The sequence below is a fragment of the Maylandia zebra genome, linkage group LG9 (genome assembly GCF_041146795.1).
Source record: "Maylandia zebra isolate NMK-2024a linkage group LG9, Mzebra_GT3a, whole genome shotgun sequence".
Lineage (NCBI taxonomy): Eukaryota > Metazoa > Chordata > Actinopteri > Cichliformes > Cichlidae > Maylandia > Maylandia zebra.
Window position 1 is genome coordinate 5240359 of NC_135175.1, and position 288358 is coordinate 5528716.

The following is a 288358-nucleotide window of genomic DNA, read 5'->3' on the forward strand; positions in this document are numbered from 1 at the left end:
AAAGTAGCAAATGACTGAGTCATTTTACACGGTTGGATGTAACCTCGTTTCTTCTGAATTTACCTTTGGGTTTAGTTTGATGTTCAGGCCCAATCCCATGAGAATACAGTGGGGCAAAAAAGTATTTAGTCAGCCACCGATTGTGCAAGTTCCCCCACCTAAAATGATGACAGAGGTCAGTAATTTGCACCAGAGGTACACTTCAACTGTGAGACACAATGTGAAAAAAAAAATCCATGAATCCACATGGTAGGATTTGTAAAGAATTTATTCGTAAATCAGGGTGGAAAATAAGTATTTGGTCAATAACAAAAATACAACTCAATACTTTGTAACATAACCTTTGTTGGCAATAACAGAGGTCAAACGTTTACTATAGGTCTTTACCAGGTTTGCACACACAGTAGCTGGTATTTTGGCCCATTCCTCCATGCAGATCTTCTCGAGAGCAGTGATGTTTTGGGGCTGTCGCCGAGCAACACGGACTTTCAACTCCCGCCACAGATTTTCTATGGGGTTGAGGTCTGGAGACTGGCTAGGCCACTCCAGGACTTTCAAATGCTTCTTACGGAGCCACTCCTTTGTTGCCCGGGCAGTGTGTTTTGGATCATTGTCATGTTGGAAGACCCAGCCTCGTTTCATCTTCAAAGTTCTCACTGATGGAAGGAGGTTTTGGCTCAAAATCTCACGATACATGGCCCCATTCATTCTGTCCTTAACACGGATCAGTCGTCCTGTCCCCTTGGCAGAAAAACAGCCCCATAGCATGATGTTTCCACCCCCATGCTTCACAATAGGTATGGTGTTCTTGGGATGCAACTCAGTATTCTTCTTCCTCCAAACACGATGAGTTGAGTTTATACCAAAAAGTTCTACTTTGGTTTCATCTGACCACATGACATTCTCCCAATCCTCTGCTGTATCATCCATGTGCTCTCTGGCAAACTTCAGACGGGCCTGGACATGCACTGGCTTCAGCAGCAGAACACGTCTGGCACTGCGGGATTTGATTCCCTGCCGTTGTAGTGTGTTACTGATGGTGACCTTTGTTACTTTGGTCCCAGCTCTCTGCAGGTCATTCACCAGGTCCCCCCGTGTGGTTCTGGGATCTTTGCTCACCGTTCTCATGATCATTTTGACCCCACGGGATGAGATCTTGCGTGGAGCCCCAGATCGAGGGAGATTATCAGTGGTCTTGTATGTCTTCCATTTTCTGATGATTGCTCCCACAGTTGATTTTTTCACACCAAGCTGCTTGCCTATTGTAGATTCACTCTTCCCAGTCTGGTGCAGGTCTACAATACTTTTCCTGGTGTCCTTCGAAAGCTCTTTGGTCTTGGCCATGGTGGAGTTTGGAGTCTGACTGTTTGAGGCTGTGGACAGGTGTCTTTTATACAGATGATGAGTTCACACAGGTGTCATTCATACAGGTAACGAGTGGGGGACAGAAAAGCTTTTTACAGAAGACGTTACAGGTCTGTGAGAGCCAGAGATTTTCCTTGTTTGAGGTGACCAAATACTTATTTTCCACCCTGATTTACCAATAAATTCTTTACAAATCCTACCATGTGGATTCATGGATTTTTTTTTCACATTCTGTCTCTCACAGTTGAAGTGTACCTCTGGTGCAAATTACTGACCTCTGTCATCATTTTAAGTGGGGGAACTTGCACAATCGGTGGCTGACTAAATACTTTTTTGCCCCACTGTATATGCTAATGTACAAGAAACAGCTTCCATACTTCAATGATCACAGCAAATGAAGAAAGCAGTCACATCAATATCAGATACCAGACATCAGTGTCTGACTGTGCAAATGCAGAAATGCTGTTAAATGCTGCCATTTGCTGTTTGATAAAAGGGGAGAACACCAAAGTACATTACATCAAAGTCAATATACAGTGATGTGCAATTTAAAATTGGTCTTAACAAATGTTTCTATGAAGGAATCGTGCACACTCCAGCGATTTCTAATCGTCACATCGACGTCGTTGTATGTAGAGGAAAATACACCATAGGTATTGTAATACTCATAATAATATACTCAACATATAACACATAGATCTACTTAAATGTCTGTGTGTTATGCCTAAACTATGTGGAATTACACTTGTGACTACTGAACAGTCTCTTAATTAAGGAGTAGAGTACAAATAAATACAGTGGCAAGCTTTGGTCGGCCCTGTTTCTGTCAATCGTTTATTTAATTGCAATTTGTTATGGCACTTATTACTCAGACAGTCTTGAAATAATCAGTCAGTAAGTGTGTAAGTGCGTGGAGTTTCTTGTGTGGGGTTAAACAGTCTGTATTAGTGCAAACTCAGTGTTGTTCGTATTTATAACCCACTTTCACTTCACTCAAAGTGAAAATGGAGTGAGAACTGTGCAGGGAGCACCGGAATACCACATCTCACTGGATGCTGGATATATAGGCCCCGTGTACTAACTGCTACGTGGGTTGGGTGGATGCTTTGATTGGGCTTCCTTGTCATTGTCTGAAACATTGTTCTTGAAAGAAACAGACCCGTAAAGTTGACTTCCCGTATTCCTTCTCTCTCTTCTTTTGAGTTTGTGTAAATCTGCTTGTAAGATACAGGAAATATGGAAGGAGCTTTATGCCGTTGTACTTTGAGCTAATGCTGCCTTTTTATATTGCAGTCTAGGCTTTGTCATTAGCTCAGGTGGAGCAGGTCACCTACTAATGGGAAGGTTGGTGGTTCGATCTCACGTCTGCTCCCGTCTGCATGCCAAATATCCTCTGGCAACATCCTAAGCCCAAGTTGCTCGCAGATGCATCCATCAGAATGTGAATTTGTGTGATTGTTAGATAGAAAGCAGTTGAACAGCATAGAAAAAAGTGCTTGTGCGGGTTAGAATGGGTAAATGAGGCAAGTTGTGTAAAGTGCTTTGAGTGCTCAGAGTAGAAAAGTGCTATATAAGAACCAGCCCATTTACCATTTACTTCCACACAGGCCCTTATTCCTATGCTATTTCTACATAAGTGTTTTCTATCTAACACTCACTCTAATGTATGCACTGGAAAGCATCTTGGGGTTCAGTATCTTGCTCATGTAGACTGGAGCAACCACCACCAACCTTCCAATTAGTAGATGACCTGCTCTACCTCCTAAGATGCAGCCACTCCAAAGAACTAAACTCCAAACTAAACTCTACACACACTAAATTCTCCCCAGCAGAAAATATTTGAACTTGAAAGGCAGGAAAAGTCCAAATGAAAATCCAGACAAGGAGGTTTTAGAATAATCCACAAACAATCGCATCTTGGATGAGCCAATGTCATCAATTAGCTATGTTCATGCTGATAGCAAGAGATTACGTGTTGTTTCTTTTACCATAACAGACAGTTGTTTAACAACTGTAATGACTGTAATTTCCTCGAATGTTTTAACTGATGATAACAGCTTGGAATCTTCTTCGCTCTAGCTGGATGCCTTCCTTTTACTGAGGTAAGAGGGTAACATGAAAAGTGGGTCTTAAAGGTGGCGCACTGAAACCAGACAGATGCACTTCACAATATTTTAAAGGTCAACTGCAGTGAGACGCAAGATTAATAGACATGAGAATTTACAAGCTTGTTCATTAAATCATCCCAAGCATTTGGAAACCTTTAACAGGAGGCCGCCTGCAGAAGAACTAAATAAAAAAGGCGGCATTTGTGACCGGAGATAAAATGCTCCAAATCACAGATGAGTGACAAACTTGTGGTAAACATAACATCAAGGCCATACTCAGAGGCTGCACAGCTAAAGTGGTTGTTCAACAGAATGTTAATAAGTCACCACACGCAGTAATGCAGGCTTAACACAGATTTCAGGCCTTAGGCACCGCAGAACTTTAGTACTACTGAAAGATATATATAGATATATATATAGTGACAGTAGTATTAAATCCTAGAGGCTGGCAGGTTGCTTAAAGAGTCAGGTTTGAAAATCATTACCGAGGATGAAATTAGCTATAGATCGCAACAACAGCTCACCCACTAGATTTCCACAGCTTCATTTCATCACTCTGTCATTTTTCTATCCCCCATTCTACCATCATCAATCAACGTGCTGAGCCAACAGGTAAACTAATGAATTTCTGAGCATGCTTTCCACATTCACTGAGAAAAAGAGGATGTGGGAATAAAGGTACCCTCTATCACACACTCAGATTTTATTGTAGGTACAGCAGCAACAATTCATTTTAAATATAGTATATGGCTGAAGCCACATTTATTTAAGTTATTAGACTGAGATAGAGTAAACTAGCTAGATCAGATGTACATTCTACGGGGTAATAACAAAAGCTCTTGTAACATTTTCACCGAGAAAAAAATTTGATTAGATGTTCTTTTGTGTGTTTTTGTTTTGTTTTCAAAATTATTATTGTCAGTCATTTTAAATAAAGAAACTCCCAAACGCCAAGAAATGCACAAAGACTAAACAACACGATGGACAGCAAGCTGTTTCTATTACACGCACAGCAATCCACATCCCAGCGAACAAAATGCAAAAATGTAACAAAGGAAAACAACTTCTAAATGCTCAAAAAGTACTGCATCGTCACAACAATCTATTCTGAGTGACTGTCTGCAGTCATCTATCATTAGTCCCCTTGTTCACTCTTTACTACCACATGCAGGGCTATGTTGAAACAAAGTTTGCTCCTTTTAAACATTCTCTTCCTGTGCTCCAGAGAGTGGATTTCTTGTGTCCAATGATGTTCCATTCGTGGAATTTCAAATAGTAATAAAAACAGTGGGAAAAAAATAACCTTACAGGGCAGCTCCCAAAAATGTGTCTTTGTTCATGTGGATGTAGCGTTTTCAGTGGGAGAAACATTTCGTCACTCATCCAAGTGACTTCTACAGTCTCAGCTGACTGCAGGTTTCCCCAACATTATAGACAATTGTGGATCAACGGTCATGACAATTTGTATATCAATGACCAAGAAACTGATCTCACAGCCCTGCAGTCAGCTGAGACCAAAGAAGTCACTTGGATGAAAACGCTGCGTCCAGATGAACAAAATCAACTTTTTGGGATCTCCTTACCTGGATGGATGAGCACGCATCAAGACAATTACAGGGACAGGTTCAGTACTGTGCAAAGATCTTGAGCCATTCAGGGGTGGCTGTAACTCAGGTGGTAGAGCAGGTCACCTACTAATCAGAAGGCTGCTCATGTCTGCATGCCAAATGGGCAAGATGCTAACCCCAAGTTGCTCTACAACGTAACAATCAGAGTATAAATGTGTGTGAATTTTAGATAGAAGCACTTTTTTCTATGTGCTCTATAATTTCTTCTGCGATTGAGGCAAGCTGTCAGATTGCCATCTCCACCTTTTTGCCACTAATTCCACGCAAAACGTTTTCTACAAGTTGTGTGATCGCACAGGGAAAGTAGGGGAGGGGCCAGTCGCATTAAGAGATTTGACTGTGTAATCAAGTGTCAGTAATGAAAATGAACCAATGGGCTGCTGACAGTGTTTGTACGGCTGGTGCACACCATCAGCCCAAAAGTGTGTCGGCCCACTGGGAAAATGTCGGTTTGCTGGATTACCAGTAGATCTCTGTTTGGAATGACAACCTTTATTCTTCAATACAGCCGGAACTCTCAGGCAGCCTTTCTTGTCATTTCTTAAGTAGTCTTCAGGAATAGCTTGCCAGACTTCTAGGAGAATATTCCAAATCTCTGCTATGGATGCCGGCTGCCTTTTGTTCCATCTCCTATCAAATTTCTATCTGCTTCAGTAATGTTGAGGTTTGGGCTCTTACGAGACCAATTCATGTCTTATAGTGTTCCACTGTGTCTGTTTCTATTCAGCTATGCTTTAACTGCACTGGGAATCTGTTTTTCATTGGCCCTCATTTATTAATATGTGCATGGAAAAACTGATAACCGTGTGCAAAAAAACATGCAAAATTACAGATTTATGAAACAGTTCATAAATTATAATAAATCATCAAATTACACTGAGCAAGAATAAAAGCACACCAGGGTCAGTGTAACCTTAACATTTTGTAGCTTATGATTCTTATCGCCATCATTCTGAACTGAGAGGCTTGTGAAATCTGCACCAAGTCGTCCCTTCCATCTCCCTGTACTCGTGTTACTTCTTCAACTGTTCATACAAGCAACAAAAAGAACAAAAAGAAATGATCAAATATATTTTAGCAAAACTGTGTTCCACACCTCCACTATAGCTATAGCTTTGTGGACTGGTGCCAGCAGAACTACCTCCAGATCAACACTGGAAAAACCCAGGAGCTGGTGGTAGACTTGCACAGGCACAAACATCCTCCATTGCAACCACTGATCATCCAAGGTATGAACATTGAGGCTGTGGACAGCTACAGGTACCTTGGTGTTCATCTGAACAATAAACTGAACTGGACTCATAATTCAGATGCCCTCTACAGGAAAGGGCAGAGCAGGCTGTACCTGCTGCAGAGACTCAGGTCTTTCGGAGTGAAGGGCCCACTCCTGAAGACCTTGTATGACTCTGTGGTGGCCTCAGCCATATTTCACAGTGTGGTCTGCTGGGGCAGCAGCATCTCTGTCGGGGACAGGAAGAGACTGAACAGGCTGATCCGCAGGGCCAACTCTGTTCTAGGATGCCCTCTGGACCCAGTGGAGGTGGTGAGTGACAGGACAATGGTGGCTAAGCTGTCATCCCTGTTGGACAACATCTCCCACCCCATGCAGGAGACTCTGACAGCACTGAGCAGCTCCTTCAGTGGCTGCAGCACCCACGATGAGAGATTTCTCAGGTCCTTTCTTGCAACTGCTGTCAGACTCCACAACATGGTCTTTGCAGAGGACCACACACAGACAGACACACACACATCCAAATACACCATGTTAGCCTTCACCCAGTCTCCATGATGTGCAATATTACCAAGTGCAATTTTCCTGATACAACACAGTATTTAATTCTATTTTGTATAGCATGTTATTCGTTTTTATCTTATTCTATTCTATTGTTTTTTTCCTAATTTTTGCTGCTCTTAACTTTGTACTGTCCACTTTATGTTGTGACCAAAAAAATTTCCCACATATGGGACTAATAAAGGCTTATTTTATCTTATCTTATCTTATCTTATCGTTTCAGAGAGTTGGAGAATCAGTACTTAGATACACTGATGCTTTACAGCTGGAACATGGTGACCCACCATTTTATTGTGTTTAGTTTTCTCTTTTCTTTATGTTGTCACTTATTTTATGTTGCAGATGCACACTCAGTGTAAATAACAACACAGTTCTGTGCAGTGCTAGCATATTAATATTAATGTAAAGTTTTGTTTCAAGAGTTACACGTAAGTGAAGCTGTCAACTAAATGTAGCAGAGTCGAGATAAGTAGTGCTAAATTGTGTACTTTTACATTCACAGTGCAGTTGCTTGGCATTTTGTTTCCTTTTTTGTAAAATACAGCTAGTTCATGACCTTAAGATGAACCTGCCTTGGCTCTTATCAGTTTTATCGACATTATCTCATTTGTATTCATTTCTGCCCTTTCTGCCACAAACATCTTCCCATCACGATTTGCAGTTTCACCTCATGCTTGTCAGGTGTTATGATAGGAGGTTTAGGACTTGTCTCCTCTGTACTCAGGCACTGTAGGTTTTGCTGATGAGTTGTGATGCTGGGGAGGGGAGGTGAAGCCTTGCAAGTGAGGTCAGACAACAAAACTAACCCGTAGTCTATTTTTTACCTGTCAGCTTTATCACCGCCTTATAAGGACAGTCATTGCTACGATAAAAACTAAACCCTAAAATTGTCAGAGACAAGTGTTTGCTAGTCACAGAACAACGAGAGTGTAACAGTGGGCCAAGGACAGAAGGGACACCCGGCCGGCTGGTGCATTCAGTCATACGCCGCTGCTCTTGTTAGGGGCTGACTGTGTACATTCTATCACATACTGTGTGAATCTTAAAGCTTTCTTTGCTTAATTAATCTTTTTTTTTAGTTTGAACAATGTTACATTTATATAACCAAAAATAAAAGCATATAGAAGATGAAGGTCATGGAAAGAAATGGTGCAGTTCAGTACACACATAAGCAGAAACGCAGCTGGAGGTAAACAGAAAGCCTCGGAGACAGTCCTCATAAACGATAGGAAAAAGCTGTTCTGAACTCCCATGGTGCACTGGTCCTTCTGTATTATCTTATTGCTGTATTACTCAGATGGCTCTGTTTAGCCAGTCAAAATGCTTGCGAGTCTCTTTTAAAAAGCAAAATGAGAGGCAAGGTGCTTTGAAATATCACCAAAATAATAAGCCCCCGAGACAAGCATGCAGACAAGCACGTATGCCTACTCGTGATGAGGTCCTGCTGCTCATAATACTGGCATGTCTTAGTGGCATAAATAAACTGAAGTGCATATCCAGACTTCTCTCTGGCTGGCTCGGCCTCTCTAGAGAAGTGAGTGTGTTAATTAAAACATCAGCAGAATTACACCTGTTTCTGTGTGTTTTCACATCACATACTCGGTAATGATGTCTGCGTATCATAACACAGTGAAGCTGAACACGTGAATCAGTAATCAGTTCATTATTTCTGCCTTTTTAAGGGACAAATGTTGCTGTTATTTCAACATAAACACTTATAGTTGGTTAACTTTTCTTAACATTTCTAAACTATGACATGGAGCAATGAGCCATAATTTGCTCTCAGACATCATCAAAGGGGCTGTTTTTAAGAGAGGACATGCTCTCTGTGATTGATCCTCCACGGTGCTGTTGACTCTTTCTCCAAGAGCATTACTTCTCGATATTTTTTTCATTTCAATTTTTCTTTATGAGACCTTAGTTGTGCTTTTCTTTTTTGGATGACTGATGTGTACAGTTTCATGTGCATCCACAGCCACAACCAAGCACAAGTCATTCTTTTAAAAAGAACACTGAGAGAATTCTCAAAATGTATACAGCTCAAATGTCTGCGTAACGCTCAAACTACTGCACCAAACACGGTTTGTTTTTGATTGCACAATGCATCATTTTTACCTGCTGTATTCATTTATGTAGTTCCAGTGGTGAAGTAAATAGTATCATAAAGAACTTGTGAACAGCAAACAAGACAAAACACAAACTACAGGATTTTCAGAGGTATTGTAGGGTCTCTACCTGACAAAATAAAGTGCCTTGGGTTGACTGCTGTTGTGATTTGGCGCCGTATACATAAAATTGAACTACAGGAGAGAATAGAGAAGAGTTAATAACATGCAGTGGCATGTAAACTCACATGGAGTAAGAAGTGGGAAGTTAATCATGGGACGTACCCATGTTATGCTGCCAACAGTAGAGTAATTAAGAGATGGTTCAGCATCAGCTAATCTTAAAAGTATGCAGGGTGTCTGTCTCCTGAACCTAAACTAGAACCTAGTGCAGGACCGGAGCCTGATAGCTGAGGGTTCCTCCCATTCTACTCTATTCCCTTTCTATTTTGTAAACTGCAGGAAACACAAGAATGAACAAAAAAGCCTGCACCTGAGTGCGAGGGTTTTAAAGTCGCTTCTAGATTTAACACGGACTCAATGAAGAGAATCCAGTATGGGTGAAAGCTTTGTGTAAAATATTTTAATGATTTTACAGTGAGAAAAACAAGAACAAATGGTGGAGGGTTCAAACTACTAATTTGTCCATGAGTAACACAGTAAGTAACACAGGTCTGCAAATGAGCTTTAAAACTGTCCCCAGTGTTTTCTATACAAGTGTTCTGAACTGTAGTTTGATTTCCTGTAAGCTACACAGGAAATCTCACCCTAAAGCCTCTACAGGTGTTGGAATTCCTGCTTCTACAATTAGAACGACAAATTTGACCTTCACTGAAAGGATGCCACAATACTGTCACGGTTTGCGGGGCAAGCCGTGTGGAGTTGTAGAAAAGGACCCAAAAGGCGGCAGCTCTGGTGCAGGTGAATATTTATTTACAACGGTGGGCACAAAACAGCACTGGTGGAAAAACAAGAAACCGGAAACCTAAACTGGGTAAGCTAATAACACAAACCAGAAACGAGGATGCAGGGAGGTGCGGGGAAATACACAAGAAGAGACGCAGGGAGACCGAGGGGAAACAACACAGACAAACCAGCAATTACTATGACAGAAGACACAACTTAAATACACTCAGAGAACACAGGGAGATTACATACAGGTGGGGGACACAGCTGGGAGTGATTAACAAGACGAGACCAGGGAGGCAAACTGAAAACACTCACATAAGACACAGACCTTCACAATAAAACAGGAACTTACACAAGAAAAGACACAAACTAAGAAACGCGGACTAGATACAGGAACACACGGGCAGAACAGAGTAAACACTAACCAGAGAAGGAACAGAACCACAATCACGAAGAGAAAACACAAAACGCTGGGTCAAAAGGACCCAGGGTCATGACAAATACAGAGTTTGCCACATGAGACGTGTCTGATGTAGATAAAGAGGGGGAAAGGAGATGGACCTCATACAGCGAATGGTGGAAATATTGTGATTTGGTTTGGTTTCTGTGAATCAGGAAGTGGAACGCTTGTAGTAATTGATTCAACTATGAATACTGCATCATATCAGAGAGCGCTCTGAGATAATGAGGCCATCTTTGTGAAAGTGGAGTGTCAGAGTCCATGTCAGAGAGTGGTGGACGCTTATGCAACTCATGCAAAATGCCTAGCAGATGTTTCCTTTCTGCTAAGAGGAACAACGCTGGCTTCTGATGCATCAGAAGAATATTACATTAGTTGTCAAACATTCCTGGTAGTGTTTTTTTCAATATATGACTTTGATCTACAGACACTGTTTCAAAGAGCATATGGATCTCACATTTAAAGGGAAGGAAAGTTTCCTTCGTTAAAACCAAAAACAAACAAACATCGCATTGTGAGCCCCATGTTGTTATTTAATTACAAGCCTGTCTGTGGATGGATGTAAGACATGAGGATCCACAGCTGAAGAGGCAGCCGCAGTCTACCACCAATAAGGGACATCAAGCTGTGACAAGATGCCTCTCCTTCAACAGCCTGAGGCCCGTCTCCAGCAGGAAGCCGGAATCATGGGCTGAGCTTAGATGAGTGGCAACAAGGTCAGAACGCTGTTGCTACCGTCAGAAACTCCCACCGTGCTGATACAGCCTTATTTTTTAAACCGACATACGTATGTCACACAATACAATGTTCTGATGTAAATAATGTACTAATTAATGTACTAGTTCATATTTATTTCATATCCTGAGTTTGCATGTTGGGTCTGCAGGGTGACAAATCTATTTACAGTAAGCAGACATGTCCCAGCACAGCTGATGATTCTTACCTTATCTTCACCCCGCAAGCTTTGTTTGTTCTTAACCAGTCAAATTAGGCTTTTTAGGTGACTGTTGACTCTTTATCTGGAAACTGTTGATGCTCAGGTATACTCAGAAACTAATCATCACCAATATTATCCTCAAAATCAAAGTTGGTTCAGTTTGAACCCTTCCACAACCCTAACACAACAGGTATGAACAGAGAAGCCCAAATCTCAATGATGAGATTTGGGAGGCCTAGTGGAAAATCTCAGAGTGTACGCGGTCATAATCCACCGCACTACACTACTCTCAGCTGCACATGTTACTGTAACGTTGAACTCATTAATAACCCCCATGTTCGCTCCATGCCATATCCTACTGAACTGCAGGCACTCCTTAAGTACATTTATTTACAAAGTAATACTTTGTGAACGTGTATCTAAGGTGGTGCGGTATTTCCCCAAACACGTTCGCCTAAAACTTTTACTGAGCAGTGGTCAAGGAACATTACATCTCTGACATAAACAGTTTCATATTAAAAACAGCATGCTCATAAAACAGTGTGTGTCAGGATGGTCAGCAATGACAACTGGAGTCCACATATTTGTGTGTGATAAAACACAGCACTTGAGAACGCAGTGTGTCTCTTTAATGGAGGGAATATTTCTGCAGCAAGAGGCAGCAGCAGCTTAAAAACAGATCACAGCGCTCACAGGAGAGAGTGATATTAATCACTGGCACTGAGATAAAACCATGACATCAGTAATCACCTGCTGACTGCTCCAGTGTGACTGAAATTTATTTTATTAAAATCAGTTATTTAATTTGAAAACCCAAGTATTCTACTCAGCTATTTGTGAAGAAAACTCACAAAAGGAAACATATGGACGCCCCCTTAGTGCTGAATATTCATGAATTTAAAATGTACAATGGTGGTTTAAGGACCTTGTCAATAAATTACTGTCTTTATTTCATAGAAATATTCAATTCAATTCAATTTTATTTATGTAAAATCGCCAAATCACAATTAAATGTAATGTTGCTGAAACAACAAAGTAATAAAAAAATAAATCTATCTGATCGAGAAATCACTCATCTTTGGAAAAGAGAGTTTATTACAGAGAAATGGCTCTTTCCAAAATAAAAGCTATACTATAGCTTCTTCTGGGCTATATTCTCAGCAGCATATTAAACATATCAGGTCCCCATAAGGAGAATCCTGTGCTAATGGCTGTCTAAATGACTCGGGTAAAGTTTGTAGCATGCGTGCTTGTTGTTTTGTCTGCTTCCACTTGTCTTTGCACTAGGATGATGTCGGCGTAAATGTGCAGTCATATTCGTTGTGTTCCCACTAGTGCTGTCAGCGTTAATCTGAAATGACGTTAACGCCACAACACGGCAAATTTCCGTTAACGAGCTACCGCGGATCGCCCCGTGCGTGGGGCTAGACGGCCAACACGTTAACGAGCTAACTGCGCTAACGTAGTAGTTCCCGCCCATGTAATTGAGCATTGCGTGGCACATCCAACATACTGTTTTACTTTTGTCCATGACGCGCTTATACCTTCAGGGTCATACGTCACATGAAGACCAAAATAGTTCCAAACGCCAGATCTGATTGAGGGTGGGGGAGGTTCAATTTGCCATGTTGCAACGAGCTTAGCTTCTGTCTCGCTAGCTTGTGCTGCGCTCAGTGGATCTGCGCTCAACAGGCGGAGTAGTTGAACGCAGATCCACTGAGCTCTCAACACAGACAGCATCGTCAGAAGAAAAGTTGATCAAATAAATTAAAAACTTTGTATTGTTCGATACATATGCGTACCGAACCGAAAGCACTGTATCGAACGGTTCAATATCGATACGAGTATCGTTGCACCCCTAATATATATATGTGTGTATATATACAGTGGGGCAAAAAAGTATTTAGTCAGCCACCGATTGTGCAAGTTCCCCCACCTAAAATGATGACAGAGGTCAGTAATTTGCACCAGAGGTACACTTCAACTGTGAGAGACAGAATGTGAAAGAAAAATCCATGAATTCACATGGTAGGATTTGTAAAGAATTTATTCGTAAATTAGGGTGGAAAATAAGTATTTGGTCACCTCAAACAAGGAAAATCTCTGGCTCTCACAGACCTGTAACGTCTTCTGTACGAAGCTTTTCTGTCCCCCACTCGTTACCTGTATGAATGGCACCTGTTTGAACTCATCATCTGTATAAAAGACACCTGTCCACAGCCTCAAACAGTCAGTCTCCAAACTCCGCCATGGCCAAGACCAAAGAGCTTTCGAAGGACACCAGGAAAAGTATTGTAGACCTGCACCAGACTGGGAAGAGTGAATCTACAATAGGCAAGCAGCTTGGTGTGAAAAAATCAACTGTGGGAGCAATCATCAGAAAATGGAAGACATACAAGACCACTGATAATCTCCCTCGATCTGGGGCTCCACGCAAGATCTCATCCCGTGGGGTCAAAATGATCATGAGAACGGTGAGCAAAGATCCCAGAACCACACGGGGGGACCTGGTGAATGACCTGCAGAGAGCTGGGACCAAAGTAACAAAGGTCACCATCAGTAACACACTACAACGGCAGGGAATCAAATCCCGCAGTGCCAGACGTGTTCCGCTGCTGAAGCCAGTGCATGTCCAGGCCCGTCTGAAGTTTGCCAGAGAGCACATGGATGATACAGCAGAGGATTGGGAGAATGTCATGTGGTCATATGAAACCAAACTAGAACTTTTTGGTATAAACTCAACTCGTCGTGTTTGGAGGAAGAAGAATACTGAGTTGCATCCCAAGAACACCATACCTACTGTGAAGCATGGGGGTGGAAACATCATGCTATGGGGCTGTTTTTCTGCCAAGGGGACAGGACGACTGATCCGTGTTAAGGACAGAATGAATGGGGCCATGTATCGTGAGATTTTGAGCCAAAACTTCCTTCCCTCAGTGAGAACTTTGAAGATGAAACAAGGCTGGGTCTTCCAACATGACAATGATCCAAAACACACCGCCCGGGCAACAAAGGAGTGGCTCCGTAAGAAGCATTTGAAAGTCCTGGAGTGGCCTAGCCAGTCTCCAGACCTCAACCCCATAGAAAATCTGTGGCGGGAGTTGAAAGTCCGTGTTGCTCGGCGACAGCCCCAAAACATCACTGCTCTCGAGAAGATCTGCATGGAGGAATGGGCCAAAATACCAGCTACTGTGTGTGCAAACCTGGTAAAGACCTATAGTAAACGTTTGACCTCTGTTATTGCCAACAAAGGTTATGTTACAAAGTATTGAGTTGTATTTTTGTTATTGACCAAATACTTATTTTCCACCCTGATTTACCAATAAATTCTTTACAAATCCTACCATGTGGATTCATGGATTTTATTTTCACATTCTGTCTCTCACAGTTGAAGTGTACCTCTGGTGCAAATTACTGACCTCTGTCATCATTTTAGGTGGGGGAACTTGCACAATCGGTGGCTGACTAAATACTTTTTTGCCCCACTGTATATGTGTGTGTGTGTGTGTGTGTGTGTCTGCATCATCTTGTCTGTGAATTTTTGCTGTTGTACTATGAAGCTGACAGGTTAGAGGCTGCTTGATCTCTGATCTGATATAGAAAGGTTTGCTGCTGCAGTGCATGCGTAAAAATGCCTTAATGTGCATTTTGTCAGGGCTGCCTGTGTGAGTGGCAGAATGGCACCCAAATGCAGGGTCGAAGCGTTGTGTCATTCCAGAAACAAGACTGGTCAAAGCAAGTTTGTAAAAAAGCTCTTTAAAAAATTACTAATCATCAATTAAGGTACTAAAGGTAGGGATTAGTACAAATTACATCAGGGTCTATTTATTATACTCAATCAGAGGACATGCTGGAAGGGTTGTGTGTTTTAGGGAGCTGAAGTCCGTGTTTTAAAAACCTGACGTGCTTGTTGGAAAATATCAGATGGCTTTGCAAGAATGGATTTAGGCTTTCTGATCAAAGCTACAGATCAATACACCACACACCAAGTTTCCCCAGAAAGCAGAAAACACCCACGTGTGACACCCATATCATCTGAGCAGCGTGCGTTCTTGTCAGAGAATAAAGCAGCATGAAGATAAATACAGGTTTTTCATGACCACTCCAGGAAGAAAATGTTTTGATGAGAGACAGCAGACCAGATGGCAGCAGAGATACCCACTAATGTTTGGAATTTAAAGTTGACAGAAAAAGTTATTGGCTCTTAGGTTTGGTTCAAATATTGCTGTGCTGTGAGCAGCAAAATTTGTAGATAAAGAAAACTTCAACAGACAGCTTTAAGTGCTTCTCTTTTGTGAAATGTGCAATGCTTTTGTGGATTGTGGGACAAGCTTCTCAGAAATACTGGGCTACAGAAATGTAAGTCAGTAATCCTCATTTTTTTATCCTGGCTAAGGACAAATGTTCATCTATCTGGCAGCATTAATTATGAGGGATAAAGCCACCAACAGTCTAAAAGTAAAGACATTACACAAAAACACATGAGCAGATTTCATGGGTGTTGGCGCATAATAATCATGCGGACTACATGATGGCACTGGGAGGACTCGCTACTGGAATAGCTGGAATAGCTACTGCGCAATGGGAACAAGAAGCACTCTGAGAGCACAAACCTCTCAGTCTCCTGGTAGTATTTTCTCTGTTTGTTTTCTCTAGTACATATGTATCATTCATTTCATCATTTAGTCAAATTAATTTAAATCTTGTGAAAAACGTTTTGAATACTACTCCACAAAGATGTACAAAGATTACAATTCTGAGTAAACTTAATCATTTACAGTTCGCTATAATGTGGTTCACGTTTCATGGCCTCGCTGTTTCGCAGATGTTTTTTTGTACAATTTCGCATGCTTTTTCTTTTCACAGTGCATCGTGTTCTGCATCCTGATTGGCTGTAGAACATTGCCAATCAATCATGTGCCGTGTCTCCTGACCAGTACAGAACGCGTTCAGCTTGTCAAATTTATATAAATCTTCGATCTCTAGCAGTTTGACTTTGAAGTGCTGTGCTGTATGTTTGTGAGTTTTCTCCCCAATAAACACAACGATGTTGACGGAACATTTTGCACCTTTGGTTTCATCCTATAATACTGGACTTATTTTTCTATGAAGGTTTGACCTTTGAGAGTTTAAACAAGAGAGAAAAGTGTATGAACTGTGTAGTGAGGGGGTTTACATCCTTAAAACATTTATAATAATTGTAAAAAATAAAGTTGGCTACTTCGTGGATTTCACCTATCGCGGGTTATTTTTAGAACGTAACTCCCACAATAAACGAGGGACCACTGTATACTCAAATAGTATCCCGTGGCAACATGTTCTTGTCAGTCTGTAAATGTATTGTTATTTTAAATAGCTCTATAGCATTATTATCATTTTGTCATTCAGATCCATCTATTGACCTTGACTGAGATGTCAGAGGTCAAATGTGACATGATATTTTAAATAATAATAATAATAATAATGGATTGCATTTATATAGCGCTTTTCGGGGCCCTCAAAGCGCTTTACAATTCCATTATTCATTCACACACTGGTGGAGGCAGCTACAGTTGTAGCCACAGCTGCCCTGGGGCAGACTGACAGAAGCGAGGCTGCCATATCGCGCCATCGGCCCCTCTGGCCATCACCAGTAGGCGGCAGGTGAAGTGTCTTGCCCAAGGACACAACGACCGAGACCGTCCGAGCCGGGGCTCGAACCGGCAACCTTCCGGTTACAAGACGAACAGCCAACTCTTTGAGCCACGATCACCCCGATCTTTAAAGTCAGTGCTTTCTATATGTTGACAATACACAATACACTTGTAAGAAATAATAGTTTCTAACTTATAAGGCTATTTGTCACTCTTGGACCAAATTAATCAAAATCAATAAATGAAAGGCTCTGGTGGATGCTCCTCACATACAAGGTCTTAAATAATCAGGCCCCATCTTATCTTAATGACCTTGTAGTACCATATCACCCTATTAGAGCACTTCGCTCTCGCTCTGCAGGCCTACTTGTTGTTCCTAGAGTATTTACAAGTAGAATGGGAGGCAGAGCCTTCAGTTTTCAGGCCCCTCTTCTTTGGAACCAGCTTCCAGTTTGGATTTAGGAGACAGACACTATCTCTACTTTCAAGATTAGACTTAAAACTTCTTGCTAAAGCATAAGGTTAGGGCTGGATTAGAGTGTTTCATCTTCAGTCACCTTTTTCACTCCTATATGTTTATACACTTACACTGTTTTATCTGTTTTATTGTAGGGTCTTTACCTTAAAATATAAAGCACCTGAGGCAACTGTTAAATAAATAAAATAGAATTGAACTGAACTGAATTGAATTGCTTCCAGCTTGGCTGCTAACTGTGCGCATTGTGATTTCACCATGGAAAACATAAACATCAGGGATCATTGCAGTTGATTGGAGGGGTCTCACACCACAGAGATCCGGGAAGTCTGGCACTTTGAAGAGATCTGACGATAGCAGATCTGCAGGCAGTCCAGAGATGCATGAAAATATGAGCTTGTAGGAGAGATTAACCAAATTTAAATCAGGTAAGGTTTCTGTTTTTGAGGCCCATCCAGCAGACTTCCTAAAATACTGAAATCAGTGAAGCTTTCTTGGATATAATTTTGCAGTAATAGGCAAAATTTGTCTGATGGGTCCTCATCTCTCATTAATAACAGCAGTTCATGTGCAACTGCAGAAAAAGACCCAGCAAAAACTAAGATAATGACGTGGAGGACTCAAACGTGCCACAGGAACGGTTCTTCCTTTTTACACACTGCTACACCGATTTAAAGATGGCATTTGGGAGCCGCAGTGCTGGGTATCACAGATCAAACCATCAATGCACAAGAAGCTCAGGGGAAACCTCCAGGCTGCAGGGATGGTAATGCAGCTCAAAGTTAAGCTGAAACTCTGAAAGTCTGTTAGAAACCTGTGGCACGCAGTATGCAGCTCTACCAATTCCACAGCATGTGGCTGTTTGATAAAGACGGTAGCCTACAGTGAGAACCGCTGAGACCAGTCAGAACCAAATGGCAGAGGACCAAGTGTCCCTCAGTTTCTCCCCCAAAGACATTACAAATGCAGAGAAAAACTCCTGAAGAGTAATTCTAACACAGCTAGAAATCCAGCTTTTGTTAAAGCAGAATAAAAAGCTGTGTACTAAACAGAAGGTCAGCAGTTTAATTCCCACATGTCAGAATGTCTTTGGGCAAGACACAAGAACTCCAAACTGTGCCCAATGAACTCATGAGTGCATGCCTCATAAACAAAATAGTTTAAAGTGGGTGAATGTTGCCTGTAGTGTTGAAGCTCTCGGAGTTCACAGTAAGACTAAAAATTATACAAATAATATTCTGTCTTGAGCAAAGATTTGATGCCTGTAACCATTAGGAAGTTAAGGGGCGGTTCCAGTTTAAGGGCTGCATTAAAATGAAAGCAGCACAGTTTTTGGACGACCCAGGAAAAGTGTTTGAAATTACAACCATGTCCAAACATAACTCACTTTTATAAAATGTAAAGAGATCATTTTCACAAGGTGCAGATGGATGTTAAAAACGGGGTGTATAGATTAATGTAAAGACGTAGTTTAAATGGTTTCTTGTGTATTTGGTTTAAGACTGTGCTGCCTGTGGACACAATATACTGTAGACTGCTTTAGGTTTTGAAATGTGTATGAAAATGTGTCCTCCTGTGGTTAGAGTTGCTTTTTTATTTTATTTATTTCAGCATTTCAACATTATGGATCAAAAGCAGACAAAGTGCAGGATGTGCAGGCTTTTTGTTTCTGTCAGTAGATGGGTAATGTGGATCTGGAGTCCTCTGGGGTCCTTCAAGGGCGTTTAGGGTGGGGGAGGTAGACCAGGTCCCTGTGGTGTGGTTTTTTGAAAGGCTTGTGCATTTAGTCAGCTCTCTTGTCAAGTCTCGGTGAGTCAGAACCACATATACCTTTTATGTACCTGGGACGAAAACCTTCATTGTAGGTTTTTGGACATTTAAGCAATTGGGGTTAAAGTGCAGACCCTTAGCTGTCATTCAAAAAAAATGATGCAATTGTTCTTGTAACTGCACTTCAACCACATCTTGATTGTTTGATCCAAATTTACTATGGTCAGCAGTAAAATTACAAAAATTGCATCATTGTCTAAAACCAATGGACAACATAGCGTTGACCTTGACCTGACTGAGTCACCTGTGTTGTTACAGTCCCCATAGCTGGTGACAAACAGAGACATTTTGTCAGTCAGTACTGTCCATATATCTATATACACACACATTTATTTAATGTTTATTCGGTTCTTGTCGCAGCTTTGCAAATACCAGCTGTCAGATTAAATAGAGCTGTGCACCATCCGCAGAGTCCTGTTATGTTTTAAAATAACATATTTTAAAAAACGATGTGGAGTCCGTACTGAATGTCAGAGAAAAATCTTAAGCCAGTTTTATATGCAACAATTCCAGCTGAAGCTTATTCAAACCAGAAAACCACATCCTCCGTGTTGACATAAAGAGAGACAAGCAGCAATCCAACTGAGAATGAAATGCAGGAAGAAATATAAAAAGCATGGAGGTGCGGATGTAGGATGTGGAGAGTGTGTTATGCAGTGCTATCGTTTTTGCAATAAAACTACAAAAAAACCTGCTATACCACTAAAACAAACTCTTTGCAATTCACCACAGCTTGTTTGACAGCAGCCATGAGAGAAATCTGACTGAAACTCTTCAAACTGACTAGAAATCTATCTTAAGGTCAAGAGCCTGATCATACAGTGCAGCTGATTATCAAGGATTGTGACTCACTTTGAACAGAACATCAAGGACCAAATGATCTGGCAAAAATTTGATTCTAAAATTAGCGTGGGCAGAGATGTGGAATTGCTCAGCTTTGATATATTGAGGATGTAATTCAAGTGAAATGAACTGAATGGAGGCAAAACAAAGGAAGGCAGAGAAGAGAAATCATTAGAAACTAAAATAAAATGCAGCTGGAGGAGCACGTGTTAGATTTGCTGCACTGTTTTATCAAACACATACTGAAGGAAATTATATATAAAACTATTTTAAAAGTCAAAAGCAGGAAATACAAGACACACAGTGCCCACAATGAAAAAAAATATTTTTCACATGGCTTCTCGTTCTGCTTCTTAGCGAGGACTCCCCACCAGCACCAAGTCCACTGTAAAGTTAGCAGAACTTAAATTAAATCAAACAGCTGCCTTAAGTTCTTTACATTTATGAACTTAGAAGCTTATCAGAACTCCAATATTTTGATTGCATTTGACGTTTACCTTTTGACTAAAATAAAAGTAAAATGTTTAATAATTAAAATTAAAAAATATTGATAATGTAGAACCTAAAATATTCACTCACGTCTCCCTCTGGAATAAATTGACAGATCTTAAGCAAAACTCAATATTTATTGGTCACTTTTTAAATTAAACAATAGTAAAGCATCAACACTGAAAATTCAAAAACATGTCACACATCACGTTAAAAAAAAGGCAACCAATTGTCTCAATTGCATTGAGCACTGCTAAATTTAAAAGCTTAAGGGCATTTCTAAAATAAAACATTTAAAAAAATATTACACAGCAAAATGCACTTTTGAATATCTTAATAGCAGATGTAAACTGCTGAAACTCTAGAATGTACATATACTGCTGTGACAATGACTATCAGAAATGTATTATTTTGGTTACAACTCTGTATTTTGTAGTTCTTTTGAGAACAAACTACATATTGGTAGGGTAAAAACAGATGACATGTGTTCTAGACAGTAATCTGTTCCAAGGCCACGAAACCCAACTGACAAAAAGAGATGCAAAGCTGAGATGGTGTTGAAGATTGAGCTGTAAAAGCTAAAAGGAGAAAAGAAAGAGGAAAGCAAAAAAATGAAAACAAAGTGGGCTAATTCAAGAATTCAAACTCCAAGGGATACTCCAAGTTTTGACCCTTTGCTATGGTGAGAGCAAGAACCTCTGTTGCTCATCAAAGCAAGTGAAGTGGCTAGCACATTTGGTCTCTGGTAATATTGGACGTTGTCGGAAGAGACTGAAAGAAGAATTACAACTTCCAAAAGGCTGACGGGCAGCAACATATTCCTGTCAACAGGTTCAGCCATTTCTCTTCACATTCGTATTACTAAAGGTTAACTTCTCTTTTCTTTTATAAGCTCATGTCACTTTTGAATTCTTTATTAACTCAATGTCTTGATGCATGCTCAATCATCCAGGTAAGTAAATCCCAAAACGTTGATTCTGTTCATCTGAACGTTTCGTCACTCATCCAAGTGACTTCTTCAGTCTCAGCTGACTGCAGGTTTCCCCAACTTTATAAACATTACGTTGCATGAAAACTGACACTAGCACCACTGAATGAACGATGGGTTGTGAGGTAAGGTCCTTGATCATTAATATGCAAATTGTCAAGACCATTGATCAACAAACACTGATCAAAGACCGCTGATCAATGGCCATGATGAAAGCCCAGCAGAGGATGTACTTCCTGAGGCAGCTGAAGAAATTCAACCTGCCAACATGGACGATGATGCAATTCTACACTGCAATCATCGAGTCCATCCTCACCTCCTCCATCACCGTGTGGTACGCTGGAGCCACTATCAGGGACAAACAGAGACTGCAGCGTGTTGTGCGCTCTGCTGAGAAGGTGATTGGCTGCAGACTCCCATCTCTGCAGGATCTGTACACCTCCAGGACACTGGGGCGTGCAGCTCGGATCTCAGCTGACCCTTCTCACCCTGGACACAGTCTGTTTGACCTGCTCCCCTCAGGCAGGAGGCTCCGGTCCATTCGCACCAGAACCTCTCGCCATAAGAACAGTTTCTTCCCCTCTGCTGTTGAACACATGAACAATAACCGTATGACTGTACCCGCCACTAACACATGACCCTACGCTGTGTCACTGCATCATTCCATGTTTGGCACTGATCACCACCTGCACTCATGTATATATCATGTATATATCTATCTATCTACTTAGCACTTTTAATTCTTATTCTCATTTTTATTTTCATGTCTATTTAAGCTTAATTTATAACAGTATGTTTGCACTGAAGCACCGCAGCAATTTCCTAATGTTGTAAACCCGCTCAACATTTGGCAATAAAACCCTTTCTGATTCTGATTCTGATGAGTCCCATTCACAGAGTTGGGGAATGGCTGCAATCACAGCATTGTAAGATGGTGACAGATGCACCCTTAGGCCCCTCCTCGATTCAGAGATGGTCTTTCCCTTTTCACGTAAATGGCCTCCTTGACTCCGCGCTCAAACCAGCGTTCCTCCCTTTTCAGGATGTTACATCCTCATCCTTGAAAGAGTGTCCACTGGCCTGTAGGTGTAAATAGACTGCAGAGTCCTGGCCTGACCAGGTGGCTCTTCTGTGTTCGCCAGAGGTTGTTTGGTTTACCTGATGTATAAATCCTGGCAATCCTCCTGGCACTTAACAGCGTACACAACAATACTCTGTTTGTGTCGAGGGACCCGATCTTTAGGGGTGGACCTTTTTTTCAGTCATTATGCAAATGTCCTGTTTATAAGGTTGGGGAAACCTGCAGTCAGCTGAGACTGAAGAAGTCACCTGCATGAGTGGCGAAATGTTTCTTCCATTGAAAACGCTACGTCCAGATGAACAGAATCAACCTTTTGGGATTTATTAACTTAATCCTGTTAAATTTAAAAGAATATACTAATGAAGTCTTCATTAGAAGATAATTATATATTTAAAAAAATTAATCTAAATAAACTGACTGTTTTTACGTGTTTTGGAGTTTGTACGTGCTTTGTCTCCAGGGGCCACCGTAAATACACTTTTATTTATTCACTCCTCATAAAATGTAATAAATAAATCATAATACAAAAACCAACTATTTACATTTCAACTTTTAACTATTTAAATTTTCAGCTTTTTCCTTTTAAACAAATTTAAAGTGAAACAACACAAAACACTGCAAACCACAACACAATTAAATATAAATCTGAAAAAATAAGAAAACAAAAAGAAGATGCACATCCTCTGTCATATAAACCTGCATGAATAAACTTTCTGAATCCTTTATCATTCGCAACTGAAAATAGTTGTGGATGATTACTATACCTTTCTAATGTGACGTTGTTGTCCCTGGCTCTCTTTCTCTCTCCCTCCTGCTCTGTTCTTGTGCTACTGCCAGTGTAACTACCGCCCCTCCCCCCTCCTCCCAGCGCAAAGCACAAGGCTCGCGTGCAGAGTGAAGCGGGAAAAAAGTGCGAGAGAGAGGGTGAGAGAAAGAAGAAGAAAAAACAGCTCCCAATAAGGAGCCGGCTCGTGTCGTTCACTTCAAAGAGTCGGCTCTAAGAGCCGTTTCGTTCATGACCGACACATCACTAGAACCCACATAAACACGGGGAGAACATCCAAACTCCGGCCTGATGGTGGAATTGAACCATCGTGCCACCATGGTGCCATTTCTTAAATTTTGTTCAAATTTAGTGCAAGAATTGTTAAAAGATCGAGACATTTTACTTTTACTCCATTTTCTCAGGATCTAAATCTATCCAGCTTTATGTTTGGGGTCAAGCTGATCCCAGGAATCAAAACCTGCCAAAAATGTCGTGATGTCATTTAAATAAATTAGTAAAATGAAATTATATTCTTTAAGTAGCAGGTACTTAATACACAAAATAGTTGAAGTTGAACTAACTTAAATGGAAGAAAAGGTTCAGTGAACTTCGAGTTAGAAGGACTGTTTTAAAATAAAGAAGTTTACTTAATTGATTTAAGTACTATGAGCGTTTGGGTTTACAGTGTGGGCACTCAATTGCTGATCTTTTTATTAATTGTCCGGCTTAATTCATTCACATATTTGCATGTTTAAAATGTCCTTAATCAGCTGAGCTCTAAACATGCATCAAAAAAGCCCAGCAATATCAGCTTTTATTTAGCATATTTCTATGCAAATCAGAAGAACTGCAGCTGGACTCATTTACATATGCAGCTTTAGTATATGCTTTGCTAAATTGCAAAATTATGGTTACGCAAAAATATGTCACCCTGATTATTCCAAAGTAATATTCTACTTAAACTAAGTGAAGTACTCAAACCCAGCGTGCTATCATTTTAATGGCACAAGTATCAAATCAGATGCTAAACTATTCTTGCGCATCAGTGAGGAAGGTTTTTAAAAACGTCTTTTGGTATTTGTCATGAGTGACTGTTATATTTCTTCTGCACTCGTTCCGTCTGTGCTCACCAAATCTGCTCTGGAGATTTTTAAGGTGTGTGACAAGAAAAGTGTATCACGATTTTTATGGAAATTACCAAGAGACCAGGGCAAAGCAGAGCCATTGCTCTTCTGCAGAATTTTTTTTCAAGATGTAGATGGATTAAGTATAGATACACTCATTATGGAATATGAGATAAAACCAAGAAAAATGGTTGAACAAACATTGGAGCAGGCATGGTCATCCTTTCCTAAAGTTGTAAACTTGCACAGACTTTCATGAACTGCTTCCGATATTAACTCTCAAGAAAACTCAGTATATCTGTGAAGGGTCTAAAAGTAGCTGGGCCGGGCTTTTGACCCATCATAAAGTAGAACAAGACAATCCAACTCCTAAAAGCTTACTACTGAGAGGTCTTTTTTTGTACCTCCGTATAAGCTAAGACCTTACAAAAAAGGTTAACCTACAAAGAAATACAGTTGTAATTGGTGCAAGTTATCCAGATACAAATGTTAAATCTGATATCTGATGCTAAGCTGCAAAAAAGAGAAAGATCCGTTACCTGAGTCAAATACTTTGATTCAAGGACCAGTGTTAAGCACGTGAATTGTCAGTACATGGGGAATAAAAACAAAAGAAAAAAACATAATGCTGATCAACTTATTTACTGTAGTCCGTCACAGCTTGTGCTGACTCTCTTGGCCACTTATGGTCATGCATCCATCCGTCCGTTAAAAATTCGTATGTGATTGTTGGCAGCTTGTTTAACCTTGATGAACAGATCAGTTCTGTGGTTATTTGTTATTTGTTTCCAGTTGAGATTTTTGGACAAATTGAAGCACTTTCTTATATTGACTTTGTCATACATGTTGCACGTGGTCTTATCATGACAAGACTGGATTATTGTAATTTTTGTACAGAAGTTTACGATCGTTCGTTCAGTTCAGCTGGTGCACTGCTGCTTAACTTTTAACTGGGAGATGAAAATGTACTCAGTACTTCATTGGTTTCCTGTCAATTTTAGGATTAATTAATAATTTGTAATGTCCTAGGACCACTGCATTTATCAAGAATATTGTAAGATGTAGACCTAAAAATTGATCTGACCGAAGTCTCTGGATTGTCTCAGCATTTCATGTTAGATCTGGCCAAACCATTTTTACTTTTGAGTTGTTTCTCATCCCTGGCCTTTAATTTGAACTAAACCTTCATATTTTGTTAATTATTGTTATGTTTTTTTATTTTTTTTATGCTGCCTGTGAAGCAGTTGGTTAATTCTGATTGTTTTAAATGTGCTATATAAATGATATAACTACCTTAATTGCTAATTGTGTTTACATTTTAAACACAGTACTAACCTTTTTGGAAATAAGGTTATACATACACTGTTGAAGCCAGGGCTTTTATCCACAACACAACATTTCTTTGAAATAAAAACAAATGAGTACTTTTCGGAAATAGGTCCCCTCAATTGTCTGTTGTAGCTTACTACAAAAGGATGTATATCCATAACTTGGATACTGTTTAGGATATTTGGACTACATTTTTAATGTCTCTAGGTTTAATGCCAGTTTTTCTGGGCAGCAAATGAAACACAGAGTCCCTCAAAATGGGCTGGAACACATCCAGAAAAGACATACAGCTAATTCACATTTGAGTGTGTGGCCTCTATTATCTGTCTGGACAGTCTTGTGGGGATAACGTCAAGGAGACTGGATGAGGGTCTTATGTGTAACTTGGTATTCATAAGAGCATGCAGTGATATTAGCCTAAAGCAAATCAACAAATTTAGACTGAAATTGGGTGCAATAAAGGTCCACAACAAAGACAGCAGGAAGGATGTAAGCCCTGATATGGCAAGTCTTTTTGACGAAGAGGGTAAGATGTTTTGCAAAAATTAGTAAGCTGAACAAGCTATGAACTTCGGTGTATTGAACGCCATTTTCTGTTAAGGGTGCAGATACTACTGGGTGTAGTGCATGTTGAAATCAGGTATAGAATACGTTTTTCTGTAACTGCTTTCATTGACAACGTCTGTAATTTAGATTTCATATAGTCTTTTATAATCAGGTAGTAGACTAAATAAATGCATTTACACAAACACACAAAGTATACCAAAGTAAGTATATACAGGCCCCAAAAACCCTAAATCTCACCCAGCCTACCCAGAGTCACAAATGAATGAAAAATGTGAATAAATTGAATCCCAAAAACATACAACAGGACAGGTAAGCAGTGTTTCCTGATTTGTGTCAACAAGAGGAACAATTCTAAGGGAATGTGAAAAAGGGTTCATTGATGTCAAGCATGGCAGGAGGCTCAGTCACAGACACTGAGCAACTGGTTTGTCAGTAGGAATGCTAAGTAAAGTTAAATCTGCATTTAGAGCTAAAGGAAAGAAACCAGTAAATTACTACTGGTGACAGTGCACATGACCACAGTGGTTGTACATTAAGCACAAAATGTAATAAAACTTAGAAGAGCAACTCTTCCTCACCTGACCGAGAGCGTCTAAGGGTCTTTTTAAAGTTTGTGAAGAAATTTCACTTCCCATCCAAGAGGCATCTTCAGTTCTAAAAATGGCCTACACCTTTTCCCAAGCCTTGAAATAGGTCAGCATACACTATGTTGCTTGACATAAGTCAAGGTATGAAAAAAGGCATAGCTTATTACCAATCAACTGGAGTTAAGGGTGCAATCTCTGTGGGACATTGCCACACCCTGTCATATTGAGGTAACCAGAGGCAAGGTGTGACTGGGGATTAAAGTACCTGGGGAGGAATATCAAGACTGCATTGTAGGTGGCTGACTGTTGCTGTAAGTCACCCTTCCTGTTAGATAATGGCCCTTCACAGTTAACATAGACAGTTTGGGGGAGAAGTAAAGACGCCATCTGTCTTATTGGTCCAAAATGTCAATACTGGCATCCTCAGGAGAGTGTTCTTTGTCCTTTAGGTGTAGATGTACAGCTCCTGTTGGCATGGCTCTTCTATGCTGTGCCATGCATTTGTTGAATGGCTGTTTCGTGGCTACTATGTAGAGGTCCTCACTGCACTGCACAACACACACTATGCTGCTTAGCTTGTGTTTGGGAGCTTTGTCCCTGAGATGAACCAGGTTTTGTCTGAGGATGTCATGTTTGAAGAAAATTCTCCTGAGTTTCTCTGACAATCCGGCTACATAAGGGATCGCAGTGGTGTTCCATCTGTCATTCTGGTTCTCCCTTGTTGGTGCCTGGCCTTCTTTTCTGTGTGTCTTTGCTGATTTCAGGAAGGCAAAGTCAAGAAAACCACATTTTAAGAGATTTCTTTACATGTATGCATTCCAGTGTAAATTTCGTTGAACAATCATTTTTGTCAAACTTTTTGCCAACAACCTTTTTTTTTTTACATGAAAACAAGTCAATAATTAATAAAAACTAATTGATGAGAACAAAACTATGATGAAATGTATAGACACTTGTTAAAAACTGAAAAACTGGGTGGAAGCGGTTTGGAAGAGTTTGGAACAGATCCAATCAGAAGTAATCTTTTTATGTTAGACGCACAACTTGATCTGCCACCAACAAACAGGGTGGGAGAGAGAGGAACCATTTCCAAACTCTATGATACTATCCTGTCTTTTAGTAACCATTTAAATGTTAAGCTTAAGTGTACATGGGAAGGGGAAGTAGGAATTCAAATACATGAGGAGTCATGGGAACAGGCTATAGCGAGGGTACGGTCTTCCACCGCCTGTGCTCGTCTTGGACTTATTCAATTTAAGGTCATACACAGGGCGCATTTCTCTAAGTCTACACTTTCTGAATTGTATCCAGAAGTGGAAAATAAATGTGATAAATGCCACGGCTCTCCTTGTCACCTTAGCCACATGTTTTTTTGGTGTCCTGAGCTGGAAGGTTTCTGGACAGGGTATTTTGCTATTATGTCAACTGTTCTTGGGGTAACTCTTCCTCCTTGTCCTCTGATTGCTCACTTACACTTGATTCTACACAAAAGGATATTATAGCTTTCACATCCCTATTAGAGAGATGTCTGATATTGTTGCATTGGAAGTCTGTTAAGTATCCTACTATTTCCCAGTGCCTTAAAGATGTCATGTTTTTTTTTAAAACTTGAAAAAATGAAATATACGTTGAGAGGTTGCACAGCCAAATCTTTCCACAGAGTGTTTTTGTTTAGTTGTTATTTTCTATATATAAGTATATTTACTTAGGAAAATGAAGAAAGGGTAATTGTATTTCGGTAACTGCAAGTACTGTGTTGTTTTCTTTTTTCAATAAAAAAAAAAAAAGAAAAATGCCAAATAAAAAGCTGGAATAGAAACCTCAAAAAAAAAAAAACAAGGTGGGAGAGAGGGGAGTTATCGTGCTTCCTGTTTCTCATGAAGACATGAAAAGCATGATATCTGGACGCAATTCGAATTTGATGTTAAGGAAGGCGCTTTGAAAACCATATGGAGCAATTTACTGAAAAAAAAACAACTTGGCTTCAGATTTAGTCTATGATAATCTAGTTTTAGTCAAATAAATCTCTATTTATTTGACTAAAACTATACGAAGTTAGATGCCTAAATTATGACCAAAATCAAGGTGTATAAAATCAAGCATGCAGACTGCTTCTACAAACATTTGTGAAAGAATGGGTCGCACAGTGAATTCTAGCGTGGTGCCACCTGTGTATGCAGCCTGTGCAACAAGTCCAGTTGTGAAGATAAATTATCTGAATTTCAGGAGCGGGACCACGCCTCCAGACACACCCCTTCTGGGTGTTTTCTATACGACCCCCCAGTTCTACAAGCTGTTCGTTCTCTTTTTCGTGCCCCACCCTCCCTCCCCTTTTTTCAGTTCATTCACGTCCTCACTTCTCATTAGTACAGGAGGATCTGCCAGGCCTGGGAGCTGCTGCCAGTCCCAATAGAGACATTCCCCAAACCGCAGCTCAATTTTTAATTAAGCCATTCGCCTTTACCTACTAAAAACGCTGCCAAACCTAAAATGAGGACGTGGGTCCTGCTGCATTGTGCAAGTGTAAAGTTTAGTGGAGGGAGGATTATGGTGTGGGGTTACATTTCAGGAGTTTGGCTCGTCCCTTCATGTTTCAGGATAACAAGACATTTCGGACAATTTCATGCTCCCAGCTTTTTGGGAACAGTTTGGGGATGGCGTCTTCTTGTGTGACTGTGCACCAGCAAGATCCATAAAGATGAATGCGTGTGAAGGCAGACACACGACACACGCTTGTTATTTTCCTCTGAGTCATTGTCAAGAGTTAGTTAACATAAACAATGATTGTGCTGTAATATACAGTGCTGCATTGATTTATTAGACCACCGTCCAATGTAACGTTTAGACCACATGCGTATGAAGGCAGACAACTGAATATGTTTTGCACTATAGTGTAGGTAGTGGTCTGTTTCCAGTAAACTTCTTTGTTGAATACTCCATCCTCCTAAACAAGCCCAGCACAATCTGGGAACTTGGTATTGGTATTGTGTAATCTTAGTGTTGTGCTGGTAGCTAATGAAAAGAAATGTCAAGAAAAACCCTCTCTCTTTCTTGGCTCTGTTAGTACTGTCACTGTACTGTTTTTGGTCAACTGAAGGCTTTTCAGGAAGACAGCTCTGATTTTAGCAATTTTGTCCAGATGAAAGAAAGCACTTAAACATATTTTCTATTGCACATGCTGAAGGACATGTCAGATTCTGTCACTAGTTAGTTAACATAAACTAATGTAAGTCTATTAGCCGCAACCAACAAACCAACCACTTGTTGTCACTGACAGAAGATGGAGCTAATCGTGTTTAAAAGTTCAACTCCAGCTTCACAGACAGTGTTACATCATACATGTCATTTGTTGACAGCTGGGCTCCATAATGTAAATTAGTCTTTGTGTGTTTTGTGTTTTAGGTCCACTTCAATCCAATGGAGCAAGAAATTTGTTTCAACAAACCAAGAATTTGATATGAAAAAATAGGAGAGAGAAATAGGTCATTATAATTAGCTTGGTTCATCTGTCATCATCACAGTCAGTATAAAGTTTCATGACACATACCTGTATGTGAGTCAGAACTTTCTATGGTTATCATTTACCCAACAAACGTTCATTAGAATTATCTGGAATACTAATTTTGCATGATTATTCAGCGGTAACAAAATGAAGGTGTCAGAAACTGAGGAAGTGGAAAAACAGATCAGACACAGTTTACTGACTGTACTAGTTACCAAGACAGCAACAGAGTCTGTGATGGATCCACTCCCAGTTTGCTTTTGTTTTTTATTAAATAAAAGCTTCTTTTTATAAGTTTATTACTTTTTTTTTTTTTTGCAACAACCTTCTTTTTTTCCTTTTTTTCATCATTTCTGCCATTACTGCATAAAAATGTTTAATGAGATTTACATTCCAACTTAAACATTACTAAGCTGATCTCATCTCACACGTCATGACAGATGACAGCTTTCTTATAGCCATAACAGAGATGTTTTACTGAGTTACTAATGCTGGGATAATCCACTGTCAATATGTGACCCTTACCCATTTGTGACACTGTGTATTGAGCCTTTACAGAGCATACCTAACCATTTACACGAATCTGGTTCTGGGCGGACCCACTGAGACCAGTTTAGGTTATTTTCAGGTGAAAAATGTTTAGGTTCAGACTCTGTTCAGTTTGTTTTATAGTCTTAAGGTCATCTCAGCCTCATCTTCACTAATCTTCAGGATCCCAGCTGTGACAGACATTGCACTTTGGATAGAGAGAAGGAACAAATCTGTCAGCTTGTTCAGGACAGCAGGGAAAACTCAGCTTGTTAAAGAAAACCTGCTGGTCACCTGGGTTAGTTAACAGAGTCTGTCACCCTGGTAACTGTTTAAATCAACTCTCTTTGTGGAACAGAAAACCCAAAGTGTTTGCCTAAATTCATGGGTTTCCCTTCCCATAATGCATTGGTCCGCGTTTCCCCCATGATTTCTGTTTTAGAGAGTAACGTCAGGTAACTACACAGTAACTGTTCTTACTGCTGTGTTTGTCAACAAGGGATTCTCCACCAAGTAACAAATCATGTTTCCTTGATGATCAAATACTTAGTGACTCATTTACAAGCCAATCAGTTTGTAATGTTCATGTAATGTGTGTCTGTCTAGATTTGTGGTTGACATTTGGTGTCTCTGCATTGAAATGAAACTACCATGAAAATTGGAGACTTTTCATTACTTTGTGAGAAAACTTACAAATTCAGTCGGGGATCAATATGCTATAAATACATATTTCCTTCTAGATATTGATGGATTATCCATTGTTTTTCTGTATGGTTTGATCCCTGGCTCCCCCAGTTTGCATGCCAAATATCCCTGGCAAAGATACTAACCCCGACTTGCCCTCCGATGCATCCATCAGAGTATTAATGCGTGTGAATGATAGTTAGAAAGCACTCACAGTATAGGTAGTAGTGCTTGTGTGAATGGGTGTGTATGGGGTGAATGCGGCGTGTTGCATAGAGTGCTTTGAGTACTCCAGGAGAGTAGAAAAGCAGTATATAAGAACCAGCCCAATAACCATAAATTAATGCATCACTATATATTATTGCACAATCATTGTCTAAATGGGGGCTGTAAGTAGGGATTATGTTCGCTCAGTTTGCAGGAGGTGAAGTGACTGCAGGCTCCTCTCCAGACTCATCAGCTGCAACACGTGTCTCTGTTTACCCATCTACAAATAAAACACCTCCACACATTCATTTACTGATAAATTATCGGCACCTCTCTAATTAAAGTTGGGGCCGTGGGCACTGCACTGATCCTACTAGTTGGATGTTACAGCTTGATATCCATTCTTTGTTACTGCAGGATACGTGTGCCCATTTTTGTGTCTTCACTTTTGGAGGAATTCCTATAGAAAGAGACATCTATAAGTTATTTATTTTTTTAAAGTGATAGATATGTATAGAAGTATAACAAGGTATGGGTAATCTACTAGAGCCTATTACGTTCTGTGCACAAAAGAGAACCTTATATTGTCTTACCCATCAAGTTGTATGACAACTCTCTGCTTCCTGCTATCATAGTTCATTAGGCCAGTTTGAATGGAAGATGTTACACTTAAATGTACCACCAGTTATTATTCCAACATCAAGGTGTTCTTTTGATGTACTTAAAACTGTGTTTTATTAGCAGTGTGCATGTTAGCCTAGTTTCTGTATTTTCTTCTTTAAATCTGTTCTGTTGTTTGATCTGCACTTTGTTCAGACCCCATTTTAAAATAAACATTCAGGCCATATCTGGCCCAGATAATGTGTATTTCAACCTTTTATATCAGGCTCACCTTATGAGCCATGTGGCCCACATGCTTTGAGCATGTCACGAGCAGGTTTGGGATCAAAAGTAGAAGCTATGCCTGACAGCACAGGTAGACACTGGCTCAGCACTCTGTTGGAGAGGCACGACATATAGTTATATGCAATGCTTCCAGATACACAGCAAAATCTCCAGTGTTAAATTAACACTTTTGACAGTGTTATATGTTTAAAAGTAACCTAGTCAGTTTTGAAGATTAACAATGGCTAACACTGAGCAGTGCTGATTTTCTAACACTGGAATATTTCTAACATTTTGAGTTATTTTCCAGTGTTAGAAAATCAACACTGCTCAGTGTTAGCCATTGTTAATCTTCAAAACTGACTAGGTTACTTTTAAACATATAACACTGTCAAAAGTGTTAATTTAACACTCAACAGTGTTGTATTTAACACTCAGAGGTGTGGACCCATATAGACACTCTCTAGTGTTAATTTAACACTGGAGATTTTGCTGTGTGTGTGTGTGTGTGTATATATATATATATATATATATATATATATATATATATATATATATATATATATATATATATATATATATATATATATATATATATATATATATATATATATATATATATATTGCATTTTCATTGTTTGCTTTCCAATATTAATGCTGGAGAGATAAAAAATAAAAACCACTGATAGTTGCTTTAGAGTGGCCCGTTCTGATGCAACCCCAAGGGGGATTTGTATCTCTAGCTGGAGATGGACCAGCAACCTTTCGCTAGCAAAGCAAATGTGCAAACCACTCTATGCTCATATGGTTGGTCAAATACTATTTGGACTACAGATAGACTAAACAGAAACCCCCCAAAAAGTCATTCAGCCTCAGTTATTAATGTGTGTCCAGAATACTTAAATGACTTAAATAATCCAAGCAGAAAGCCAGAAAGGGCTCATCTTTCCAGTGTTTTCCACAAAATGACCAGTTAAAAAAGAAACAAAAAGCAACACTCTCTATATGTAATAACAGAGGTGCTTTATAATGTTTCCCAGAGAAAAAAAAAGAAGTTTGGAATGAAAGTTGATATAACAAAAAGACTAAAAATACAAAAAAAGAAAAAAGAAAATGAGGTGGAGGACAAGCAGCATGTGAGAAACTCATTTGAGCTGGGGGCGGGTGCAGCTTCATCAGCATACATGAGATGGTGCCAAGAAAGAGGACAAGTGATGACATCTAGCAAGGATAGAAATCATTTTTAATGAAAGCTACAGAAGTGGAATATGTTTAAACTGGGTTAAATCATTTTTAGCATTGATTTTTCTTTACATGCAATCTATTTCTGATTGTAATTGTGATATATAAATGACCAAAAGGCAATAATAATCACCACCATCATTAGTAGCAGTAGAAGTAGTAGAATTCTTTTCAAAGGCTTTTAAATTCAATGAGTGTTTAAATGTGTCAGGACAGCCAGGCCTTCATTTGTTTGTATCTAATGTACGAATGAATTTAGGCATGAAAATATTCGATAAATGGTATTTGTGCATGGTTGATTTGCCAGTTCCTGTATATGGACTGTTAGGAAAAGAGGGTCTGAAAGTCCCAAAATAAGATAAAATAAGAAAGTTACCTGAGCGAAAAAGAAAAGTAAATACAGACAGAGAAGCATAGAATTTGTGAGATAAATATTAAACAAACACAGACATAAAAAACGATGACACTCTTTCTGGAGATTGATGAGCATTCAGTTTTTATTATTTGTCCCACACGTGAATGAATTTGAACAAATGGCCAATTACAAAGACAAAAAACTGCGATATTAAACAATGATATAAAATATGACTTAATGGATGTACAACTGACAACAGAAACAAACACACAAACAAACAGCAATAGGTTTCCTACGTCAGAAATGACTTGTAAAGTGAAAATATACTGTGTTCAACTCATCAGACCAGAATGTCTTCACTTTTAGTTGTGCTCTTCATCTTCATCTTCACGTCCTTATCCGTCCAGCCCCATCAGCAGTTCATCAGTCTGCTTTCCAAACTGCTGATATATCAGTGTTATGATGTAACTGCTTTGCAACGGAGTCTCCAAACTGGGTCATGCCATAAAAGACCTCTACACATATACAGTTTCCATCTGCAAATTGTGCTGTCTACAAAGGTAAAATTTCCTATGGCAGCAGAGCTGACTGCACTTCTGACTGCATGCTGCCACGCTGCTGCTCTGCCAGTCAGTCTTCAACGTTCTGATTCCTCTGAATGATTTTGTTTGAATGGAGGGATGAAGCCTACCTCTAATCGAGACTACTCAACACCTTGTTAGGTGCTTCGAGGCACAGACAAGCCTGTGCAAGAAGCTGACAATTCACAACACCCTCAACATGTCCCAAACCTACTGAGCAGCAGTGACCGCAGGGTCAGGTAGCATCATTCGCCTCAGCTTTATTACTTATCTTAGTAAAGTGTCTGTGGATCACAAGGACTATATTAATTACAAAGTCTGTGGTTCAATGCATGTGGTGCATGCACCATCTGTTTGTAAATGTGACTCACCAAATGTACAGCTGTTAGTGCAAAAGCAGCGTTTAGTCTAGATTTTAAAAGTGGTGTATAAACACCGCTGCATTCACCCTTTGGCTTCACTGTCGCAGTCATGGCTGGACCAAAAACAGCAAACATATCAGAAGGTGATTGAGAAATAATTATAACGCTACAAACTGGAGCAATACTTAGTGCTGTAGATCTATTAGTTGCACTGACAGCACGATGGAGTCACAACATCTGAGCACTAATGTTTACAGCTTTAAATATTTTAACAGCAGTAGTAGATTTTATAATAGGGCCAAATGCCTGCATAAGGTATTTGTGTCCATACTAAGGTCTTTGTATAAGGAAGACACTATTAAAAAAGAGATACAAAATTCCTTAACGGTCTTTACCGGACATCAGGACATAGACCTGAGAGACAGTTCTATTAAAAATGACCCAGAAGGCCCCAACAGCACAAACATGTAGAGAGGTCCAATTCATTTACTTCAGTTATAGATGAGGGCTATGAGCCATGCCTCTAATTTGAAGCCTTTCCAGGATCTAGATGGATGAGTTAACAGTTGTTATAAAGGGAAAAACAACAGTGGGAGTATTGGAATACAACACTGCTAGTATCAGAAGCGAAACATTTGAAGTTGTCTAAGGTAAAGCTGGCAATGTGTACTGATTGTAGGATGTACAGCAGCTGTTGTAGTGATCTAAAAATAATAATAATACAGAACCGCTGGTTGTAGCTGATAGCAGTTATGACAGTTTTGGTGGTTGGAGTAACTATTGTGACAGCAATGAGAACAATGCAAGACAGACAGTGCCAGTAGTGTAAAGCACAGTTTGGCTTAGCTGTAGAATCAGAAGTAGCATGTGTAGCAATTATAATACCCATAGTAGCAGAACTAATTTTAGTATCAACATTAACAACAATTATATTTGCAGTAGAACATGACTGCTATAGGACTTTTATATCAGTGCTGATATTTAGTAATTAAAAAAGCCAATATTTCATTACATTGGAAAATTTGAAACATAAGCAGATTGTCGTGGCATTTAACACGACATGCTCGGATGCGTTGGGTGTTGTTTCTGGTGTTCCAAACTTGCTGCACAGTTCCTTCCATCCTACTCTTGAACTGGTTGAAGATCGTTTTTTTCATCTGTTCTTTTTTTATTGTGATAACCAATAAAATTGGATGAGCAGTATTATTGTTATTATTGTTGGCTGGGAAAGAACAATCTCATCCTGAGGCATCAAGCACTGGTAAATTGTAAAGTGCCATTCATTTAAAATTCAGTCGTGTGAGGTGTCCTTTGGTATCAGAGCCTTCATGCACCTTTTGCAGCAATAGTAGATTCTAGAAGTTAAGATTTATCTCTATAGAAGCAAAAAGTTCTTATTTTGATGGTCAGTTGAAGTTTTTGTGCCCTGTTTGGACTTCTGTGTTTTGTCTGTTTTCAGTCATTGATTTACTTCATTTTTTTTTCTTTTGCCTTCACTTCATATACTGCAAAACTACTTGGTTTGATTTACAAAGTGAGAGTTCTGTGGTTAGCGTTGGAGTAAAAAACATCCACTGAAAAATTCCACTCACCAAGTGTGTTTACATGGGACATAAGGGGATCTTTTACAAGCATCCATGCTGAATCAAAAAGAAGTATTGGTTTCTGTGAGACACCAACAACTTTTACATGCAGCAGAATTTGATTCTCTGGAAATGAGAACACATTATAACAGCAGTAGTAAGGTGTTTAGTATTTAGTACACTATCAATAAGCAAGAGCAGAGATATTGGAACTAGAGTAATGATAACAGAAGTAACATGGCTGTATTAGTAGCAGCAGTTGTATTAACAGTGTGTGTCAGCAGTAAAATTATTAGGCTGCTATTCAAGGTTTTTGAAATATTGGTTTGAGCTTTGATTGCTAACAATGGGACGCTGCCTTCTCGGTGCTGCAGAATTTGAGGAAGAACAAGAGAAATACACGAGACGAAGCAGAGGGAGGACACAGCGAGCAAAGGCTCGTGGTGCTACAAGAAGTGGACGTTTGCTGTTCCTTTCAGCAAATGATGTACCTCACTGCCACTGGCCAGTGCAAACAAGGCACTCGGATAGTATACTAGTACACACACACACACACACACACACCTCCTATGTAAATACAAGATTGTGCACTGGTGTGAGAGACGGAGATGGATAGAAGCATGTGATGTTACACAAAACATACCCCAAGTCTTTACTTCAAAACCAGTTTGGAAAAAAAAACCCTGCACTGTTTTACCTGTGAAGAAGAACAATACTGCCCTCTAGTGCCGGGAGAACGTATAACATTGGGAACACTGCAGATGATTTCATCCCACCCACTCCAACAAGATAACAAGTGGCTTCTCTCTTTCTTTTTCTGTCTGCCTTTTACGTGTCTGTCTCTGTGTCACCTGGACAGAATGGATGATAAAGACTTCCTAGGATGGCCTGGCTGTGTCTACACCATAAAACTGTCATGGACCACTTGGTTAATTCCTTGGCCAAGGCAAGAGCAGAGTAGGAGGAATGTTATAAGTGCAGTCTATCAGCCAAGGTTGGGCAAAAATGATTAGGCTGATCTTGATTAAACTCGTTGGGTAAAGGAAGAACCTGTTTTAGGGATCCACGTCTCTTTAAATGGTCTTTGGGTCAGTGCTCTCCAAATATCTGTTGACTTTTATGCATGTCATTCTTGTCACTGGTCACTTATACCCACGTAGGGTTTGGCTTGAGTTCTGTTTTAGCCACATGTTTAATAGGCATATTTTCAGAAACTAGAATATTTGAAATTACAAATCCTAAACGTTGGCATGAAAATTTTTCAGTTAAAAGCTTTTCTAATTCAATTAATGTAATTAATGTAGTCCTTTTGTATCTTCATCTCACTGATCTGGCTGCTGTTCACCAAAAACAAAGAAACGTGCTTCACTTTATTATGTACAGTATACTAGACTGCTTAGATTGATTTTTTTCCAATGGGTGGTGAAACAAAATATCGACATCCCCTTGGAGCCACGGTGGAGGCTGATACAGACAATGTTTTATTAATCTAAAGCATCATGTTAAATGGCTGCTGAAAGGCACTCTGGGAAACACTTCTGCTGGAGTAGATGTGTCAAGGTTGAGGGGGAAAATCATTATCTGCCATTATCACAAAGCAAGTCCTGGAATACATTTGGCATCACAAATTAATTAATGATAGCTAGTAGCATGCAGGTTCTTAAACATTCATCTTAGTGTGTTTTTAACATTATGCGAGCCCTTCCGAGTCTCATCACTCCCACACTATCCATGTTTCCTTGTAAGTACAAGAAAACTCACCTGTCTAGGAGGCTGCGGTGCAGAGGCACTAAACAGCAGGAATTAGATTTGGGTAATAAGTTTACATGTCTCTAAAGATATAAGGTAAGCATTTTAATAAATTCAAATGTGCCTGCTTACCTCTGTGATATACACACCGTTTGGGACCTTTTTTCCCTTAAAGGGAGCCATTCTGCTTTTTATTTTCCATCATATATATATGATGGAAAATATATCCTGTGGTGGATGCTTATAGTAACATGGCTGTAGTTTGTGATACTGAAGTCTTTAATTCACTTCAGTTTAATGTTATTTATACAGCACCAAATCACAACAACAGTCGCCTCAAGGCGCTTTATATTGTAAGGTAAACCCTACAATATGCATACAGAGAAAAACCCAACAATCATATGAGCTCCTATGAGCAAGCACTTTGGCAACAGTGGGAAGGAAAAACTCCCTTTTAACAGGAAGAAACCTCCAGCAGAACCAGGCTCAGGGAGGGGCGGGGCCATCTGCTGTGATTGGTTGGGGTGAGAGAAGGAAGACAGGATAAAGACATGCTGTGGAAGAGAGCCAAAGATTAATAAGAAGTATGATTCAGTGCAGAGAGGTCTATTAATACATAGTAACTGAAGAAGAAATACTCAATGCATCATGGGAATCCCCTTTACAATAATGTATCTTATCCTATTTTACCTTATCTGTCTAACCACAGCAGTCTACGCACAATTTGCTTATTTCTGCCACTCAAACTCTTCTCTTTAAAAGTATGTGATATTAATGACAAATGCACAATAACCAGTAATTACCAGTAATTAAGGGGTCTGAATGTGCCTTATGTACAATACATACAATGCAATGCCTACCATGTACATTTCTCCTGACACTTGCTTTAAATCTGATCTACAGTTATTTGTTTTACAGGGGCTGCATTTGGAAAACCAGCACATAATAACAAGCGCAGTTCAAACATTTTAGATTCCAGGCGTAATTAACTGTATAAGTTCATTTAATTTTCCCCTGCATGAAATAATTAAACTGGGAGCATCGAGATCATCACCCCCATGACACCTGCTGGGTTGTGTTGCTTTTTAATTGACTGCTGCCTGTACATTAATTGCCTCGTGTGGTCAGCTGATAAATTAATGATAATCAGCCATATGGTGTGAAATTGTAATTACAACAATATAGAAGATGTCAGCAAGCCCACTTCCATACACACTACACTATGTTTAGACATCTTTGTGGGAACCTAAAATTGGCGTTTCTGAGCTTATGATTAGGTTGTGTTTGGGTTTAGGCGTTCGTTTTGGAAGGTTAGGGAAAGCATTATGTCAGTTAGATGCCCTCACGGAGATATGAAAATGACTGTGTGTGTGTACCGAATAGTTTAGTGCCATAGCACGTTTTTGCTTGTTGTCTCTGAGTCAGAATTAAACATGGAGAAGCAGTATTTCATTTTTATGCTCTACATATTTGGAACAAATTCCCATAAAAATTGAAGTCGGGCTCTCAGGGCTGCAGATTTTTGCATTTGTGAATTTATTCATATCTCATACAGTAATGTTTTTTCCTCCTGTTTGATCTGTAATTTTTTTATGTCTTTTCTAATATCTGGTGTTTTTTAAAATGCACATATGATTTATAGTATTGCTCCACAATCCGATTCTCACCCGAGAAAGAGAAGATTACACTTTAAAAGCACGATTAAAAAGACTTGAAAAGCTTTAAAGATCTGCATCGTCTACACTCATGTTATGATATCCTTTGAAGAACTGCGTAAATTCAATCCCAGCAGAAATTATACCTAATTTTATTACTGCACTGTGGCTGCAGAGTATTTTAAAGAGTCATCTGTGGGTTTGAATGCCTTATTGTCCTGCCTTATTTTTCTTCTTGAGATGTCTGGGGTTTTAGTTGGCAGTGTTATCTTTTTATCTTTCATCTTGGAAATTTATATTATTTATATATTTATAATTTAAAAATGTATAATACTTTTTTTAATCTACCAAATCTGTTTTTTTTTTTAATTTACATGCTATACATGTTTTCTTTGCTGGGATGTGAATTATTGTCTTTTTCTCTACGAACACATTTCTGATTTTCAAGACAAAGTCCAGCCTCCTGTTGTTGCAACTGGACTTCAGGAAAGAAGTAATCTTTACATCTCTCCCTCCTTCCTCTCCTCAGTCGCTGATAAAATGAATAGCCAGCTGTTTCTCTTTCTTCTTCAACAGATCAACCTTAATAGAAACGAGCTGACAGAGGGGCTGGGAATATGAAACCAAGAACAGGAGGGAGGAAGAGAAAGTGACACATAAACCTGAGGAGGGGGGATGGGTGAAACTGCACAGAAAGATGGGGAGATATCAGAGGACTGCAAGTTAAGCCAACCCAGTGTTGGTTACCCGTCTACATTCTTTGTAGCCATTCCTCTTTCTAACTTTCTCCCTCTCCTTTCTACACAGCAGCACAGGCTGAATACACACTCAGTCCTTCACATGTAGGTTATTTGCCCGTGTTTGCTCATTTATATTTAGAGATAATGAAGAGCTGCATGAACCAAAAACAATCAGTAGTGTAATACTGATGCATCACCAGGTTCTGTCCACCAGATGGCATCAGAGTAACAGTCCAAGCTCTGAGTCGCACTCAGACCATTTCAAGGTTACATTTCAAAGCTGAAAGGTTTTTTCCACTTTTCGTTCATTTTATATGAATTATTTTACTGATGTCGCCCAAAAACAAAGGAAAAGAAATCAAAGGCTGATTAAAAGAATTTGGACAATTTCAGCGTGACAATGTTTTTGTCTTGCTCCCAAACTTGAATATGGACATGCCTGTTCAAAACCACAGAACTCCCTGTCATGTTCTCAAACCAGTTGAGATGATTGTGTGTTACTGAGTTAAATTGCGCTCTCTCGTCAGTATACCTCTGCAGGTATGCCATTTGGACCAAGTGCCTTTCCACTCTCTATCCTCTTCATATCTATGTTTACTTCCTCCTTACTCCGCTGCACTTCCTGACTCAGTAACTGTGCTCCATCCATCTTCCTCTTTCAGTTCAACTACAGTTCACTATAAGCCTTTGCCGTGTCTCTCTCTCACAATACTCCTGCCTATCTCCCTGACTGTCCTGCTATTTTTCTCTAACTTCTTCCTTTGAATACTTTCCTGTACTTCCTTTCCAGTACTTCCTCATTCCACCATCGCTTCTCCAAGTCCTCTTTCCTCTGTCCAGATTATACACCAAATCTTCGTAGTTTTCCTCACAACTGTACTTTCCGAGTCCTCTGGTTACTCTTCCCTAGCACCCAGAGCCTGTCTCAGCTCCTTCCTGAACTCTGTGCAACATTCTTCAAATTCCACCATTTAACCTTGGCTCTGCATTCACTCACTTCCTCTTCCTGAATTCTGAAGTCATCCTATAGTCTGATGCTGTCTAGCTGCATTCTCCCCTATCACCACCTTAAAGGCTTCTGTGTTCTAAGTTGTAGTCCACCTGTTTGCACCTCCTTCAGTCTTATATGTTACATCATGTTCCTTCTTCTGAAAGTACATGTGCACCACAGCCATTCCCAAAATCTTGTGAGGTATAAAAACACACGGATAACATTCATCAGCACTCCTTTGACACCACTGGCCCCGACAGATTCAATATAGAAATCTCATTCTTTATGATATTCATGTTCGATTACTCCAACCCTTCTCATTTATTCAGGCTTGGCTTTTAAGGGACACCTCACTCTGTTCCTTAATATCAGGTACATACTAAGAGACAGTGATCTAACTTTCTGGTGCATTTATGTGCCCCACATACTGCACATGAAGCACATGTGTAGGGACACTTTTACTGAAATTTGAATAACCCTGAAGACGAACCCTGAAGTCATAGAGGTATGTTAATAGACAAGCCTTGACACTGTTCCCTACCCACAAACCACAAAACATATGCTTGTGAATTTAAATCAAAATACAACTGAAATAATGATAACAGCATGGATAAATGAAAGATTTGACAGTAGGCATTCACTGTCTTTATGCTTGTTGTTGTAGAAGTGTTCCTGACTTGGAAAAAAATCACGTGCAAATTGCTCGGTGGAATAACTATAAAAAACGTAGTAATATGGGCAAAAATCACAGATATCTGTATAATAAACAGTTAAACACACTCATTTAAATTAGGTAAAGACCTCGTTTATTAACAGTGCACCATTAAACCAGCAGTGTGTACTATGACAGCAAGGTAGATTGGGTGTGTGAATTAATGCTGGTAATGCAAAATCTTGAGCCTGAGGTTTGCCCAGAGGCACTACACAGTGCAAGAAATGACCAAAGTAGGCATATCCCCTCTCACTGCAGCTCTGCCTCATGGCAGCTTGCAAAATAATCACAAAAATGTAACATATTTTTGTGTTCATGGATGCAAATTGTAACATTTTGTGTGTGTATGTTAGTGAAAGGTGAGGTGTCACTATGGCAACCAGGACAACACAGTCTTGAAAGATGTGACAGCTGTTACATTTTGACTTAAACCATGGTAATTTCTTAAATGCCACCCAGTAGATTAATGCCTAAACCTAACAAAACCACATACTTGTAATTAATGAGGTATTTGGAAATCATACAAATAATGTGTAAAAACATCTGAGACATGAATGACTTAAACCTGAGTGTGGTGAAAGTCAAGATGTCTCTAAACAACCAACCTCCTTTTAGACTTTTTCTTTGCCCTTTAAACACTGGATACAGCATGAGACTGTCTTCATGAAAAGTCAAGTTCAGGAATGCAAAATAATGTTGGGAAAGCTGTGATGAGGAACACAAACGATTTGGAAATTTGCGTCCAGCAAATCTCACTGTATGATCGCGTCACATTTGACCTCTGACCTCTGTCAAGTATGCTATGTTTATTGCTGCCATTGTTTGAAATGACAACATATAGACATATAGGGAATTAGATATCGGGATTCTAAATATCAAATTACGTTTGGCTTCCAACATCTTCCTCAAGGTCAAATAAGGTCAAACTTTCAGTTCCTGCCCCAAGTGGAAGAGTTTAAGTACCTTGGGGTCTTGTTCACGTGTGAGGGAAGATCGACAGACAGATGGGTACTGCGGCTGAACTGATGTGGACGCTGTACTGGTCCGTCATGGTGAAGCGAGAACGAAAACGAAGCCCTCGATTTAGTGGTTTAGAGGGAGGTCAGGGCTTCTCTAGGCTGCTGCCAATGCGACCTGGCCCAGAAAAGCCGAAGAGGGCAGATGGATAGTTTGCATCCAAATATCACGTCACATTTGACCTCTGATCTCATTTTTACATTTCACATCTGCTTTCTCTTTAAGTTGAACCCGTAAGGTTTTGTAGTATTGTCAAAAAATGAGCTGCCTAGTGGGTTAGAAATATACTGTAGTATAATATTATATAAGAAGCTCAAGTTATTTGTGTCCAGTTATTTATGAATCAACACCTATTATCCATTTCCTGCTCCTACATAATGTTTGTGTAATCACAGTAAACACCCGTCATGCTGCCCTTTTCTGATTTTTACTGCACTACAAACTTCTTAAAGTATGTTTAAAAAAGAACAAGGAAAACAAAATGAATATACATAAAACTAAATACTCCTCAGAGAGTGTGGTGCCTTGGTGAGGCTTTAATTCTGTGAATGCATCCTGGTTTTATTTGAAAATGCAATTTCTTTGTATTCTTACTGTTTGGGGGGTGGGTGCAAAAATTCCCTGATGAATTTGTATATTTTCTCACTTACAAAGAAATGATGAGCCTCTAATTTTTACAGTAGTTTCACTTTAATGGAGAGAGACAGAAAAACAACCAAAAGGTCTAGAAAGGAAAATACATGAAATTCTAAATTAATTTGCATGTCACTGAGTGAAATAAGTATTTGATCTTCTACAAACCACTGAGAATTCTGGCTCCCACAGACTTGCTGTGAGCCCACATGGCACACAGATTACGATCAGTCAATCAGTTACAAATACTCCTGATGTCAATTTGTTATGTCTATAACACAAATCCATTTTTTCCAGTCCAACATCTCCACCACCATGGGCAAGACCAAAGAGATGTCAAAGGATGTCAGGAACAAGATTGGAGACCCTCACGAGGCTGAGGTGGACAACAAGACCATCAGCAAAAAACACTTGATGAGAAGGTGACCACTGTTGGTGCGATTATTCAGAAATGGAAGAAATAAAAAATGACCATTAATCACCCTCAGTCCGGATCTCCCTGCAAGATCTTGTTTCATAAGTACGAGCTCATCCTTAAGTTTGCCAATGAACAGCTAACTGATTCAGAGAAGGCTTGGAAGAGAGTGCTGCAGTCTGATGAAAACGAAATCTAGCTTTCTGATTGAACCGTCCATGTTTGGAGGAAGAAAAATGCAGAGTATGACCAAAAAAACCCATCATCCCCACAGTCCAAGCATGGAGGTGGAAACATTATGCTTTGGGGCTGTTTATCTGCACAGAAAGACTCCACTGCATTACACTTTCATTGGTAGTGCCTTCGGTGGCTCCCCTGAGAGTTTATGACGTCCTGCCCACTTCACCTGCGGCTTTATCAATGGTGTCTGGTTGCCAGGTCAACACTGGAAGTGTGTGGCTCAGGGAGACAGAAAGAGAATTGTATTTGGCAAATTTAAGTGACAAATGGTGACACTTGATAAACGTTCGCTGAAAAGACTGAAGTGGCCATAAATGAAAGCAAAGAATACTGCTGATTGACATACTACCTGCTAGTAAATACGTTAACGGCTCACCTAGGTAACCGGAGCTGTAGTCACTAGCTGGCAGCTTGAAAGCGACACTGCTTTACACGAAAACATTTTCAGAAATACGGGATTTCCAGCTTTCACTTGTACTCATCCTCAACCTGTATTCATATACATACGAAAATGTCTGTTCTGCAGGCACAGCATCGACAATGCGAACACGGTTGCCTGGGACGGAGTCGCATTTCCTGCTTGAACTAAGTTCCAGCTTTCCTTTCGTCTTTCCGTCTTTAGCTTCTGTTGTTTTGGCGGAGGGAGTAATGCGAGCGCTTGCTATCGCGTGCGCGTAACTAGGTACATGAGCGGAGGGAGTAGAGATGAGGAGGTAGCGCACGCGAGGCAGAAAACCCGCTTTCGGATTGGCTGAGAGACACTGGTACCCAGCTCAGTGAAGCTCGAGAAATTCGCCTCAAACGACCGGAAGTTCCACCGGAAATCGCATTCTTACATTGTCATGCAACAAACTGTAAGAAAATAATATTTGGGATGGAATACATTTCCACACAAAGTATTACGTCACATTTCATTATATCAGATAAGCTGAGTTCGGAAAATACTGACCAAAAACTTCGCGGTATTCGGTTTTCTGACGGCGTGTTTTGGCCGCATCCTGGGACGTGCTCGCGGTTGCTGCTAGCTTTACTTTGGTCCAGAGAAAGAGTGAAGGATGTGACTGAAGCCTCTTTCGCGTGCCTCATCGGCCCTGACTCACTACGCCGTTTGTGTACACTCCTACTGCACTTTGCCTACGAAATGGAGCTCGATGGAAATTAGCAAGCGTGTACCTCTTTGAATTCCCACCCTTACCTTTGGAGAATGATCCACCGGCAGGTTATTTTATCCCAGGTAGGTCGCCTCCATTGTTGCCTTAACGTTGATGTAGTGTCATATCCTGCCAGTCTCCAGCAGCGGGCCCAGCGTTCGGTAACCCGCATTTATGTCATTCTCTTCCGTGTGGAGGAAACGTTACGCTGAATTGTTTAAACAGTGAGTGATTTATTGTAACAGTACATAACGTCAGCAAAAATATCAAGTACATAGCCGCAGCATTTAGACAGAGTGCCTTTTCAGAGGCGGTTTACTTTAAAGCCAAACGTGTTTCCCCAGTAGCTTAATTTTCTATTGCTGCAAGGGCGTAACATCCTTTAAAGTTGTTATTTTGTGTAATAAAACATCTAAATTGAGACTGTGTCAGCTGTATTACACGTGCCGAATTGAAGGGTGGCGACTGCTGTATGAAGACATTAAGCCATGTTTCAGTGAAAACCTTGCCCTTCTCTGGTAAGCAGCGCTGCATTAAATTAATTAATTTCTTGAATGATGTTTGGCGTGAATGTATTGGCGCTGAAGATGTCGGGGCCCTACAGCGTCGCACTGAGTTCTTCCTCCTTATTTGTAATGTACCACGAGCAGGCTATACAAGAGAAAGGCTTACCCCCTCCGGTCTTTGTGCGAGGATTCCCATCCACAAAATCCTCTTAAATACTGGAGCCACACATGATCTGTGTATTTCCTTTTGTTTGCTTCTGTTCTTTGGAGACATGATAATAATAATAATAATAGAAAAGGTATAGCCACGAAGGGATGCATATCACCAGTGATGGTGTTTGTCTAGCTGTCAAGCTGCTGAGTAAATTGTGACCCACATAAATCCCTGTAACAATGGGGAAAAGGCAACGTTTACTAGGTATTGCACACTACCATTTGGTTCTTACTATGAACTCAGATCTTCCAGTATCAATAGGGCAAACCTATTTTTTGCTGGGTTTTCTGTTCCGCTTCTGAATGGATGCCACTGATTTGCCACCAGCTATTTTTAACATATTCATAATTATGCACATAGGTATGGTTGGTACTAATTAATGGTGGATATTCTCATATATGCAGTATTTTTGTTGTATAATGTCAATGATGTTCATAGTTCCTTTAACTGCATGCAAGTCTGCAGTGGTTGGCTATCACCAGAGGTGAACTCAGGTTGTTTATGATGAATATGAGAACCAGACCCTGATGTTTTCATGTATCACCCACTCCACTGTAAGTCACACAGGGCTGAATAATGTTTCTACTAGAAAGCCTAAGAGGTTTGAGCACATCTTTGTGACCTGAGCTCTGAAGATAAGCTTTTTATGTTTATCTTTCTGTGGGCATTGCAATAAGTAAAACGATAAGCAATTTGAAATTGACAAGCACTGTTTTCTTTGAGTGGTTCACCTTCTTATGCTAAGAAATGTTAATCAAGCAGGCTCAAGTGAAAAGGATTTTTCTAATGGATTGTCAGATTTAAAGCATGATAAACCAGAAAAGCACTTTGTTATTTTAAGGGAAATCCCTGCTTAACCAATCCATTCTTCTGTTTGATTGGGGTCTCTGATTATTGAAAAAAGCATAATCATAATTATTTCTCAGTTATTTATTTTGATTGTTAGTTAATATTAACATTCACCAGGTGGATGTTGAACTACTTGGGGGTAGGGTTAGGTTTCATGCGAACCAAGTGTAGTTTCAGAAACCTGAAATTAATTGTTTTCAAATGAATTCTCTTCCATGCATTTTGGCTTTATAGATCTTCACTTGTGAGATTACATTTGGATACACCAGGTAGATGAAAACTTTGTTGTTTTGTTCCAACAGAACTAAACAATGAGTGACTTTTGGCTAAGGTGAAACACTCATTTGATTTAAAACACAAGACAGAATAATCTCATAGTGAAAATAAAAAAAAATTAAGCCCTTTACCCAGATTTTCTTTATTCATAATTAAATGTAACACAAGTTCTGATCCAATCAGCTGAATGTTGCATTATCTTTACATAATTCAGCATCATGGTGGATTGCATATGTAAAAACATATTAGTTACACTGGCAAGAAGAAAGTCAGATTTATCGAGAGAATTCTGTCAAAGCAAATAGAAGTGCAACATTTTCTGTTTGGCTGGAGAGAGGCCAAGTCAGGTCAACATGTACAGAAAGAGGAGCAACACAGTTACTGTAGCAAGACAGAGCGTTCTCACTCCCGAGGCGTAACATGTCGACGTTTTGTCACGTCCCGCGGCGTTCCTGAGGAACGCGAAAGGAGACCTTCGGCGTTCTTATGGTACGCGGCGGGTTATGGCTGGAATCCAGTGCAATGACGCTCCCGCGGGAGTAGACGTTCCAGCCCTGTATTCCAGCCCTAATCCTAACCTTATCCCTAGCCCTGACCATAACCTTATTCCTGACCTTAACCAGGACTTTAATGATGTTAAATAGCGTGTTTCTAAGCGATTTGAAGAATAAGAGCAAACATGTGTAGGTTCAGTCCAGACGGTTCTCATATTTCCTCTTTTTCCGAGGTCGTCATTTAGGAACGTGGTGGGTAGCCGAAAACGTAATATGGTGACGATTTGTCACCTAGCGTAAAATGTTACGCTTTGGGAGTGAGAACGGGTTGAGCAAGAGCAGGTTAAACATGTCTTTGTCTGCTCATGCTAACTGTCATGGCAACTCGGATACAATCAAAACAACACCCAATATGGGAAAATGCTGTTGAGTGGTGATCAGGTAATGATATATAATAATTAAAACTACCATGATGTTCCTGCCACAGCTGGCTGCCTAACATTATGTCCTGACACCTGACAGTTTTTCAGCAGAATAAATGACAACATAAAAATTGATCTAAGCAAGCAGGAATACTGTAAATAAGCCATACAATAGTTTAAAAAGAAATATGAAAAATGGAATAATTTAGGATAAGTGCAGCAGCTTCTGCCACTTAGCTGTAATGTAATCATTTCATACTTCAGCCTGTTAAAAGACACTGCTTAAATGTATATGCAAGAAACAGAAGAGGCAGATTTCCAGTAATAAAAGTGTACTTGATAGAAGATTATCACTGCATGAGAAGTGTAGCCTGTAGCTTTTTTCATTCAAGACGTTTAAAGGACTAAAGGTAGTTTAAAGGTTTCTTTTTAGTGAGTTTTGCAGAGAAAAGTTGTACGCAGTCAGAAGCTCTACCAGCACTTATTATAGTTTGGTGAGTATCAAAGCTCACAATACAAAAAAACTCAACGTAAGCAACACTTACACTGTTTTCTAGCTGTTTAACCTTTCAAGTGAGAGAAAAAAGTGTGCAAGCTATCATAAAGTGGCCATTTACTGCATGATGACAGCAACTGCTGCAACCAACTAACTTGATTAATAAAGTGGAAATTGTTTGATCATGGATTATTTCTGTCTCTAATATGATTGTCCTAGTATTGCAAGCTTTAAACAAAAACAACATCTGCAATTGAATTGTGTGTAGTTGGGGACTGGTAAAGATTTTCAGTGTTTTCAGTTTTGTGTGTGTTTGTTAGCAGTCACTGCTTTGTGTCACTTGGTTTGATTTAGACAGTAGCGACAACTGTACAACATGTTTATCAAGTTTACTGGGACATTATAAGAAGCAGAGTATGCCATTGGTCTTTATTCCTAATGATGTGGCATAATAGCAGTTTTTTTGTTTCAGTCCTTTAACATCCCTTTTATAATTTTATCATGGCTAAATTGTGGATATTTTAATATTGAACGATTCAAATAATGCTGAGAGATAATTTGATTTTAATGACTTTTCTCATCTAAATAAAATATGGAAGGAATTAATTCTTCTTTATTCCCAGGAAAGTTAATTTGATTTTGTGCATCAAAATGGGCTGTGTTAAGTGTCTACAGAGGGAGGACCCCAGACTCATCCTCTTAAATAACTTGCGCTACTTTACCACTTTTAGCACAACAGACCCAATCTGATCCTCCACACTAGAGTTTTAAAGCCTGTGCTGAAACCAAGGGAAAAAAAGATACTTAATACTAGTGGTGCGACAGATCACGGTTGATCCGTAATCCGAACCGATCCCACTCCACGGTTCGGCACGCACGTGATCCGAAGATTCGATAAAGAAGAAAAAAGTATGTGTATGGTGCACGTGGTGGGTCTGTCAAGCGATAGTTATGGCCAGCGCTAGCAGTCCAAGTAGAGGAGCAGAGGAGTTTGCAGCATTTAAGCAGCCCTTTGCTGCCCAATCCGACCGGGCTAAAGCTATTACAGAAGCTGTTGGGGTGTTTAGCTGCAGACGGGAGGCCGTATTCTGTTGTGCAAAACAAGGGGTTTAAACTATGATGAACGTGCTTGAGCCACGCTATGATGCGCGTCTGCTTTAGTGGCAAGATCGTACCCAGGCATGTATGAGCAGGAGAAGATTAAAGTTATGGCTGAACTGTCCCAGGCATCTTCTGTTGCCCAACTACAAACGGGTGGACCTCCAGGTCAACGGAAAGCTACGTGACCGCTCATTATATCACAGCGGAGTGGTAGATATAAAGCCCTGTACTGCCCTATATTGCACCTTAATTAGTTTTTATATAATTGCGTGGAATGAGTCTTGAGTTGAATGTTTTTAACAGGCAAAAAATACTTAAAAAGTTAATAAGTAAATGTTAAAAAAATTTCTTTTTTTCTTTTTTGCTGATCCGAAAATTGATCCGATCCGTGACTTAAAACCGTGAGATTTTCGATCTGGTGCACCACTACTTAATACCATTTGCAATGCCACTGGGGAAAACAGAGCAAAAAATGCTGTTATTAAAAAAATGGGAAAAGATTAGAATAACACACGGTAACAGCACCATTTAAGATGTCTGACGTAGTGCAAAAAACATGCCAACCACGTTAGCATTTATGAGAACTCTTTAATTTAGTGTGAAACTGGAGCTTTACTGACCTCTCAAACTCCTTTATGAGGAATGCTTTGGGAGGTTCGTTGTGCTGCTTGACTTTGTTGCCACCACTTTGTAGGGTCATTTGCACAATATAATATAATATCAAATATGTTGTGTCTTGGTCCAACTTTTTAAGCAGCTGCCTAAAGAGGTCCTTTTTTACATGTGACTACGTTAGTAAATTCCATTCATTCTTGACTTTTTCTGTCTAATGGAGTGCAGATTGCGAGTGCTCCTGCCACACTTGGTGGAGTTATTTGTTTACATTTATATCGAACATCACCAGCTGTTAGTGTGTCCTCGTCTGTAGCTCAGTTGTGTGTTGTTTCCACCTTTAATGGGAACAATATCTTGCTAATTAATGCGCTTTATTGGAGGTTTTTGAAGTAGCTGTCTTTTTCGACTCATCGGAGGCTGACATGTGGCTCTTGCTCTCAGATATATCCCGGCTTGTCTTGTTGCTGCTGCGTGCACTATAGAAAGTGCATGGCGTTGCTATAGAAGTGATTGCAGTATGACATTTTCATACCATGCAACAATTTAAACCAGTATTATCACAGATGATGAGATATGGCACAGCCTGAGAAGACTATTGTTGGTATTAAGACTATTATAAATCGGCATGCTGTTATGATTTTTAGTATCTCACAACCCGTTTTTTTCTTTCTTTTACTTCTTGGATAACACTACTGCACACACAGCATCAGGGCAAACATAGCATGCTGTTTATGGCCTAAAAGTGTTTTTCCTTAAGAAATTAAACTGTGGTCAGTATTGTGGTAGACCTCAGTTTCATTAAGCTGTCTTTCCATTGAATTTTTAATCCCACAGACAAAAACTCAAGAACAATAAAAAACAAAACGAAACAAAAGCTAAATTTACTTTGCCAGCTTACCAGCTTTGCGTGCAAGAAACACTCATGTGGAAGGCGTTATTCTGCAGAATGGAAATGTAGGGACACAAACAGATCTTAACAGGAAGAACTAGTATCTGCAAGTTTCATTACATGCAAACAGTATCAGTCAAAATATTCAATCCGCATCTAAAACTGCTGCTTGACAGTTAAATAACAGAACTGAAGTTGCATGGACTTACTCACTGGAGTTTGTGTACACCTTTAAGCATTATGGGAACTCTATTGTAGTTCTCAAAGTTTTTGTACTGTATATTGTAGCAGATACACTCAATGTTTGTGTGTCCCAAATACATGGGAGAACAACAGGAGTCTAACCTTCTCTGGGCAGGACCTCTTGTATCATTTCAGTACACTTTAGGTTTTTTCCTATTCTCAACTGTTATTGGCTACAGTACATAAAATGATCTCCAACAAAAGACATACATCAACACCAAACACACTAGACTGACACTGCAATGTTGTAATCAATCTGCAGATCTTTTCTCCTGTATTGTACTGTGTGTAGTTCTGTTAAATGATAGAGTAATTTGATGGAGTAACTCCAACTTACTTTTAAAAATAAAAACATTACATTATATTTAAACCAAGTTAAAAATGTCCTTTTCCCCAGCAACTGCTTGACATTGCTGGGAAAACCATTAGAGCTCTGCATTGATGGTATAGCCTAAGACTTCACTGCATCAGCAATCTGCTCTCGATCTGTTTAAAGTACAAATAGAAGTATTGATATTCGGTTTGTTATTAGGTTTTACCAAGAGCACAGGTCATGTTTCTGATTCAGAATTGAGCGGATTGTTACTTTGTATTACGTCGTTTTAGCAATTTGCTTTGATTCTGTTTATAGGTCTACAGTACATTATTTACAGGGACCAATAAGATCGACGGGTACATTAGCAAATGGGTCCAGTCTTAGTTTAAAAGCACCAGTGGGTGGGGGGGTCAAATTTAGCGCTGTTACAAAATTAATGGGTTTGGGTTCAGTTAGTGTTACAAGCTGTGCTGAAAGAATATTTGATTGTATGAATGAAACTTCATTCGAAAGTGACTATTTATTATGAGCCTAATACAAAATCCAATCCTAACCATAGCCAATGGCCAGTTTTGAGATGAAGTGAAGACTCTACTAAGTGACCACATTCCTGATGATAGTCAGGTCATCACTCAGATTAATACTAGTTCTGTAGTACACTGTGTTTTGCAATACTGTGTTCATGAAACTCATGAAACGTGTTCATGAAAATCATTATGTTAAGTCCATGTTGCTCTCATGTGCTTATATTGGTCAGGGAGCTCTCTGTTGTAGTGCTATCACAGTAAAGGCTTCCAAATCTCTCCCATACTGGACTGAATGTGATTATACCAGTTAATTGTGCAAATGTAAGAATAAGCAGGAAGTACAAGTGGGGACATTTCCTAGGAGAGTTTTGCCTTAGTGTAGCTAGCTATGGCACTGTACTGATGTGTAGCTATGAAACTAATGAGCACTGTAGGGATTTGAATGTGACTGTATAGTTTTTGTCTTCTCTCTTATTTGCATATGTGTGTCACACATGAGCATTGTTTTTTTGATGCATATGTAGTCAGTGAGTGTGTACTCAGTGTATCTTTAACTGTTAGTCAGGCTGTTAGAAAATAGAAGGGTGAGTAAGAAAATATGAACATAAGGTATCAGTGTGTTGGGATGTAATATTGATCATTTTTTCATTCACACTGACGTGCAGATATGACCTGACTCTCCAGTCGCAGATGTCAGACTGTCCTTGAGTACATAAACTTTTACTGTATTGTGTTTAGTCACAGAAATAGAACAAGTGCATTTAAAGATTTGTTGTTTATCCTGATTAATGGAAGAAAATTAAACTCTTGCTGCAGGCTCAATCATATTCTGTCTTATTCAAATTTTTGTCTCCCATTCTTTAACCTCTGGGCCGTTTTTAGCATAGCTGCTTTTCCTGTAGTAGGTCAGTCTGTAGTAGTCCTGTTACATCTCTTGGTCTTCTGCTTCTCATAGATACTCTGCAGTCTGGCCAGAGAGTAATCCTTCAATTTGCTTTTCATTTTTGGCAAATGGACGAAGTTGCAGGGAGGCAAATCTGGCAAGTGGTCCAGCTGGTGAGCAAAGTTTATGTTGGTGTTCCAGAAAAGGTGCCTACGTGATGTTTTTCCTGCTTGCCAACACCAGCTCTGATTATTTGCGGTAAGTTTCCTCCTCTAGCTAAGTGAGGATGTTACAGTGGAACTAGGGGCTGAGCTCACAGTGAAAAATCCTGTGCATAGTCCCGGCTTTATGACTGTGACATTGTAGACTTAGAGGCGAAATTCAAGCCAGATTTTGGAGAGTTACTGAAATTCGACTAGTTACATAAAATGATATGCCATTGCATGGCTATCTTTGGAGCTATTGTTGGGCTAATAATAAACACAGAAGCACGGAAATACTTTAGGGTGAGGGTTGAATTGTTCCTAATTACATGTTGGGGGTTAGTCTCTGGTACTTGATTGGCAAAGTTCTGTCGTAGGGCAGGAAGAAGACATGGTTTAATTGGATTCATTCTCCTTTTAAGGGGCTCTGCTGGGTGTGCTTGTGGGAATGCAGACATTTTGCAAACTTGCAGGGAGGCAGCTCTTGTGCTTGCATAATAAAGTTTGGTTGTGTATAAGTCAATGGGAAAATAACCTGTCACCTACGCAAATACTTTGCTGCTTAGTTGATGGTTTCATAGCTGGTGTCACATCTGATTGTTTATTTCATAAATTATTGCCATCAGATCAGGGTGTTGTTTAGGGTGGGCCTTAGGTGGAGACACCTGGGGACCTACACACACCTGAACTAAATCTAGGAGACACTGGGGGGTAAACTAAAAATAAGGCAAAAGAGTCTAAGAGAACTTGACAGAAACACTTAAAACAAAGACAAATACTAGACAAGAAACAAAAGGATACTGGAGATAATAAAAGAGATAATCGAAACCAATTTTAATATATCTGACATAAATTTCAATACAATTATTTTTTTTAAATACATTTTTTTTATTAAGGTGAAAATGTTTAATAATAAATATCAAATTTAAAAAAAAGTATTTCACCCTCAGAATGTATATTTATTCAGAACAGTGCGCATGTATTCAAATTGTTATGTATTTAAATGGTTAGAACCTGTTACTCTGATGTACATAACAAAGTCAGAATAACATATCATGATATTTAGAATGGCCACATATCATTCCCTGTATTACTCTCTGTTGTCAATATAAAAAGTGGCAGTAAGTTTTAAATAGCTGTATATGGCATTATTAGCACTTTGCCCTTCAGATCAATCTGGTGACCTTAGAGGAGATGTTAGCGGTGGAATATGGAATTATATTTTAAATCCTTATGCATTACTTTCTATATTTTGGCTGTACACAACATTTGTTAGAATAATGGTTACAAGACTTTTTGTCAATGTTCAACTAATACATGATTCAGTAAAAGGACTAGATGTTATAGTCCCTGATAATGCATTGCTTTAAATGGAGAGAATCTTGAGGGATGGCTGTTATGAGGAAAGGCAGCCCAGAAACTTTACCAACGGGACACATCGTTGTGTGCCTCAACTTTCGGTCTTTTACCCAAGCTAATCTGCAATTTTTCGGTTAGGTTTAGTGATTAGAGATGTGATCTAGATTATCTTATTAAAATTTGGGACACATCGTCAGTATTCATCGGGTGTTTCGGCCATTATGACTAGACACCCTCATCCAAGGAGGCCCTGCCAGGGGTGATCAGGGGTGTGTCACTGGTTTATGTTAAATTGTTATTTCTCTTCTTTCCTTTTTTTTTGTGTCTCCATGTGTATCTGCCCTGAGTAAGGCTAATCTTACGTTGTAGGCCACAGTCTTCAAGGTCATTAAGATGTAAGCCAAATTTCATAATCAGAATACTTTTTTAATCCCAGAGGAAATTATGTTTACATTTTAATGGATTGTTGAGCCCAATCTACACCTCTACAATGTTTTCTTTCTAAACTTTCTGAGCTTTCACCTTTACAGACAGACATTTATGGAAAATCCAAACCAAAATCGTAACTTCCATAGCAGAGGTAGAAAAAACAACAAAATAGTCCAGAACTTCTCAGAATCTCAGAAAACTCAGAAAATGCTCTCTTCAAGGCTGAATGAGCATATATTAGTGTTTTGCTTCTACAAATCAACACTTTTTCCGCTGTTGCCCCACATGTGGAAGTAATGCTACGTTTTGCTTGAAACTGCAAGTTATTGTGTATATTGTAACACTAATGGTGTGTTTCCCTCAGTGCCTCGGGACATTTTATGAGCCAGGGTGGCTGTTTGCTTATATAACACAGTGATAGTAGGCCTGGGGCTGTGTGGAGAGCGAGGATCCGTGGCACTTTTTTGCTAGTCCGTTAACCCTTGGTTACGTAGAGTGACACAGCTACTGCCCAGTCATCCCATAATAGTTAGTCTTCATCCTATCTATTCTTTTACTGATATTTATTTTTTATTGAAGTTTCATATTTTCAGGTTGTGATGAATTCACAGAAAACAACATTCAGAGACTTCTTGTTAATTTTTGTAGGGTTGCTTCTCCCCTGCAGGAACACTGACCATGTGAACATCTGCAGATGCACATGAAAAGTGATTTTTGTTGTATGTGTTGTAACTGTGTTGAGTCTATTTGTCTGTTCTATCTGTGCTATATTTGTGTGTTCTCCATGTCTCTGTTTCCACTTGTTTCTCCATCTGTGCTTCTTTTCTTGAAGTATTCATATTTTTATCTGATAAAGATGAAGTATGAAAAGATGATGATGATGTTTCCCCCCCTAACACCCTACTTCACTTTCTCCTCTGCATTCACTGCTTCTGCTTTTTGTTTCTGTGGTTTGTAACACCCCACCGTTCTCCTCCCACTTCCCTCAGGTTTTGGTCTGCTTTGGGTTGACTGGTCATTATGCTGATGCAGCTCTGTAGTTTCAAGGTCAGTGCCCCCTCCTTCCTGCAATCACTCTCCAGCTTCTTTGTATGTGTACCTCCACCCAGCTTCTGTTGTGCATTTACGAAAGCTGCTGCAAATTTTACACACACACACACACACACACACACACACACACACACACACACACACACACACACACACACTGGTTGGACGATAAAAAAAAAATCTTATTTGTAAACTGTAAAAACTCCACAACTGTATTTTAAATAAATACCATAGCTATATATGATAAACTAAAACCTTAATTGACTCGACTTACAGCTTAAAGTGCTACAGAACAACACTCACAAACTGAAAACTGAAAACTTTGGTCAGTTCCAAAGAAATAAAGTAGTCATAGTACAAGAAAAAAAACTACCTCTACACGGCATCAGTTTTTTGTATACAAACAAACAGTTTTCAGTTATTGGGTAGAAACATTCAAATGTAAAGAAAGGAGAACAAAAACAAAACTGGCACCTAATTTTGGTCTGCTTATTCTTTAAACGGTACACCTTTGTTCACATGAAGTACAGTACTGTGTCGATAGAGTGGGCAGTGAGTTGTAATCAAGGTCAGTTACTTTAGTCAGTGCATGCTGCTCTGCTTCTTTCCTGAACTTTAAATAATCAATTCCCCAATTTCTCAACAATGTTGTCATCTTTTGAACCTTGGGCTGTATCCGCTGACGTCAGCAGTGTCAAAGCATCCTGTGGTCTCACTTGGAGTCCGGTACAGGCAGTTTTTCAAATTGGTAGAGTCCATATGAATTATTTTTCTGGCTTTTACCTGTACTGCGAGTCGAGTGTTTTCACCAGTGCATGAAACCACATATTTTTAGATACAAGTTTGTAATGGCCATTTTCTTTGTGCGTATTTATTACACGGCGTGCTGTGGGGAAAGGCCTGTTCTAATGTTTGTGTCACGATCTGGTACAGGGATTCAAGCGCAGAGCGGTAAGGTATCTCCAAGGTGTGGTTTATTTACAGTGCAGTGCAATATATGTACAGTGAAGGGATCCAAAACTCCGGGGGGGAAATCACAGGGTAACTCGCTCACGTCTTCTTCTCTCACACTCATACACTTTCCCGCAGCAGGGAGGTCGCAGGTCCGGGGGGGGGGGGGATCTGAAGCAGACGAGAAGGCAGGTCACCAACTAATCACAAGTCACGGATATGAAGCACAAGAGCTGTGAGAACACTAACGTTAGGGGTACAATCATCCAGCGACGAGAGGATCTGTGTTCCAGCCTCAAATAGTGCTCCCGGTGATGATGGGTGAGTGTTGTCAGGTGTGTGTGTGGGCCAAGGGCGGGAGCCCACAGTGAGCTCCGCCCAGGCAGAGAGGGAGAAAACAGCAACAGCAATTGTAGCCTTGTGGGGCCGACCGGGCAGGCACGGAGACCATGACAGTTTGAGTCTAAGGTTGATTTTGAGCACCTGACAGCTCTTTTTTTGCTTCTCCTCCCTAAACTCTCTTTGATTACTCTTTCACCTGATCCTTGCGTAGGTGGTAGAAGAGGTTTGTCGTGTTTGAGTCTGGGGTGGGGACCGGTTTCCTTCATAATTTGCATAGTACAGTTTTCTGGTCCGTGTCAGACTTTTCAGAACCATGTCCATGCTAGCCCCTCGTTTAGAAATAAGGTCCTCGTATTGTTTTGACCGGTCCTTCTGTTTGTCATCATTTCAGTTTATTTTGAAAAATCTCAACAGGATCTTAAGCTTTATTGTGAAAGGTTTATGTGGAAAATAAAGAAGAGGACGGCGGCTGGGTTTACCGCCGTTGTTCCTAACGGCAACGCGTGAAAACAGTCGCCTGTCTGTTTTAAATATAAGATAAAGAGAGAACTTTAAAAAATTAATATGGCAACTACAGTGTCCATCAAAACGATGAAAAAATATTGCCGTAAACAGTTTATTTTGCGACACCACGACACAAACAATAGCGTAAAATGAAACGATAGACGTTTTCATGTTATTTTGGTCAGCACCCTCTGTCCATAATAATGTAAAACTGGCTTCACTGTCAACAGTGAGACTAGTGTTGCAGCAGCTTTAAGTTCATGTCAGTTGACCTGAGTTGTTCCTGAACACCCTAACTAATCTGAGGGTCTTCTTGCAGACTTTGGCAAAGCGGTGACACATCCAAATAACTTGTACTCTCATACAGTTGTTTGGACTGATGATCTTGGAATCTGGAGTTGCTTAGAAATGGCTCTAAGAGACATTCACAACTTGTGTAAATCTGCAATCCTCGTTCATAGCTCTTCACTGAGCTCCTTGGACTTTTCCGTTGTATTGACAGTGAGTGCTGTCAAACAAATCCTTTTTATGCTGGCAAAGTTGTAGTTAATCATACTAACAAAAAGTTAATAGGCCTTGGCTTTCACAAATATAAAAGACATCATAGAACCTTCAGCACCACCTCTCTACAGTCTGTCAAACTGAAATGTTTCAGATCATCCAAAAATTCTAATATGAGACAAAAATAAACCAAGTAAATACAAAGAATGATGAGTGTGCCCATGTCTCCACCATGTTTGATAGATGTCATGGTATGCTGAAGATCACGAGTTGTGCCTTTCCTCCTCCATGCTGTTTTCTTCCCATCATTCTGGCGCAAGTTAATTTTTTGTAGAACTTTGCAGGCTCTTCCATTTGCCGAGGGTAACTAGTGGTTTGCCATTCTTGTAACCCTCTCTGTCTCTTGATTGTACACTTTGGACATCAAGTTATTTTTCTTAATCAAGAAAAGAATTCTGGTATCGCCCACATAAGTTTTGTTCTGAGTCTTCCAGGCCTTTTGGTGTTGCTGGATGTAAGTGATGCAACAGAAAGAAAGCACTGGCCAGTTTTTGCTTTCTCTCTGATAGGTTTATTTTTATTTTTTCAGCATATTGATGGCCTCGGTGAAAACCTGACACATCCAAGTTGAACATTCAGAGTGCCCTACATATATTTTATTTGTGTGGCTGCCAAGGAATAATAGGCAGAGACCTAATAGACCTGACCATGAAACAGCTTGTACATCAGTTGACCAATTCCTGTTGAGACTCTGAAAATGTGGTTATATATCTCAGAATGGCTGTAATTTCTACTGTGATCCTACCATTACTGTAGGATCTGCTGTACAATATAAAGCGCCTTGAGGCGACTGTTGTTGTGATTGTGACTGTTGTTGCGCTATATAAATAAAATTGAATTGAATTGAATGCCATGCTTTTGTTAAAAACTGTTAAGAGCTTCAGTACAGAGACAGAATTACAAAAACTGTGTCATCATCTAACTGGCTCACTGTCAGTGTTCAAATGGGACCCACAAGCTGACACATCAGCATATTAACTTAGGGCACACAGACTTACTATAACTAAGAGATAAAGCACAGACTATACACACATAATAATAAGGTGAAGGTAAATTCCACGATTGTTTTTTCGATTGGAAGTGTCAAATTAGAAGAGCAGAGGCAGTGGTGCGTCCCTACAGTGGCACAGGATGACTGGTAGGCTGATTTAACACTGATTTAGTAGCTTGCATTTCAGCTGTTGGTCACAGTTAAAAAACAATCTGCTAAACGATTAACAGAATATTGCTGTGTTAGCAAACACAAGCTGCTCCGCTTCTAGCTGGAAGAAGATCTGTGTTTGACGTCAGTCATCAGACAACATTAAAATACATGACCGTTTTCTGTTATCAGCGCATCATCATTGCATTGTTGTGCAACTGTGTGATCGAGTTGATATTGAGGATATTTTTTGTTTTGGTGTCCACCAAGCTGCAGCATAAGAGAGAGCACTGACCACCATAGTGATCAAAATGTGTATAAAAACGTGAATTCAGTCACTTTATTGTTTTAAACAAGTTTTTGACAGATTTCTCTTTTTTATTTTGTTTTTACAAAAGCCGGTCAAATAAAGTTATATTGTATATGAAAATGCACTTTTACATTTTAAAGAGGCCACAAATTTTCAACCACTGTAGGTACTTCGTGTTTTTGTAGCTTTGATTCTGCTAAAAGCTTCTTTCTGTGTATGTCGTTGCAGAACTTGTACCAAAATCGGTTCCTGGGCTTGGCGGCCATGGCATCCCCAACTCGCAGCAGCCAGACCCGCCAGCGCTGTAAGGATGCGGTTCGGCACAGCTATGGCCCTGAGTCCTTTGCTGTCAATGGCCTGAACCAGGATGCTTTTATGTTGGGACTGTCACGCTCCACCAGCGACACTGATCTGGTCTCTCCAGATGCACGTTCCACTCTTACCATCAGCTCTTCCCACTACATCATAGGCCAGTCCGAAGACCTGGTGATCACATGGGACATCAAGGAAGAAGTGGATGCTGGAGACTGGATTGGGATGTATTTAGTTGGTAAGATGTCACGTGCTTTGAGATTTTAGAGTTTTAAATATATTGACTCTGAAAGTAGTGTTAAAAAAATCTTATTTGTTTTTGTACAGTATGCTACTCTGGTTTGCTGTCCTCTGCTGTGATGGTTATCACGTCATGATTTTAGTGCCATTTGTCTTTGTTTAAAAATGGCAGCATAAGTCCCAGAGGTGGAAAATAAATCAAAGATGTGTGTAAATAGAGAGCACAAGTGGTTAGTTAGAAACTGGATATTACAGCATGCACAAACCACTTGTAGTCATTTACCTTACTTACTTTTCTGTATGTATTTATGTTATTGTTTGACTAATGGTAACATGTAGGCTTGCTAATGAAGCTTTAAGACACAAAGCAACAATGTAACTTCAGTGCTCTTCTCTGAAAAAGCTGATAGCTCTGAAGTCTGTGATATAGATTTTCATTCAAGCAGGCATGTCATGCATCAGGTAGTCTGTTCTAGATAGGCAATATCTGCAAACATACAGTCACATTAAAAACAAAGTACACCCAGTTAATTCCAAGGTTTTACATATCAGGCAGGTCTTAAAATGAGGTAAATACAACCCGAGATGAGCAACAGCACATGAGCTGTTATGTTAGAAGAAATAATTGTTGTATTATTATATCATAAATTATTTATTTAATAAACACTAAGCCAAATGCAGAAGCAGTGAGTGAAAAATTATTTACACCCTATGATTCAGTATCTTGTATAACCACCTTTAGTGGGCTGTAACTTAAATAAAGTAACACTTTGGGAAACCTTCTGGTACACAGAAGAGTTCGTGGTGGACATGGTGGTGTTGTTAAAATGACGCAGCAAGACCACGGGAGAGCCGTACGTAAGCGAAGGATCAGAAACCTAAAACTACTTAAGCATTGTTTAAAATCAATAGTGGGCCAACATTTCTCCACAACGATACAACAGACTGGTACATTCATACATAAAGCGCTTATTTAATTTTCAGATGTGCTAAGGGCCAAATAATCATGTCCTGATATGTAAAACCAGAGTTTACTTTATCTCAAAGCAAAGGATTTCCACTTGTCCAGTTGTATAAGTGAATACCAGTAGTTTCAGCTATCATTTTATTTTGTTGCCAATACATTACAGAAAGAAATTCAGAAGCTTGGACGTGCAGTATGGTTTGAGCTCTCATTCATCTCTCTTTCCAGATGAGACGTTATCGGAGAACTTTCTGGACTACAAGAACCGAGGCATCAATGGATCTCACAAAGGACAAATAGTCTGGAAAATTGATTCTAGCTCCCACTTCAGTGAACGTGAGTAATAAAAAATGTTTTTTTTGTTAATATAGGGAACACTTTGTCTCTAAGAAAATGTGAATGTCTTTCACCAAACAGCTCACAATATAAAGTAAAACAAACGATTCCACGTCACTCACGTTATATTGGATTTTTGGGGGGAATTGTGGACATACGCAGTCAGTCGTGTCAAAAAGGTAAAACTTTAGTGTTAAACTACAGTCAAGATGATATTAGCAGCTGGTGACTTGTGACCCAAATGAAAACAAATATCTCAAACAAGCACGACTCTACCACCTGCTCCATATGACAGGCAAAACATAGATGTGGCTTCCGGTCGAGTGAACGCTGCCGCGCTTGGCTGCCGCTGCTCACCGGTTATTATTATTACTATTACTATTTTTATTATAATTTTTTTTCAGTTGCTGACGACAATGTGAACCAAGTATCTAAGGCGCAACCCTGTTTTGACTTGTTTTCGCAACATTTGCGGGCTCCTATTGCTTGCGCTGCAGCTGTCAGCTGGTTGTTCGGTCCTTCCGTTTGTGTTCAGTGCTCGGCCCTGATTAAGATGCGGCTCCACAGGGTGTTGGTGTGGCTCGTGCTCACCTGGGTTTTTTTATCCATCATTCATCACCCGGCGACAGCTCTTCTCCAGTACTCTGCTACGGTTCTTTTGCGGCTCCATTTTTGCCTGGCTGTCTCTCCACCTGTGGCTCTATACTTCTACCCGGACATCGCCTTCCAGCCCCGCCACAGGTATATCCACCGAGGGCTTCGGCGGAAGTTCAATATCAGTGACACTAACTCAATATTGTCCATCTGGTGAAAAACTCGTTGTCCTCCCCGCAAGACTGACCGGGCTGTCGACCACAATGTGCTGGCCCACCTGGCTAGATCGACTAAGCCTCCTGTCCAGCATGGTAACTCCAGCATCAAGTTTGGTCTATTAAACCTCCGCTCTCTCACTGGTAAGGGACATCTCGTCCATGATCTCCTCTGTGATTGTAAGTTGGACTTTCTTTGCTTGACTGAAACATGGCAACAGCCCAATGACTTTGTTTCTCTCAATGACTCCACTCCATCTGAGTTTGTTTACACCTGTCAACCTCGCATCTCGGGGAGGGGCGGAGGTCTCGCGATAATTCACCGGAGGCACTGGAAAGTGCTCCCTGTCTCTGCCCCTCCCTCCCATCCATTTGAATACATTGCACTGCAGCTCCCTGGATCTACCCCCACCATCATATGTACTGTTTATCGGCCACCTAAGCCAAACAAGGAGTTTTTAAATGAATTTTCTGCTCTTCTCACTCATTTCACTGTACTTTCTCCAAATCTGATCATTGCTGGTGACTTCAATATTCATATGGACAATGATAAAATCCCTCTTTCTTTCCAGAGATTTTACCTCCTTCCTGGAAAGTTTTGGGCTTCTACAGTACATAAAATTTCCTACCCATTCTAATGGTCATATCCTGGATTTGGTCTGTTGTTCTGGCATTACCCCCACCCATGGTAAAGCCACATTGTTTCCCCAGTCTGATCATATGTTTATTTCTTTTGATGCAAACATAAGCGCTTCCAAAACCTGTATCTCTCGTAATATCACTTTTAGGAAGATTAGTAACATTAACCCAGCTGTTTTTTCATCTGCCGTCCATGACCTTCCATCTATCCACTGCTCCTCAACCCCTCATGAACTCGTTTGCCATTATAATGTCAACCTTCATAACCTTCTTAACATATTTGCTCCCCTTAAACATCGAACTGTCTCATTGCGTCACCTTAAAGCTAAAGAACGCCAACTCGAACGTCTATTCAAGAAAACCGGACTTACTGTACATAAAGAAATGCACAATGATCATGTTCTGTTCTATAAGGACTGCATTGCCTCAGCCAAATCTGCTTACTACTCTGGTTTAATTAGTTCTAATGAAGGTAACTCCAGGTCCCTCTATTCATTGTTCAGTAAAATTACAAAACCTCCAGACACATTCCCCTCCCACATGTATTCTGTTGATTTTTGCAACTCTCTTATCTCTTTTTTCACTTGTAAAATCTCAGACATTCACTGTCAACTTAACTCTTTAGGAGCTCCTGACTCTGAAGTGGACTTCCTGGTTCCCCCACTGTCTTCCTGTCAGTTATTTTCAAGCTTTACTGTTCCCTCCATAACTGATGTGTCTAATCTCATTAAAAAATCTAAGTCATCCACCTGTCAACTTGACCCTCTCCCTACTGTGTTAGTTAAAGCCTGTCTTTCCTCTTTAGCACCTCTCATAACCAATATTATTCATTCCTCCCTGAACACTGGGATTGTTCCTGAAGCACTGAAAAAGGCTTCTGTTATTCCAACTCTCATAAAGCCTGGTGCAGACCCCAATAACTTTGATAATCTTTGCCCTATATCAAATCTCCCCTTTATTTCAAAAATTCTTGAAAAAGTTGTCGCCACCCAGCTTCATTCACATCTCAATGACCATAATCTCTATGAACCATTTCAATCTGGTTTCCGCCCCAATCATAGCACAGAAACTGCTCTGTCAAGGATTACCAATGACCTTCTGATGGCAGCTGATTCTGGCCTCCTATCCATCCTCATCCTTCTTGATCTTAGTGCGGCGTTTGATACCATTTCTCACAATATTCTCCTGAACCGGTGAGCTTCCATTGGTATTAGTCACACCCCGCTTACCTGGTTTACCTCCTATCTCTCAGACCGCACTCAGTTTATCCAATTTAAATCCCATTCTTCAACTCTCTATCCTGTTTCTGCTGGTGTGCCCCAGGGTTCAGTATTAGGGCCTCTTTTATTTATTATTTATATGCTCCCTCTTGGTATATATATATTCCGAAAATACAATATAAATTTTCACTGTTATGCCGATGACACCCAGCTCTACCTTTCTAAACCCAATTCATCCCTCCCACCTACCTCCCTCTCAAACTGTCTTATTGAGATTAGATCCTGGTTCTCCTCCAATTTTCTCAAACTTAACAGTAATAAAACTGAAGTTTTACTTGTTGGTACACCATCTATCTTAACCAAATCCCACAGCTTTTCCATTAACATTGAAAGTTCTCCCACCCTTCCCTCCCCTCAGGTTAAGAGTTTGGGTGTCATAGTTGATAATACTCTTTCATTCCAGTCTCACATTAATTACATAACCCGGTCTGCTTACTTCCATTTACATAATATTAACCGACTCCGTCCCTTCCTTCCTCCCCATGCTGCTGCCATCCTTGTCCATAGTCTTATTACGTCCCGTATTGATTACTGTAATTCCCTCCTATTTGGTCTCCCTGAAAGGTCCCTTCATAAACTCCAACTTCTTCAAAATTCTGCAGCTCGGGTCATAACTTGCACTCCGTTAAGTGCTCATATTACCCCAGTTCTTCAGCAGCTTCACTGGTTTCCCGTAGAAGCCAGGATAAATTTTTAAATCTTACTTCTTACATACAAGTGTGTCCATAAATCTGCTCCTTCATATTTGTGTGGGCTGCTCCATATCACCACTGTTTCCCACCCTCTCAGATCATCATCTGCTATTCATCTTACTGTTCCGTCCTCACACCTTATCACTATGGGGAACAGAGCTTTCAGTCGCTCTGCTCCTCGGCTCTGGAACTCTCTTCCTCCTGCACTAAGAAATATTGACTCCCTCTCCGTATTTAAGACACAGCTCAAAACACATCTGTTTAAACTGGCTTATTTGCTTTAATGCTGAATTTATCTGTTGTCAAGCTCTGTTTTGTAATTTTAACTTATTTTATGTATTTTATGACTACTGTTCCTTTTATTGATTTTGTTTTTGTAAGGTGACCTTGGGTTTCTGAAAGGCGCCCTCAAATAAAATGCATTATTATTATTATTAGAGGAAACAGTGGATGGAAAGTAGTGATGTGTTTACAAGGTGGTAAAGGAGGCCTTTAAGCAATTTGGATCAGCTGAAGGACCTTTCAAGGGGTTGTTAGGATAACCTGATGATAATGAGTTGGAGTAGTCAAGCCTAGAAGTAATAAGTGCATGAACTAGTTTTTCTCCATCATTCTGAGACAGAATGTTTCTAATTTTAGAGCTATTGTGCCAATGCAAGAAAGCAGTCCCATATATTTGTTTAATATGTGCACTGAAGGACATAGCCTGGTCAAAAATGGCTCCAAGATTTCTCACTGTGTTACTGGAGGCCAAGGTAATGCCACCCAGAGTAAGCATCTGGTTCGATACCATATTTCTGAGAATTTAAGGGCCAAGTAGAATAACCTGAGTTTTATCTGAATTTAGAAGGAGAAAATGGGAGGTCAGGCCTTTACGTCTTAAAGACATTTCTGCAGTTTAACTAATTGGTGTGTCTCCTATTTGTGCATTAATGTGAACACTGAAGAACATGTCCTAGTCAACAATGATTTCAGGAGCCCTCACAGTGTCACTGAAGTCATCGGGCCTTTAACCTTTTAAGACATTTCTGCTGTTAAACTGCAGGAATGTTTTAATATGTGTCGTGTTGAGGGAGAGCACACATTTTCATTGCTATGCAAATAATACGTAACTCTAAGGGAAGCCTGAAAAACAGTGTGTAATCTAAATAGAAGTGGTCCTAGCATGGAAGCTTGTGGAGCTCCATAATTAACCTTAGTGAGTTAGGAAGACCATTTACATGGACAAATTAGAGTCTAGATATATATAATTCAAACCACGCAGAGTGGCACCATTATTACCAACAGATTGCTTTGATTTGGCAATAGTAAAATCATTTAGTTTGTTGGTTTGTTTGCTAATTTATTTCACTCATCTAAGGATACAGAAGTTCATTTAGCCTGTTGATGATATTTAGTAATATCATGTTTGTTTGCTGTACTGAAATCCAAATCCAGGGTCTTTAAAATCTTTTGTTTCCTACCCCTGGCAGGCTTGTTCTTTACCGTGTGGCTTTCTTTGAATTCCTTTTTTACTTCACACTCCAGTCCTTGACACTTGGAAATCTGTGACAACTTTGTATATTCATCCCCTGCTTTCTGAGGATGAAAAATTATTTTGTTTCTGACATGGTGCGTTCTCAAGTGACAGCTATACTGTGTGTGAATTGGAAGTTAACTGCCAGTTTTAACTTGACTTTACAAGCTTGAGCTATGGCTCAACCAGAGCCGCTACCAGCCTCGAACCGCGTCAGTATGTTTGCCTGCAAGCTGCAGTCACCAATAAAATGTTGTGTGTGTGTTTTCTTTCTGCATTCATAAATATCATTATCACAAATGTCTTTGAAATATCGTGATATAATTTTGAGCCTGTTTGCACATCCATAGTTTCAGCATAAATGCTGAGTAATGTGGTGATAATACCTCACAGCACAGTATACCTGAAAATCAGTGGCAGTATCACTGTACTGTAGTTTATGTCAGTTTGGACCAATACTGTTTTAAATGGCTTTATATTCTTATCTCCATATATCATTTTCTATTAGATTGAATTTGTGCCTGAGCTGTTTTTGGAAATAATAAGAACAGTTAATAATATATTTATATGATGTAGGTGCTGAAGAGCTTTTTATTTTTTATTTTTTGAGAAGTCGAAGCTTAAATATAACATCTGGTATCTAGCTGAGGAGAATAACTGGTCCCTAATTTTATAGCTCAGAGAAACCCAATGTTGCTACCACTCCACCTTATGATAATGAAATGTAGTTAATTACAAAGGAAACACAAACAAAATAGGAGCACTGGTTATTGTTGTCACGATACTCGAGTTTTAAAGTAAATACAGATACAAAGGAAGACACTAAATACTCGATACCATTTTCAGTACCATGGGGAAGATTTTGACCCCATTCTGCAACAGCACAAGTAACAAGTCATATCTTGATATGTTAACTAACTAATAAATACAAAATAAGTATTTAACATTAAATTATTATCATTATTCATTTTAGAAAATGGTTTAGGTCATTTGATTACAGATTGTGAAGTTAAAATATATTCAAGAAACTACTAATAAGCCTAGTTATTGTGCTGCTCTACCCTAACACATCTAAATAATCTAATGTAGAAGAAGAGCATTATGGGACAGTGCGGTATTAGTTATGCTAACAAAAAGATGCACTCACCGGTCGCTGCCTGCATTTTAAAGCTGACCTCACTGTTGGCTCTAACAGAAAAGTTAACGTTTATGATCGTAGCAGGAATGACCCGCGCTCGGCAGTGTGAGGCGAGTCTTTATTTACAGTGTGCTTTTCAGTACTGTTGTGCTTTCACCGGCAGCTTTTCAGCTCCTCAGTGCTTGGTAGCTCCTTCCTCTCACTACTACCACCTCGCTTCTTCTCTGGCCCCGGCACATTAGTGATGCTTTCCAATCGTGATGACCAGCCTCCCCTGAAACCACACCCTAAACCCTCTCCTCCACCCCCTCCCCTGCAGCTGAGCCACCAACCACTTCCCACCACAATCATCCTGTGCACATCTAACTGTAGCCTCTCATCCATCTCTCATCCATCATTCACCCTGCTCCGTCCGTCTCCAAATGCTTACATCCTCAGCTCTGCTCGCCAGTACTGAATTTTGCCTGTCCCACTCTGGATTTAACTCTTTACTTGCTCAGTTTAGTTCTCCACACTCAGTTCACCTGCTGTGCTGTACAGTCTGCAACCAGCCTGGTTCTCCATGGGTCCATAATCCACTCCATCCAAAACCCATTCATCCAGGGATAATGATTCATCTAACCACAGTCTGCTAGCCTCTACCTTAATGAAAACAGATGGCTAATATCGGGTAGTTCCTAATAGTTGAATGGCTAATGTTAATGCGTTTGCTGGCCAGGTTAACATTTATAATAACTGTTTAATACGTCATTGTTTTTGAAAGGAGAGATTTACCGACCTCTGAAATACCTCCTAAAGTGTAGCTCAGTGTAGCACATTAACGTTGCCGTTTTCAACTGTCAGATGGAGAAGACAAAGATAGTGCAGTTGGTATTGAAATGGTATTGATACTATTGTAAATGAGTTTCTATATATAATTCAGAATAGATTTTTAGTATTGAATAATATCATGTTGTTCTTGTTTATTTGTTTTTTTCGTTTGACAATCTTAGCACCGGCTAAAACAAACAAACGAGGAAGAAGGCCATGAACCAACCTGGCCCATTCGATTGGACTGCATTGTGATTGTGTTTTTAAAATAATGTGGAGATATCGGATTGAGGTCTTTTGAAATATAAAGTCTAAATGAACAAAGGACAGAGTGCACTGAGCCTGTGAGGCACTTAGTACTGTAATGGTATTACAGAGACACCAGCCACAAGTCCCATCATCAGAGTGAGGGAGAGATGGAGACAGAGCGAGCATGACAGCGAGAGAGCAAACGCAGGCAGACATTCATAAATGGCGTACAGTGACTCTGTTTAGGAATGTGGGAATTGTGCGTAGGAGTAAGAGAGATACAAATAACACAGAATACCCATATCACCATGAAGTCATGTAGGTGTTTCCACTCCCACTAACCTCTATTACACAGGAAGTAGAAGTCAATTTTTCCTGTGACTTCACCTTCATATGACTGAAGATGCTACGTTAATCTCTGAGACATCTGTTCAACTTACTCTGAAATGTATTCTCGTCAGCATGGAGAAGCCTCCAAAACAGCTAATTGAATACAAACTACATAGTTTACATGTAGATAGATAGATAGATAGATAGATAGATAGATAGATAGATAGATAGATAGATAGATAGATAGATAGATAGATAGATAGATAGATAGATAGATAGATAGATAGATAGATAGATAGATAGATAGATAGATAGATAGATAGAGTGCGACTGGTACTAACACATTTCTTTGTATGCCAGGGTTTTAACTCCTACAGCATTAGCCAAGCTTTTGCCCCTTAAGCTACAGCCAACATGTTAGCTGATATAACCAGTAGTTTATCTTCCTGTTAGCCATTTTTCATATAAATATATATGAAAAATGGCTAACATATAAAAACATATAAAAACTGCTTAGTTTAGACATAAAAACCCAAGGCAAAACAAACGAATGTTTTGATTTAATATTAGGGCTGTACTCAGACATTTAATTACTGTGGTGTTCAGTGTTGCCAGCTTTTAGAGTTTAGCCTTTTCATATCAGTGTAGTGGATGGCGATGGAGAAAGTCTGTAGAGAGTATCTTTACACTTTGCAACAAAGTGCTGCTTTCCTAACATAGGAAAAGCCCCCCGCTCTCTCTGTTGTGTTCATGTGCAGCAAGGCTTATCAGAGTGACAGAGAGCAGCTGTGCACAGTTTGACTGAACAGTAAGAGACCTTTTGTTGCTTTTAACTTTTTCCCAGAGTTATCATTTTACACATAAATATAAACAGAATCACAGCACAGCTATAACTGCTGTGTACAGTTATTTTGTTTTTGCTAATAACGCCAGCTTTTCAAGTAAGAAAGTACAGTTAGGAAGTCAGAGTATCTGCCCTGCTTGCTGTTGATCAGAGACCCATGTATATTAAATGCTTCTTTTTCTCCTTTGAGCGCTCTGCAGAGCGTCTGCTAAATGCAAACAGCTTTGAGTTGCTGCTTACTCTTTTAGGTATTTTCTAATCTGGCATTCTTGCTCTTGAGTGTAACCTTGTTCTAAACGCTCGACTAACCCTTATCGAGGTAAAAGACAAGGCTCACTCTTTCGAGGATGCCAGTGTTCACAGAAGACAGACGGTTTGCAAGAGGAGCGAAAGAGGCCATCTTTTACTCTTGCTGTGAATGTGGGTCAGTGACCACCTCCTAAGGGACAACCCACACTACGGTTTACATACCTGGGACTCTTTTGGTTTTAGACCTGAAGAAGCTGCTTGGATGAAAGTTGAAATGTCTTTAGAAAACACACAGAAGTGCATTCACCTTCTTTTCAAGCGCTTAAGACTACCATGACTTGGATTACTGAGAACCTACACAAAACGACCTCTTTGAGAGTGTTTTTCACTTGGATGGATGTTGTGAAGTGTTTTTCTTAAGCAAGGATGCAATCATCAATTTGTCTTCGGTTTTTCATTGTTTTCTGTATGTACGCAGTTATTTGTTATGGTAAAAGGACTGATATGTTCCTACTCTGAGCACTCAGAGTACTTTTTACTATAAGCCTCATTCACCCAGTCACACAGTGTGTTCAGTATGTTGCCCGAGGATAATTTGACCTGCATACTAGAGGAGGTGGGGGGGGGGCACCGACCTTCGATTGGTAGACGACGTGTTCCGCCTCTTAAGTAGAGTTGGATGTCTCGAGACTACTTTTACATGGTCTTGGTCTTCTCTTGGTCTCGACGGACTTTGGTCTTGGTCTTGTCTTGGTCTCGCTGTTTCGGTCTTGCTGTCTCAGATCGACATAGTGGTCGGGAGATTTGGAGTCAACAGTATCCATGACACACAATGTAACGTTTGATAACGTGTCATGCACAAGAGCATCAGCTCTAAGAGCCGTGCTTAGAGAGTGCTTTGTAGTGAATCAGAAGAGTCGACTCCCATTGAGCGAGAGCCGCTCCTCACTTAATTTCCTTTTGCTGCTCAGCTCTCACACAGTGGCTCAGCTATGCTCCAATTCTCCATATTGTGTCCAATCACATGCGAGGATATAGGATAATATCATTATGTGAAAAACAGAGAGGGTGAGAGTCAAGTGGAGCGTGCGTCTGTCCTCTCAGTGAGTGAGTGAGACAGTAGACAGCGGTGAGGAGGGCTGTGCGAGTGCATCGCAAAAACACATAAATATGCCTGACACCCGTAAACGAAGCAGCATCTGGCTGCAGTTTAAAGACTTTTTTGTCTTTGTCTTGGTCTTTGTCTTGGTCTTTGTCTTGGTCTTTGTCTTGGTCTCGTCTCGACTTTGTCTTGGTCTTAACTCGGTCTTTCTTGGTCTTGGTTTTGTCCTGGTCTCGATACCCTCTGGTCTTGGTATTGTCTTGGTCTTGGCGGTCTTGACTACTAGTCTACTCTTACGCCACAGATATTTGTCTTGAGGCCACTGTTGTTGGGATTTTGATGTGATACAAGTAAAAGTGATTTGAATTGAATAGCATTTTTACCAGAGGGGTGTAATTAGGGTTAACAAGCTGTGACAGTCTGGGAGAAATATTGATACCTAAAGGTCTGTGAAGGTTCTCAGTCATCCAGGTCATCGTAGTCTAAGGAGCTTGGAAAGAAAAGCGTCTGGACTTCTTTGAGTTGCTTGAAGACGTTTCACCTCTCATCCGAGAAGCTTCTTCAGTTCTAAGGGGCAAATGGTGGAGAGTCCCAGATTTGGTTTCCCCCCAAAGAGGGACAAAGGACCCCCTGATGATCCTCTACCTAATCACATGAGCCAAGGTGTGAAAGCGGGTGTGGGTCCCAATCAGCCAGGGTTTCGGGTGAGCTCATTGTGAAACCTGGCCCCACCCTATCATGTGATTTCCTGAGGTCAGATGGCCCAGGATGTGAGTGGGCGTTAAGGTGTCTGGGAAGGGATCTCAAAACTGGATTATAGATGGCAGAGAGTTGGTGTCGTCAACCACCGCCTCTGTTCAAAGATGGTCGCTCACAGTGGACATAGATGCTTCTTTCACTCCTCTTTCAAACCATCTGTCCTCTCTGTCCAAAATGTGAACATTGGCATCCTCGAAAGAGTGTCCTTTATCCTTAAGATGAAGATGGATGCTGAGTCTTGTCCTGTGGAGGTGGCTCTTCTATGTTGTGCCATGCGCTTGTGAAGTGGCTGTTTGGTCTCTCAGCATACACCACAGTTAAGTTAAGTTTAGGAGTTTTGTCTTTCGGGTGAACCAGTTTCTGTCTGAGTGTGTTGCTGGATGATACCTAAATATTTAATTTTGACAGTGTGAAGTGGGATGAAATAATGATCTCAGACATCTTCAGAATGAATAACATTATTCTAATTGTTCCAGTGTGTTCATTAGTTCATTCATTACCTGAATGTTTTTTTCAACATTTCAGCTTTCATAGAACTACCATGCTTTAACTAGCCATTAACATAGGTACTACAGTATAGAAAGATGGGCTGAAAGTAAGACATTGCAGTCATTTGTAAGTTTTTCCCAGTTTCAGAATTGTCAGAATGCATGTTTCAGGTGACAAGAACCCAAGTTACTTGGGGTTCAATCAAAGATGGATTTCTGATTGGCCTAACATCAATAGAAGTCATCAGTAAAACTGTCTCTAATGTCAGGAGTGTCATGGCGAGGAACGCTGGTGTATTTATGAAACGGACCCAAAAGCAGACACAGGAGAAATGAACTAAGGTTTAATAAAAAGTGAGCCTTTATTGTGGCTGATAACATAAAGAGGCAACAAGGCCAAACAAGGGAAAACCTAAACTGAAACCTCCACTGGAATAAACTAAGATTAACAATGAAAACTGTGACAACAAAATGAGCAAGAACCTAGATGTGAAACATGAACATGGAACGGTTTGGGATAAGGGGGGTTGTACTGCACTGGGTGAAAAATGATTTAAGTGACAGGAAGCAATTTGTGAAGCTGGGTGTCCATTCCTCATCATGCTTAGACATTGCTTGTGGTGTTCCACAAGGCTCTGTACTGGGTCCAAAATGATTTATTATTTATATAAATGATATTTGTAAGGCATCTGATATATTAAAATTAGTATTATGTGCAGATGAAATAAAAAAATTTTGTTCTGGGGGGAATCTAAAGGAGCTGCTGGATACAATTACTTCAGAAATGAAAAAATGGTTTAACAGGAACAAACTATCGCTAAATCTAAGTAAAACTAAAATAATCTTTTTTGGGAATTCCCTTAGAAGTGCACAGGTGCAGATTCATATAGATCATGTGGAAATTGAAAGAGTACTTGAACATACGTTTCTTGGTGTGATTATAGATGATAAATTAAACTCGAAGTCTCATATAAATCGTATACATAACAAAATTTCAAGAAGTGTTTCAATCTTGAGTAAAGTAACACACATTCTGGACCACAAATCACTCCACAGTCTCTATTGTTCGCTGATTGCACCGTATTTGCATTAGTGTGCAGAGGTTTGGGGCAATACTTACAAATGTTTGCTAACATCAATGTTTATATTACAAAAAAGGGCCATAAGGATAATCCATAAAACTGGTTACAGAGATCATACAAATCCACTACAATTTGAGGGAGGAATTAAATTTAAAACATCCTCGTATCCGTACAACATTAAAAAGTTTTTGCATCTCTGTGTGTGGAGTGAAGCTGACTAAGTAAAGATATGAAGCAATGTCCAAGCATGGCGCAGTTTAAAAAGCCGTTTAAGGATTTGGGTTTTGCAGGGCACAGAAACGAGGTAGAGATTTGATAGGGTGTCCTTGTCCAATACTTTCATGTGTGTGCAGGTGCACGGGCATGTTGGTATGGGTATATATATCTGTAGGTTGTGTATCCTTTGAGGTGTTACTGGGGTTATTGAAAATATGTATATATGTGTATTTGTATATATGTATGTATGGATAGATAGAAAGATATATGTATAAAATAAATAAATAAAAATACACGTAACATATAACGTAATTGCAAGGAGGTATTTCTGTAGTCTATTGATTACTAGATAGTGGAAAAGGGGTGGGATTAAATAAGCTTATGCTTCTTCCTGCTCCTTTTTGAACATGAAACTTATATATAGCTCATCGTGGACTACAGGAGGAATGCTGACCCACATCCACCCATCCACATTAAGGGGACGGCTGTGGAGCGTGTGAGCAGCTTCAAGTTCCTGGGAGTCCACATCTCCGAGGATCTCACCTGGACGACCAAATGCTCCAAGCTGGTCAAGAAGGCTCACCAGCGCCTCTTCTTCTTGAGGACTCTGAGGAAGAACCACCTGTCCTCAGACATCCTGGTGAACTTCTATCGCTGCACCATCGAGAGCATCCTGACCAACTGTATAACAGTCTGGTACGGGAACTGCTCTGCCTCGGACCGGAAGGCGTTGCAGAGGGTCGTGAAAACTGCCCAGCGCATCGCCGGAGCACCACTTCCTGCCATAAAAGACATCTACAGGAAGCGGTGTCTGAAAAGGGCTGGGAAAATCATCAAAGACCCCAGTCACCCATCACATGGACTCTTCACCCTCCTGCCCTCTGGGAGGCGTCACAGGAACCTCCGGACTAAGACCACCAGGTACCGGAACAGCTTCTTCCCCACAGCTGTCAGACTCCTGAACTCTGCCTCCTGACATCTGACCCACGTTAAACTCATGGACTGAACATACACACACACAATGGACAACTGTACCCTCAAACACACAATAATAACATTGACTGAACCACCACTCACAACCACTAGCACTTTATATAGCCTCTGTAGAAACTATCTACACCCTCACTTATCTTAACTGCACTACTGTATAGCTCTGTGTAAATAATCATTCTGTACATTCGATAATCTTTAATCCTACAACTGTTTACAACTTGCATAGTTCCCATTTCTGTATAGCTGTATATCCCAGATTCTGTAAAGTTATTTATTTCATATTCTGTATAGTTTTTCATATTTATATCCTGTTCATATCCTGTACATAGCTTGTACTCACTACAGCCTGTACATACTTATAGTTATAGAATATTCACAACATACTTCATACCGTGTACATTATAACATACCATAATAGACCCATTTCTGTAATATACTCACATATCTATATTATTGCTAATATATATTGTAATATATCTATATCACTAAAGCACTTCTGGATGGATGCAAATTGCATTTCGTTGCCCTGTACCTGTGCATGTGCAATGACAATAAAGTTGAATTCTATTCTATTCTATTCTATTTGTAGTTGTGTTTGCTCGTTTTCCTTTTGCTTTGCTTTGTTTGTTTGTCTCTTTTTAATTCTATGTTGTTGTACTTTTTCAACATGTTCAAAATAAAGATTCAATCAATCAATCAACATGAGCATGAGCAGTAGCAAAAAACCTGACGAGACTTGACATGACAACAACAGAGGACCCGGCAAAGAACAGAAGGAGGACTTAAATACACAGAAGGGTAATAAGGGAAGTGGACATGAGGGGGAAAGTAAAACTAAGCACCGTGAACATAGAAACAAGAGACGTTCAAAATGAAACAGGAAACATGGAAAAACATGAACTGGGACAAGCAAGCTTGACACAAGAGACCGAGGGAGCGAGAGAGGGACACAAGGGAACGCTACATTGACGGGGAAGCATAGAAAAAACATAAACCAGACTAAAACTCGACCAAGACAAACTAATAATAATACTAGAACTAAACATTATCTCATAAGACATCAACAATACAGAATAACACAAAAAGCTGGGACTCAGCCTCTGATAAGGAGTCGGGAGAAAAGGTTTTACGTCGTGTCCTAAAAGCAGCAGTACTCTCAGTCAATCTTCTCCAGTCAGAAGCTGAGACTTACAGTGTCCACTTATGCTGACCACTTTAACTGGTTTCGTAATATGAAGGTTGCAATGCATGCAGGGATTTGGTAATTACATAAAATGGTAAACTGTAAATGAGAATTTAAGGATTTTGTCACTCAGTAATTTTTATCATTTTACTGTATTTCTAAAAACACTGAGGTTTGAATTGTTGGTTGCACAAAATGAACACCAGTAAGTAATGGTTTCTTTGGAGTCTGCTTTTTTCACCATGTTCTGTATTTTTAGAAACAAGCAGTCATTAGAGAAATGGTGATGGTAGTCTGAATAATTCATGTGGAAAATGATCCCCTGTTTGCAGCTGGATACCAACTGGCTCAAAAGCAACAACATCAACAACAGTAAAGTCCTGCTTTTCTATTAATGTACGAGCCATAAGAACCTAATGATAGTATGTGTTACAGACAATTACAGAGCCACAGCATATGTTTACTTTAATTATTTTAAGTGCATTTTCCAGATTCTAGCCATTTGCGAATACTTTCTCTCCCACACGTCACTCAGAAGCCAAACGACTGGAATAGTTAACATGAACTAAGCTTGCATGCGGTCTTGCTGCTCCCTTTTCCTTGTCAGAGCATCGCGTATGTTTGAGACAGAGCAGAAAAACATGGAGCTTTAGTATGACCTTAATCTGCTTGTGTGTGTCCCCCAAACGCACACACATACAACCCAAGCCCTGTCCTTCTCTTGTTTCTCAGTAGCCAGCAAGTGATTTGTCACTGCTGTCACTGAATAGTTAACAAATAAACTAATTTAAACAGATAAATGTTTAGTTTTATACACGTACATCCAAACCAAATCTCTTTTTTCATAATCAGAGGCTGCCTCTGGGTTCACTTCGGCACAGATCCAAGCAGGGACCAGGCTGACCAGCAGAGTTTACTTTACCACTTTGCACAGGCCTACACTACAGAAATCTAAAGTCTGTGTTCTTCTGGAGCTTACCTGGCAAGGCAAAGCACACGAATTCTCAAACCCCAGTTCAGGAAAACTTCACTCAGAGATTCTGCGTGTGTCAGCTGGGTCCAGCTCACTACTTAAAGCAGGGGTGTCCAACTCCAGGCCTCGAGACCGGTGTCCTGTAGGTTTTAGAGGCCTGGAGTTGGACACCCCTACTTTAAAGGGAAAATTGATTAGACTGGGAGCACATGTGCTCCCCATCTCTTCTCCTGAAGCTGAGCCAAAATCTACAACCCTCTGCTGCAAGATGTTATAGTTATCTCCAATAAATGACCATGTACAACTGGAAATTGAATGTAATTGTGTGATTCATTTAAAAACACCTGTTAGATCGTCTCTCTGATCGGAATTAAAGATGTTTTTAAATCCTTCTGCAGCAACCATCACTACCAGATTCTATTCATATATCTTGTATTGTATTTTATGCATTGTGTTTTTTCCCCATCATCATTAATCCCATTTTTTTCTCCACAGCTGAGACCCAGGTCTGCTTCAGGTACTACCATGGTGTCACTGGGGCACTGAGGGCAACCACACCCAGTGTAATCATCAAGAAGGGCTCAGCGCCTGTGAGTCTCTCATCACTTTATCTCCTTATTGTGACCCATGCAGCTTTGTGGAGATTCTCACTCAGTGTCTCGTGGCTCGCTGGGAATGACAGTTCGGTTTATTCATTAGCGCTTACTTCCATCGGTTAGGTCAGTCATTCAAGTTTTAAGAGAAGAGACAAGCTGCTCTTAAAATAAGTTAGCTGCAGTTGCACCTATGCTGAAGGAACTTGATCCGCTGAGTACACTTGCATCTGACATGTCTTAAACAGACTGCTTTTACAGTTAAACCCCAAACAGAGGTTAAACAGCACAGAGTTGATTTGTCCCTTTAACACTTAGCAAATACGGAGAGATGCTTATTGGTATAGACCTTATCGCAGTACCCAGACTTTAGTGTCATGGGAAGGTCATGGTGATAGAAGGGTGTTATAGACAAGCAACACAGTAATTATTAAAGACAGATTTTAGCCTTGCAGTGTCCACCAGTTGAGCTTTTTAGGGTTAAAGGCAAGGGCTAGGGTTAAACTCAAATTACTCCTTTACATGAAGTTTTCACCTATCCAACTGGAAATTGTTTGACAGAAGAACAGTGAGGCCAAAATGCACGTAGGAGACTTAATTTGAAAGCTGTCGTTGTCTAGTTCCTGAAGCTTATTTACCATGAAGCTAATGCTAACCAAGCCTCTTAAATGGGAGAGGGGAGACAGTGTCACTGTCGAGGGCTGGAAGCAAGCCGACACAGCTCATACTTTACAACTTGAAGGTTATAACATTCTCATATTACTGCCAAAAGTATTTTCCCATTATGAACAAAATGTTTGAAATGATAGTTGAAAGAGAGTCCTTCAAACTATTTGAGTTTGTAACCTTTATTGAGCTTCATTTATTTGTTGATTGCTGTCCATACATCCACTTTAGGATGCTCCAAAAATACTGTAGGCAAGAAGAAATACTTGCAGACCAAATGACTCAACCTGTGGTTAAAATGCATCTCTTAATGTTGCTAACTCTTACAAACTGCCTTTTTAGCAGAGGAACCTCACCTCGTATTTGATATTTGCTGTAAGAAAGGCACATCTGTTCAAGCTTCTTCAGATCTGTGCACTAAGTGACTTTTCAAGGTGTAAATCTCATGCTGTCAAATAGTGCGTGAACACTGTATAAGCAGTAATTATGTAGAAATGCAGTGTTTTTAACAATCCTATTATTCATCAGTGTATCACACAGCATTGTCCTAAGGCCTGTATCAGTCAGTTGCTGTCATCAAGAGGGTGCCCGACAGGGTGATTGGATTTCCATGTTTCCCTTCCCATTCTGCTGCTGTGGGACCCTGGAAATGCTGATGGCCCTAGAACCTGATCTGTACTTGCTTCCTGAGGACAAAGGAATAAAAATAACCACCACAGAAAAAAGACAGGAAGGGAGGGAACAAGTAGAGAGAGCAGAAATCCTGTCCAGTTCAGGTAAGTCATTCAGGTATTTGGAGACAAGTGCTAATGCGGCTGGAGCCTCCCACATCACAAGAAGAAGAAGGAAAATAGCATTACAGAGTGAATCGTCTGAGCTTGTTTACTGTCGCCAGTCAGAAACTGTCAGATGCAGCAGAGAGAGAAGACATTGTGTTTGTTTGTGTACGTGTGTGATGGATGGCATGTGTCTCCAGCTGGGGCTACTGTCTCCCAGTCACCCTAACAGGAGCGGTAGGAGGACAAGGCTAGGCTGGATAACATGGGTAACTGTACATATCTATTCCAACCTGTTCATGTGTTTCCTTTCTGTTCATCTCTTTGGTTTACTTGCATCAGCTTAATAGACGTGTCAAATTGATTGTGATGCAGTAAACATAGAGTCAGCTTATCATTGTCATATGTAGATCATTGTCTGATCTATTATGCACAAAACCTAGCCAGTGGTTAAAAAAATGTATTACAAAAAGTAGGACATTTGCTTTTGGTCATTTTTTTCTTTGTTGTAACAATGGCAATAAATCTTATACCTAAATGGTAAATAGTGCTTTTCTACTTTTTCTGAGCGCTCCAAGCATTCATGGGTTGAGCAGCGCAATTGAGTATGTGGGTTATACCCATGAAAAATCTCCCAAATCTTGTGTTCTGGTGCCAAACAGCTCATTCTGCTATTGACTCTTGCTTGGTGTTGTTCATTTGATTGGAAGATTGAGGTTCGAAGAGACAAGAAACACTGGTACTTTAAGAGCTTTTGTCATAAGAGAGAAATGCTGGTTGAAGAATGGGATAGCGGTGTGTAACCAAGCCAGAGCAAGACATGGCAGGCTGTTGGAGCCGTGCATGGTTCTTTCTCATGCTGCTGAGGACCTTATTCATTTAAAGCATTTTCCTTACAAGCCTGGCACTATTTAAGAGGAAATAAACAGGCTTTCCACTGGTATAAGATTTATTGTGAAGAAGCATTGTTACAACAAAGAAATTGACCAAACATAAATTTCATTAGAAGTTTATTTGATGATGCTGTAATGCTGTGCTTTAGCATCGCATAGTTTTATTTAGCCTTACCTGAGACAGGTCATCAGCAAAAGCTCTCCTTGGACCACTGTCTTAGACAAGAACTGGGATTCTCCAGGTATAGCCTTGTACCTACTGCCATAGCTTCGACATGGTAGCAGAACAGGAAAGGAGACAACATGTGTGTCTCTTTTCCATTCCTGAAAAGAACTTTTGATTCGTTGTCCTTGGAGTATTCTGTATGTCATCCCTTTGTAGGCCTGGCTGCTTTCTCATGGTTATAATGCTGATGTGTAGAGGGAACAGTTTTCCTGCGTGGTTAGTGGAGGACCCTGTCTTGCAAAAACTAGCAGAGTGGTCCCAGAGGTAACAATCAGTCAGCTCTTTCTGTTAAAGAATATCTTGCCTAGGACAGATAGTGGTGCTTTTTTGTTGATAGCCTTTCTTTGGCAGCTTAATGAGATTACTACCTTTCTATTCTTAAGCAGAGACCTACTCGATTATACTCGATTGATGAATAAACTACAAAACCAAATCACCAAAAAAAACACCAAACATGTCCAAATATGGTTACTTTTGTCTCAAAAAAGAAAGCAAAAGTGATAATGCTGAAGCTTCAGAAACCAGTGGGTGACTATATAGTGGTTATGTCTATCATCTGGAGTCCCAGAGCCATAGCAATAGCTTTGTAACTCTTTCCATACTGATGCCAGTGACTTTGTTTCTTAGATGTTCTTGAGTTTCTTTAGGTCGCGACATGAAGTGTTGCCTCCACCCCCCCCACCACCAGCAGAGTCCAGCTAAAAGATAAAACACATTTACTTCAACGCTTCTCCATTTATGAAATGCACTGTCAGAGCAACTTCCTGGGTCATTTTCACTGAAGTGCAAAAAGCACCAGTCCCATAAAATGCAGCCAACAGATCAGCATTAGATGATGGCGTTCCCCATCCACCCCCACCAGCCCTACTCTCAACGCTGAACTGACATAACCTACTTAACATTACCCTCCCACTCCCTGTCTCTCTGCTCATCCACGCTAACTGATTTAGCTCAGACTCAGACTTTCCGTCTTCAAAGGCAGTGGGTGTATTAAAATATCTTAATACCAGGGTGTATCTGACCTGCAATCAGATGGGGATGCACTTTGTAAATGTAAGCTCTCTTTCGGGGTTGCAATGGTTGGAGAGAGGGGTACTGTTATTTCCATAGAATCAGTCTCGTCTTACATCATTTAAGATTCTTGCAACACTTGAAGGAAGCTCATGAATTATACATACTTTTCCTTTCTTTTATACTTTTAGTGTCTTAGTGTTTGGTCTTTCTCTGAAGTGGGTGGTAAATGATATAAAGTGAGCGCACTTTAGAGCGCACAGATGGATGCATTTGTCATTTGGTTTATCGTGAGATTAGACCCACTGCAGAGACCCATGGTGGCACTTCTCTCCATAACTGTACTCAGCAAGGCAGATTAGCATCTCATTAAAATGAATTGGTCTAAACATCTGTCATTTCCTTCATCCCTTTATCTTGTTGTTTTCTCTGCTGGAATTGTTTCTGTTGTTTTGTTTCCAGTCAGTTGCATAAGCACTGAGAGTGATGCAGCATTTTGTGTGTCGTTGTGGAAAATTCTGACAGCCTGACAAAAAAAAAAGCTTTTATGCAACAGAAGTGTAACTGTACATACAAAACTCATAAATCTGTGTAAACCTATGTTTCAGTAGACCTTGTCTTTATTTAAGTGTCCAGTTTAAGCACAGTGCTGCCTCCTGACTAATGCTTTAAACGTGGCAGCACTACTAAATTCTTTTTCCTTTGAATCCATAAGATCAATAATTATTTTGTTTCCACAGACTAACTATTTGATCAGCTTTTGTTTACTGCAACAAGACTGGGTCATATCATACTACACTATACAATGAAGAATTATCTGTTTGCCCAACCACCGAGGATGCCTCCTCAAACTACTGGTTGTTTATTTGAAACTGATCTGTCTCAAAGTGCGATAAAGAAAAGAAAACACTGAAAGAACTTGTATAAAGTATAATGTATAAAGAAGTGAGAGGTGGCTCAAGACTTTTGCACTGATCAGGACTGAGGTTAGAACTACCATCTACAGCCACACACAGCTGCTCAGCTGTTAACTCTTGTCATTTCTCAGCTGTTGTAGCATCAAGTGCTTGTGATATACAGATATTTTGTAAATTAATTCAACATTTTCTTAACCACATGCTCTAAACGTAGTAAATCCTTCTTCATTTCTATCCTCAGAAAAACAAAACTTATTTAACACAAGCTTTTTGACTTTAATAATTTAGTAGGAAACGGCTTGGATATCCTTACAATCCTCTTCCTATTGCTTTGGCATGTAAGGAAAGTCAAACATGGGTGCTATATGTTAAAGCAGATGAACGATGGGAGGCTTTACACTCCCCTCCATTTCCAGGATCATGAGGACAGAGTATTGATCTGAGCACGCTGTCGGCCTCACTGAAAGCGGAGCTTTAGCAAACACTGTTGAAATGAAGCAGGCCTAAACGCGCATGCATCATTACGTTTCTCTCACCGTGTTCTTTTTGTTTACGAACACCTATTAACTCTTCACATCTGTGTGTGTGCATCCAGGTACTGAAGCCAGTGGTCAGTCCTGAAGTCAACCATGGACTGGGCAACAGAAGACTTATTAACTTTAACCTGTCAGGTAGGCTGTTTCACTTCAGCTACAGGACAGTGACTTGTGTGTAACTTTACTAATGTGTATATCCAAACTAGAATATATAGTAAAAGTTCAGCTTCACAAATCTGACATCTGGCTTCCTCTGCATTCCTGTGCCGTTTAACAAAACAGAAGATACACAGAACAGCTCGTCGTGAGAAAACAGTTTTACCAACTGCAGACACTCCACAGTTGCCTGTGAAGGTTAATAGACGGTTTAAATAAGCCGCTGCTACACCCTGAAGGTTTTGCTGGGAAAAGTCAGCCAGTGCTCAGCTGCAGAGAGAGAACAGCATGGTTGCACATCCCTGTGGCTCATCCTCTGGAGTGAGTACATGCAAAGTAATATCGATATAATCCAGGCAATTTGGAATAACTGGTTATGTTAATCCGAAGCATTTTGTTCATCACCAAGTTAACAGCTTTCTCAGCTAACGCCATTATGTTCTTGTGACAGTTCTGACAGAGGCTCATGCAGTACGTTAGGAACAATGTTTTTATGGAGGCTTTACAATTTCTAACAGTAAGTGACAGTCGTGCTGCAGTATGCAACGCATGCATTACTTCAGTCTTCAGCCACTGGAGCCAGTACAGTATCTCAGTATTTTCCAGAAAGCGGATTCAAAGTACTTGAAATGATACATTAAATCATTAAAAGATGTCATAAGACAGTCGTAGGAAGTCTGTCTGTGTCGCTGTTACAGTGCTCAGCACACTATATGACGTTCTTTCAGCACTAGTTTCTAGGATGATTTGAACTGGAATTACTGGACACTGCATCAGCCTAATAAAAGCTGCATTTTCACTGCACTCGTTTGCCTTTGGGTCCTCAATACTCCCACACTTGTTTTAGACCTGATGTTTCTAAACACTTATTGCCATCTCCAGGATTTCCAAGCTGAAGTTGGCTGAGAGCAGAAAGCTGTTTACTTGGTGTTCAGGATTAGTCACTAAGCTAACATGAATGTTAGCCTGTTGTTATTAGAAAATGGTAAGATTAACTTCAAAGTGTTCTTCCACATTATCTAGATTATATCTATATTCAGAAATACACATTACTTAGCATATACTGACTTCAGAGGATGAGCCACAGCATGTCTCTGTGCTCTCCATCTGCAGCTGAGCACTGCCTGATTTTTCTCTGCAGGGGAACCTCCAGGTTATGTAAATCATATATTACCTTCAAAGGCTACTGTGCAGTGTCTGTAACTGGAATGTCTGTTTTATTAGAAAGAAAAAATGGAATACAGAGAAAGCCCAGATATTCCAGTTTTCCACCACGGTTACATTTGTGAGTCTGTGCAAACCCCCAGGTGAGCCCGTGACCTTACGTTGATGTGTTAATGGTCTCGTGTCGAGGCAGTCTGGACTTGTTGTAGTGATTTCTCTGCTGCCTATTTGATGTTATTTTAATTTGGGGTAACTCCGACGTGTCAGCCCTCACTCCTTTCTGCGGTTATGTAATTCATGTTTTTTCCCCCTTTGTAGTTTAAGACCAGACTGGGCAGCCTGCTGTTTTATTTTTTCCAGAGTAAAACCTTTATTTGTGCTGGTGCTATAGAGGGGAAGTCTCCCAGCCGTCCATTTGTGCTGATTTTTAATTCTTAGAATGTTTTTAAACAATGTGTTTTATGCTCTGTCACACATCGAGTGTAAGCGCACTGTTGGGATTTAGCTAAAGAATAAATGTGGAAAAAGCCTCACTGTGGACTGCTGTGATGTAATTGTGCTGACGTGTAGATCAGTAAGGCTGAGGGTGGGCTAAAGCTGTGAGTGTTTCCAGGAGCACAGCAGGGATCAGAAACTGAACATGATCTCTTTATTCAGAGTAGTTTGTATATCTGTGGTTTTGTCTGGTGAGAATCTTTCTAAACGTATTTCCTCTAAAAATACTTAGTCTAAACAAGCTGTAGCTTTAACTAAATGAACATCGGAATCATAGACTAATAGAAACCAGACACACGTGTGTCTTCCCAATTTTACAAAACTGTGTGTGTGTGAATCTTCAGACCTCCAGGCAGTGGGACTGAAAAAGGGGATGTTCTTCAATCCAGACCCGTACCTGAAGCTGTCCATTCAGCCCGGAAAGCACAGCATCTTCCCGTCTCTGCCACACCACGGCCAGGAGAAACGTTCCGGAGTGGTCTGCAACACTGTCAACCCTAAGTGGAGCACAGAGGCAAGCCTTCGCAATTTCTCTCCTGTGTGTTGCTTGCATGCCATCTTTAGACTCTCAGAGTGTTTAAATGACAGTATCAGTATCCATCCTTGGCCTTTCCTGCAAAATGCAGGCTTAAAGCTGGAAACCTAAAGTCAATCACATGTTTTGAGTAAGTTTGACTTAACCGGGAGGAAATGTGCATTCTTTAAACAGTACACTACTTCTATCACCTCTGGCTTTAAAAGCAGCGATTAAACAGCATATTCGTAGATACGTTTTGTTGGGAGCATTTCAAAGATGGAAACACCATCACCTGATCTACAGTCTAATCTTCAAAGATTTACTTCATAGAGATATTTTCGCTTGTTTTTATATTCCATTCTTTTTAGCTTTCACATGTCTCCATGTTTGATGGTATTCTCATCTAATGAATGCTGGCATAAAGGCATTGTTTCCTATTTAGACCAGATTGTGGTGGTTCATGCACAAGTACATGCTGTTTGTGTTTGTGATACAGACCAACTCTCCTTAGAGAATGTCTGCGTTAAACTTAAGCTTAGCCGCCAATACAGTGCATAACAGCAACAAGTGTTTTCTAGTGCCATGCTGTGAAAGATGGAAACTATTCTGTCCCCTGCGTGCGTGGTTCTGGTACACGAAGTGACAGATAGCTAAACATATGCCGTAAGCACTGAAAGCGTTGAATGATGAGTCAGGCGTGAAAGTAAAGTTGAGGGCTGTTTACTTGTTTGTCTTCATCAACGTACAACTTACAGTGATTTCCCAGAACTTGTGAAACTACAAAAAATACAAAAAGAAATATGCTCAATAAAGAATTATGCATTTGCTTCACATGGCAAACAGATCTAGGCATTTATATATACATCTCTCCAAATATGCATAAAATCAATAAAATATACAACACTCACTACTTATAAAGATGAAACACAATTCAAACTTACAAACAAAGCTTCTCCATGGCATAACACAGGTGGATGCTTAAGGATTAAACAGGGAGACTTCTGGTACGCCTCATTGTGCAAATCCCAATACTAAAATGGCTTCCTGCATTACCCCACTCATGTGACTCTAAACATCCAATAGGAAACTCTTCCTGTATCACCCCACTCATGTGACTCTAAACATCCAATAGGAATACAAGCCAAACCACATAAAAATTCACTTGACCGCAGTCTCCAAGCTAACCACTAGGAGATGCTAAAATTCTCAATGTGCACATAACATTACAGAAACAGCTTTCATTAAAGGCATGTAACGATCCCTTGTTTATTTGTGCTGCTATAGATTGGTGGTCTAATCAGGATATAGCCTGCCTCTTGCTGTATGACAGCTGGGATGGGCTTCAGCCTCCCTGACATCTTAAAATGGATGCTGCTAAACAGAAGGACCATTCAAAACAAATTGAGGACCTTATTCCTAAACATGGACCAGAAAACTGCACTAATTGTGTACAAATTATGCAGGAAACCGTCCCCACCACAGACTCAAACATGACAAACCTCTCATACCACCTATGCAAGAGTCAAGTGAAAGAATATAGAGATAGTTTACGGATGTGACGCAAAAGAGAGCCGTCAGATGCTCCAAATAAACCTTAGACTTAAACGTTAGAACAGGCTTTTCGCAGCACACCGTGTGATAAATACAAAGAAAACACATCTAAAAATATATAGTTTCATGCATCGGTCAAAACACTCAACTCCAGGTACACGACGCTCAGCGGAAAACACTTCACACAAGTCAAGTTGCCAGAGATTCACAGAATTTACAGAAAATTGACTATTTTGTGAATTATATTGTTATTGGCTGAGAAATGTTTTATATCGGGATATGAGATTTTGGTCACATCGCACAGCTCTATCATATCGGTGTATTTATGTTCCCAGCAGGTGCCCGAGGTCTTGTGACCAGGGCTTGCAGGCCAGCACACTAGATTAAAGAAACCGTGACAGAGCCTTTGTTTCTGTGGCTCCCAGACTCTGGAACTGTCTCCCGTTGAGTTTGAGATCTGCAGACTCTGTCAGTTCTTTTAAAAAGCTCATCTTTTTAAACGTTTTTTTTATGTTCTAGCTTCTGTGAAGCACTTTGTGATTTTATCTTGAAAGGTGTTACATAAATGCAATTTCACTTACTTATTTATAATTCATCCACACACACATTCACACACTGGTGGAGGCAGCTACAGTTGTAGCCACAGCTGCCCTGGGGCAGACTGACAGAAGCGAAGCTGCCATATCGCACCATCGGCCATCACCAGTAGTAGGCGGTAGGTGAAGTGTCTTGCCCAAGGACACAACGACCGAGACTGTCCGAGCTGGGGCTCTGACCGGCAACCTTCCTGTTACAAGACGAACTGCCAACTCTTTGAGCCACGAAAATTTAGCATTACTGTAGTGATAATAGGAACTGTGAAGCTTACACATTCCTTCCAGTGACAAAATGTCAGAATGTTATACCGTTTCCACATGATGTTATTTTTTGCTTTAAGTTGTTATTAATGGATTTATGAACAAGGCTACTGTGTGTAACCCCAGAGGAGTATTAGAGCTACAGAGAAGCTGTTTGACCACAAGGAGACACAAAGTGCCTCAAGACCTGATACAAAGGCACCCAAATTACAAAAACAAATAAAAAAAGGATTGTGCAATTGTAAAAACAGGCAAACATACAAGGGAAATATGACCAGAAACCGCAGAAGGCAGTGAAGAAAAATGTATGCAGTTAAATGCAGAACGACTGCAAATAAGCAAAAAACAAAACAGGAACTGGATGGAAGTAAAAATAGATTTTAAATGAACACAAATGGATGCGAATGGGATGTTCAGAATGTCTGCAGAAAGACACGAAATCATCATTACTGGATGGCATATAACACGAAAGACAATAAAATCATTAAAAAAGAGACAGAAAACCAGTATGAGAAGAGTCAAGTCTGTACAATCAGAAGCAAAATGATTCTGAAAAAGCTCAAAGGTTTGAATCACACTGACTTCACATAATCATTTCTTCTTTTTTGTGGGAGAAACTATTTCCAAACATGCACTAAGTTTAGTCAACCTGCTATTTTCAGATAACTAAATGCTTCTGGTCTTATTTTCAGTGATGTTTGAAGAAATGTAGCCTGAAAATCTGTTAGTTTGGTTGAATCATGACGGGTAATACAATAATAATACAATGAGCAAAATTTAAGTTATTCAAGCAAATTCACTGTCTGGATGGTGTACCACAAAAAAGTCAGGAAAATAAATTCTATTAATCATTAATATTATTAATGACTTGTGGCTATGTGGTTAACACATCCACCTTATACATAGAAGATCCTAAGTAAGGAGACGAACCCAGTGTCATGGGGTCAAGTGAGGCTAATGTCTCAAGGTTAGCATCAGGAAGGGCGTCTGGTCTAGAATCTGCACCAACTCAAAGCTGTGGATACATCCACTGTGATGACCTCTTAAAGAAGCAGTTGAAAGTACCAATGGTAAATATAAAATGGTAAAGGGCCTGTATTTGTACAGCGCTTTACTTAGTCCCTAAGGACCCCAAAGTGCTTTACACTACATTCAGTCATCCACCCATTCACACATACTGGTGGTGGCAGCTACACTGCAGCTGCCAATGTTAATAATAAACATTTTAGTTCTCTGAAAATCATCCAAAAGGCCCCAAATCAAAAACATGGTGAAGTCCAGCACCTGAATTAGCAAAGGTGAAGCATGGCCAATACCAGCTGGCTCCAACTGTCACATGACACTGTGTGGCAGGCAGAAGGTGAAACCCAATACAGGACTCTCAAGACGAGAGTTTAACTCTGACTAGACAGAAACCAGGAACTGACTGTGTGACTAATAAGCTGTAAGCAGCTACAGTTATACAGCTCACACAGGGCACACAGCAAGCAGGACGACACAACAAAACAAAAACAGAAGCAAACTGAGGGTTTAAATAAAGATTAGGCCAGAGTGGAGAAACTTGGGGAACACAGCTGAATAGAATCAAAATTCTCTTCATTCCCCAAATTGTCGTATTATATAATTTCTCTTATTGTTGAAACAACAGAAGCATTTACAAAGCAAAATGTCCTGCTGCGCCCCGTACAGCACCAGAAAGGATAGTTAGGGTGAAATCAGTGTAATCCATGAAAATCGTGTTTGCTTTGTGAAAAGCAAAAGCACCTAATTATTGTAGACTTGCTGGAAATTACTCTACAATCTGTTGTGGACAAAGCAAATGAGCGGCATAGGAGGAAAACAGAACACAAAAAATGTAAAAAACAAAATATGACGTTAATGTTAAAAGAGTCCGCTACATTTAATTTCCCCACTCGTGCAAAATATATTATGTTAAATCTGTTTGTTTGTTTTTTAGATTCATTCCTTTGTTTTTGTATCCAGACATCACAAGCAGGGAGTAGCTCTAACAGAGGAACTGATTATATGCCCTTGTTACGACCCGGCTCAAAAGCCACAACATAAAAAAGGAGACGAATACCAGAGTGTCGGTGAGCAGAGGTTTTATCTTAAAATGGAAAACCAGGTTGGCTAAAATGGCTGGTGCCACCGAGGCAAAGACAAGCGAGCTCTCTGGGAAGCTTGCCTCAGGTATGCTTTTATCCACACCTGACTAGGTGTGGATAAATGAGGTAGCCAGATATTTGACATGGTTTAGGGACTGCATTGTGAACAATACAAAATGTGAATAAGCAGTAACCATTGTTTCAATAGGAGATTATAAATGAGGTGATGCCAATCAGCACTGTTCTGTGCTTAAGCTTCTACATGATCTGGAATAGAACAGGCATAACTATGCTGTGACCCTGTGATTTGTGCACAAGCTCCACTGATCGCAGGATGTCCTGTGGCACAGTCTCTATCTTTATTATGTCCCTCAGGAGACTCATACAGAGATTTAATGTGGTGTCCCAGTTGACAGCATCCACTCAGCTCTAAGTCACTTTCCTTTTTCCAAACTGATCCCATTTTGAGCGAGCTGCTCAGCTTGCTTGGCAGTGATGTACTGTGTCAACTCTAATGGAACATGCTGGCTCATCCAGCAGACTTTCCATACTGCAGTCCAGCACTGCGCTGTATGAGACACAATTTTGAATCAAAACTGAATGTTTAATATGGCTTCCTGTCTGTAGAAGCAGACTCTGTTGTTTACATAAAGGTGTGCAATTCTCTGTTAACAGATAATTGTGTTTTAAAATGAAGCCTGATTAAACTAGAGCAGAAGCAGAGTAAGAAACCATTAGTAACAATTAAAGGTTGAACTAACGGCTAAAAAGTCAGGCGAACAGAGGTTGACCTGAATGTAACGGATTTAACGTCCAAGTCAATCAACAAAACAGGCTACAGAACATATACAATGGCAAGTAATAAACTAGGGATGTAAGCAAAACAGCAAACAATAGAAGAAGGATAGAAGCAAATGACATGAGCGAACACATGTAACTAACAGTAACTTCCAGGCCATGGCTAGCTGCTCACAAAAATCCACAGCTTCCATGAATAATGCTTTTAAACAGATCCAACTAACTGTGGAGGAACTGAAGAAGTAGTAGACAGGAATGGAAGTCAAGATGAAAAACAGGTGGAGGACCCAAGAGCAAAGAGCCTACAATACACAGTTAAAACACTGAAAAGAACTGAGGGCTGTAACAAACACAACAAGTTAGCACAATGACACTGGAAGATTGTGATTATCTACCACTAGACGGAACTAGGCAGTCCATCTGCTTGATGAACTGTTCTTGGGTCAGGATTGTTAGCTAATGGCACCAGCGCAAGAGCGAATGTTGTAAGCACTGTGTGAGGAAGTAGAAACATACCCCTACATTCACTTGAATTTCACACCTAACCTGGTGTCTAATGTTCTGTTGCCTAGCGCTTTAACAGTGACACTGTTCATGTCTATAAAACTGATAATTGTTTCCTGGCAACAGAAAAAGAAAAAAAATGAATTAAGGTGTTTGTAAGAATCTTCTTATTGCAGATGTTCATCAGGGGAAACAAAGACTTTAGATGCTACTGGAAACTTTGGACCCTTCTACTCTCTCCAGAGGTGCAAGAGATTGCCCAGGAATGGTGGCACTAGACAATGGATTTGTCAGTAGGCAGTGGTTTCATACCTATAGATCTGTAGATCTATCACATGGCCGTTTACACCTGTGAGGAATAAACCAACTTTGTAGTACAGAAACCAAAGTTACCTGGATAAGACAGTACAGGCCTCAGGACAGGAGCCCAGTTCATCAGTCACATTAAAGTGGGACGATTAGCCTGCCTGACCAGGCAAGATTGCTAATTTTGGCTTGATTCTAATCAATTAACAAAAAACTGAGATTAAGGTAATTAATCTGGCTGCTGTCCGTTTGCCAGCTCCTTAACATTCACTGTTTTATAACCACTCACTTTAAATACAGTGGACAGCCCAGTGAACCTGCTCTGTATGACCTTGTAGGGATCAATGGCCTGATGTCGAGACGCTTCAGCTCCTCCTGCGTGGTGGATTTGTGGTGCTGAAATGAAAAGAGCATTTTTTTGGCTTGAGGTGAATGTTGTTGTGATTTGGAGCTGTACAAATAAAATAGAATAGAATTGCCTTCTTTTTTTGTGAGACTCAACCTCTGTACGCTGTCAATCAGAGATGAACCTAACCATGGTGGTGTTATCGGTAGACTTGACGATGACGTTGGTTGGTTTACAGTCATAAGTGTACAGGGTGTACAGAAGGGGGCTGAGAACGCCTCCCTGCGGGGATCTGGTGCTGAGTGAGAGTGGGGGAGAGAGGTGGGGCTGACTGAGTGAGGCCGGTTGGTTAGGAAGTCTTTGATCCAGGAGCAGGTGGCAGCGGGATCTGAAGGTGGTCCAGTTTGGTGGTGAGGATGTCTGGGTTTATAGTGTTGAACACTGAGCTGTAGTCCACGAAGAGCATCCACATTTAGCTCTTCCTGTTCTCCAGATGGCTCAGCAATCTGTGAAGGGTGATGGTGGTGGCATCCTCCGTGGACCGAGTTGCTCTGTGAGCAAACCGGTGGGGGTCAAGGGAGGGGGGTGGACAGTCTGTCAGAGCTGGGGGGCTCTGGCCTGGTAGTTGGTGAAATGCAGAAGGCAGCTGTGAGCTCAGCCTAAATCTTTAACATATAACTCTGAAAGATGACAGACAAGGAGGGCTGAATTATGTGAAATTTAGAGTCAAGGATTTGTGGGATTCTTATTTAAAAATACATGAACCGCAGCCCTCATAGCGCTGATAAGTATAAGCCTAATGGATGGATGAATGACCCAGAGCAACATTACTCTCTACTCTAAAATACAGTACATTCAGTATATACAGTAACTATATATACCTTGATGGCGTTGTTTCCCTTTGAACTTGGGTTCTATGAGCTATTTCTGCTGTGATAAAACAGGTAATTATTTACACGATACCCACATTACCCCAAATCCACCTCCCGTCCATCCTGTGCAACCCCACTGGCACCTTCCTCTGCCTGCTCTTGTAAATGATTCACTCGTTCTCCATTTAATCCTCCTCATTTATCTCTCTGCACTAGGGATGGGTACCGGTGTCCGGTGCCATTCTGACATAAACGGTAGTAACCAGACCGAAAAGCAGCGCACATTTCGGTGCTTTATTTCGGTGCTTTTTTTTCCTGAGCTGTGATACACTTCTAGCCAATCATTTTACGTTTCCGAGAATAGTAGGCGGGCCCAGGTACGTACGTTCAGTTAGAGCAGAGCTACAGATTAAAAATGCCCAAGGCGAAGCGGTCAAAAGTCTGGCTGTACTTCACAGCAAAAGATGCAAACTCAGCAGCAACAAGTGCTTTAAGCTGATACTGTGATACTGTCAAAGGAGGTAACACCTCGAATCCGATGAAACACCTGCTGACGCATAGCGTTTTTTTTAAAAGCCGAAAAATGCGCCGTATTTGATAGCTTGCTGCGAGACCTCACACCGAGCGCATCTACTGCGGGTGTGGTGCCTGTTATGCAACATCCCCCAAAAACACGAAGAGGAGAGTCCTGGCCCCTAGCCCTGCCAGTGTAGCAGTAATGATGAGGATGATGATGCAGCAGCAGCCGTTCTTCTCTGCATGAGTAGCTTAATGTTGTTCGTGTGTAATTTACGTTGAGTACACTAACCACGTTATTACATTAATGCATGTAAGGTGAACTAGCAAACATCATCATAGCTACATGCGGCTGTCCTCTTGTTTGATGGCAGATACTCCCTTCACCCTGGCCAAAAAGGCTAAAATGACCAAAGAAAAAGTGGAAAACAGTTAAACATGAGAGGTTTTTGGACAAAGTTTGTGTTTTTTCCATTGTTTAAGCACTGCTTCCAGCCAAGAGTGATACCATATATGCCCCATAGCTGCAGAAAAGGCTAACATTGTTATCTTTTTACAAAAAGCAGCTGAACATGAGAGGTTTTTGGACCAATTTTGTGTTCTCCATTCTTTAAGCACCGGTTTGAGCACCGTTTGAGCACCGGCACCGTTTCAAAAGTACCGATTTGGCACCGGTATTGGATAAAACCTAAACGATACCCATCCCTACTCTGCACACAGATTTCCACAGCTAACTCTTTTTTTCCCGGTTTTCATTTTCCTGCATTTGCCACTTCATTTTATCCCATGCAGTCAGATCCATTTTACATTGTTCTGCTCTCATTTCTTGAGTGAATATGTTTTTCCTTCTGTCCTTCCCACAAAAGAACTATCAGGGACACACAAGAACACAGTGAGTGAAACAGATCGGAAAAACAGCAGCCAACATGATCAGCACTTTAGTCATTGTCTGAGACACTGGCAAGGGTAGCAAAGCAGATAGAATGTAATGTAGCAGCCACAACACATGCACACGCACACACGCACGCACACACACACACACACACACACACACACACACACACACACAAACACACACACACACACACACACACACACACACACACACACACACACACACACACACACACACACACACTAATCCAATCAAACTTTAGTGTCACCCCTTCAGGTTTCATTTCATCATGTCCAACTGCACTTGCAGGGAAAAGGAAGTTGTAGCCTGGAGCTTCCAATCACCTAAACACACATGGATATACAGAGACTTGGCTAAGATATTAAGAGAAGGAAAACCCAAAAATGTAAAATCTGCTGCTGAGAGAGAAGAGGGAGAATAAGTGTATATGGATGGTACTTTACAAGAACACAGCACCGAGCAAAAACTACTGTTCCTACATCGTATCCTGTAGTCTCAGAACGTAAATGACCTTGTAAATAAATGTTAAACAGTAAATAAAAAGTAAAATGTTTATTTATGCTATTTAAACAGTGAAATTAACTTTTTTCGTAGTTAATAGTTTTATCATTTTTCATTAAGGGCTGGTTTTAATACTTGTATGAAAACCTTTTGGAGTCAAGGACTGGCTAATGTGTAGAGTCCACGGACATCAGCAAGTGTTATTTCCTTTCTTGACATGTTCTGCCAGCACGCTCCAAAGAAACACACCCTTGTTTGCTGCTAGTTTTGACTTCAGTGACTTAAAAGCATGCTGTGGTTGTTAAGATCATGTGAATGGCTTAAAGGCCATTAAAGAGAGCATTTCTTTGCTAATATATACCTAAAAAACCCTGCCCTTTTCTGGATGCTCCAAAACTGATCAGAAATGCAAAGTCTGCAAAGGAAATCCAGCAAACCAAAGCAAAGTCTAATTTGCCCTTCCTCCTCTTGAGCATAAATAGTGTTCGCCATTTGTTGTAAAGCCTCTGTGTTTCATGAAAGCATCACTTGATTATAGACTGAGTAATTGTTGTGATGGGTGTGAATAGAACAGCTGGTTATGAAACTACTTGTTAGTCAATTGTCTGTAACCTTTGAGCCTCTGAAAATCTCCAAATATGCTGTACTTTTGTTAAGACCTTTAAATTAAAAACCTCCACACATTTAAATGATCCCTCAGAAAAGTACACATAGCTAAGGATAGTTAACCTTGGGGTTACATTTTGTCGAAATATTACCTGTAGGGACAGAAATGCTAAAATAATTACTAAAGCCAGTGCTGGGCCCTGTGCTTCGTACGTCGCTTACTACATCCAAGATCAAATGACACATCCAAGACCAAACCATCGCGCTAACCGTGAGCGCGCTAATCCGGTTCCCCGAACACACCTGCTGTTGACGATTAGTACAGCTGGACGCAGGAATGTGACATCACTGGGTGTCGTAAAAGGGGCTACGCATCGATAGTAGAAACATTGATCGGCAACCCGCTGATTGGTCGGCGAAGATGTCGAAGGGGCGTGCTCGGTATTTTCCGGCAGCAGAGCAAGAACTCATGAGTGAGGGATTTCAGGAGTTTCAGAGTTTAATTAAAACGCAAGAGAACACTGCAAAGGCTGCAAAAGCAAGGAGAGAGGGCTGGCAGAAAGTTGCTGACAAATCAAACTCGTAGGTAATTTAATAATAATAATAATAATAATGGATTGGATTTATATAGCGCTTTTCAAGGCACCCAAAGCGCTTTACGATACCACTATTCATTCACTCTCACATTCACACACTGGTGGAGGCAGCTACGGTTGTAGCCAGGCTGCCATATCGCGCCATCGGCCCCTCTGGCCAACACCAGTAGGCGGTAGGGTAGATCTATCATATGACACTATATTGTCCAATATCATATGGCATTATATTATATTATAATATGTTATATTATATCCCCTTTCACATTAGAGCCACAACAGGACCCACAAGAACATGGGAACAAGTAAAAGTGGAATACAGGAGTATTCTACAGAATGGTAATATTTATCTCTTAGATTGCTTTGCGTCTCTTGGCAAGGTAATACTGGCCTGTAATACTCTGTTAGTTTGTTCATAACAGCAACCAAGAAAAGGGCAGAGGAAAAAAAGACAGGTGGTGGTCCTGCACCCCCTCGTCAACAAGTTGGTTAAGTAAATAATATCCTCACGGGAAAATCGATATCTCTCTATGAGCACACTGTCGCGCTGAGCTAAAGGATCCTGTCTGTCCCGCAATATACGCTGAATTCTGAGGACTCTCCTTATCAATCTTGCACCTTCCGCAATGGGTGGCTCGCGTATACGGACAGGACATGGCTGCGACAGACTTCCCAAATCCACCTTCGCTTTTATAGCCGTGGTCTCTCATCTTGATTACACGAAGTAATTTACAATTACTACTCTGAAATATGAATTACATCTGTAATAATCACATACATGTAATAGAATGTTAATAGTTCATTTCCCTTTTTTAGGAAATGACCTGTGTGAAATCAATAAATGGATCAGGTGCTGCATTGTCTTTAGTTACATTGATGTTATTTATTTATGGTGAAACAGTGGTGGAATATCGCTGTTGCTTTCGTATGAATGACGCGGGCATACCTGCGTGGCCACGATCTAATCCTGTTTACATAAAGTAAGCCTGCTCCCCAGCAGGTTTACGCTTACGGCTCTGTTGCTATGACAGCAAGTCCCGGATGGGCTTCGGGGAACCGAACGATCCAAGATCACGCGAAATCGTCAACAATCTCATCCAGCTAACTCACTTAGCGCGGTACGAAGAACAGGCCCCTGGTCTTACTTAAGCACGAACATTTCAGAATCCAAAAAAATATCGTTATGTTACTGTTCTATGTTACAGAAGGAGTCTTTAAGTTTAATTTAAAAAGGAAAGGTACTTTTAATGACAGGTTTAGTTGTTGTGTATACCACCAGAATCTTCCTTTGATGTTCTGATACCTTTGATGAGGCGGCTTCAGGGCAATCCATACTTTAGACTGACATTAAGAACCTATGGAATTGGGCTGTTGGCAAAAACGAAGGTTTTCCTAATTCAGAAGTCCCTCACTGCACCAGGCTCCTTTGTATTAATAGTATGGTTGCAGAAAGACCTGTTCTACAAGGTTTTCACAGGAATTATTCATGTGGGCATCTATTGTATAGGAAATTAGGCATTTAGATTTACACAGTGAAGTCTTAGGAATTCAATTTTAAGCATCATATTAATGAGTTTGTTGACTAATCTGACACTAAAGAAGAAACATTTCGACCACTTACAGATGAAGAAAATAATGTTGATTAGCTCATAACTGCTGTATAAAGACACTTGAGACCATCAGTGGAGAAGTACTGGAACAAATGGGTTCCATGATGGCTGCACGTCTCAGCTTGCAGAATAGAAGTGCTGCTAATGCACTGATGCCTGAGTCCACGCTTCAAAGAGTCAGAGTTGTTATTCTGGCGTGAGCAAGGTCAAAAGCATATTAAAGACGAAATGTTTCTACTCACCAGTATATAAAGAGTTATCAGAGCTGCAGTTTCTTTATACTTCATCATGACCATCATGAAGTAAACATTAGAAATACTCTCAGAATAAAGGCTTCAAACAAGCCTATTACACCCAAAAAAGGGTGTTTTTGGAGCTCCTTGCATCAGAGCCTCAGCTGCAAATTATCCTACTTTAAAGAGTGAGGAGGCTGAAGTTAGTCCGAATACTGTCTGAAGCATCAAACACTGAAGGCAGAGCAACATATATCAGCTAAAACATTAAGACCACTAACAGATGAGGTAAAGAACACTGATTACTTCGTCATAATGCAGGTTGTTATTGGAAATCCTTGGTTCCTACTGGAGCAGGGCGATATGACCAAAAATATTTATGACGATATACATCTGAAAATTTGCAATAACGATATAACTGACGATATAATTGACATTAGACAAATTACTTTACAACTCCACAACTTTATTAGTGCAAAAAACCCCCAAAAAACATCAATGTATTTTCACTTAAACAAGCAGCTGTTTTTTATGTGCATTAAAGTTATATACAAATGTAACAGTGCAAATGCAAATTCCTCACTGACAGTTTAACCAAAGGGCATTTCCAGTGGAAACTGGCCGACATATCCTCAGCACAACCAGGTATAATATCCACAAAACTTAAAAGAGGTTATACACACACAATACGGTAATATTATGTTGAAGCACAGTCTGCTGCCCTCAGGTGAATGTATGGCTATTCACCCTATGCAGCGAGCTTAACATAAGAGGAGATGGTTCCAGGAACGACAGGACACATCACTTTGTCTTTGTGTCTTTAACGGACCGTTTTTTCCTCTTTTAATTTGTAAGACTGTGAACATACAGTAAAATAATACGTAAGCATCAGTATCAACATATTTTGTAAACAAAACAGAAGTTAGCAACATAGCTTTCCTTATGCTTTACATTCATCACTAACATCTTTCCTTATACGTTCAAATAACCTTTTAAGTAACATGAAAGTAACAAATCTTACAGAAAGTGAAGTTAGACATTGCTTACTTACAGATTATGGCTCAACAAACTCCCCAACGATGTAAACTGAGCTTAAAGTTGTGCAGCTTGTTTTCTGCTCCATGCATTTTCTCACACTGCCTGTGTGAACTTTGCCTGCTGTTTACAACACATCACCAAAGGGGGCAGTGTAGTGCACACCAAATAACCAAAGAAGAAGCCACAAACTGAAGGGGTAATACTGCCCACTATTGGGAAACCTGAGAAATGCGCCAGCCAAAGAAACCCAACAAAGTAACAACCGAGGAGCAGAATACTCCCCGCCTGACATCCATGGAATGTCACCCTCAACTAACATGTAAAAGGCAAGTGACATACAATGAAACAAAGCTTCTGCTTCTAAGTACAATCCTTAGACACCAATAGCACAACCTCACTTATAGGCCTTATGTAGCACTTGTTTTCACCCTTGCGGAAAATCCTCACCTCTATCTTCCTTACAAGCCCATCCTCACTGGGAAAGGTTTTGGTGATAAGTCCAAGTGGCCAGTTGTTCCTATGTTCGAGTGTCTCTCTTAAAAGAACAACATCTCCTGTTTGTAGGTTAGGCTTTACTGTTTTCCATTTGCGGCGGTCCTGAAGTCCTGAGATGTATTCTTTTTTCCATCGTCTCCAGAAGACATCAGCGAGGTATTGTACGCGCCTCCATTGAGCTTTGAACAGATCACTGTTTCCAAACTGACCTGGTGGGATTGGTGGGGTCGTAACCTTTTGCGTGAGCAGCATGGCTGGGGTAAGGATGACTGGGGTTATCTGGATCTGCAGAAACTGCTGTTAACGGACGAGCATTCACTATTGCAGTGACTTCAGCCATTAAGGTCACTAGTATTTCATGGGTAAGCTTTGCATTCCTGTGTTCTAGGAGCATTGCATCAAGGATTTTGCGCGTGACCCCAATCATTCGCTCCCAGGAGCCAGCCATATGCGACGCATGTGGGGGGTTGAATACCCATTTGCAGCCAGAGTCTTCAAGAAAGCGGTTTAGTTTGCTGTTGTAGCAGCCCTGTTTGTCTATTTGCAGCTCTTTGCAGGCACCCACAAAATTTGTCCCACAATCGGACCTAAGAAGTTTGACTGCACCTCTGATGGCAAAAAAACGACGCAGGGCATTGATGAATGATGACGTGTCCATTGATTCTATAACTTCAATGTGAATGGCCCGTGTACTCATGCACGTAAATATGACTGCCCATCGCTTTGCATCCGCTTGCCCACCACGCGTTTTTCTGACAGTGACAGACCAGGGCCCGAACACATCAAGCCCTACATGTGTGAACGGAGGGTCAGTGGACAGCCTATCCTCTGGTAGCTCAGCCATAATCTGTTCCTGCTGTCTGCCTCTTAGTTTTCGACATGTCACGCAGCTGAATATCATTTTGCTTATTGCTCTTTTTCCTCCCACAATCCAAAAGCCTGCAGCTCTGACTGCTCCTTCAGTAAAATGTCTGCCCTGATGGCATACTTTCACATGGAAGTGTCTTATAATGAGCTGGGCAAGGTGGTGTTTGGCAGGGATGAGGATAGGATTTGTTTCATCCGAAGTCAACTGTGCTCGTCTTAGTCTCCCACCCACTCTGAGGATTCCATTTGTGTCAAGAAATGGGTTCAGTTTGCTAAGTGGGCTTGAACTTTTGAGGGGCATACTCTTTTCAAGCTGTCTTATGTCTTCTGCATAGATTTCTCTTTGGACAGTGCGAATGATAATGATCTTAGCTTGATCGAGCTGCTTTTCGGTTAAATGCTCACTACAGCTGTGCCAGCCCTGACAGGTGCCTTCTATGTTCTGCTTAAAGGACTGAACAATGTGTCGGAGTCTAGATATAGCCTTCAGTAGTACATTCCAACTAGAAAACCTTTCGAATCTGGCACTACTGAGAACATCCTTTGCAAGAGTGGTAACACAAGTAGTTACCTCCTGACGCAGTTCGTGGTCAGTCTCTGGGTCTACAAGATCAAACGACTCTGCCTGAGATTGACCTATTTCTGACTTGGTAAGAAAAGCAGGTCCACTGAGCCATGTGGAGCTAGAAAGCTGCTCAGCAGGTAATGCGCGCGTGGCATGATCAGCCGGATTTAAGTGAGTGGGCACATAATGCCACTGGTGAGCTTGTGTGGATCGCCTGATGCGTTCCACTCTGTTGTGCACGTAGATGTAAAAACGCCTCTTTGTGTTGAAGATGTAACCAAGGACTACTTTGGAGTCTGAATAGAAGCTCACCTGATCAACTGCGACGTCCAGCTCGTCCACGACCAACTCTGCCACCTCGACAGCCAGGACCGCTGCACAGAGCTCAAGTCTGGGTATGGTGATGTCTGGTCTTGGGGCAAGCCGTGCCTTGCCGAAAAGGAAGCCCACCTCATTATGACCATCTCTGTCTGTGAGTTTAAGGTAGGCAACAGCGGCCACTGCCTTGGTAGAGGCATCGCAGAAAACATGGATTTCCTTAGTTACTGCTGCAGAGAGTGGTATTGAGGTGAACATTCTGGGAATCTCAAGTTGTTGTAGATGTTTGAGGGAGTGTTTCCACTGTTGCCACTGTTGTAATTTGTCTTTAGGGAGTTCAGTGTCCCATTCACAAATGTCAGTGGAAATGTCTCTGAGTATGACCCTGCCCTCTACAATGACAGGGACAGCAAAGCCGAGTGGGTCATACACACTATTAACGACTGACAATGCTCCACGCTTGGTAAAGGGCTTCTCATTGACGGTTATTTGGAACCTGAACAAGTCTGTAGACAGGTTCCATCCCAAGCCCAAGCTTCTCTGCATGGGTGTCTGCCCAAGGTCAAGGCCCTGCATGTCAGCTGCAAGGTCCTCACTTGGAAAAGCGTTTGTGATGGTAGGACAGTTGGATGAGATTTTATGTAGGCGTATGTTACACTGAGCCAGCATCTTCTGAGCCCCACAGAGAATGTTGATGGCCTCATCAGTGGAAGGAAATGATTTTAGTCCATCATCCACATAAAAGTGGCGTTCAATGAACTCTCTTACATCATTGCCGTGTTCTTTTTCTCCCTCCATCGCTGTTCGTTTCAGTCTATAAATGGCCACTGATGGGGAGGGGCAGTTCCCGAACACGTGGACTCTCATCCTGAATTCCTGTACTTCTCCATCCAGATCATGGTTTTTGAACCACAAGAAGCGAAGGTAGTTGCGGTGGTCTTCTCTGACAACAAAATTGTAAAACATTTGCTCCACGTTGGCCATGACTGCGTATGGGTCAGACCTGAAACGCATCAGAACTCCCACAAGAGTATTATTGAGATCTGGCCCTTTTAGTAGCACATCATTGAGAGAAACATTGTTGTATTGCGCACTTGAATCAAAAACCACCCTAATTTTTCCTGGCTTCTGAGGGTGATAAATGCCAAAACTAGGAAGATACCAGCATTCTTGTTCTGGAGCTAAAGCTGGAGCTGGTTCAGCGTGGTCCTTACTGAAAGTTTTGTCTAAAAACTCAATGTAATGTTCTTTCATTTCAGGTTTCTTTTTCAGTGTTTTGCGGAGCGTCATTAAGCGACTGAGGGCTTGGTCCCTATTGTTGGGTAAACGCTGTCTGGGGGAGCGGAATGGGAGTGGAGCTACCCAATTGTTCGCCTCATCTTTAGTAAAGTCTCTGTGCATAATTTCCAGGAATAATGCATCTTCTACTGAAAGAGCCGTTTTGTCATCATCTGCTGTTTGCTGGAAAATGTGTCTGCCTACTTCTGCTTGTGTCTTCTCGAATTTAGGACAGCTTTCTGTGTATTTGTCTTTTATATAGATTTTGCTTGCACAGGGGCTAAGGGAGGTAGGGCGCCCGTTATTCAGAATGTCTGTCTTGAAAGAGTTTACTGTGGGTTTGTGGGCACCTGAGAGGCAGACATCGCCTACAACCACCCATCCCAGATCGAGGTGTTGGGCATAAGGTGCACTGTTTGGACCATTTACCTGACTGCGAACCTTGTGAGCTTGGATGATGTCCCGGCCCAAGAGGAGGAGAATGTCCGCGGCTGGGTCCAGAGGAGGGATCTGTGAAGCGAGTGCGTGTAGATGAGGGTGAGCCGACACAGCCTCCTTGGTGGGTATCTCATCTCTATTATCTGGAATGTGATCACATTCTGTTAGTGTGGGCAGCACCATGGACACTTCCCCATTTACATCCTGAACAATGAAATTAGTTGCTCTGCGTCCTCCAGCCTCTGACAAACCTGCACATGTTTTCATGGTGTATGGGAGCATAGCGCCTTTTACATTAAACATGTCGAAGAAAGCAGACCTGGCTAAGGATGAGTTGCTTTGATCATCCAACATGGCGTACATCCTCTTTTTCTCTTCAGGATTTGTGCGGGGATACACGTCGACTAAACAAATCTTAGAGCAGGATTTGCCTTTTAGACCTGGGCCACACACCTCTGTGCAAGCAGTTGTGGTTACAGGGCTTGAAGGATCAGACTCCCCGCCGTGGCTTTGAGGTTAGAGTCCTTGGTTGCCCACAGAGGTGGACCAGCATGCATGGCAGACACATGAGCGTCACTATTACATTCTGAGCATTGGATAATGGCTTTGCAATCGTTAGCTCGGTGACCTGTGGAAGAACAACACTTATAACAAATAGCATGTTCTTTGAGGATGCTTTTCCTTTCATCTAGTGTTTTTGACCTAAAACCCCTGCATTTAGCAAGTGAATGGGGCTTGTGGTGAATAGGACATTGTCTGTCTGGGTTGAGAACTGACGTTCGAGCTGTGACATTTGTTTGACTAATATCTGTTCTGTTCACTGCAACCGCACCTCTGTATTTAGTTGGTTTCAACAATGGCTTATCAGGTTTTGGAGCTACTATGTTTGAACTTTGTAACATAAAGCTAGGATCTGTTTTCATTTCTGCATAATCATTTATAAACTGAACAAAATATGAGAAAGGTGGGTAAACTGCACCGTTGTCCCTTTTGTATTTTGTCCCCTGTTTCACCCAGGACTCCTGGAGTCCGTAGGGGAGCTTTTCCACTATCGGGTTTATCCCCCTTGGGGTGTCCAGAAAGCTAAGGCCGGGTAGATAATTTTCACTTTGTGCATATTCTAACTCCAACAGAAGATCTGCAAGCTCCTGCAATAAGTGAGTGTCCTTATTAGATATTTTTGGAAAAGACTGTAAGCGTTGGAAAAGTGCTGCTTCGACTACCTCTGGAGAACCAAAACTTTTGTCCAGACGTTGCCACAAACGTTGAAGACCTGCGTGTGGGTTGTTCACATGGACCGCCCTGATCCTCAGCGCATGTTGTAGTGACTCCCCGCTGAGCCACTTGGTGAGAAGGTCAAGCTCTTCGCTGAACTTGAGGTTGAGGCCTTCTATGGCGTTGCGGAAAATGGACTTCCAGGACAAGTAAGACTCAGGACGGTTGTCAAAAACCTTGAATCCCGCTGTCAGCAGATCACGGCGTGCTAGATAGGCTGTGAAATCTGAGAGTTCAGTCTTTGGAGGCAATGAAGGTTTAGCCTGGGTTGCAATGTCAGTTTTTCTGTTTATAGGAGGGGACTTTGGTTGCTCCTGATCTACAAAATCAGTGAGATGTTCACCTGGAGAGGAGGCAACTGGTGGTTGACTCTGTCGTAGATGCTGAGCGTTGTTATTACCAACCAGTTGTCCTGTATCAGGCTTTCCGTCTTCATTAACTACCAAGCTGCGGTTAGCGAAGTGAGCGTTCACATAATCTTGAGCGCGTCTGATGGAAGGAGGTGTTTTAGAGGAGACTCCTTGTTCTGTGAGGTCAACGGCGTCATGCTCCTCATCGGCTGCCGCTTCCAGGACATGAGCTGCGGCGAGCGCTGCTTCAGCCTCACCCTCCTTCTTTAGAGCGTTTAGTGTTGCCTCGATGCGTGCCTTCTCAACCTCCATGTCGATCTGGCGTTTGGCGTACTGTGCTCTAGTGTGGGCGGCTTCTGCTTCTGCTCTGGCTCGGGCTGCAGCTTGACTGGCCGATGAACGACGTGAAGAGCGTGAAGAGCGTGAGTGGCACTCTGACCGGACCACCATCTGGGAGAGAGGCGGTGACGCTTCAGGCTGAGACATCTTGGGTGCTTGATAGGTAGATAATCTTCTTACTCTGCTGCCCTCAGGTGAATGTATGGCTATTCACCCTATGCAGCGAGCTTAACATAAGAGGAGATGGTTCCAGGAACGACAGGACACATCGCTTTGTCTTTGTGTCTTTAACGGACCGTTTTTTCCTCTTTTAATTTGTAAGACTGTGAACATACAGTAAAATAATACGTAAGCATCAGTATCAACATATTTTGTAAACAAAACAGAAGTTAGCAACATAGCTTTCCTTATGCTTTACATTAGGGCTGAACGATATATCGCATTTGCGATAATATCGCGACATGATCAAGTGCAATTTTCTAACCGCAAAGGCTGCGATTATACTCTGGACATGTCCAAATTCATGGGCTGCATCCTCCTGAGGCCGCATTTGTAGACCGATTACGTCACAGCGACGCGCCGAAGGCTGTCCAAATTACTACCATATCCCAGAATTCATAGCGCGGCCCAGCCAAACTCCAGTTTCCAGCAATGGCGGCCGCTACTAAGTTTTAAAATTACTCATACTAATCTTTCTGGGTCACAAAATAAACTTTTAACATATTTTCAGGCGAGAAAGTAGTTGTGTAAACATCAAATATCTGCTCGGTTTATCAAGATATCCCATATTTGCAAAAGTGCTTCGACGTTTTCAGAGGCGTCTGCTACCCACCAGCTCGACAGCTAGCCGGGAGCTCGAGGGTTACTGATGCGGCCGAGAGCGGCACAACTCCCGGCACATCATTTTCAGATCACCGCGGAGTTTCGCTGCTCGGGTTAAACGTGATATATAAGTCACTTAGACAACCTAAAAATGTTATTGTTGGGCTTTTTTCAGTGTTTTGTTTGTTCGTGAGTAAATCGGTTTGGCTGAGATTAAAGTTATTAGATTAGATAAAATAAAACTTTATTAATCCCCCGGGTGGGTTCCTCCTTGGTTTTCACACAGCTGACTAAACGTCAAACAGAAAACTTATTAAACAGAAGTATGAGACAGTCGAGAATTTACACCAGTGTCTGGTTATATTTTAGATAGCAAGAAGCAGACGGCCGAGTTTATTAAACTCCACCGAGACAGCGGTGACGCTAATCAGAACTAGACCGTCCAATTTCACGCCTTTAAATTTTAAAGGCGTGTTTGTGTGTGTGTTTATACAATTGCTATTATGTTTGCACTTTATGTGTAATGTTACTGACTGCAGAGATCAGTAAGATGTGTGTATTTTTTATTTATTAGTTTTATTTATTTAATATTATTTTTTTAATTGAATGACTGTCTAGTAGTTCACAGATGTCGAAAAACTGAGTGTGGTAAAGCCACTGATTTTTTTTTATGTATATTTCTGCAATCTGCACATTGTACTGACTTTCATTTTAATGTTTACACCAGGGTTCCTTGTCAGCACTTTATGCTCAGATGTTTGTAAGCTAAAAATAAAAATATTGTGTATGTTCAAATATACTGTTGTGATTGAAGAAGTTAAATAAAAATGTCAGTCATCAATTCATGCATCACCTCATGTCATCGTAACAGAGGTCTGTCTTCCAGGAAAGAACAGTTTAAAATTAATGTAATATAGTATTGGCCATACTATATGATGTATTGCTTGTCTTTGTTTAATAATACAGAAGACAAATACCTTAAAAAATAATCGCATATCGCATCGCAATCGCAATATTGGGGCAAAAAAATCGCAATTAGATTATTTTCCATAATCGTTCAGCCCTACTTTACATTCATCACTAACATCTTTCCTTATACGTTCAAATAACCTTTTAAGTAACATGAAAGTAACAAATCTTACAGAAAGTGAAGTTAGACATTGCTTACTTACAGATTATGGCTCAACAAACTCCCCAATGATGTAAACTGAGCTTAAAGTTGTGCAGCTTGTTTTCTGCTCCATGCATTTTCTCACACTGCCTGTGTGAACTTTGCCTGCTGTTTACAACACATCACCAAAGGGGGCAGTGTAGTGCACACCAAATAACCAAAGAAGAAGCCACAAACTGAAGGGGTAATACTGCCCACTATTGGGAAACCTGAGAAATGCGCCAGCCAAAGAAACCCAACAAAGTAACAACCGAGGGGCAGAATACACAGTATGTATCACTCCGCGAGGCTCCTGCCTACGACAGCCGTAATGCTCCGACAAGCCATCAAGCAGTGCGGCTTCGTAGCTCAGCAAAGTCGTACTAAAACATTTGACAGATTTTCGAGCGCCGTGCACATAAAATAGTTTCGAGGTCAGTAAACACAACCAGAGTTCATACATAAGGCCCACGGGATTATAAGGGGCTCTGTCGATGGTCAGAAAAATCAAAGGATTGATTTTAAGTGCGCCGTATTTTCCAAAAAACACGGTAATAACGACGGCCCGCTAGCATGTGCTACCAAAAATAGTGCTTTGTTGTGTATCTGAGGGACGAAAGCTAAACCAGTTCCACACCACTGAAGCTGCAGCATTTTTACTAACCAGTTCTGGTTCATCCGTTTCATTCAACGATCCGCTTTCGCCCTTCTCATTCTGCGTCGCCGCCATGCTTTTTCCACCATGTGCATATGAAAACAAAGGCAGTGCGCATGCGTGTTTTACCCATATTCTATTGCGATATTTCATTTTCTTGTCGTTGCCCAACATTATACCAGTATTACCGTGAACAGTGTGATATAGCCCAGCCCTAATTCCTTAGTATTAGACTAAGACCATTCTCTTTGCAATGACAGGCCCTAGGTACACAATGCACTTTCCACACAGCAATAACTGCTTATGAATTGCTTGAGGGACTCAACAAAGATCATCTGCCTCATCTTCAAAACACCCAGATCCTGATGAAGTATATCATCAGAACAAGGCTGATGCCCCATTCCACAGCATCCAAATGATAAAGCCCCAGTGCCAGACACCACTGTGATCACCCAGAGGTCCTATGTGCATTCCCCAACAGGGCAAAGCCTCAGGACAATATTAGGCTGGTGGTTTTAATGTGCCTGTTGATGCCCATTACTTCCACATCATAATAATTTCAAGGAGTGTTAACCTTAAATGAAGACGCGGACATAAGACAGGATTTACAAGAACTCTGAAATGCAGGTGAAGACAGAGACAAGGAAAAGAGGTCTTTGTATTGACATTTGAATAAAATGTATAAATGCAGAAGGGAAGTCCCATCATGGGTTTGTTGTTGTTGTTTTGTTCTTTGATAAAAACCAACTAACAGGTTTGTGCCAATTTAAGCATTTAACGTTTTTGGTGCCAGAAATTCTGAAGCTTGTCTCAAAGAGCTTTAAGCTGCAATCAGTATTTCCCTCTAAAATCTATCTTGGTAAGAGTGAATAAAAAGCTTTGGAGGATTTGGACTCTCCAAGCAGTGTATAAGAAGCTTGGACAGTCATCAGAACCCCAAAAGAGAAAGATGGGAGACAGGGAATTGGATTCTCTCAAATAAATAAAGTACAAATAACACTGAGGAAGAAAAATCCCAAATTAGGCACGCTAAGCTACCAGGAAATGTTTTAATCCAGGACGAGTTACATGGTTGTGATTCCTGAGCCTTACTGTATGTGCAGAGTTTCTTTTAATGATTATCTGCTGAAGAGGGAGCACTTTAACCCTCCCACATATTTGCAGAAATTTGAACTCTAACAATCACGTCTCCAGTATTCATTTGAGATAAGTCGTTTTTAGTAACCTGGGGAGAACTTAAAATAGCATACAAGTAGAAACACTTTATTACCACTGTTAGTTCATTTCATTCATTAGTTTATTCTAACAATATCAAAATGTAATCATAGTTTCTTAGTATAGTAGTTGTGCAACCATAAAGATGATTGTATTGCTTAATTCCAATAACTATAATATTTAATTACAAATGCAAAAAGTGACTTTAGTTTGAATCAGTCTCGCCTGTGTGAAATGTGGCAGAACGCAGTTTGTATTTTATAAATAAATAATGAAATTGTTGCTGTTGTGTCACATGCATAAATGATATACGTTGGGGGTACGTATACGGTTGTTGGTGCTCTGCTCATACCCTTCATTCTGCAGGCACTCCATTTACTCATGCTATGTTTGAATAGCAAATATAAAAACCCAACAAGTTTTCACAGTTATCTTGGTGAGTCATGAGGATTGATGTGCTGGCACTGACTCTGGTCTGGTCTCTTCAAGGGTTGCCAGATATGTGTTGGTTTTAGGTGTATGGATTAGGGCAGTTTGAGTAAGTGCGAGCAAAGAATTCAAGAATTGGCACATTTAAGCACAAAACGGTGCTGGTTTAGATTCAACACTCAGACCCAAGTCAGTCTACAGAATATGGACATCTCATTTAATAATATATTCTTGTTTGCCAAATTTGGATGATCAAGTTTTTTGCCTGCTTTTTTTCCCTTTTTTATAGTAATTCCTGTTAGTGCTTTAAATGCTGAATGCTGTAAATGATTGCCTGTGTTACATATCACACATCCAACAAGAAATTGCTCTGTCCTCTGTTGTTTCTCCAGAGGTTTAACTTTGTGTCCCTACCCACTGATGTCCTGGAGATTGAGGTGAAGGATAAGTTTGCCAAGAGCAGACCAATCATCAAGCGTTTCCTGGGGAAGCTCTCGGTCCCGGTCCAGAGACTGCTGGAAAAACATGCCATCGGGTAAAACACATTTATGAGGATTTTCCCTGTTTAAATAAATGCAGCATGGCTGTCATCAGCTCAGGGGTTTGCTTGTGCTCAATGGTTCAATCTGTAGAGCTGTAAAAGTTCTCCTACATAAACTGGCCCACACAGGCTGTCCGTGAGGTAAATGATGTGGGTGGTTATAGCTGCTTTAAAAGCCATGTAACAGTCTGATTTTAGCTACTATGTTATTTTTACTTTTTTTTTACTGTATGTTTTTACCGAGTTTCTCCCTTCTCTCTCATTTACATACCCTTTCTAACTGTCGCCTGTCTCTGTGTTGTCCCCAGGGATCGAGTAGTAAGTTATTCCTTAGGTCGCAGGTTGCCTACAGATCATGTCTGTGGCCAGCTGCAGTTCCGCTTTGAGCTGACCTCCTCCATTCACCCAGGTACACCAGGCTTAATGCTATGTAGTAGTATGGACAGTTCACCTTGAATTAGTAGCTGTAGATTATGTAAGAGACTGAAAAGGACTTGGATATGCTGCAAGATTTATTTTATCTCCATAATACATTTTATAATATAAGATTTTAAACTGCTACTAATGTAATGGCACAACCATTGTACCCAGTTGCTGCCTTCAAATGGAACTTATACCGGCGGTTAATGTTAAAGTAACATCCATCAAATGTTCCACTGTTGGCTAACTAAATGATGTTTAACCGTACTATAGCAACTTTTGCACTGTGTGGTGACACTTCAGTTACAGGCATGCATTTTTAATTTCTCTTTGATATTTGGGCTGATTGGGTCCTGATGAATATAAAAACAAACAATTACCAGATGAGGATATTCGTTTAAAACAGTTCGATAGAACAGTAGCAGTATAATGTCCTCATAAGTGCATATCAGGCCCTTGTAGAGCAAAATTGAGTATTTTGGTCTAAATAACCCAAAATGTGATGTTCACATATGTGGACGCCAGGTTTTAGGAAGTTAAAGAACATTAGCTGTACCGCACGGTCTGTCGTGTTATTTGTCAGATGATTCAGTAAAAAATACTGCAAAAGGCACCAGCAGCTCAAAGTTTAGTCTCTAATTAGCAGGTAAATCTTTGCTCTGTATCAGAGGCCACACACCCAGTATTTCTCTGAAAAATTTGTGATTTCACTTAAGTCACTGCACACTGAAGACAAAGCTCAGTTTGAAGGCAGCAACTTGAAAATGAAACTTATGAAACAGTGATGAAAGCGTGTACCTTTCTTTCTTAGACGATGAGGAGGTTTCCTTAGTCATAGAGGCGGCCTGTCCTGAGGGTGGACACGCAGCAGATGTCAACCATGCTGCTGATGCTCCCGATGATGACACACTGAGCGTGGGCCCTGACATGCCTGATCTTCCCTTGGATGCTCCTCCTGACCCTGAGACTTTACCTGAAGCAGCCTCCGCACCCAAGGAGGTCCAACCCGCTGAGAAGGAGCAGGGTGAAGCGACGTCACAGGAGGAGCAAGGAAGTGTGGAAGAGGAGACCACGGTGAGAGAGGAACCCTTGACTCCTGAGCCTCAGGTGGAGCAGGCGGAGGGAGAATCTGGTGAGCAGCAGCAGGAGGGAGGAGAGGAGGGGCAGCAGGAGAAAGGAGATGTGGAGCAGGGAGAGGAGACTGCAGCCCAAGCCGAGGAGGAGGTTACAGCAGAAGGAAGAGAGGCTGTGGATGAAGCACAGTCAGAGCCACACTCTGACTGTGCCGTAGCAGAAATGACTCTCGATGAGGCCACTGCTGTGGAGGCTCCCCCCGAGGAAAACACTGCACCCCAGGAGGCTCCTGTAGGCCCAGCTGAAGGGGCCCCGCAGGAGGTTGGAGAGGGAGGGGAAAGAAGCTGTGCCCCCTGCTCCTGCCAGTCTCTCTTGTCGAACTACAACTCCAATGCTCATTCACGCCGTAAAACCCGCCCCTGCTCCCTCCCGGTGTCAGAGCTGGAGACGGTGATTGCCTCGGCCTGTGGCGAGCCTGAGACGCCACGATCCCACTACATCCGGATTCACCACCTCCTTCACAGTCTTCCCTCGGCCCAGCACAGACCGCCCAGCCAGGAGGAAGAGCAAAGTGGGGAAGGAGTGAATACAGACAGCACTGTGGAGACAAACAGCACATCACCAACACATAAAACCTCCAAAGAGCAGGAGGGGCAGGAGGATGATGAAGAAGAGGATACATCACAGTCACCCTCTCAGGTAGGGGCAGTAATGGGCTGGTTAGACACTTGCTAACAAACAGAAGATGTTGTGGAGTCATTCTTACTATGTGGTGTATGCAGTGGAGCTTCTTAAGCTGGAGTTCCCCCAAGAAGTGTTGGCAGTACACCTGTTTAGCACATATAGCATGTAAGCTAGCTTTTCTCGATCTTCTGTGCTCATACTGTCTCTTTGGTTTAGTGTTAGCTATAAACCAAAATGATCCAAATTAAATTGTTCCAACTGAATTTGAATAGCGTGCTGTTTATGAGACAGGGAATTGCCCGGTAGCACTGAGATCAGCTGATGTGCTGGGATTGCTCACACGATGCATGATTTTATTATTATTTATTATTATTAACCTTTATTTAACCAGGAAAAGTCCCATTGAGATTAAAAACCTCTTTTGCAAGGGAGTCCTGGCCAAGAGGCGACAACACGTTGAAATTACAAAGTTACATACATATTATAAATAACAATTACATTTTAAAAACATTTTTCTCTGGCTCTCTCAATCTGGACTTAAAAGCATTTAATGAAATAAGATCTGCTATCTTCCAGTCTTTTTGCATCATGTTCCATGTGAAAGGGGCAGCATAAGTAAAAGCCCTCTTTCCCAGTTCAGTTCTGGCAAATGGAACATTGAGCAATAAAAGATCGCTTGAACGCAGGCTGTAAGAAACAGTACTTCTCCGTGTGAGCAGATCGCAAATGTAGGTGGGCATTTGTCCAAGCAGGGCCTTATAAATAAAGATTTTGATTTATTTTAGAAAGCTGTGGCAGCATAAATCCTGTTCTCATTCTGCACTTAACATACTGAAGGGCTAACCCACTCATTCACTCTGATTCACCTCTGCTGAAGAGTAATAAAAGATCTGTGTCTTTAAACTCGTGCAGGTTCTGGGGTGTCCGGGCCCCTGCTGTCGGCGCTCGCTGCCCCGCAGCCTCTCCATTGAGCGCCTCTCTGAGCTGAATCAACTTCTGGAAGGTGAAGGATTTGGAGGAGGCCACACAGCAGTCAGGAGGATCTCCCCTTCCTGTCCAGAAAGCGAGGAGGGGGATTCCAGCAATGGAGGAGGAAGGAGGGCTGGCGGCAGCGCCCACAGAGCTCCAGGTGAAAGCGAGTGCGAGTTTTGTGACACCTCCTGCTACAGCACCTCGTGCTACAGCACCTCCTGTTACAGCACATCATGCTACAGCAACTCCGGCTATGAGGGGAGGGGGCGGTTTTGCAGCCACACCCGCCTGTCTTCGGTGGAGAGTAACCGGCTCTCCAGCAGCACTGTGTTCTCCTCCCAGGAAGAGGAAGATGAGGAGAGCGCCTTTGAGTCAGTACCTGATGGAAATCACGGCCCTGACGGAGAAGAGCAGGGCGGGGCAGAGAGGAGGACGGGCAGATGGAAGGAGACCAGGAGCGGAGAGCAGGGGGATCCAGCTGTGGCGGGGCCCAGTGATCAGAACAGCATCGGTGAGATTGTCTCAGAATAACTCTTTCACCTCCAGCTTTCAAATTAGACTAGAACACTAGGCAAGCAACACATTCAGCTTCGCAGGAAGTTGCCTTACCGGCCATATATAAAGTGAAGCTTTTCCCCCAATGCCTACTATGTTGGCCTATTCTTATAGAGACAAATACGCTAGCTCACGCTTCTCTAAAGCTTTCTTGTCTCATTGTCTGGCATGAGGAGAAAATTGACTTTCTTTTTTGTTGTTTGGCCATTTCTAGAATGAAATTGAACCCACAATGATTAATTTCCAAGACACTCAACTGGATGTTTTTTATGTTTCTTCTCCTTCTTTAGTCAGTACGATGACTTTTAGCTGTTCTAACACTGGTGTGTGGGTCCCTCCCATGGCTCCAAAAAAGCTCTGACATATGGGGAAGTGGAAATCCAGGGGATGTCCTGTTGAGCGTGTGGAATGATGGAGAGAATCATTTGAGATCTGTGAGTGTTGAGATGGGTCTCTGTGGATTGTCTCAGGCTCGTGTGCAGAGGTTCAGTCAGCTCAGCAGCTTAGGTTCAGCCGTGTCATGTTCATGAAGCATTGTTCTTCTGGGGGTCATAGCTGTCATTGGGGGGGGTTGTTTTCATGGAGCGGTGCCTCAATGTTCAAGTGAAGCCCAAATGAATACATGTTCCTACTAATATTCGTTTTAGCCAATTTAATGTAACTTTTTATCTACCAGGTTTTCACCGAAGGCTTCTGTTTACCTTCTGGGAGATTCAGGCTCTGCTTGTTAATGGCCCTCACTTTACTTCCTCAGAAAGGAAAATTCTGAAGTGACAAATTATTTAAGTATAAGCTGTAAACGTATATATTTAAGTATAAACTGATTGACTGTGTTTGACTGGATTTTTTTTACTATGTTGGTCATTTTTGTATATTTGTATTTTTTACATGACGTTGCCTGTAGAGAGTGAAAGCTGGATACACACACAGTTTTGCAGAACCCTGTAAGACTTCCTTTTACTAAAATGTTTTCAAACCCTCTGCAGAGTTCGATAGCTGTCTAGTTTTCTTCTTCCTGCTTGTTACGATTATATTCTTGCACACAAAGATTGTTTTTCCCCCCATTTTGGATTTGAATGCTCTTGGCTTGAATCTGCTTTTATCACTTCTCTGATATTTAATTTGGTTGTGTGATTATGGGAAACCTTTAAGTGTGTTTGGGTTTTTAAGACTTGGACCAGTACTTGGTTATTTATGCAATTTTCAGAGCTTGATGAAACCATGGGTTTCTCCATCCAGATCTGAATTTCTGTCAAGTGTGGGTGCTGTGTCGAGTTTGTGTGAATGATCTACAAAAACATATATGGGAAGATTTTGTGTGTGGGTGTTCAGCCTCCGCTAGCATGATGGAAACTGAGCAGAAGACCAAATAAACAAGAAAGTGAATGAGTAGTGCTGTGACAAGAGTGGAGTTTCCTCGGTTGCCTCTATTAGAGTGACTGTAACTAGCTAATCATAAGGTTTGATCCCTAGCTCCTTCGGTCTGCATGCCAATGTGTCGGGCAGCTTAGGATAGAGCATTCATTGTGTGTGTGACTGGATGAATGAGGCTGTAGTATTTGTGATTTGAGTGCTTAAATTGGGCAGACAAGCAATATTTAAACATAAGTCCATTTGCCATTTATTCTTGGACCAAGTTTGTGTTGGCCTTGTGGGTGTGTGTTGGACTGCTTACCTGTTATAACAGATGGTTTGTTACCCCGAACCATCTGGACAGTTGTCCTTGGTAACTCTTTGGAAAAGGACAGGCAGGTGAGTAAATGAACCATGTGTCATTCACAGGCTCTTACTTTCTATCTCACTTTTAGAATAACCACATCCACAACAATCATGCCCCTGCGCGTCCACAGCAGCTATCTGTGGGTGAACTGTGGGGCTGTGTGGGCAAAGCAAACCCACAGGTATCCCGTTTTGGCCCCAATTGGAGGCAGTCCAGCTTCAAAAACCATGTGGACCCCTTGTAGGCTAGCCCATGTGGCTCCCACAGCAGTTTTACCCTTTTGCGGTTTAGCCCATGCAGGGCCAATGTTAGTTTTACCTGCAAGGTCCCCATCATGGATTGTTGGGTCATTGAACCATAGGACCACATAAAAGATTGAAGTCGCCACTGTAGTATCCCCTGGTAGTTTGTGATGCCATGTTATTGTAAGGCCATGTTGATATTTTGAAACTGGATGTGATGGAGAGGAACACTGCAAGCCTATACAGGGGTTAAAATGGAATTTGGCAGGTGGAGGAACACTAATATCCAGTGCAGCAGTACAGAATGGCGGGAAAACAACAACTTTGAAATAAGACATAAAATCTGCTTTGTAAGCTCCAGCAGATTTAGGTATTTTCCTTAGATATGGGGATAAGCTGAACTGTGCTGCTGCTCTTAGGTTTGCTGGTCTTTGTGGGTGTAACTGAATTCTATAACATTTAAGCAGACAGATCAGCTTGAATTCAAATTTATGTCTGCTACCCTTGATTTAACATTGACCATGAGCACCACAGGCTGCTTTGACAAGTCCATTGTAGTACATTACTGTTAACTTTATTACCACACTTCAAACTAATGCTTTTAACTGGCAATAAACTACATTAAACTGTCATGTATTCTCATTTAACCTTTCAATAACAAAATTATATTACTTAAATTTGTTTTTTCATATTTTTAAAGATTTGAAAAACAATTTTAACTATGCCAGTCCTTAACTTTGAAAATTTCTAATCTTTCTCCTCGTTCTCTCTCTCTTACATCTGATCACTGATTACTGTCCTTGGCACACTTTAACTTCTGGGAAATCCAGCCTCTGTACCTTTAACTCCCAAGCATATTGTGTTCCAAACTGCACAAAAAGTTTGTGTTTTGTGGTATTTGTTGAGATTTTTGAAGCAATTATAAACATTACTTCATATGTGCTCACTCACTTCTGTAATGCTAGTCACCTCTGTGGTGAATTTCCATGATTAAAACTTTACTGCCATCTACCAGCATGAACATCAGCAGGAAGAAATGTTCCTCTGTCTTTACTGAACTGCTCGATTTGATTACTTATTAATTGAAGGTGCCAGAATGTTGTTTCGGATTCTCCTGGTTTACTTTAACTTGTGTGCTTTTGGAACTTTAGACTAGTTTTATTATTAAAATCTGTTTTTCCACTATAGAAACTTTATAGCCTGTAATTGGAGCTTTCTATAATCTCAGCCTATGAGAACCTTTAAGGCAAAGGTGATCCGTCCAGCTTTGCCTTCCAACTATATTTTACAAGAGGTAATGATAGACATTGGCCATCTCCACCCTAAAGCCCAAGCACTGAAGCCTTAAATCATCTCACCTCTCTTTTTTAATGTATATATATTAGTGCTGTCAGCGTTAATCTCGTTAAAGTGACGTTAACGCCATAACTGCATTAATGCGGCAAATCTCAATTAACGAGTTACACACAGTGATGCATATCATGGCCTTCCGTCACAGTCCTACCTCAACAGTGATGTTTCTGTGTTTTGCAATGTATGTACAGCCAGTGTGTACTCATGTTAAAGACATTTGATGCCTGAGCATCAGTGCTTCTCCTTGGTGATCAATGTTTCTTTTTTAGTGGAAGGAAAGCTTGCTCATTAATGTGATAGCATTTTATGGATTACATTTCCCTCAGGCTGACTCCAGCTAATCCTATCACAATCCCATCTCAAAGCATGCTATGTCTGTTTGCACTTCGCATTAACACACATTTTCCTTCATCCAGACCACATACTCACTCACCATTTTACCATTTTACTAGCTGATGGAAAAGCTGTTAGAGACTATTTCAAAACAGTCTGCAAGTAATAGTAACTATATATATATATGTAAATGGAGACAGCGTTTATTGTTGGTGGGGCAATTAGCTGAAAGACTAACTTCTAGCTCTTGTTATTGGTGCTGGTGGTAGAGTAGTTCAAAAAGAGATTAAAGGAATGTGGTTGGCAGATGGGCATGATTTGTTTATGTGTCTGCAGGGCATGAAAGATGTTCCAAGAAATATTTTCATTTTTTAGATACTCTTGTCTACCAATTTCATTATAAATAAAAATGATTTCGATTATAATCTCAGAAGTTGACATAACTGCAACATGAATGTCATGGTAATTTGGGACACTGTTGATAGTTTCTCTTTGCCAGCAAAAGGATTTATTTGACAGCATTTACTGACCAATACTCATAACATTTGAAAATTTGTGCTCAGTTCATGCCAGGCAAGAAACCAATTTAAATAAACAGTATCAATTCTGCCAAGACGAATGGTCAAATATCCAGTGAGAATTATGCCAGGAGCTTGTTTTGAGATGCAACTTGTACAGATTTATTTACACCCAATTCTTGAGTTGCTAAAGACCTATGCTGCACAGTCATTTCACCTTCCTATTATTAAAACCCAAAATTAACATGACATTCATGCTCATCAGTATAAGCACCTTTATGACCCCAACTGTATATTAAGCTAATGTAAAACTAGCAAGATAAAGACAAGTATCAGGTTCTCAAATTTAACAACAGGAAATGTTCTGATTCGAAAACAAAATGAATTTGTTATTAAAATTGTTGAGAATAAATATTCTTTTTTAACCTTTCATTGGTAAACTGACACATTGGTATTTCAGCTTTCACTGATTTTTCTTTAACCTTATTGATTTGATAAACAGTTACAGTAGCATTAGCCAAATATATGCTAACATTACATGTCATTAACTCTATGACATCTATATATGAAACATTGGGCATGTCTGTCTACAGCCTCAGTGTTCACATATCTAACTAACAACACATGGGGATTCCACATCTATGTGGGCAAAGTCCAGTTTATTCCCAGTCTTATAGTTGGTACAGAATATCCTTGGCCCTATGGTAATTCACCCCGTGCTGTTTCTCTAATGTCCTGTAGGCTCAAGCTTCTCCCCTCCTGTTGGCCATCTTCCAGTCCTGCGACCCAGCCATGACCTAAACCATTTTCCTGCTGCCACTGACCAAGCCTTACCTCCAAGTAAGAACCAACAGCTCCCAGTCTTACTCTGGAGTCTCATGCTAACACTCTGAGTGTTTGTGCTGTGTGTGCATGCCGCCACATTTATTTGCTTTCCAAATACATTCCTTCTCCTCTGTGTTTCTTATCATTGTCTCGTCTCTCCTTACGTACTCATCGAGCTTTGAACATACAGCTTCATACTGCTCTCTGCTTCATGGTACATGGTTGGAGATTTACTCTGAGTAGGATTGTTGGATGGCTCGCTGGCCTATACTGATAGGCTGTCAGAAAGCCTAAACTCAACCGAGCCGTTACATCATCACTGAGAGTCCCCAATCACTGTTTCCCCTGCAAGCACCATTTTTCTCACACAGTACTGTAAAAGTACTGTATTTGTAAAAGAGAAACTGCTGCTGAGTTTTTTCCAATTGTAATGTTTTTGTGCTTACAGCATCACAAACCTTTTTTGTTTCATTCATCCATCCATTCTGCTTGGTCTGATAAATATCCCTACAAGCCAGAAAAAACCAGCATGTAAATATGGAGTGAACTGAAAGCCTACAAAAAATGTGAGGAGTAATTAGTAATAAGGATTGTTTGGGAATGTTTTCCTGAGGACTATAATAATGTCAAATTTGCAATTTGCGCCATTGGTTTTTCCAGTGCTGTAGACTCTTTTTGGACCACACTTGACTTCCAATCAGTTGTCATGACGTCCTGCTCATCTGTGCACTGCTCACAGAGCTCACAGAATCTTTTATCTTTGAAAATCAGATATGACCATGAGTTAAAAGTATTTCATTTTGTAATTCATAAAAGCCACACTCTAGTTTCAATATTAATTCCTTCTTGATGTTTAGTATGTGGATTCAAGAAGCTTTCTGCAGACAGGCTGGATGTAGTGGTCTTACAACACATACAGTCAAGTACTATGTTTATAATATATCTTTTCTTTTGAAGAGAACAGGTGAGTGACATTATTCGATCACTAAAATCTGATCCAGACCACCTAGAGCCCAGAATAGAACAAGACTGTTACCTAGATTAGAGATACTAATTCCCTAAACACAGTCAGGACAGCTAATAAAGGCTGCTCAAGAGTGTTTGTGCGCGTGGGCAGGCAGAGCAGTCATGAAAAACAACACAGGGGTTTTTCGTCCTTTGGGAGCATTCTTCATCTTCCTCCTACTCCCAAAGCAGTTAGACAGAGCTGAGGAAAGCTGCAGTGGTACTAGTCCGACACGTTCACATTATCGCTATTAAAGGGCTAAACAAATCCCGGATGTGGCACTACAAGACTGATACTGCTGTCTATCCGGGCGTTAAGTCTGACGTCACTAGCCGTGTCTGGGTCTAAACTCTGCTGCAGGTCCATATATCAAACGATCACTATGGCATTACTGAGAGTTGAAAAACTGTCTAAAGTCTTTCATCTTTAATAAAATGATCAGCGTTCTGCTCTACCAGGTGTAACAATTGAGTTTAACATCCAGGCATCCATGAAAACGGAATTTATGACATTTAACGGAGTTAGAAGTTAGCAGGGAGTTAGCTCGCTAGCTTCTATCTAAATACAACATAGCATGTCCTGACTGCGGGGTTTTGGAAACAAATTAAAACGTACAGCTCTGTTATCACTTCCAGCATAAATGAAGACAGAAAACTAAACAGCAGTGACGTTTGTAGGGTTACTGAAGTTTGGCTAGCTGGTATATAATGATGTGCTACGTGACCGCTAGCGACACAGCTATGTTAGCATAATATAAACAAGCTAACTTTTTTTCCACTCGATAAAATGGTAATGGTAAATGGCCTGCATTTGTATAGCGCTTATCTAGTCCATAGGACCCCAAAGCGCTTCACACTACATTCAGTCATTCACCCATTCACACACACATTCACACACTGGCGATAGCAAGCTACATTGTAGCCACAGCTGCCCTGGGGCGCACTGACAGAGGCGAGGCTGCCGGACACAGGCGCCACCGGGCCCTCTGACCACCACCAGTAGGCAAACATGGGGTTAGTATCTTGCCCAAGGATATTTGGCATGCAGCCAGGATGCAGCCTGGGATCGAACCACCGACCTTCTGATTAGTGGCTGACCTGCTCTGCCACCTGAGCTACAGTTAAAAGTTAACGTGAGTGTTCTCGGTGGTCAGGAACAAATGTAATCGCATGGCAGGATGCTGTAAAAGGACCAAACTTCAGCCAGGAGAACAACTGAGATAATCCATCCACAATACGAGGTTAGTCATTCATATACTGCTGCATGGGCTGGGCTGTAGTTACATCCTAAGGTTTTAAAAACTGAGCTTAAATAAATGATTAGCGGTAATAAAAGCCGAGGGAGGTCAACAGTGATCACTGACTGTTTTAGGAGCTTTTTGAGATCAAATAGAAGAAAATACATAACATTAAACATGTTAACAACACAAAAGCCACATTAAACGCAGACTACTTTAGGCCCGGAAGCAGGATTCGTCACGTCATCACTTAACGACCGAATAGCTACATTTAACAACAAGCAGCAGCCTCCAGGGCAAAAAAAAATGAAGCAAACCTAGAACTGCCCAAAGATGCAGTTTCTGTAATTGCCACTTAAGGTTGGCTTCAAAGGCAAGTGAGTCCACATAAACCTGTGTTAAAATGCCCACTTTTAAAGCAAAAATAAACATGGTTCTTACAAAATACCAAAATCTATATATCGAGCGTTCCTCTTCCTACAAGCTGTGTTTTTTTTAACTCATTCATTTGAATGTTGTTAAGACTTTGAGGTATGACAGCTTTGATTGACAGGTTGATTCTAATAGCTGGTGTTTACTCCAAAGCCTCACTCAGAACTGAACCTCTTCTCTACATGTGTTTGGTTTTAAGGGAATCATCTTTCAGGTAATATGGACTAGAAGTTGGGTAGTAGTAGTTTCTTGTAGTCCTAAAAGTACTACTGAGTGCTTAATAAAGTTTGCCTTCGATATAGTTAGGACTATGTGGTAATAGCATTTAATATTTATATATAACAAACTGAAGACATTTGCTATCTCATCATCTGTCATTTGTCATGTCAGAAAGGACCTCACACCATTACACCTTACTCATCTTAGACATTGCTGTCAAGGGTTTGGCTTATTTCTTTGAATGTTTTTTTTTTGGTTTGATTCATTTTATATTTATTGCACCAGCTGGCAGTTTTCTTAGGATTGAAAGCCTTACCTTTACTCCTCCAAACAAACCTCTGGCAACTAAAGCACTCAACATTTGTCTCATCCATCCATCCATCCATCCATCCATCCATCCATCTTCTTCCGCCTATCTGGGCCAGGTCGCGGGGTCAGTAGACTAAGCAGAGAAGCCCAGACCTCCCTCTGGCCACCTCCTCCAGCTTGTCGGGGGAACACCAAGGCGTTCACAGGCCAGCCGAGAGATGTAATCTGTCCAGCGTGTCCTGGGTCTGCCCCAGGGCCTCCTCCTGGTGGGACATGCCCGGAACACTCACCCAGGAGGAATCCTTGTCAGATGCCCGAACCACCTCAACTGCCTCCATTCGATGTGGAGGAGCAGTGGCTTTACTCTGAGCCCCTCCTGGATGGCTGAATTTCTCACCCTATCTCTAAGGGAGAGGCCACCCACCCTTCGGAGGAAGCTAATTTCTGCCGATCCGCCATCTCGTTCTTTCACTCACTACCCACAGCTCGTGACCATAAGTGAGGGGAGGGGCGTAGATCGACCGGTAAATTGAGAGCTTCACTTTTACACTCAGCTCTCTCTTCACCACAACAGACCGGTGCAGCGTCTGCATCACTGCAGCCGCAGCACCATTCCGTCTGTTGATCTCCCGCTCCCTTCTCCAGTCACTTGTGAACAAGACCCCGAAATACTTTTAATCTCATCATAGATTAAAAATGTCTTCCAGAAGGATTTTCCTTTGTCTATGTGGTCAGCTGGAGGTTTTGTTCAAATTGTCAGTGTGCTGTATTTGGATGTAAGGTTTCTTACCGGAACCATCTCCATCAATAATGATAATAATATCTTTGTTTCCATGACACTGGTTGTTCAGGCAGTTTCGTTCCTGTGTCATGGCGGTTTCCTGGTTGTTTCTGACCATTTGGTTCTCTGAAGTTGCTGCACCTCCCAGTAACTTGTATACCTGTTAGCTCGGATGATTTTGGAATCTGCAGTTCTTAAAATTTCTTTGAGAGACACTGCTGGCTTGTTTAAATCTCCAGCACTCCATCCCAGAACTGCACAGAGTTTCTGCTATGTTTTACTTTACTGTGTGCTTGTCAGTCCTACAAGTGCCCTCAAACACACCTTTTAGCTGTTGTAGAGTAGAAGGTACCAGCTGTTGTCAATTATGGTCACAAGCATGGTAATTGTTGCTAACTAATGATTACATTTTATGACCTTGGCTTTGATAACGCCATTCTGTTTATCTCAAAATATCAAAAATAAATTTGAATTTGTGTAACATATTCTTAAGAATGTGCTTGGTACAATTATTGAGCTTTGAAAAGAGAGCAGGTCACACTAATTATCAAAATTAGTGTGCCCTAAAATTAGCAGCCAAAGTTTGGCATCCATGAATGCATGTACATTTCAAACTGTAGCTGTAGTTTATTAAATTAAACCTGCAAAAATAAGTAAACAAGGCAGCTGGATTTCTGTTACTTCTTTGTTTTTTTTGTCACTAGAAGACATTTCCAGTCTGGTTGCCTAGGTAACACGCTGACATATTTATCACCATATCATATGTCAATCAACAGTATCCTTTGCTCTCTCTGGCAGTCACTTCAATCACTTGTGTTGAAATTCAGCTCAAGATCTGCCCTCTTTGCTTTGCCAGCAGTTATTTTGCCTGCCGTTGCTTGAAGTCGCAGAATGCCATTGGCTTTCTATGGTGCCTGGTCGCCCTGTCACTGTGAATTGCTTCATGTGTGGACACTGGAGCTGTGCTTCCACCAATAACTTTATGTAATAAACTGCCCTCTGTCACCACAGACTGGGAAGCTCGGATTGACAGCCATGGCAGAGTTTTCTACGTGGACCATGTCAACCGGACCACAACCTGGCAGAGGCCGAGCCATGCTACCAAATGTAACCATGGCATACCTCGCTCAGGGTCCACACATCAGATGGAGCAGCTCAACAGAAGGTCAGAATAGGAACACGCAGAGAAAACTCCAAGTGTAAGACTGCAGCAGTTCTGTCTAGACCCGTCAAAATAAGATACATTTCTTAACTGCAGTGATTTATATTCATTGGTATTGCTCTGGTACCTCCGCCTGCTATGCAGCAAGCAGTAAGAATGCCTCATTATTAAGTTAGCATGGATGGAGGATCTGGAGTCCAGACGGTTGCAAAGAGGCTTGCAGATGCACAGTTAGTGTATGAAGAGAAAAGGGAGGGAAGTGGATCACTTGAGTGATCAGCTGGTGTGGGCTAGCACAGAGATCAGTGAATGTGGGTCGCAGGTTATAATGGACCTTCGTCCTGCCAGTAACTATATTTGCTTTACTTCCATAAAACATGGAAGGATTATGAATGAAGTGTGGAAGAGAAGAGACACTTGGTATCTTCTCAATGAAATGTACTTTATAGTAATTCGATTAAAATGACCAGAATACATACATTTCTTAATCAATTGGATTTTTAGTCTTTATCCATGTCATAATTTATAAACATAGTTTATAAACATTTTTGACAGAAGTAAATGTGTTTTTCTGTGTCAGATCTTTATTTTGTAAGTACATTAGTCAGATATATCTAAAATATTTGTAATAAAAATATAATAATGTACAAATTAGAAGTGGAAATATAGTGTAGCTGAAACTATCTATGTAAAGTACAAATTGCAGCCAAACCACCAGTTTGAACAGAAAGGTGAGGTAGCACTCAATAGTCTGAGCCTGTGCAGTAAGATAAACTAATGTGGAGTCAGGGTGACATCTGGTGTCTGGAAAAGGGATCGAAAACATGAAGTAGTAAATATGATGTGACATGAGACAGAAATGGACACTTTTGAAAGGTTCTCAGATTCCTGGCTGTCGTTTATTATGCAGGTACCAGAACATACAGAGGACTATGGCCACAGAAGAGAGTGGAGGGAGTCAGAGGACTGAGCGGAGCAGCAGTACTGAAACTGATCCTGACTCCACTCAGACAGGTACAGCACTGAGCCCTCTCATGCTTTACACTCACACGGCCTGCGCCTTTTAATACCACCGTCATTACGCATGAAAGACAAGTGTCCTGATGTGTGCTGGGTTATGTTGTGTAATTGTGAAGGTCCTGCCTATGTGTATGTGTTACTGCAGGTTCTGTTTTCTAAAGCAATGCTTTAAATGTTGTGGACTGATGCTATATGTATGCACTGGCACAGAGTACATGACATCACAGTCAAAAATCATGTTGTGTTAGCAACAGTTTGAAAATACCACCTATTCAGCTTGTCCTCCGCCTCCATCTGACACACTAGCAATCATATTCCTGTAAACCCTCTAATATTTTACATGAACATGGTTTATAATTCGCTCTTGTATAGTTGGGATGCTGAAATTACCTGATTGTCTTAAATGATGAAAAAAAACTGTAGCAGTTGCACTTTAATGTACATCAAACTGCATGGGTTGGTTTACAAAACAGTAATAAATAGTAAAGATTTCATTATATAAGCTTCCTAAATGGCCTGTTGCCTGTTTGCAGGCCCCGCCTCCCCTGTCAATCAACAGAAGATCAGCCATCTCCTCCAGTCTCCTGCTGTCAAGTTCATCACACACCCAGAATTTTTTACTGTGTTGCACAGCAACTATGTGAGTATAAACATACAAAAAGATACGTACAAGCACATATTATATGTTTATTGAACCAGGAGCCCTTTGTTGGGCTTTTTCACTGATGTGGATATCTTGCTGTCACAGTACTGTTCTTATCCAGGGTGAAATACTGTAGTATTAAGTCGTTTAATGGGTTTATTAAGAGTCCCACGCTCGATAATTTTTGGTGACTATAATTTGTGACTATAGGCAGCGTACCGGATGTTCACCAGCAGCAGCTGTGTAAAGCACATGATCCTGAAGGTGCGCCGTGATGCCAGAAACTTTGAGCGCTACCAACATAACAGGGACCTTGTGGTCTTCCTCAACAAGTTTGCAGATAGTCAGCTGGAGCTGCCAAGGGGTTGGGAAATCAAAACAGACCCCCAGGGCAAGGTAGGACAACTCGCCCACATGAATGCCCTTTCAGCAAATGTCAGCGCCTGATAGTCAGCAAGTCCTTGTGCTTGGAAATGTTGGTGAAGCGATACGTCATGGAGCTGAGAGGACCTTCATAAGCACTGTCTGTTTCCACCACATGGTGGTTATGTGAATTTATTTTACGATATATAGACCGAGGATGGCATTTAACAGTTGTTATACTTACGTGGATATTTAATGAATCCCAACAGTTCTAGGGTGTTCTTTTCTTTTTAAATGAGCATTACTGATCCATTTATTAATGCCAAATAAGAAATGTACACTTTCTAAATATTTCAATAGTAGAAAATTTGATAAAGACACTTATTTTGACGAAACTCTTGGCCCTGGTCAAAGTTGACCTGGAACGCACTGTTAAGGCATGAAATATGAACAGTAAGTAAGGGCTCATGGGAATTTCTATGTATTTAGACAGAAACAGGTTTTCAGACTGCATATAGTTGCCAGCATGACCCCATTTAAATTCAATATAGTAGCAGATTTATCTGTTTGACTTCTCTGACACACCGAAATAGCTTTGAAGACATCAACTGACTGAGTGCTCGCCAACCTGGTCCTCTTCTTTGATGCAACTATTTGATAGTCAACAAGATCACAGATCCATTGCACACGTTACAATAATTCTCGTTTTCCATTATGTGACTACACTGAACCAGCTCAGTGCTCTCCAGATTACCTTTGTGTATTTAATGCAAATGTTCAAGTTTGATTTATTTATTTTATGCTGGTGCTGCCATTAACAGTTGGAACCTCTCATTTTGAATGATTAACAACAGCAAAGAATATGAGTGTGTTTTCTGTTATCAATCAACATGTTTGCTTCAGTCCTTTTTTGTCTGTCTCTTAGTCTTTCTTTGTAGATCACAACAGCCGAGCCACGACCTTCATCGACCCTCGGATACCTCTGCAGAATGGCCGGCTGCCTGGCCACCTCGCCCACAAACAGCACCTGCAGAGACTACGCAGCTACAGCGCCGGGGAGGTACTCTAACCCATCTGCATCTGTCGGTTTACAAATACTCAGAAAATGGCAGCGGTGTCGGACAGGACCGGATCAGATTCTCAATTAGCAGCACGCCCTGCTCGATCCTGCTGGGTGGCAGCATTTGGGCCAGCTCCTCCCCTGGCTGGCCCGGTCACGGTTCCACCATGCCGCCTCCGGGGTTTCGGCACCAATGTGACACAGATGATGACCCTACCACACTTTTTGCTTTTCTTTATTTACTCTTTCCGCACGCGGTCGCTGTGCACAATCACACGGCTCGGCTGCAGCTTTTCAGGTCAGCCGCCGAACACGTGAACAACAACCACATTAGACAGACACAGACTTTTAAGCCAGCGAGGCGTGATTGCGGATGCTGCTCAGGTGCGTCACCTGCAGCGTCACCGCAGACCTTGCCGCGCGACAAGAGTCTGAAAAGACAAAAGAGTCATGTCTGTTTTTAACTTAAACAAGAATCGCTGGAGTAGTGGTCATGTCCTGAAACATTTTATTCCACAACTAGACGTCCAACGCCATCGTTATTTGAATAGCTTCTCCATCCAAACTGCCTCCAAAACTGAGTGGATGGGCTTTTCCACCTATTAGTGAATTTTCCTCATGTTTCCAGTCATAAGAGGAAATTCACCTCCTTTTCCAATTTTTCCAGATCAAAGCCCCTTAGTCTTTACTGAAGGACTAGCAATCTGTTTTGTTGGGAATAAAGCTTGAATAAGAAATAATTCAAAGTAGAGCACTGTATCAATGCACTGCTTATCAGTGTTCCTTATTTTGTTTTTCTCTGACTGCATCAAACCAAATTTTAAGTGGGGTCTCCATCCGTGGATTCGTTTGGCCAAGGCGCTGTTGCTTATTATAGCTTGTAGTGAAATATCACATGACATTTGGCCCTCTATCTTTCCACTGTGCTGGACGGGTTGGGTAAGATATTAAAACATTTATATTTGGCAGAGAATGAACGCAGTGCTCTTTAAAGAGCCAGTTGTAAAGTCTTACAATGTAATATGTTTATTTTGACAGCTTCTGCTCTTTGTGCAATATACATGTGAGGCTGAATAAGGGCAGAATGCTGACTCACAGGTGGAATGAATGAAAGGCTCACCTTTAATGACAGTCCAAAAAACATCAGGGAAAACATGGCAGCACAGCAGCGCGTCACAGCAGAGTACTGAGACAAACTGAGACTTCAAATACAGCCAAAAACATGAAACACGAGGCCAAAGGACCGTGACACATTCCTAAACAAGGATTCAATCTTTGAAATTAAAGGTTCAGAATTCATTGATACAGTATTATTGAGATTTGGGGGCACTCACCTCAAAATACTTCACTGAATCTGGACCCGTTTTATTTTCAATTTGGACTCTAACAAAATGGTAATTAACATATGTGCATAATTAACTTAAAAACCAGAAACTTTTTCACATATAAAACTGTAAAAATTAGCTCTGGGAAAAACATATTTTGGTACCTGGAGTATATCAGTATAACAACCGCGTGGGTGCCCCTGTCAAGAGTGCAAGAGCAGAAACGTGGATGACAAACCACTGCAGCAGAAATGACAATAAAGGTTGTTTTTCTCACGGTTACGGCACACTGCTCAGTGTAGGATATATATGCGCCCTTCTTCCCTTGTCGAGTCTAATCAGGAGATAAATAAAAAATGTCCACGACTAAATCTTTCATTATATTTGGACAGCAGTCTTATGTTGTTTTTGTTTCAGGCCTCTGATGTGTCCAGGAGTCGAGGGGCGTCTCTGATGGCCAGGCCAGGAAACAGCTTGGTAGCTGCTATACGAAGTCAGCATTATGCTGACTCACAGCAGCTGAGCGCTCCATGTAAGCCCATCACCGGCACATTGTTTGTATTTTTTACTGATGAGTCGTTCTTTTACCGTGTTTATGTCTGACTGCTTCTCTCACCAGCTTACAATGACAAGATAGTGGCATTTCTTCGACAGCCAAACATATTTGACTTGTTACAGGAGCGACAGCCCAGCCTGACTAGGAACCATGCACTGAGGTACGCTTTCTCACGTAAAATATCCGCCTGATGCCAGCGTCATTAACAATCATGTTAGGGTTTGTTTTATACGATTAAGAGACAAGTAGAGGCAACGATAACTTTGAACCGGACAAAGCTTAAAATGAGTAGATAATCAGCACAGTGTATTGGTCTCTCTGTCTTGGTGTTTTTTAACAATGCTTCATAAGTCCCTCTGCCTGACTCATGACTGCTGCTGAGATGTTGGAGGTGGTGGCATCACGCTGTCTCTCAGCAGCAGGAGCAGACAGACTGGTCGTACCTGAGGGAGGGATGAGATATCTTTAAAGAGACAAATTACAAACCAATTCGTTTCCCTCTCGATTGTTCAGGGAGAAGATCCACTACGTCAGGACTGAAGGAAATCAGGGAGTGGAGAAGCTGTCATGTGATGCTGACCTGGTCATCCTGTTAAGGTGAAGAACTTGGATTCAGGTGGATTCAGCTTCAAACCCAGTGTCTACTTTCACGCCACTAATCAAAGTTTTGCTTCTCTGCTCTGTTTCTTGCAGTTTATTTGAAGAGGAAATCATGTCATGTGTTCCACCTCACCCCATCCATCACAACCTCAGCTTCTCTCCTCGCTGTTCCCCCGCCTCGTCGCCACAGAACTCTCCCGGTAGGACTTGTTACCATTCCTTTAACGATGCTGCATCCTTTATAATGACTTCCTCTTTCAAATTCTCACTAATTAATTCCTAGCCGCAACTTTTATAGTGGCTCTGTGTCACAATTATGCTAGCATGTGCTATTGTCGTTGTTTTGTTTAGTTTTAATATATTCTTTTGACATTTATTTCATTTCAAATTTATAACCCCCAAAGAAGTGAGAAAAAGAAGTACAAGTGATGGGCTTTTACTTACACGGAAGGTGGAATTGGAAAGAGGGTGGAGGGTGCAAGAAAAGGAAACAAGAATTAAGAGAGCTGTTCTTTCCCTCTGTGCTAACTAGAGAGGGATCAAGCTGATCAGCCGTACCAAGAAGCTGTGGGAAAGAGTTGGTGAAGCTAAGTTAAGAAGAGGGGTGATGATGAGTGAGCAGCAGTATGGCTTCATGCTGAGAAAGAGCTCCACAGATTTAAAGTTTGCTTTGACAGTGTTGATGATGAAGTATAGTTACGGATGTCAAGCGAGCGCCTTAGGGCCTTAGAACACAGATAAGATTCATGAATGTGGTTAGTGTAACAGAGAAGGGTGCTGGGGATAGGGTGAGACGGCGCCCCCTAAAGGAAGCAGCTGAAAGAAAAAGAAGCACTTGACATTATAGTAACTGTGACATATAACATGTAACCATGAAACTACCTATTTATGTCCCTACATTGGTATGATCTGTGATATGCTACTGGTTTAGCATTCCAGCCTAGAAATGGAGGAACAGGATGCATGTGGCATTCACCAATAACAGGTGACCATAATACAGTAGACTGTATATAAAAGATGGACATAACCACTGTGATGTTATTGGTTTTAGACTCATTTGAAGTCTCGACATTAATGTTTGGTTATCAAAACTTTCTCTTTTTCTTTCTTTCACTTTTTTGGGACAAGAAGTAGGAGTGCTACGTTGTTAGCTAATGCTAGCAGACAGGCATGCACGCTAAGTAGTGTTAAGTAAAAATTCTATTTAAAGAATAAAATTTCATTCAACAAAACTGAATTCTTGGACTGTATCACACAGCAGGAGGTGTTTGCTGTCGGGTATTTTCATGGATGTGTGCTTGTGTGTACCTGCTGTTTGAAGCAACCATGTGTGCAAAAAACACAGAAAAGCTGATCACATATGCAGGTGATGAAATCTGAGCCCATCACAGTGCACACAATAGACACTCACACACAGTGACAACTCATAATAGACACACTGTATGACAGAACCTGCTGTGCTATGCGATGCTGCTCTAATCTTATCTTAATGAGCTCCAGCAGACTTCTAACAGGCCTCAACAGTGTTTTTGTGAGCCTGATTTGGGGTGTGCGTGTTCTTGATGGGAGACTCTATAAAAGGAAACTAGGTCACAGCAGGGAAGCCTGGTCTGTAAATGTGTTTCATTCATTAGTTGTGCTGTTGTCTTTGTTGAAACGATGAGCACTGAACCGTTTCATATCACTCATTCACTGTTAGAACTATCCGTCGCTGCCTACTCTTACTTCTTACTGACCCTTGAAGCATGTTTGATCCTTTAATGCTGGAAAGGATTTTTTTGCTATAATTTGATAACTTTAGCACCAAGATTGGAGTAGGAGGGAAATGAATGAAGGCAAAAGCCTCGACTGTCACAGATGAGAGCAACTAATGTGCAGGCAGGAGCCAGCAGATGGGTAGAAAAACAAGGAACTATAATTAGCCTCACAGTTAATTAAACACCACGTCACACTGTGACAGGAAGAGCCAATGAACTTACTTACACTAAATCATTTTTAAAAAATGTGAGTCAGCAGAAGGAAAGACTAAATAATAAAGAACAAAGAGAACAGGTAAATTCAATCAGACACTAATGCAGGCATGAAAAGAACAAAGGGAGGTGAGCACAGAAACGATCCTTCAGGACAAGACAGGAAGTAAAACGAGAGCCGATTAGCAATAAACTCACACAGGCAAAGAGAAGAAGAGTGAAAAATCTGGGAAACACTATATCACCATAAATGCCAGGTGTTAGCCAGTGGCCACCAGGAGAGTAAAACCCAAACCTCAGCAAGAAAAACGTGTGCTTAATTTTTCTGTGTTACAAGTAAGAATAAGCAGATGTTATCACACAGTGTGTACAAGATGAGGAACAAGTGTGGGTTGTTTTTTTGCAGCTGGATGATATCTAATAGAGCTGACTGTTTACCGTGCTGCAGTTATTACTGTAAAGGGGATTCTAGTGATTAACAGCTTGATAAGACTAGTGACTGCTGTTTCTTAGCAGTGAGATATGAAATAAAGTCAATAGGCCCGTGACAGCCTGGCCACCTGCCTAGGCTGTACCCTGCCTCCCACTTTGAACAAAGTTGGTAGAACAACTTCCCAACTTGTGCAAGAAGCACATATTTTCAGTGTGACACATGCAGAAGAACTGGGTGGCAGAACGGTGGTGGCTGTAGCTCAGGAGGAAGAGCTGGTACTCTACTAATTGGATGGCTGATGGTTTAGATTTCGGACTGCTCCAGTCTGTATGCCAGATATCCTCGGGCAAGATATTAACCCCAAGTTGCTGTCCATCTGGGAGACCTACATGTGAGTGAGTGTTACATAGAAAACACTTACATAGAAAAAATGTTTGTATGCAGAAACCAGTTCATTTCATTCAAGTCATTTTTATTTGGCATTCCTTTGAAAGAGGTTTTGCCTCAGAGGGTTTCATAATCTGTTGTTAGACTGTTTGGTGGACTACATGGTGATTCCCTTCACATAACTGGCTGAGTGTAACTGTAACTGCAGTTTTACTGACTGGCAGAGTAATGCAACTTGTGTTCTGTGTGCAGGCTTGCAGAGGGCCAGGGCTCCAGCTCCTTACCGCAGAGACTTTGAAGCCAAACTGCGAAACTTCTACAGGAAATTAGAAGCTAAAGGATACGCCCAGGGGCCAGGAAAGATCAAGTGAGAGTTTTTCCTTCCCACTGTTGCCAAGTGCTTGCTCATAGGGGGTCCTTTGATTGTTGGGGTTTTCTGTCTATTATTGGGGTTCTTTACCTCGAGGTTTGAGACCCTTGAGGTAACTTTTGGCATTATATGAATAAAACTGAATCGAAGTAAGACCCAAATGGCGCAACTCATTTTATCATGGCAGAGTTTGATGCCCATTAGACATAATATGTATTTATTTACATTGCACATGTATCAGCATAGGTCCTGATGCAACTTTAAAATATGTCCAAAGACATATTTGTTCACTGTGTCTACTCCATGGAGACATGGTCGTAGCTATAAAGGAGAGTGGTGAAGTCCTCTTTTTTTAAATGTGTTGTTCAGTAATCAAACAGAGCGCCCCTTTAGAAATGATACTTATGTTGTATGAATGTGTCAGCATTGCTTAAACAGTGGTGAGGTTTTTTGGGGTATATCGGTGCGTTTCAGCTGTCCTGCTTGTTGTAGGTTGCTCATCAGGAGAGAACATCTACTGGAAGGAACCTTCAACCAAGTGATGGCATATTCACGCAAAGAGCTGCAGAGGAATAAACTCTATGTCACGTTCCTTGGGGAGGAGGGGTAAGACAAATAAACACGAACAGGTGACCGTGGACGTACCACTGCAGTGCCTACAATACTGCTGTCACACACTGTAGAAGCCTCAAACTGTGTGAGGAAGAAGCTGAGTGGTATAAACACTAACTGAACACTGGACATGTGCTCATCCATGCCAACTACACACATACAACTACAATGCATCACTAGATGAATCCACTGAAAACTAGAATGCGTAATGCGGCCATACTGTATGTGCTGTCATCTAGAAACATGACCACAAAGTGTACCAAGGACGTGCTCCACAAGCTCACACCGTGACTGCACGCACCGCAGTTAGAATCTTCCTCAGCGCAGAAAATGAGTTTTCATGCATGAAGGTAGAGGCCCCGTGTGATGGCGGTATTAAGAGCCAGCGGTACACGCTCAGTGACCTCTCAGTTTCTGGCAGCTTAGCTCTGGCAGCACTGGTGTCTTCAGAAATGCTTACATTCACTCCTGTACTCAGGTGCAGCACAAATCCGATCAATAGTCGTATTTAGTTCACAGTCGACTACTTAAACACCGTTTAGTAGTCCAGAATTAGCCTGTATTGTCAGTTGAAGTTGCATCTTCTCTCTTCAGGTTAGATTACAGCGGTCCTTCCAGAGAGTTCTTCTTCCTCTTGTCTCAGGAGCTATTCAATCCATACTACGGCCTGTTTGAATACTCAGCCAATGACACCTACACCGTGCAGATCAGCCCCATGTCAGCGTTTGTTGAGAACCATCTGGAATGGTAAGCTGTGTGATGCATACTCACGTCCTTCTCTCACCCCAACCGGTCGCAGCAGATGGCCCCGCCCCTCCCTCAGCCTGGTTCGGTCGGCGGTTTCTTCCGGTTAAAAGGGAGTTTTTCCTTCCCACTGTCACCAAAGTGCTTGCTCATAGGCGGTCATATGATTGGTGGGTTTTTCTCTGTATGTATTATTGTAGGGTCTAACTTATAATATGAAGCACATTGAGGGAACTGTTGTTGTGATTTGGCGCTGTATAAAAAAAAATGAATTGAATTGAAAATAATAAAAAGCCTCTTTTATAAATATATTCAGACCACAGATGAGTGTTTTGACTGGGAACACACAATGAATGCCATAACCTTTCAGTTCCTTACACATTTTACAATGTGAACAAACAAGCATGAAATGAAATATGTGAAAAGCTGTCACTGACATAAGACAGGTTCTTAAAGCATGCTTCAGAAACAGTCGTCTGTCCACAGCAGAAGCGTTTAAAAGTGCCGTGGCAAGTGGGCTGTCCTGTCATAATGAAGACAATAAGAAAGTCTCAGTCCAAGACATGACTGCCCTCGGCTCACTGCTATATGTTACCTAAGGACGCCCTTTTTCAGTATTTCCCTCACATGTGATGCAGGATTTCTCCTAACATAAACTTTAGGAGCAGCATTCGTTCTTTTGTGTTCCTGTCGTTCCCTGTGGTCGTTCAACAGTGAACGCCTTCCATAGTTGTCTTGTTCAACATGCACTTTTTATGAAAACACAGGCATCATCAGCATCTTTCTATTAGCTGATCCTTGCTCTGAGCGTCGTGCATGATAATCAGGATGCTGAGACAAAATATAAGCATCATGCACACGGAAATAAAAGTAGGAGGAACCATACAAATATATTCAAGGCCTGGTGTTTTGGACATTACTCTAAATCTGGTGAGGGTTGCAGAAACCACTTTGTTCCCAAATAATTAGGTACTGTCCAATTAGCAAAGGTTGTCTTTGTGCCCCTAAAAGACTTGGGTTGCCTTGAAATTGTGATCAGTTAAGTACAACAGTGAAAGAAAGTTGCTGTCAGCCAATTTAAAAACACTAATTAAGCTAACATGTCTCTGCACTGTTGGTGAAAACTCATTAGGTAAAGGGAGAACCTGCGAACTCCACATAGAAAGGTCCCAGGCGACCATGAGATTACAATCTAGACCCTTCTTTCCATAATGTGACAGTACACCACCAAGCCAGTGTGTGATTCTGAAGCAAATGTTGGGTTTGTGTGTCTCCAGGTTCCGTTTCAGTGGTCGCATCCTGGGCCTGGCTCTGATCCATCAGTATCTGCTGGACGCTTTCTTTACTAGACCGTTCTACAAGGCCCTGCTCAGACTGTCAGTACACACACGTACACACCTGCAGCATTGTTCATGTGTTTTCACGGGTTTATGTTCAGTTGAAACAGTTACAGCTAATGTGTGTTAGTGATGAACATTTGAGGAACAAGTGAAGCGTGGCAGTTGTGTGTCAGTCTTTGACTTTTGCGTCTGTCTCAGGGCGACGGACCTGTCTGATCTGGAGTATCTGGATGAGGAGTTTCATCAGTCTCTACAGTGGATGAAAGACAACGACATCACCGACATCCTCGACCTAACCTTCACTGTCAACGAGGAGGTGTTTGGCCAGGTCAGTGTGTGTGTGTGTGTGTGTGTGTGTGTGTGTGTCCATCTGTGTGTCACTGACCCACCACCAGTCGCGGCAGATGGATGAACACTTTTTAATCAGAGCATCAAAAGCCAATTAAAATGTGATTTGTTTTACATTTTGTTGCGGAGTAAAGTTTAACACCTGCTCATTTCCTCTTTGTTTTTCACCTGTCGAGGCTATAATGTCACTGACATTCCACACTGCTGTTATTTACCTCTTTACTCTTCTAACTGTGATGCCAGGTAACGGAGCGTGAGCTAAAGTCCGGTGGCGCCAACCTCCAAGTCACTGAGAAGAACAAGAAGGATTATATAGAGCGAATGGCCAAGTGGAGGGTGGAGAGAGGAGTGGTGCAACAGACGGAGGCGCTGGTCCGAGGCTTCTACGAGGTAAACAACACAAGGTTTTCAACAACTCGTCAGTGCTTGCTTACACAGTTCACTTCCAGTGCCTGCAACCTCCAAAGCATCATAATACACACATGGAAATAAATGTTAGCACAAAGAACTGAACCTTTTGTTCCTTCCTTTCCAGGTGGTGGACTCCAGGCTTGTGTCGGTATTCGATGCACGGGAGCTGGAGCTGGTCATTGCTGGGACGGTGGAGATTGACCTCGGTGACTGGAGAAACAACACCGAGTATAGAGGAGGTGTGTTAGACAAAGAAAATAGAAAGAAATATTGACTCCTTGATATTTGCACATTTGCAGCTCATTATTTTTGTTCTTTAGCACTACTACCTTTATGCTGGGGCTCTTCCCAAAATAATCCCTTTTAAGGATTATTATGAGTTTGTCTTCTGTCTGAATCAAGATGGTTTAGCTCCAGTCTTCACGTTACATTGGCTCACGTTAAGCCAACTTTCTGCAGAATGGCTGCCCCTCGTAAACAAAATACAGCAGGTGTGTGGGATTTCTGTGCTTACACAGTGAGCACAGAAATGAGTATATTAGCTGTACAACAGTAGAAAATCCTGTGTGAAACCAAGTTTTAGAGCAGTTTGGACTAAGTCAAATATGGGTTGCCACTATTTTAACTGCAAATGAATAACAGAAAATGGCACAGTAAAATGCATTGCTTGTTTTGTGTTGGTCAATGTGTGTAACCTTAGTTAAATGTGATGTCACACATGCTAGGTTACCATGACGGCCACATAGTGATGCGCTGGTTTTGGGCTGCAGTGGAGCGCTTCAACAATGAGCAACGCCTCCGTCTGCTGCAGTTTGTCACGGGGACATCCAGCGTTCCCTACGAAGGCTTTGCCGCCTTGCGAGGTTCGAATGGCCTCCGGCGCTTCTGCATTGAGAAGTGGGGCAAAGTGACATCGCTACCCAGGTATCTCGTCCTCTTCTGCACTCCTACCTGTTCTTTACAATCAGTAAGGAACATGGTTCAAGTAGAGTGAGCTCATCCTGGCCACCAGGAACAACACAGCACAGTTTTCTACATAGCCTGCATGTGTGTATTTTTAAAACAAGCAATCAGGAGGATGGCACTTCAGCACCAAAATGTAGATTTATGAGCTGGTAAAAATAGTTCCCAAATGATGGAACTAAAAACCTATTTAGCTAAAATCTGAACCTTTATGACAATCCACCTGGCTGTACCTGTTCTACCATGAACAGAATCAGCGACAAAGGGGAATCCTGGGAGAGTCCAACACCCACCAGAAATCCACAAGTCCAAAAAATACACGTAGACAGATTGTACAAACCCCCACATACTCTCGAATGTCCTCAAGAGGATTAAGAACTGATCTGTTGTTCCACGACCAGGATAAGGAACTGCGTTGTTCCTCTTGAATCTGAGGTTCAACTAACAGATAGACACATTTCTCCAGTACACTGTCATAGGACCAGTTCATTTACAACATGCGGTATTTCTGACTTCTTTCTTGAGAAGTCTTCTCTGATTCGTCAGTGATGCATTTTTGGTAATTTTCCTTTGAGGTCTTTTTAAACTGCTTTCAGCTCCATTTCCCATTCTTTTGGAAAGCTTATTCTAATGCATTGTTTTAATTCGGGAGTTGTGCTGGTTGTTGTTTGGATATAGTTGGATAGTAATGAATATTTCTGACACACAGTGTCAGCACACAAGTGAATATACCCTGTAAACGCCTCTACCATGTCATCATCTTGTTGAAAGACATCCCAGTCTGTAGATGGAAAACAGTCATTTAACTCCTCCATGTAATTATCTTGCCAGAGCCTGACCATCTCTGAGGTTTACTACATTTCAATGCAGATATGTGAGTGGGGGATGAAGTAGATGGTGTGAATTACAAAGAGCTGGTTACATCTCAACATAGTGTGCATCTTTGATATTACCGTAACATTTGTCCAGTGTCTTGTGTTTTCATTATTAACGTATTGCTGAAATCCAACACAATTGATGTCAGTATCTGTAAATACCGATTGCCTTACATGATTTTGGGTGTAATAAAGTCACCTGAGGTCATGAAGGTTGTTCCCTTGACATCAAAGCTGCAGTAAAACTGTCTGCCATCTCAAAGTACCTGGACTTTGATTGACTGCAGCTGTGTATTATTTTGTTGAGGCACTGTATACAGGATATACAGTTCAAATGTGTTGACATTGATCAGCAGAGAGGCTGTTTGGCTCTCCCACCTCTGCAGTGCAGCTAGATGAGAAATTGTTCTCCGACCTTGGAGTCAGATGTTAATTTGATAAACAAGCAGTGCTCAGCAGAAAGTATGAGTCAGGTTTTACTGCAAAGGAGGGAAAAGGTGCCAGTGTTTGATGCTTTCCTGGAGCACTCACATCGTTCTGTTGTTCAGCTAATAATAGGAAGTGTGGACATGGTGTGTATGGGACTGTGTCCAGCCTTTTTCAGACGTGGGATACTTCAAATTGACAGCCTCCTAAGTTTTTCAAAATCACTTCCGACGTAGGTCACCGTAGTAGTATTTGCACTGAAAGGACACAGGAACTTTCTTTCAAGGAACTAAAAGATTCCTCTGCACCATTAGTTGTCTGTCTTTCCACTACATCTTAATAGCTTTAACTATTAGGCAGTCAATCTTGTCATGTAAAAGTGTTTTTACGTGTTATTTTTGATGCAGCTACACCAGCTACACATCTCACTGCTCCAGACCAGTTAATATATCAGTCAACAGTCACTGGCTTATTGAATGTTACATTAATCTGGGCATTACAACTTTGAGCAATCCAGTAGGTGGCAGTAATGCAGAAGATGTTCTTCAGAACGGTCCTGTTTTTAAATCAGCTGTGTAACTCCAAAAGACTCATTTTGTATGTGGCTATCAATGTTCATGGTACTGCCTGCACTGCGCTGATAATTCAGTTCAGTTCTACTGAATTTATATGACGTCAAAACACAAGACGTGCTGCCTCAAGGCACTTTATATTGTAAAGTAAAGACCTTACGATAACAGAGAGAAAACTCCAACAATCAAACCTGTGGGCAAGAACTCAGCAACACAGAAAGAGAAAGAAACTTCCAGCAGAACCAGGCTCAGGGAGAGACATACATGTGTTGCAACAGGTGGAAATGAGGGGAGGTGGACAGGATAAGACAGAATAATAATGTGTTATCTGTAAATGGTACATAAGCATTTCTAGGGCTGATCTTTTTGGACGGCCTCATCCGTCTTTTATAGAAAACTGATCAGACACGAAGCTGACACATTCAGATTTCAGATTCAGACGTTTAAGTATTTTAACATTGACTGTTTGTTCTGTAATTTACATGGTCACCCCCAGCTAGCCAGAGATTTTTACCTTGCAGATAGCACCACATCTCTGTGGGACGTGTCAGCCATTTCAGATGAATCTGACATAATATTAATGGATTGTGTTTATATAGCACTTTTCAAGACCCTCAAAGCGCTTTACAATACCACTATTCATTCACTCTCACATTCACACACTGGTGGAGGCAGCTACAGTTGTAGACTGACAGAATGGAGGCTGCCATATCGCACCATCAGCCCCTCTGGCCATCACAAGTAGGCGGTAGGTGAAGTGTCTTGCCCAAGGACACAACGACCAAGACAGACAGAGCTGGGGATCAAACCGGCAACCTTCCGGTTACAAGATGAGCTTCCCAACCCCCTGAACCACGGTCGCCCTAATGACATGTAACCTCTTGACTGTAGTAACCACATTCTGCATGGGTTTATGGATTTTAGCCTGCAAGGAAAACGGGCTGCTGCTGCTAGCATCGCTAGCAAAGCTAGTCTGCTAGCTAACACCTGTATGTGTGTGCAGTGTTATGCACAATGCAAACTGCCACACCAACATTTAATCTGAACTGTTTCAAATAACTCCTTTATTCACACGTAGTATTTGTACATCATCTTGTCTATTAAAGTGGGTTTAATTGAGAGACTGTTGGGACCAGCCCAGCTGAAAAGGAGGCTAATGAGCATCCTCGTCTGCTTGTCTACCTCTTGTATATTCTGGCTCTCAGCTCTATTAATGGAATGTACTTGTTAAAGTGGATAAAAGACAAGCTCCATTTTGTTTAAAATGTCTGTCTCTTTCTCTCTCTCATTTCTCAGAGCTCACACCTGCTTTAACCGCCTCGACCTGCCTCCCTACCCTTCGTACACCATGCTGTATGAGAAACTGCTCATTGCTGTGGAAGAAACCAGCACATTTGGTCTGGAGTGAGACAGACAAATCAAACACTGCACGCCTCTATGTCCAACACTGGCTGGGCCAAAATGTGAAAGGAGCGCAGCCTAACCTGTCTTAAAGATCCCGGAATTGTACTGGAAATGTTTCTGATCATGTTGGATACACAGTATGTTTGTCACTGTTACGGTTCTGTGCGTCAGAGTCTGTCACTCATGAGGATCTTTACGATTGCACGCAACACTCACGGCGTCACAGCACTTATTTTTCTATAAATCATTAGAAAATAAGAAACAATTACAAAGACTTTTTTATAATTAATATTGATCAGTCTGTGTGTACCTGAAGAATGAGTCTGTCAAATCGAATCAAAAACTTTTGTTGCATGTACCACAATTCATCCGACAATGAAAATGCTTTGGCTAATAAAAGCAAAAGCAAAGTGTTTATACTCAGTACAGCAACAGGTGAAAAGTAATGTACAGAAATAAGAACAATATGAGCAACACAGTAACACTGAAAACAGTAATTTTCCATATGACAATAACAACAGCAATGTGCTTGGAGACATGCTGGAAGTTATCTTTAATAGACAGAAAATATTTAAATAATAATTTAATAACCATCACAACCTACTGTAGAAAGAAAATCGGAAAGAGAAATGAAAGAAATGGGTTAAAACCGTTAATAGAATTAAATACTATTAGTTACTCTAAAAAATGTTACAGTCATTGCAAACTTTGATCCAGAAATCTTCTTTTTATCAAAAGATGTATGCAAAGATTGTTACACAAATCCTCAGGTGGTTTCCTGCTGTGGACATGTAGAATGTCTAATGCAAGTTTAAATTCAAGAGAAAAACACCTCAATCAGTTTAATGCAAAGTTTAGTAGCCCTGAAGCCAAAGGAACAATTGTCTGGGTTTTTTGTTGTTGTTTTTTTTAGTGGAGATACTACAAATACCAATATGTATCTGTCTGGACTGCAGCAGCCCAAAAGGAACTTGCCTGAGGACTTAACAGAACTGCAGCACAATGGGAAATAAGAGGTTAAGGCAAATATATGACGAGCTGCAGACAATTAAGAGAGAAAGACTGATTATCACTCAAAAAACTCCCAACAGGTAAAGAAAACTGCACTGAAGACAAGGTGAATAACACATGCTCAGAAACTCAGAAACTACTGAACATCTGGAAATGAAATGAATGTCAATAATGGGCAAGCCACAAAGCAGTGAAGTTTCTGTTTCAAGCAATGTGAAGAGTAGTCTGGTACACTGGAAATCAAGAAATATACATTCACAGCATCCAGGCTGTACTCGCATAAAAAGACAGGCCCTCCCTGCAATTAAAGACTCCGCAGTACTAACATGCTTCTGATACTCATCCTGGAAGTCCTGCATCTGCGCCCACAGCTTCCGGTACTGTGCCTCCCTTTAAAGTGATGACAACAACTGGACACAGACACTCCACAGACACTCTATGTTGCATAGAGCTCAGTGATGAGGCAATGATGTCAAGTATTGCGAATGCAAAAGCAGCCATCAATTCCAGCACAAGGGCTTCTGGGATTCCTTTTGTGGAGACTAAGGGCGATTACGTCAAACCAAGCTACGTGAGCTCCGTGATTCGTGACTCTTCACGACAGAATTTATACTTGGACGCTCTCCAGATGGCTAAGGAGGACTAAAGTGGGATTCTGCTTTCAGCCTGTGGTCTGGCTGTTTGAATGGGAGCTTCTCACACTCTTGTTCGAGTCTTCCACAAACGAAGTTGTCATCTCTGACCATGCACCATTGGTGCCGCTCTTTGTATGGAGCCGGTACTCCAGTATTTAACTCTTTGCTGTCTCAAACACAGTGACCAGTGCAAGAGCAGCGTGTGGAATCTCCAGTGGCCTCAGACCAATGTAACAGATCCCTGAACTGATGTGGCCCTACTGGTAGAAATGTGTGATGTGTAAAGGGACAAACAGGTGTAACATATGCAATAGTTGAGACCTTTACTCCAATCTGTTCCACAGTCTGCCATATTCTTTTAGACACTGACTGACTGCAGTGCACCCTTGACATCTCCAGCCCCTTGCCTGCATCTCTAGCTGAGTGATGAAGCTGTGCCTCAGTTACTTTCTGCCTCATACATGCCCTGTGGGGGTAGTACTGACAAAAGGAAAGTCATTTGCCTTGGGGTTTTTTTAAGTCAGGTTAATTGGTAATAGTCACTGATTACTGTATTTACAATGGATGTAGCTTTGTGGGCAGATAACTAGCCTGATATAAGCAATGCCAAATATAAACAGAACCAGGAGGCATCAAAGCTGGCTGGAAATCTGACACATTTTCGCCGGATTTGACAGATACACTTGTAGCTACTCTTCCCAAGCTGTAGGCTTTTGTCAACCTAACTGTTGAATGAGTTGTAAGGCTAACAGAGAACTAATGGCTTACACATCAAAGTGTGTTTTACCATTTCAAGTACAGCTACAATGTTCATAAAACTTGAGAAAAGTTGGCAAAAATGCTTTCTTGTGGAGTTGCGTATGTTTGTCGCAGGCTAGACACAAATCTCCAACCTTGCTGTCAGTGGTCAAAGCACCAGGTTTCTGAATGTTTCTGAAACCCATGACTGACATCACGACGTGCACAATATTGTAGTCCATTTACATCTCCCGGAAATTTTTAATTCCCAGTTAAAGCCGACGACTCCAGTGGTGGAACAGTTCAGTTAACGAATGAACTGGAAACACTTCTGAATCATGGAGTGTAGTTTTTGTTTGATCCACTTCTGATTAAAGAATGTTTGTCACTGATTTTTATTATTGCTCCCCTCTAAAGACAATTCAAGGTTTGAACCAAACTGTGCTTTTAGAGAATTGTTACATACCTAATAAATGCTAGGTGTTTGCAGGGAAGACAACTGTGTGCAATGAGAAAGATGAGATCTCTTGTTCTGCTTCTAAGTGTTGGGATTAATTGTTCAGGTTTTTGTGAATCTATAGTTCATACTGAAGCCAGTTGCACCAGCTGTTCATGAATTCAAACTTAGCCCTGTGTTTGCTAAGTGGCACTTTATGCAAGATGAAACTACAACTGGTTGCAGCACAATGACAGTTTCTGCACAGAGATTAGTTGTTACTAAATATTTATACCCACTAACCACCATGTGTAACTGGCATACAGCTAAGTGAACAAAGCAACAAAACCAACAGCTTAAAAAGAAAAAGCTAACATGAAAGTCTTTAAATTCACTTCCTACTACCTGGCAGGCATTTTGGGAATTCTCCTGGGAGTTATTTGGAATCATCCAAGGCCGTTTAAAATAATTGGGTAAAGAGCTGTGAATGCAAAAAAAGTTTAAAAGGTCTGACAACTTTGCCCCAAAATAAGGTTTAAAAGCCATTATTTTTATTTTAAGCATAGAAGGTACACAACAGTTTTCAAAGCACAATACTTGGCAGATTTAGGGGTGGCTGTGGAGTGAGAACGTGTTGCTGTGGCTCAAGAAGTAGAGCGGGTCATCTAGCAGTTAGACGTTCGATCCCGTGCTCCTCCGGTCTGCATGTGGGAGTATCCTCGGACAAGATACTGAACCCCAATTTGTCCCTGATGCATCCGTGTGAGCATGTCGATAAATGTTAGCTAAATAGCAACGCCTGTTCCTATGTGAGCAGGTAGGTTTGGCTGTCTTTCTTACCTTAGCAAATCAAATCATACTTTAAAGAGTGCAATTTGTATTTACTCAGGCTGTCTTTGTCTAACATTTGCTTGATGATCTGGAACCTGTCGTGTGACAAATATGCAAAAATAAATAAATGAGAAGGCAGCACATACTTAAATTGCATGGATACAGAGAAAATGGAGCAACAGAGTGTTTAGGAATACAGTCCCTATTAGTCCACCTGAGCGCCCTATATGAATTCCCCAAAGAACTGGACAAACTCAAGTAATTTCCAGCATAAGGATTGTTTTTAACTCATGAACACAGGCATCCAATATTGATTTTGACCCTTGCAAACAGAGATTTCTCTAGGTGCTCAGAGTCTTTTGATGATATTGTGTACTCTTGATGAGATATTGAGCGTCTTCATAATGTTACGCTGAGGAACGCTGGTCTTAAACTGTTCCACAGTTTGTAAATGTGCTTTTTTTGCAGATTGGTGAACCTCTGCATATCTTCACTTCTCAGAATATTTATTTAAATTATACACAGTGTCCGTGTAAAGACATTAAGTCGTCACTTACTTGCGGCTTTTGACAATGGTACAGCTACCTCCGTGAGAGTGTTCTTGACTTGACTTGTGTTTTTCTTAACCAAGAAAATATTTCTGTCATTATCCACTGGAATTTTTTGGACAAAAATCTGTCATTCTTCAAAACCAGTTTACCTAACTAAATGAAGAGTTGGTGCAACTCAGTCAGGCCGGTTTCCAAAAAGCTTTAGGTGGATAGCCACCAGAGGGTGGTGGTAAAGTATACATAAAAATATATTCAATCACATTGTTAGTTTAGTCAGATTTGCAGTGTAAGCAGCAGACGTTGGTTTATGTCTAGACTGGGTTTATGGGTACAGAGCATCAAACTTTGACATAGGAAATAAGAATTTCTGTTTAATGTTTGTGTTTAGGGTTAATAAAATGCAATCTGTCGTTACTTAATTGCCTAATCCCCACCATACCCTTACCCAGTGACAATCTTTCCCTAACCTGGCCCTCACTGGTCTGTGTCCTGCTGTGTGCAGATGTAGGTATTTAAAGCAAGATATATATTTTTTTGTCATTGTTGCCACTCTACATTGTCTTACTGTGCTTCTCTATCGTCCACCCAAAGCATGCTGGGATAGAATCCACCTTCTGGTCCAGAGTAGGACTGATGTGTGTGTCAATTGTCCACATCTTATCGTGTGAAAGATTTTCACCACAGCGGAACTTTTCACCTTCATGAACCATCAGCAACTCAAGTAGACGTGTGTGAGATGAGTTGGCTGAAATCACTTTCCAGGTATCACATTTGGGGCTAATTTGGGCTGTCGGGTCACTGACAGCCAATCTAGGGTTAGAGTTAGGGTTGGTTAACATGCGCCCCTTTTTGTACAGTTTGTGCTTGCTTAGAACACCCAGAATGATTGTAATGCCAAAACTATGTGACTTCATTGAAAACGTGTCATCTGCTAGTGTCTGACTTTTTGCCTATTTAGCATGCAGCTCAAACTCAACCCAAGCCTAACCCTAACCCCCAATGTGTCACCAGTGACTTGGTGGAAGAGTTTAAGGCTCAGCTGTGGTGCCAGCAAATGTGGTGTGAATCAGATATGGCCCAGATATCACAGAATGCTGAACTTGTAGCCAAACTCACCCTGGGTCAACACTGTTGTTACTCACAAATCAACTACATGTCAAAGTTTGACACATAGCAAAGATCCCTGACTTCAGCGGCCTGTCAAATTTTAGGCTTCTTTATTCCCAACATGGTGTGATGTTTGAAAAGCTGACTATATCTCCAGAATTTCACTTTTTTTATTTTCATTTAAAATACTGTCATGAATTCGCTTCCGTATAGAGGAGAAAAACTGCAGTGATAGGTTCCACTAAAGAAGAATCCAAAGAACTTTGACACAAATTTGAGATTTTTGGAGATTACCCACACTTCTGTGAGTCAGATCGATAATTACTCCAGTTTTTGTTTGGTGTGGCAACATCTTGTCCACACATCCCAACACACACAAGGACAAGGCTGTGATTTAGTTGCTCTCCTCATCCTTTTTCTACAATCGTTTGTACTCTTATTTATACAGTATTGTATTTATAAGCAAGGGGAAGTCCTGAAACTTTCCTTGAATGTTTTCTTTCTATTTTATTTTGTAATCATGTAATTAGGAGGATCAGTGGAAGATTTTGCCTTTGAATTTGAAGCCTTTGGGTTCTTATTTGTGTCTTTTCTATTCTAAAATAAGCTGGCTGATTTTTTTTGGTTTTCTGCGGGGAAACTGTGATGTTTGTTCCCATTTGGCTCCTCTTTTTCTGTTCACCACTTTTGCTGGTGGCATTATTGAGGTTAATATCAGCTGTGGCTCACTCTGTTAGAAATGTCAGAGCCACATGAATCCAGGAAGCACTCTATTCTTTGGGCAGTTAATGATTTTTGTATGTGCTTTGGTGAACATGTAAAGAGAGCTTACTGATTTGTTGTTTTTGTTGGGTTGATATGATGAATGCATACATCATAACACTGATATTTATTGTGGGAAAGGAATGATTATAAATGTTCCAGTAACACTTATCTGTAAATGTGCTGATAGAAGCTATACAAGTTTAAACAGAATATTGGAAAAGTAAATGATGATGGGCTGTCTACTGACAGGGAAGGTGGTGGAAAATTGTTGCTGCTGTTTTGTGTGTGTGTGTGTGTGTGTGTGTGTGTGTGCGTGTGTGTGTGCGTGCGTGCGTGCGTGCGTGCGTGCGTGCGTGTGTGTGTGTGTGTGTGTGTGTGTGTGTGTGTGTTTGAATTAATCAGAAGTAGACAGGAGAAGACCAGGTGGTGACACTAAAACATGGATATTTTCTTTTGTTTCCAGTTTCATGTGTGGTTACTATACATGTATGTACATAATGTTAAAGTTCATATTTGACTGAGAACAGGTTTCTAAATACTCAGGCTGTTCTATTGCCCCACCTTACCATATGGATCTTAATAAAATGGTCACTTTGTTACTGCTATGTGTATTCATTCTACAGACAAAGGGGTGAAAAATGAAAAGGTTCACTGTCGATCTTTGATAAAAGGTTTTTATTTTTTATAAGCCTTATATTACATATTAAGTAGAGATAGTCCTCAAATTCATGTGTGCCCTGAATACAGGTAAGAAGGTATTGGATATGAGACCTAAATCCCACCTGGAAGTTCCCCACTCAACATAAAAACTGGACTGGTTCTTATAAAGTACTTTTCTACTTGAATACTCAAAAAGCATTTTATACAACATAAACAGTTTTCTATATCTAAGGGCTTTCTGTATAACGTTCACACACATTCACACTCTGATGAGTGTATCATTCAGTATCTTAGCCAAGGACCACCACCAACCATCCACTCTGCTTCCTGAGCCTTCCTCTGTAGATGCTTTGTTTCTCTTTCTAATCTTCTTCGTCTCTTTCTACATGTTTTGTTTCTTTGTGTAATTACTTGCGTGCCTTTATTTCTCTTTTGTTAAGTTAGCTTTTCTGTTGCTTTTGTTCTTTGTAGTTTACATATCATTTGTGTTGCTTTTTAAGAGACTTACAGTTCTATCAATATTTATTATTAAAAGCAATAGAAATGTATACATTGTATGCATTTTTTTATATTAAAAGGGACGTGAAAACTGGTCCCGCTATATATTTCACGTTTAATTTTTAATTCGCCGATCAACACAGAAGTCTCTCCCCCTCTCTCTCTGTAACCCATTCCGATTGGCAGGCACGCCTGTCAATCAACACGTGCTACCATGGTTACAGAAAACGCAGCACCGGTTCAGCTTCTAAGTGAGGAGCAAGTTGAGGGACTGACAGGCAGGACGCTGAGTGTGGAGTGATCAAAATGAGCTCTCCAGCTGTGTTTTTATTACAATGTTAGACTGAGCTAATAATTTGAAGCTTGGCCTAGAAGACGTGACATTATTCTGTCGCCCTAATGTTTTGGGTTTTGTTTGGTTTCTGTTGTCGTTCGGAGAATAGTAAGCGGCGTCATTTAATGTAATTGTGCTGACCGTTGTTTGAAGTGTTTAACGTTAGCCAACTAACCGGTCCAATTAATCGACGCCATGATCCCCGAATGCCCGCTTGCCGGGGACTCGAGAAGCAGAAGCCGCCTTCATCACAACCACGCAGCTGGACCGAGCCAGAGCCGCAGTGTCAGCGGCTTGTTGTCCGAAATCCGAACCGCCATCCACAACGAACCTTTCGCCGACCACTACACTGTTATTCCCGGCAGAGAGCTCGGAAGGTAAGAACATGGCACACTTAAACGTAAATTTAGCTGAGTTTATGTTTAGTTTCGTATGTTTCTTATCTTGCTCAGCTTAGACTAGCAGAAATAGTTCTGTTTTTATTTGGCACGACTGCTCGAGCTTTGGGACTGTTCCCATACGAGTGGTGGAAGAGGTCATGTAAAAGCACCAATGTCGTGAAATAGACCTTTACATCTCTGATTTTTGTATTGAAAATGTCACGTAAGTGAAAAAAAATGCAAGTAATCCCACGAGAATGTGCGCAAAGCAGTCTGTCGGGTCTGATCCAGACTTTCTGAACTGGTCTGGTCGCCCAACCACTCGGGCTGGATGGGGGGCTGTTGGCCCAAGTCAGAAAATAACACTCACACACCCTGCACTATTACAGTGTATTATACACTGTCAGTGTCTGCCTCACACGTGCTGGTCACCGCCAAGCACTAAACCAGTGTTAACCGAATAAGGAAATCCAGTTCGAGTTGCATTAACTTACTTACTGTTTACGTTTTTAATTACTAGGCTGTGTGAATTCATGTAACTCACAGTTGAGGTAATATATCAGGAGAATTCAGTTGAGAGAGCAGTCTGTGTTAAACATTACATGTTGATAACGCTTGCATTCTCCTAATATCAAAGCTGTATTTGACTGATGTAGTCAGTGAGTACTTCTGTCACGAACTGATCTGCTGATTATAATTATAATCAATGTTGATTTGTTTTCTAAAATAAACATCTGAGCTCAAATGAACATCAAAATTAACTTCCAAATTAGTAAAATAATTAAAAAGAAAAGTAGCTTATTGGAGATGTAAGATCTTTTCTGTGTCTTAATTTTGTAAATTAATTAATTAAAATTGTGACATGAATGTAGTGGAGTCAGAATCAGAATCAGAAAGGGTTTTATTGCCAAATGTTGAGCGGGTTTACAACATTAGGAAATTGCTGCGGTGCTTCAGTGCAAACATACTGTTATAAATACTGTTATAAATTAAGCTTAGATGGACATGAAAATAAAAATGAGAATAAGAATTAAAAGTGCTAAGTAGATAGATAGATAGATAGATACATGATTGGAATATTGGGTTAGGGTTATACCGTTACAGTCCCTAGGGATGGGGCCACAATAATAGAAATTAAATCCCTGCAAATAACGGGTAAAGTTCGGGAGCAATGAATACACAGTATACTCAGTTCACCATAAAGCATTGTATCCTTTTGATTATAGTGGACAAATTCATCTCTTATGGATACTGAAATGAAGGAAGGTAAATGCACGTTATTATCATCACTTAAGTATACATGCAACTTTCATATGTTCTCTTACATCCAGTAACACTGAGGTAAGTGGCTTTGCACTCTTTGGTACTTAATTATGCTTAAAGTGGACCTGAAACACTTCATGTGTAAAGACTCATTTACATGATGGAGCCTTGCTCTCAAAAACAGCCATGAATGTAACTCTGTGAAGCTGGATTTAAGAAATAAGTGCTAAAAAATGTGTAGCGCCATCTTCTCTCAGTACAGAACGTGACACCATTGGTTGGTTGTGGTTAATAGCTAAAATAAACTAATGTAAGTCTAGCTAGTAACAGAACCGTCTAAGGAGCTTGGAAAGAAAAGCATCTGGACCTCTTTAAATTTCCTTAAAGACGTTTCACCTCTCAGTGGAGAAGCTTCTTCAGTTCTAAGAGCAATTGGTGGCGAGTCCCAGATTTTAATCCCTATGGGAGTGTCCCCAAGAGGGTCATGGACCCCCTATGGATCCTCTACCTAATCACACGAGGTAGAGGATCAATAAGGAAACTTAAAGAAGTCCAGACACTTCTCTTTCCAAGCTCCTTGACTGACTGAGAACCTTCACAGGCATAGTAACAGGACCAATAACTCAGGGGAAAACAGGGGGACTTGGAATAAAAATCAGTTTAAGGGGTCACTTTTGTGCTGCCCCTGCCTGCAACAATGAGTTTTTGTGTTAAACCGAGGGTGTACCGTCCACTTTCACTGTCTGTCTCCTGTCTCAGCTGCACTGAAACAGGAAAATCCAGCTGTTAGCTCCAATGTTCAGGTTTGTAAAGCACTGTTTAAATGACAGAGTGGGGGAGAGCCTGTTTGAGTCATCAGACTAGAGAGAAGCTGGAGTCGCACACTCTGTTTTTCCACGCCAAGCCGGGTGTACCGAGCCCCACAGTCAGCTGCCAAAGCAGATGTTTGAAAAATGCGATCAGCACTGTTTTATGCAATAAAATATTCTCTTTTCTCAAACACAACAAAAAAGTTTACAACATCACAGTAAACAATAAAAGATGTTTCTGTTTGAGAAGGTTCTCAGCATGTTTTTCAGAGGATGGAGAATAGTTTGTCCTCTGACCTTCTTACCACCACAGCTTCAAATGTGTCCAGTTTGCAGCCAATCACAGATTCATGTTTGTCGTTTTTTACCATTTGTGCACCTTAAGCAAATATGTAGAACTGATTTCATTTATCAGTACAATATCACTAAAATTAGAAACATCTTGACTTGGAGTGATGCTGAAACTGTAACTCTGCATTTATTACTTTGAGGTTGGACTATTGTGACTCGTTATTATCAGGCCGCTTTAAAAGCTTTCTGAAAAGCCTCGAGTTGCTCAAGAGTGCTGCAGCAAGGAGTGGCGTGTCTAGAAAATTTTTGTTGGGGGGGCCAGGTAGGGGCACAGATTTGGAGAAGGGTGGCAGATAATGTTTAAAAAAAATTCTACCAACCATTAACCATAATTCAATAATCCTATAAACCTAATAACCGAATGCGCTTTTAACTCTTATTAGAATGAGATTTTAACCACTATGGTGCAAAGTTTTTAGATACTGCGTTGATAAAGTACAAGAGATACAATCAGTGCTTTGTCAGTGTTTACTCAGCATTCAAGGACAGCAATATTTGAATAGTATTTTTACTGACATGTAGTGCACATATGTTTTGGGCAAAAACATTTTTTAATATTAAAATACAAACATTTGTAGCAAACAATTGACAAATTAGCCAATGCCAATGTAAAATTTTATCTGCCTATTTAAAAAAAGAAGATAATCTTCTCACAAACTGGTGTTTGATTTTGAAACAGGAAAAAAGTGGGGAAACAACTGAAAAGACTAACATTTGAATAAAACCTGAAAGCAAGTAAATACTTGCTATGCTGCCTTATGGTAAACTTTGGTAATATTGATCAAGAACAACACTGGCTGATGATGAAATACAGTCAGCTGGCATGGTGACACTGCCAGTATTAACCTGCAGGGCTGGACCGGGACAGAAAATCTGGCATTTTGACTAAAGACCGGCCCACCAGGTATTCAAGCCATAAAGCCTTTCAATGAAAACAAATGCTGTTGTGACAGTGATGTACACTGTCTTGTTGGTATATGTATGATTTCTATACATTTTACGTCAGATAAAAACTTTGGTTGTAAGATTTAGATAATTATTTAATAAAAGCTAGATATTTTAAATGAGAATAAGAAAGAACAGTATTTCTTTGTGCCCCCCTTTGTGTAGAAACTCCGTCATGCTAGCTAGAACGCAGTACGAGTTATTCTAACTGACTGTAAATAGTCAGCACAACGAAAATAAACTCCACCTAAACTTGGTTTATATCTGACCCAGATAGACTGCAGATCATAACTTCTTACCTGAAGTTCAGTTCACCTGACACTCGGACTGGCGGCTGCCTCGGGGCTCTCCTCCTGCCTACCCTTCCCTCATCCACCTGCTGGCCTCTGTGGAAGCCCCGCCATAGCCACCACCAAACAACTGAGTTATTTTTACACATTGACCTGCATCTGGCCAATCCACCACCTCTCATTGTTCATGCCATTACAAAATAAATAAATAAGTCACCGGGCATATACCCGGTATGCCCGATGGCCAGTCCAGCTATGTTAACCTGCAAACAAATCTGCAGCTCCATACAGCAATGTTACGACTTAGATTATATCTTATAACTCATAACTCTTATGTTAGCTGCCCTCAGTAGCATACTGTCTGATATATTCGATGGCTGCAATAATTCTTTAACTGTTATTTTTTCTTTGGTATTCTAATTTCACCGAAGTTTACTAAACTCAACAAACTCAATATTACTTACCGGGACATTTATTCTGTCCTCATTTTCTTTCACCGAAAAATTGTTTCCTGCGGTGCCGTCTTTCGTGCTTGGCTCTCCTACCTTTGCTAACGTGATGCACATAGCGCAGAAGCCGATGCTGCATTCACTTACACTCGGATATCTGAGCTTCACCGTGAAAACATAATCGGACATTTGATATTTGATTGAATTTTATTGTTTTACCTTTGGGGTGGCACCTGGGGTGGCCAGTCTGGTTGGGGAGGTGGCCTGTGCCCCCCCAGGCCACCCCGCTGGACACGCCACTGGCAGCAAGAGTCCTGAGAGGGACTGGAAAGAGAGAGCATATTTCTCCCATATTGGCTTCTCTTCATTGGCTTCCTGTCGAATCCAGAATTGAATCAAACTTTTTCTTCTTACATACAAAATCTTGAGTAATCAGGCCCCGCAATATCTTAAAGACCTCATAGTACCTTATCATCTTAACAGAGGACTTTGCTCTCAGACTGCAGGCTTGCTTTTTTAAAGTAGAATGGGAAGCAGAGCCTTCAGCTTCTGGGCCCTCTGCAGTGGAACCAGCTCCCAATTTGGATTCGGGAGACAGACATCCTCTTTAGTTTTCTTTTTAATAAAGCTTTTAATAAAGCTCATCTCTTTTCACTCTCTGTGTTTATACATTACTGCTGCATTTGGTCATTGGTTACTATTAGGCCTGCACAATAAATCGAAAATTTATTGTCATCGCGATACCAGCATGTGCGATGGGCCCATCGCAAAAGACGGCGTAAACTGCGATAATTGGGTACCTTAAAATGTTTACACACGTGCTTTAAAGAATTTACCAATCAAAGAAACCCCTTTATACATTTGACCAGTCGTATAGAGCCCTTCACGGCCAATCAAATGGATTAGAGGCCTGCCTCCTACGTAGGTGGGGAGCGAACAACGCTGCAGCAACGAGTCAGAGTTGTAATGGCTGACAGCGAGACGCATGACGAGAACGCTGACTATGAACTCGTGCCTGAAAAAAGAAAAAAAAAATAGTACCTCGCTTATTTGGAGGTACTTTGGATTTGATAAAGACGACCTTCTCCAAACACAGGTGCTCTGCAAAACTTGCCGAACACTCGTGGCAACCACCAGAGGAAACACGACTAATCTCCACCATCATCTTCAATACAACCACAGAGAACTGTTTGAAGAGTTCCAGAAAGACAGGGCTAGCCAAACAAAGGTTGCTAATGTTAAGACAAAGAGCCCAGCAGTCCAACAGCCACTTTTTCAAGTGGAACTCCTTATGAGAAAACGTCGAAGCGCTACAAAGAAATAACAGAGGCCATTACACATTTTTTTGGCTAAAGACATGATGCCTATAAATACAGTTAGCAGAGAGGGCTTCACCAGTCTGATACATAAAGTGGACCGGAGATACCGCATCCCCTCACGAAACTACTTTTCCCATGTCGCCATTCCACAAATGTACGAAACATGCCGCTGGACCGTCATGTTTGACCTGAGCAAAGCTGAAAACTACACCAGCACTACAGTAAAGTTTCCTCTCCAGTTTTGACTTGCATCATAACTACTTGGTGAGTGGTAAAATGATGAACAACTGCATTGAGATAATTTGCAGTATAATTTAAGTTATGTTTATTTAAAACTAATTCTAGAGACCGGGAAGGATGGGTTTTTTTTGTTTGTTTGTTTGTTTTTTGCTATTTATTTTATCGCACGTCATATCGTTATCGCAATATTGAACAGTTATCGCACATCGCAGGTTTTCCTAATATCGTGCAGCCCTAGTTACTATTACATTCTCTCCCCCCCCCCCCCCCCCCCCATTTTGCATTTTGCACAGGACAAAATGCAAAATAGTTCCCTATTTTGTTTTTCCTTCCCACTGTCAACAATTATATGCTCATAATTGGTCATGTGATGTTAGGTTTCTCTCTAATAGTTTTCCAATACAAAGCGCTTTGAGGCGTTGTTGTGAATTTGCACTATATAAATAAAATGTAGGTGAATTGAATTCATAGAATTAGGGAGCAGAGGGTAATAGACCATTATACAACTAGACGTCCTTTTGCCACCTTTCTGGCTGGTTGCTGGTGTACTGCTTCTCAGTGTCATCCAGCCACTTGCCAGAGTCTCTTATAATAATGCAAGTTATAATTTTAATCCAACTCTACGATTTTGGATTCCAGCTATATAGCAGTGAGATCCTGTTCTGCCAAAAAATAGAATAGCCCTTTATTGTCATTGTACATGTACAATGTGCTCCACACCAACTGCACTTTGATAAAATATAATGAGTAAACAGTGGGAATAAAAAGCAAACCGAAGAAATGTATACAAAACAAGGGAAAAGCACACATTGGAGAACAAAATAGTGTCCAGTCTAAGCAAAGTGGTTGCAAACCTGCAGCAGGTGGAGAACTGGTTCTGCTTCACAAAGTTCCATAAAGTTGCACAGCAGAACAAGGACTATTGTTACCGGCTGCACTTCATCCATAGGATGACAAGCTTATTAAAGCTTATTAATGTTATGTTTTGTTAGAAAGTGTAAATGGTATTGTCTGTGTAGGTTGTCAGTCACCCAGGTCATGGTAATCTAAGGAGCTTGGAAAGAAAAGTGACTGTAGTTTAATACGTTTCTTGAAGACATTTCATCTCTCACCCGAGAAGCTTCTCAGATGACGCTCAGCTTTTCCTACATGTCTTTAGATGTAAATGCTGTTATTGATTACTGGATAACCTTCCTTTTGCTAGTGCACACAGCACATTTGTCTTTTATACTTCATGCTATATACTTACATACATAGTCTGTGGTTAAAATGAGACACCAGGTCTGTTGGCCAGTTTTGCCAACATCTTTTTGTGTGCAAGTGATCACTGAAATTGCAGTTATGGTTCTCTCTCCATTCATTTAGATAAGTTCTTGTACCTGAAATAACTGCCTAGAGATGTTACCAAGATAGCTGTAGAGTGGCAAGTTCTAGAACGACTTTGATTATAGCACAGCTACAATCTTAGCTACACAACAAAGGCTGTTTATGTCTGTATGTCACAGACCTGACATTGTGACTGAGATTAGCTGCAACAGAACAACATGAAAGCTTACATTAATCTGCAGAACCACTCTGGCCTACAGCACTGTAGAAGATCAGCTGACAAAAGGTCATGTGTCCAAGTTTATGTTCACCAAGGCACTGCTCAGTGGTTCAAATCAAATTCAAATTCAAATTTTATTTGTCACGTACACAGTCATACACTGGTTTGATGTAAATGCAGACTTATGTGTGGGCATACTAAAAACCATTGATTGGGGAGATGGAGAGAGGTAGAGAGCAAGGCACAGCTATATCAGCTGAACACCGGAACCAAACAGCTGAGATCATAGTGTCCAAGAATAATAGAGAAGTCAAAATAGGAATCAAAAGCTTAGCTCGCAATAATCAAAAGTCTAGAGCATTAGCACACTGAAACTACATGTTTGATTTGGCAGATTTTTACACCAGATGACTTTCCTGACGCAAACCCTCAGGGATTTGTCTCCTTCTGGAATCGAACCAGGGATCTATCACTTGTTAGGTGGATTTGTAAACCACTATATAAGTAAAGATATACATTCTCATAACAGACAACATACAGCAATAACTTGGTTAGGCTCTGTTAGTCAGTGTAATAACAGATGAAGGTGTTGTTGTTCTGTAGCCATACAAGTTGTGTTTATTCCGTAGCTGACTCTTAGCCTACTCTCTGCATGAGCCTTCTGAACTTAGTGGTGGAATTTCATTCATGAGGCTTTTTTGGATTAAAGGCTCAGCTGTAAACTTGGCTTTGTTTGCCCATGCATTCCTCTGTGGAGTTGTGTTTTGTTGACTGTGAACATGATCAAATGTATCAAAGAGGTTAAGTTACCTCTGCAATTACACTTTTTTGAATTTGGAACACATTTTTTGACTTCCACACCTAATTACTCACTCCTTTGTTTTTTGCTTTTGTCCTTTTAGTTGTTTTTTTTTTTTTTAAGTTGGGGGTTTCATGACATTTCATTATTGGACTTTATGGTTTACCTCAAGTTCCAGTATGGGCTTACAAATGTATGCTTTGAACCTCCACACTAACCTCAGTTTGTTCATGCAAACGCCCACCTTCATAAGTCGAATAACGAGAAGCGTACAACAGGCACTGAGGATTTCTGATTCTTCTAGCATGAAAGTTTTCATTTTGTAAATAAACAGTTAACAGAAAATATAGAGATACATGTCAAATAAAGGTCAGCACTTTCTTGGTGATGTATATCATTTTGCTGCTGTCTCTCAAAATGTAAATAAAATGTTTTCGTGTCTCCAGTTTTCCTTGTTTGTCATGTACACTTTACATCACCTTGTATCCATGCAAACGTTTAGCTTTAAAAATGAAAATGAGTGACTTGGTGTTGGTATGTAATTTTTCAAGACGTGCCTGAAGTTTGAAAGCTTGCTATTAATTAATTAGTGCATTTTTAATATGGCTTTCAGACCCTCATTAACGATCTACTTTTCATATCTTGGGGTGGAAGTAGGATGACGATGGGGGCTTTGAGGTATTGCTTTTATGCGGTGGGAGTCCCAGATGGCTCACACCCAAGCTCCTTTTGTAACTTGTACTATGGCGAAGCTCTGAATTACATATGGTTAAGACCCAAAGCTTTTTCCTTGATGGGTTTTAGTGACAGACAGGGATTCTCACTTAGCCCATATGGTCCTGGAAAGAGCATTACACCAGTGACTGTGCTTTAGTCAGCCAAGAGAGACCAAAACATAAATTTTAGGCTGTTAGGTTGATTTACCTGTCAAGCAGAAAGCAAGCGACTTTATCGTCACTGTTAAAATCCTTCTTTCTCTGCATCATCTTCTCTGAAAGGCTGCTGTGCCAATATTTACTCTGTCGTCTCTTTCCTTGTGTTTTCACTTCTTTGGTGAAGAGGACCCCCACCAAATAAGAAGATAAAAGAAAAAAAAAAAAAAGAAGTATGACCCTTCATAACTTGATGGTATAGGCATGAATTTATATTTGCCGCCATGGCACAAAAACACGTACGAGTTCCCTTCCGCGCTGCCTTTGTCTTACTATGTTGTCATTCTCTAGCCCAGACCTTCCCAAAGTGTGGAGCCATTGCAGGGGGGCGCGGTATGAAAAGTGGGGAAAAAAAACAAAACGCTTGCACACTGCTAGCATGGGGCGCCCGTACAAACGCAAAGCAACTTCATTCTAAGCCAAAGACTAGACAATATGGTGAAGCATGTCTTCCCTTTGGTTTCACCTGCACAAGTGCCGAGGTAGGTCTCCCTGCAGGATTGGTTTTCCCTGCATCGGGAGCAGCGCTGGGCTCTCCAAATCACGGACAAACGGTATCCCACATTCTTGATTTTTAGTTCACAAACACTTGTTGTAATGACTAACTACTCCTGACATTTTGGAGATGTTAGCTCTTTATACAGTGAAGTTACAGTGGGATACAAATAATATCAGGCTGATCCTGCCACGATTTGTTCCCCGGTTCAAATCCCGGTCAAACAGTATCCCACAGCTGTTTGTTTTTAAACCCATTTTGCACAGAGAGGCATTTTTTGAAAAATGCATTGACAGCAATGTTGAATATTATTAAACAGGAAAAAAACAACTACATGTAAAATAATCACACTGTGACGCCTCTGTCTTTGTAAATGGAGGGACAGTAACTGCGTGTGTATGTAAGCCTGTAAAACCTGAAGATACTCAGATCAACAGTATTTTGTCTCTATCTGCCATTCTGCTATTCATCTCATGTAAACAATAACGTGGCGCACAGCGTGACGTGAAAAAAGGCACATACCTTTGACGTTGTGTGACGAACTCTGTATTCCTCGTCCACACGTAAACGCAAAAAAGGAGTGATTCTGTGATTCGAAACGCCGTTTACGTGTGGACGAAACAGCTGCGTTTTCAAAAATACCCGTGTAGGTGTGGACGTAGCGTAAAAGAGTTAGTAGTTTATTTTATTACTACCTGTAATTTATTGCAGATTACTTGTATTTGCTTAATTGTTTAATAAATGTTTGAGGTGTGAAATAAATGGAGCAAAATATGGGTGTGTGGTTGGAGGATGTGTGTGTGCACGCGGGAGGGGGGTCGCAAACATTTTTCTTGTAAAACAAAGGGGGGTCTAGCAAAAAAAGTTTGGGAACCACTGCTCTAGTCATATACAGAAAATGAAATTAGGTGGAATGGCGATGTCCATCTCAACCACTGTATTCAAGATTGATGGGGAAACATGGCAGCTTCCACAAATTCGGTGCCCGCTCATATATATTTTTAATAGGTTAATTCCAAGTTTATGAGAGTGCATCGATGTCTTGGAAGACAGAATTACACACCAATCGATGCATATTTATGACTGCAATATTCTAAAAGTCAAAGCCAGAATCTTAAAGTGGACCCTTAAACGTTTGCTCAGACAAGTGAATTACAGTAATTCAAATGTGATTAAATAATTCAGAGTGTGACAGCATGTAACTCAATTTGGCAATATTTCTTAATTGATTGTTAGCATCCAACGTGAAAACTGAGTCAAATAGTCATCCCAAGGTTCTTGATGAAAGAGCAAGTGGCAAGGGGACCCACAGCTCACATTACCTTATACATAAACATGTTTGGGGGACAAACATGTTTACAAACATGTTTACTGTAGCTTGAAACATTTTGGGACCTAAAAGCAATACTTTTGTGGCTAGAAGATTTCAGCTCATCATGAGCATGAATGTCATGGCAATTTTGGGCTATTAAACATTTCTTTAAACTGTTCTTTTTCCAAGGTGGGCTGAATATATAGCATACATGCTTAATAACTTTAAGAAACAACAATCCACACATGGTTAAAAGTATTCATGCACTCACTTAAATATTTGAATGTGGTGCTGAAGATTCTACAGGGTCTTTTAACTTGGCAAGGCCAAGGCTTAATAATTTATCAGCAATCCTGATTGAGTTTCTTTGCCAACCCCAAAAGTTACTTGTCTGAAAACACATTTATTAAAGTCATGTTTTTTCAGCTTTAGGATCAGTGACATCTTTGATGTCAGTAAATCAACATTACCAGTTTGCATCCAACCCTAATCCAAATGGATAGTCAGTGATGGTAGTGGAAGTGTTAGACGCTGAGCTAGTGGGGTCGCTGGAGCCTATCCCAATTGTCTTAGGGCAAGAGGCAGAGTACACCCTGGACAGGTCACCAGTCTAATGCATGGAGACAGGCAATCATAACCACCTTTGGGAAATGTAGAATAACCAGTTAACCTAAACCCACTAATTGCATGTCTTTGGATTGTGGGAGAAAGCCGAATAGACATGCAAATTCCCCAAGCTAATGGTGGAATTCAACTCACAACCTTGTTGCTGTGAGGTAATCGTGCTAACACCTGTCCCACCTTCTACCTGAAAATCTTTTTCATTAAATGAATCTAGGGCACCCTTTCACAGGGACTAGCTATGACAACGCAGCCAGAACACTGATACACTCCAACTACTGATGGCTAATAGTTGGTAGAAAACCTACATTACCTACACATTTTTGATGACTAGAGCTTGAACTTCAGCAGTGATTTTAACAATGTCTTCATGCCTAAATGTATTACTTTGCTGCCATGTGATGGGCTGGTAAGATATCTGTGAGCAGCTGGATAGGATGGTGGCTGCAAAATCACTGTTATAGCATAGCACCAGGGGGCGATCGTGGCTCAAGAGTTGGCAGTTTGTCTTGTAATCGGAAGGTTGCCGGTTTGAGCCCCGGCTCCGACAGTCTCGGTCGTTGTGACCTTGGGCAAGACACTTCACCTGTTCAGAGAGCCCGGTGGCGCCAGTGTCCGGCAGCCTCGCCTCTGTCAGTGCGCCCCAGGGTGGCTGTGGCTACAATGTAGCTTACCATCACCTGTGTGTGTGTGTGTGTGTGTGTGTGTGTGTGTGTGTGTGTGTGTGTGTGTGTGTGTGTGTGTGTGTGAATGGTTGGATGACTGACTGAATGTGTAAAGCGCTTTGGGGTCCTTAGGGACCAAGTAAAGCACTATACAAATACAGGCCATTTAGCACCTCAGAAATCCACCTGTTAAACCTAAAGACTATTTATTTCAATAATTGTGACCATTTCATCACTTCTGGCTTGGTGCATGTGTGTGCACATATACATGGACTTGCACACATGCACAAAAGCCATCTCTTTCAGGGTGTAGCCTGTGAATGAGGCTGCTGGCTTTGGAAATGTGCTGACGCTGCTTTAGAAAAGGCTGCGGTGGCCCAGTATGGTTTCTGAAAGGCAGGCCTAGACTCCAAACTAAACCGCGTCTCTCTGCGTTTTTCAGGCAAGACCACTGCTAGAACGTGACGCACTGCTCCCAGAGGTCTTTTAAGGGTGGCTGCTTAAAGCAATCCCAATATAAACCTTCATTAATTAATATGCATGGCCAACAACTTTCCAGTGCACTACTTTCCGATACCAATAACTGATCAATTCTCCATCCTCCCTCTCTCATCCCCTGCTACTTGTTATTTTAAATATAACATTTTTTTTTCTTTTGCATGTTTATGCAAAAGTTTATTTGGCTGAGAGCTGGTGCTCAAAATAATACGATCGTCATCGAAGTTAGTAAATCTTCAGTTTTCTAGTACACGGTCAATCAGTTGGTGCAGTATTGTCTGTTTCCTGTTCACTGCAATATTCATGTGCACAGCTGAATAGATGAAAGGTTTACAAAATAAAAAGGAAATGCCAGAACCGCTTAGTGTGGTGGACAGAAAAAGCTGAGTGTAGGCTCTGAGGAAGTTTCCCATTCACTGTAACAGGAAGGCATTGACTTGCTTTCTAGTATAAATCTTTGAAAGTGCTTAATGAAAGGAAATGTGAAGTAGAAGAGTGCATGCTAAAGGAGTTAGTTTCTTAAAATATCTTAGTGACTTATATTATGAGACCAGCTTCAAGTTGAACACAATGTTATCTCAAGAGAACAGGCATAAAGTAATATGGGCTGGTGTTCATATATTGCCTTACTGACCACTGAAAGCATTTTTGACTACAAGCCACATTTAACCACACATTTATGCAGTGCTTGATTCTAATTTTGTGCACTTCATGTCTGTCATGCTTGGCCAATTTAGAATTACCAAGTAAACTAACATTATCCTGGTAGTATGGTAGTAATTCTTAGATTTAAAGTCTCTCTGATTCTGACATGCAGCATGTCCAAAAAAATCACATCGCAGAACTAATATGCTAATGCAAAACACTTTTATTTTTGAATTCTGTTAGAGTAACTTTGAATGATTTGAATCAAATTCAAATTGTATCTATTATTGTAGGGTCTACCTTACAATATAAAGTGTCTTGAGGTGACTGTTGTTGTGATTTGGCGCTGTATAAATAAAATTGAATTGAATTAAAATTCCAATATAATCCTCACTCATGTTTTACTGGCCCCTTATTTCAATCCCTCTCTGTTTAAGCCAGTTTTCTTCTGATTGAAGAGATTACACTAAAGATTTGAAGAGCTAATGGATGGGGCTAATGTGGGATTACTTGTACATACACTGTACAGTTTTAGAACACCCCAATTTTTCCAGTTATTTATTGCAATTCAAGTTGTTCAAGTTCAGTGAATATCTTGAAGTGGTACACATTTAAGTGGTGAACTGCCAGAGGTTTAAAAAAAGAAAGGTAAGGTTACCCAAAACTGAAAAATAATGTACATTTCAGAATTATTAAAAAGGCCTTTTTCAGGGAACACAACATGGGTTAACAATTTAAAGCTGTTCTACAGCAATGGAGGTTGATCAAGCCTTGAAAGCTGGTGCTACTAATTCCTACAGGTGTTTCAACTTTTCTGGATTACTTACAACCCCGTGTCTGTATAAAAGCAGTGTTTGAACACACTTTGGTGAGCATCAGTTGAACAGTATTGTATTGCAGAAAGTGTGTTGCTACAAAAAGGAGAAAAAAGCAATTAACAATGGAAGAGAGACAGAGTATCATAACACTTAGTTCAGAGTACCCAGCCTTCTTGGAGTTCCTGGGTGGGGTACTGGAGGGTGCTCCTCCTGGGGACTCTGTTGTCCTACTGAGAGACTTCAATGTTTACGTGGGCAATGACAGCGAGACCTGGAAGGGCATGATTGGGAGGAACGGCCTCCCGGATCTGAACCCGAGCAGTGTTTTGTTATTGGACTTCTGTGCAAACCACAGTTTGGCTATAACAAACACCATGTTCGAGGGAGGGAGGTGAAGGGAGCCACCAAGTTGAAGAAAGAGTCCTACCGGGCTTGGTTAGCCTGTGGGACTCCGGAGGCAGCGGGCGGTGGCTGAAGCAAAACCTCGGGTGTGGGAAGAGTTCGGAGAAGCCATGGAAAAAGACTTACGGACTGCCTCGAAGAGATTCTGGCAAACCGTCAAGCGACTCAGGAAGGGAAAGCGGTGTTCTACCTGCACTGTGAATATTGCGGGTGGAGTGCTGCTGACTTCGACTGAGAAAATTTTCGGGCGGTGGAAGGAATAGTTGGAGGACCTCCTCAATCGCACCTGCACATCTTCTGTGGCGGAAGCAGAGTCTGGGGACAAAGGGGATGACCCAGCAATCTCTGGGGGCGAGGCCACTGAGGCAGTTAAACAACTCCTTGATGGCAGAGCCCCTGGGGTGGACGAGGTCCGCCCCGAGTTCCTGAAGGCTCTGGATGTTGTAGGGCTGTCTTGGTTGACACGTCTCTACAATGTTGCGTGGAGATCAGGGGCAGTACCCCTGGACTGGCAAACTGGGGTGGTGGTCCCCATCTTTAAGAAAGGGGACCGGAGGGTGTGTTCCAACTACAGGGGAATCACAATCCTCAGCCTCCATGGGAAAGTCTATGCCAGGGTGCTGGAGAGGAGAGTCCATCCGTTAGTCGAACCTCGGATACAGGAGGAACAAGGCGGTTTTCGTCCTGGTCGTGGAACACTGGATCAGCTCTTTATCTTCTTGAGGATACTTGAGGCTGCATGGGAGTTTGCCCAACCAGTCTACATGCGTTTTGTGGACTTGGAGAAGGCATTCGACCGTGTCCCTCGGTACCGGTCTCAATTTACTGGTCGATCTACGCCAATACACTCACCTATGGTCACGAGCTGTGGGTAGTGACCGAAAGAACGAGATCTCGAATACAAGCGGCGGAAATGGGCTTCCTCCAAAGCGTGGCTGACCTCTCCCTTAGAGATAGGGTGAGAAGTTCGGCCATTTGGGAGGGGCTCAGAATAGAGCCGCTGCTCCTCCACATCGAAAGGGGCCAGTTGAGGTGGTTCGGGCATCTGACAAGGATGCCTCCTGGGTGAGGTTTTCCAGGCATGTCCCACTGGGAGGAGGCCCTGGGGCAGACCCAGGACACGCTGGAGAGATTATATCTCTTGGCTGGCCTGGGAACGCCTTGGTGTTCCCCCGGACAAGCTGGAGGAGGTGGCTGAGGAGAGGGAGGTCTGGGCTTCTCTGCTTGGGCAGAGCAAATCTTAAACTTGAAAACCAGGTCAGAGCTGTTGTAAGAGCTAGCTTTTTTTATTTGAGGCAGTTAGCCAAAATAAAGCCTGTTTTGTCAAGAGACGGTCATCAACGCTTTTGTTACATTTAGACTGGATTACTGTAACGCACTTTATTGTTGGGTTAGCGATGTGTCCATTAGGCGTCTGCCATGTGTCATTTAACTGAGGACTTACACCCATTTTAATTTCACTCCACTGGCTGCCTGTACTTTATAGGGTCCTTTTTAAAAGTTATTTTATTTGTTTTTAAGTCTCTTAATGGCCTGGCCCCTCTTACCTCTCCAAGCTAATACAGCCATATACACCTGCCTGTTCCCTTAGGTCCACCAGTCAGCAGCTCCTTGAGGTGCCAAAACCAAGCGTAAATTTAGAGGTGATCATGATTTTGTTGTAGGTTAGGCAGACCTCTTCTCTTTCTGATTTTAAAGCTCTTCTTAAAACAGGTTGACTTTTTTTTTAAATAATTCTGTTTTTTAACATATTTGATTTTATTTCCTGTCTATGCTATTTGTATATGTGCAGCACTTTAAACTAAAACCAGGGTTCATAAAGTGCTTTATAAATAAAGACGGCATGGTATGGTAATTGATGTGTAGCAGGTTTTTGTCATGGGATCACACTGGCAGAAAGCACGGATCAGTGCTGGAATCTGTAGCTCCCAGCAGCATCGGCCCCATGACTCTCACAAGCAAGTTGGTTCACTGCTTCAGGCACAGGGCTGTACAAGTCTTACAAGTCTTTATCAATTTTATTTTAATTTCACAGCTTCTCTTCTTGCTCTAGGCTAACTATAACTACCCCTACAGCACAGAGTTCAATAATGCTGTTCTTTGTGAACATTTTGAAGAACCTTCAGTGTTTGTTCTGTTTTTGCAATAATAGAAAATAGGAATGAATCTGGGAACAGATGATGTATCATCATCTATTCATCATTTTATCCTAATGAACTTATAGTACCATATCACCCTATTAGAGCACTTCACTCTCGCTCTGCAGGCCTACTTGTTGTTCCTAGAGTATTAAAAATTAGAATGGAGGCAGAGTCTTCAGTTTTCAGGCCCCTCTTCTTTGGAACCAGCTTCCAGTTTGGATTCGGGAGACAGACACTATCTCTACTTTTAAGATTAGGCTTCAAACTTTCCTTTGTGCTAAATCATATAGTTATGGCTGGATCAGGTGACCCTAAATCCTCCCTTAGTTATGCTTCAATAGGTGTAGGCTGCTGCCCATGATGCATTGAGTGTTTCTTCTTCGGTCACCTTTCTCACTCACTATTTGCACTGAATCATTAAATTGAGTTTTCTCTATATGTATGTATCTATATGTAGGGTGTACCTTATGCCTACCTTGGCACTGTATAAATAAAATTGCATTAAATTATTTACATTTTTTTTTGTTTTTGTTTTTTTTCGTTTCTTTAATTGGTCAGTGCAATGAGCATGCAGTGTCAGTGTTATATTGTCATCTACCAGTGGCTGTTATGAATATAGTTCTGATGGTCTTCCTTTCTTTCAGGGGAAAGTTTGCTGTGGTCAGAAAGTGTGTGGAGAAGTGCACGGGTCATGAGTACGCTGCTAAGATAATGAGGAAGAGACGGAAAGGGCAGGACTGCCGGATGGAGATCATCCATGAGATTGCACTACTTGAACTGGCCAGCGCCTGTCCCCATGTGGTCAACCTCCACCAGGTCTACGAGATGGCTTCAGAGATGGTGCTAGTTCTGGAGTTGTGAGTGTCAAAAATTCAAGGTTGAAACCTTTCCTTTCATGTTGTTTAGAAATGGAGACCTACTGGGAAACACCAGCAGACATACTGCAAAGAAACAGAATGGCAATTCAAAAGTGCAAAAACGTAAAGGGGCAAAAATTGCATTTTCAAATTGTTTTTGGCACAAAGTTAGCAAACATTTTAGGATAAATACTGTACATCCAGTTTTTATCCCGGTAAAATGAATTAATGATAATTTAGATAATGCTCCACAGTAATGGTGTAGTAAGTGCCCAGAAGCATTTCACAGTGGCTATCAAGTGGCGACACTTGCTTGACACCATATTAACCATAGACTGTTTATAAAGATTTATAATCCAGAGTAAACTTGTAATCATTGTTAATTATATTAAGGTTACTGGCAGTTACTGTGAGAATAAATCTTATGAAAATTCTTTGTTTTGCTATAAAGATCTCTTTCGGGGTCTTTTAAGCTTTTTTTTTTTAGTCTCAAAAATCACCACTTATTCAAAAAAAACTAGTGCTTCTCAAAATATCTTGAAAAAAGTAAATTACATTTTAAATTATTTACATCAAAATGATAATCTCAGGAAATCCACTATCTCAAATTGTTAGAATATTTAAGATTTAATGAAAAAGGATTTACAATCCGGAAATATCCATCGTCTGAAAAGAGTTTTTAGGTAAGTTGTAGTACTATTTCCACACTCCAAACTTGGCTGGACCTTCTTTACCATTAATTTCAGTTTCAGCAGTGTGACATGTTTTTGTAGCAGCATTCATCTCATCTGTATTTTTGGGTCAGGGATTTCTCCTCTTCTACTTGACAGTGCCCCTTAGATTCCCTGTGGCGCTTAGGTCAGGACACAGTGAACCAACAATCACCCACACTAGCAGATTACATGACACCCCATATCACCACAGACTACAGAAACGTCATGTGATTTCCAAATGAAATATATTTACTTCCATCTGAAACGAGGACTTTGGGCTGATATTGTCTCTGATTCAAGAGTGACTTGATATTAGGAATGTGACAGTCGTAGCTCCTTTCCTCAGGACATCTGTATGTGGTGGCTTTCACCCCAACCTCAAATATCTGCTCAGTTTATCAAGACACCACATATTTTCAGAAGTGCTCCGCCGTTTTCGGAGACGTCTGTTACCCACCAGCTCGATAGCTAGCCGGGGTTTAAGGCTCACTAGAGCCGGTGAGAACACCAGACTCCCGGCAAATCGTTTTCAAACCCACCGCCGTCTTTCGCTACTCAGGTTAAACATGATATATAAGTCACTTAGATAACTTAAAAATGTTATTGTTTGTGTTTTTTCAGTATTTTATTTGTTCCTGAGTAAATTGGTTTGGCTGAGATTAAAGTTATAGGTTTTACACAGCTGAATAAACGTCAATAAACTGATTAAACAGAAGTGTGCAAGTCTGCAAATTTCATTAAAATGTAATAAACTATCATCTTGTCTTTATTTTTAGTCAGCACATACCTTAAACACTTAAAGCTGTAAGCTAATGATAGTTATATAAGAGCAGATGCTGCTGGTGCAATAAGCTGTACGTTTTACATGATCTGATTAGTCGACTAATCGCAAAAATAACCTGTGACTAGTCGACTATCAAAATAATCGTTTGTGGCAGCCCTGTTGACAATCCTCTCTATGATGCAGTCATCCCTGTTCCTTGTGAGCCCTGTCCTACAACAATTTTTAAGTTTCCAATCATTTTCATCAATGATCATTTGTCGCTTAAGCACCTTGTGAGGTGTGTCACTGAACTTCATCCCATGATTGCAGTTACTTGTACTGAACTGAATTTATACTGTTTGAGTAGTAATTTCCTCACACTCAAAATGAAATACTGTAACGATTAGAGAAAATGGATTTCCAATTTTCCATCCATCCATCTTCATCCGCTTTATCCGAGGCCGGGTCGCAGGGGCAGCAGCCTAAGCAAAGAGGCCCAGACCTCCCTCTCCCTGGCCACCTCCTCCAGCTTATCCGGGGGAACACCAAGGCGTTCCCAGGCCAGCCGAGAGATATAATCTCTCCAGCGTGTCCTGGGTCTGCCCCGGGGCCTCCTCCCAGTGGGACATGCCTGGAACACCTCACCCAGGAGGCGCCCAGGGGGCATCCTTGTCAGATGCCCGAACCACCTCAGCTGGCTCCTTTCGATGTGGAGCAGCAGCGGCTCTACTCTGAGCCCCTCCCGGATGGCCAAACTTCAGAGGAAGCTCATTTCTGCCGCTTGTATCCGCGATCTCGTTCTTTCGGTCACTACCCACAGCTCGTGGCCATAGGTGAGGGTAGGGACGTAGATCGACCGGTAAATTGAGAGCTTCGCCTTTACACTCAGCTCCCTCTTCACCACGACGGACCGGTGCAGCGTCCGCATTACTGCAGCTGCAGCCCCAATCAGTCTGTCGATCTCCAGCTCCCTTCTCCCATCACTCGCGAACAAGACCCCAAGATACTTGAACTCCTCCACTTGGGGCAGGAACTCATCCCCGACCCGGAGTGGGCACTCCACCCTTTTCCGGCTGAGAACCATGGCCTCAGATTTGGAGGTGCTGATCCTCAGTCCTGCTGCTTCACACTCGGCTGCGAACCGTTCCAGTGCGAGGCCCTCACCTGATGAAGCCAACAGAACCACATCATCCGCAAAAATCAGAGATGAGATTCTGAGGCCACCAAAGCGAAAGCCCTCCGCCACTGGGCTGCACCTAGAAATCCTGTCCATAAAAATTATGAACAGAACCGGAGACAAAGGGCAGCCCTGGCGGAGCCCATCACCCACCGGAACGAGTCCGACTTATTGCCGGCAATGCGAACCAAGCTCTTGCAACGGTTGTATAGGGATCGAATGATTTCCAATTTTTTTTTTTTTTTTTTTTTTTTTTTTGGCCTGTCCCGTTTGGCTCTTTTGCCATCAGAATTGTTGTCTAAAGGCAAAGAAAGATGCCCAACGGATGATGATGATTTCCAATTTTTAAAAATGAAATTAATTTTAAAAATTTCATTTTTCTATAATGAAAGTTTAGTTTTTCAAGCTTTTTTTCTTTTATAAATATTTTTAGATGCACTAATATTTGTATTATTTTGAATGATCACGTTGCCATGGAATAGTAGACTTATGGACTACTATTGTACATAGTGGGGTTAAACAGAGGGGTATTGGTGTGAATGAGCTTTCTAGTCCTACAAAGCTTCAGGCCAAACTTTAATGCTTCAGCAAACACTAGCTATTCTAACAATGTGCTCTGCTTTTTTCTTATGTATACACACACGCCATTTGCATTATAGGATATGGATTTGGTTTCCTCTGTCTTCTGGTGAGGAGGACAGACAGACAGACAGCAGTAATAGAGACAAACTGAAAGACAGCTCCGTCTGAGCTAGCGTGGCATTATTACACATAAATGGGAAACTGTAATTTAGGCTGCAGTAGCTGCATGAGTTGTTGATCTCATCTCACTGGTCACGTTTGGGTATGCTTGACCTGGTTCTAAGTGTGTGTGTGTGTGTGTGTGTGTGTGTGTGTGTGTGTGTGTGTGTGTGTGTGTGTCAGTTCATGACATGCCAGGCTGATTAAGGTCTCTCTCACTTCCAATCTCTTAGTCTATCCTTGTCTCTATCCCAGCCAATGCCATATTGGATTTTGCCTGCATGCCAGACCATAGTGAATCCCACCTCCCCCATCCCCACACGCACGCACGCACGCACGCATGCGTGCGTGCGTGCGTGCGTGCGTGCATACTCACAGACGCACAGAATGTGTGTTTAACCAGTTGAGAGCAAACTGCTAGATTAGATGGCATTGACACATTCTGGATCAGCTGTCATGTGTACACAGAACCTCTGACAGTGCTGAGGATTGTACTAGTATTTTCACTGCACAGACAGAATGGTACATGCCAGTTATCCCAATTGTTAGGAAGTCCAAGTGAGTCTTAAAGCTTTTAAGAATAATTAGGAATCCCACATATGAGGTCACCTCTTATGTTATTTTTCTTCTCTTGTGTAGTTCTCTTAACCAAATGTGTCATTTCTTGAAACCAACTAAATCAAATCAAATCCAAATCAAATCAAATCACTTTTTATTGTCACATCACATGTGCAGGCACACTGGCACAGCACATGCGAGTGAAATTCTTGTGTGCGAGCCCCACAAGCAACAGAGATGTGCAAACACAACAACACAAACGAGCAAAATACAAGAATGGCCAACCTGAAACTAATAAATATATGTACAATATATAATAGTGTATGCATTTCTGGATGTGTATACTAAATATTTTCCTACGTGTGTGTGTGTGTGTGTGTGTGTGTGTGTGTGTGTGTGTGTGTGTGTGTGTGTGTGTGTGTATACACATTTTTACAAATTAAATAGTAAAACAATAAAATAAAATAAAATAATAATAATAATAATAATAATAAAATATATAAAATATACAGAGTTGAATATGTGCAAAACAAGTGGCATTTATATACAGTGTGGAGTGCATAATGTTGAAGTTCCAGTAGTGAAGCTGAGGTGTCTATGAAGTGTTCAGCAGTCTGATGGCCTGATGGAAAAAGCTGTCTCTCAGTCTGCTGGTACGGGACCGGATGCTGCAGAACCTCCTTCCTGATGGAAGCAGTCTGAACAGTTTATGGCTGGGGTGACTGGAGTCCTTGATGATCCTCCCCGCTTTCCTCAGGCAGCGCTTCCTGTAGATGTCTTGGAGGGAGGGAAGCTCACCTCCAATTATCCGTTCAGAGCACCGCACTACTCGCTGGAGAGCTTTGCAGTTGTAGGCGGTGCTGTTGCCATACCAGGTGGTGATGCATCCAGTGAGGATGCTCTCAATGGCACAGTGATAGAAGGTCCTGAGGATGCGGGGGCTCATGCCGAATCTTTTCAGTCTCCTGAGAAAGAAGAGGCGCTGCTGCGCCTTCTTCACTGTTTTGTTTGTGTGTACTGACCACGTAAGATCCTCAGCCAGGTGTACGCCAAGGAACCGGAAGCTGCTCACTCTCTCCACAGCAGCGCCGTTGATGGTGATGGGGGTGTGTACTTCTCTGCACCTCCGGAAGTCCACTATCAACTCCTTTGTCTTTGCGACGTTGAGGGTGAGATGGTTGTCTTGACACCAGTGGGTCAGGGCGCTGACCACCTCCCTGTAAGCCGTCTCATCACCGTTGGTGATAAGACCCACCACTGTAGTGTCGTCCGCAAACTTCACAATGATGTTGGAGTTGTTAGTGGCTGTGCAGTCGTAGGTGTAGAGTGAGTACAGGAGAGGGCTCAGTACACACCCCTGTGGAGCACCAGTGTTCAGTGTGATGGGGGATGAGGTGATGCTGCCCAGTCTGACCACCTGGCGTCTGTCAGACAGGAAGCTAAGGATCCAGCTGCAGAGGGAGCTGCTCAGTCCTAGATCCTGCAGTTTCCTGTCCAGCTTCGAGGGAACGATGGTATTGAATGCTGAGCTGTAATCTACAAACAGCATCCTCACATACGTGTCTCTCTTCTCCAGGTGTGACAGGGCAGTGTGTAGTGTCAGGGCTATGGCATCATCAGTGGACCTGTTGTGGCGGTATGCGAACTGTAGAGGGTCCAGTGAGTCGGGTAGTGCAGAGCAGATGAAGTCCCTGACCAGCTTCTCGAAGCATTTGCTTACGATGGGGGTCAGGGCTACAGGTCGCCAGTCGTTCAATGAGGAGATGGTGGAGGATTTGGGTACAGGGACGATGGTGGCCATTTTGAAGCAGGCTGGGACTACAGACAGAGAGAGGGAAAGGTTGAAGATGTGTGTGAACACTCCAGCCAGCTGAGCCGCGCATGACTTGAGGACGCGGCCGGGAATCCCGTCCGGACCAGTAGCTTTGCGTGCGTTCACCTTCCTGAAGCACTTCCGCACATCCTCCTCAGACACAGTGTGCGCACTGACGTCATCCGCGGTGCGCACACTGTCCGGTCTCATGGTGTTCGCTGTGTCTATACTTTATTGGGAAGGTTTAGTCTGCTCAGCCTTCCCAAAAAGGACAAGAATCCACTGCTGTGATGACAAGGAGAGAAGAGTTGAAACTGAAGACTGATTCCTCCCTTGGTCTCGTACTGAGCTACTATATCATAGTATTTATATGATGAAGTAGCTACGTGGTACACATGCATGTGTCCTGTGCTACATGGCTAAAAAGATAAAATTCTAAACAACAGTTGAAGAGAACTCATTTAATATTTAAGTGACACATAAATATTAGACTTTGTTATTTATTGAGGATAATGGTCTATTAATAAAAGTCAAAGTATGCAGACATTTAGGATTACCAGTTAATTTGAAGGTGAAATCCGATGCGGGTTTTGATTTAAAGTGGTGCTCCCCATTATGTTTTTCTCCACAAATATTTAATACATGGTCATGGTTTCACAGCCAGCAGGATTTTTTTGTCCAGGCCTTAGAATGTTTGCATCATGTCTTTGACATCTAAGCAGTAATGACAAATTTCTGACCAAAACTCGTTGCATTTAATGCAGTTTTTTAGCGCTTAATTTGTCAGTAGCTGAAGAAATGTAATGTCATGTCCACAGCCTGGGCCTCATATTTCACTCTGTCTGTGAGAGATGAGTGTGTGTTCTGCCAGTGTTTCACAGATTATAGTGTTTTGCAGGATTATGTGCTGTCAGCAGCACATGCCATACAGTGCAATCTGTCCAGTTAAGAAGATCCCATAAGTTCGTTTTTTTAAGTGCTCGAGTAAGCCCACCTCAGTCTGTAATCCCAGTCCCAGCCATTGCTCATATAAAGGCTAATCACAGAATTAAGTGCCGTCCTGAATGCGGACACATCTCTCACACACACAGACCAAACCATACTGCACTTTGACTGGTGTTATATGAAATTAACAGTAGATGTATAAGTATAACGATACGAGAAATGTTTGTGTCTGCCAGTCTGTCTGTCTCTTTGTTCATTTATGTGTTTAGGAATGCAGTATTTCTATCTAGCTTATAATTAGTTTTGGATCAGGTGACCCTGATTCTGCTCTAGGCTCAGGCTGCCCTTGTTTTACTCTGATTTGTTTATGCCATGATTACATGTTATTAACTTGTCTACACCCGCCTATAGTTTGAGTTTTGTCCTGTTAGCTGTTCTTCATCTCTCCGTTTTGTCTTTTGTTTCTTTTCACCCCTTGAAGTGGTGGTGGCCAATGACAGCCCTGCTTGTTTCTGCTGGATTACTCTTCTTGTTTAAAAGGAAGTTGTTCTTCCCCTTGCTTGTTTGCTCAAAGAAGATTGTAGAATAGCATCCATATCTTCTATTTTAAATTCTGTTGAATAGAAGAAGCTACTAAATTCATAATAAAACTACAGACAAGGAAATCTAGGCCCATGTTGCTGCTATTCGGTCTATGTACTGTCCCCCATTCTTTTCGCTATCCTTTTTATATGGGAGGGCAATAGAGCAGAATGCTTCCATTCTTCCTGACATGGGATGTTGACAACACAGTCTTTCCTTTTTTCTTTTCTCCCCGTCTTTTATTTGGCCAGCAGCTGACAGATATTTCGGGCAGTGGGGCAAATGGTGATGGAGGATTGAAGGATAGAGGGAGGAGGGGGCAAATAGTCTACGAATGAGGGTCATAGAAATCTATTCATGACATTGCAGAGGGTGGGGAGTGAGAGAGAAAAGGGGGAATAACACTGAGACATGAATAGTGTAAATGCGACAGAGAATCATTAACCAGAGAGAGGACAGTTACCCACAGAGAATGAATGAGAGCAATAAAGAGCTCCATGCGCTCGCTGCTGGCTGAGCTCCAACTGGGAGTTCATTATGTATTGAGCCGCACGAGTGCACGTGATCAGTCCAAGTATGGCTCCTCGCCCAGTCGTACTGAAAAAAATGGATACATACTGGTTTATAAACTGGTTTGATACTGTAAAGATCATATCCTCTGAGGATCATCATAATATCATCATCATATTATCATATTAAACTACTTTCACTGTGTCATACCCAAAAACAGTCAGCGGAGGGGTGGATCACAGACATCATCACAAATATATTTAAAAAGAAGTGAATAGTTTCCCACAACCAGTGATCACTATATTTGTATTGAACAGTGGTCAAACAGGAAGAATTAGAGAGCTGGTTTACTGAGTAGAATAAATTAAAGTGACAAAGTAAAGTAGGAGTCATGCAGGCGATCTACTAAAGTGTGCCAGTTTCTGAACAGCAGCACAATTTAGCAGGTTGCTGACAGCGCAAGTAGTCGAGCTTCAACATGCACGCAGCTTGGTAGTTGTAATCTGACCAAAATATTATAAAATTTCTATGTGAACATGACAATCAACATGCATTAGATGTATGTTCACCCTGTGAGGCTCACTGATGTGTTTAACAGTTTAAGTCAACAGTAGAACTCTGCAGCTTAAATTTGGTTTGATGATGTGATATTTGATCATTTGTTGATATGTTGAAGCTGGACAGTACAGACACTGATTAATGAAGTAACACCTTTTCTCATTATTTATGGTCATTTCTTTTTGTTTAAATAGAAGACTGTTTAACTTAAATGTCAAACTCATTGGGGTTTTATACAAATGACATATATGTGTCAAAGGCTGAACAAAGCCTGTAGGAGGTTAATTAATGATGTCAGGTCACAGACATGTAGGCAAATTATTGAGCTTCTATTTTCCACCAATAAATGGAGCCATTAGGATGTGGGGAACTCCGGGTTTCTGGACATGAATATTTTATGAAGGGTCACTTTGCTCCATTCATTTGCACTCGGTCTGACTGTATTGTTCCCCTTCTATCTGTCACACACAGTGGGGTTAGATTAACTGATGATTATAAAGTGTCCACAGGTGTGAATGTTAGTGTGAATAATTCTGTCTTTCTGTGTTAGCGATTTTGTTTTCTTTTTCCTTTCAACAAATCATCTGAAGTTGATGGTAACGGATGGCCAACCAAAGTTAAATTGATTCAGTCCCACAGGACTGTGCTGGCATTAATTACATTAGCAACTCATTAATCAAATTCAAACTGCCCTCCAGCCTCTGGGTCAACCTGACATCTCACAGGGTCTACTGTAAGGCTGTCAGGCCAACAAGCAGGCAGCTAGCCAATCTGTGTTTGTTTGATATAATGTGTGTGTGTTCCTGTCTAGCTATCTTTGTGAGGACCGAAATCTGCATTCTGCTATACTTGTGAGAACCAACAGTCACTTGTGAGGACACACTCACCGGTCCTCACAAATTTGAAGGCCTTTTTGAGGCTCAAAATGTGGTTTTAGTGTCAGTGTGTGGCTGGGGATTTTGGAAGTGTGGATCGTTTGTTTAGTGAGACTTCTGTCTCTTAAGTTGATTAGGTTACTTCTGTTTAAGAAGCCAGGCAGCCTGTTATGAAAGTCTTATCAGTATTTGCTGGATTAAGTGTCACAGTTTAACTCAGATCTTGATTCCTCTGCATGTTGAAGTTACACTGTAACTCCCACATGTGTAAATCCGCACATCACCACTGTTTGTTTTTTGGGGGCGTTGGAGATGGGGTCTGTATTAGTGATGGGATTTCCGGCTCTTTTTAGAGAGCCGGCTCTTTCGGCTCCCAACAGGCTCTTCAGGTTGTTTTGTTGCTTTAATTAATTTATTATCAAAAACAATATAAAATTATGCACAAAAGGAATTACTAATGTAAAAAAAAACCTGTGGTTTTAATTTTATATGTTTATATATAAATATATGCGGTGGCTCCTAGAGACAAAACACGTACAAACTCCAAAACACATTTCTAGCATGAACTGAACTTCAAAACAGAGCTGCCTAGATCACTTAAATTACACAATTGAAAGCATGTGTATTGTTTGTGTATTTATACACAAGCACTCATATATATTCAAATAATTTAAAAAACTGTTTATTTACCTGTTACTACCACACACCAAATCCAGTTGTTGGTACTTCCTGGCTTGTGTAGCCTCTAGGTAACAAAAGCTCAACACTGCCCCCTAGCATCCTGGAGCACTTCTGTTGTGTTTTTACGTGTTTTGGAGTTTGTACGTGTTTTGTCTCTAGGGGCCACCGTAAATATACTCTTATTTATTCACTCCACATAAAATGTTATAAATAAATCATATTATACAAACCCAACTATTTACATTTCAACTTTTAAACAAATTTAAAGTGAAACAACACAAAACACTGCAAACCACAACACAATTAAATATAAATAAAAATATGAAAACAAAAAGAAGATGCACATCCTCTGTCATATGGACCTGCATGAATAAACTTTCTGAATCCTTTATCATCTGCAACTGAAAATAGTTGTGGATGATTACTATACCTTTCTAATGTGACCTTGTTGTCCCTGGCTCTCTTTCTCTCTCTTTCCCTCCCGCTCTGTGCGGAGTGAAGCGGGGAAAACAGTGCGAGATAGGGTGAGAGAAAGGGGGGAAAAAACAAACCCACGGCTCCCAATAAGGAGTCGGCTCGCGTCGTTCACTTCAAAGAGTCGGCTCTAAGAGCCGTTTTGTTTGCAACTGACACATCAGTAGTCTGTATGAAGTAGGTATTTAATAAAATGAACATGTAACGCTACATGTATGAAGACTAATTTACAGCTACTCTAAATATCTGTTAGATTGAACACTATCTTTGAAGCTGGATTTAATAAATCAGTTTTTGGGACAAGTTTAGCACCATCTTGTGGCAGTACAGAATGTGACACCAGTGGGTTTGGTTGGTTGCTGCTTATTGACTTACATTATTTTATGTTAGCTAAGTGACAGAAATGATAACTTAGTGGAAAACAAGTTGGTCACTTCTCCACTGTCTTTGGCTGCAGCAATGAGTTTTTTTGTTAAAACCAAGAATATACTGTTCAAGTTCACTCTCTGTCTCAAGTAGTAAGTTGTTTTTCGTTGCTGGCTAGCTGCACTGAAATGTAGAAATCCAGCTGTCACCCCTAATGTGAGTGTTTGTAGAGGACTTTATGAATGAGGACAGTTTGAGGAGTGCTTGAGGTGCACCGGTGGTTCACTGGACCGACAAGATCAGGTCAGACATTTGTTTCCTCCTCAGGTCAGGTGGACAGACGGAGTGGTGTAATCAGCTGGTGTCAACAAGATGTGATGAGCACTATTTTATGTAGTAAAATCTAAACAGTTTACAACGTAAAAGGAGCCAGATATTAATAATAAGTAATGACTAAATGCAGGGGGGTCTTTGCTTGTGTAAGGCTTGTGCCTTTCCTGTGGCGCTCCTACAATACAAATGTAATGAGGTCAACTGCAAAAATAACTGATTTACTAAAGCTATACACGAGAGGCACAGTGTCAGTTTTGCGACTCACATGTTTTGCATGGATGTGTATTTTTTTTTTATTTATTTATTTATTTATTTTTATGTGGACATCCCGTTTTGGGTTGTCTAGACCAGCGGTCCCCAAACTTTTTTGCGCCACGGACCAGTTTATGCCCGACAATATTTTCATGGACCGGCCTTTAAGGTGTCGTGGATAAATACAACAAAATAAAACCAGTACCGGTACCAAAAAAAAGATTTATTCATAACACACGTGAAAAGACCCAGGAAAACCGAGGTAACGATAAAAACGATAACAAAATAACGCTGAAAACCGATAAAAACCCTGAAAACTATACATTTCACACCTGAACCTAAACTCTCGCGGCCCGGTACCAAACGACTCTCGGGACGGTACCGGTCCGAGGCCCGGGGGTTGGGGACCGCTGGTCTAGACCACAATACTAAACTTTGCTGATATCCTCTCCTCAGAAACTACATCAAGTAAAAAGACCACCACCCTTCTAATTACTGCACCTCCTGAGCTAAAGTGGCCCTTATTGAAAATCGTATTGTTTTCTTCTTCAGCCTCTTGTTATTTATTTTATCTTCCATTTTGTCCTCATACACAAACACTAGGGGTGCAACGATATTCGTATCGATATTGAACCGTTCGATACAGTGCTTTCGGTTCGGTACGCATATGTATCGAACAATACAATTTTTTTTCAAATTTTGTTTTTTTCAATTTTTTTTTTTTTTTTTTTTTTTTTTGTGTCCCGTTTGGATCTATAGCCATCAGAATTGTTGTCTTGAGGCCAAGAAAGATGCCAAGAGGATTTATTTTAAGTGGATCATCATATTGGTCCATTTGATTGACCTTTATTATAATTATGAATTTATTTTATTTTCAGTTGCAAACGGGACAGACATGACTGTGGGATAGGACAGGGGGAAAGAATGAAAGAAAGAGGGGGAGAGAAAGAAAGAAAACCAAAGGGGAGAAAAAAAAAAAGAACAATACAAAATTTGTAATTTATTTTATCAACTTTCCTTCTGACGATGCTGTCTGTGTTGAGCGCTCAGTGAATCTGCATTTGACTACTCCGCCTAGGCTCGAGAGTGCAGCCTAGGCGGAGTAGTCGAACGCAGATTCACTGAGCACTCAACACAGACAGGATGGTCAGAAGGAAGAGCGCAGGGCAAGCTAGCGAGACAGAAGTGGACCTCCCCACCCTCATTCAGATCTGGCGTTTGGAATTATTTTGGTTTTCATGTGACGTATGACCCTGAAGGTAAGCGCGTCATGGACTAAAGTAAAACAGTATGTTGGATGTGCCATGAAATACTCAATTACATGGGTGGGAGCTAGTGTGTTAGCGCAGTTAGCTCGTTAACGTGTTGGCCGTCTAGCCCCTCTGTATAGGGTAGCTCGTTAACGGAGATTTGCGGTGTTGTGGCGTTAAGGTTATTTCAACGAGATTAACCTGAAAGCACTAGTGGGAACACAACGAATATGACTGCACATTTACACCGACATCATCCTAGTGCAAAGACAAAAACAAGCATGCATGCTACAAACTTTAGCCGAGTCATTTAGACAGCTGTTAGCACATGATTCTCCTTATGGAGACCTGATATGTTTAATATGCTGCTGAGAATATAGCCCAGAAGAAGCGGATAGTATAGCTTTTATTTTGGAAAGAGACATTTCTCTGTAATAAACTCTCTTTTCCAAAGATGAGTGATTCCTCAATCAGATACAGGGCTCGCAATATCGCTAGCCCGACGTCCCGGGGCTATCTCTCCCCTGCCTGTCGGGCTATTGTAGGAAGGAAAAATGTCAATAATGTCAATGCTTTTGCATTCTTTCAGAAATGTAGCTGGGTAATTATGTCATTGGGTGAGCCACTGTCAATATGTGACATATTGAAATCGTGTTTGAATTTGCGTTTGTTTTCTTGCTTTCACTTTGCAATCGTGCGAACTGTGTATAGAGAGCGACAGCACTGATCTGTGAGTGATGATAATTTGTGCACCAATTCCTCTGACATCGTCTTATTAATCGTTAGCTTACTATGCAAACATGACAAGTGAAATCTCCCGCAGCTTAAACATGTGAGAGGTTGATCGCGCAGAGAATCGCTGAGCTTATGTGAGTGCGGCAGGATATATATTTCACTGCGATGACCTGGATGATTGAGAACCTTCACAGACAGATATATATTTTAGTTCTGCTGAGTCAAATAAGACAGGTCAGGGTGAAGAAGTGACAGCCAAAGAAAAGCTTACCACAAAACGGAGAAGTTATGACAAATCAGACTATAAGGCAAAAAGAAAGTGCAGCTTTATGGTTTCATGGACAAAATAATTTCTGTGGCTGCAATATGACGAGCTAAAAAACAACACGCACAAGGGTTAGGGTTAAATTTAAAAACTGTACTTTTGTGTTAAAATATATATTTATAATTTTAATAAATGACAAATTAAAAAGGCATGAACATTTTTTTTTGTATCGAAAAAATATCGAACCGTGACACCAAAGTATCGAACCGAACCGAACCGTGAATTTTGTGTATCGTTGCACCCCTAACAAACACCTGTAAAACCTCCTCTTACACTGTATTATTTTTCTTAGGACATCACTGGCTCCCTCGCTCTCCCCTGCATGTGTTCACTTTCGAGCCACTTGCTTTCGCTGCAGGTGATTATTGAAGTGAACTAACTGCATCTTTGTACATAAAGTGGAAAACTGTTAGATCACTCAAAGAACTTTCCATTCTCATGGGCCCATTATGGGATAATACTGATACTAAATCCTGAGTTGCCCCTGTGTGTGTGTGTGTGTGTGTGTGTGTGTGTGTGTGTGTGTGTGTGTGTGTCAGATAAAAGTGCTATGGTATGGATAAATACACTGTATGCATGTTGGAGTCTAATTGGGTGAATGATACTTTTAGTAGAAAGTGTTACTCTTCTTCATTGTCCTCCAGGGTCAAATGACCTGGATACACCTGCAATGTATTAAGTCTGGCGTATCAGACTTCTCACAGCAGAGCAGTGTGTGTGGCACCACACTGCATTCATATCTGTCTGATCCTCTGAGAAATGAGGTTTCTCTCAAACTTTTGAATGCACCTGCAGTTGTTAACCAGGTGTGTGGCCAACAGATTAACACTAAACATTCCCTCTGCTTTGGCCTAGTTATTAATCGTTAATTTTTCATTTCCGGTGCTCTATTTTTTTCTGGCACTTTCTCCAGTCACACACTGCTTTCTGCACAAAGTTATTTATGAAGACACTGATGTTTAAGCTGCATCACTGCCTTCATAAAACAGTGGGCTATTGGCCTTTGTCACTTAAGTGAAATCTGTGGGGTTTTGTGATTCAAACTGGGGGAGAAATAATTAAAATATCTAATTAAATAATTAAAAATCGTATATATGTCCTTGTGGTTGTGGAGCTGAAACGGATATTAGAGTTTCTCCACTGCGTGCCCATTATGTAGGCTCTGCGTTATCCATGTTTGATTCATAAACCAAAAAATGCGATACTCATTCAATACTAAGAATGACTTTTGGATTACACATTAATTTGCAACAGTATAAATATGACGCACAACTTTAACAAGATTATAGTATTAAACAGTTGATCACAATTATTAATCATGATTAATATCAGCCAACACACAGTTAACATTAGCCCTTTACGTATTAGAAATTACCCAATAGTGACGTGACACAAGGGTAGGAGCTAGCAGCTATGGCTAATAAAATAATAATGGCGCTAGGAAGCAAACTTTATCAGGACTGGCCATTTGTAACTGTAGTAAACAGTTAATGAAACAGGAAAACATCATTATTTGTGTCTACAAAGTCTTATGTTTCTTCTAAATTTCCAGATTTAAGCTGAGAAAAGTCTACCAGCAGCTAGATAGAATAAAACTGAATAGGGCTTTATTGTCATTTTAAATGAACAGTGACATTGTGGGTGCTCCACACCAACTGTGGGAATAAAATATAAATCGTATTGACAGTAGGAATAAATAACAAACAGCAGAAATATGTATACAAACAAGGAGTCTGGAGGTGTGGGATCTGATTGACCTGAGGCGCTGATCAGAGGGCAGCAGGTCAAACAACACCACCGCCTCAAACACTGTGATGGCCCCTTGAAATATATAGCAATGAAATATGCAGCCAGATCAGCAGAAGCACAGCACTACCTCAGACAACCTAAAAATGTTGTTTTGGTTCTTTTGTTCCTTTGTATTACATCAAAGAATCTTTAAACATCTGACACATATGTATTTTCCCCACACTAGATGAAACAACAACAACAATAGTGTCACTGACGTTATTTTTTGTATAGATTTGTCACATTTTTAATACCCATGGTGTGCCCCTTTGCTAAATTATTTTTTTGTCTCAGTTTTTAGTATCACATCTTGAAATGGTCTGTAGCACAAACATTCATTCATTATGCAACCATTTTTCCATGTAATCATTATGAAAAAGGCCGTTAACTACATAAAAGAGAAATGAAAAATATACAGAGAATCACCTTACAAACCCCAGAGACACACCTACTGAGTGCCAGACACCTGCCTGATCACCTACCTCAGAATTCTGTACAAAAGTGAGTTTGCAACTTCTTAGTTCACCTTCTGTTATGCAAAGGAGCTGCTGTCAGTGAAATCCTGCAGTTGAAGTTAAAGGGAACTTCTCTGCATGGGATTGCTGTAGCTCAGGTGTAGTAGGTCATAAACTAATTGGAAAGTTGGTGGTTTGATACCTGGCTGTTCCAGTCATGGTAACACCAAATTGCCCTCCGATGCATCTGTCAGAGTATCAGCGTGTGCAAATGTTAAAACGAAAGCACTTACTTACTAACCCTAACCGTACCCAGCAAGTGCCTTTTCTAACCATTCGCTGTGTGAATGAGGACAAGTTGCATAAGTGCTTTGAGTGCCCAGGTAGAGTAGAAAAGTGCTACTTATGAACCAGTCCGTTTACCATCTGCAGATACTGTTTACTGGCTTTGAAAGTGATGGTGCAGCTGCTTTGATGGGCTGAAACTTGAAACTCCGTCTGCTGTTGATTTCAGTAAATGGATGAGCCACCACCTCCCCTGTCTGTATATTTGCAGATGGGCAGACAATGCTGATGGTGCTCCACTGGAAAGCACAAGTCTGGCTTCAAAGCATGCTGTTTTCTTAGGAAGTGTAAGATTTATTCATTCTTTCTTTAAGCTGATGCCATTTTTCTGTTGCACTCAGCATGATGCCATGATGGAGAGAAAAGGGTAAAAAACAAAACTAGCTTATGTACTGTTCTTGAGACAAAAACACATTTGGTATGACCACACCTCTAGATGTTTTCCCACCATTGCCAAGCATGGACGGTGTATTTGTGCTCGTCTGTCTGTCTGTATGCATGTCTCAGTGTGAAAATAATACACAGTAGCTGATGGACCTAGCTACCTGGCTGATTTATTTAAAAAAAAAAAAAAAAAGCCAATGCACAAGTGCCTAAATACCCATATGTCCATCTTTTATACTGTTTATTGTAAAAATGACAGAGAGACCACTGCCAGCACTCTTGGCACACACTTAGAGAGGACGAGAGGTCAGGGCTGGCAACTATGTATCACAACCTTAGAAACAGTGTTAATGGGGTGAGATTTGTAGCATTCATAAATAAAAAACATGTTTTTCAGTGTCATGAGCAGACCTTTTAAACTTGAAGCTTTATGATATCCAGTGTTTTTTTTTAAAAAATGGTCCAGGAAAAGTAGACTGGTCTTGGAGACTGGAATCTGTTGGTCAGGTTGAAGTTTGGGAATTTACAAATGAAAAACCAGAATTGCTCTTCTGGAAATGTTTGACTTAACCCTTCACTCAGGTCCTGGATCTCAATGTGTGAAGTGCGTAGTTATACTGTAGCTGGGCTTCGGTAGTGCCTCACACCTTGGTCAGTGTTCAGAATGGGTTTCCTGTCAGGAACTGTGACATTTGGCTTTGATTAGGACTCAACAGTTCTAACCCAGACTTTTCTTCCCAACCTGCAAACCAAAAACGCAGTCACACAAACCTCTTCCTTCTCCTCTCTGCCTTCCTCTGAGATAAAGCCTAATTCACCAGCACCCTAAGGGGACCCGTTGTCTATTCCTGACTGCCCTCACTTTATATTTTGAACCGAGTTTATTGAGTTTACATCCGGTCAGAAGAAATTTAAGTTAGATGTAGAGGTTCAGTAAGTTTGACTGTTTGTATTTTGATTACAACCCTTTTTATTTGTGTGCGACTGAATAAAATAACAAGTTATCACCAACAGTGTAAATGGCCCCATTCAAGCTCATAATTAGTTTGCTATATTTGGATTTGATGTGCTATTTCTGCCTCCACCTCCAACAAGTCAGAACACAGACAGGTTAGAGAGGGGGTTATTTCTGCTGGGTCTTGTGGGATTCACCATACAAAGTAATCACGTAGGAAAAGCTTCATATTCATTTCGGTCAAATTATGGATGAAACAAGCATACAGTCTGTAGTTTGGGTTGCTGCAGTTCCCTCCTACAGCCAACCCCAGAATTACACATTGAAATGTTTGAGGGTCTGCAGGCCTGAATGGTGTAAGATACTTTGACACTGACACATTACAGAGGGCCAGTCAACAGATTTGCAACTGATCTGTCCCACGTCATGTGTCTTCTGTTGCAGTGCGGCTGGAGGAGAAATTTTCAATCAGTGTGTGTCAGACCAAGAGGATGAGGCCTTCAGTGAGGAAGATGTGAAGAGGCTCATGAGACAGATCCTGGAGGGAGTGGCCTTCCTCCACCAGAACAATGTAGTTCATCTTGACCTAAAGGTTTGTGGACGCACTCGTGACTCTCCACCGTCTCCTTTACTTTGTGTCACTTGTGTAGTTGATACATTTTCAATCTTGTAAACGAATCCCTGATACATTCTTTGTGTAAACATCACCATGACACAAAAAGTCTATATGAGTCTAACAACAACTGAACTTCTATCTCACGTGGAGGCAGAGGGAAACATCTGTATTTTGAATGACATCTGCCCCAGTGAAATCAGTTTAAAGCACAAATTGAGTATTTCCTGTGTGAAAGTGATGGGCAACATTTGCACAGGCTAAGGTTTGCCTGGGTTATCCCACAACACAGTTCAAACACATAATTATTAGGTAATATAACTGTGCATGTGATAGGAAGTGCTTGAAGTGCTACTCAGTTCTCACTCTGTAGTAAAATGCTTTGAAGGTCAGCCAGTGGACTCCATGAAACACACACAAGTTAACACAGTTTAAAAAGCTGTCTAACGATAACACGTGTGCTGTCCTGTCAGCCTCAGAACATCCTGCTGACGAGCACTTCTCCTCTGGGTGACATTAAGATTGTGGACTTTGGTCTGTCCAGGATGGTCAGCAGCCACCAAGAACTAAGAGAGATTATGGGAACCCCAGAGTATGTTGGTGAGTTGTTGCTCAGCCTTGCTGCTACCACCTTACAAGAATCGAACACTGGGGTGATTCTAAACAACAACTGTCTGTTCGTCTTCACAGCTCCTGAGATTCTGAATTATGAGCCAATAAGCACAGCAACAGACATGTGGTAAGGAAAGTCCTATAGTGGTATACTGAGATAAATTTCATGTGGAACAAAAGGTTTTGAAAACTTGTATTTGATGAATTTTGCTAATTACCTATCGCAGCAGTCACACACAAACAGACATCTCAATACAATTTCCTCAGCTTTCTTTCCAGTATGAGCTTCATTTGAGTAGAACTTTTAACTTTGTTGCCCCCTACTGGCAGTATGGGTGATTTTCAGGCAATGTGCTTGTCTTCAGCAGTCTTAAAATACATATAAATATTAGGGGTGCAACGATACACAAAATTCACGGTTCGGTTCAGTTCGATACTTTGGTGTCACGGTTCGATATTTTTTCGATACAAAAAAAATATTCATGCCTTTTTAATTTGTCATTTATTAAATTTTCACGGCACATTCTGCACCACATCTCTGTGCGTTCATCATTTGTTTGAAGCCAGCTCACCTCCTGCAACTACTTTTCCGAGAATACGTGCTTCTTTTGTGGTTCGGACTCCTGACATTTCTTTGGAGGTGGAGGAACACCAAAGTAATTGCTTAAAGGAGCTTCTTCGACATCTTTAAGAGTTCTAAACAAATGTCTGTCCTCCTCCTGAAAATCTTATGTATGCAAACACACGTTGCAACTTCTTATCTTGTGCGTGTTTTTTTTATTTTGACAGCGAATGCGCACCTGCGGACCACTTATGTGCAGCCCTGGTTATTTAGCTTGTCATATTGCAGCCACAGAAATTCTTTTGTCCATGAAACCATAAAGCTGCACTTTCTTTTTGCCTTATAGTCTGATTTGTCATAACTTCTCCGTTTTGTGGTAAGCTTTTCTTTGGCTGTCACTTCTTCACCCTGACCTGTCTTATTTGGCTCAGCAGAACTAAAATATATATCCTGCTACTTTTACACACGCACTCACATAAGCTCAGCGATTCTCTGCGCGATCAACCTCTCACATGTTTAAGCTGCGGGAGATTTCACTTGTCATGTTTGCATAGTAAGCTAACGATTAATAAGACGATGTCAGAGGAATTGGTGCACAAATTATCATCACTCACAGATCAGTGCTGTCGCTCTCTATACACAGTTCGCACGATTGCAAAGTGAAAGCAAAAAAACAAGCGCAAATTCAAACGGGATTTCAATATGTCACATATTGACAGTGGCTCACCGATGCCAATGACATAATTACCCAGCTACATTTCTGAAAGAATGCAAAAGCATTGACATATATTTTTCCTTCCTGCGATAGGCCGACGGGCAGGGCAGAGATAGATTTTGGTAGCCCGACTGGAAAAATCGCTAGCCCCAGGACGTCGGGCTAGCGATATTGCGAGCCCTGTATCTGATTGAGGAATCACTCATCTTTGGAAAAGAGAGTTTATTACAGAGAAATGTCTCTTTCCAAAATAAAAGCTATACTATCCGCTTCTTCTGGGCTATATTCTCAGCAGCATATTAAACATATCAGGTCCCCATAAGGAGAATCCTGTGCTAACGGCTGTCTAAATGACTCGGGTAAAGTTTGTAGCATGCATGCTTGTTGTTTTTGTCTGCTTCCACTTGTCTTTGCACTAGGATGATGTCGGAGTAAATGTGCAGTCATATTCGTTGTGTTCCCACTAGTGCTGTCAGCGTAAATCTCGTTGAAATGACGTTAACGCCACAACACGGCAAATCTCCGTTAACGAGCTACCCCTGATCGCCCCGTGCGTGGGGCTAGACGGCCAACACGTTAACAAGCTAACTGCACTAACGCACTAGTTCCCACCCATGTAATTGAGCATTGCATGGCACATCCAACATGCTGTTTTACTTTAGTCCATGACGCGCTTACCTTCAGGGTCATACGTCACATGAAAACCAAAATAATTCCAAACGCCAGATCTGAATGAGGGTGGGGGAGGTCCATGTTAAAAGGAGAGCTTAACTTCTGTCTCGCTAGCTTGCCCTGCGCTCAGTGAATCTGCACTCGACTGCTCCGCCTAGGCTGCACTGTCGAGCGCAGATCCACTGAGCGCTCAACACAGACAGCATCGTCAGAAGGAAAGTTGATAAAATAAATTAAAAATGTTGTATTGTTCGATACATATGCGTACCGAACCGAAAGCACTGTATCGAACGGTTCAATATCGATACGAATATCGTTGCACCCCTAATAAATATGTTCATCACAAAAAACATCAGAATCTTTTACAAAGTCTCAAAAGGCTTGAATCATACAAACACTGAGACACACACATCAGTGTTTGTGAATGCCGTCCATCAGTTTTTGCTGCTTATCTGCATGTACGTCGTATCGTTGGACTGTTAACTACGAGAGTACCAACAAAACTGAAGCCGAGATCCCAGATATGAACTTTGATTGTTCACCTTTCTAGCTTTGTTGTCATAGAAACAGTATTCCTTGTTTTAAGTGTTGCGTTTGATCGCACTCGAAGCCTGAATATTTTGCTTTGTGTGTTTAGGAGTGTTGGTGTGCTGGCATATGTGATGCTCACAGGAATCTCTCCATTCCTGGGCGAAGACAAGCAGGAGACGTTTCTCAACATTTCCCAGCTCAGTGTGAGCTACAGTGATGAGGAGCTTCAGCAGCTGGACCCAGCTGCTCTGTCCTTCATCCAAATGCTGCTCCGCAAACACCCACAGTCAGTCACAGAAACAACACAGTTCACTCTAATGTGGCCTCAGAATGTGGTATCATTTTTGCCTTTGTGTATTTCTCTTATCTTTGGAGCTTAATCAGCATTTTTTATAACATTTGACCTGCTATGACCAGTTTAAGATAAATGGCTGACTGCCGCTGAAACAGAGTATGACATGTCTTGATGCATGCTCAATCATCCAGGTAAGTAAATCTCCAAAAGTTGATTCTGTTCATCTGGACGTAGCGTTTGTTGGAGAAATGTTTCGTCACTCATCCAGGTGACGTCTTCAGTCTCAGCTGACTGCAGGTTTCAATCTTATAAACAGGACATTTGCATAATGACTGAAACCAGCCCACTGAAGGAACAATGGGCTGGGAGGTCAGTTCCTTAATCATAATTATGCAAATTCTCATGACCATTGAACAACAACCACTGACCAAAACCCACTGATCAATGGCCATGAGTACCATTCACAGAGTTGGGGAATGGCTGCAATCACAGCACTGTAAGATGGTGACAGATGTACCCTTAGGCCCCCTCCTCCATTCAGAGATGGTCTTTCCCTTTTCACGTAAATGGCCTCCTTGACTCCGCGCTCAAACCAGCGTTCCTCCCTTTTCAGGATGTTACATCCTCATCCTTGAAAGAGTGTCCACTGGCCTGTAGGCGTAAACAGACTGCAGAGTCCTGGCCTGACGAGGTGGCTCTTCTGTGTTGTGCCATCCGCTTCACCAGAGGTTGTTTGGTTTACCTGATGTATAAATCCTGGCACTTAACAGCGTAAACAACAATACTCTGTTTGTGTCGGGGGACCCGATCTTTAGGGGTGGACCGTTTTCTTTTTTTTTTCCCAGTCATTATGCAAATGTCCTGTTTATAAGATTTGGGGAAACCTGCAGTCAGCTGAGACTGAAGAAGTCACCTGGATGAGTGACGAAACATTTCTCCCACAAAACGCTACGTCCAGATGAACAGAATCAACTTTTGGAGAGTATGACATGGATAACTGTTTCACGTGTGGGTCTGTGTTTGTATCCAGGGAGCGGGCCACAGCCGAGCACTGTCTCACACATCCGTGGCTTCAGCCCACTGAGCCTCAGGACAACCAGACAGTGGAGGAGATCCTCTCTGTGGAGGAAGAGCCCAGCTCCACCAGCAGCTCCACCAGCAGTCCCGAACCTCCCACAAGTACAAGCTCAGCTGAGGAAGAGGATGCAGGGGAAGTTCATGGCCCGCTGACAGAGGAGCTGATAGTCATGGCAGCCTACACCCTGGGTCAGTGCCGTCAGTCCTCCGCCTCCAGCGTGGAGGAGGCGGCCCTGACTGCTGAGCAGAAAGCCATTTCCAAACGCTTCAAGTTCGAGGAGCCCTTCAGTGCTCTGCAGGAAGTCCCTGGAGAGTTCATCTACTGACCCATTACACGCACCAGCAATCTCACCGAGGACAACTTAGTGCTGTCACATTACCACACAAACCCTCTTAAATATATACTGTAAGTATATAATCAGATACTGTTGCACAGTCAGTCTCTTATTTCAACTGTTGGAACTTTTTAAGAACCTGCAAAGCCAACTTCACTTTACCCTCCTCCTCCTCAACACCTCCTAAAGTAACTACTGTAGCTTGATGTTGCATTTTATTTGGTTTGCTGTTGTAATGACTGACAGAGTGTAGCGGCAGCATGACACACTGTTTGCTCCCATTTGATACCAAAAGAGAGACCTCCGCCTCAGTGTGTTTGAGCAGAATTCACATTCTGGGAATAGGAGCTGTAAAAGCTGTCAAAGACCAGCACAGATACGTACACGCAGACCTGTACACAAACGTTTCCAACACTGATTCAAACTGAAAGTTCATTTTTGGCTTAAGATGACAGAACGCCTGTTTTGTAGTTCTGGATCACAAACAGTGGGCATAAACACGAGAGACTGTCATATGAGAAAAAGCTACAGAACAGCTTTTTTATTGTTATTTAGTTAAATGCAATTTAAAGAACTGCTTGCATAATAAAGGAAAGATATAAAATGCTGGTGCTATGCTTCTAAATTATTTCTAAATGCAGCCATTATTGTTCCTGCTCTCTTATTAATATGACTAATAAAAGTCCTTGTACGCTTGCAGCTGGCTCTCTAGAAGTAATGCAGTGTAGTTTATATATCTGGATTCAAACAGAGTTTCCGTGTGAGCCATCAGACAAGAAGCATCTGAAGACACGTGCTGTGGTCCTTCCTCTTAGGCCCCCTGTGAGCCAATGGGGTTTGAGTATGAGTGCCACTGTATGACTCTGCAAGCTTTATTTATTTCACCTTAGCTCTCAGATAAAGATTACTCAAACATATGATCTCTGGTTTCTATTTCCGCTCATTTTATTAATATTTAAGATTTTTAATTTGATGCCAGCAAAATATTTCAGAAAAGTTGGAGCATGCAGAGTGACTGACAGGAAATGTGTTGCACCCTCAGAGCAGCCTGGACTCATGACCTCAGCAGGAGGGTGGTGGCTAAATAAAGCACACACATAAGCGATGTGCAGTTGCCAACGATCAAATCTCTGTTGGCATGTTTGCATTTCACTGAGCCTCCTGTGTGTATTTGTATTTAGTGCCATGCGCAGAGAACGATGGCCTCACTTCTTGCTGTTTTTCATGGTTATTATCAGCAGTAGTAGTATTTCTGTATAATGTTACAAATATTACTGAGATTTTTTCAAAAATTTGTGTTAGTGTAAAACAATATGATTTAAAGACCCACGTCACATAGAAAACCTTCCTTTTAGAAAACAGACTGGTCTCCTCAGGGTTCAGTCCTTCCTGATGTGGACACGGATCATTTCCAGCTTGGACATGGAAGCGATGAACTCTCCAGGCTTCAATTGGGTCTGTCCTGTGAAATTCTAAGCTAAACAGATTTGTACATGAATGTGCTGTGCTGTAAATAAACACTACAAAAGTGCTGAAAGTTGTCTTGTTTACTGATTAAACCAATAAGTGTTCTGTGGAGAGTGCTCTGTAGTTTTTGCACTGTATTTTAAAAGCTTGTGGAAATGCAAAGATCCAGATAAAATGCTCTGTACTCCAAATTCAATGTTATTTACACAGCACCAAATCACAACAACAGTCGCCTCAAAGCGCTTCATATTGTAAGGTAGACCCTACAATAATACATACAGGGAAAAACCCAACAATCTCATGACCCCCTATGAGCAAGCACTTTGGCAACAGTGGGAAGGAAAAACTCCCTTTTAACAGGAAGAAACCTCCAGCAGAACCAGGCTCAGGGAGGGGCGGGGCCATCTGCTGTGACCTGTTGGGGTGAGAGAAGGAAGACAGGAAGACATGCTGTGGAAGAGAGACAGAGATTAATAACAAGTATGATTCAGCACAGACAGGTGAGTGAACAAGAAATACTCGTGCATCATGGGAATGCACTGAGTCAGAAGATAATCCAGCCAATCAGAGCATAGACTGTACTGCATGTACAAGACAAAAGAGACAGCATTATACTCGCCCAGTTAGAAGTGGGTGTGTGGCCCACAACTGTAGCTGTGACTGTCACGGGTCCACTTTCTATTGGCCAGATGTTTATTGTTTTGTGACACTGGAGCAAATGTCTGATTGGCAGCGGCTTTGTTTTTCAGCATAATGATCCCAAATAGTAAAAGCATACTTGGATTAAAACGCACACACAATGAAAGACAGCGAGCCATGGTGAGGCCTCCCCGCAGCCCAGAACTCAACACTGTTGAAGCAGGGTGCTATTTGTCAGCAAAAACAGAAGCACGCATGTGTGTCATGAATTATGTGCAGTAATGTTCAAATGTGTATAAACTGTTGAATGACTGTAGCCGTTTGCAAACAATCCTACTTCTCCCATCATCTTGATGCAGAATTCTCATTTTCATGTCTTGAGCTGGAGCATTTCCCCCAACGGCCACAAGATGGAAGCAGAAGTCTCTATTTGACATGGTCCATATATTGTGGCAGGTAAGATTAAAAACTTATTTTTACCTGTAATGATAATCTCATTTTAATTGTATATATTTTTCTATTACTACCAAATTTCATGAGCATGGGTTTTGTTTATAGTGGAATTGTCTTTATTTAAATCTGAAAATTCAAGGACAGTTCCACATAAACTAAAATACTAAAAATGCAAGCGTCACTTGCATTCCCCCTTAAATCTTTTTTTGTCTACTTCCTTTAGGGATCTAAATCATCTGCCGCCATCTCAGCCTATCCCCAGCATCCTCCTCTGTCACACCAACCTTCTGCATGTCCTCCTTCATTGCATTCATGAATCTTTTACATTCATGGTGTTCCTCTTTTGCTCCTGCCTGGCAGCTCCATACTCCTCTCCACCGTTCCTCATCTGCACATGTCCAAACCATCTCAGCCTTGCCTGCTCTGACACACTCCGACATATTTCTGATCTATTTGTTTCTAATCCCGTCCGTCCCGGACACTCCCAGTAAAAATCTTTATACCTGCAGCTCAGCCTCACGTGTCACGTCATAGCAGGTGTCACTATCATCGCATAACCCTTTCTTTCACTCTTTCTGCCATCCTTTTGTCACATATCACCCCCCATCTCCACCCACTCCACCCTGAACTCTGCATAACATCCATCCTTCTTCAGCTTCCACATGTTCAGAGTTAATGTATAAATGTTGGTTTTATAGTGTCACCAGTTCAGCAGCTCTATATGGTGTCAGGCACGGAGCCGCTAATTAAAGCTGACACCAATTACCCTGCAACACACACACACACACACACACACACACACACACACACACACACACACACACACACACACACACACACACACACACACACACACACACACACACAGAGTGTGTTCTCAGCTGGTCCCAGTGTTAGCAGGATGATGCTGAGCTCTAGTCAGCTTCTGTCTCCTTACTACGCTGCTGTTCATTAGTAAATAGTGAATGGACCAGTACTTAAATAACACTTTTCTACTCTAAGTGAGCACTCGAAGCACTTTTTGCTATAATCCTCATCCACCCAGTTGCACACAAATGTGCTTTCCCCCCCCACCTAAGCACCTTGTTTAACACTCCCAGACAAACATGCACCAGCAGACGCATCAGGGCAACACAGAGTTCTCCATCTTATCCGGTAACACTTTGACATGCATGGTGGAGTAGCTGGGGATCTAACATTCAATCTGTCTGATTAGTAGATGATCCACTCTACTGACTGAGCTATAGCCACCCACAACAATACTGCATGGATCTTTAATGTAATGCTGATTATTTTGTTGCATGCGTTTGACTTAATGTTTGATTACAGTAGAGTTTCTCTCTACGAGTTGTTTTCTTTTCTTCATTGACATAAAGCACTGAGTGATTTCTATTTGATAACTGCATCCAGCAGGCTTCTCCATTTTCACTCCTGCTGACAACTCTGGTAGAGAAAATCGGGACATGGTCTCATAGTGTGTGTTTCAGACTTTTAAGGACATCCATGGAAGCTTATGGCACTACCCTACATGTTGAAAAACATGCTAAAGGGACAGGCTTAGTTAGCAAGCGCACACACGTGAAGGTGTGCAATTTACAGACAAATGCATTTGCCACAAGCTAGTGCGCTCCTAGTGCCAGACTTAAGCCCAGATGAATGAGGAGGCTTGCATTAGAAAGAGCATAAAATCTTTGCCAAACCAAATATGTAGATCATCAAAAGTGAGATTTCCACACTGGGTTGTTCAAGGCCTGGGTTAACAATAATGGCAACTATGCTGTTGTTGTGCAGAAACAAAGGAAAAGTTCAGTATTTGCTACTTAGTGCTGAGTAAGAGACTAATAATGTATTAGAACTTCACTCAAGTCTGCAGCTCAGAGCAGGTAATATTATTTATAAGATATTTCCACGAGAAATGCTGCAAAAGGCACCAGATTCCTGAATCTCTTCCAACGCCTGCTCACAGTCTCCATGCCTGCAGCATCAGGTCAGCATTGCAGGAAAACTGATGGTGAACACACAAATGCATGTTTCTGTGGCAGATTATCTGTGGTTCTAAATGGTTTGTAAATCTTCCTCAAAAGGGTCACAGACCTTGTAAAAGTGCAGTAAAGGCCAGATGAAAAGGCTCGAATCTCTGGACACTATAAATGTGTCCTTTAGATGTCATTCTAAATTGAAAAGCAGCTAATAACTACAGTTATCAAATAAAAAGAGAACATAATGCTGCTTGGAGCAGTAGATGTGCCAAGATAATGTCTTGTACTGGAAATCTTGCATGGCAAAAAAACCCCTCAATTGCTAAATGTCTTCGATGTTACTGGGTATTGGTGTTCTTTCTTATTGTTATATTTCTGTTGCTATGTATAAAAATGCTGTGCTAAATGCATTAGTACACAGAAATCATTCAGACATCTACCCAAAGCTTTAAAAGCTCTTAACATGTGATAAACCATGGAACCTGTCTGTCCAATCATTTGATTGTCTTGGACATAGGATATAAAACATAATAAGTTAAAGAAAAAGAAAATTCACTACTTGAGTAATTTGCACTGGACCAGCAAGAAAAACAAAGATTTGTGTGACATCAATCCTCACCTTTGAAGAGAGGGGCTGCAAATAAGTACAATTTAAAAAAGGTTCTTTTTCTTTTGCTTACAAGGGACACTTTTATCAAACATAAGTCTCTCTGATAAGGCACGTAAAGTATCGAGCATCTAAATAAAGGTAGTAAAAAGACAGTCGGGCTGTTATCAGCAGTTATTTATATTTCTCCTGACAGCAAAAAGTTACATTCCCCAAGACCGAAGCACATAAATCAAATAACAACGTGAAGGTTGTGACAAAGAGCCCAAATAATCTCAAGTGACAAAATCATCTTCAAGAGTGCAATCATCCGTAAACCCTCGACTGCTGCAACTGCCTGTCACGCCAGACTCATAAATCACTGTCAGCCAAATGGAGATTATGGAGATATATGTTTACTTTAGTATCACATCAATGCAGCGCTGTCTGTGTTTCATTTTATGCTTTTCTTTCCTTTCTCTCCCTCATTAGACTTATACATTACCATTAATTCTTTCTCTGCAGATCTCTGCTGTCTGAGCTGAATCTCATAATTCATTCTCTCTCGCTCTCTCTATCCTCCTCTATTTCCTCCTCTTTCTGTTTTGCATTTGTGCTCCTGTGGGATCCTTTATGGGGTTAACTATAACACTGGAGTGTTTACATCCTCTGAGTCCCAGTAATTACTGCATCACGGTTCAGTCATGTAATGGAAACGCCGGAAATGAAAGACAGGAAATCCGTGAGGAGATATCTCTGTCTGTCTCTGATTGTTTTGACCCAGAACTGTTTTTCCTATTAGCACTACAACCCATTCAACCCATATCAGAGGCTAACAAGGCAGGGTTTCATCTTATCCAGGTAACTTTGAGGTTAGCCTTGGGTTTTCTGCATTACAAAAGTGTTTCCTTTCTTAATCAGGAATCTAACCTGCTCCAGAACACATTCAATTCACAGATTACAGATGGACAGGTATGAAATCACCACCTACTGTCCAGTCAATTCTCCAACTGGAAGGCTCCCTGTAGAGGTCTTCAGTTCCTGGAAGTCCTGGAAGAAATAAATATAGATTCTTAGACACAACTTTATTCCTTGATTTTTTTTTCTTTTAGGCAGAAGAAGATTCTGCAGTTGAGAGAATGAAGACTAAAACTGTCGGCAGCAGGTTGTGTTCCAAGTTTCTGTTTAAAATCAGCTGGAAGCTCCTGTGAATAAATCCATCTTCCTTTACTCAGGAGCTCAGACACCTCTAAGAACTTTTACCACTGGAACATCGGTATCACTGGATCAGTATTCACCTCAGCTCCACTGCACACCAGACCCAGCTTGTCAACCTTTCCTGCAGCCTCCCAGCTTGTCTCAAAGTCTTGGTCCACTAAGCTTAATCAGTCAGTCAGCAAGAAAAGAACATCCAAGACCTTCTACCCTGTTGCAACAAAGATGGCCACTACCTCAGTCAATGCACCAGCTTAAGGTATTCAATAGGGATCAGATTGCCGAGTCACCAGGCAACCCAGTGCAGACTGAAGAAGCCATGCAGTATCTGCAAGGTCCATCACCTTCACATCTTACATGAGGAAAGCTCATACAAATTCTAAAGGTCTGTAGAACATATCTGGACAAGCCCACAGATTACAAAGGAGTCCTCCTTAAGATACTCAGAGACTTGCTCCACAACTAAAGTACACATCTATCAGCATGATGAGCTTACCATGCTCCTCTCCAATGCTACACTGACACTTGGTATCTAAGGTGCAGAAAACAGCTTGGCCTTAAGCATGAGCCACCAAGATGTCCAAACTATTAGCAGCCCGTCTCTATCGTTCCAGATATCTCCTGCAGCCAAGTCTCATAAGACCTTCCAGACACTGCAGCTTTCACAGCTAAATTCCTTGGCCTGAATGACCATTCCTATCCTGCTGCCATTCTGACAAAATATAAGCACCTCAAAGATCTTCCCTTGCAGTCCTTGGAACATTTCCATCCTTTGTTGGTGCTGATCAAAGCCATGTTATAAAACCTATTGCACCAGTAATTCTTGAGCCACCAGCATGTCCGGCTGCCATGAAGATTCACATTGGATGGACCAACTCGGCTTGTCCATAACAGTGCCTGGCAGAGCTAGAACTGAAACAAATTGTGGAAAAACTATGGCAGCCTGATTTTTTACCTTCCTTATGTACTGTGAGAACAAGTAACCAGAACCAGAGAGGATCAAGAAGCCATCAACCTTCTGGAGGCCAAGACGAGCAGGATAGGGGTCAGTATTATCCTTCGCTACACCAGTACTGCACAAGGAGGGCTTTTTCTGCTTCCAGGCCCCTAAAGAATCTGTGCCTTGGAAACATGGAAACACATGTTGCAAAGTATCCCGATAACTCAAAAACCTGTTTTATTTGTTGTTATCTATCTTCCACCTGGAACTAGTTCAGAGTTTCTATCAGATTTCTCAGACTTTTATGTGATTTTGTGCTGAGATCAGGAAAAAGAATTATTGTTTGTGATTTTATCATCCATAGACACTGAAAATGACAGCCTCAACATTTACCAGCTACCTGAATTACTTGACTCCCTGGTATATCTCTAAAACGTGCAGCTTAAAGCAGATAAGTCATAAGCTGGAGAGGACATGGCGTCTCACGAATCTAGTAGATCTGCATTTAACGTTTTTTACTGGAATAGTTTGTTGCTCTATAATAAAAAGCCCTCCATAAATCTGGTATATCTAACCATTAATCAGTGACTGAAAAAAATAAGAACAACCCTAGGTTTCTTTTATGCTCCTCTTGTTGCACCACAGGAACAGTGAAAGAGGTTTATCCTGTGGCTAGAGTAGCTCCTGGTGAAACATGGTGTGTATTAGGGGTGGGTTTTGATAATCGATTTATCGATTAAAATCAATTCTGGCTTGGATAACGTGATATCAATTCATTAAAACCCTGAATCGATGTTTTAATATAAATTTATTTTGCCCGAAATGCCAGAATCTCAGGTGAAACCTCACAAAATTTCAACAACCACCAAACAGCTAAAACAGTGAATGAGAGCAGGAACACGGATTCTGCACAAAGAGGTGTTTACCTATGAGCAAGCACTTTGGCAACAGTGGGAAGGAAAAACTCCCTTTTAACAGGAAGAAACCTCCGGCAGAACCAGGCTCAGGGAGGGGCGGGGCCATCTGCTGCGACCGGTGGGGGTGAGAGAAGGAAGACAGGATAAAAGACATGCTGTGGAAGAGAGACAGAGGTTAATAACAGATATGATTCAACGCAGAGAGGTCTGTTAATACATAGTGAGTGAGAAAGGTGACTGGAAAGGAAAAATTATGCAAAATGCAAAACGCTCAGCCCTGTCTCTAATAAAACCGCTGTAACGTCAGAGGCAATGTTCATATGTTGATTAATGGTTTTCTTTCGTTTTTGATCTACTGCAGAATATTTTTATAAAATCCCTGGAAAATCACCTTCATGTTTTTCTGTGTTTTATCTTCAGCTACTTTGACACAAAGGCATCTGCTGTGATGCTCACACCTTTGATAAAGTCTTGCGAGTGTCAGCTTCCTTTTTATAGATACAAGAAAATGTAAATGTACTGATCTGAATTAGAATATTTCTGACTGTCTGAGGCAAAATTTCCCAGATACAAATCAAATTGAATCGCATTGTGGATCGAATCGTTTCGGGACCTTGTGAATCGGAATCGAATCGATTCTAGAAATCAGTGACGATACCCAGCCCTAGTGTGTATATCTCAAAAGATGACAATGTTGGAAGGCTACAGCCAGAAGAAAGAGATTCAAGGCTGGACCAGGCAGTAACAACCAGTGTTGGGGAGTAACGGAATACATGTACCACCGTTAGATATTTAAAATACAAAATACAAGTAACTGTATCCTGTTACAGTTACCGTTTAAAAAGGTGGTATTTAGAATACAGTTACTTTGTTGAAATAAATGGATTACATGGCGGTATTTTCCTGTTTCATATTGTCGGGGGTCAGGACTGTTCGGGTTATGTTTGATCTGTTCTGTTGCAGCGTTACGGTTGCCATGGTTACAGGGTGACGCTCTCTCTGCCACTGTGTGTTTCCTGGGTGAGAGAGCGCCTTTTTGTTGTTGTGCTAAGCTAATAGGCAGAATGCTACAGGCATCTCCCTAAAGAATGTAGCCTGATGGGCAGTGTAGTCGTGCTGCAGGGAGAATGGACCCGTTATGTGTCTGTGAGCGCGAGGAGGGAGAAAAAGGAGAGTGAAAAAGTAGAGTTATCATCGAGCAGAAACGGGAGCTGGAAGCATGTAAATATAATAATAACCACTGTAACCACGTTACTCTCATTGAACGTAACGGAATACGTTACAAAATACATTTTGGGGCATGTAATCTGTAATCTGTAGTGGAATACATTTTAAAAGTAACCTTCCCAACACTGGTAACAACTGATTGTGGTTAAGACCTCCACACTGGAAGAAACAAAGCAAAATAATATTGATGGTTTGGGAGTCAAGGAGGCCATTTACACGAAAAGGGAAACCATCTGTGAATTGTGGAAGGGGCCTAAGGACACATTTTTCATCATCTTACAGTGCAGCCATTCCCCAAATCTCTGTGAATGGTACTCATGATCAATTATTATTAATCAATTGTCTTTGATCAGTGGTTGTTGACTAATGGTCATGATAATTTGCATATTGTTGATCAAGAAACTGACTTCAGAGCCCTTTGTTCACCAATGGTGCTAATTTCGGTCATTATGCAAACGTACTGTTTATAATGTTGGGGAAAGCTGCAGTCAGCTGGAGATTGAAGAAGTCTCTTGGATGAGTGACGAGACGTTTCTCCCACTGAAAACGCTACGTCCAGATGAACAGAATTTCATTTCCTGGATGATTGAGCATGCATTGACACATTTTGCAGATGTGGTCCGCCCCCCTTGTACCAATCTCATAAGCACCATTTTGAGATGCACCCTGGCGTGATGCTGCATTCACACCTAGAAGCAATTAAGTTAGATGGCTAATATGTATTTACATGTAAATGTGTTAATAATGTCTGTTTAAACACGTCCTGTGATTATTTTCATGTTGACTTGAAATAAAATATCTCCCTCTGCTGGCACTGCAGATTAATGCAATTTACTGCAACTTGTGCATGTGCGTCTATTTTATGTTCTGGAGAGACAAAGCGTGAAATGGACATGATGGACCGCTGTGTCTATTACACGCTTTGCAGTGATACTGGGTTGATATACATGATATGACCTCCAGTTTGCTCTGACGAATGCCACAAGCCTGAAATATTAGCATGTTTGTTGATAAACTTAATAAATTTGTGTAATTGAGATTTTTCAACTACTGTTTTATCCTCGTGATAACTATTACCCTTTAGGACTCAATGCTAGATTATTTTCCCCTACTTTGACAACACATAAATGTAGTCAGGTGTTGCATAAAAACCATGACATGCATACCACCTTGGAATTTTTCTGCAATCATCAAGCTTAATTTTCTTCTGTGGTCTTTCAAGCCTTTTAAAATTGCTGAGCTGTATTCCTTCCTTTGCTGAATGTGCCAATTTCTGATAGGTTTATTTTGTTTTTTCAGCCTACTGATGGGTTCCTTCACTTGCTTTAACATCTCTTTGGACCTCATATTGAGATTTCGAGCAAAAAACTATCAAATACTCTGAAAAAATCCAAGTAATGCCACCCGGCACTACTCCCTAAACTATTCAGCCACAGCTGAACGAAAAACAGTCCAACAGTTACAGATTAAAACACACTTTTACATGGGAAATTTACATGCTCATAAAAACTGGACCTGTATAAATTATAAACTACAATTGTCAAATTTCATATCCAATAATATTATTTCTATTTGACCTCTGTTATGATGTTGGATTTTTTGGTCTGTGATGTGTTTTTTTTTTTTCAATTTTCACTATGACCTGTAATAGTACTGTGACGTATAACTTACACCAATGAAATGCTTGGAACCTTTGCATCTCTTCTGATGGCACCATTGTTTTGGTAAAAAGAAGCAGAATAAACTGTGCTTGTTATTTAATATTAAATGTATTATATCTCTATGTGAAATGTGAAATGACATCGTTGCTTTGTAAGTGTAGAGGTACTTTATTTGGTACTCGAAGCTTTAAGTATGAACAAACTGCAAGTAGCTACAGACAGAGAGGAGAGGAATGGGAGGCAAAGTAATAAAAGGTTCTGACAGTGATAAATCACCACTGCCTGACTAAAACGTGCAGATTACCTGCAGAATATGACGGATCTCAGCAGCAACTATGAGACTGATACAGAAGTAAACTCGAGCCAAAATTAACATGCATGTAAAAATCCAATAACTTTCTTCAGATAAGTGCCACAGAGTTACATTATTACACCCTTTTGTCTACAGACTACATCTTCACTGCGTCTGGTGGGAACAAAAGCATATTTCTCCCACTCTACTTTGTGCATTAAGTCCAATTTTAAGAACTTAACATTAGCATGCATTAGTGACTTGTCAATCACAAAGCACCTTCAATCATACATCATTTTACTGTCTGTTGTGTAATTGGGCCATACTTTACTTACCAGAGTTCGTCGAGATTAAGGGAGCAGTGGAATCATTTTCTTTGGGTTTTCTCTACAACCACAGAAGTTCCTGTTGGCCACTGGAGCTGATGCAGGTAAAAGACACTTTTACATAGACTTCATTTTTTAAAATGAGAAGCATTCTTTTTCTTTATATAAAGACTATGGCTGTGCTCTGACCTTGTCAGGAATTCTGTTACCACTGAAGTTTGCCTTCAAGTAAGAAAAAATCTTGACTTCACAATGAACCGCAGTGGTATATTAGATGTCTCAGAATACCGTCTGTTACATTGTTTACAGACAAGTTTTTCTGTGGGACTGAAAACAAGCCTTCACTGATTGATGATGGCTCTCTTACAGCCAGAGCAGATCTTTACTGAGTTACGTTAGAGTACCTGTTTCATATTTAAATCAGAAATGCAGGGTAACTGTCTTTTTTGAATGTTGAAGTTTAATCAGTTAAGGGAAACATGTAATAAGAAATAAGCAATCTATATGTTGGTCAACTATTAGTGAGGTATTTCAGTATAATTTTGAAAAAATTAGCTATTTTGAATACAGATGCAGATTGTCGGGGACCAAAAAAGCCACTGTGAATGGATCCAAAATCAGATCCTGATGGAAATGAACTGAATAGGACCTGGACCTGATCTGATCTGAGTCTTTTTAACCCTGTCCCACTGTGCAAGTGTGACCAGTAACTTTACAGCTTTGCTTTTATGCTCAGCTTTCTCCTCACTACAACAGATCAGTACAGTATTTACATGACTGTGGACACCATCCCAGTCCAGCTGTCAATCTCATGTTCCATTCAAGCCATACTAATAAACGCCACTTGAACTTCTCCACCTGGGGCAGTAACATCCCTAATCCGGAGTCGCACCCACCCTTTTCTGAAAATCAAATAGGTCCCAGAATAGAACCCTGTGAGACGCCTTTAGTTAGCTCAGGAGAAGATGTCGATCCTCCATGTAATCACTTCTGGAAGACAGACTTTGTTTTTCATCATGACGGTGATCCTAAACACACTGCCGGTGGAGTGAAAGACACACAACTGAACACCATCACTCATGCACTGCCCTAATCATTGTGTAAGTGTGGGATCATCTCGACAGAGAACAGAAAACAAGACAGCTCCAAAGAACTGTTCTTCAAGAAGCCTGGAGAACTGTTCCTGCTTAAAGAAATCACCAGAAAGCTTGCTCAAGACAGTTCCGGCTTTTGATGTATATTTGCAGATGTTTTAGAGTACTGCATCTATTTCTCTAGTAAAGTATGAAGGTGACTCGAAGCTTTTGCACTGTACTGTACATGTGTTGGATATGAAGTCATAGCCATTGTTCTAATATTCTCCGGGGAAGTGTAATGTCCTATGAAATGAGGAAACTGTGTGTGTGTGTGTGCGTGTGTGTTTGTGTGTGTGTTTGTAAGGCAGAGTAGGGGGTGGGGGGCTGGGAAAGGGGCGTGGAATAAACCAACATCACAGGCTAATGCAGCTTCCCATCATGCCATTTAATCTCCCTTTTTGGTCTGTTTGCCCGTCGCCCGGTTTGCCTTCATCCGTCCTGTCAAACCGACTGGATCTGCTGTCTGTGTCCGCCAGCGGGATGAAACCGACATAGTGATAACGGAGCATCCCCCCCGCGTCCTCCTGTCCACGAGCGGAGCTTTGCTCCCACTCTCCTACCGACGGAGATATGAGACATCCACTGCTCGATGCAGCCCTGACATTGTGGCTATTTGTAGAGGTGAGGTGTCCTCCGGTGTTACTGTGGTATTAATAGAGCTGTGACGGACAGGCGCGGGTTCTGGGTGACGCCGCTGGCTGTACCTTTATAAGGCTTTCGCTCGTGCCTTGTTGTGCCGGGGCTGACTGTGATGTAGTTCCGATACAGACAGATCAGACCTAACAGAACCCGGCATGCCCGGCTCAGTGAGAAAGGACCTCCGCTGTACGTGCGGCACTCTTTGTCAACTTCATGAACGTCACAGCGAGAGACGCTCGAATATCTGTAAAAGCTCAACGTTAAGCTGGGATATGGCAACAAAATCAGAAATGTGGAGAAATGCGAAGCTGGTGGGATTGTGTTCGTGCAGAATAAAAGAGTGTGGAACAGTAATATGGCTTTTACCCCCACATCGGATTGTTTGAGTGGGTGAGCTACCTGTGATTCTGCCATCCTTTGTCTTTGTGCTCAGACCCCATAACTCCTCAGTAGGTTACTGGGCCTGTAGGACACACGGCAGCAGTCTGAATCAGTGTGCACGCAGTCATATTTCTTTTTGTGGTGTTGGTCTTTTCCTCTGATGTACCCTTCTGCACTTGTTGGGGATATAATCATTTAAAAAGAGGTGAAAACGAGCTCCAGTTTAATTTTACAGCCTCTAAATGTAGCTCACTCTTTCTATCAGCCGTGCACTGCTGACACTCCTGTCTATTCATGTAATATTAACCCTCATCATTACTATTTTATTTCATTCAGCAGATGTAGTGAGCACACATTCATTTTGAATTCAAGCAGGCTGCCTAGAGGGAGTCAAGCCCTCAGACCTTGTGCTGCTCCTGCAGTGTCCGCTTTGAGGACGGGTCCTGACAGCTTAGATATTTAGTGTCACTTATAACAGCGTTGACTCACAGAAAGCACGCTTTAGACCCTGGGACATGCTTCCTCAGGGGGGAATAATAATCCTACAAACAGTGCTGTTTAGTTTTCTTCACTTATGTACAAAGTGATAGCAGAGCTGTAACATTTTGGTTTTTACGAAATCCCTGAAAAGCAAGCTAACTTCCTGCTGATTTCTAATTCAATAAAACGTCTTTTTCATGGATGCACGCATCATTAAGAAGAAGAAATTGGGCTGTTTTTAGCTCCCAGTGATGCCAGTGTTTGATTGACATTGGGAACCGGAAATGGCAGCATTGGGAAACATTTATAAAATAAATATTAGGCAGCAGTAAGCTATATTAAGTACTGTTTAGTGGGTTTGAAGCACTGTTTTGCAACAGAAGCAGCAACTAGTGAATCCTGTTATCTTATCGGCTTTCTGTTAGATGAAAGCAGATTAGGAGGAGTCACCGTTTCACTGTTTGCTGGGCCTGAAAACACTAGTAAAACACAGACTCACACAGTGTGAGACTCACACTTTGACACTGTGTAAATTCACCTGAAGAGATATTAAAATGTCCTTAAAGCGGAAACGAATTCATTCTCTCATCGTGGCCTGTGGGGCCTCACTCATGTGCTCTCTGTTGGATGGTAGCTCCTGATATATGCACACCAGATGACAACAGTTAAACAAGGCTCTGCTTCAGGGCTTTTTTCTCTTTTTTGCATGATCAGTGCTTGTAGGGGGTTTAAACTTTCTGTATGAGCTATGAAGCCTGCAATAAATTATATTTACCATTATCAGGGACTGTTGATTAACATTATAGTGGTGCTTTGGCAGTCAAACCAGTTCTAACTGGTTCTTTATTATGACATTTTAATTTTTTTTACTTTAATAGAAAGGCCAGAGTGAAGGGTATGATGTACAGAATATGTTCCAGGGCAGACTCAAACCCAGTGAAGTGAATTATAGCAGTGCAAGTACCAAACTGATTTTAATGTGCCTTTTACTGACTATATCAAGATTAACAAATAGTCAGATTAAAGCTGATTAGTGGACCCATCAGAGGCTTGTTCAAGCAAATTAACTGCTGAGTTTTCCTGTCTAGTTGTCATATATTGCCTTAAGTTTCCAAGAGGACATTACTTACTGACAATGGAAAACATGTCTTCAGAAATGTGATTGAAGCAATCGTCAAATCATGGCTACACTTAAAATTTCTAGAGAGGCATTGCATAGTACTCTAAAACACTTTGTGGGAACTGGACCTGTTGTATTCTTGACACCAAACGTGAGGACACCATCCAACAACACAATGGGCTATGTGACATTTCCTCCATCTCTGAGCTGACTCCATCATGGGCAGAGACCCCATTCTTCCTAAACATGCTCCATCTTCTGGTTTGCATATTTGTGGAGAAAGATTCATTATTTCAGTGCATGCCCTTTCATGGAAGTACTTGAAGTCTGGCAAAGCTCAAATTTCTGACTTTACAGTAAGCTCTTTCTATGTAAATGAATTACACTAATTGGCAGTTTAGAATCACTAATGAATTTAGTTTAGAAACCAAGACAGGAAGAGAAGCCTCAGTGTACACACAGGCAGGCCTCAGCTAACCAAGTGATCCAGCCCGAGAACCCTCTGAAGTGAGTGTTCCAGCCTCTACACCGTGGTGTCAGTGTAGCACAAAGGTTAAGTTGGCATTAAAACGGCAGCAAACCAAACGCTGAGTTAATTAATTAAAAACACAGAGCTTCTCAAAGTCCTATGACTGAGGTTTTCAATAATATCACATGCAGTACTATGCATGACAGACAACTGAAACATTGGAGTCAATTTGATAGTGGCCTCAGGGTAAATATAAAGAGGTTGGTATTTTGTATGGTTCATCTGGTTTAAAATGTTTGGCATGATACTCAGAGGCAATAGAGCAATAAAATAGAAGCTACAGTTTGTCTTTGAGGTTAATTGATAAGTGCTGTTGTCTCCTTAAATGCTAACAGGGTGGGGTTTGGGGGCATATTCTTAAATCTGAAAGCTCACTTTGAATGTTGTTTTCTCTATTAAAATTAATATATTATGGGTTTCCAGTAATATTACACATTTGTTTTATTTGTTGTCTCGAGTCTGGGTTTTCTCATCAGGTTGGTAGTTACTGACTGTGTAACGTGGAAGTTCTGTGTGTTCATCTGCCACCCTTTGATTGATATTGCTGTGATTTGCTTGCAGTAGAATAATCTGTCCACAGTTCTTCAAATTATTATTACTGTAACTGTGGTGCCATCAGGTAAACAGCTGGTTAGATACAGCACCTTCTTCACACATCTGGAATCTGTCGATGCAGCAAAACCATCCCTGAGACTATCAGCTTTTTAAGAACTACAGCAGCAGGGTAATAATAAGTAAGCAAAAGCCTGGTCATCACTTTTTTTCTTTTCATACTCCTGTAGTTAAGCTCAGTATTACCTAACGGACTGAAAACTTCTTGCTTTGAGTTGAGTTTGTTTTGTGGATTTCTGGGAAAACCTCGAGCTCCAAATAGACTATATTAGTCTATGTAGAGTATTTGGACCGTAGAAGTTTCCTCATGTTGCCCTTGTAAACCATCAACAATATTGCAAGTCATACAAATAATTGTAGAAACTAACATACTGTAATTTCTTGCCAAACTCAAAAGTTTATGGATGCAAAAATTCTCCATATTCCCATTATGGCTCATAGCTTAACTTCTTTGGCCATGTGTTTACTCATACCTCAGTTTTATTTGGTGGGGCGACATAAGCATCGTCTTTAACAAAAAACTGACAATTCTGCTCGTGTCTCCATATCTCTGCCTATCCTGGAGCATCTCTACACCATCTAGTTTTTCAATTAATAGGCAAATTTCCAAGTTTGTTTTAGAAAGAGACCACGTGTTGATCAGAAAAGGATTTATCTGTGGCTATAATAACAATATGAAGGCACTGCCACTCAGTTGTGTGACACATGGTAATTTCACCTTTCTTCTATATTCAGGAAATGCTTAGAAACTAATTGTGACCTCTATTGTTGTATGATGTTCAGATTTGAGTGGGCTTCACGGCCTTTATTGACATAAACATAAAGAAGAAGTTAAACAGGTGTTAGGTATGAGCAGTTGTTGGAATTTGGGAACAACCAAATGGGTGGTACCAGGTTCTGCAAATATCAACTTTGAACTGGCACAGTTAAGGAAACACCCGTGGGGTCAATACTGTTGATTGATGTAATAGGACTGCAACCAGATCCTAGACTTAGCGTTCTGATTGTTGCTAGTTGTTCACAATAAACTGACAAAGATAAGTACTTCAACCCCAGGTTTGCTAACCTGGCACTTTTAGGCACACTTTAATAGTAGTTAGTTGGAGCCCCCTTTTTGTCTTTAGAATTGGCTTCATAGCATAGATTTAAAAAGATTCCTCAGAGATTTTACTTTATATGACATGATAGCATCACTCAGTTGCTCCAAATTTGTTGACATGTTGAGTTTCATGTTGGTTGGGTGCATTGGATTAGGGAACAGTTCAACTGGTGTACCTAATAAAGTGGTTAGTGAGTGTAGAAATGATGGCTCCTTATAGTTTTGGGTATATGATGGAGATGGGTTCAAAGAGCTTAGTACAGACTAAAACAGTAAAAGTCCTCAAGTGTGTCATGCAGTGAATGATATGTGGACCCCAATGTGAAGTGGCGCTGGAAAAGGTGAAGTTTGAAATGTTCTTTTTCTACATTTCACATGGAAACCATCTCAGCTTTAATCTTCCTGGTTCCCTGACTTCATCGGACTTCAGTATCTCGTGTCCTTGTGGAGTTTTCTGCTTTCCCATGTGCTCTGAATAAATGCTTTGGATGGCTGACAAGCTTGACTTAGTATCCTGTGTATATACAGGAAAAGTTGTGCAGAGTAATATAGAAATTTAGGTTTATCAAAACCTAGTAAAAGGTCTGGTTCCACAAAGAAGCCTGGGTCTGGACCATGACCGAGGACATAGAGGATTAGAAGAGATGGAACAAAATATTAGATTTAATTAAATAGTTGAAAAACTGAAGACAAGTATGACTATTGCAACAACATTCATAAGCTCTCTGTGGCTATTTTCATATCAGTACTGGAAGAAAGTTTTTCTTGCTTTATGTCTAATCAGGAAATTTTTGCAACACAGTCCGAGTGAGCAAAATTCAAATGAGATTGATGGCTCTGTGTTGGAGCAAAGTGGTGTTCTCGGATGTCCGACTGTTGCAGAGCTCTTCCCTTCCTGATCATCCCGAACACTTTCGCTGCTTCTAAAAGCTTTCAGTGCAGCATACAACCATTTGAACTATTCATCCTTCCCGGCGTCCTCAATCCAAAAGCCATCTGAGCTGCTTTTAAAGCAAGAAAACACATCCTCTGGTTGCGTAATGGTCATTTTTGTCCTGTGGGAGCACAGAGGGACTCTTTTCTCCACTGTCAGCTTTTCCAACCAGCTCTAATTAGAGAAAGACAATGAACAGAGCTGGATTGTATTCATGGCTGGCAGAGGGTTGAAGACAGGATGAGAATTAGGTCCAAATACAAGTGAATAGATGGTAACAAAGTTAAAAATTGTGAAATTGCGCATTTCCTTTTCCAGCAATATCTTAAATACACTTTCAGATTGATAATGTCATAAATTGTACTGTAGTTTTCTCCTGTTTCTTCCATTGTACAGGATATAACAGTGGAATAGTTCTGTTATTTCACACTCATATCCCTCATGCCAGAGGTGACTGACATTGCTTACTGAGTCATAAAGGCTTATGTTGTCTAGATGAATGTGAGATAAGAGACAGTTTTATTTATATGACACCAAATCACAACAACAATTGCATCAAGGCACTTTGTATTGTAAGGTAATAACCATACAATGATACAGAGAATACAGAAAAAACAACAATCATCCTATGAGCAAGCATTTTGGCGACAGTGGGAAGGAAAAAATCCCTTTTAACAGGTCCGACCGATCTCAGCCATACGGCACGTTGCCACCCGCCCCTCCCAGTGAGCCAAGCTGGCGCCCGTGTTTCAGGTTTTTAGTCACAGTGAAAATGTCTCTGCATCTTTCATCCACAATGTGTATACACAGAGTGACTTTCTTAAGCTGTTTTTGAGAAGCAGTTTCCTGGACTCTATTTGAGGTTTTCTTTGGAAGGGATATGCAAAGGCTAAAGATATTTTTAAAACCCTCCGAGGCTCTCTCTTTCCACTACAATTTAAAATGGTTTTATTCTCATGGGAAGAGCAGGAAATGAGTCCATGAACACACTGGATCTTTTCTAGGGGTAAGAAGTTTTACCCTAGCATGAGAGTGGAATATTCCACGAGTAAAGCACCAGTCAGTGAATCTGTATACTAGAACCCATTTTACTTTGCAGTAAATGGAGTTCATTATAAATCATTTTATTACCTTTTGATTTTTTATGTTACTAAGCCCTCATTTGTCAGCTATTGGCTGGAATGTCCCAGCTACAAACTTCTTTGTACTGCTCAGGCAACATTAATTACCCCCCTGCTCGACACCACACATAATACACTCCCAATCAAAGGTTTAAGACCATTTGAAAAATTGAGAACCCAGCAAGAGCTGCTGCTGCTAACTGAGCTTCATTTTGTGAGTTGGAAAGAGTTGCAAGTTTTTAATCATCACCTTTTTCTCTTTTACAGTGTGTAGAGGCGAAAAAGTACTGCTGGTATTTCGAAGGTGGATACCCCATCTACTTCATGTAAGTTTTTAAACCAATGAGCTCAACCCTTGGATGTCCACTGTGGTCACTGACCATCCTTTTCATGTGTAAACGTTTTGTAGGTCTGAGATGTTTGTAAAAGAATGAGATGAAAACATGTTAGTAGATTAAATGTGTTACCCTAAAATGAGTTTCTCATGCATTACTGTTTTTATATAATAAAAAATGAAAATGACTTTGGGAGAATATTTGACAATTAGGACTTCAAAACTAAAACTCCACTTTTACATCACAAGTCATGGCGTGCATGGAGAAGCATGAGGCAGAGGCGTGGCATGTGGTGACTAGTTCTTGCTGATGTCCTAAAAACTGTGGAAATCCAAGCGATTTGACTGTTCAGCAGAGAAGCAGTAACGGCTGCAGTGGCTGTGCATGCAGCCCGAGCACCTCGCTGCAGCTTTGCAATCATTTATTACCTGGGCTGTTCACTCCATTAATTTCTGTTCATCGAATGCTATCTTATTATGTTTAATGATGTACTGTCATCGTTTAACAGCCACTAATTTCTATACAGTGGGATTAATTGTAAATGAACTGCCTCTCTCAGACCGGCTCTGGCCTACAGATTTGATCCTGATGTTATGTTTCCTGTTCGCACCTCTTAAATCTTTGTGGAAACTGTAATATCCCTCAAACCTTAACAGAATGATAACTGAAGTGTCAACAATAATAATAATAATAATTAGAATATTTTGATGTGATGGAATCAGTATTTTTGTAAGTAGTGATGCAAAAACCCTTTTTTAGGTAAAATGTTTTGTGCCAATGCATAGAGAGTATAAATATTATGCTACCTACACACAAGGAGTGTGACAGAAACTGGCATCAACTTTATCTGGTGTGATGCAAACACTGCTCGCTGCATGCTTTGCAGCACCTGCGGACATTGATTAGCCTCCCAGCTCTAGCGCTGAAATGCTAGAAGGGCTAGGAATGGGAGAGCCCAGCATGAGAAGTCATGCTGATTTGTCCATAGTCATCTATCGCACACACATGCACACACACGCACTGCAGACAACTTTTTTTTTCCAGCTGCATTAATTCCAGTTTCCTGCTGCACTTCTCAGACTGGTCAACCACAGTTGGCCTCTGTCCTGACTGTTCCCAGGCTGCTGGGTTGTCAGTTAAAGGGAAACTTCTTTAAATTTTGTTTACCAAGCAGAAAGTGTGATTAATGCAAAAATACACCTGTGTGTATTGCAAATTATGGTGGAAATGTCAGGGAACTGTAGCGAGACTCTCTGTACTGCAATAAAAAAAGTATGTTACTGTACATACAGACTAATGTAATTTACTGTGTGTGGCAGGACAGTTTTTCCTCAGCTCTGTAGTACACTGAGGTAAAAACAGTGTTTAACTGTCTTGCAGTTGAACAACTAAAATATCTGGCACAGATGTTTTTTCTCTGGAGTTATATGGAGTTTCTCTGATGTCCTAATTACTGGAGACAATAAGCTCAAAAACACACAAGTTCAACACAAAACCATTACAATAAAAAGGAAGACATTCCATCCATCATCAACTTCCTTCTGTACTTGCAGAGCTTTTACCCTTGAAAGCAACTGCTTGGCTTCTAAGTCTGAATAAATAATTGATTTCAAAGAGGTGAAATCTGTCTGTAAGAGGAGACTTTTATTTTTGGCTGATGGGCTCCACCAGTGTCAGACTGAAAACTATGGACTCACTCACCTGTTGAGAAGAAAGAATGTGAGCTGGCTAAATCGTATTTATCTTATAACTCGAGTTGTTGTTCATGACGCCAAAATATGTATCGGAGCGATCTCTTCTTCCTGTTAAAAGGAAGATTTTCCTTTCCACTGTCACCAAGTTCTTGCTCATAGGAGGTCCTTGGATTGTTGGGGCATTCTCTGTATTATTGTAAGGTCTTTACCTAACGGTTGAGGCAACTGTTGTTGTAATCTGTTGCTATATAAAAAAAACTGACTGGAAGTTAATAATAAGTTAAGAATGATATTTCCATCTGTAGTAATTTATATTTGGTGGCATGGTTCTACACTCTACCGAGGCCATAAATGAAATGTAGAGTTCTTCTTCTCACCCTTCCATGGAAAGCCAGAGTCTGGGAGAGCTGCAGTAAAATCCTGGAACAGATGACAGCAGATATATATCTGAGGTCAGATACAGCAAGAAAGAAAGAGGTGGGTTGCAAAGCAGCTCGCAGGTGCAGAAAAGAAGGAATAGGATAATGTTCTTAAAACGTTAACAATAATTCACCACTCCCAAGTAGCTAAACAGTAAAACAATAACAGAGGCTAACTGCTCCATGCTGTTGCTGACTCATTGCCGTGTGACTTGCTGCAGATGCCGTTCCTACGAGGACTGCTGTGGGACTCGCTGCTGTGTGAGAGCCCTGTCCATCCAAAGACTATGGTACTTCTGGTGAGTTACTGTGTGTTGGGTTTACTATGTGTGCACAGCTGTGAAAACGAGCAAAGACCAAACAAACAAATAACACAATCATAAACTTGTGCACATTTTTACCATTTTGTTTTGCAGGTGTAGCTACATTAAAGAGCTTTACCCTGTGGTTACACTGAATGTGCAGCATATGTGGACTGAGCTTTCTTTCAGTGGTGACTTCTGGCGCACACATTCGACATAGGGCTGACTGAATTACAGGCAAAACAAGAGGCTGTAATTTGTTTTTAGCATCATTTTGTGTCCTCTGCTTTTATTGAGCACAGTGGGTAGAACTTCACACTGGGTTTGTGTCATTTACAGACTACAGTAGACTGTGTAGTTATTTAATTATCAAGCAAAATTCAGCAGGTACTCATCACTGTTAGAGTAATTTCTTCTACACTGGTAAAAAAAAGTCTGTTTTTAACTTTTGCACATATAAACACCACTTATGTGTACAAATATACTGCATGCTGGTCTCATTCAGCAACCATTTCAGTGGCTATTCTGTTAGCATAATGTTGCAGCAACTGCTTTGCAAAGATGTGTTTAGCTCCAAGGTTTTTGAAAATGAGAAAAGATCAAAGGTCTCACTACAAACTTTTTAGGAGAAAGAAATCATTTTTTAAATAAAAGTTAAAAATAGCTTCCCATTCTGAAATTTGACTTCTTAACATCCGCCTGATTGCTGGCGAGCTGTTTAGACTTCCATCTATTAACTCTACCCCTAAGTGATTGGTGGATGCTAAGAGACTTAACTAGATGTTTTTCCAGTGGCTAAAAAAATCTGGCTATTATAAAACAGCTCTTAGTTCATAGGATCAGTTTCCTCAGTTTTACTGACAAATTTATGGTGTTTTCTTATTAAATACAACATGATAATTGTTTACATTATGACCCCCTTAATGTCCACAGTGATAATAGTTACAGTTCCTAAATTCATGGCTCGAAAGGACCTAACACACAAGATGCCAAAATGCTGTTCTGGTTCAACAAACTTTTATTCATGAAAGTGTGATTACTTATAAAGAACGAACATAAGTAACAGAGTTGGGAGGCCCAGCAACAACAAAGCAAACAGAAAAAGGACCAGCCGCACTTTCCGTATTACTCTGTCGGGTGTGGAGAGTCCACTTTGAGGATCTCCTTAATCCCACTTCCATACCTTCTGTAATGGAAGCAGAGACTGGGGATGAGGGGGATGACTTGCCTGTCACTGGGGGTGAGGTCACTAATGTAGTTAAAAACTGCTTGGTGGCAGACACCCCGGGGTGGGGGAGGTGGTTCTCCCTTAGTCCCTTGAGGCTTTGGGTGTTGTGGCTTTATTTTGGCTGACAAGTCTCAGCACCTCTGGTTTGGCAGACTGAGGTGGTGCCCCCCCTTATTAGAAGGGGGGATGGAAGGTGTGCTCTATCTATAGGGGGAGTCGCACTTCTCAGCCTCTCTGGTCTGTGCCAGGATACAGGAGAGGAGAGTCCATGAGTTAATTGAACGTAGGAGTCAGGAGGACTGGACCAGCTCAAGGATATTTGAGGGTGTTTTCCTAACCAGTCTGCCTGTGTTTTGTGTTCCTAGTGCCTCTATGATTTTGGACCTTTAGTGGTTATTTAAATATTCTGTCTCCTAGCCTCCGAATATCTATTTGCTAGTGTCTCTATTGTTTTTTTTTTCATTATAGATTTCTGTTAGTGAAGTTATTGTTTCCTTTGTATTTTGGAGTTATTTTGTATCCTTGCATGAGCCTTTATTTGTCTCCTGTTTAATCTTGTCTGCCTGTGGGAGTCTGTGAGTCTGCTCGTGGGTCCTAATCGCCACCATCAGCTAAATCACGACAGTAAACAACTCGATGTCCCCCCCGGATGAGCTGCAAGAGGTGGGTGGGGTGAAGGGAGTCTGGGTTTGTCTACTCAGACTCCAGCCTCCAACCCGAATCAGCAGAAAGTGAATAAATGGAATGATGACCGACAACATATTCATAACATCAGAGATGTCTTTTAGAAACAGCAAATGTAGCTTTCATGCTTAATAACATTTTTTGGTAGCAAAGTCATGTCAGTGTTGACATGCTAGCTGGATAGTTTGCCACATAACGTCATCATTCTGATTTTAGCTGGAACTCCTGTAGTTACAGTGATATGTTTTGTTTTCTTCTCAGGGTGCTGCTGATGATGGGAGTGTTGTTCTGCTGTGGTGCAGGCTTCTTCATTCGCAGAAGGATGTACCCGTCTCCTTTGAGAGACGAGCCAGCCTTCAATGTCTCCTTCACTAGGCACCCTGTTACCACACCAGGTACAGTAGGCTGTGACAGGTGCACAGACAAGAGTGACAAACTAAGATGCAGTAAAACTTCATATTAAATAAAAAGAAAAATTAAAACAGTGTGAGATTTGTGTTTACCATGGAAAACCGTTGAGTTGAACAGTGTAAGAAAGTGAAGTCAGAAGAAGAAGACATGGTTGCATCAAACGTACTCCAAAGTACAAGGCCCACGTTTTGAGGACCAGCACACTTAACTCAAACATTCTGCATATGTTTCTTTTATTAAAGTTTGGCAGCCGTGTGGCTCTGTTTATGAACGCGGTGGTGTGACTAACATGTACTTATGCTAACATGTAACTGTATTACTCTATGAGCTCTAAAGGCCATCGTAGATAAAAGCCATCTGGACTGCCGAAGTATACTTTATAGTCCGATATGAGGGAAGTGGATATGACAGGCACCCTAAGAACTGAATGTTTGCATAAGAGACAAACAGGCACAAACATGGTTTCCTTTTTAAAAGCTATTCAGGCAGACATCACACAGTATGTTATTATTATTAATGTCATTATTAATAAAATAATAATAACAAGATATAGAGAAATTCATTTGTATGTGGAATATTTTAAAAATCAACAAAGTAAAGTAGAAATAAAATGTTAACACTGATGTGCTGCACAGTGGAGGAACGTTTCTGATATCTGTCCTTATCTTGTCCAGAATCACTCTGTTAGAAAACGTGCCGTGGGTGGTCAAGCTTGTCCAAGCTAACAGTTTTGCCCTCCTCACCACCGTTTACAGCGAATCATCCTTCCTGATTAGTTCATTCAGTCTCTGGGTGCTGCCAGCTGTGATGCTAGACACAACAGACTGATAGAAAATCTCCAACATTTTACTGCACATGTTGAAGTACCTCAGCTTCCTTAGCAAAGAGAGTCTGCTGATCTCCTTCTTGTATGCAGTCTGCGCTGGTCTTCCAGTGAGCGTCCAGGTACTTGTACTCACTCCTTCACCACATCGGCATGGTGTTCAAGGATGGATGCTTGCTGGCTTGCTGGATGCATGCTAGCTGGCCTCTTACGCATCTCTTTGAAGCATCTTTTTGGTCTCCTTTACATCGAAAGAAGATCAATCCGGGACCAGGTCGAGGGGGCAACAGCCTAAGCAGAGAAGCCCAGACCTCCCTCTCCCCAGCCACCTTCTCCAGCTTGTCCGGGGGAATACCAAGGCGTTCCCAGGCCAGCTGAGAGATATAATCTCTCCAGCGTGTCCTGGATCTGCTCCGGGGCCTCCTCCCGGTGGCACATGCCCAGAACACCTCACCTAGGAGGCGCCCTGGAGGCATCCTTGTCAGATGCCCAAATCACCTTAACTGGCCCCTTTTGATGTGGAGGTGCAGCGGCTTTACTCTGAGCCCTCCCGGATGGCCGAACTCCTCACCCTATCTCTAAGAGATCATGCTGTGATCGAAAGGAGATTTCTCCTGGAACACTTCATGAAATCACTTTGGTCCATCAAATCCAACCACTGCAGAAACAAACCCTGGCGTGTCCCATTTATGTCCCCTAAACTTTTCTAAGTCTGTTCATTATGCTCAACATTATGTCCATTATGTAGTTCAGACATGAGACTTTGGTTGAGAGCAGAGCAGCTGTTAAAACTCTTGTCATAATTTTACATGGATGGAAATTTACTTTCCATCCATGTATGGATCCATGTCCCTTATGGACAGGATTTCTAGGTGCAGCCCAGTGGCGGAGGGCTTTTGCTTTGGTGGCCTCAGAATCTCATCTCTGATTTTTGCAGATGATGTGGTTCTGTTGGCTTCATCAGGTGAGGGCCTCGCACTGGAACGGTTCGCAGCCGAGTGTGAAGCAGCGGGAATGAGGATCAGCACCTCCAAATCTGAGGCCATGGTTCTCAGCCGGAAAAGGGTGGAGTGCCCACTCCGGGTCGGGGATGAGTTCCTGCCCCAAGTGGAGGAGTTCAAGTATCTCGGGGTCTTGTTCGCGAGTGATGGGAGAAGGGAGCCGGAGATCGACAGACGGATTGGGGCTGCAGCTGCAGTAATGCGGACGCTGCACCGGTCCGTCGTGGTGAAGAGGGAGCTGAGTGTAAAAGCGAAGCTCTCAATTTACCGGTCGATCTACGTCCCTACCCTCACCTATGGCCACGAGCTGTGGGTAGTGACCGAAAGAACGAGATCGCGGATACAAGCGGCAGAAATGAGCTTCCTCCGAAGGGTGGCTGGCCTCTCCCTTAGAGATAGGGTGAGAAGTTCGGCCATCCGGGAGGGGCTCAGAGTAGAGCAGCTGCTGCTCCACATCGAAAGGAGCCAGCTGAGGTGGTTCGGGCATCTGACAGGTGCCTCCTGGGCGCCTCCTGGGTGAGGTGTTCCAGGCATGTCCCACCGGGAGGAGGCCCCGGGGCAGACCCAGGACACGCTGGACAGATTATATCTCTCGGCTGGCCTGGGAACGCCTTGGTATTCCCCCGGATAAGCTGGAGGAGGTGGCTGGGGAGAGGGAGGTCTGGGCCTCTTTGCTTAGGCTGCTGCCCCCGCGACCCGGCCCCGGACAAAGCGGATGAAGATGGATGGATGGATGGAAATTTACTTTGTGTCAGTCAACCAAGCAGAAACTTAAGTGGAACATTCCAATAATAGCACAGCGTCAAACTCTCTGAAAAGGTGACCCGGAGGAGGACGTTTTTACTCGTTTTTCTCTCTGATGAACTCCAAAGTAAAGTCAGCATCTCAGCCTGCTTGTTCTAATCTTCTCTGACACCCTGTTTGTTTAAGGCTTTGGGTTGAAGGCAGAAAGATAAATAAGGAATCAGTGATGTAACTGTGGTAGTGAAAAACGATCGATGGAGAGGATTTCTGCTCAGTGAGTAATAAAGTGGTATTCAGAGGTACTGGCAGTCTATCCTTACTGATTATCAGAGAGTTTTAGGAATAACAATAACACTGAAGATTTTTACTATAAACATGAGACCAGTTTATGTACTTGTACCTGTTATATTTTAGTTTTGATTTTTAACAAATTTTCAAGAATTTCAAAAAAAAAAAAAAGTCACTTTCTTACCATGATTATGGGGCATGGATAGATGCACTGTGTTCTTTGATGGCTGAGCTCTACTGTTTATAGTAAATGTGAAAAAGGTTTTGAATATTTAACATATGAATACCAGAATGAAATCGCTCATGTGAATGCTGTCGTAACAGCCTATTTTTAAACTTGAGATTTTAAAGGAAAAGCATTTGAATCATTTCTTTTCTCTTTTCCTGCAGTTTCCCAGCAGCCAGGGAGCATGCAGGGCTTCGGGGTGAATGGATTGGCAGGAGGTGACCCAGGGGTTACCATGACACACCCGCCGTACCCGCCACAGCCTGGCTCCACCCACATGATGATGGGTTCCTATCCGCCACCTCCGTCGTACTGCAACCATCCTCCACCATCCTACGAACAAATATTTAAAAACAGCGACAAGAAGTGATGTCTGCAAGGACTCGAGGATGAAACGAAATAAGGGAATGTGGCACTGAGGCTGAATCATCAGGATGTTTAGACACACAGGGACACGTGCCAGTGGACAGCGGTTTTTTGATGTAAAAACTGGAAGACACACACTCTCCTCCCATGTGGAAAAGACTGAAAAAGCACAGTAACCAGTCACTCATTCACCATTTCCTTTCTAGCTCACACTACACACAAACACATTCATCTGAGGCCTCCTTTTTCTGAATCCACATGTATGTACCAGCTTTCTGAACTGACGATAAGTGAGGATGGACGGAGTAAGTCGGAGGTTTCATTCAGTATCTCGCTCAGAAAAAGAAACTGCCATGTGCATTCAACATTTTGATTTTTAAAGGTTCTTCTTCTATTAGGAAAACTGAAAATACTGACAGCGAGCTCCATAATTATAAAAAGGTCAGTTAGAAAATGCCTTCTGTAGCCAGCATTTTAGTGCAACAGCTCTTTACATAACGATGAGATCACGATCCATTTTATGTTACAGATGTTTTTCCCAGTCATGTAAAGACATAACGAGCAGGCAGTGGCTCATTTTCCTGAAAGCAGTGACAGTTTCGCCTCAACACAATTTATATTGTCACTCTTTTCATCAGCGTCAGATTTTGATTCTTAGTGCGAGGACAAACGAGAGGGCGTGTCACTTCTCTGAGTTTCACTGAGATGAGCTCTTTGGGTACATGTGTGTGCCTGAGAGGCAGCACATGTGTAAGAACAGGAACACCTACTGTTGTTTTGGGAGCAGTGTTTGTGTACTCATTCAAAAAAGTCATGCATCACATCATTTGTCATGCTACTCGCTACATTAATTTTGCATTACTCACCAACATGGCCTGTAGTACACCATTAAATTAACATATATACCTTTATACCTATATATATACCTTAGCCCGCAGTCCCACTGACACAAGAACACACAAGGTGTTTTTTTGTTGTGTCTGACTGCTCGTCTGTGCTTTTGTCGAAGTCAAAAGTCAAGCTTGGTTGGGGTCAGTATGCGTTCAGTTTTACATCATTCTGGGTTCTGTTGTTTTGACTACATTTATTGGCCTTTCTTTGTCAGGTAATTAAAACAGTTACATCCCAGTTTAAAGTAAAAGTACTGTGTGTGTCTGTGGGACAGCAGTGATATGTCTTTTCCATCCTCGTAAAATTCAGTCTAGCCTGATTTCTTACAGACTGTCAGGTTGTCAGACAACACAAAGGCAGATTTAACAGTGTATCAGTGAAAGCAGAAAAACTTATTCAGAAGACACAGCAGCACACCAGAACACTAACATAACCACTGCAACAACATATGCCAGTTCAGAACTGCTGAATGCAGGATGTGGATGGTAGCATTTTCCATGGCTGTGTGACGGATGGTGCAGCGTCGGAGATGCAGCAGCGATGCTCTTCTATCCTCTGTCAGACCTGCTGAGTCACTGTGTGTGCAGAGCACAGGCACATCTAGGAAACCATCACTTGCATTCATCTTATTTGAGGATGTTAATGGTCCATATACTCTGCAAATGTGACCTTCCTCTATTTAACAAGCTTTTTGCTACGATGCTCATTTTTCCATAACATTGCTGCAACATGCATCAATCCTTAGTTTGCACATTTTTATTAAAACCCCTAAAATTAGAGCTGCAGATTTATAAAATACATGGACCTAAATTATTATTTAGCAATTCTTGATTATTTATGCGCAGTAAAATTTGATTTGATGCTTGTTCAAATGATTTATTCTTGCACAACCTCTGGTACCTGATGATGAAGATAAATGGAATTATGTATTATTGATGCTGTGGTTTTAATTTATTTACTGGCTCAGTGTGTTTGCATGAGAGTGGCGGGCAGATCTCAGGCTGTCTCTGAGTGTTAAATAGTTAAATGCTGCCGAATGTCCATCAGTCCTACATGTTGAAGCATGCATGCCCTGCTAGTGTTATATTTTTTTAATCAGGCAGGGGATCTGGACACTGTGTTTTATCTGGTTATTTCACACTGAGTGATGTTCCTTTAAAGGTTGTATGTGACAGTAAGTGCACGCTAAAATGGGACGTTAGCAGTATTGGGGCACAGTGTACAGGAACCATGCAACATTATATGCTGTAGAATGCATCGAGCTAAAACCACGATGGTCAGTAAACCTCAGAGCCAGCAGCAGCACAATCTGCACACAAAGAACATAAAACAAGTGATGCTCCAAGTAGTGTTTTGAACACTGGGACATGCTCATTAGTTCACATGAACCTGTCTGTGAGCATAATATGGTTTGCCCATCAGTGTCAGCACTGAGCAGGGCACCACGATTTGATCTACAATATTATCTGTCCAAAGTCATGTTCAGTGTAACACAGTGTCACAGCACTAATTCATGATTTGTGATGACATCAAAGACATATTGTACATTTACAAGGATAAGAACCTTTCCTTATTGCCTTTTGTCAAACCATTCACTGTTCGGTATGCTAATGATATTCCAGACTCACTGTATACATATTCTGACACATACTCTGAGTAATTATGGCTGAATATAACGAAAATTTGGAAAAGGTGATTTTCCCCCCCCCTTTTTGGTATTGTAGGTACTCTCAGCAGAGTATGTACTGAGGCTGTAGCTCATTCACTGCTGAAGAAGCAGGAAACCCACAAGCACAGCAAAAACTGCAGTAATCTACTTTAGGTTGTTTCAGGTAGCGACACACATTTGATTTGGTGGGCCCCAAACAGTTTTGTGTATTTTCTCCCAGGATCAAACTTTTGCTTGACAGACAGATGCGTAAACCACTTTGACATGGAGCCACTATAACTGGTTATAGTGGAACTAGAATTCTGAAAAAAGTCAGAATTCTGTCCTCAAACTCGAAATTCTGAGTTTAAACTCAGTATTCAGAATTCTGAGTGTTAAGTCAGAATTCTACGAGTTAGAGTTGTTCGTGGAATTTTTAAGAGGGAAGACATTTCACAAACTGACTTGTTGCGCTGGCATCCCATTGCAGTACAATGCTTGAATTCGGGAGCTCTTTAGATCAACCTGTTCTTTCACCTGAATTCAAACGTTAACAGGTGTGGCCTATTTTGGACCAGGTACTGAATCTAGTGTTTAAGCGATTCAGCTTCTCAAAATTATGATAGTTGCTACAAAATCTGAAAGTTCATGCATGTGGAATTACAAATAAAGCGAGGAGAGGCACAGATCCACAGGACTTGCTTGCTTTAATGTAAAATTGTCCTTAAAGATATAATAAATATCAATCGATGACGATAAGTGATGTGTGGCCCACCAGGTGAAAAATATGACATGAAACTAAAGTGAATCACTGTGATTTTACTGTGTTTATTGTCATGCTACACTCTCACTTTTACAATGTGGATCCTTTGTTATTTGTGATGACTGATAAAAATTGTAGTGTGGGATCTTTCTTTAGCTTCTGAAGGGGGGCAGGTCTGAGAACAAAATTACTGCAGTACAGTAAGTACTCGTAGCTGCTGATATTTTGTCCCCCTCCTAGATAATCATACCAGCATAAGGTAGCAAGGTTTGATCCCTAGACAGGCGTTACCAGTCCTTGCTGTTTATGAAATTGGTCAAAAATCTGCACATAAAGACATTTTTAAACATGGTTAACCAGCAACTCATCACTTGAATAAAGCATTGTATGTTTGTGCGAAATTAGAAACCGTGTGTGTGTAATCTGACTTGAGATCAACATTTCATCGATATTGTATTTCAACCATTGGTGGTGCTTTTAAAAGAACTGAATTATGCTTTTAAGATAAGTTATATTTATAATTTCGCACCATGCGTTTCGATCACACAGAACAATGTGATACCCTCTGGGTTGACAGCAGACATGAAACAATTGTACAGCTGAATAGCAGAGCCCAAACTGCCATTGGATTTATGTTTGCACAACATACACGACGACAACATCGTGAATACTGTTTCATGAGATTTCTGAGAGCTGTCACACTGTTAACCTCTGCAATGTGCACACACACACTTGTGTGAAGTTAGAGGCCATGTGTGATTCTGGGAGTGTTGGGCTCCCACAGGTAACCAGGAGCAGGTTTTAGATTGACTCTGGGTTGTTTCTGGTGTCAAGCAGTTGGGCTGGGAATAGGGAGCACAATATTAGAAAGGTATTCAGTTCAATCATCTCAAACTATGCAATAGATACTGAAATAGGTGAAGCATTTTGATCCTGCTTTTCTCCTCCCACATTTACCTCTTTTTCATCTGCTTTCAGACGTACATTGTACATTGTGAAATATGTAAATAAAGGTCACTTCTAATGAGATGGTATACTGACCTGTTTCTTTGAATCTTTCTTGTTATATACCACAGTGACATCGCTGAAGGTGATGACTCCAATAACAGAATATATACAGTTATGTGCAAAATAATAGCAGTGTGTTAAAGCAACAGATGTTACTAATAGCACCTATTTCCATATATACTGTTAAATAATCCAATTCTTTGATCTTTGGGCTAAAGGATGAGCAACACTCGGTGTATAAATGCTCAATCAACAATTACTTTCATTCATACAATTCTTATTATTCCATACAAACACTTTTGAGCATTAACCATCTGGAGGGGAAATGAGCACGGCGTCCGCCTGATCTCAACGTGTCTGACCGTTTCTCACATTCTTATAGCTTCAACCCCCCTCCAAACTAAGCATCCACATGCTTTCTCTATTATGGCGCCTAAGTGACAGCCTTCTCCTGATGAGATGGGGCAGAAAACCTCTACGGTATGTTCTGTTCTCTTTGTAATCAGAAAAATAAGGCCATGATTCTCTGAAAACAGTATTTCTTATAACTCAGCAGTATCATGCATTATAAAACAATATCATTCATTCACCATAAACCAGCAGTCTAATATAATACAAATCAGACTATTAAATCTAATAGTTATCACCTCTTCAGTAATATAATGCGAACTAAAACTACATAATAATTTCACAATCTTTAATTAGGGGTATAACGTGGCATAAGATAATATAATAATCTCACAGTACAAAGGCACTGGGAGCTGTGCACATTCAATCCCAAATGTAAACATGAACTGTTTTTCCTTTCTGGAACATTTACAGTATAAACTGAAAATGAAATGAGGCACTTTGCTGTTTCCAATCAACCTTTTGATCAAAGTTCTTCTTCCCTCAGTGCAACTGGAACGACCCATTTTACTCACTGAGCAAAGGGCTAAAACCAGCAGGTACAGCATCTGCTGCCTTCCTTTCTTAAATAAAGGCCATAACTGACACCCATTTCTTCACAGATTGAATGACCTCCCTAACTTAGCTCCACACTGCTATTAATTTGAATACATCCCCAATTAGCAGCATGCATGCCATGTGCGTTAAGTCTGTTGGTTGGCTATTACTCTGCTACACCTAGTCATGAATTTGTTCCCATGTTGTTTCATCATTTCTGCCAAAATCAGTGCTTAAACACATTAGTAATGTTAAACTGCTATAATTTTGCACATAACTGTACATATAAAAGATGGGCAACCACTGTGCAATCACTAGGGTTTTCCCTACATTTCCTACCCTCCACAGGAAATGCTCTCAGCTGTAGGCCACTCTCCTGGTGCCTTTATAAGTAGTGTATTATAAGGTTGCCAACACATGTGACACACATCTTTGTGTTGTGTCAGACTCTACATTTGAGCATTAGCACAGGCCTGTGGTACATAGCCGATTATTAGAGACAGGTTGATCATATTGAATCATTAATTAATGGCAGGACTTCTTTGAGCATTCTTGCAGGAACGGGGTCTAAAAGACACGTTGATGGTTTGGAGGAATTACTGAAGTTAACTCAGAAAGATCAATTGGAGAAAAAGACAAAAGAAAAAATGAATATCAATGGTACTGAAAGTAGCTGTAGATAATGTTACATCTGTGAGATGATTGAGCATTTTTTTCTCTAATGGTTAAAAATTATTCGTGAAAAAGTTCATGAAGTCATTACTAGCTAAAGTGTAATGTAAATTTCTCCCTTTATCAGATCCAAAATATATATACATATATATGACTAAATGTGTAAAAAAACCAAGGAAAATTTTAAAAAGGAGGTACACAAGCTCTATTCAGCTTTATTTTAAACAAAATCACAGACAATTCTGTCACTTTGTAAGCAATAACTTTAAGCAGATTAAAACATTTAAGACATTTGACTTGCTGCTAAGTCACTGAAGTCCTGGAGTTTAATGAGGGAAAATAAACACAGACACTCATATGAACACTAATTAGAACGAGGGCAAATAAATCACAAACACGTGTCTAAAACTTTGTCTCTTTCAATGTCCAGTCTTCAGCACACACATAATGAGCCTAGACATAGGAGCCAGTGAGTGCAGACACACACTGACACATCAACACAAACATTGTTACAAGTCAGATTTTCATGCAATGACATTCATTTACAGATCTCTGCGAAAAATGAGGCATTTTATGTGCATTCATGTGCTGTCGGGATCACTGGATGCCTTATTCCAAAATTAATTCAGTTCATTTTTTACCTCAGGTTTACACACAATAACCCATATTGACAAATGAAAAAAATTTGTCAATTTGTCAAAAAAGTATCAGTGTAACTCCATGTTGGTACCACACAGCCCGAGACTTAAAGAACGGTGAGGAAAACAAAAAACCTGAGCTCGTTAAGGACTTTAGAGACAAAGTTAGAGATCTACATCACTTTTATCCAGATATATTTAAAAAAATATTAATTTCCAATGTTAATTTTTAAGTACACATATTCACTGATTTGTGGGCTGGGAGATGCAGGCCTCAGTCTGATCTCAACACTTGATGTGCAACGTTTTGTTTTCTACTTTTGTGACATGATGTAGATCAAGTTGTAATGAAAGATTTTTAATACACTGGGAATCACTACGGACCCATATATTCAACTTCTTGGATATTTAGTGATTGTGCGGGTATTCATGTTTCAATTTCATAATTCTGCTGTTTTTATAAAACGTACAAATATAAACCACCTCAGCCTGGGTTCCTGACATTCCTCAATCAGACCACTGATGTGGGTCTGATTGACCCACATCAGTGGTCACAGATTGTGGAGCGACCGTGGCTCGGGGGGTTGGGAAGCGCATCTGTAACCGGAAGGTCGCCGGTTCGATCCCCGGGCTCTCTGTCCTGGTCGTTGTGTCCTTGGGCAAGACACTTTACCCTACCGCCTACTGGTGTTGGCCAGAGGGGCCGATGGCGCGATATGGCAGCCTCGCTTCTATCAGTCTGCCCCAGGGCAGCTGTGGCCACAACTGTAGCTGCCTCCACCAGTGTGTGAATGTGAGAGAGAATGAATAGTGGCATTGTAAAGCGCTTTGGGTGCCTTGAAAAGCGCTATATAAATCCAATCCATTATTATGATCACCACACTTTACTGGTACTTAACAACTTTGTTGCTTGAATGACGACTTTTTCCCCCCTGCAGTCTTTGTTCTTGTTGTCCCATACGAACACCTCAGGGCAAGCCACACCCTTCTCTCTCTCGTTGTACTTCAGAACTGCAGCACCTACAGTGCATTGGGAAAGTGTTCACGGCACTTCACTTGTTCCACATTTTGTCATGTTACAGCCTTATTCTGTAACATGACATACCATACCATCTGAGAGATGATCAGAGGAAACAGGATGTACCTGAGCTCAGTTCTGAGTGTCATGGCAAATGTTGTGAAAAGTTATGTTAAATTTTAGTTTTTTATTTTAAATACATTTGCAAGAATTTCAAGAAAACTTTTTTCATTTGTCAATATGGGTTATTGTGTGTAAACCTGAGGTAAAAAATGAACTGAATTAATTTTGGAATAAGGCTATCAAATCACAAAATGTGGACAAAGTAAATACTTCCCGGATGCACTGTAGATTGTTTACTAGAGGGTTTAAGGCATGAGACTTTCAGAAGAAGTCTCATGCCTTACTCCTGCAAATATGCAAATATGTGATGTCTTGATAAATCGAGCAGATATTTGAAGTTTACACAGCACCATTCTGGCATGAAAATATCTTAAAAGTTTGTTTTGTGACCCAGAAAGAATAATATTTCAAACTCCGCCACTCTGTGTTCCTCCACCACTGCCTCGTTTGAGTTTTGGACGAAATGGATTCCGAAATGGAGACCAGAACAGCCAATCAGATTGTGCCACAAAACCAGCGTAGAGAAAGAGTTGAGCGCGCACAGGCAGAAATGTTGAGAGCGCGAGCAACAGCAAGCGCAAATGCAAAACCAGAGCGAGAGGGGCTGCTATTGTGTGTGTGTGTGTGTGTGTGTGTGTGTGTGTGTGTGTGTGTGTGTGTGTGTGTGTGTGTGGATAATAGCAAACACTGAAATACAGTTTTTGCATGCAGCAATGAATTTTGTTCAAATTTTTATTTTCTTCGCTCAAAATAAATTTCTCCTCAAAGTGCAACACTTGCACCTACAATATTTTTTTTTTACGTGCGCTCAGAATAGCGGCACAAAAATAACGCCATAGACACACCAACACCAACCCTATCCCGGGCAGGGTGAACTGTTCCCTTGATTTTATACTTATAGGGGTATTCTGAATCGCTCTTTGTCTGGTCCTTCACCCAGGACCAATATGTTATGCGAGACCCTACCAGGGAGCAAAAGCCCCCCGACAACATAGCCCCTAGGATCCCTGGGACACACCCCTCCACCACGATAAAGTAGTGGTTCACTGGACCAGCTCTTTGCCCTCTAGAGGACACTTGAGGGTTCATGGGAGTTTGCCCAACCAGTCTACATGTGTTTTGATGACCTGGAGAAGGCACTCAACCGTGTCCCTCAGAGTGTCCTGTGGGAGGTGCTTTGGGAGTATGGGGAGTCTGGCCCACTCCTACGGGCCATTTGAGCCTTATACAACTGCTGCTTGGTCTGCATAGCGAGCAATAATTCGGACTTGGTTCTGGTGGGTGATGGACTCCGCCAGGGCTGCCTTTTGTCAACGATTCTGTTCATAATTTTTATGGACAGAATTTCTAGGAGTAGCCAAGTGGCGAAAGGCTTTCACTTGGGTGGTCTCAGAATCTCATTTCTGCTTTTCGCAGATTATGTGGCTCTGTTGGCTTCATCGGGTGATGGCCTCCAGCTAGCACTTGAATGGTTTGCAGCTGTGAAGCAGTGGGAATGAGAATCAGCACCTCCAAATCTGAGGCCATGTGTCCTCAGCTGGAAAAGGGTGGAGTGCCCACTCCAGGTCAGGGATGAGTTTTTATCCCAAGTGGAGGAGTTTAACTATCTCGTGGGTCTTGTTCACAAGTGACGGGAAGGGAGCGGGAGATCGACAGACGGATTGGAGCTGCGGTTGCAGTGATGCAGACGGCGCACCGGTCCGTTGTGGTGAAGAGAGAGTTGAGTGTAAAAGTGAAGCCCTCGATTTACCGGTTGGTCTACGTCTCTACCTTCACCTACGGCCAGGAGCTGTAGATAGTGACCAAAAGAACAAGAACGCGTTACAAGTGGCGGAAACAAGGTTTCTCTGAAGGGTAGCTGACCTCTCCCTTAGAGATAGGTTGAGAAGTACGGCCATTTGGGAGGGATTCAGAGTAGAGCCGCTGCACCTCCACATCAAAAGGAGCCAGTTGAGGTGATTCGGGCATCTGACAAGGATGCCTCGAGGGCGCCTCCTAGGTGAGGTGTTCTGGGCATGTGCCACCGGGAGGAGGCCCCAGGACAGACCCAGGACACGCTGGAGAGATTATATCTCTCAGCTGGCCTGAGAGCGCCTTGGTGTTCCCCCAACAAGTTGGAGGAGGTGGCCGGGGAGAGGGAGGTCTGGGCTTCTCTGCTTTAGCACAACCCTGGATCAGCAGAAGAAGATGGACTGAATTATATGTTGTTCAACTTTCAACCATTTGAACCTTATAGTCATGCTTCTTCCAACAGATCCATTACCAAAATGAAACCAGTGCTGAAAGAATTGTGACCAGGAACTGCAAATCATTTTTTCTTGTATAAATGAAGAAGTAATTTTCATCCGCAATTGGTTCAAAATGCAAAAAAAGAAAAGAAAAGAAAGGTTTTTAAGACCATAGCAAAGTGGATGTGATGTAGTCCAATTGTTTGAGCTGATTTTTGAATCTATAGTTCTTTAATAAATATACCTGACTTGTATAACTCAGATCCGAAATACACTTTTTCCTGAACACAGACTACTAAGTTGTTCAGTGGTGTCAAACAAAACCAGACAAAAAGAAGAAACCACATACAGCCAGTCGCTAAGAGGAATTGAAGAGGTTTTGACACTTTCATTAGCACTGGGCTGAATAATCCAAGCAGATGTTTGAACATTTTCGAGCCAGTACATACAAGTTTGACCCTGTTTTTATTTCACAAAAACCAAATTGATTCAGTTTTGCACTTGGCTCATGTTTTTTCCCTCTTTGAGATGTATGCTAGGCAATTATTCAGCCTTTAAAAAGATCGAAATTAGTCAAAGCCCAGTATTGCCGAAATATACAGTACATGTTATGACATCTATTGCAAAGTTGACACTAAAACTGTGAATCACTGCAATAATTGGAACATGTATTTTTATAACAGAAAAGCTGCAGACAGACTTTACAGCTGACGGTCAGCTTGAGAGCACGGAGCTACTTTATACTTGTTAATAAAATAAAAGAGGGCAAAGAAACATGTTGCCTACTATGCGATCAACACATGAAGAACTGAAACAGCACACCTAAATACAGGAAGAATAACTACTACACTGACACACAATGAGGCACCAAAAGCCAATAACAGTGAGCATGCCACAACAGCTTTAGTTCATTTGACAGAGATGCACATCTTCACACATACACACACACCCACACTTGCTCTCTTGGCCTAAGTGCTACAATATTAAAGGCTGAGTGCTTAGAATGTGCTCCTGTGACCAAGCCCAGCTGGCAATAATGTGTTGATGGGGAGCCATGAGGTCCATGTCTTTTTCTCAGCACATTATAGGCGAGTTCTGACAGCGTTCCAACATCAGATCCAGTGTCTATCTTCAGCAAGAGAAAAAGAGGCAATACGATGGTCGCGCTGCATCGATCTACTGCTTCTTTTATTTTTACTACACCTCCATAAATGAATGTGTAGTTTTGTCCAAAAACATTCTCTGTACATTTTTAATCACAGAAAAGCTAACCATGTCTTTAATCCAACAAATAATTAATCAGTTGCACTTATTTCCAGTTTGAATGTCTAATATTGGTCACTACTTACGCATGACCAAGGCTGAAAGCTTTATCAAAATACACTGCTCAAAAAATTAGGGGAACACTTTATGATCTCAGAATAAAACAGTCAATTAAGCTTCAAGGATTCTTGGAAGCATAAACTATGGTCAACTAATTTCACCTGTTTTGGTGCCATGAATGTGGCAACAATGGAAAAGCAACAAGAAGACAACTCCCAAATGGGAATGGTTTTGCAGGTTGCAGCCACAGACCAATGCTCTCCTCTTAATCCTCATGACTGATTTTTCTCAGATACCACCGAAACTGGGAGGTCTCACACTAGTGCCCTATGATGACAGCATGTTCACATGGGAAATAGTGAAACAGACCTGCATGTTTGGTATCAGGATGAAATCCACATATCTAATGTCAGACTTCATGCTGGAGCAAGCCCTGGGATCCTCTTGGTGCACAACAATGTCTGTCCTCCGCTGGGGAGAATGAAGGCAGTTCCTGGATGATGAAGGCACTGACGCCAGTTATGAAGATTCTCAGGAAAATTATGCACTGGTCCATCGAAACCCACCAAACAGTGCCACACACTGTCCAGAAGTTTACTGGTGCCTTGATCCAAGTCCAGAACAAGATTTAAAGACATCAGCTAAGAGCGCATGTAGGGTCATGGGGACCACACATACTGCTGAGCCACACTATGATGCAGGTCAGACGAGCCTATTTTTAACTTGGATTTTTGGTGTGGTTTCTAAATTCAAACCCTTAAAGGGTGGATGATATTGGTTCTCACTGTTAGTAGATCATTTTGTTCTCAAGATAATTACAAAATTTATGACACTAAAGATTTTCAGAGTGAGTATTTCATTTATCAAGATCCAATGTGTGATTTAAACGTTCCCCTCATTTTTTTTTGAGCAGCGTACTTTTAAAGGAAAGTTAACTTGAAAATATTAAGCCTCCCCTTCGTAATCCAAAGTCAGGGGCTGTCAGGTCAAAGTTCAAAGGCAGGGAAACACGAAGCTTCGGGGTTTTCCATCTCTGATATGTAGTGGAGGGCTCCTGCCATACCTAAGTGGAGAAACAGTCATTACTGCTGGATACACATTTCACCGTATGCCTTTTTTTTTTTTCCCTTTTCTTTCTTTTTTTTCTTCTCTTTATTTCTTTTTCTCTTCTTTGCTCTCTACCAAAAATCCACAAGGGCAATGCCCGGCCATCAGTCCGTTCCCCTGAGCTCAAGCTCACTCGACTTATGCGGCAATCCAAAACACACCAGCAAGTTGAAGTGACCAATCAAGTGACTTAAATCAGGTCGAGATGCTTTGACTTGACCTTAAACATACTGTTAATGCTTGAAAACCGTCCGATGTAGCTGAATTAAAAATCTTCTGCTAAGAAGAGTGAGCTGAAATTGCCATTTTTGCTGTTTAAGTGAAAGGTGAAAAGCAATCTGCTGAAGTTACTGAAAAAGCCGTGTCCTCTACACCTATTTTTGGTTGGAGAGCAAAAGAGTGCTCTTCTGCCTTCAGACCTCTGAAAGCTCCACAGACAGCCAACAGATTAAAACCTTTTGTTATAATGCAGCTGTGCTAACACGCTGCAATAGATCACAGTAACTTCTGATCGACCAGAGGCTCGTAGAAATAAGCTTAACATGCAACACACGATGAGACAGAGTTTAATGAGAAGCATCATATACTGTACATCACCTGGTACCTAGAGTGGATGTTGTGATCTAATCATAACTGTTTCACAACCAAATAACCAACCAACTGCATGTGGCTACGTGTCAGACATCTACTAAATTACAGACCTCCAAGCAACAGAAAATGTTTATTAGGTAAACACAAAGGCTTATCTACTGAGGAACTTTTATTCATATACTGCATTTATTCTTTTCTATTCTTACTGACTATGCAAAGCACTTCAGATTACAAGTCACATTTAAGCATAATTCATAATATTGAATTTATTTATATTTTTATTTATATACTTTATATTATTTATTTTATATGTATTTTATCTACTTTAAGCACTTCATCTACCTCTCATCCATGGGCAGTTTAGATTCACAAATAAAACCACTGTCTTTGGACTGTGGGATGAATCTATAGCACCTGTGCAGGCACAGGAAGAAGCACCACATCTCCACACAGGAACCTTTTTGATATGAGGCCATAGTGCTAACCACTTCCACACTGTGCTACAGGGGTGAATGGTTGAAATAAAGTCATATTCCATCATTCCTGATGTAACATTACACATGTGTGGAAATGTAAGGAAAATTTCACCCATTACAGCTGAGTAGCTGCTACACAGACAGAAGAAGATGCAGACGAATATGACACAGACGATATGTGAAATATTAAATCAATACGAATTAAGTACCTTCAAAAAGGGAGTATGGTCTGTCTGGGATACGACACCCATGTGTCCCGTAGTCCAAACACCACTCAGCAAACTGTTAGAATATAAAAACAGAGCACACGTGAACATCATTCTTTCTTAAAAACAACAAAATAGACTTCCTTTTATAAGTCTTCAGTGTTCAACCTTCTGCCAAATGTGAGGGGCACACATGAATCATGTAATAAAATTGGCTCATTAAGTTGGTTGTCAACAAGTCACTTTAAAAACATGTCAAAAAGCCCAACTTTCACAGTGCAAACAAACATGTTTACAGTCTGGTTGCTATAGTAATGACAGATGCACTGAGCTAACCAAGCTAGGTAAGAGTGGAAAGACTACATGATAAATCCCATGCTGGATCTCTGTTAGAAAAAGCTCACGTGAGACAAAGACAGTGCAGTATGACCAAAAATCTGTATGGTAACATTTCCATGGCATTGTTAAAGAGTCCTGTAGTTCCCCAGTACATCATGACATATAGTGAGCCGTAATATAAGAAACCAGGAATAAAAAAACTCAATTTGGACTTGTTTTTTCAAAGATAGTGGCACAAGATTTCCTTTTAAGGCAAAACATGTCAGCTTGAGGCCACCCAGTTCCCTCTTATTTTTAAGAAACCAAAACCTCCAGAAAGGAGACGCAGCTCGTCTCTTAGCCACAGATCAGCTGTTAACAGTCTATTATACCACCATGCTGCCTGCTGTGTACTTTTTTACATTTGCAGTTACTGGTGTTTCAAAGCGTATACGTTTACCACAACTACACACATTGAAAAGCTGCTGTGTCATATGATTAGAAACACGAGTAAGAAGACTGTACGTTACAGGTCTCCTCTCAACAGGCTTCACGGTGCTCTGGTGTCCAATACGAACATACATTTAATGCCATGACCAACGTTATGTCTGTTAAACAGGGCAGCTTAAATTATTCAGAAAAAATCATATCATGCATGAATCCACAACAGTTTTAACCACGGCATCTTTAGAGCCACTTCTTGCTTGTGCATATTTAGTCTACTACTGAGAATCTTGTTTTGTTTACCCTCGGTCTTACCTTGCAGGCGCGGTGCAGGTATTTCTTCTCCTTGGTGAGTTTGTAGAGAGACAGGAAGGCGTATCCGTTGCCAGCGGTTCCATGGCAAATACCGTAGCCTTTTCTGAGCAGGCCCCGCTGCCATATCACCTCGCCGCAGTCTACAGCCTCCTTCAGGTACTTTTCTTCTTTAAAAATCTGGCAAGGCACAGGATGAAGCCGACAGGATAGTCAAACCTTGTCAGCCTTTCAACAGCTACTGCCAACTCGTAACAGATGCAGTCAGCATTTTGACATTTTTTGTTAAATATCGTAGCAATTAAAAAAAACAAAACCCAAACTGCATTCTGTATGTGAAAACACTTCATAAGCTGAAAGCATCGTCAACTCAAGGCAACCAGCAGTAAATGTAACCCCTGTATCAGACAGCCCATATAATATCTACAAACCTGACGCTGTATGGTCCTCGCAGAAGAGATAAAGACTCTGCCTACATGAAAACTAAACCACTCATCCAGATCTCATTTCAAAGAAATAAATTAATCTAAAGCAAAGCGACTTGAACTCATAACTGAGGTGACAGACGACCTATCAGACAGGTATGAAGCTGACAGGACACAGTAGGAGTACAGTGCAGACCTGACAGTGTGCCTGATTGGATGTGATTATATAAGCCAGTCTCCCACAGCTGTGTGAGGTCCGTGATGGCGTCAAGCAGGGAGCGCTTTGAAAAGCTGCATTCTACAGAGCTGCCATGTAATGTAGAAGAAATTGTATCCGGCCCCACCTCTCTCTATTATTATTATTAGCTTTTAGCTGTAACACAGAAACATCAGCTACAGGAAAGGAGCAGGAAAGAAACAATCCACTATTAAGAACCTGCGCTTTTTAAAAACTCGTCCCAGTGACAGTTCCTTCTGTTTCCACCTGAATACACGGAACCAGCCAATCTTATAAACTGCTGCTGCGCTCTCATTTCAAACACACCAGCAGCTCACGTTCTGTTTCAGAATTCTCCTTTTCCTTTGAAAGCAGAACCATGTACCCTCGCCTTTCCTACTTATCCCGAGAATTCCTCTCACACAGCAAGGCACAAGTCACCTATTACAGCTACCAACTAGATCCACTCCTACAACCCGACCATATATGACATGCAGACGAATCCTTAGCTACATGGTTAAAGTAACTTCAGCCATGTTGATTTTATACGAGCTCATGTCTCTGTGGTGAACTCTGATGCTGCTAAAATTAACTCATGATGTATTCTTCCACTGTAACCTGCAGGGGTGCTCACCAACACTCCACTAGGGGTGATAACAAGCTGGAAAATACCGGCTATTTTAGGAAGCAATGACCCCTGACTGTCTGAAAACAACTTAATGTCTGTATGGATTTAGTGATATCAGTTGATATCATCGAATATGGAAGGCTGTCCATGAACACGATGTTTTCTGTATGGCAGCATCTGTTCCTTTAAAAGCCGCTGATGGTGGCTTGCCAACGTGCCGGTTCCATAGGCGCTAACGCAGCCCTCCATCAGAGGCAGTGATGCATGTCGGAGGTACCTCTCTTCTTTAGTCTAAAGGATGTGACATCCATTTTTTTCAGTCATCAGACTGCAGAACAAAGCAGTGTTTTCTGGATCATTTTGATGTATGGCTGCTTCTTTGCATTCAAGCAACACTGTCAGAGCCATAAAATAATGTAATAGGTCTTGGTTGAGACTATGAATATGACACAGTATGCCTACTGTTGTCAAATAATTGCGAAATTAGTCCAAACATCACATTTATGGAGATCCAGCACAGTGAAAGAGAACTTCAAGCCCTAATAATGGAGCATCCCTCTGTGATAATACATCACCATTATTCTGCCTCATGAACAGGATCGTATTTTCTGAAATCATTCAACTTGCCGTCCATTATTGTAAAAACACAACTCCATCAGTGGGAGCACAACGTGTGGATGCAGCATAGTTTCAACAGCCGACCTGAAATCTGCCACTAACAAAACATGTGGCAGTTTAAATGTTTAAACGCGTGACACAAACGGCACAGTTGTTTAATAGCGGAACATTGTTAAGTGCAGTGCTTTGTTCACTGTGCCAAAACAACAGCAAAAAATAAAAAGCAGAGTCTCATTAGTAAGAGCAAAATGCCAGAATGGCAGCATGTTGGCTGTGATGTAGCTTCCTAATGGACCAAGAAAAAAAACGAAATTAGCCAAAGTGTTAGACGCCAGGCGAAACAACATCCCATCAACAACATGATTTTTCTTTGACGTGTCAAATAATACATGCTTCACAAATATGTTTAACACAATAAACTGTTCATGCAGTGTAGAGCTGTGCCACAAGGTGACAGTGTTGTTTGTGCGTGTTAGACAGAGAGGGTGGCTGCTGACCGCAGAACTCTCACCTTATGGGCCATGATAAGCATATGGATAACACCGGGCGCTCCGTGGCACCAGTGGACCAGCCGGTCGCTCTCGTTGCTCAGGGATGAAGGGAAGTTTCCTGAACGAAACCTCTTGTGGCGGACGTAGTCGATGCTGGGGCGAACCAACTCTGACAGGATGTCTGGATGGACTTTTGCTCCAGACTGAAAGGGACAGTGTTTAATTTCAATTGTACTGTTCAGCTCTACATTTACAGAATTCTCTTTAAATGCCCCAAAAGGAGGTGACTATCACCTTTCCTAATGGCAGCAGAAAAGCTGGTGAAACACAGCTTTTCAGAGCAGATGTTTCAGAGCAGATGTTTATAAGATCTAAATGGACTCAACACATACTTTGATTGCTACAGTCATGAATTATTCATACAGAGAAAGATGGATTCTCATGTGTTAATGAGAACATCAGTGAACAGCAGAGAAAACACAAAAGTCTGTGGACAGATTTCAGTGAGCTACTTTAAATCAGGCTTTTGCTGTTGTTATAAATCACAAGATGAATAATGGAATCATCTTTGTTGCCATGGCGATCTGCTGTGTTGCCACCCATCTTTTTGTATTCTTACTCAGTCAGATTTTGCTACTTACAGTTTTTTCTGATTTATTTTGGCCATATGAAATGTTTTGCCTTTATCTGACAGTGAAAGCAAAGAGTGACAGAAAAACTGGAAGAGGGAGAGGGGGGCAAAGCGCTGCTCCCCTGCCAAACGGCACATGGCTCACCCCTTGAGCTAAACTGGCACCCCACAGGTACAAACAATTACATTGTAAGGGAAACAATTTGAGGTAAAGGTGAGTGTACAGCAATGAATTTTCAAACAACAGCACGTCCAATAGATTTATATAACTAGCTGGAACAGTTTATACCTTCACTACAAGGACATGTTAGTGTGCGGCCGTCAGGGTGCGTACGACTTTTTGTCGGTGTGTGCCAATCCCTGGCCAGCACCAGAAATGCTGAAAATCATGTGATTCCAGTCCCTGGCTGGTCGCTCATGTCTCTCTACGGTCCAGACCTTATCTGTATCTTTGACCTTTTATTGTGCTGACATTAGTGTCAACTTTTATCATAATTAGAGTATGAATTCTTGTCTTCTGGTCAAACATGTTTCATTAGGTTACTTTAAACTTCTGACTGCCAACGTCTAATAAGTCTAATAAGTCTAATAAGCCTAATAAGTCAAGGTTTAAGTAAGCATTTATAGCCCATACACACACACACACAATACAATCTCAAGACACATCTGAACTGAGCAGTGTGGCTGCCCTGTTAAGTAATGTATTTGTTGTGACTATTTTCAGAATTACATTGCTTGAAAATTGATAAATGATGACTTTTCCCATAATGGTACATGCACACAGTAACATACTGTATGCATGTGACAGCTGGGATAAGCTCGAGTCCTTCTGTGACCATGAATTTGACATGCGTGCATATATGAATATATCTAAAACACATTTCTAGCTGCTAACAATACCCAGTAGCATTTGAATGCACAGTGGGAACACTTTGGTCGTTCTTTGTAGGCCATGCTTCGGCAGGATTTCACACAAAACTGCTTCATCTTAGCCGCCAACAACACTTACAGGATGTCTGCCTGCAGAAAGTCTCAGCTCCTCTACTGGCTTTAAGCCCAGAACAGTAAGAAACAACAGACATTAAGCAAACCTTAAATCAATGACTTACTGATTGCCAACACCACTAATCAAACAGTTCTTCTTCCAAATGCCGAATACTGATAAAGAGTCTATCTGCCCAAATCTATAATCAATAACAGATTTCAGCCCATTCTGATATAACAGCACTAAGGAAAACATAATCCTCCAGCTAATAATCCTTCATTCTTTCAGGTAAAGTAAAATTCATACTTGGTGCTTTTATTATATATTTTTTTCAGTAAACATATACATAAAAAATGAGTACAGAGAAATCTGGATCCAGTCTCTGGCCTCTCTTCATTGTTTTTTCCTCAATAATTAGATTGCAGTGCTCACAAAGAAGGTGGCAGGTGGCTTGCAGCACGGGCTGCAGGTGAGAGCTGTCAGCAAAAATACAGATTCAACAACGCTGACACTGCAAGCACATTACCTGGATTCACTTACATGGATGTCACTTTGTGCATTTATGCGTGTGTGTTTGTGGCTACAGTATATAAATGCGTGATCTTATATACAAGTGATATTAAATGTTACTCTAGAATGAAAGTCAGTCTATTTGGAAAAAAACATCAATAAGAAATACTTTCATTTCTCTGATGTAGCAAAATGACACAATTTATTGTGCATCATCAACCAGAAGATCAGAAGCTTCGAGTGTTTCTCCATAAATAACTACATGACAGATAACATTAGCTTTAGCAATACTTTCGAACTTATTTATATAGAGGAATAAAATAATCTTTCGTTTTTAAAAACCCACTGACTTTAAACAGACCGCGTTCTGTTTTCTCCTACCTGCATCAGCATGTAATAGATGCCGGCCAGGCCGTGGGCAGCGCCGATGTACTGCTTCTTGTGCCACTCATAGAGGAGTGGACAGCGATCAGTCTTCTTCTGCTCTGCTGACATGTTCTTACCAGATTCCACAATGGCTGTGACCACCTGACGTTTGGAGAGAGAAAGAGTGGGAAAAATAAAGGAACCTTTGAGCTCACATTTGAATCCAAACACACAGTTTGGCAGAAACTGATATAACATCTTTACTACAGAGCTGAGAGAGTGGAGTGTTAGCATTCAGTTCAAAATGACAAAGTGAGAAACCTACAGTTTCATTATAAAACTATAAGAACAACATGACCTGGGAGACACCATTTCTACTGGTGCAAAACTATACTTTTGCTTTATTATTTGTCTGACAGCCTCATGGATAGAACGACGGCAGAGAGAGGGCACAGTAGGCGACTGGATGAATGTATCGACTATGAACGATAGGCTGAGCCTTTTACCGATCGTTTTTACAAGAGTGATTCATTTTTTTGCCCCTGGGTAAGTTTGCTAATAATGTTGGTTGAAGAAAGAGAAGTGGTCAACGGAAAAATAATAGCGCTGTTTTAATGACACCCTCCTCACAGTGCAGCGATTTGTTTTCTCAAACTCATAACAGAAAGAAAGAAAGGCAGCAGCCTACATTCAGGAAAAAACGAAAACATTTTATTTAAATAAAATAAATTTAAAAAAATAATGGTGGGGAGGGAAACAGAGACACTGGCTTCTTTTTCCCACCGTGTTTACAGGCTGTTCCAGTGTTTATCTGTCTTAAACACTCGACAAAACAACAAATACATAATTGAACAAAAAGTAAGTTTAAAATCAAACTTTCTCTTCCAGCGAACGTTAAAAACCCCAAAACAAAACAAAAGAAAAACTCTGATGTAATGTTGTTTTTTGTGCGATTTGGCACATCTCAAATAAATAAATGATTAATCCACAAAAAGTAGCTATATTAATAATGAAACAAACAAGACAAGAAGCTCAAATATTCCCTCCAAAAAAAACTGTATAAATTCTAAACCCGCAAATCAGTCTGTGGATGATCACATTGCTCCGCCCATCAAAGGGTCACCTGCGTGGATATATCACCTGTCGTCAGTTGGAAAATTTTTACATGTCTCCCATGTGAGATGGTAGGCAGGTTAAACTTCAGGCAAACCTCTCATCTTCATTTCTAATCAAACGTAGGAAACAAACATGACTAAATTCTCTCGATTTTAAATGCTTTGATCACAGAGCCTCCCATATGATAAAAATCTAGATAAATGTGGTCTAATTTACACTGTGCCAATTTACAACAACCATCTCACGTCACTTAACAAAATTCCCTTTTATTAGACGATTAGCCTCCTTCACAATAAAGTACGGATCCATTTAAAATCATTTGATGCACATAGGACAATCTTTCATCACAATAAAACATAACACAAAATAATACTTTAAATAGGACAAGCAAAAAGCAGACAGACATACAAAACGACACACACATCAGCCTACAGGGCACAGATGAGGATGGGCAATGGATGGCTAAATGATTCCGATGACAGGAAGCTTTTTACTGCTATTTCTTGTCAGAGTGTCTTGTCAAGAGAAAAGAGAGAATAAAAGAATAAAAATCACAGTCTGAAAATAGAAAATCATAGAACACAACAAGCCTTTGTTAGCTTCTTATTTTAGAATATTAGGATCACTTTTTTGGAAACGTGCGTTTGTGCGTTAGTGGTGTCAGTTACACTACACAATCAGAAACCCTGGAATATTTCATCTAACTATGCTTGTATAACTAATTCTGGCCACCGCTCTCAGTGTGTCTATGACAACAACATTGCATGCCTGACATTATGACTGTGGGTGTTGCATCTTATGTCTTGTCTGCAAATACTTCCTTCTGAACAGAAAGACAACATCATTTATCAGCTCACTAATATGACACAAACCTCTGAGAGCTAAAGAATTATCCATAACATTAAATCTGGGTTAGATTAAGAGGTTGAGGGATTTAAATTCAATGAGACTGCTGCACACCAGCTACTAAGCTTTATGTGCAGCAGGGTGTTATACGAGGGATTTCTTTATGCTCTTCCATTTAGGAACAGCTATAAGCTGGAACACTTTCTCCAAAGCCAAACAACCTGGATTAAACTGAGGCGTTGCCATGTGGAAGGAGCAGAAGTTTGTCTTCCACTGATTGGTCGAGCAGGTGATTAGGATGACACGTGGCTGCTCGATCAGCCTCAGATATGTTTCTGTTTACTTTCTTTAAAGGAGAGAAGACACATTTACACTAACATGAACACCTATGTGTTAATCTTCCACCTTTAGGTGTACTGGCTCTTTTTTTTTACGTCTGGACACCCTGGCAGAGGAAGAGTTACAATTTAAAACAGCATGCTGTGATTTGCAAAGCTCATAAAGCCTTGTTTAATTCACTACCAAACATAGAAACCATATCAAATGTTTAAACTGAGACAACTGGGACTTATTGTTTATGTTCCTCAACATAAAACTGTGAAGACTGAATATGTCAGTAGCTACGGTGCATAATATCATCAAAACAGCAACATTTCTGCAGAGGAGGCTGAAATCAGTACTGGTTGCTTGCGATCTCTGGAACTTCAGGTGGTCTGCCTAAAAACAAGCATGATCCTGTCATGGAGATCACTCCATTGTGTATGAAACACAGAAACACAGCCACCTCCTCGGGGCCAAAGCTCATTTAAAATGGACTGAGACAAAGTAGACAACAATCCCAAATCTGAAGTTCTTTTTGAAAACATGGACACAACATCCTCTGTAGTGGATCCCATCCAGATGATGTGTTTTTCAGGGAAGCGCTTCCATATTTAGAATTGAAGATGGATCCCAAGTTAGCTACACTTCTGCTTGATAGGACGAAAACAGCAAAAAAGCATGGGGAAGGAACCTGGAGCTTGTACTCAAACTTCACAGTTCAAAATTGCAGCTTTATCATAACCATCGTAATATTCAAATGCCTGCACCAAGCTGCACCAACACAAATGGTCTAAACTGCTTAGAGATGACGATTTCTCCTCATGGTAATAATCACATCCCAAAATTGTGCTGAGGATATTTGACAAGCTACTGTGTTTTTCTATAGTCATGTTTTCTGGACATTCTGCTTAGATATATGCAGTAATACACAGTAGCCTATATGTGGAACTGAAGGGGCTCGGGGTTCTGAGTCAGCAGTATATCATGTCCCCAAGCAAGACAGAGTGAAGAAAAACAGTTCTGCAGCAGCAGCACTGCCTCCATCATGGCAGGACAGATTTACATCCCCTGTTCATTACACAGGGAATGTGTTATACATTACACAGATCTATGAAGCTCCATGAAGATCTATACCACTCATGTGTGTCATGTCTGCAGCTGTCCATTTCCCTGTGGCAGAATCCTTCCTATTATGGAGCTGACCTTACGACTGACTGGTTTAGCTTAATAATTTACCACTGCTACTCTAACAGGGTTCTCAACCCATCTTGTAATTTAAATTATTTTAACATCGCACTATAAAGAACAGAAAACCCTGACAGGCTGGCATTTGAAACACAAACACATGCACACTGTTGGGTATTCATATCTTGTGGGGACATAATGCTTTCCCTAGCTGCTTACCCTAACCCAGAAAAATGAATGCCTAACCCTTACCATAACCCAACTGTAACCCTGTCACTAAAAACACATTTTGAGTCTTAAAAATGCCTTCAAACTTGTGGGGACCAGGATTCTGGTCCCCATAAGGGCTGCTGGTCCACACAAGTATAGTAAACTTTGAACTTTGGTCCCCACAAAGATATGAATACATGCTTGCTCACACACACACACACACACACACATTTACTCAGGGAATCAGTAAGGGGAAAAAACGCATAACTAGCAAACCACAGAGATCTCTCTAATAACTGATACACACAGAGACAACAATGCAGCAGAACAAGATTGAAAACAGAGAGCAAAGATCTGAGCACGAGAAAAAGAAATAAAAGCATCTATAAAGCGGGTCCTGGAGGAGAGCCACTGTTTGGTAAAGCCTCCAGAGTGCTGAGTGTTGTTGTGTGGTGACAGGTATACGAGCACAGCTGACAATGAGATGAACAGCAGTGCAGCACTGCAGGAAACTGGGTGCTTTGGGGCATCCGATTTCTATTCCTTATTTGGCCATGAAAGTACTTTTATCTACCGGTTCTGAAAACAACGATAGCTTGTGTGCGTCGGCTACTGCCCACTCTCTCACCCCTTTCCTCACTTTGTGTGTGTATTTGTAAGAAAGCGAGTGAGAAATCGGGCACAGTATATGTATTTCAGTCTGGCGCTACACCAAATGGTGACAGCTGGTCCTGCAGTGACTGTGTGTTCCTAAATAAATAACCAAAAAATATGAGAGATTATTAGTCACAGTGTGTTTGAGTTTGCATGTTGTGTTTTTGGGTCCCATGTCCTCTGTGCTCTGATACCGTCCACTGCCAACCCTCTCCAAGAAGTCTTTGCTAATAAGAAGGTCAGAGTCAGGAACAACTTCCAAAGTAGGGCTGGGCGATATGACCCAAAATTCATATCTCGATATTTTTTAGCTGGATGGCGATATAAGATATATATCTCGATATGTTTTTTTAAAGCCATAAAGTAAGAACAAAAAGAGAGTTCTTAGTCAAAGCTGTGTCCCAGATGTCACACAGGCACTTTTATTAACATAGAGCAGATGTACATAAAATTTACTCAAAAATAAATTATGAGCATTTATTAAATAATAATGCTCCATAAATAAAAGAAAACAATGTTGTTTTTGTGCATAACAAAAAGCTCACAATTGTGCAGTCAAAATGTAAACTAAAAGACGCTGAGCACAATAACAAAGACAGATTTCACAGCTGCTCTGTTCCCAACTTGTACTGCGTGACTGACAGCCTGGAGTTTGAAATCCGCTTCGCAACCACGTCTCTTAACAGGTGCCATTTATAGTCCTTATACACAGTAGGGTAATATTACGTTGAAGCACAGTACGTATCACTCCGCGAGGCTCAGCCGTAATGCTCCGACAATCCATCAAGCGGTGCAGCTCCGTAGCTTACTAAAGTCGTACTAAAACATTTTTTGACAGATTGCTGAGCGCCGTGTTCCACATAAAATCGGTTCGCGGCCATCAAGCACAACCAGAATTCATACATAAGGCGCGCTGTCAACTTTTGAGAAAATGAAAGGATTTTAGTCCGTGCAGCCCCTCTGGGCTGCATGGCGTTAGCGTGGTTAGCTCGTTAGCGTGGTTAGCTAGCTAACACGTTGACGCCGTCCAGCCCCACGCACGGGGCGATGCGCAGTAACTCGTTAACGGAGATTTGCCGTGTCCATCTTGTCGCTTCCTGCAGGTGAAGCGATGGGGGACGAGGAGGAGTTGTGTTCAGTGAAGGAGAGGCGAGGCCGAGTAACATTGCGTAAAGACGAAAGTGGACGAAAGAGAGGCAAACCTGCGGCTCCACAAGTATAATTATAACGTAACATAGACTATATCGATATGAAGGATATTGTCACATCTTATATCTCGTATAAAAATATATCGATATTTTTTAAAAACTCGATATATCGCCCAGCTCTATTCCAAAGTATTATTATTTTTACCTTATCCTGAACTGCACCTCACCACTTTGTTTGAGACATCACCTTTGTTGCATAGAGTAAAAGGTGGCATGGCTGTCATTAAATACTTATACTAACTTAATGTAACGGCAACAATACTAGGCTACTCTGCAACTATCCTAACACTTCAGTATCAGTCTTGTCACACTACGATTTGAATGATCTGCTACGGTGTCAGTGTTTTAAAGCAACTTTTATTAAAGGAGTTGAAGTAATTGAGTTGACCATTTTTGTTCTGGTATTAAACCCTCTGTTGGGAATCATTTAATTCTACAGGTGTTGGTACATCACTGGTCAAACTGATAACTCAGTACTTCACCTTTCAGTCTAACTATGGTTACTTGTGGCTCCAAAAATTCAACAGGCCAGTAACTAAAGGGTTGTGTGCGACCTAAGTGACAGCATGGTGACTACGTTTATGTGGCGTAAACAAAATGCAGCATTATGAAGATTTCTGTCTCAAAATGAAGTTTAAGGACAAATAAGGAATTTATCCTGATTTGCATAGATCAGGTATCTGGAGCATTAATATGAATCCTATCCTCCCTCAAAAAGCTGGATCAGATATTGGTGACAATGAGCCAATTCAGGGCTGAACACTTCAGTACAGTGTTGCTTACAACACCATACACGAGCAGAATACCCTCGCAAAACATGGAGAATGTTAACAAACAACGTGACATAACATTGTCAGACATGTCTTTATCATTATTAATCTGAAAAAGCACATATGACATGTGCAAGTCTCACCTTTGTAATGGTGTCCTCATCCACAGCGTCAGTGCCGATCTCTTTGTTAACGTACAGCAAAGCATAAAGGTATCCAGCACGACCATACAGCAGCTCATCTGGTATATCAGAGTCTGGGCTCAGCACAGACCGCTGAAGCTGAAGAAGCCTGATGGAGAAACACAACAATCACTGCATGAGGCTGGGGTACGGATCAAGCACAGATTTGTTTTCCACCTGAGCCATGGGGGATAATATTCATTCACTATCCTGACCGCAAATACTGCAGCTCCTCACAGCACCAGCAAATGTGGATTAATACACTGGTTGAGGAATTTTAAAAACCCCGTATTATTCTTACTGACACACTCATTATTTTATCTTGGTGGTCTTCTAGTATCCATGATATCGGATTTTACCTCAGGATTACAATTTCAACATAGCTCTCCAATGTGAGCATACGATCAAAGATGAAATATCCTAAGTGCAGTTAAGATTTAGCCTTCTTGGAGGTTTTTCATGCCATGACCAAGACCGTGGGGGGAGGCTCAGCTGGCGGCTCTCAGCTTGCCTGCGACGGCACGGGGCCATTTTGTGGATGTCCGGCATATAATTGTAGATCGGATGAAGCTCGCCTTGGAGGACCACCATCAAAGCTTCATAGGGGATCGGATGACTAGCCGTTCGCCTATGCCAGGCAGTGACACGGTGTCCAGGTGGCTGTGGCCCAGCCCTGAGGAGGGGAAGGAGCGCCTGGTGGAGGCGGTTGGTGCTTAAGCAGTTTGTGAAGGGGCTCCCAGCCAGAATGGCAGAGTGGATGCGTCGCCACCAGCCCACAAGATTGGAGGCAGCAGTGACACTAGCGGAGTATCAACTGTCGTGTGTGCATGCGGACATACGCAAAAATCCCATGCCTGACGCATCCCTTAATTCAAGTCAATTCAATTTTATTACAGTGCCAAATCACAACAACAGTCGCACCACTTGTGCAACAGAAGGGCTAGACTCAATTTCCACCAGCAGATAAAGGGCTTGTATCACTCCCTCCTTCGCGGTGAGCGGGGGACGCTGACTATGAGGTGGTACAATCAGACAGGGGAGGAGCCCCACAGATATATCACCTCAAACTCCTCCAAGCATGGAGAGAGGCTGAAACTGCTACAATGGTGAGCCTGGTGAACAAAAGAGATGAGTTGGGGCTGGAGGTGCCAAATTCCAACATTTCCGCCTCAAAAAATAGCCATCGTATCCTGGTGAGACAGTTCTTGGGGCTGGCTGGTTACTACCATCGGTTTGTGCCTGGCTTTGTGGACCCGATCATTTCCTTGATTGATCTCACCCGAAAGGAAGCCCCAGAACTGGTCCAGTGGCTATAGCAGTGCGAGGGGGTGGTCGTACAGATAAACAAACCCCTGCTTCACACTCCTAACTTGTCTCTCCCTTTTATTCAGCTTCAAACGGAGAGCTGGGGGTAGTTTTGTCCCAGTAGGTAAAGAAGGGCCCGACCGCCCAGTTGTATACATCACCAGGAAACGGAACAGGAGGCCAAGTACAGCACGATGGAGAAGGAGTGCCTGAGGAGGGTCGACTCCCTCTTCAAAGGCTAAGCTGGATGGCGCCCTGAGTCGGGCAATGGGGGTATGAGGTGGCAGGAGTAAAGAAGTAGGTTCAGGTTGTTGTGTCAGGGGAGGCTGGCCCACAAAGCTGTTCTCCATCACCTGACCATGCCTGCCCTACTTCAGTAGGATACTGGGACCTGATGGGAGAGCTGTGCCGCATGGAATGAGGCAGCTGGAAGAGCAGCTGCATGAGTAAGAAACAAATCGTAAATAAAGTCAGTCAGGTGTCCATAACACTGTGGGCTTCAGGTCCTTTCTACCACACGGGCCTTTCAGGGAATGTGCTGTCAATTAAAAAAAAAATACTGGCAGCTTCCATTGCTTCTTTATTGCTTCGTTCTGAAGTCATTGCCTTCACAAACTTGCTTGTTCACACTGCCCGCCCAGTGGGGTGACCCAAAAACAAACACACTCCAAAGCAAAACTGGAAATAGCCTACCATCAAAGCCTACATGGGGCTGGGAAAGCTATCCTGTCTGTATGGATGCCAAATTACACTTATGTCACTGACTAAATCTTCATTGTATATATGGGGTTTATATAGTGCACAGTAGCAGTACGATTTCACCAGAGACTCTGCTACTCTTTCAGATAAAGATCGAGCATCTCAAGCAATCCGTCTAACCTGGACAGACACTCTTTGCTGTCAGTCGTGTTATTCAGTTTGTGGTGGACCACCGCACCCACTGCCAGAGGCCCCGCGTCACCACATAGAAATGTCACTTTGCGCCCATTCAGGATCCTCATGGTCCTCTTTACGTAGTCTAGGGCTCTATGCAGGTAGGAGGCCTCATTTGAGACCCGGTGCAGTTGAAGGTACAGCAATGCAATGCCTGCAGTGAAAAGAAAAGACACAGTTAGGTCTATAAGTATTTGGACAATGACTGCACACCACCACTGTGGATTTTAAATCAAACAGTCTAGATGTGACTGAGTAGCAACTTTGAGTTTTAATTCAGATGTATTCCACTAACCACAGACATTTTTGTACGTAGTCCCTAATTTTCAGTTACAGGACAAATGTAAGCCCTGTTCTTAACGCTTGGATGATTTTATTTTTTTTTGCAGCCAGTGACTGCCCGAAGTCTAGAAATCACCAAACGTGCCACCAAACACTGCAGCACATCCTCTCTCTGGCTCCAGTTTTATCTTCATTAACTAAAACGCTCTCTCTACTGTAAATCATGTAAACCATAGATAAGGTCAATGATTTACATCTGGTAATTACTGATTTTTTTTATTTGCCTTAATAAACTCTTGGGTTGCTTTTGAAACATATTTTGTGTCATTATTAATTTGAACTTTAGACTAAACCTCTAAACTTTTCTCTGTAAATGGGGGACTATGTACAAAAAATATCTGCAATTCCTTTATTGCAATACTTTTGTTAAATCCCTAAATCAAAGTTCAAGGTCTGCATTTCAGTTCAGTGTTAACTGTTAATTTAATATCTATTAATTGTGTACAGAGAGAACATTAGTGTTTGTCGTTGTCCAAATACTTATGGACCTAAGCGTATAAAATAGAGAATATTTTTGGGTGGATGGATAACAGAACTGTGCTCTCTTCACATTTTTAGAGTAGTCAGGGACACACCTGTCCAGCCGGTGTAGGTGGAGAAGTCATGGGGGTCGGCTGTCTTTAGGCCTTCCTCCATCTGCTGGAGGAGATCTTTGATCTTACTCTGGACCTTCTTCTGAAAGGATGTGCTAACCTGAAGAGAGAATACATTTATAAACTCCAAGTTGTCAGACTCAAGAGCTGCACTATCCATCAGCTATAAAGCTAAATGCTGATTCTGTGGTAGCACAGATGGAACAACAGAGGAGGGAGGGAGCAGCAGGAAGTTAAGTAACATGCACTGGGAGACAGAATCATATTTAAGCTTGTTTATACACAGCAATGAATGAGTTAGGCTGTCTTGAGTCAAGGACATAAATGTATGGGTATCGGCTTTTGCTGAGTACTGATTTGATACGAATCGCAGAGACTGGGACAGTAAAGAAACATTAGGCTGGACATAAACATTGCTTTCCTGATGCTGTAAAAGAAAATGGAACAAATAAATGTACCAAGATCATACATTTACATTTACTGAATTTGAATGTCTTGGTAAAATAAATAAAATGAGAAGTGAAAAAATACCAGTATGTTGTTCAGCTTAGTTTCATTTCAGATGAGTAACTTTTTATTTTGAATATGCTCACAGTCGTGCCATTTTCTCCTTTCTCTGCTGTTGACACCAAGTCGAATCGATCACAAACACCCAATTCAGTTTCCCAAGTCAGGATTAGAACAATATCTAATGTTTTCATCCACATAGGTTGAGCAAGCTCAATGTCTATATGTGATCTGCTAATAGCAGCAGTGGCAAATCTAATAAATGCTCAGATATAAGTTCATGGTCCAATCTTCTTATCATTAGGAATCATTTAAGCAAATGTTAATTAGGTTGTTTTCCACAAGGCCCAATTTTTTACTAATTTAACATCATGGGTCAGGCCATGCTTTAAAGGCTGATTTGCTTGTGGATGTGAAATGAACTAATTCTCTACAGAATCCATTCACACAGAATCACCTACAGCGTGAATGCGCTGAAAAGTAGGGCAGGGCAAAATTCTGAATCAAACTGCTTTTTCACACAAGGCCATGTAGGTTTGGATTTTTCCCCCCTTAATAACAAACACCTTCATTTAGAAACTATATTTTATGTTTATTCGTGTTATCTTTGTCTAACATTTAAATTTGTTTGATGAACTGAGTCATTTAAGAGCAACAAAAAAGATTGAAAGTCAATATTTGGTGAGGCTTTGAGCGTCAGAGCCTGACCAGAGAGAACTGTGACCAAGGCTGTCTGTTCTCTCTGCTCTGCAACAGTTCGACGAGGAGCTCGATGGTGAAGGAAAAGAACACAGTGACAGACACATGAATAGATGGTGCTGTTCTGCATAACAATGAAATCTTCAGAACAGCCAAAGAGGAGAATGAGGCCTTTAATGACGGTGACACAAAAATCTACAGCTCTGACTTCAACACAATATAACAGTGTTTACAATTCATTAGCAAACATCTGTAATGGATCCACTTTAGCAAATATTTGTAAATTTCTATATCTGGAGATTTTTTTGGCAAATGCCATTAAATTCAAAAAAAATACTTGAGCATATTTAAGCCTGCCTGATGAGCTTCTTCCTGTTGTTGAATTTCAATGAACACGAAGCGCATTCCAACTGCTGCAGTCCACGATGCTGGACTTGAATTTTTGTCTTATTGTGGGTCAAAATACTTACTGAGGAGACAGCTGAATGATATCATGGACCACAACATGAGTAAAGGTAGGAAACACAAGGAGCGAGTGCACCTGGTGTTAGCAGTGAATATTCAATTCAATTCACTTTTATTTATATAAGGCCAAATCACAACAACAGTCGCCTTGGAGACTGTTGTTGTGATTTGTATTGATTTGGCGAATAAACTTTCAATACAATAAAAGAAAAGAAGGGGGGCTGCTGATATACCTCAACAGCCAACAATTATACAGTGCTATAGTGTTAGCTCCTGAGCTTTCCATCTAATTTCAGGCACTGCCAGTCAGCAAACGGCTGTGTACAGCGTCTCAGCCAATCCTGTGCGAGTATGTTCATGCACATATTCTGAACATAGTTTCACAATTACCGCAACAAATTGATAAGTTGCTACGTTCTTGATCTTCTGGAGCTGTTAAATTCTGTTTCACAGAATCATAAAGTCTTTGGGCAGTCTTTGGGTATCTAATAAGTCTTACTGAATTCATGACATGGTTGCGAAATAATACAACAACATTACAGATGCAAAATACAGAGAGAGAAATGTGTTATAACAGGTCAACTATATGTCTGTAATGGTGAATACAGTCTTCAAAATGCCAATACACATTTACAGCAGCCAAGCTTTGTGTGAAAATACAAAAAGCTCAACATAACAGCAAACAAGCCTTCTTGAAAATTCATTGACGACCAGAAAATTGAAATCCAGGTATTTTCCGAAGCTCCTCTCTCTCTCTTTTTGTAACCAACTCCAAACTCTTAATATTTTTCTTGTTTTTAAAAGACAGGAATAAGAGTGCAGAGGTAAATTATATTAAAGGTATAAATTTAATAAAATGTATAAAGATGTAAAGATATTAACTTGAATAACTTAAAAACAGACGACGTAACGTTGAATGTTCTATATTCTGTTCTATGACCTTCCTAAAAACACTGGAGATGAGTTATTTTGTTGGGTAAAACCATCTTCATATGAGCCAATGAAAAAATTAGTTACTTTCACTTGCAGGATTCAAAAACAGCCTAAAATTAGACTTTGACTACCAAACTTACGATACGATTATATTTGGTGAAGCATACCTGTCAGTGGGAAAAAATATGTGGAATTTAATTGCAGATTTATTTATTTTTTGTTTATGTGAAAGAAACCTCCAAGATCTGACTGTCATTTCAGACCATAACACCAGCTTCACCGATTATTACTGTACTGTAATATGTGTACCCAGAGGACCCAGACGCGGAAACTAAAAAAAACAAACAAAAAACAACTGTATTTTTTACTTACTTTGACAAAACGTGACTAGCTTTGTAATATTATTGCATTTAGACTGATGAAAGACGCAAACCACAGCTAAGAAATTATATGCGCTAACATAAACGAACCCCTTTCAATGTCAGGTACTCCCACACCGTAACAGTCCCGTAGTATCAACAACAAGCCTGGGCTACGCTAGCTTTACTTTCTGTTAGCAGATGTGAAAACCAAAGTGAGGGAAAACATCTCACCTTTCCTTCCGAATCAAGGGAGTCATTGCAAACTACATCCGCTCCAGAGTTGGAGGTGAGGACTCCTTGGTCCCAGTCGGGATATGGGTTTGAAAAAGAGCGCTCCTCCATCTCTGCGTCTGTAGCCGAGATCAGCTTCAGTCGCTTGGACATGTTATCTCCCATCTCTACGGCGGCTCGGCAAGGCCAAATATCTCAGTACGCTGTAGAGCCAATATAGTGGAAATAAAAAATCGCCTTACAGAAATATTGTTTTAAACCACACTAAAGTGACATGAAATAATATGTAAATGGAATGTAATCATTAAAAGGATCGAGTAGTGTATTTATGTTTTGTCTAATGCCATTGACATACAAAAGAAGCCACAGGACAACATGCCTTTATTAATCGAAATTAAAAAAGCATGCAAAGCTACCCTTTAAAAGTTATTTTGATTCACACAAAATGACGTTTAAAGCTTGGAGTTACTCATTTTACATTAAAAGTCCTCGTTTTTCATTCAGTCTCGGTTTCCTTGAGTACTTTTAAAGGCATATTCTTCACTGCTGTTTCTGTTATTCCCCAGAAATATATTTTGCTTTGCATCGCACAGACCAAAAGAATACTGAATGTAACTTCAGCTGAAAGTTAGAAATAGAGCACAAACAAATTGAACACGTTCAAAATCAAGTTTTACAAACACGAAGTATTGCATTTAACATCCGAGGGTAAAAAAAACTTTAATGAATGTCACCTTGGACTGTTGTTAAATTGAGAGATTAATAAATAATGCCATGAGTAATACACCTTCTTTGGAACCAAGTGTGACGCTTAAGTTTGCGCAATGAGACGTCTGAATGGAAAAGGAGAACAATTGTTGCTACACTGGCATTACTGTGGTAGCCCAAACAGCAGGTCGTTATATTAGCAACAGCAGCTGCGATGCTAAAATGCTGCAGGTACTGCCAGGTGGAGCCAAAATTGGGCTTACCAAAGGGATCAGCAGGCTGTCCGATCAGCAGTGTGCGGGGCTTCCACAGCTCGTTTGTCGGTTGCGGCAGCCTCCAGCCTCCGAGCAGCGTCTCTAGGCAACCCGGAGTCCAGCCTCTCCTATTTTTCGGTGAATGGAAGTGTGAGCCGCAGTCTAAGTGCACCGGCAGGCAGCCATGTGTCACCGCATCACTGTGTCTCGCCCTGCCTCTCCTTCCTCAGCATCCTCCTCACTGAGCGCACATCGGATTGCTGCCGATGCCAAATCAGTAACACTCACCCCCCACCCCTACACACACACGCACACCCCGACGGTTTGTACACAGACCACGGGCGTAACCACCTCACTGACACAGACTTCCCCTCCAGCAGCCGCCCGGTGCCCGTCAGTACCCAGCAGCCCAGTTCGGTAGCTGACTCCTATGTAAATGGTGACAGATGGTGTTAGTGTGTGATACCGTGCTGCCCGGATTAAGCAATATAACAAACCACCACCCCTCCCTTTCTCCCTCCTAACAAATTCCACACACAACCCTCTTTCGTCTATTCATCCTGTTTCCTCTTTCCTTTTTTCTTTTTCTTTTTTTTAAGATTTGAAAGGAAACACATTAGAGAAAAGGCTCTACCTCCAACAGAAGACAAAACTTTGTCGCTCTTCTAAGGATTCACATTTTATCTGCATCTCGGTTGCACTTTAAGAGATACAAATGCTTTTTGGATTCCATTTTTGAATTAGCTGACCACAAGCTATAACTATTAGTGCAATCAGAGCACTAATGGCTCTTTGATTCAGCTGTTTCCACATCTGTCTTTTCCCTTGTATCTCCAGAGCACCGCTTCATCCCAATATCCTGCAGGACCTCTAAAACAGTTTGAAACTGCTTTCCAGGGAACCTTTCAGTCTCTTCAGCCAAAGAAACTGATGATCACTAAAAGATTTTTCTGAATAAGAGTCATCCATGGGAGTAAACGTCTTTTTGAGCACCATGGACAGGTTAAATTGAGTTTAGGAGAATTTTGAACGCTGGGTACTTTATTTCCTCTATTCTGGTGAATATACAAAGTGTAGCTTCTCAGTTTATGGTAGAAAACACACAATCAATGGTAGTAACAGTTCATCACACGGCAAGCATTCAGTGTCACCTACTACTAGTCATTCTCAGCGTTTTTTCATTTAATATTATTGCTGCTAAAACAACACACATAGTTATTGTAACACATTTGTCACATTTGCAGTTGTTAGCAAAGCATACAATCGGTCCTTTCCAATAGAACACAGAAAGTAGAATATCTAGACGAATCTAACCAGCTAACCTCAAACATCAGTTATTCTTTGCGTATCTCTGGTGTCTTTTCACCACTGGTTTGTTCACACATACAGAAAGACATTACTATGACATCTACTTCAAATGTATCATGTATCACAGCATCATCCTGTAGACCAATGATACATTATATTGAGACACACTATTCTAATCTGATATTACATTTTTAGCAAATTTATAGCAAATGAAACGAAGCACAAATTCAAAGCTTTTTTCATTTAATTTAATTTAATTTAATTTTGTGGTTTGGCGTTATTTCTTAACTTAAAATGTCCTGTTGTAATTGGACATTTTAAGTTAAGAAACAGCGCCAAACAACAACAACACTTCCTTTATATTGTGCTTTATATTGTAAGGTCAAGACCCTACAAAAATACACAAAAACTCCAACCCCCTAAGAGCAAGCACTTTGGTGACAGTGGGAAGGAAAAACTCCCTTTTAAAAGAGAGAAACCTCCGGCAGAATCAGGCTCTAGGACGGGGTGGCATCTGCCATGGCCACTTGGCGATGAGGAAAGGAAGATGGGAGAAGAAGAGTGGTTATTTTCAACCACTCTAGTTTTAAAATTCAATTTAGATGCACAATTTAAATTAATATTTTAAGCCAGTTTAAGAGTTTTGTCACATAATCGCGTGCGCGTGTCAGTTAAATTTTAGCGTGATCATATTTTGTCTCTTCAATTTTGTCAAGGCTCTGTGTGCGGGCAGGCAGAGATGAGGATCCAAATGCAGGACTCGGAAAATGGAATGTAACTCAAAAAACCTCAGCTTTATTGCTGGCAGGAAAACAAACATAAAGTGAGGACGGAACACTGAGACCAAGAACACACAGGCATAAACTGATGGTACGACGCGACACTGAGCATGGGAAAACACAGGGCTTATATACACAGGGTAGTAACGGGGAAATCGGCAACAGGAGGGAGACACAGCTGGGAGAGATCAAGGCTAACGAGACAGGGGGAACAAAGCTGCACATACTAACATCAGACAGGAACAAGAACCTTCAAAGTAAAACAGGAAACAAAACACACTTTACTAAGACACAGACTAGACAGAGACAGACCTGACACTGACCAAAGGCTACTAAATGATAATCATAATCACAACAGTATCAGATCATAAATCATAATATAGAAAAACACCAAGATAACTGAAACACCAAGTACCAGAGAAACATAAAGGAAAATCCATGATGCAAAAGTACCAAAACATAATGAACTCAAAATACTGGGTCCAACGGACCCAGAACCGTGACAAATTTGGCATGTTTTTTAAAGGTTTTGATGATACTTAATCAACCATTGGGTCACTTGACTTCATTAAGAGTATTGGAGGAGGCCACCTGTCATGGAGTTCATTGTATACTGTCAGGCTGAGTTGTTCAATGTTCTCTAAGGACATTTTGTACCAACTGAATAACTCTGTTGACACACAGCAGGCAGGCTGTCCTAACATGAATAAGGTCGTCCACTGTACTTTTTGGCAGAGTGCACACAAATTTAGTTTTCTCTGAAGCTGAGCGAGCTCTGCAGACAGACTGTCCTTCTCCACATACCGCAAAGAATGACGGCCCTTTGGTGGCCCAGATCAGGTTTGCCAGATGTGGCCCACACATGGGCCAGCACAAGGCCAGTTGCAGACACACTGGTGATCCTGTGCTGGCCCATGTGTGGGCCACATCTGGCAAATCTGATCTGGGCCACCAAAGGGCCATCATTCTTTGCGTTATGTGGGCCATGTGTAAGTTGTGTGCAGCCACGGGCCAGTTGTAGACACATTGCTGGCCCTGTGCTGGCCCAGAACAGTTTCAGCTCTGGCCCCAGATGTCAGCCTAATGTGTACCTTAATCAAGCCATGAAATAACAACATGTGCCAGAACACGCAAAACAGTGCAAAAGTAACATAAGAAAACTCTGTTCAGACAGTGAATGGACTGACTCTTATATAACCCTGTTCTAGTCTAACAGATTACTCAAAGTGCTCTATACAACATGCCACATTCATCCAATCACACACTTTCTCTAAACTGAGTGCTTCCTAACTACATTCAAACACATTCACAGTCTTGACATGCAGACCAGGGATCGGAACCACTAACCTTCCGATCAGTAGGTGACCTGCTCCACCTCCTGAGCTACAGCCACCCACTGGTAACAATGAGTAAACCGTCACCAGGTTTTGGATAAAGTGTACACTAACAAACCTGTCAAACCTGCATTTGAAACGTTGGCTACCATAGCAGTATAGTATTGCAACATGGCATTTGGATCTTCTAACTAAAATAGGAAAATAGGAACATAAATAGTGCCATCATGCCAGACCTGGTCCACATCTGGCTGACATACACTCTGCCATGACACCAGTCAGTCAGAAGTGCTAGCTTGATGCCGGATCCGGGCCAGACCTGTTTTCTATGAGCCTGGGCCACATACACCAAACCACAATCGAGCCAGATATGGCATGCCATCACATAAACAGTGCCATCAATGCCACCTGGCCCATATCCTGATGACATACGTCTTATCATGCCAGAAGTCAGCCAGCTGTGTTGTGCTGGTTTGACACCAGATCCGGGCCAGACCTCCTTGCTATGTGGGCTATTGATTTAAATGTTTTATGATTCATCCCTCTTCTACATTTACCCTAAAACCATTTTCACACAAAAGTGGTAGAAAACCTTTATTTTCCACGTTCTCTTCACTGCCATCAGCCTCTTTCACCTCTTCTTGCTGACTATTTGCTACACAGACCCTCTGCAAGATTGATGCACGCACGACTTTATCACCCTTTTTACCTTCTGCCCACAGAGAGGAGGTTCAGGTCAGTTCAAACACATACTAACAGAATCCAAAGCTGGACAGACCCTCATTAAAGACTCAGACTTTACAGCTTCACACAACTGTGGGTCAATATGAACGTGTCACGCAGGTGTACGAGGTGGGAAATCTGAGATTTTCCGTCTGTCCCTATGGCTTACCTATAAGGCAGAAAGGAGAATAGTTAAAACAAGCAGGTGGACTGATCTATAAATGTTTGCGACACACGGTTAGTTCTAACTGTGTTGATTTTTAAAATAAAATAAAAAAACAAAACGTATGTCTTCGTTTTTTTTCTGCTTGATATTGAAATGAGCTTCTTCTGTGTTTAGAAAAGAGTGCCATTTTTGAAAGTCAACCTTAAAATTAACCACACCTATAAAAGCTATTTGCTGTTTTAATAACGTTAAATTGCCACTGTATGAGCTCATCATGTGTTAGATCTTTAAGAGAGAGACCTGCTGCTGCATCCTTCCTTTGGGTCCTTGGGTGTCTTTATCTGGGCATCAGTTTTTGTCTCCGCTATGACACCCAGACAATCAGACAATAAAGCCACAGTACTCAATTCAATTCAGTTCGATTCAATTCGATTCGATTCGATTCTACACCTGTGACCTACATGTAAAGGAGAGATGTATCCAGAAGAGAAGTTAAGCCAGCACCCCTGAGTCAGATCAAAAATGATGACAAGCAAATAATTACCCCTGGTCCTGAAACTTACGGCCTGTTTCTACACTGACTGATATGATGCTCAGTGTCCATCGCTCCCTCCTTTTAAAACTCGTTTATCAGTTCTAATTCAGATATGTCCCTCTGAGGGTGAACACAATCTCCAGCAGTTCTGAGCTAAGGAAACAAAGTACATTAATGTAATTATAAGATAATGATGTTGTCTTATATTGAGCATCCGGCTGCCCACGCTAAACTGTGACTATCACCAAGTAACCTGGGAGTGTTTCCTCAACAGCAGTAAGTGCGAAAGAACTGACAGACTGAACAGGATGTATGCAGGTCGACTCCAGATTGAGACGAGCTGATGGGTGGAGTTGTGGGGAAAATGTCGGTTTGCGGCCTATGTTACAGAAAGACAAAGGTATAAAACCAGGCAGAAGGCTTTTTATTAAAAATTTTAATAATTAATTGCTGTCTGAAAATATTATTGATAAGAAGGTTATATGCATTTCCAGGAGCTGGAGCAGGCAACTTTTTTTCTTTGCAAAGGTCTTTAATCTTGAAAACTGCATGACACACTGGCAGACAGAAAAGACCATTTGGTGAAAATATCAATTAGTTAACGGGTTTAGATTAAATGGTGATTCTAAATTGCCCATAGGTGTGAGTATGAATGGTTGTCAGTCTCTATGTATTAGCCCTGTCCTGTCCAGGGTGTGTGTGGTAGCTGGACAGGCTCCAACCCTGAATTGGAAGAGAATGCACGGATGGACACCAAACAGTAATTACACCTCTATTTACAGCATTCATTTGAATTACTCTAGAAAAACGGCAGAGCTACCATCTGTCACTATAATAATTAATTAGAAACAAGTTCCATTAGTGGCTAGAATGTCACTATGTGATCTTAAAAAACAAACAAAAAACAGGAAATTTATCCTGGTTTATCAGGTAAATTACAGACTTACCTCATGGCACCGTTACAGCGTCACACACTCAAGATATTTTTCTCTGCTGTGTTTACTATGACCGCTGGGGGGTGCTGTTGTTGTGGACATTATGTTAAAATAGGTGATGCTGACTCATAACTCATGTAAGCATAATTTCTGCCTACACCCTTTTTGCCTGAAATACAGTTTTTTCTATTTTAATATGCCTTGTTTTGCTATGACCAGACCAAAATAAAAAAAAATGAAGGAGTGAATGAATATTGCTAAAACTAACAACAATAAGCTTTTATTGAGCTTCACTTCGCAATAAATGTACAATGTCTAATAAATAATTTTTCCCAACACCAACATATTTCAAATTTAAGCTTTATGAAATATTTGCATGTTATTAAAATGTCAATAAATTGCATGGGAGAAGGTAGTCAGACCTACACAGGAGGAATAGACGGTACTACACAGTCACTATATTTGTAGACTTGGAGATTTCCAGGGAGGTCCACGTCAAGTTTCGCCTCAGGGTTTTAGAGGGGGTTGCGGTTACAGTGTAGCTATGGTGTAAATTTCCCACTAAAGCGTTAGTCCCCAGTCACACTAAGTTGCAGTGTCCAAATTACTCTGTACTTAATTTTTCACTTCAGTGAATACAAGTACTACCATAAAAAAAGGGAAATAAAATACTTTAGGAGACTCTTGCTTTTCTTCTTTTAAACTTCTGATGTTTAGCTGATAGATTAAAAAAAAAAAAAAATACATATTATTTAAATTTCTGGGACATTGATCAAGTTTTTGTAAATATTTTGAGGTGACCTTTAAAACTTTTATCTCACATTCAAATTTCAAAAGGTGGTTTAATTGGACTGGAACATGTAATGGTGGTAATGAGAGATCTGGCTTTCTCTCTTCTAGGTCTTTTGATATTTAACTTAAGTACTGCACCCTCTGAATTGGTTGCGCTGTGCTTTCCCAAACTGACATTCCAGTCTTTTATGGTGCTCTCTTTGGGTCAGTAGTTGTCCATCTTTAAGTGCAAGCTGTTTTTCAACCTTGGTGCCCTGTTTTGGAACCATGGGACATGGCTTTGCCTGTCTGTCTGCTACTAGGATATGCCTTAAATTTATATATTTCTGCAATGTTTTTGATCCACTGTCAATGTGAGAGTTTTCCCATCTTTCTCATATGCAGAGCATTCAGAGCATAATGCATCTCATGAGAATATTGGAACAATAAAGACTCAATAAAGACTAACTCTGCCATTGCCGGTCCCAAGCCCAAGATGAGAAAGGAGGAGGGTTGGGCGTGGGGCTAGCAACCCCACCCTGTAAAAACTCCAACTGCTACGGAAACAGCAAGTGAATCTCATTATCGGCTAACGGTGATTTGGGTGATTGTAACAACTGGCGGGGCATCACGTTGCTGTCGGTACCCGGGAAAGTGTTTTGCCTCGCTCTTTTGAATCGGCTACGACACGCAGTGAACGAACGATTGCGAGAAGAGCAGGCTGGGTTTCGGAGTGGCCGGTCATGCGTCGAGCAAATCTTCACCCTCGCATGATCATTGAACAAACATTGGAATACCAAAGGAAGATTTCTATTAATTTCATTGACTTCAAGAAGGCTTTTGACAGCGTCCGCCGGCCGACTCTATGGGCTATCCTACGCCACTATGAAGTCCCTCAGCAGTTTGTAGATGCCTTTCGTTGTCTCTACTCCAACTCCCGTTGCTGCGTCCGGACGGATGACGGCTGCACAGATTTCTTCAAGATCAATACTGGCGTCCGACAAGGATGCGTGCTATCCCCTTTCCTCTTCCTGTTGGTAATTGACTTCATCATGCGACGATCAGTTGACCAAGCTGGCATCGGTGTGCCCTGGCACGAAGCGCGTAATCTCACTGACTTGGACTTCGCAGATGACATCTCCCTGCTGGGCTCGACTCAGGAAGACCTCCAAAGGTTGACCGCGGCCCTGCAGAGGGAGGCGACGAAAGTTGGATTAAGAATCAGCGCCAAAAAAACCAAGGTACTCCGAGTTGGCTATGCACGTGCCCATTCCTGTCATGATCAACCAACAACGTGCTGAAGAGGTGGAGAATTTTACATATCTTGGCAGCATCATCTCAAATGACGGGGTCTCTGATCGGGATGTCGACGCCAGAGTAGGGAAGGCAGTTGGTGTCCTGCGACGTCTCCAACCTATTTGGAACTCGACCTCCCTGAATGTAAGGGTCGAGATCAGACTACTGAACTCTATCGTCTTCCCTACTGCACTTTACGCTAGTGAAACCTGGCGCTCAACAAGTGCAATTATTCAACACCTGAACGTGCTTCAACAACGTGGCTTGCGGCGAATCCTGAGAATTTCCTACCGGGACCGAATAACAAATGAGGAGGTCCTACGAAGAGCAGGCACCCGCCCATTAGCCGATGTTGTTGCAGAAAGACGCTTCCGCTTTGCGGGCCATATTTTACGCCTACCGCCTCATCGCCCAGCTAAGATTGCCATGACATGGCGTCCACGCACTGGCAAGTGAAAGCAAGGCCGACCAAAGACCACATGGCGTCGAACATTCATGGACGATCTGAGAACTGTCGACGAAGCTGAAGCAGTCGCTGCTGACCGACATCGATGGAGATCACTAGCTGCCCGATGCGCCGCCCGGCGTAGGAGGAACTAAGTCTAAGTAGTAAAGACCTCTGGCCACTGACAATGATGCTTTGGTGAATCTGTGTTAGACTGTAATACTGTATCGTTTATACTGGTTGAACTCTAGCCACCTTAATATTGGCTTGGACAGCAGGTCCTCTAAAGGCCTAATGAATGTTGCTGTTACACTCGAATGTTTTAAATGGTGAAGAATTTGAAGGAACTAGACTTTTAGCAAGCCCATCATATCTAGTTCTGGTTTGGTGATCGATGCTGCCTCTCGATTTTCTACAAGTGCTGTGATACTACAAAATGCTTCCAGATGAGATGTGTGAGATTATCACTATGGTAACATCTCTGACACCATGGTTACATGGCATGTGATTTTTTTTTTTTATGCTGCTGACTTACCCGGCTTAGATAACTCAGCTATATCCTACCCCTGCTGCTGTTGCACACACACACACACACACACACACACACACACACACACACACACACACACACACACACACACACACACACACACTCTAACAGAGAGAGAGAGATTAATCAGAGAAAAAAGTCCTCTGGCCTCTAAGCTAATGACCTCTGGCTTGTGATCATAGCTCCAGCTTGGACATTTCATAACACTGACATTCCCCTCAGCATTGTGGAGTATGAGGACCTCTCTTCAGTGCACCTTGAAGCAACTGTTGTTGTGAATTGTTGCTTTAAAAATAAACCGGCATGAAGTGAGCTGCATTGAATGTGATCATCACCTTTACTTGTTTTTTTCTCACAGTCAGTATAAAACACAGACTTTGCTTCCAGGTCACAAAAATAAACCCAATGCGTTCTTTGGTTTTGAGGTTTTCACCTTGTTGTAAACACTCAGTTTTCTCCATCTCCATTTCATGAAGCTGTGCCTTGATTGTAGACCTCCTTGAGATTGTTCTGGACTTGGTTAGATGTTGTGAAGGAAATCTTAACCAAGAAAAGATTTTTGCAGTCATCCACGTTAGCCTCCTTTCATGGTCTTCAAGGCACCAGATTATGGATTCTCCACAGTTTTTGCTGTCACTCTGATTTGAGATTTTCAGCCGATGATGATGATAAGAAGGCCTATGGCCAGCCTAAAAAGGCCCATACCTGTACCATAAGTCTATCTTGCATCATAGGCTGCAATTCAGTGACTAAATTTAGTAATCACATTTGACCAGCTCTACAGCATATCTTGTACACTTGATTGAAGAGGAGAACAGAGCTGTTGACTGATAACCACTTGATGGTGGCAGGGCAAGAGGATGCCAGTGTATGTATATACTAATATTACAATGTTGGGCCTATACTAAATTATTTTGTGATAGAGGTTTCTACTTGAAAGGTCTAAAGCGATAAAAAACAAATGAGGAGTAAAACGCTGTTTTAAGTCAGTTTAAGTCATGCAGTAAGAAATTAAAAGAGATGAATGCATGTAGTTCTGAGAATCTTTAAACTCACAGCAACTGGGTTAGTAACCTCGATGACTAGGTTGAGCCCACAAACCACGGTGGTAATTTGAACCTAGTGTTTGCTCTGATTTCAGTGATACATTATGTATCATTATATACTGTATGGTCTGCTTATTATTCACATTAAATTATTTGATGTTATTGGTGTATCCTCTATTTTCATACATTGTTCTCTACATTCATCTCTGTTGCTTTCCAGATAAACAGAGAGAAGACTTCATCTTTAATTACACACATTGACCAGCAGGTGGAGACAGCTTGCCATCAGTACATATTCAAGTTTTAATATGAGCATCATTAATAAACACATTTGTTCTGATGTACAGAAACAACAGCAGTAAATAAAGACCGGAGCAGGAGAAGATGTATCTGCCAGGACAAACCAAATTCAGAAAGATAAAAAAAAAACAGACTGAACAATTGTTCGATAAAGGACAATGTTACTGTGATGTCATGCCAACAGCTGCTGTATGCACAAAGGAAGTGGTTCATGATAAAGGGAAGTTTGGATCCACTTGTGGGAGAGATTGTCACAAATGTGATGAGGCTGGTGCCAGTGTTTTTGTGACAGCAAAAAACACGAGCTGAGATGTGGAGTGAGGGCAGTGAGACAGGTGGTAGTGCATGTGTCGACCGGTGGGGAGGCATTAATGAGAGAGGTGGTGAGACACTTGAAACAGGTTCTGAGACAGGTTGTCAGGGTTTAATTAGCCAATCACAGTGGGGATTAACTCTGTAAACATCCAACAGAACACAGTCAGGATGAAGACGACGCTCACCTGAGAGACAGGCAGAGAGACAGCTTTAATATTTAACATCCAGTCCGTCAGGTGTTTATCATGATGTTATAATGTGACTCACAGATGTTTCCTCCAACTTCATACAGATGTTGAACTGGACTGATCAGAGAAAAACAAAGACAGAAGGAGAAAGACAGGGATGGTAAATAAAAGTCAGATTTTCCTTCAGTGTGGGAACAGGTGGGGACCATAGGTATGGATCCTCACAGAAGTCGGATAAATGTGCATCTATGTGTGAGAGAGAGATTTTGTCACCTGTTCTCACACTCGAAGCGGGACGTTATGTCCTTGGCTGTTGTCTGTTCCTCAAGTTGTATCACCATGGAAATCTTGGTGTGTAGAGGAGCATGAACTCTGATCACACCTTCACACAGCTCTGTGATCTGCAGAGACACAAACAGACAGCACGCTGAACCCGGACTCTGCCCCGCATGCCTGTGGTCTTTGACTAACCTTGTTTTTGCCTTAGTTGATTCTGGACTCCATCTCCTTTGGTCCTGACCTGTATCAAACCTGATTTCTCTCTCTTCTTATCTGTTCTCTGTCTCACCTTGTTTTGGTGCCCATCTCATGCAGTTCTTGGTCTTTCCAGGTCCTAGTCTCTGTCTTCCTTGGCCCTGGTCTCTGTCTCACCTGATCTCTTTCATTCTTGTCATTCTTCTTCCTCAAAAGTCTACTGGTCCAGCTCAGGCCAAGCTGTTTCTGAATGGACACCTGGTTCATCTGTCTCACCTGAGACAGTAGAAACTTGGGGACCTATCAAAGAGAACGAGAAGTCATCGGGGGTTAGGGGCACCGAGACTGTGCAGGTGTGTCCTGAAACCTACGGTCCAAATAAAGTCCTGGTGAATGATCATCAACCGGATCAGCTGAGCTCCACCCACTGCCTCCTCCATCTCATCTCGTTTAGCAATTGAGCGCTTGTTTCCATGGTGACGACGGAACAGGTTGGGTGCCATCACCATGGACACATTCCACAGAGACATACGGTTCTGATCCTGATGAGAGACCACCATACGGAGGAAGACCAGCAGAGCCTGGAACCACAAAAAACAGGTTTTCTTGCAACCATGTGCGATTTCTAAAAAAAAAAAAGTCTGTCATGGTCCTGGGTTGGTGACCCAGTGTTTTAGGTTTTGTACTTTTCTTTTTGATTTCATCAGGGTTCATGACTATTAGGGTTTGGTTTCTGTTTTTTATTTCTAGATCTCTAGTTCTTCTGGGTTTGTGATTTCTAGGTCTTCATGTTTATTCTCTTGTTCCCCAGTCAGTCATGTCTCCTGTCTAGGCCCTGTCCTTATGTTCCCTCTGTACTGTGTCAGTATTATTGGGATGTTAAGCTCGTGTCTCTGAGTCCATGTCTGTGTGTGCGTGGTGCATTTCCTGTTTTATTTTGATAGTCTGTCTCCTACCCCAGTGTATCTAGTTTTGCCTTCCTTCATCGCATCATGTCTGATTTGTCCCAGCTGTGTTTCTTCCTGTTTCCTAATCCTCTCGTGATCCTACCTGTGTATTTTAGTCCTCAGCCTACCCTTGCTTGTTGTTGGATGGTTAACTTAACCTACTCTCTCTTTGTACTGTGTTTTCTCCCGTCATGTTTCAAGCCGTGTTTCCTAGTATCTAGTTTTCAGTGTCAGTTTAGTTTAGGTTTACGTTAGGGGTTTTGTTTTGTTTTGTGAAGTTCTCTTCTTTGATGAGTTGTTTTTCTGTGAGTACTGCACATTGGTCCAGAATGCAATGATTTACAAATCTCATAAATCCATAATGTATTCATAATAGAAAACCATAACAATCGCTTTAGCTCTGCAGTGATTCACTAGAAAATTGGCAACGTCCCTCAGCATCCATTGACGCTGCACAGTTGACTATGGAATATTTAGTAGCAGTATTAATTTTGTTGACTAATTTTTATTATATTTTTCATCAAACTTTTTTTCTAGCAAAAACAAGACAATAACTGAATAAAAATGAATGAAAGGCATCGAAACGTTCGTCCACGAATAAAAACGAGATGAAAATGTTTCTTCTGAGACAAGGCAGGAAGTGAGCCAGAAGTAATAATCTTGTGCAGTAAGGTTAGACATGCACAATTGATCTGCCGCTGACAAACAGGGATAGAGACAGGGGTTCAGCTAACACCTATGCACCCTGTTTCTCATGAAAATGTGACAAAATGTCAATGTTTTGGAGGAAGAGAATTGTGGACATATGGAGACATGTAGAGCAACTCTCACTTGTACCAACACAATGACACCTTAAAATCTGGTGACCTAAATCAACTTCAGATTTAGTCTACCATAAGCTAAAGATATATACTCAACTAAAGCAAGACAAAAACAAAAATTAGGTGGCTAAATCTGGACTAAAACTAAATTATATTTTAGTGAAAAGACTAGGGATATACCTAATCTAAATCTGCTGTTTTTTATGTAAATTTTATGACTGGGCTTGTGGCCACAGGTGGCATCTGATCATGGTACCATGCTAGAATTCACTGACCTCTTGAGAGCCTTTTTCTTCAACAAGTGTTTGTAGAAGCAGTCTGCATGCATAGGTGCTTGACTTTATTCACCTATGACCAAGGAAGTGATTGGAACACCTGAACTCAATGATTCGATGAGTGAGTGAATACTTTTGGCAATATAGTGTGTGTCTGTGTTTGTGTGTGTAGGTTTGGATAGCGTGGGGGACCTCTCGCATCTGCGGGCGGTCTATCTGTCAAGCTCAGGTCTTCTACATGAGGCCTGGGAGCTTGAGGGCCCTGTGCATTTTCTTAGCTGTTCGTAGGACTGCACTCATCTGGACAGAGATCTCCAATGTTGTTCCTGGGATCTGCTGGAGTCACTCACCTAGCTGATCGTCTGTCTGTCTGTCGATAAATGAAGGTTAAGTGAAGACTTAAATGAGTTTACAAGAGTATATTTTAATGATATTAAATTTTCTGTAAAACTAAAAGATTCCCTATAACGTGCTGTCCCATGCTCTTTTAGGCTGTGACATATGTATACTGTGTGTTTACTGCCCTCTTTCTGCTTCTCACTGTTTGCCCAATTCTCTCTCATTTGTGTGTGTAGACAATGTCTGGGTGAAGCTTTACTCTCAGAATTTCTCTGTTGGCTTCTGGAAGAAGCAACGTCAGCAGCTGCAGGGCCTGAACCTGATGGAGCTCAGAGGGGATACCTGCAGGGACACACAGAAACACTTCATGTAATGCAAACACATTTAAATGATGAAAATGTGTGTTTGTATGTGTGCACACATACTCAGTACAGAGCGGTAGGTGGACAGGTGTGTGTGTGTCAGCAGAGGGGTTGGCAGCTCTCTGATGAAAAGCTTCAACAGACTGGAAGCGTCCACCTGTCTCAGCGCAGACCAGTCAAATCCCTCATAGCACCTGTCTAATTCTCTACGAAGGCACTGCAAGCAAACAGAGAGGTGGACAGAGAGACAGCAGGGAGAAAGATACAGACAGAGAATCAGACAAAAACAGGTAGGTATTACACACAGAGAGACATAGATACACACAGGCAGACATACTCAGTTTTCCAGAATGCAAAAAGTCATTTTAAAGTGTGTCAGGGTGTGTGTCCATCTTTTGTGAGGACCAATGTTGAGTTTAGACAATCTCAAAATCTAGAAACAAACACCACTTAGCTGCTGTCTTGACCTTAGTACTATGCTATGTTAAAGCATCATCTAAAGAGAAAAACAACTTGATGTAGAAAATAACCATTCGTTTGTTACCTAAAAACTAGGACTAGTGTTGGGTTGGCTTTCGGGTTAGAGCTAGGTTAAGGTTCATGGTTGAGGATCTGGGAATGTTGACCTTGCTTTGCCCATGATGATGCACCTCCAGTCATCCAACATCCTAACTATGCATTGCTGAAGGCAGGGAACCTATGCACTGTTCAAATGTTGATTGGTTGACAAATGTGACGGAACAGGGAAGGGAGTGACAGGCAGTTCACTGCGAATGAAAGAGATGTGGAAAGATAACCAAAGATAAAAATTACAGACTGGCTGCAGTGGTAATCTTTCACACTCGGTTTCACTTCAGCTTGTTGTGTGTTATAACTTTGCTCTTCAAATGGATAATGGATAGTAGCCCACAGACTGGTTGTACCACATGTTTTTGACACTCCCTTCAACCAACAACAGATGCTTTTTGCAGGTAGACTTTCAGTGCATGACGTGCCTCATGAATGGTATAGTGTGCCAAAGTTGAACGTTTCTGCAGGTCACGCACCTCCCCATTTTTGTTACATGGTGTGTTGTGTCGCTGCACCACAGCTGGCTCGCCAGCTTTTACCACAGTTTTTAATAATATAATAGTACAGTACTTCTGATTTCCACTTCTCCTCCTACTCCACTGCTGATGTGGCACTATTGTTGAGTGGCAACAGCTATTCTGTATGGAAACAAACAGCAGTGTGTGTGTGTGTGTGTGTGTGTGTGTGTGTGTGTGTGTGTGTGTGTGTGTGTTACCTTGACTCTAGCAGCTGATGCTGGTACTCTGAGAATCCCCTCAGTCAACAGGCCTGTTTGCTCTAAGATACACAACAACTGCATGCATACACACACATAAAGGAAGGTGTGACTGGTTACTGTTGTTTGTTTATTTTCACTAAATTTCTAAACAAGATGTAAACAAAGGTAAACTAACTTTGCTAGCTGTTAGTTAAACAACTACTTTAGGTCACCAAGATCATATGCTAATGGGCTCATACTTATACAGCACTTATCTACTCTGAGCACTGTTTACTATAAGCATTAAACATTTTACATCATGCACGTAAATAATAATAATAATGGATTGGATTTATATAGCGCTTTTCAAGGCACCCAAAGCGCTTTACAATGCCACTATTCATTCTCTCTCACATTCACACACTGGTGGAGGCAAGCTACGGTTGTAGCCACAGCTGCCCTGGGGCAGACTGACAGAAGCGAGGCTGCCATATCGCGCCATCGGCCCCTCTGGCCAGCACCAGTAGGCAAGTAGGGTAAAGTGTCTTGCCCAAGGACACAACGACCAGGACAGAGAGCCCAGGGATCGAACCGGCGACCTTCCGGTTACAGATACGCTTCCCAACCCCCTGAGCCACGGTCGCCCGTAAAGAGATGCTTCAGCTTGGGGTTCAATATTTGCTTACTTGAAGAATCAAACTACTGACCAAACAGTAACCCACTTTTGCTCATGAACTTCCCAAAGACACATAAGATTATGATTGTGCCTTAAACTATAGTATCATAAGTTTTAGAGTAATGAAGCCAGCAATCTATCCCCTGTCTGAAACTTGATTAGACATAGAGAAGGACACGTTCTTCACCTTCTGGAACACGACAGGAACTTTGACCCCAGGAAACTTCTTCCTGTCTTTCTCCAACAGCGTGTTCAGAGGAACGCCAAACACACCACTGTCTAATGGACAGGAAGACACAAACAATCATACAGTGAGTGTTCTGAGAGACAATTTATACATCCTTTAGTACAGGGTTTTACTAATGGGGCTTTTTCAGCAGCAAAATAGTTTCAGGTCTGCCCTTATCGCTTATCCCATCCAGTCCCAAGTTAACTGTGTTAGAGCCAACGGCAGTTTGGCTCTTTCGGTCCCATGGTGGGCAAACCACACCCACGGTGAGCAATCCCACTGTGGGTTGCCCATTGAAAACCATGACAATCAGGGGACCTCTTGGGATCAAACTACTGTGGGGCCTTAATGGGCTAACCCAAAAGAGGACCAGTATGGGTTTTCCTATGGTAAACCCACAATGGGCTGCCCGCGTTTTTTGGGGCCCAAAAGGCTAAACTGCTATGGGCTAGCCCAACATGGGTTTACTGTGAACACTTACTCATAAGGTAGCTGCAAAGGGCAAAACTGTTGTGGGTTCTGGATGATTATCAAAATTATTATGCATAAACAGTTAAACCGTTGTAATGCGACACAGTGCTATGAAAGTGTTTGAGTCTTCTGGATTTCTTCTGTGTTTTTGCATATAGTCACATTTGCAGGTTTCAGCTCAAACTAATTTTAATCCAAACCTACCTGGTCCTGTTTAAAAACATAATAACAACATAGTGAACCTTCCTGGGAGTGAGTGGCCTACCAGAATTAGTCCAAGTGCAATCAATCACTCATCCAGAAGGTCACAAAAAACAGAACAAGATCTACAGAAACGCAGGCCTCACTTGCCTCAGTTAAGATGCGCGTTCATGATTCACCAATAAGAAAGATCAGGTAGAACGCATCTATGGAAAAGTTCTAAGATGAAAATAACTGCTGACCAAAAACAATACAAAGGCTTGTCTCAAATTTGCCACATCTTGATGATCTCCAAAAAATTTGAGAAAATATCTGAGAAAAGTTAAAGTCTTTGTGTTTGTGTAACATAGCATTTCACAAAGAGAACATCATACCAAGAATAAAAAACAGAATAAACATTTCATCCACAGAGGCGAAAAAAATCATGAGCAGTTATGACAAATTTTGGATTGCAGTTCTTGCTGCCAAGAATTGCAGAACCAGTCAATCTTATATATACTTGAGTTATCTTTGTCTAATAATGAAAACTGTTTGATGATCTGAAACAAATGTGTGACAAACAGGAAAAAAAATACTAAATGAGGAAGGAGGTGATACTAGTAGTTGAAACGGGGCAGTGGTCGAACGAAAACGATATAGCTGGACAATCTTGAATTTACTTCCTAATGTTGAAGCACGACATGATCTCCCATCTTGTGGTGCTCTGGGGTATTAAAATGCATACCTTATTGGTTTAGTGGTAGTGCCGGGTGGAAGGCAAAGTACTGATCTTTATAAAGGTGTTAAGGACATCTCACATTAAGAAGTCTTTGTGTTTATCAGAAATTGGTCTTTGGTTTTGTTGGTTTATTCTGAGTTTTCCTGTTTTTGAGATTTTTTTTAAAAGTTTGTCTTCATTGTTAATTTTACATTTTTAATTACTATAGTAGAGATTATCTTAATCTCCGTAATATCTGCTTGTTTGTTTCTCTTTAGTCATTTCCTGCTACCTTGCTTCCTGTTTTACTTTGAAAGTCATTTAACTCATGTCTTCTGTTTAGGTTTACCTCCTTTTGAATCAGTGCAGTTTATTCATTTCAACTGTTTCTTGTTTTCCAGATGTGTCCATCCAACCTGATTCAATACTGGAATAAGCAGTTTTTAAGGTTTTGTGTTCCAAGTATTAATTAATGTTTAAATAACTTAATAATTACAGAACACTGTTATAAATATTTTTTATGATCCAGCAGTGAGGACAGTGTTTTTAATCGTTCTCCATTAAACCGTTCTGCTGGAGGTTTCTTTCTGTTAAAACAGAGTTTTTCCTTCCCGCTGTCACTAAAATGCTTGCTCATACCAGGTCATGTGATTGTTGGGCTTTTCTCTGTATGTATTATTGTACGGTCTACCTTAGAAAATAAAGTGTCTTGACTGTTCTTGTAATTTGGCACTGTATAAATAAAACTGAATTGAATTGAAACTGAAACAGTGTTTCCTGAAAAGCCTCTCTTGTTTAGTGGGAAATAGATTTCATCAAAGTAGATGTCTTTTTGAAAGTGCTGTAATTAGGTTTAAGAATACAGTTCACCCACTTTTATCATCTTCAATAGCCTGTACCAAAAGAGAGCAGAGCAGGTACCTGAAGGCTACTCAAACAGAGGTCGATTATCTTGTTAATTGTTTTAACTTTCACTATGCACAACTCTGGATACTGTAGCTCCTGTGAAAAAGAGAGCCTCAAATCAGAAGTACTTGACTCCCTGGTATAATTCTCAAACACGTACCCTAAAGTAGATACCTCTTAAGCTGGAGAGGAAATGGCGTGTCACAAATTTAGAAGATCAGATTTAGAAGATCATCATTTAGCCTGGAGAAATAGTTTGTTGCTTTATAAAAAAAGCCCTCTGTAAAGCTAGAAGATCTTACTATTCATCACTGATTGAAGAAAATAAGAACAACCCCAGGTTTCTCTTCAGCACTGTAGCCAGGCTGACAAACAGTCAGAGCTCGGTTGAGCCAACCATCCCTTTAACGTTAACTAGTAATGACTTCATGAACTTCTTCACAAATAACATTTTAACCATTAGAGAAAAAATTACTCATGATCATCTCACAGATGTAACAACATGTACCGCTGCTTTCAGTACCATTTAGTCTTTTTCTCCTATTGATCTTTCTGAGTTAATTTCAGTAATGTCTTCCTCCAAACTATCTCTAATAATCGCTATGTGGCATCCCTTGACCCATCTAATTATAGGCCAATCTCCAACGTTCCTTTTATCTCGTAAATTCTTGAAAGAGTAGTTGTCAAACAGCTAACTGATCATCTGCAGAGGAAGATTCTTTATTTGTCATGTGCATGGTTATACAGATATAACACGCAGTGAAATGTGACCTGACACGCTCTTCGACTCTGCAAAAAGGAGAGACACAACTTTATGGCTTATTTGAAGAGTTTCAGTTTATAAGGTTAGACCCAGTTCCAGCCTTTGAGTGCTTGACTGTCTTTCAACAGTTTGAGCCAGTGTCTTATTCTGCTTTAAAAGACATAATTGATCATCTCAAAATCTCTGGTTCCCCGCACGATATTCGTCCTTCTCGTTTCTTTAAGGAATCTTTACATATTATTGGTCCTTGTATCTTACTTCTGCTGAATGCATCATTGTCATCAGGTTGTGTACCGTCTGTCTTTAAGCATGCTGTTGTGCAACCTATTATGAAAAAGAAAAATCTTGACCCTAATGCTCTCACTAACTACAGGCGGATCTCCAAACTCCCTTTTATTTCCAAAATATTGGAAACGGTAGTTCTAAACAACTTCAGGCCTTTTTAGATGCAAATGGTATTAATGAAAAGTTTCAGTCTGGTTTGAAACGTCGCCACAGCACAGAGACAGCCTTACTTAGAGTTTTTAATGATCTTCTTTTAACGGTTGACTCTGGCTATTCCGTGGTTTTAGTTTTACTTGACTTGACTGCTGCTTTTGACATGGTTAACCACAACATTCTTCTATCAAGACTGGAACATGTTGTTGGTCTCAAAGTAGGGCTGGGCGATATGACCCAAAATTCATATCTCGATATTTTTTAGCTGGATGGCGATATAAGATATATATCTCGATATATCTTTTTTTAAAGCCATAAAGTAAGAACAAAAAGAGAGTTCTTAGTCAAAGCTGTGTCCCAGATGTCACACAGGCACTTTTATTAACATAGAGCAGATGTACATAAAATTTACTCAAAAATAAATTATGAGCATTTATTAAATAATAATGCTCCATAAATAAAAGAAAACAATGTTGTTTTTGTGCATAACAAAAAGCTCACAAATGTGCAGTCAAAATGTAAAGTAAAAGACGCTGAGCACTATAACAAAGACAGATTTCACAGCTGCTCTGTTCCCAACTTGTACTGCGTGACTGACAGCCTGGAGTTTGTAATCCGCTTCGCAACCACGTCTCTTAACAGGTGCCATTTATGGTCCTTATACACAGTAGGGTAATATTACGTTGAAGCACAGTACGTATCACTCCGCGAGGCTCAGCCGTAATGCTCCGACAATCCATCAAGCAGTGCAGCTCCGTAGCTTACTAAAGTCGTACTAAAACATTTTTTGACAGATTGCTGAGCGCCGTGTTCCACATAAAATCGGTTCGCGGCCATCAAGCACAACCAGAATTCATACATAAGGCGCGCTGTCAACTTTTGAGAAAATGAAAGGATTTTAGTCCGTGCAGCACCTCTGGGCTGCATGGCGTTAGCGTGGTTAGCTCGTTAGCGTGGTTAGCTAGCTAACACGTTGACGCCGTCCAGCCCCACGCACGGGGCGATGCGCAGTAACTCGTTAACGGAGATTTGCCGTGTCCATCTTGTCGCTTCCTGCAGGTGAAGCGATGGGGGAGGAGGGGGAGTTGTGTTCAGTGAAGGAGAGGCGAGGCCGAGTAACGTTGCGTAAAGACGAAAGTGGACGAAAGAAAGGCAAACCTGCGGCTCCGCAAGTATAATTATAACGTAACATAGACTATATCGATATAAAGGATATGGTCACATCTTATATCTCGTATAAAAATATATCGATATTTTTTAAAAACTCGATATATCGCCCAGCTCTATCTCAAAGGTATACGGTTTAAATCCTACCTCTCAGAGAGGTCGTTCTCTGTTGCTATAGGGCAACACTCCTCGGCTTCTGCCCCTATTTATTGTGGTGTGCCTCAAGGGTCCGTGCTCGGTCCTGCTCTTTGTACATGTTGCCGTTGGGATTAATTTCTTAAAAATATAACATCTCCTTTCATTGTTATGCCGATGATATCCAGATTTATTCACCTTTGAAATCAGATGTGTCTGCTTCTTTGCAACCTCTGTTCAACTGTTTGCATGAAGTTAAAATTTGGTTATCACATAATTTTCATACACTGAACGAGAATAAGACCGAAATCGTAGTTTTTGATGGTCACACTCTGCCCTTGGCCCTCTTGCTAGCCATCTCTCGCTCACTGTAAGGAACCTTGGAGTGTTCCTGGATGGCTCTTTTAAACTTGAGAAACGGGTCTCTACTGTGGTAAAAAACAGCTTTTACCAGTTGCGTCAGATATTCAAAGCAAAGCCGTTCCTTCCTTTAAAGGACCTTGAAACGCTTATCCACACATTTATCACATCCAGATTGGACGACTGTAACTGCCTCTACTCGGGCCTCCAACACTCTTCTCTTTAACGGCTTCAGTTAGTTCAGAATGCAGCTGGGCATCTTTTACCAGGTACGAGAATCTGTGAACACATAACTCCAATTTTAGCCAAATTACATTGGCTCCCAGTTAAATGTCGTATCGATTTTAAAATTCTTTTGTTCACTTTTAAAATATCGGAATAATTTAGCGCCCAGCTATCTTTCTGAACTACTTCACAGGCTCCTAGCACAACCTAGGTCTCGACTGAAGTCCAGAGGTGACCGGGCCGTTGCAACCGTGGCACCTAGACTCTGGAATAACCTCCCTGTTCATATTCGTACAGCCGAGTCTATCCAGTCTTTTAAATCACATCTTTTTACTTTGGCTTTTGATTCTAACTAGTTGGTTGTTCTTGCTTGTTGTGTTGTCACGTATTGTTTGTTGTCCTGTTTTATTGTTTTGTCTTAATTGTCTCATGCTTTTACTGACTGTGAAGCATTATGGTGAACATTGTTGTTTTTAATATGTGCTATATAAATAAATTTTGATTTGACTTGATGAGGTTGTCCCACTCACAACTGCATATCTGTGTAAATCAGGATTTTCCATTGTGGCCACAACCAAGACCAAAGCCTGAACCAGACTCAGAGCAACACTGGAAGCTGCTCTGAGAGTGAGCCTTTCCCCCATTCCACCCAGACCCGTGTCTCATTAACAGCTGAACATAAAAGGGGAGTTGCCTATTGTGACTGTTTGTTGAAGAATAACTTCTGGTTCTGCCAATGAAAAAACCTTTCAGATTCACTCACAGATTATAAGGCTATATTTTCATTTGCCCTTTATTTAAATTTTATAACAGTTTATTTATTTATTCATTTAATTAGAAAATTATTTTGAATGTATTTGTTTTATGAGCACATTATTCTATTTTTTCTTTTTTCTTGTCTCTTTTAGTAAAATTGAATTATTAATTATTTTGTGTTTTTAATCCTGACTTGAGCCTTTTAACTTTGCAGTTTGATTTGTTCCATGAATTGCTGGCATTTTGTTTTATGTACAGGTTCTTTGGGATTATTAGATTGCATCATGTCATCATCATGTTTATTTGACGAGGTTTTAGCCATTAAAATGATGTAGATTTGATTTAGTTATTAAATATGTATAAAACCAAAAGCAACATCAATTTATTCAATACAGTGTCGGGCCCCGGGCAACTTTGTAGTGAAAACATTAGACCCAGAGGTAGGGATGCAACGATACCAATTTTTTCAAACCGATACGATACCGATACTTGGATCTGAGTACTTGCCGATACAGAGTACAAAAACCGATACTTCTACCACACACACACACACACACACACACACACACACACACACACAAATGCAATGAATCGGAAGACAGATTTTATTTTATTCTCTGCCGATAAAAAATAAAATCTTAATAAAAATGACCACAAAAAAATTTCAAGTGAAAAATAAGCACTTCTGCTAAATTATTGCAGAGTCTCCACATTGTAATTTAGCAAAATATCACTGAACTATTGGCACTGTCTCGAGCTTTCGGAATAATAAATAAACACTTCTGTTTGGAATATAATAAATACAAATTAGGTTTGAGAATAAAATAAACTTTTAAATTGTTGCAGAGTGTTCATAATGTAAACAAACAAACAAAATAATGAAAGTATTTGGCATTGACGAACGAACTCCCCATCTGCCCGTGGATCATCAGTCCACTGTGCCGTTAAACCAAAGACTGACATCGCGCACACACTGCTCGTCTTTACCTCTTTAGAAAGTTTTGTCACCATTATCTCCCTGATGTGTGGGCGGCTGGGAATTTCATATCGCAGCTCGAGTATGCTGAGAAGAATCCTATGTTTTCCATGACTGGCATTGGCTGGTCATCCAGAGCGATAAAACGAGTCAGAGCCTCTGTTATTTTAACTGCCCGTGGATTTTCTCTTGACATTTTTCATCGCTTTTCCAAAACCTGAGTTAAAGTTGGCTGTTCCGGTCCACACTGCTGACATTTTGTTTAGCCTAGCTACAGCAGCCTCCAGTTTCTCTTTTTTTATCTGGAGCTGCCAGTCTGACTCGTCTAACCCTGTGCCTGTTTAGCGCGGGATGTTCCCCTAGTGGCCAATCTAAAAAACTACAACAAAAATGACAAGCCACCCTCTGATTAATGAAACAAGTTAGTATCGGTTCATGGTATCGGTTAACTTTTACGAGTATGAGTACACACACATTTTACAGTATCGGCCCCGATACCCGATACCCGATATCGGTATCGGTGCATCCCTACCCAGAGGTAAAACAGGTTAAGGACCGCTGATTTTCTACACACATCTTTGCGTGGGAGTTACATTAAATCTTGCAGAGCGGTATAATTCTGTACTGCTTCATGTAAGTGGGAAGATGATTTTTGTTGTTAAACATTTCAGGGTACATTTATTGTACAATTTAATATGAAAAAGTTGCTTAAAAATGTAAATTATGTTTGGATAAGTGGAGTAGGATGTTGTAGTCAATTTAGAGAAATGTACAGTGGGGCAAAAAAGTATTTAGTCAGCCACCGATTGTGCAAGTTCCCCCACTTAAAATGATGACAGAGGTCAGTAATTTGCACCAGAGGTACACTTCAACTGTGAGAGACAGAATGTGAAAAAAAAATCCATGAATCCACATGGTAGGATTTGTAAAGAATTTATTGGTAAATCAGGGTGGAAAATAAGTATTTGGTCAATAACAAAAATACAACTCAATACTTTGTAACATAACCTTTGTTGGCAATAACAGAGGTCAAACGTTTACTATAGGTCTTTACCAGGTTTGCACACACAGTAGCTGGTATTTTGGCCCATTCCTCCATGCAGATCTTCGAGAGCAGTGATGTTTTGGGGCTGTCGCCGAGCAACACGGACTTTCAACTCCCGCCACAGATTTTCTATGGGGTTGAGGTCTGGAGACTGGCTAGGCCACTCCAGGACTTTCAAATGCTTCTTACGGAGCCACTCCTTTGTTGCCCGGGCGGTGTGTTTTGGATCATTGTCATGTTGGAAGACCCAGCCTCGTTTCATCTTCAAAGTTCTCACTGATGGAAGGAGGTTTTGGCTCAAAATCTCATGATACATGGCCCCATTCATTCTGTCCTTAACACGGATCAGTCGTCCTGTCCCCTGGGCAGAAAAACAGCCCCATAGCATGATGTTTCCACCCCCATGCTTCACAGTAGGTATGGTGTTCTTGGGATGCAACTCAGTATTCTTCTTCCTCCAAACACGACGAGTTGAGTTTATACCAAAAAGTTCTACTTTGGTTTCATCTGACCACATGACATTCTCCCAATCCTCTGCTGTATCATCCATGTGCTCTCTGGCAAACTTCAGACGGGCCTGGACATGCACTGGCTTCAGCAGCGGAACACGTCTGGCACTGCGGGATTTGATTCCCTGCCGTTGTAGTGTGTTACTGATGGTGACCTTTGTTACTTTGGTCCCAGCTCTCTGCAGGTCATTCACCAGGTCCCCCCGTGTGGTTCTGGGATCTTTGCTCACCGTTCTCATGATCATTTTGACCCCACGGGATGAGATCTTGCGTGGAGCCCCAGATCGAGGGAGATTATCAGTGGTCTTGTATGTCTTCCATTTTCTGATGATTGCTCCCACAGTTGATTTTTTCACACCAAGCTGCTTGCCTATTGTAGATTCACTCTTCCCAGTCTGGTGCAGGTCTACAATACTTTTCCTGGTGTCCTTCGAAAGCTCTTTGGTCTTGGCCATGGCGGAGTTTGGAGTCTGACTGTTTGAGGCTGTGGACAGGTGTCTTTTATACAGATGATGAGTTCAAACAGGTGCCATTCATACAGGTAACGAGTGGGGGACAGAAAAGCTTCGTACAGAAGACGTTACAGGTCTGTGAGGGCCAGAGATTTTCCTTGTTTGAGGTGACCAAATACTTATTTTCCACCCTGATTTACGAATAAATTCTTTACAAATCCTACCATGTGAATTCATGGATTTTATTTTCACATTCTGTCTCTCACAGTTGAAGTGTACCTCTGGTGCAAATTACTGACCTCTGTCATCATTTTAAGTGGGGGAACTTGCACAATCGGTGGCTGACTAAATACTTTTTTGCCCCACTGTAGATGACCCAGATTTGTTTTTTATGTGTGGACAGAAGATAAGATGGTAAGAGTCATTCATGTTATTCTAGTACATTCATAAGATACTTTCACCTAGAGTGCTTTCTCTAACTCTAAATTCTGGAGTATTTGTAGTTATGATAGTGTAATTTCAGATTTATATTGGTTAGTTTATGAGGGTGGCAAGTTCTAGAAACTCCCAGATGGCAATTTCAGTACATAAAGTTGGAGATCAGTAATTTATAGATTACATGAAAATTAACACGACATTTCTTTTACATTTATACTACAGGAACAGCAATACTGCTTCAAGCAGCAAGCATTAAGATGTAAGCTCTAAATCTTAAAAAAGGGAGAGAAAAGTTTAAGTTTGGTAAATTCACTTCTTCAAGAAAACCCTATGACAATACACTACCAGTCAAAAGTTTGGACATGCCTTCTCATTCAATGTTTTATCTATTTTTACTACTTTCTACATTGTAGATATATATGAAGAAAGATATATGGGGTTATACAGCAAAGAAAAAATGATAAATAACTCTAAATATATCTTATATTATAGATTCCTCAAAGTAGAAGAAACCACTACTAAGGAAAAGCAACAAGCAGAAGAGATTTGTTTGGGCAATCCGATCCGGTTAGTTGGACAATCATTTATCTTTTAACAGGACAATGACCACAAACACACCTCCAGGCTGTGTAAGGGCTATTTGACCAAGACAGAGAGCAACAGAGTGCTGTGCCAGATGGCCGGGCCTCCACAGTCAGCATCTCTGGGAACTCCTTCAAGACTGTTGGAAACCATTTCAGGTGATGACCTCATGAATCTCATCGAGACAATGCCAAGGATGTGCAAAGCAGTAATCAAAGCAAACGGTGGCTATTTTGAAGAATCGAAAATATAAAACACGTTTTGAGTCATTTCACACTTTTTTGTTTACTACATAATTCCGTATGTGTTCATTCATAGTTTTGATGCCTTCAGTGAGAATTTAAAATGTAAATAGTCATGAAACTAAAGAAAAACCATTAAATGAGGAAGTCTGTCCAAACTTTCGACTGATAGTGTATACATCACAAAGAATTATGACTGTTGCTGTCATTTAAATAAAAAATAAAACACAAATATTTTAATTTTATTTATATAGGGCCAAACAACAACATCTGTTGCCTCAAGGAACTTTATATTGTTAGATAAAGATCCTACAATAATACAGAGAACACACGGAAAACCCAGTCAGTGGACCCCTCTGAGCAACTACTTTGGTGGCAGTGGGAAGGAAAAACCCCATTTTAACAGGAAGAAACCTCCAGCAGAACCAGGCTCACGGAGGACGGTCATCTGCTGTGACTGGTTGGGGGTAAGGGGACTTTATGACCCTTTTCTGTGGGCAAAATACATACATACACCTTACGTGAAAAAAATAAAAATAGTAGTAAACTTATCTATTTTTATGCTTGTGGAGTAGATGCACTCCACTTCCACATCGGTTTCATGTCTGCCTCTCTCACTGATTACACTGGAAATGTAATGTTGCTGTATCCACTCTGAAAATTGTCTGCAAACAATAAGGAGCCATGGTGTAAGACAAATGATGACACACCATCTACTGTAAAAATAACAACTATTTGGAAATCCAGGAAAAATGGTTTGAAGAGATGTTCTTTGTTATGTGGATCTGGATCTTGTTTTTTTGGTTAGATACCGTTTTTAGTTCCACATTACTTTTTGTGTTTATGTTAAAAATGCATAATTACATTGGCGAAACTTACGTTAATCAGTAAAAGTGTTAACATCACTCGCTATAGCTTTCTAATATCCTAATGCTATAAAGTCTTTGCTGTGAAGCTGAATGCAGATCATTATGTAAAAAAGAAACTCACCCCGGTTCCTGCAGCGTGGAGGACGTGAGCGTTTGGTGTGGATCCCCAGAGTCATCAGGAAGGTTGTGAGCTCAATGTGTGAGATGAAACACAGCTGTGTGAGGTCACGTGACGACAGGTCGCCTGCACAGCTAAGACCCTGAGAGGGAGGGATAGATGCAAACTGCACGCACGCACGCACGCACGCACGCACACACACACACACACACACACACACACACACACACACACACACTCTTTTTTGCATCCGTTAGCAGCCTCCTGTGTTGTAAGCAATCAGATTTGACTGGAAGACCTCTCTCAGCATGCAGCAGGTCAAACTCACCTGCAGCTCACTGTTGTTGTCTCTATGGAAACGTAAACAGTCCCAACAAGCCTTGCCCCTTTTGTGCTCAGCCACACCTTCTGAGTATGGAGAGTCCCGCAGCACCCAGTCAGGTTGCATCAATTGACTGACGGGGGACGAGTGTGTGTGAGGAGGGGAAGAGGTATATTTGTGAGAGTCAGTGTGTGTTGGAGAATGTGCGTGTGTCAGAACAGTTGTGTCGATGACATGTGTCGGAGAGCATTTGTTTCCTGGAGAGTTTGCGTGATGCAGAGAGTCTGTGTTTGAGGGGGGTGAGGGGTGCTCTGGTAGTTGATCTTCAACAGCCAACACGGGTAGAGTTGGTCGTACTGTAAAAGACACAAAGCATAAAGCTCTCAGCAGGTACAGAGAAAAAACAAACAAAATCTCTTGCAGAAATAGAATCCTGTTTCCAAAAACACTGGGATGCTCGGATGTCAAAAGCAAATAAAACTAGCAAATTGCAAATCATTTAAAACATTTTTCAGCTCTGTTCAAATCACACAGCTAGAGTTATTTATATAGTGCATTGACACAACAGCCATCTGGAGGATGATGAAGAGATGGTGAGAAGGAAGATTCCTTTTTAACAAGAACAACCAGGCTTAGCGACAGACATCTGCTGTGACCGACCGACCTGGGGCGTGTGAGGAAGAGGAGAGCATTGAAAGACGAGGACAGAACACATGCTATGGGAGAGAAGACAAAAGTTAATGACATGCAAAAGTGAAATGTAAACACAACAGAACACAAAAACAAAATGTTCACTGCATCATAGAAGGTCCCCCTGAAGCCCGTGGCAATAGCAGCATAACTAAGGGATGCTTCAGTCACCTGATCCAATGAAAGTTGAATGAAAGTTTCAACTGCCTGGTGGCAAGCATGGATGTAGAGTCCCACTTACTATGGAACTTCTTTTATACAGGGAGTGCAGAATTATTAGGCAAGTTGTATTTTTGAGGAATAATTTTATTATTGAACAACAACCATGTTCTCAATGAACCCAAAAAACTCATTAATATCAAAGCTGAATGTTTTTGGAAGCAGTTTTTAGTTTGTTTTTAGTTTTAGCTATTTTAGGGGGATATCTGTGTGTGCAGGTGACTATTACTGTGCATAATTATTAGGCAACTTAACAAAAAACAAATATATACCCATTTCAATTATTTATTTTTACCAGTGAAACCAATATAACATCTCCACATTCACAAATATACATTTCTGACATTCAAAAACAAAACAAAAACAAATCAGCGACCAATATTGGCTGCGGTCGTGAGGTCTCAGAATCTGCTATGTGAGCAAAAAGAGTGACAAGACCACAGAATCGACGGCTAATAACATCACGGAGAAGCTCGCAGCTATTAACGGGAGACTGAGAGACCAGTGTCGGAGTGTTAAAAAACAGCTTGAAATTCTCAATTACCATCATAACCCGGCTACCCCTTCGGCGCCAGCTCAAGGCTGGAGCTGAACAGCAACTCCCTGATAACGACTGTGTTGAGTCTGTTCCTTCCCATTCCATGCAAGGCCACCTGGGTTGGCTGGAAGACTGTTTACTTAGCCTGGCAGGGCGAAGGACACTGTCTCAGCTGAACTATGGACACGCACACACATACATATACTGATACTGATAAGCACTCACTGACGCATCACCCTCCCTACCCCAGATCCAACGCCACCTCCAATGCTTACCTCCCCCATGATGTGGACATTGGGTCAGTTGGAGGCGCAGTCGAAAGATTGCAGCGGTCCCAGATCAGATGTACACACTGGAACTCTTTCCCATGTTGCTGTCTGTGTTTAATGTGTTATGGTGTGTTGATACCTGTGCATTCCTGTATTATCCTTTTGTGTTGCACATTTCAATGTTTTTTTTCCTCTCGCTACCTGGCCTGACCTGTCTCCCCAATGTGATGTTTGTATTGTATGTACGGTCGGCAAGGTCTGTCATCTCGGTTGTGGGCAAAAGACCTGCAACTGACAAATAAAGGCTATCTCATCTCTCATCTCAATATAGCCACCTTTCTTTGCAAGGACACTCAAAAGCCTGCTGTGGCGGAGGCGTGGCCCCGGGCGCAGCTGCCGGGGAGGAGTGGAGCAGAAGGCTCAACAGGGCGGCGCTGCGAGGCCGGTAAGAACAGCTGATGGTGTTTATGTACTAATGATGGTCTCCCTCCGCTGTGTTTATAGTGAGACGGGGAGGAGCGGCGAGAGATCAGCTGGGCTCGTGAGCTGTCAGGCTGTGCGACTGAGTCAGCTGTGTAAACAAACAAATAAATGTGGAATTTGGCAGTACATACCTGCGTGTGCGTGTGTTTGTGCCTGGTGTATTCCACACCTGCCATCCATGGATTCTGTCAGTGTTTTGATCTGTTCACCATCAACATTGCGTGCAGCAGCAATCACAGCCTCCCAGACACTGTTCAGAGAGGTGTACTGTTTTCCCTCCTTGTAAATCTCACATTTGATGATGGACCACAGGTTCTCAATGGGGTTCAGATCAGGTGAACAAGGAGGCCATGTCATTAGTTTTTCTTCTTTTATACCCTTTCTTGCCAGCCACGCTGTGGAGTACTTGGACGCGTGTGATGGAGCATTGTCCTGCATGAAAATCATGTTTTTCTTTTTTCTTTTTTTTTCTTTTTTTTTTGCCTGTCCCGTTTGGCTCTTTTGCATCAGAATTGTTGTCTAAAGGCAAAGAAAGATGCCCAACGGATTTACTTTACCAAATTGACCATCCCAGCCTTGCCGTAATGGTCCATTTGATTCACCTTTTATTGTTTATTTTATTTTCACTTACTGAATACGGGACAGACTTGACTGGAGGAAAGAAGGGGAGAAAGAAAGAGGGAAAGAGAAACAGCTGAGAAGAGGGACGGGGGAGAAGGGCAAAAGACAAAAACCAACAGAATGAGCAGAAGAAAAAAAAAGAAATAAAAAATGCATATATCAATCACCTGGATCACCTGCTGAGAAAGAAAAAAGAAAACAAGCAGAAGAGAACAAGAGTAATAGAATAAACGACATCACAATGATATATGGGAATATGACAGTAAATACTAAATATTAAACATTATTGTGCAGCACATAAGATCAACAGAACACAGTGTGCTTTGAGGTAGGAGCCAAAAAGGGTGTAGTTTGTGGGTGTGATCACCCGTGTGTACACCTGTGAGCATGGACGCGTTTGTTTTTTTAAAAGGTTCCTTCATGTAATGATCTGCTAGGGAGTGTGGGGGGGCCACAGCCCCGTCCTCCAGGGCATGAAGCAGGTATGGAGGAGATCAAAACTCCAGACATCCAGAGGCCCCCAGAACACAAGAGACCAAGGAAGACCAACAGAGGGGCAGCCGCGCCACTGTCCCAGAAAGAGCTGAGGAGAGTCCCAGATGAGGGCTCACTCAGCAACCGCGGAGCAGAAGCCAGGGGGAGTTGCAGTGACGCGCCCGTGAGCTCCGCCGGCAGCCAGCCGTGCCTGAGTGACCGAGCCCCAGGCCGAGAGGCCGGGGACACCCCACCTCCGAAGTGGCCCGAGCGAGCCCCAGGATCCAGGCCCCGATAAGCGGCCGCCAAGGAGTGAGCCGGTGTGTACCTGGACGCCCATCCCCAGACACAAAGAACCACCAACGCACCGATACCTGAGGGAGTCCGCCACTGGCAGGGGAAGTGGTGGTAGGGGGAGATAGGCCTCCAAACCTTGGAGGGCCTGAGATGTCCCCAGAGAGGTGGCGCCTGATACCCAACCTGACATATAGACACAGAAATACAGGCACACACAGACACAAACATCCATTCCCACCCTCATGCTCTCATATGCACTTACTCCACACTCAACCAACGTGGAGACAAACATAAAGAGACACTGTACACACGATCACACTCCCCAAGCGTACTCTACGAACCGGGTCTAGGTACCCTTGCCCCTGGAGGGGGGAACTGCACCCAGACCCAGGTGGTGTTACCCTTTTCCCTGCGGTGGGGAGAGGCAGACCGCCCCGACTCCGCAGCAGCAGGGAGGCCCCGCACTCCGGACTGCAGTCGGACGGCCAACTCCTCCTCCTAGCCCCCCGCTCCAGCAGGTCGCAGAGAATGGGGGTGAGAGAAGACTCCAAATCATGTTTTTCTTGAAGGATGCAGACTTCTTCATGTACCACTGCTTGAAGAAGGTGTCTTCCAGAAACTGGCAGTAGGACTGGGAGTTGAGCTTGACTCCATCCTCAACCCGAAAAGGCCCCACAAGCTCATCTTTGATGATACCAGCCCAAACCAGTACTCCACCTCCACCTTGCTGGCGTCTGAGTGGGACTGGAGCTCTCTGTCCTTTACCAATCCAGCCACGGGCCCATCCATCTGGCCCATCAAGACTCACTCTCATTTCATCAGTCCATAAAACCTTAGAAAAACCAGTCTTGAGATATTTCTTGGCCCAGTCTTGACGTTTCAGCTTGTGTGTCTTGTTCAGTGGTGGTCGTCTTTCAGCCTTTCTTACCTTGGCCATGTCTCTGAGTATTGCACACCTTGTGCTTTTGGGCACTCCAGTGATGTTGCAGCTCTGAAATATGGCCAAACTGGTGGCAAGTGGCATCTTGGCAGCTGCACGCTTGACTTTTCTCAGTTCATGGGCAGTTATTTTGCGCCTTGGTTTTTCCACACGCTTCTTGTGACCCTGTTGACTATTTTGAATGAAACGCTTGATTGTTCGATGCTTCAGAAGCTTTGCAATTTTGAGACTGCTGCATCCCTCTGCAAGATATCTCACTATTTTTGACTTTTCTGAGCCTGTCAAGTCCTTCTTTTGACCCATTTTTGACCCACGTTGCCTAATAATTATGCACACCTGATATAGGGTGTTGATGTCATTAGACCACACCCCTTCTCATTACAGAGATGCACATCACCTAATATGCTTAATTGGTAGTAGGCTTTCGAGCCTATACAGCTTGGAGTAAGACAACATGCATGAAGAGGATGATGTGGACAAAATACTCATTTGCCTAATAATTCTGCACTCCCTGTAAATAATATAAAAATTTGTGGAGGAAAACAGAGAATATATACATACAAAAAAATGAGTAGTCCTATTTTTCCTGAGAGCTTTTTATACAGTAACCGACATGTTTCCATGCTAGACGACATCATACACTATATAAAATGACTCTTCCTGTCCAGCTTACATGCTATAATTCATGTGTGAATTACACAAGGAGTCAAATGTCTCTGATTTGTTTCACAGCACTATTAATATAAGTGACCTCTGTGGGAGTAAGTGTAAGCAGCTACTCTGCATGTTGGGACTAGGCACTGAATGAAATAGTAGTGAAATTATAATTAGTTACATTAGTTACAGTTATTTCTCAGAGACACTCTGACGCAGTGTCATCCATTATTGTAAATTTGCATGTAATTAAGAAACTGTGAGACAAAAGATGATTTTCAGGAGATCTTCCTAAATGTTCAGTTATGTACATATATCTATATCTATGTATATATAGATATATATGTGTGTGTGTGTGTGTGTGTGTGTGTGTGTGTGTGTGTGTGTGTGTGTGTGTGTGTGTGTATATATATCTATATAGTGTCTGTCTCCTGAATCCCAACTGGAAGCTGGTTTCACAGAAGGGGGCCTGAAAACTGAAAGCTCTGTCTCCCATTCTACTTTTAAATACTCCACATGTAAGCCTGCAGTCTGAGACAAACCTAATATTCTTCAGGTTACTCTGTATTCATACTGTTTAGAAATGTGACTAAATAGACCAAAAAAAAAAATAGACCAAACCCACACACAACAGTGCAGTGTCTATCAGAGGTACTAAGGACCATAAAACCATAAATCATCTGCTATGCCCTGGGTGGCATCTAGCATAAATAAAGATATATAAAGAACCAACCTCTGCAAAGGACCACAGGAATCACTTATAGGTGAGCAGACACGCACCTCTGGAAGTATTTCGGCGAATGGTCTTGGTGGTGGTGTGGTATCGACTTGGTGGTGGTTCAGCATGATGGGAGTGGGGGTACACACATCTGTCTGCTGGGTCGTCAGGCTGGAACAAAAAGTTGGGGAAAAAATGCAGATCACAGCCTTTTTCTATTCATTTCCCAGGAATTATTTTAAGACACACAGCTTCTTACAATGACTATAATCTAAATTGCTGTGATATTCTAAAACGTATGGTCGACTATACAATTTCATAAAATGTCTCTACATCTGTGTTGCACATTTGTTTTGCATTTAATATAAAATGCATTTCTATGTTTGTGTCCCACCTCAGTGAAGATATCCCGGACATCTCTGATTGGCTGTCTGTTTCTCTTCTTCAGTGTCTCGTTATAGTTATCCAGCCTCTTCCTCACAGTGGTTGCTTGTTGATGTGTCAAAGTGGACAGCAGCACCTCAGCTGGCGGTGGCACCTCATCTGCCAATGGCAAGCCCGTCACCAGGGAAGCCAACCCCGCATCTGTCAGCCACGCCTCCTCAAGCTCCACCTCTAAAAGGAACAAATCACGTAGGATCCGAACAGTAAGATGACATCTGACTCAGCTGTCAGTTTGACATACCATCCATACTCTTTCTCTCATCTTCCTCCTCTTCTTCTTCCCCATCCTTCTCTTCCTCAATGCTGTGTACTTCCCTCCAGTAGGTCTCCAGGGCAACATGTTTGGGGTCAGAGGTGGTGGAGTTAGAGGTGGTAGACGAAGACAACATCTTGTAAAAAAAAAAGTGCCAGCCAGACAGAGATAATTTTTTATTTTACGACTATTAGAATTTCAAAATATGACATAAGTAAAGTATTATCTTGTTAAAAACTTATCAAAGCTTTATCACTCCAACTTTCCCACGCTGCCAACAGAATTTATTGACATGTTCCAAAACCCAGTTTGAGATATTTTAAGCTTTGTGATTCTGGTATGTTGTCCTGCTGAAAAGCAGTGATCAGAAGAACGCCACATAAATGGATGGAAACAATACTCAGATAGCCTGTGACCATTTGAACAAAGTAATTAGTTACTAATTACAGATTACTTCTCCAAGAAAGTAATCTTGTTACTTTATGGATTACTTATCTTCAAAAGTAATTAGTTGCTTTATTACTTAGTTACTTTATAAAAACATGATACACAACCTGAATACGTAATAAAGCAACAGACTTTTCAGCCCAATTCTATTTTTTGAATTGAATCAAATGAAAAAGTTGCTTCTTAAAAATTGTTCTATTAATTTTAATCTTTCAACTGGGCAGGGATAGCTCAGTAGGTAAAGTGGTCGCCCCATGATCGGAAGGTCGGTGGTTCGAATCCACTTAACGGCTACCCTGAGGTACCCCTGAGCAAGGTACCGTCCCTACACACTGCTCCCCGGGCGCCTGCTTAGTGGGCTGCCCACTGCTTCACTGAGTGAATGGGTCAAATGCAGAGAAAAACAAGTAATTTCCCCATGGGGATCAATAAAGTATCCATTATTATTATGTACATTGCATCAAGCAAAAATGTAATTATATGCAGCAGTCTCTGACTTGAAGACATTTGTTTAACATTTAACACTGAATTTTCTGTATATTCCAGCTATACAATAAAATATTCTTTTGTGTTTACACTCACTCTTTCAAATAGATGCAAGTAAAACAGAAAAAAATAAATAAAATCAAACTTTTAGCAGCACTAAGTCCTGTTGCTCTGAGTCTATTTTCACCTGTTTAGCAGAAGTGGGGCAGTCGGAGTTTTGCCCGGTACCGCAGAGGTCATGTCACTCGGGGTGATCCGTGGGTTTCTCTGTGAATTTCACATTCCCATGTTGTGCCAAAAAGTGATCGTCTGCCAAAAACTGATTACTTGTATTTAAGCTACTATAAATAAGTTGTTAGTCTATAATATGTGAAATATATGTCAAATGCATCCTTCATGAGTGATATTAAGTCATTTTGGGCTACAAACAACATTTCTGTCACAAGGTAGAAACTGCAACCAAGACATCAAACAAGACATCTTGGCCAAATTCTAGAGTAATCTGGCCATGGGCCAGCAGAAAAAATGCAACAAATATAAGAATAGTTTGTTAACATATTTTACGTGGCCAAAAACCCAACTGGTTATAATGTAGGTACAATAACACATAAAGATACTTGGTAATTTTATATATTATATATTATTTATATTTGTAAATCCTTTTTAAAGTCAATTTACCAATATGAGTAAAGACATTACACATAAAAAAAAAACACATGGAAATAGTGGAAATCAGATGTGCTAGGTGCTTCCTCAGACTTGAAGTTTAATTTTTATGCTGTAAAAAGAAGTTTTCTTCCCCAGTGGACACTAATGTTTGTCATGTTTTACAGAATAAAACTCAAAGTAATGTCAGTAGTTCCAAGATTTAAATGCTGCATAGTCGTACTCTCTCCTCAGCTCCACATTATCTATTGTTGATCTGCACACGTCTGTAGCTGCCACGGACGTCGCAAGCTTGTAAGTCATTGTCATGAGCAATGTTCCCTCTAATTTTTCATGTGTCTGAGCGAACACACAAACTCCCTGAGCGTCCCTTGGACCACTGTGAGCAACAGCAGACGTGTGCACTGTGGTCACGCCAGCATCCAATCCATCCAAGTTACATGGTTTATTAAAATAATCAAATTACAGCATTTACATTTATGTTAGACTACTTTTAATTAACTGCTTTAGCCCACTTACAATGAAAATTAAAAAAACACTTGTTCATGACCTGTGTAGTATGTTAACACTACTGGAAGTAAAAAATAACTTGAACTCCAATTTTGAAAACAAAGTTTCTTCTTCTTCTTTTTTTTTTGTATAAAGCTCTGACTTGTATTATGAGTCTGTGGTCTGGGAGAGAGTCCTGTAACTCTATGTCTGCAAAATACAGTAAATAATGACCAATATTGGGCAATTAATTATATAGTTACTTCTTCAAAAAAGTAACTGAGTTATGAAAACAACAAAGTTTTTTGCAGCTGTTTACCTAAAAATGCAGCCAAGCCATTTTTTAAAAATAAACATTTCAAACTATTTACAGAACAATCAGCTGTTCTGCATCAAATTTGATGCCACAAAATTTTTTTGGAGTGGCACAAAAATTATTTGTGCCACTCCAAAAAATCATTTCTGTCCACTATGAGATGAAGGAGAACTACAGCCTGATACCTGCAGGCCTGACAGCAGCAGATGTATCACTGCTGTAACTCCTGTAACATTCAGCAGTCGCCTCATTGTTCTGACACACACAACAAAACTATTGACTACACTACACACTAACTACACACTAACTACACAAGATTTGCGCTAAACATCGCAAATCTCTCACATCTCAAAACACCGCTGTCACTCCTAAAACTTCCCCCTTCCTAAACAACTAAATGACATTTTGCCATATCATTTTTTGATTGGTCAACCAGGTTTCATTTTTCGACCAATAGGAAAGGGTGGGGTTTTTTGGCGTTGTTTTTACTGAGAGTGTTTTTGAGCGTTTTCCTTATAAAACGCCATTTTTACCGTTTCTTCCCGCAGTAAATATAAACGACGACAGTATTCAGGAAGAAAACCAAACATTGCAGATATTTTTTATTATAACTCTGGTTTTATGTGGCCTATCAACACAGTTTAAAAACTGGTATAAAGTCCACACTTTTTCCGTCAATTGCTCCGTCTGTCCTGCTCACATCTCCAATGGTTGTACACGTTGTCATTAACGTGGCTTCACTCCACATCAACCACGCCGCTTTGCTAGCTAAAACATTGGTGTCGGCACAAAAGGACGAATAAGGACGTATATACGAATGTGAATCGCATCATTGGCTGGACTATGGGATACGGTGACATCGTTCTAATCCCATACGGGAGCATCCAGTCACTTACTGACTGCAAAACAGAATTGTTGAAGTATTTATTTTAATTTCAATTCAGGTTAGATTTTTTTTTTTGTGCGCAACGCAGATTTTCTGTGCGCAGAGACGTGCCAGCAGTGCGCAATTGCGCACGTGCGCAGCTTAGAGGGAACATTGACCATGAGACACTCTCACAAACAAAATCACAGTTTAGTAACGCAGCGTTCCTATGGGAAAGTAACAGTAAACAAATTACTTTTTTGCAATAGTAATCCCTTACTTTACT

The 288358-nt window shown here is 41.2% G+C and overlaps 5 protein-coding genes across 9 annotated transcripts; 3 read left to right on the top strand and 2 right to left on the bottom strand.

Moving 5' to 3' along the window:
• The first annotated feature begins 45928 nt into the window (after positions 1–45928).
• hecw1a (HECT, C2 and WW domain containing E3 ubiquitin protein ligase 1a) lies at positions 45929–144266 on the top strand. 4 transcript variants are annotated; one of them, XM_012915548.4, is made up of 30 exons: positions 45929–46331; positions 57060–57117; positions 61158–61479; positions 62674–62781; positions 78629–78723; positions 83811–83886; positions 85911–86080; positions 110024–110166; positions 110481–110581; positions 111404–112365; positions 113263–113833; positions 118785–118883; positions 123864–124017; positions 124925–125028; positions 125568–125674; positions 125888–126073; positions 126966–127100; positions 128843–128957; positions 129045–129141; positions 129495–129578; positions 129675–129781; positions 132624–132738; positions 133234–133347; positions 133948–134100; positions 135375–135473; positions 135636–135765; positions 136029–136175; positions 136321–136435; positions 136922–137120; positions 140329–144266. In XM_012915548.4, exons 2-30 carry the CDS (start codon positions 57091–57093, stop codon positions 140438–140440), a joined length of 4947 nt encoding a protein of 1648 aa, XP_012771002.2. In that variant the 5' UTR covers positions 45929–46331; positions 57060–57090; the 3' UTR covers positions 140441–144266. The 4 variants fall into 4 exon arrangements, with proteins under 4 accessions (XP_012771002.2, XP_024659525.2, XP_024659523.2 ...); XM_024803757.2 differs by lacking the exon at positions 118785–118883; XM_024803755.2 differs by lacking the exon at positions 57060–57117.
• A 3606-nt stretch (positions 144267–147872) lies between these two features.
• stk17a (serine/threonine kinase 17a) lies at positions 147873–188858 on the top strand. 2 transcript variants are annotated; one of them, XM_014412717.2, is made up of 7 exons: positions 147875–148379; positions 165568–165780; positions 183803–183950; positions 184445–184571; positions 184662–184710; positions 187170–187349; positions 188389–188858. In XM_014412717.2, the coding sequence occupies exons 1-7, from the start codon at positions 148198–148200 to the stop codon at positions 188759–188761; spliced, it is 1272 nt and encodes a 423-aa protein (XP_014268203.2). In that variant the 5' UTR covers positions 147875–148197; the 3' UTR covers positions 188762–188858. The 2 variants fall into 2 exon arrangements, with proteins under 2 accessions (XP_076744016.1, XP_014268203.2); XM_076887901.1 differs by lacking the exon at positions 165568–165780 and having other exon boundaries at positions 147873–148379.
• Positions 188859–201960: 13102 nt separating this feature from the next.
• On the top strand, positions 201961–221373 carry vopp1b (VOPP1 WW domain binding protein b). Its single transcript, XM_004573668.5, has 5 exons — positions 201961–202229; positions 208791–208849; positions 211193–211270; positions 213447–213580; positions 216843–221373. The coding sequence occupies exons 1-5, from the start codon at positions 202179–202181 to the stop codon at positions 217046–217048; spliced, it is 528 nt and encodes a 175-aa protein (XP_004573725.1). The 5' UTR covers positions 201961–202178; the 3' UTR covers positions 217049–221373.
• Positions 221374–223161: 1788 nt separating this feature from the next.
• Positions 223162–250866, bottom strand: lancl2 (LanC lantibiotic synthetase component C-like 2 (bacterial)). The gene is made up of 10 exons (XM_004573669.4): positions 250460–250866; positions 249489–249691; positions 246274–246391; positions 245303–245510; positions 243080–243227; positions 236642–236788; positions 234155–234337; positions 231759–231935; positions 230685–230757; positions 223162–229364 (listed from the first exon to the last, which is right to left on the bottom strand). Exons 2-10 carry the CDS (start codon positions 249651–249653, stop codon positions 229288–229290), a joined length of 1296 nt encoding a protein of 431 aa, XP_004573726.1. The 5' UTR covers positions 249654–249691; positions 250460–250866; the 3' UTR covers positions 223162–229287.
• Positions 250867–260525: 9659 nt separating this feature from the next.
• arhgap28 (Rho GTPase activating protein 28) lies at positions 260526–278535 on the bottom strand. Its single transcript, XM_012915549.3, has 11 exons — positions 278210–278535; positions 277885–278047; positions 266490–266581; positions 265645–265722; positions 264423–264576; positions 264257–264339; positions 261987–262196; positions 261793–261915; positions 261415–261542; positions 261221–261258; positions 260526–261138 (listed from the first exon to the last, which is right to left on the bottom strand). The coding sequence occupies exons 1-11, from the start codon at positions 278327–278329 to the stop codon at positions 261056–261058; spliced, it is 1272 nt and encodes a 423-aa protein (XP_012771003.2). The 5' UTR covers positions 278330–278535; the 3' UTR covers positions 260526–261055.
• Between the last annotated feature and the right edge of the window lie 9823 nt (positions 278536–288358).

Bases quoted from the DNA above. Each gene is read 5' to 3' on its own strand.
- stk17a (XM_014412717.2), top strand. From the start codon at position 148,198: ATGATCCCCGAATGCCCGCTTGCCGGGGACTCGAGAAGCAGAAGCCGC. The intron at 148,380-165,567 runs GTAAGAACATGG...CCTTTCTTTCAG, and splicing joins CCCGGCAGAGAGCTCGGAAG to GGGAAAGTTTGCTGTGGTCA. The intron at 165,781-183,802 runs GTGAGTGTCAAA...CTTCTGTTGCAG, and splicing joins ATGGTGCTAGTTCTGGAGTT to TGCGGCTGGAGGAGAAATTT.
- hecw1a (XM_024803755.2), top strand. From the start codon at position 46,302: ATGATCCACCGGCAGGTTATTTTATCCCAG. The intron at 113,834-118,784 runs GTGAGATTGTCT...AATGTCCTGTAG, and splicing joins CAGTGATCAGAACAGCATCG to GCTCAAGCTTCTCCCCTCCT. The intron at 133,348-133,947 runs GTAAGACAAATA...TTCTCTCTTCAG, and splicing joins ACGTTCCTTGGGGAGGAGGG to GTTAGATTACAGCGGTCCTT.
- vopp1b (XM_004573668.5), top strand. From the start codon at position 202,179: ATGAGACATCCACTGCTCGATGCAGCCCTGACATTGTGGCTATTTGTA. The intron at 202,230-208,790 runs GTGAGGTGTCCT...TCTCTTTTACAG, and splicing joins CATTGTGGCTATTTGTAGAG to TGTGTAGAGGCGAAAAAGTA. The intron at 213,581-216,842 runs GTACAGTAGGCT...CTTTTCCTGCAG, and splicing joins GCACCCTGTTACCACACCAG to TTTCCCAGCAGCCAGGGAGC.
- lancl2 (XM_004573669.4), bottom strand. From the start codon at position 249,653: ATGGGAGATAACATGTCCAAGCGACTGAAGCTGATCTCGGCTACAGAC. The intron at 246,392-249,488 runs GTGAGATGTTTT...TTCTCTCTTCAG, and splicing joins CCCTTGATTCGGAAGGAAAG to GTTAGCACATCCTTTCAGAA. The intron at 230,758-231,758 runs GTAAGACCGAGG...ATATTCTAACAG, and splicing joins ACCTGCACCGCGCCTGCAAG to TTTGCTGAGTGGTGTTTGGA.
- arhgap28 (XM_012915549.3), bottom strand. From the start codon at position 278,329: ATGCAACCTGACTGGGTGCTGCGGGACTCTCCATACTCAGAAGGTGTG. The intron at 265,723-266,489 runs GTGAAGAACGTG...GTATGCATGCAG, and splicing joins TTCCTGTCGTGTTCCAGAAG to TTGTTGTGTATCTTAGAGCA. The intron at 264,577-265,644 runs GTAACACACACA...GTTTGCTTGCAG, and splicing joins CATCAGCTGCTAGAGTCAAG to TGCCTTCGTAGAGAATTAGA.